The sequence below is a fragment of the Gigantopelta aegis genome, chromosome 9 (assembly GCF_016097555.1).
Source record: "Gigantopelta aegis isolate Gae_Host chromosome 9, Gae_host_genome, whole genome shotgun sequence".
In the NCBI taxonomy this organism is placed as follows: Eukaryota; Metazoa; Mollusca; class Gastropoda; order Neomphalida; family Peltospiridae; genus Gigantopelta; species Gigantopelta aegis.
In genome coordinates, this window is record NC_054707.1 from 77,467,066 (window position 1) to 77,755,423 (window position 288,358).

General features: G+C 35.4%; 6 protein-coding genes across 8 annotated transcripts in view; 4 read left to right on the plus strand and 2 right to left on the minus strand.

Moving 5' to 3' along the window:
- Positions 1-8,355, plus strand: part of LOC121381878 (2-hydroxyacyl-CoA lyase 2-like) — a 32,831-nt gene extending 24,476 nt beyond the window's left edge. The window contains exons 8-16 of the mRNA XM_041511267.1: positions 661-761; positions 1,068-1,177; positions 1,808-1,931; positions 2,049-2,143; positions 3,081-3,235; positions 3,774-3,911; positions 4,985-5,159; positions 6,118-6,216; positions 6,961-8,355. Coding sequence (XP_041367201.1) covers positions 661-761; positions 1,068-1,177; positions 1,808-1,931; positions 2,049-2,143; positions 3,081-3,235; positions 3,774-3,911; positions 4,985-5,159; positions 6,118-6,216; positions 6,961-7,146 — 1,183 coding nt within the window. The 3' untranslated portion in view covers positions 7,147-8,355. The remainder of the gene's footprint in view (positions 1-660; positions 762-1,067; positions 1,178-1,807; positions 1,932-2,048; positions 2,144-3,080; positions 3,236-3,773; positions 3,912-4,984; positions 5,160-6,117; positions 6,217-6,960) is intronic.
- A 1,915-nt stretch (positions 8,356-10,270) lies between these two features.
- On the minus strand, positions 10,271-23,876 carry LOC121380861 (basic-leucine zipper transcription factor A-like). Its single transcript, XM_041509863.1, has 6 exons — positions 23,835-23,876; positions 21,430-21,575; positions 20,291-20,410; positions 19,252-19,458; positions 16,166-16,314; positions 10,271-14,890 (listed from the first exon to the last, which is right to left on the minus strand). The coding sequence occupies exons 2-6, from the start codon at positions 21,544-21,546 to the stop codon at positions 14,788-14,790; spliced, it is 696 nt and encodes a 231-aa protein (XP_041365797.1). The 5' UTR covers positions 21,547-21,575; positions 23,835-23,876; the 3' UTR covers positions 10,271-14,787.
- Positions 23,877-25,841: 1,965 nt separating this feature from the next.
- LOC121381772 (tectonic-3-like) lies at positions 25,842-53,212 on the plus strand. The gene is made up of 14 exons (XM_041511124.1): positions 25,842-26,088; positions 33,858-33,978; positions 34,911-35,017; positions 35,962-36,098; positions 37,633-37,735; positions 38,098-38,216; positions 38,975-39,065; positions 42,423-42,598; positions 43,723-43,848; positions 45,035-45,144; positions 46,777-46,920; positions 47,700-47,877; positions 49,382-49,522; positions 51,603-53,212. The coding sequence occupies exons 1-14, from the start codon at positions 25,842-25,844 to the stop codon at positions 51,858-51,860; spliced, it is 2,058 nt and encodes a 685-aa protein (XP_041367058.1). The 3' UTR covers positions 51,861-53,212.
- Positions 53,213-53,730: 518 nt separating this feature from the next.
- Positions 53,731-109,329, minus strand: LOC121381061 (ubiquitin carboxyl-terminal hydrolase MINDY-2-like). The gene is made up of 9 exons (XM_041510147.1): positions 109,035-109,329; positions 98,068-98,609; positions 96,872-96,978; positions 94,964-95,154; positions 93,802-93,944; positions 60,466-60,662; positions 57,617-57,718; positions 56,759-56,960; positions 53,731-54,034 (listed from the first exon to the last, which is right to left on the minus strand). The coding sequence occupies exons 1-9, from the start codon at positions 109,222-109,224 to the stop codon at positions 54,020-54,022; spliced, it is 1,689 nt and encodes a 562-aa protein (XP_041366081.1). The 5' UTR covers positions 109,225-109,329; the 3' UTR covers positions 53,731-54,019.
- Positions 109,330-109,354: 25 nt separating this feature from the next.
- LOC121381059 (recombining binding protein suppressor of hairless-like) lies at positions 109,355-154,648 on the plus strand. Of its 3 annotated transcripts, none has more exons than XM_041510145.1 (13): positions 109,355-109,636; positions 125,616-125,961; positions 134,803-134,992; positions 136,395-136,421; positions 140,240-140,335; positions 141,843-142,008; positions 145,198-145,372; positions 147,216-147,353; positions 148,182-148,294; positions 148,955-149,095; positions 151,911-152,066; positions 153,101-153,286; positions 154,033-154,648. In XM_041510145.1, the coding sequence occupies exons 2-13, from the start codon at positions 125,664-125,666 to the stop codon at positions 154,201-154,203; spliced, it is 1,857 nt and encodes a 618-aa protein (XP_041366079.1). In that variant the 5' UTR covers positions 109,355-109,636; positions 125,616-125,663; the 3' UTR covers positions 154,204-154,648. The 3 variants fall into 3 exon arrangements, with proteins under 3 accessions (XP_041366079.1, XP_041366080.1, XP_041366078.1); XM_041510146.1 differs by having other exon boundaries at positions 125,619-125,961; XM_041510144.1 differs by lacking the exon at positions 109,355-109,636 and adding an exon at positions 110,374-110,515.
- A 36,655-nt stretch (positions 154,649-191,303) lies between these two features.
- Positions 191,304-288,358, plus strand: part of LOC121380433 (rho family-interacting cell polarization regulator 2-like) — a 171,852-nt gene continuing 74,797 nt past the window's right edge. The window contains exons 1-3 of the mRNA XM_041509247.1: positions 191,304-191,401; positions 208,477-208,574; positions 241,868-241,930. The gene's annotated coding sequence lies outside the window, so the exon portion shown is untranslated. The remainder of the gene's footprint in view (positions 191,402-208,476; positions 208,575-241,867; positions 241,931-288,358) is intronic.

Sequence of the window (288,358 nt, forward strand, 5' to 3'; positions counted from 1 at the left end):
CATTGTCTACAGTAAATACATATAGGCCTAGTAGTTCATCACCCACATTGTCTACAGTAAATACATATAGGCCTAGTAGTTCATCACCCACATTGTCTACAATAAATACATATAGGCCTAGGCCTAGTAGTTCATCACCCACATTGTCTACAAAATAGAATCCAATACATATAGGCCTAGTAGTTCATCACCCACATTGTCTACAATAAATACCTAGTAGTATCACCCACATTGTCTACAGTAAATACATATAGGCTAGTAGTTCATCACCCACATTGTCTACAATAAATACATATAGGCCTAGTAGTTCATCACCCACATTGTCTACAGTAAATACATATAGGCCTAGTAGTTCATCACCCACATTGTCTACAATAAATACATATAGGCCTAGTAGTTCATCACCCACATTGTCTAAATCATATTTAACATTTACAGGAGTGCCATACAATTTTTTATGAAACTTGTTTGGAAATTGTTTTATACCCATTGCTCTCGCTTAGGGAATAAAACAATTCCCAAACTCTATATCATTTAATATGTAAATTCACAAAATACATGTACATGCAATTTTTTGTGTCGTGTGTTTTGGATTTTTAAAACAGCAGTGAACTACTTTAATCCACTATTTGCTAATGTGGTGTTAATTGTTGTTTGCAGGTACCTTCAAAACCATCTGAACAATCTATTTGCTGGGGCATTTGAAGAACGAGACAAATCGCCACTTCCTGTACAACGACCTATAGCAACCCAGTCTCAAGGTGATTGCTATTTCTACCATTTTCTCTGGGGGAAAATAAATCACTTTGTTGGGTGTTAAAGAATATTTTTGGACATCAAAAGTTTCTTGTTGTGTTAAACTAAAACAGTAAATAAATGTATTAAGTCTATCATGGTCAAAACTTTTTATCTATTTTATAGGACTTAGTAAAGTATTTTGAGTCACTCATTTAAAAAAAAAATAAGTTGAATATTTAATTTGGACAGAGTGAGGTAGATTTCCTTAGGAAAGAAGATATTAATTTTGTTTTCCAAGTTATGGGAATCAATTTATGTTATCATTGTAGTTCAGAAGAGTATAGAAATCGTGTCTAAAGCCAAAAAGCCTGTGATACTGTTGGGCAGCCAGGCAACACTGCCACCAGTTCCATCCGATGAATTGAGGAAAGCTCTGGAGGTATAGTGGAAAAAACAAAGTGTACAGTGGTAACGATGGTAGTACTAATAAAGCTGTCATTTCACTATGATATCTATTACTAATGCCAAGTACAAGCAGAACTATTTCTTTTTAATGATTTATGTTCCTTTGAGTATCTTTTTGTGTTTTTATACTGTAATACAAACTAGTACTGTTGTGTTTATGTTTTGTTTCAAATTAATAAATAAAACATTGATAACTATTGTATAAATATTTAATAGACATATTCTTAAGTCGTTTTTTGGGGGGTTTTGTTGTTGTTTTTTGGTTTGTTTTTCTGGCAACATGATTACTGTGTATTTTAAAATCCTATTATTTCTATTTCATTTTTGTTTCAATGATATATATTAAAAAATTATAATAAAAACAATTATACCAAATTGAGTTAGGTTACAGCAGACATGTTTTTTGGGTTGTTTATTTAATGATGACCTCGGCAAATTTTTATGAAATGTAATTTTTTTAATATAATAAACAACACACACATTTCTACTGGATTTCTATTGTGTTATTATTTTTCTTATGCACATTACCTGTCCTCAAACAAGTGCACTCCCCCCTACACTTGTTTGAGAGAAAAAAACACCTCGGGTTTTCTCCATTTCACAGACTCTTGGTATCCCCTGTTTTCTGGGAGGGATGTCACGCGGTTTGTTAGGAAGAGATAGCACCATTCAAGCAAGACAGCGACGCCGTGATGCCCTCAAGGATGCCGATGTTGTCATTCTAGCAGGTTAGTGCTTTGAAATGTTTACAGTTACTGAGAATGTATGCAGTCTATTCTCTGTTTTACTGTCAATTTCAATTTTAGACAATAATTGTAATGAGTATTTTCAAATTGTTATTTTAGGTGCTGTTTGTGATTTCCGACTTGGTTACGGTAAAGTTCTCAATCGGCGATCAAAGATTATTGCTGTCAACAGGGATAAAGATCAACTGTATAAGGTATATAAAATCCAGTAGACAAATACATATAACTGTATATTAACAACTGCTTTGTATGTGTTTTGGATAAAATAGTGTGATAGTGTACTGGAATGATTATCAAACTTGGTCTAGGTTGTATGTAACAGTTTTTGTATATGTAACACCTCAAAGAGTCCCTACATACAACCATTCTCCATCTCTGTCTCTGTCTGTCTCTCTCTCTCTGTGTGTATTTCTCCGTATCTCTCTCTGTGTCTCTCTATCTCTTTCTCTCTCTGTATCTCTCTGTCTCTTTCACTCTCTCTCTCTGCATCTCTGTTTCTTTCACTCTCTCTCTCTCTCTGCTATTTGCATTTTGGCATTGTATTTTCTGCCAAATGTTTATAATTGTTCTAAAAATCAAAGTGTTAATGAACATTTATTATTGTTTTTAAAAATAAGGTCTCACTACACAGATATCATCTGCCATTGAAACCCATGTTAAATTGCCCAACTTCAAATGAAGATTGCCAATAGAACGGGTTCTCATTGGCACTAACAACATACACCATTGTGAACATACATTATATAAGCATTTATTTTGACTCCAAAATTGAGAACATTTCTGTCTCAGTTTTTTGCTATATCTGTCTGTAATACCAGTCCGAACAGGGAGTTTATTAACCGATTTACTCCTGATGTCTTTTGCGCTATACACCCATGTCCCAAAAGGTCAATGCTCAATATTACAAAATAACATGGGCAAAATACAGCCAGAAGGCTTACCATTAAACATACATGTGAACCATAACATGTTACAATTAGGAACTATAGTGGACCGTGATGAATAAACTCTCACCCGGAAGTCAACTGTGTAGTGAGACCTAAATCAGTATTTATTATTGTAAATTAGCATGCAATGTTTCATGCATTGAACATTAATATTTTACTCTTTCTCATATACTATTTGTTGTAGAATTCAGATATGTTCTGGAAGCCTACCCTTGCCATTCAGGGAGATGTTGGCAAGTTTATTGTGGATTTGGTTTATGGTCTCCATGGTTACAAATGTGATCCTGATTGGTTGAAGTTGTTAATGGACAGAGATAACCAAACAGTGGAGGCCAACAAGTAAGCATGTTGAAACACAAAGAAGGTTTTATATTTAGACTGTTATTCTATGATGACAGTGTAATGTGTACAGCAATAACAATGTGCATAGGGATATGTGATGAAATTGCTTCAGTAACTAACACAGAAAATTGCCAAATGCTCTGCTATCTTATTTAAAGTCTGTACCACCTTGTTAACAACTACAATAAACCTTCAATTACCGTTAGATTTCCCCCACATTTTGTTCAAACAGAAATCTTGAAAAAAAACCATTGCAATGACACAGATTCCACATACTATATGATAAACATGTCTCCTATCTTGACTTCGCAAAGATCTCCCGTGACAAAAAGCATGCAATTTTTCGCCGTCTGCCATTTTACTTTTTCATGGAATACTCTTTTAAGATGAGTGGAAATGTCCGAAATATGTGACATAATTCATATGACATCATCACGACTGCTTTTATATCATAACACGTTATGACATTGTTAGATTGGAGAGTATTCTATAAAAAGGCAAAATGGCAGCCGGCACAAAATTACGTTGATTTCAGGACAAAAGCTGAAGAATTGACTGACGTTCATTTGAACCCACTGAAGATTCTGATGACTCTCGAAGACGTGTTGTCAGACAACAGCATCCTGGTTGCCGATGGCGGCGACTTTGTTGCAACTGCAGCTTACATACTCAGGTAAATAATTACCTTGGGTTCGTCAAATTGGTATCACTTTGCAGACTTCGCTGACTTTAATACTGCCACAAATATAGGTGTGGGGTCTCGCACTTTGGTCACAGAATCAAACACCCTCAATAGACACATTCTGTGATTATATTTTTCCTTGTCCCAACTAGTGCACCGCGACTAATATATCGGAGGCCATGGTATGTGCTGTTCTGTCTGTGGAAAAAGAGCATATAAAAATGAAGCATGTTTCCTCTTAGACTATGTAAAAATTACCAAATGTGCTCTAGGGCTGTCGTTAAACAAAACAAACTTCGTTTTTTACAAATGTATGTAATGCTCTACTTTTGGCAGTGCTTAGGTCTGGAAAGCAATTCCTGAGGAATTGTGACAACCTGACCATATCAGTGGGATGGAGCTGTTTAAAATATCCCAATTCTGCTAAGTATGGATATCACACAGTAACAATACAGGGTAGGCTGGTGAAGTTCCTACCGAAAGAGTGCATCTGACCCCTTTACATTTTTGTTAGTAAAACAACCTTGTTTCTGCCATTCCTTTCAACCAAATGGTGTAATTATTTTATAAGCTTAGTATCTTCAACTGTCCAATGACAAAAATCATTAAAACAACCAGTTATCTGGTAGTCCTAGTATTAGATTAGCAACCACTATTCTCATTTGGGGAACATTTTCGGGCACAAGTCATTGTCTGTGCCCCCAGTGAGCGTCTTTCAACATTAATTTGATTTATGGACTGGTGGGGCCTTGCAATATAAGCATGTGTCCCATGACTATGATGTAATAAAACAGTTCATAAAACAACATGGTGCCCTTAACGTAGTAAATATTGTTTTCTTAAAGTTCTAGTTATTTCTGAACCATTTTTTTTTTTTAATGCACACAAAACTAATTTATTTTTGTTAGTTCCAAAACATCTTTACTTTCTTTTTGTATCAAACCAAACCGAAATTATTTACAAAAACAACATTCATGGTGGTTGAGACGGACTTTGTTTATTATAACCGAGATAGCGAGATATTGTTTTATGTTACATGATCTAATTGGAATAATCTGTTACAGACCTCGGGGTCCTCTTCGATGGTTGGATCCAGGAGCCTTTGGCACTCTAGGAGTGGGTGGAGGGTTTGCTCTTGGAGCTAAAATTTGTCGCCCGGACAGTGATGTGTGGATAATTTATGGAGATGGTTCGTCAGGATACAGCATTGCCGAGATTGATACATTCACACGACACAAGGTAGGTGTTCAAATAATTCAGAATTATTTTGTATTATTTTAATCATATGGCATTGACTGATACATCTAAAGAATTTGTTAATTTAATTTTAGGTTTAATCTGTTGTATAGTTTATACAATAGTACGGAATCATATATATATATATATATATATATGTCTGATAGTGTACTCGTCACTTAAGGACATTTTATGTTGAATGAATACATTGGCAAACAAAAAAGATATGACAAATGGTATCATTTTCCAAGACCAGATCAAGTCAAATTCTTAACCAGACACTGTGAGCCAATATGCTTCGGTACCATCACAAACTTTAGATTGAAAACAGACGTATGCATTTAGAATTAGTTTTTCTGGGCGGTTTTCGTTTAAACAGAGACTTTGTGAATGGTTGTCTAATCCATGGACAGATGATCGAGGTAGCAGGGAAGCGCTTCAGAATTATAGCATTTTTAAAACCTTAGTTGGACGAATAATACTTATCAGGCATATGACGTTTCTTTTCATATTTTAATCTCATCTTGTTACCTTGTTGCTGAAAGAGCATTCAAATGAATATTGGATGGTGAATCATATAAAAGATCCCTTGCTGCTAATCGAAAAGAGTAGTCCATGAAGTGGCGACAGCAGGTTTCCTCTCTCAATATCTGTGTGGTCCTTAACCATATGTCTGACGCCATATAACCATAAATAAGATGTGTTGAGTGTGTCGATAAATAAAACATTTCTTTCCTTTCCAAATGAATATTATAATTGGATACTTTTCTTTCAGTACTTAATTTTAGTCTTAGCTTTTCGAAATGTTAGGACAAGTGGGTATTGGGGGGAGGACCAATTTAAAATATCAAGTATTTCTGAAAATGGGAATCATTAAAAGTTTTTCTCAGTTTTATAAATCCGACTTTCATGCATTCTGCAGACTTGTACTTAAAAAGAAATGTTTGATTTTGTTTTCCAGACACCTGTGATAGCATTGATTGGTAATGATGCCTGCTGGATGCAGATTGCCAGAGAACAAGTACCCATGTTCAAAACAGAAGTTGCCTGCAAGCTGTCTGTGAGTACCATCATGTTAACCATCAGTAAATAATAACATCTGTATACAGTGCTTTATTTAACACATCACACACCATTGTCTGTGAGTACCATCAGTAAATAATAACATCTGTATACGGTGCTTTATTTAATACATCACACACACATTGTCTGTGAGTACCAGCATGTTAACCATCAGTAAATAATAACATCTGTATACGGTGCTTTATTTAACACATCACACACACATTGTCTGTGAGTACCATCATGTTAACCATCAGTAAATAATAACATCTGTATACGGTGCTTTATTTAACACATCACACACACATTGTCTGTGAGTACCATCATGTTAACCATCAGTAAATAATAACATCTGTATACGGTGCTTTATTTAACACATCACACACACATTGTCCATTTATATTTTGTTGAGGATTTTTTTTTGGGGGGGGGGGGGTCGTGTAGGGTTGTTTTTTGTTTTTTTTAAATTAGATTCATGGAATTTAACTCAAAAGTAATCCATCCAAAACTGAGAATAAAAATGCTTTTCCTTTTTCTGTTTGTTTTTTTAATCATACTAATTTAATAAATATATTAATTTTATTAACATGTTTAAACACAGTTATTGTAAAGAAATAAGTTAAATGCTATTGCAGTTAATAGTTAAAGTGAAATATTTATTAATAAATTTAAACTGAATTTTTTTTTTTTTTTTAATATGGTTATTTATCTTATACATGTTCAGGGACCTCTTTCCTTTCAGTTTTGTGACTATGACATCGTATCTAAAGGATATGGAGGAAAAGGTTACAGGCTGGACAAAACAAATGAAGACAAAATCAGAGAGATTCTAGAAAAAGCTGTCCAGGATTCTAGGAATGGTGACAGTGTGGTTATCAATGCCCTTATTGGCAAAACTAATTTCCGGGAAGGCAGCATATCTGTTTAAAAACAAAACAATTGTGATTCTTTAAAAAAAAAAAAATGTTTTAAGTTGTATTTTGGGGATTCCTCTGGTTTCCATAAACACAAATGATTGACTGTTTTGTCTTGCCTATATTTATAATTTATAAATAAAAACTATAAAAACAATTATAGCTTCCACGGGAATAACCTGTGATGTCACTCTTTGGTAATTTGATATTTTTAAATTTTAATGTTTACAATTCGGCAACCATGGCCTACCATAATTATAGGTTTTTATTTGATTGTCATTGTGATTTTGATATATGAAACCTTTGTGATAGTGACCATCTGTTTGGAAAGCATACACACACATGTAGGTTATTCCCTTTCACCCTTCACTTGTTAACACAATATAACATCAAGTGGCACATGTTGAAATGATTAGCCAAAACTATGAAGACCTTCTCGTTTTTTTTTATATTAAACGTTCTGCATTTTGGTCTGTGTACTATTTGTTGCATTTAGGTTTGTTTTTTGGATATTATACACAAACTCACCATGGATTAAGAAATATTTACTTGCCACTTTATATGCACACACACATACACAATGCATGCATACACCTATATCTTGCATACCATATAATCTTACATGTATCCATCCATCCATCCATCCATCCATCAACACCAACATGTACATGCACAGCACACACACACACACACATACACACAACAAAATAAAAACATCTATGTATAAATTGTTTCCTTTCTGAACTCTCAAACAAGTTATTTAATTTCCATACAAAACATTTGCAAGCATCATAATTTAGTTATTTCGAAGACTGATAGATTATTTTTCTCTCATTGACTTTGGAAGCCTTCAGGAATTCATCTTTGTAATGAGTTTGTCCAGACTATAAGAGATATGTCATCTGCAAGTGAGATTGTTAGAACGTATACAGATTTACATCATGGTTTGTGTCATATGAAAAATATTTATGATTTGAACAAAGTATTCAAATAAGTTTGTCTGTTTAAGACGCTATATTATTTGTTAATTCTACGCACATTTTGATAATTGTTGTAATTGTAAATGATATAAGTTGTTAGCACATATTTTTGTTTAGTCAATAAATATTTCACATATGAACATGTATATACTTTTTACATATCGTGATTATTTTGATAAAAATGTTTTGATTATATTTCTATTCCTTTTTCATTACATTTATTCAAATAAATAATAAATTATTTGTATATTGTATATAGTTTGTAATTTTTTCTGGCCTAATGCTTATAAAGTCTGAGAGTTTAACATCATAACAATGCCATACAAAACAGCATGCATGTGACAGTCACATCATTAAAGATTTGAGTCTAGAGTCTAAAATTTTATAAGTACTGGCCCTGGTTATCTTTTCATAGTTTTCATAATCTGCATTACTCATTATACTCATTTGCGTGCTTCTATCCAATTAAGGTTCAAGCATGCTGTTCTGGGCACACATCTCAGTTATCTGGAATGGCTGTCCAGGACAGAAGATTAGTTATTAGTGGTTAGTGAGAGAGAAGAGGGTGTAGTGGTCTTACACCCATTGAGTCAAAATTCGCTCTGGGTGGGAGCCAGTAATGGGCTGTGAACCCAGTACATACCAGCCTTATGGCTTAACCACAATGCCAGTTTCAAAATATGCAAGTATAGCTTGAATGGAAGACTTTACAGTTGGCCCTGGCTACCCCTCCCCACCCCTCCCTCTCGTACACTATTTTGTTTTTATTGGTAGATCTAAGGGGATTCAAAAGTATTTGTTGTGTTGTCATTTCAAATCATGTTGGTACATGTAGGTGTATGTTAGTGGTGTTTTGATTGGTTCAGTGCAAGATTGACTGGACACAAAATATAACCAACAAAAAGTGCAAAATATTAAAATGTGTTGGTTTAGGCAGTGATTTGAAATAGAACACTATATGTTATGATTTCAAACTAACACTTGAAGAAGAGTGTTTCGATTTTAATATAGGATATGTGATGATTTACACTGGGGATTATGTATTTTGTAATTACACACATTTCTTTTGTCACAGTTTAATATTGATTTTGGTTAAACATCTATTCTATTCTTTCTATTCAGTTTAATATTGGCTTTGGTCAGATCTAAGAGACAGAAAGTGGACAGTAAGATCAGACCAGATTTTAATCATTTTGAGATTTTAAGCAATAATTTACAATGAAATAAACTACCTTGCTTACTAGTAATTCATTTCAAACATTTTCAACTGTTGTCAACCTCTTGCTTACATGGTAGGAATGTGATTAATTTTGTGATTTTAAACAACAATTTACAATAAAACACAACTGCTTCATAGTTTGATTGATTTTAAACATTTACAATCGTTGTCAGTCCATAACTGACTGTGGAATGTTGTGTTTGCTGGGGAAGCATGGACAATACCTGCAGAAGTGGCAACAGTGATAGAATATTTCACCTGCGAAATGTACGGGGAGAAAAGACTAAAGAAGGTAAATAACCTTCTCCATGTTTGCCTGCTGTCAAAATGCGGAGACGATGGGACACCGAGTCAATCAAGGAAGATAACTGATTTTGCTTCCATGCCCCCATGCCAAAGCACCCTAATGGAGCACCTGAAACGGGTAAACTTCCAGGTTGGGGTATGGAAACATGCATATATCCCATAACCACCCACACCAGACCCAACCAAAGGACATGGATGGACAAATGATAATGTGATGCTGGAACCAAAGTGGAGTGAGAAGGATGTACTCCCAGCAGAACTTGTAGACATCCTTGAGACCACTGATCAGGATGACACAGAAACGGATTCTGAAGATGAGGAATACAGCAAAGATGAATCAAACATGGCTAGTGACGATGACACCTATACTGCTTTCCAGTTGACTTGTACCATTAGGTGGATCTAAAGGATCCCCTTGAGATGGTCCATGCACAAACATAATAATTAAATAAAAACAGTTAGGTGTGAGTAATATAAAGGTTAACTGGCCCTATAGACTGGGTACAGCTCTGAGGTGACTTGCTGTATTTGTTATCTTTACTGAAGACGGATATTTCATTTTAATCACACCAACAGAATACTATGTACAATGAAAAGCAACCCTGTACAAATGGTAATGAAAACTACAACAAATAAATTTAAATATTTTATTTTCAGCTTTACAAAAAATGCACCAGTGAACAATTTGTTTTTACATGTATTATGGATAAAAGATGTGCATAGTTCTCACTGAGAATATTTTTTTCATCGTATATCATTGGTAAAAACAATAACCAAAACAAGAGAAAAGATTCACATAATAAACTTTTAAGGTCAACTACTTGACAGATCTCAAATTTTCAAAAATGATATGTGGAGTGGTCATAAAGTGATGGCTTGTTATATAATACACAATTTTATTAAAAGTATAAGCACCAAAAGAAACCATTTTGCAAGTGCTATAAATTGGAATTTTTGCAATTCTTTTGAGATTCAAATGAATAATAAAATAATTTCCAATTCCATTACTTCACTTTGGTATAATGATTAACATATGAGACAGGTCTTCCCTGGACTATAAAAAATAAGTTCTAATTATCACTTGAAAATTAATTTAGTAATTTCTTCAGTATTAAATTAGCATGTTTTAATAAAATAAATAAATCGGTATGTTAAATCTCAGTGATTTCTTCAACATTATCATCATCTCGAAATATTCGTTTTCTATTTTAACATGGTTAAAAATTGATAAAGTATTAATATACTGAAAGAACATGCAATAATAGGATTCAATGAAGATGTCAAAATATTAAAGGTAGTTTCTACACCGACAATCATTTAAGTAATTACATCTTACCTTTTTAACAGGTACATGTATAATGAAAACACAATTCAACATACCCAGTATGAAATAATGGGAAAACATTACGAAGAAAACATTTCACACCAGCTTTTTGTGTGCAGATTTGCTTTTTAATCACATCTTCAATTTGCTTCGATGAAAGAAAGTTGCATATTGTTAATACCAAAATGGTAAAAAAAACAAAAACAAAAAAACATCTTTGTTTATTGATGCTTTATTTGCTCGCAAATATAAAAATATAAATTATTTCATTGGTTTATTAATACTTGTAATCTACCTTTTCTTTTTTCTTTTTTTTTTCCTAATTAGCACTCCTCATTGACGATGATTATATCTTTTATATGTACATGATGTTTATAAACTTTTAACTTCCAGTATTTTAAGGCAACGCTTAATCCCTGACTTTATTGCTGGTCAGAGCAAATAAAAATGGATATTTAAAAAAAAAAAATTGGTGAAAACATTCCTTTAAATAAGTTGGCATATCAGAAAGCAAAACTAACAAGTATGAGGCAAAACTATTCCACACAGACATGAAAACACAACTAATTGTAACATTGCAGTGAGCAGACATTACACTAAGAACACATAAATAACAAAACAAAACAAAAAACTTTAACAACTAATGAAAAAAAGTAGCATGTAAAATGTTAATATATGATATGCACATTTAATGGGGGGGGGGGGGGGGGGGGGGGGTGTGTAAAACCACTGTTACTTTTTAAACATTTTCTAAGAATTCATTAATTCCAGTACGGTATTCTAATACATGGTTCCGGACTTGATTGGTGGAATATTGTTGATAATGATATGTACAATATTTTGCAGGTGTATTACACAGTGGTTTGTCAGAAGTTCATTTTTTATTAAATTCTAAAACCACTAATTTCTAGTTTTTATCAAAACAAAATAAGAACTTTAAAAAAATATATATGTGAAATAAAATATTTAAAATTGAATATCAAATTAAACAAAGACATGAATAATAATAATAATAATAATAAAATAATGGCACTAAACAGTCGGGCCTCATTGAAATAGTCTTTCTCCTAATTATTGTGTGCTATCAATCTGTCATCAGTTATCCCCCTTTTGCTTCCATCATGTAAGGAAAACAAACCCTTCCTAACAACTATTATAATATCCAGAATAGAACATTCATACAACTTAGAAATATTTTACTATTACTATTTTTCATTTAGTTAAACCTACATGTGTAGTTAATAAAAAAAACCTACATGTGTACTGTTAATAAAAAAAACCTAACAGATTAAAGCACAATCAAACTTCCACTGCAAGTTTTGCAGTGTGAAATAAAATTAATGTTTAGAACAAAAAGATTATTCCCTTATTTGATGTTATGTGTGAGTATATTAGCATTACTTTAATACATGTTGACTTTAAAATAAACCAGCCTATTTATTTGACATGATTCTGTAAACGCTTGATATGAATATCAAATACTTTTGCATCAAAGCATGATTAATTTACAAAAAACTAAATTCATTCTTCTTTTTTTTTAACCAAAGGCAAAGAATGTTTTTATTTAATGATGCACTGAACACAATTATAATTCTACGGCCTGGTTTAAGACCACACAAATAATAAGAGTCTGAGAGGAAACCCACTGGTTGGAATGTAGCTCATCGAACGGGATCAATCGTAGGCTGACCACACATCATACTTTACCACTGGACTATATGTCCCACCCCATAGTTAACCAAGTCGGGAGAATCATCAAGTGCAGGAGAGACCCAAAACAGTTGGTAAAATGTATCTGTGATCAACGGCTGGCTTTATTTTAATGTTTGTATAATAAGAGTAAAAGTAAAAAATCCAAGTTTGAAACGGTTTGTTTCAATGTATAAATTTCAATTGGTAAATGTGCTTAAATAAAAGAAAACTTGTGACTTACAAAATAAAATCAGACACTGGATATAATTAAGGCATCAATTGTCAGTATAAGTAACCGGATATTTTCAATACAAAATGAATTGTGCGACTACCATGTTGTTAAATGGTGCTTGGGGTCCATACACAAAAATCTGTGTTTGAGTACAATGGGCACCGACAGTGGTACAACGTCACTTCATGTACTGAACATGACCGATGTGTTGGTGGTAGTGTAATGGTGTGGGAAGGAATTTATGATATCAAACAAAACAACCTCATTTTCATCATTCATGGGAATCTAAATGCTCAGCATTACGAAATCATCACACCAGTTGTCATTCTATTCAAGCAGCAGTATCCAGGCATTGTTTCAACAGGGCATTGCACACCAACATTCAGCCAGACTAACAACGACTGGACTTCTTCAAAGGAACAATACTGAGGCACTAAACTGGCTTGAAAGATCACCTGACTTTTTACTTATTGTACAGGTATGGGATTTGTTGGGTCGTAGGGTGTGAAAGAACTATGTCAGGGTTTCTGCCAGAGGGTAAAATGGGTATGGCACCATACCCAAATTATTATTTTTTTAAGTTAACATTTTGACAAAATTAATTACTTTTATCATTATTGTATGATTGTCTTAACCCTAACCCTAAATGTAACCCATTTTCTTTGTGGGAGAGGACCCCCATACCCCCCGTTGACTGTAGTTGCATTCAATTCCATAGTGCCATACCCAAATATTTCACTGCATGTGCATATTCACAACCTTTAAAATGCTTAAACTCGTTATCACTATTCCAGATATCCACCTTCTGAAAGCATCAGCCAATGTTGTACCACTGTCAACACGCAATGCCCAAGATGCTCAGACACGTTACTGACAATTTCCGTGTATGGACCCCCAAGCAATTAAATCCAGTGTCTGGTTTTATTTGTAAGTCACAAGTTTTCTTTTATTTAAGCACATTTACCAAATTGCTAAACTTTTTTGGCTAAGTATAGGATCTTGATCCTAGTACTAGAGGCCAACAAAAAATATATAAAAACACCCTTGTGACCGATAAGATAACATGTGATCAAATAAAATAGCACCTAATGTACCTATAATAACGAAAAAACAGTAAACAAAAATTTCACAGGTGCAACAATAAACCAAGTTAAACTGATAAAGGTAAAACATAATAGTTGATACCATCAGAAAACAATAATAAATATAGGTATTTTATGCACACACACTATATATATATATATATTTCACAAGGCACTACTTTCAAGACTAGAGAATTACAGGGTTCTAAATGACATATTTGTCTTTTCTTTGTTTGTTATGCGTTAAACATTTCAGATCCATTATACATTAATACAAAATGTAACTTTGTGATTCTCATTATACAGTAGAGAGTAAATGTCCCACTCATTCAATGATGTGGTAAAACAACAGATCACTGTAGCTTGAACTCACAGTATAAGCATAACCAGTCTTCCCCATCTGACGTGTGCATTTGCACTTGTAAACACCATAATTTCATGTCAGAATGGGTTTTTTTTATATCGTCCACCTAAAATAAGGTACCAGCACACCTTTCGTTGGTTGTCTGAACAGAAGCTGGTTTAACCATGGCTGACCTTAGTGTTTGATACATCCCTATGTTATTATTATTATTATTACATATAAGTTGGGATCATTTAAATTACAATATTTTATATTTCGTAAGTTAAATAAACAACCTGCTAATCACTCCTGAAGCTTATAGGGCAATTATTTATCACTCGTCAGAACTCGTGGAACTCAATTTTAACAGCAGGTTGTCAGAACCCTGTTATTCTCCGGTTTATAGTCTTAGAGAAGTTCAAAACAACTTGTGAACTACATGGCAAGTATAAAAAATACAGTGAGATCAAGTGGAATTTAATAGTAGTCCGATATATACATCCGTGGGTCAGTGAGCCCTTCCCACGAAGGTTTGCAGTAGCATCGGACTTTACCAGACGTTGGACTTCGGTCTCCACCTCTGAAAATACAAGAATTCTGTGGAATTAAATGTCTCGCCTACTATATAAAAAAAAATCCCATGACCAAGGACTTGTAGTTTGTGAGAAACTGATCTAACGCAAAACTTTAACCTTAAAGTCGCACGCCCTAGTTTTATCCCGCGAAAATTAATTATAATTTTGGTTAGATCACATTTTTATAAAATAGAGTGAAAAAGAGGGTTTTATATCGATAAATACCATGGGAATCCCCATGACACAATAACTTGAAATAATTTTGAAAGTTAGTATTCTGATGTTGCTCGAAGCACAGAAATGCCTATGTCACGACAAATTTCCCAGAGTGAACACAGACTTGGGGTGCGTTCGTTTCACCTCTCCTGGGCATGTTCCAACTGTTCTGTCCTGGACAGCAAAAGGAATGAGTTTGGAACAGGAAGTTGTTGTTGGTAGTGGTAGTGGTAGTGGTAGTGGTAGTAGTAGTAGGACGAAAATGTAAGGTTTTTTTGTCCTACTCTATTTAAATAAAGGTAACAATATAGCTTGTGCCCCCACCCCAACTCCCTAAGGTTGTATCCCCTTTCCAGATATTGTAAGACTTAGCAAAATTATTGGTTTTAAGGGTTTGTAACGTTTTGTATTGAGATACTTACTTGTCTGAACTTTATTGTTAATGAACATGTTCACGAACTGTGAAGAAAAACCTCACAAATGAACGCAAGCAAACGACAACAAATCGGATTTTGATTGTGTGAACCATGCATGAGAAAACAAACCGAACCAAAATGATAACGGTCACGTGGTATACCAACGTCTGTGATGTTGAAACGGGAAGATCCCCTTTAAAAATAGATTAGACCTTGTCTGCTCAACGTTTTTTTCTCAGACGTGCATGCGTTTTTAAAAAATAAGAAAAATGCATTTTGTGGTATTACAAACACCAGGATTACCAAAAAACACTTCAGGTGAATGGAAATGTATATTCTGAATAATAAAATGTAAGTAAAGTGCAATTTTAGTTGTGAGAAAATGGCTTTAATAGCAAAAAACAACGGAATAATGGTTAACAACTAGGGCGTGTCCCTTTAAACTTTATATTTATAAATGCAACATTTTAAACATTTATGTACAAATTGGAAAGATTAAAAAAGAAAAAAATCCTTAAAAAATCTATAATAGAAATCATATAGCCAAAATCTATCCTGGTGAAAATAACGTTTTACTGATTATGGAATCATGCAATTTGTTGTTTAAATTTAAATAAATAACAATAATAAACTAGCTATTACACTTACACGCAGTTTGAATCACAGAAAGCTATCTTATACTGCTGGTAATCCGGGATGAAGTCGGAATCCATCGTGCTGGCTACAGGATCTGTCTCTGTGAACAGCTGTGTGTAGGAGTAAGTCTCGTCACACAGGTCCATGACCATGTCATTGCACTGAAAACCACAGAAACAACAGTCAAAACTATCCAGGGCCTCAAAGACGCAATCTCACCATCATATTTTATAAAACTGTTTTACGTACAGTTACTGCAATAGCCAAGGTATTTTTTAAATTACACTGTTCCATTAAACAGTTCAAAGGACACCATGTGTTTTTAAATGTTAATGGTGAAGTAATATCTTTATCCATGTCAAAATAGGATATTGATGAATGAAGTGTCACATGCAGAAAACCGAAAATATCTCCATTAAAAACAAGCATTTTGAGTAGTGCTAAAGCAATACATGTACCCTACTGGGCCCAACATAAGTTCAAGGGCTATAACTTTGGTGAAAAATGTCTAAATTGCCATGGAAGTCAAACTTGTTCTGTAACAGTACATTATAAAGCTATGTACAAAATTTCATTGCAATATCTTTAGACAATGCAAAAAAAGGTTTGGAAAACAAATTTTTAATGTCTCCTACGTTCAAGGGCCATAACTCTGCAAAATGGATAAACTGACATGAACATCAAATTTGATCTGTAACACAACGCCATAAAGCTATACACAAAATTTTAAAAATTTATAGTATTACTTGTTCTTTCAACCAGTATTATAACTTTGAATTTATATTAGTATTTTAGGGCAATTCAATAATGAATTAACTTAATAAATGCATCAAAAAGTGATATATAGTATAATTACTTATAATAAATATGCTGCCAACCACTCAAAGAAAACAATCATTCTGTGAGATTATGTCTCATTTATCATAAGACCAGGTGGCATTTTAAAAAACAATGTTAATGCAAAAAACTAATTAAAAAATGATCACTTTTCCATAATATATTTCTAATGTAGTAGTTGCCTTCCTTAGATGACAATATATCTAGACAAAAATGTACAGCCTTACATCTAAAGTTTTGACATAAAAATTTTAGTTTGTGAGAAACCAAGCAAAAACTATCTCATCACGTTTCAATTAAAAAAAAAATCACAATTATAAACACTGTTATTCATTTAAGCTACCTTACAGCATACGTAAAATACATTAAAAAGATGTTTATCAATCCAACCACAGGGGACTATAGGTTGCTTCTCCATCCTGTCTGTCTGTTCGTTTGTCTGTCCCACATATAGTTTCTGGATGATTTTTTTCTTCACAATGCCTCAAGATATAGAGCTGAAATTTTGTTTACAGCTTTATCATGCACAGCTACAAATCAAAATGTACCCTTTTCTTTTACAGAGTTATGGCCCTTGAAATTTCTTTATCCTGACTTTTTGTTTCGCAATACTTCCAAGATATTCAGCTGAAATTGTTTATAGCTTTAACATGAACTGTTAAAGATCAATTTTAACTTTCAAAGTGATTTACCCATTTCTCAGATTTATGGCCTTTAAATTAGGATACGAAAATTTGTTGTCCAGACATTTATTTTTATAGAAATTTTGTGTATAGCTTTATCACATACCGTTACAGATCAAGTCATTTTTCACAAAGTTATGGCCCTTGCACTTAGGAGATACAAAACATTTTGGGCCTGGTAGGGGATATGTATTGCTTTAGCAATACTCTAAGCTTGTTTAAAAAGGGATATTATAATCAAATTTTGTTTTGCTTAAAAAGTGTACACATGCCCCTCACACACTGGTAAAAATGTGTTCATTGGGAACGTAATGTAATAAAACATATTCATGTTTGTGCTTTGTCATACCATTGTTTTACACCCAATAGCCGATGTCCTTTTTAATGCTAGGGTGTTGTTAAACATTAATTCATTCATGCATGGCCTGCTACAGAGATACAGGGTTCAAATACTTTCATTCATCAAAATTCCATGACGTTTTAAAGGGACTGTCCATTAATTTACAGTCACTGTAAGATTTTTCCGACTAACACTAAAAGAGTCTTTTTGGCGACTTGAAATTACATATTAAATCAATAAGTGCCTGTATATATCAATGAGTCTGCAGTAGGTGTGCCAATACCAGTCATTTTTCATTTTACTTCGAAATAAATATTTTTTTATGTCTGAAAGAATTGAAAGGTAAAATCTAGTTTGGGTATTAGGTTGGCAGCAAACACCTTGTTTATATAAAAAATATCTTTAATATGTAATTTTAGTCATCAAAACATCTCTGTATGTTGTAATCATGTTACAAAGGCAGAAAACTCTGAGTAATCCCTTTAAAATAGATTTTCTTTTTTAGGATTTTCATAGATTTTTTTGGGAACATCATCATAATTTAATAATATTTTAATATTTTGTTACTTTTAAAAAGGAATTTTCAAAATTAGTTTCCAAACAACTTTTATTGTCCATAACTTTCTAGGCCTGGAAAATGACATTTTGCTAATTCCACGACTTTCCCGGATTTTCAACACCTGTAGGAACCCTGAGATATATGCTAACACAGGGTTCGACCTTAGCGGTAGCCTGGGCTGTTTTGACTTCCAATTTCTCACTTGGGCTACCAGATGTCTAAACACGGTAGTCTGCCACGCTACTAGAATTTTTGGCACATCCAGCTACTAAACAATGAACAAGATGCTTAAACACCTAAAACAACATGTTTTGATAAAAATAAATGATTTGGTGGTTTTCTCTCTTTTTAAAAATTTTTAATTAAAATTATGGGGATACTAATTTTTACCGAGGGACACCAGATTTCATAACCTGGTAGCCCAAAAATGTTTAAGGTCAAGGCCTGTTAAACAGAATATTTTTCTTACCCTATCGCACACAAATGCTTAGAAGAAAGAAAATTAATAGTAAAATCAGCTGAAATGTTTATTTATAAATAAGATCAATGTTCACAATAACACACACAAAATTTCTATTGCGCTTCTTCCCAGTTTTTCACAACAAAATGTGCATCAGAACCATTTGTTTGAGCAAACAAGAAAGCGACAAATCAACGTAGCAGCTAATTGTTCACTTACAGAGGTGGCACTGTTTTGAACAGCCATGGCAACAGGAAATTGTTGATGTTGTTGTTGTTGCTGCTGTTGTTGCTGCTGCTGCTGTTGGTCTGGCTGTTGTTGATGTTGATGACAAAATGCATTGTTGTTCCAGTTGTCTTGTTGATGCGGGGTAGAATCCATGGAAATGTTCACAGAGTTTTCTGAGAAATGTTCATGATGATTTTCCTGTAAATACAAAATGTAACTGAATAAATTAATGTCTAACAACATCCCAGCATGAGTAGAAATAACACAGTAGCACATTCTAAATGTCTGCCTGTACCTAGAAAAATATTTGACAAAGTTTGGATAAAAACACCCCCCTCAACACCAAACCTATTGACGACTTCTAGAAGACAGCAAACTTCATTGCCACATCCACGTGACTGATGTGATGGCCATAAATAGATTAAACACAGAAGGAGAGGAGTAAAAATTAAGAAATATTTCTATTGAAAATGTTTAATTGTAATTGACCCCCACAATTTCTACTCACCTGAACTGAGTGTTAATTTTTATTCCTGGTGTAATATTAGATACTATTAAATTAAATACTATTCATAAAATGGATATTTTTCACTATTGTAATTTTATCGTAACATATACACACATAAATATTAAGTCTTTATTTCATATATGAGAGCATTAACTGACCATAAGTAGCCAGTGAACAAATTATATGTGACTGCTGTCGTAAGTTAAATATTTAAATATTATAATAACAATATCTTTGTTAATTTGACACACACAAAACATGTAGTACATAGCAGGGAACATTTTGTTTTCAAAGTCTTGATTGGTGATATTTCTAGTCAATTGAAAATTGATTAGCAACTACTGTTTAATGTTTTAAAATTGAGTAGCGATCTCTGAAATTAGCATAGCGAATCGGGACGCAATACTGAACAAATGTTCCCCGCATGGAAATACCAGGAAAGATAATCATATACAGTAGGCCCATCATAGGCTAACAGCTGCATGAAAATAAAAATATATACAAAATGCCAATATCACAAACCTGAATATCATTTATTGGAGTTTGTCCTTCATTATTATGAGTAATTGTGTCATGGTTAAGCAAATCATTCATTCCATTCCCTGAAACAGCAAGACTTGGACACACTCTCTTCGCAGGTACCTGAAATAACAAAATAAACCGGAATGTTACTGAGAGCAAAACATGTTTCTTACCGGGCCCAACAAATGTTCGTATCACATATATTCAAGGGCCATAACTTTGTGAAAAATTGGTAAATCCCCATGAATGTTAAATTTGATCTGTAAGTCTACATGATAAAGCTATTCACACACATTTCAAATTTGGCTAACAAATGTTTGAACTTTTAGCCAAATTGGCTAATTTAAAAAGAAGAAGAAGAAGAAGCTAGAGTGAGCCGAGTATTCCTACTTTTATTTTCACATAAGTGCTGCAAAGCATCGTATAAAATATCTACGCTAAACAGTTCAAACTTGATCCAAATACAAGTATACATTATATGTGACGTCATTCTAATGTTTTCAGTAAACACTATAGTATACAGCAAATCAGAAACTTATTTCACTATTCAAAAGAAAAGCATACATACTACATCACCATTCAAGAGTGGTAACTCACTCCCACCCTGACACCCCCCCAATATTAGTGTTTTTAAGCTCCATCTCCTTCTACGTGACATATCCAATTATTACTATTAATTAGTAAAATTGTATTTACTTAAAGTAAATAAAGTAAAGTAGGGTTAGTGAATTTTAATCGTGGCTAGTAAATTTCTTAAATTACTGATCCCATGGCTAGTGAATTTGATAAAAACTTCTAGAAGCCCTGGTATTGCAAGAACCAATTCTCAGCCACTTACAAATGGTTTAGAATATGAATAGTATGAAAGTACAAGACATCCAACATCCGAACTACCAGCCACGCTAGTGTCGTGGTTAAGCCATCTGACATAAGGCTGGTAGGTACAGAGTTCGCAGCCCGGTACTGGCTCCCACGCAGAGCGAGTTTCAACAACTCAATGGATCTTCTTTCTCATTAATAACTAAAAACTAACCCACTGTCCTGGACAGACAGCCAAGATAGCTGAGGTGTGTGCCCAGGACAGCATGCTTGAACCGTAATTGGATATAAGCACACAAATAAGTTGAAATGAAACAAACCTCCGAACTGATGCTTTGATCTGGTTCTGTCTGCCAGTCCACCTTCCTCTTTGTTCCATAAACCGCAAACACTGGCAACTGGTGGGATAACGCCCACCTAACATCTGAGACAGGCATTACAGCTGCTAATCAAATGCACAGCAGATCTGTAAAAAATAATAATAAGAAGAACCCAATACAGCTCGGTATGGAGTAAGGAGTTTAAACACTAAAACATATTTTGACTATTGGAGCCATTTTTTATCACTGAAATCATACTTTACTTCAATTGTATTGTTTAGATTATCCATTTCCGTACATTCAAAGTGTTTTTGGTCATCCTGGTGTTTTTAATATTACAAAATGCATGTCTCATATTTTTAAAAACGCACGTGCATCAGAGAGGTAACTGTTATGGAGTCAAGGTTTAGTCTATTTTTAGAGTGTATTTCACCATTTCAAAGTCACAGACTCAGGTTTCACTCAACTGTAACTTTATCCAAATGTGTTACAGGTTTGTAGATTAACTAAACATAATGTTAATTTCCGTGGGCTGAAACTAGGATCTGTCCCTTTAAAAGGTATTGTATATAACTATCGCTAACTCTTAACCCTAACCTTAAACTAAAGTCCGAACCAAAATGTTAACAACTACGATAAATTGCTCTCCTACTTTTATTTTTCGTTAGATTTTACCTACATTTTGTCCAGACAGAAATCTTGAAAAAAACATTACAATAACAAAGATTCCACATACTAGATGATAACCATGTCAGCTATACCGACTTCGCTGAGATTGCATAGGGCAAAAAGCATATAATTTTATGTCGGCTGCCATGTTGACTTTTTATGGAATATTCTCCAAGAGGGGTGAAAGGATATGACTTACAGTCGACGACAGTCACTTTTCACACCCTTGTTTTGGGTTCGTACACAATAAATATAGCATATCTTACCGTAATTTCACTTGAAATCCATATTTCGTAAAAGGTACAATTTTTTAATCACAAGATTTTCTTCAAACACATTCAGATGCATTAGTAATGTTCAAACAAAACATTTTCAATAGCAAGTTTGCATTGGAATTTGCCCAGCATTCTTAAAACAGAAACGTCATGTACCCAGTGTATGGTTATTGTAAGGCGATTCAAAGTGACGTCATTGGAATACTGACGTCATTCAAATTCAAAATTAGCTATATTATTACAATGCTTCGCCACATTAAAATAAAAACTGGTCTACTAACCTTCACCCCTGTCAAATTTCTATAACAAGAGGACAACGTTGTTTACAGGTTGGTATTTTGTTATTTTTCATAATTCTGGACAAAATATTAATTTTAAGTTTCAAAAGATGAAAGAAATAAAAAGTACCTTTTGTCAAATGTATCATATCAAAAAATTACTGTTGGATATGTTTTATTTACTGTGTACGAAGCTAAAACAAGGGTGCGAAAAGTGACTGTCGTCGACCTTAATCTAACAACGTCATAACATGTTATGATATAAAAGCAAATGTGCTGACATCATATTAATTTTTCTTTTTATTAGTATTTGTTTGTTTAAAGATACCACTAGAGATCATTGATTAATTATGTCACATACTTTGGAGGCTTTCACCCCTCTTGTAGATTATTCCATAAAAAGCAAAATGGCAGACGGCAGAAAACTGCATGTATTTTGCCCACTTTCCAGACAGTTCGTCCTCTGGACGTTTCATCCACTATAAATTTGTTTGTATTAGTTATTTACTGTATGTTACGTCCACGGACTAAATAAGCTTTGCCATGCCTATATCTCTGACATCACCAGTGGCTTTGCCCGTGGCAGAAGGGGGTTACCAAGTATCATTTATTAGTATGATGGGGACAATTTGATAAACATAGTCTATTATAGTTATAATATTGTAATTATAATACAAATATTAGAACGACAAGAAACACGTTTAATATACAGCCACTAATATTTTATGCAGAAAAATATATTTGATATGATATTACAGTCGTCAAAAAGTCTCTGTTAGTCGATAACAAAACATCTTAAAAATTGCAGCAAACTCAGGAATGTCCCTTTAAAGGCAAGAGAGTAATTTATCGTAGTTGTTAACAATTTGGTTCGACTTTAATTCTAACATTTTTTTTTTTTTTTTTATTGTTAGGGGGGCAAATAAGGAACTCTTGCCTGCCTCTACACTGTTACTGTAACTATCTCAATATTTTAAACTGACGAAACTGCTGCTTTAAAAACCAAAACAAATTTGAAAAAAAAAAAATCTGAAACCTTAATGTTAAGCCAATAATGGATCTAAAAATCTAAGGTCAGGCTCTAAAATGATATAACTAACTAATTGTATTACTAATAAAGAATTGTACGGCTCAATCAAATCAATGAAAACAAAGATAACAAGCAGGTAACATATGCACGCACCAAAGCCGATCAACTTCAAAGACGTCTTTTATTTACCGCCTTTCCTGTGTATAAAATGCAGATATTCTTGATTCGGACAAACGTTAAAAAATAAAATGCGGATTGCGGAATACTATATTATGAAATTTGTGTTACGTATAACTCAATCTGATTAAAACTATCTCAAATGACATGTAATAGTGGTGCTAATTTTAATTAGATTGACGTATAACTAATAATATAACTGAATAGTTATGTCAACGTATGTGTGTGTTATACCAGTATTTATTTATTTTGTTATTGTATTTTTAAATGTATTTATTTATATTTTTATTTTTTATTTTTTGTATTATTATTGTTTCATTTTTAATGTTGTTGGGGTTTTTTTTCCATTTGTTTTCATTTCATTAAAAAAAAATCTGTCTTTTTTATTAATATTTTTATTTTATTTTTATTTTCTTTCACGCATAAGTAAGTGAATCAAGGGCCTCCACGAGTCCAAAATATTGGACTCGAGTACTCAAGGGTCAAACTCGACCTGGACCCGAGTACCCGACACTTACACTAGATGATGAGATTATGGAATAAAGTAAAATAGCATTATGCATCTTAATTCCAGCGCTGAACATGGATGCCAAATCATGCCATTGTATTGCATTTAGAAACCGGTTGATATGTTCAGTGTTGTAAAAGAAAGAAAGAAATGTTTTATTTAACGACGCACTCTACACATTTTATTTACGGTTATATGGCGTCAGACATATGGTTAAGGACCACACAGATTTTGAGAGAAAACCCGCTGTCGCCACTTCATGGACTACTCTTTCCGATTAGCAGCAAGGGATCTTTTATTTGCGCTTCCCACAGGCAGGATAGCACAAACCATGGCCTTTGTTGAACCAGTTATGGATCACTGGTCGGTGCAAGTGGTTTACACCTACCCACTGAGCCTCGCGGAGCACTCACTCAGGGTTTGGAGTCGGTATCTGGATGAAAAATCCCATGCCTCGACTGGGATCCGAACCCAATACCTACCAGCATGTTGACCGCAGGCCTAACCACGACGCCACCGAGGCCGGTCAATGTTGTGAAGGCTGGCCAGCTTAAAAAGAGAAGCTAGCGTATGATCATATAATTATTGTGTAACTTATATCGTTGATTATCTACTGCTAAAATTAGTGTCTTACATTGTCCATTGTCCACTGTATTATAGTTGATCATTGTATTCCACCTTGTACGGGCTCTCGAGTCCTGTGAATGGACTCGAGTCTTGCTAGACGCGACCCGTGCCCGGGTACTCGAGTACTCGTGGAAACCCTAGGTGAATCCGGTAGTTTTGTCCATTTCCGTGAGAGTAGGCCCTACTCGAACCTTAAAACCCTCCAAAACAAGAAAAAACATTAACGCAGTTTTAATGTATCTCTGCACAAGACAGAGTTCAAATAGATATGAAGTCTACAATAGAATGTTTGAAGGCCTTCAGTACTTGAATGTTATATTGTTTTAATGTATCTCTGCACAAGACAGAGTTCAAAGTGGAAGTGGTTTAGTTGTCCAAGAAGTCACAAGAATCCTGCACAGCCCAGTTTTAAAGCCGATGACACGTACTTACAATGCAATTAAATATCAAGACTCCCCCCACCCCCCGCCCCCAGCCCCCGTCAACCCCCCCACCAAAAAAAATACAGTAAAAAAATAATGATAATAATAACGCTGTTGCCATTGATGTTGATAATGATTATGATGACGACAACGATAATATTTTGATGATGGTGATGATGATGATAAAGATAATGATAATAAAAATAATTCATTCAGTCCGTGTTTCATATTTCGCACCATTCCTACTTTCTATTTTGGTTACTTATATGTTTTGTTTTGTATTTGTAGTGCATTACAAAACAATATTGTATATCATACATGTTATATAATTGTATTATAAGTAGAATAAAAATATATTGCAATAATATATTTTAAAAATAAATAATTTGAAACGAACTACCCATGAGCCTCTTATTAGTTTACATCATGGCGGCATTTTCATGTTTTGGCAAGTGCGAGTTGGGCCCATCTTGCATTATTTGGTTATTTTTCTTTGTTGTATCATGCTCACTCATTATTGATGTTACAGTAGGTCAGAATACATCGACAGCTTCAATTGCAAGCACCACCCAGGCAGCAACTACCCCAGTAACGACCGTGACAACTACCGTAGCTCCCACCACCACTCCCGCTCCGACTACGCCACCTCCGTCGCAGATCCCACAAAACACAGGTTATTCTGATGACATCACTTTATATTGCCATTATTGGTACTTTGCCTTATTGAGCATTATTTTTTAAAAGGAAAAAAAGAGAACTTTGATTGGCTATGATTAGTATGAACAAAAACAAATTCCAGTGTTCATGCTCGGTAAAAATTAAAGGAGGTCGGCTGTGCGGCATCACAACCATCAAAAGACAAAAGTGAAAGCTTGGTTACTATATATCGTTGTGTGTTGGTCGATTTCACCTCTCAGTATTTGGTACAAAAAAGTTGGTACGAAATACAAGCCGACTTGTCTTTTAATTGAACCAGAGATGTTGTTGGTCTGACATTCACGGGCAATTCCAGTTTTGCTGAACCGATCAAAGTTTTAATATTATTTTAATAAAGATTTCAAGATATATGAAAAACAATAAAGATGTTTGTAAAGTGATCCCCTAATGTGGGATAAAAAAAAAATCTGTTTATTTTATTTCCATCTTCATCGAAGGAATTAATCACTATGTAAAGGCAGTGTATATATTATTTGGCACCCAAGATAAATTATTTCAATAATGAACACTACCGCTTCTGTTGTTTTTATCAGCGGTGATATCCCCCCCAAAATGAAAAGTTTATAATAGGTATTTCATAAAGAATTGCTGAATAAACAGAATGACAGAAATGACAGAAAGTAAAAATCATCAGTTACAAACAATTAAATCTGCAATTGAGGACAAAGTATCAGACGATAGTTAGTGGAAACAAGACGGAATGACCATTCTGATCACGTGACAAATTTGGGGCCAGTCTCAGATTGCCGAATCGATAAAATATAAAATGTTTTCATTGCTCAAATAAAATATAACTTTTATTGCTAGACTAGACTAAAATGCGACATGAAATTAATGCGAGTGGCCTGCCTTTGAAAAAAGCCAGCCAGTGCACCACGACTGGTATATCAAAGGCTGTGGTATGCGCTATCCTATCTGTGTCTATCGAAAAGAGTAACCCTTCAAGTGGCGACAGCGGGTTTCCTCTCAATATTTGTGATATTCTAAATTAAAAATTTCAAAGCATATTTAATAGGTAATTTTAGTAATTAAAATAGACAAGTTAGTGGGAAACATATTGCAGTGGCAACCAATTCATGAAATAGAGAATAATATATGAGTGGCCATTCTAAAGATACCATTATCTCATAACGAGTTTAAACCAGGAGCCCAGAGAGGTTTAATTAGCATTGCGAGTACAAAAGGTCTGAGGCCTGGAATATGTAGGTGTGGGCTGTGGGACCCCCAAACGGTCATTCTTAAGTGTCATCTCCTGTACCAATCCGAGGGGCCACCCTCAAAATACCCCAAATTTTAAGTTTAATTAGCATGGTTGAGTACACCAATCAAACCTACACCAAAATGTACTAATTAAGATCCACCATTCTTAAGTGTCATCTCCTGTACTTAGTCCACTTAAGAACGCCCCTAATTAGCACTAATTAGAAGTTTAATTAGCATGGTTGAGTACATCAACGAAACTGATGCCAAAATATTCTTTAGGGTACCCTGACTAAGGATCAATGATTCTTAAGTGTCAAAACCTGTACTGAATCCACTTGAGAACGGGTCAAAGGTCAAAATCCATCCAATTTCAGGTTTAATTAGCACGATCGAGTACATCAACGAAACTAACGTTAAAATTTTCTCTGTTGATGTATAAATTAAGATCCTCCACCATTCTTAAGTGTCAACTCCTGCACTTAATCCAATTAGGACTGTCACTAATTAGCGCTAATTAGAAGATTAATTAGCATGACTGAGTACATCAACGAAACTGATGCCAAAATATTCCTTAGGGTACCCCCACTGAGGATCAATGATTTTTAAATATCAACACCTGTACTGAATTCACTTAAGGTCAAAGGTAATAATTTGCCCAATATTAGGTTTATTAGCATTCACGAGTACATCAAAACATTAATATGTTCTCTGTTGGTATGGTAAACAAGATCCGTCATTCTTAATGTCAACTCCTGTAGTTAGTTCACTTTAAACGCAATGAGCATGAAATGAAAATGTATGATTAATATAACTAAATAATTTTCTATTTGATTGTAATATTATATGAATATGATGATGTGACTATTTCCACATTTGAACAATGAAAGATTACATTTACTTGATCGTCTCATTGCCTTTAATTCTCAGTGTGAGTGTTATAACAGTGATACATTTTGTATGAACTGTTGTGATAGTTATACGTACTTGTTGCATTGTTTTCACCAGTGTCTAGTGAAATTCTGAGTGTACTATTAGTTGAACAGTGAAAAGTCTGGTATACCAAACTTAGATACAAGCTAGTTCACAGGGTCCAGAATTCTGTCCAAGCTGCAAGCCACATGATATACTTTCGATTCTGTGCCAAAACACATGAAATAAATATGGGATTTCTCCAAAACCACAGCATGAATAAAGAATGTGAGTATATGATTATACTAAATGCAGTCAAACTCCACGACTAGGTCAAAACGAAAAGTGTGTCCCTAAATCTAAACTAAGTTACTGATGTGATCAAAATTCAACTCAAGGTTCATTTTTCTGATTAGTCACCAGACATTAAGAAAATTATTGATCAAAACAGAACTCAAGTTCCAGTCTGGTTCCATTTCATTGCCTGCCTAAACAACTTTCACCTTCCTTAATCTTCATCCTCAAAAAGGACTACCTCATCATCAGATAATACTGTCATGTTATCCTCTTTGATGCTCTCATCATCAACAATCCCGTTTTCATCTGGAATGAGGGTTTCTGACAGTTGTATCAGTGAGGTCGGCATTCACCCACATTTGTGAAACAAAGGATGCATGTTTGATATGCATGGTTAGCTTTGCTTCACATGGTGGAATGGCACTTGCAATTATGGCCTTCAGCTTCTCCAATGGATTTTTTGTCGTTGACTTTGGTCCATAACCCTTTTCAAATATCTTGTATTAAAAAGGCATTGAGTGTTGTCTTGCTTGTATCCTTTGTTCCATAGATGCTAGCGGTAAATGTTTGCAGGGTATTTTGTATGAAATGACTGAGTTCTGCATCAATCGCCATATCTTCAAATGCTTTTTGTACCTCGGTATTCTTTTCCAGCTTAGCAGATAGTCTCAACTTTCCCTTGCGAACAAATGATCCAGTGTAGTCACTACCGGTGAATGCATGGAATCCTGGTAGTGCTGCACATATCTGAGGGCCAAGTATCTGGTAAATAGTGATTATATTGGTATATCTGTGGTTATTTTTGGCAGCTGTACCAACATCAATCCACAGTGGCAACTCAAACTTTCTGCAGTCATACAGCATGATGACTGCTATGTCAGTATCTCCTTTTACACCAGTCTTGTGAGTGTCATCAACTGCTTTTGCATGAAGGCATATCTTGGTATCCGCCTCCTTGTAGTTATGTCTAAGGTCATCGACCACTTCCCACTTGAGAACTCCATCTACAACTTTGCCAGGAACTGTGGTAGTTGGGTTTTGAATGATCTCGATTTCAAGGCATGACCTGTGGTCTCCTTTGTTCGGGTCTAGTTATCAAAAACAGGGAAGGCTGCCAGTGACAAGATTCGGGAAAGTCTGCTCAGCGTTCCAGAAAATGGACAGTCACACCATCGAGAATTCCTACAGTCCTGCATTAGTGATCTCAACAGATTTGAAGAGAAGATAAAGTCCTTTACAAATGATTGTGTGAAGAATCAAAGAGCTAAAGACCACAGAATAGCTGAACTTAAGAGTACAAGATATCTTATGGTTCACCTGGTGTTACTAGCAACCAAACAGACTCTGGACTTGCCATTCATATTTGAATATTCACTCACACCTGTACCATTGTCAATGTGCAGCACAGATGGAAAAATGGCAAAAACCGAAAAAAGCGCTCCCTTCCATTTATTGGAATCAGAGGTGAAAGATGAAAAAGGCCACCCCGAATTCACACGTGTATGCATTGTAGACGGCCAATTTCTCCTTCATACATTACCTCACTGTCTACCGTCAACTTACGGAGGACTTGCAAGAAACATTCTGATTCAAACAATGGCATTGTCTATCATTCAAATTCACCTCGTCTTTGACAACTACCCACAGCCATCTTTGAAAGATATGGAGTGAGGCAGAAGAGGAGCAGATAACAGAAAGTTTTTGATCATTCAAAACCCAACTTTCACAATTCCTGGCAAGGGAGTGGCAGGACCAGCAATATGCACAGATAATTAGAAGCCGCCAGCTTTACCTTGATATTCCAGGGGAATGCCATCATTTCAAAGTTGTAGATGGAGTTCTCAAGTGTGATGTGGTCGATGACCTTAGAAATAACCACGAGGAGGCGGATACCAAAATATGCCTTCATGCAAAAGCAGTTGATGACACTCATAAGACTGGGGTAAAAGGAGACATAGTCATCCGTGCATCAGGTACTGACAAAGCAGTCATCATGTTGTATCACTGCAGAAAGTTTGAGTTTGATACTTGGCCCTCAGATATGTGCAGCACTACCAGGATTCCATGCACAAACTGGTAGTGACTATACTGGATCATTTGTTCGCAAGGGAAAGTTGAGACCATCTGCCAATTTGGAAAATAATACAAAGGTACAAAAAGCATTTGAAGATATGGCAATTGAAGCAGTCATATCACACAAAATACCCTGCAAACATTTACCGCTAGCATCTATGAAGCAAAGGATACAAGCAAGACAACACTCAATACCTTTCCTACAAGATATTTGAAAAGGGTTATGGACCAAAGTCAGCGACAAAGAATCCGTTGGAGAAGCTGAAAGGCATAAATACTAGTGCCATTCCACCATGTGAGGCAGAGCTAAACGTTCATATGAAACATGCATCCTTTGTTGCACAAATGTGGGTGAATGCCGATCTCACTGATATCCAACAACATCCAACTGAATCAAATGGTTGGGATTTTTACAATGGATATTATCAACCAATATTCCATGAAAAAATACAACTGCCAGAAACCCTCATCCAGATGAAAACGGGATCGTTGGTGATGAGAGCATTGAAGAGGAAGACATGACAGTATCATCTGAAGATGAGGCAGTCCTTTCTGAGGATGAAGATTAAGGAAGGTGAAAGTTGTTTAGGCAGGCAATGAAATGGAACCAGACTGGAACTCAAGTTCTGTTTTGATCAATAATTTTCTTTCTGTCTGGTGACTAATAAAAAAAATGAACCTTGAGTTGAATTTTGATCACATTAATAACTTAGTTTAGATTTAGGGACGCACTTTCTGTTTTGATCTAGTCCTGGAGTTCGACTGCATTTATAGTAATCACATACTCACATTCTTTATTCACGCTGTAGTTTTGGAGAAATCCCATTTTTATGTCATGTGTTATGGCGTGGAATCGAAAGTATATCATGTGGCTCGCAACTTGGACAGAATTTACCAAAATTTATTATTCAAATGAGTGGCCATTACATCGCCCAGAACTATCACCTATGGACCCTGTGAACTAGCTTGTATCTTAAGTTTGGTATACCAGACTTTTCATTGTTAACTAATAGTACATTCAGAATTTCACCAGAATCTGGTAAAAACAATGGATCAACGTATGTATAACTATTACAACAGTTACTCTCATTCATGCAAAAAGTATCACTGCTATAACACTCACATTGAGAATTAAAGGCAATGAGTAGATCAAGTAAATGTAATCTTTCATTGTTCAAATGTGGAAATAGTCCTATCATCATATTCATATAATATTACAATCAAATAGAAAACTATTTAGTTATATTAATCATACATTTTCATTTCACATTCATTGCATTTAAAGTGGACTAACTACAGGAGTTGACATTAAGAATCGTGGGTCTTGTTTATCATACCAACAAAGAACATATTAATATTTTGATGTACTCGTGAATGCTAATAAACCTAATATTGGGCAAATTGTTACCTTTGACCTTAAGTGAATTCAGTACAGGGGTTGATATTTAAAAATCATTGATCCTTAGTGGGGGTACCCTAAGGAATATTTTGGCATCAGTTTCGTTGATGTACTCAGTCATGCTAATTAATCTTCTAATTAGTGGCAGTCTTAAGTGGATTAAGTACAGGAGTTGACACTTAAGAATGGTGGAGGATCTTAATTTATACATCAACAGAGAAAATTTTAACGTTAGTTTCGTTGATGTACTCGATCGTGCTAATTAAACCTGAAATTGGATGGATTTTGACCTTTGACCCGTTCTTAAGTGGATTCAGTACAGGTTTTGACACTTAAGAATCACTGATCCTTAGTCAGGGTACCCTAAAGAATATTTTGGCATCAGTTTCGTTGATGTACTCAACCATGCTAATTAAACTTCTAATTAGTGCTAATTAGGGGCGTTCTTAAGTGGACTAAGTACAGGAGATGACACTTAAGAATGGTAGATCTTAATTAGTATATCAACAGAGAAAATTTTAACGTTAGTTTCGTTGATGTACTCAATCGTGCTAATTAACCTGAAATTGGGTGGATTTTGACCTTTGACCCGTTCTTAAGTGGATTCAGTACAGGTTTTGACACTTAAGAATCACTGATCCTTAGTCAGGATACCCAAAAGAATATTTTGGCATCAGTTTCGTTGATGTACTCAACCATGCTAATTAAACTTCTAATTAGTGCTAATTAGGGGCGTTATTAAGTGGACTAAGTACAGAAGATGACACTTAAGAATTGTAGATCTTAATTAGTACATCAACAGAGAAAATTTTAACGTTAGTTTCGTCGATGTACTCGATCGTGCTAATTAACCTGAAATTGGGTGGATTTTGACCTTTGACCCGTTCTTAAGTGGATTCGGTACAGGTTTTGACACTTAAGAATCACTGATCCTTAGTCAGGGTACCCTAAAGAATATTTTGGCATCAGTTTCGTTGATGTACTCAACCATGCTAATTAAACTTCTAATTAGTGCTAATTAGGGGCGTTCTTAAGTGGACTAAGTACAGGAGCTGACACTTAAGAATGGTGGATCTTAATTAGTACATCAACAGAGAACATTTTGGTGTAGGTTTGATTGGTGTACTCAACCATGCTAATTAAACTTAAAATTTGGGGTATTTTGAGGGGCGGCCCCTCGGATTGGTACAGGAGATGACACTTAAGAATGGCCATTTGGGGGTCCCACAGCCCACACCTACATATTCCAGGCCTCAGACCTTTTGTACTCGCAATGCTAATTAAACCTCTCTGGGCTCCTGGACTAGTTGTTTTAAAATGTATCTAATGAGCGAAAGCGAGTTTGATATGTTTTTAAACAATGAGTTGTGAGATAAATGGTATCTAATGGACATGAATGTATGTATTATTCTATTTCTTACATATCCTCAACAACCAGGTTTTAACATCTTTTTCTACTAAAAGTTATTTACAGCTATTGCACTTGTAGCTAACTTACACGTTATAGACCCATGATTGACAGGTTAACTATTCATCACAATGTAATCGATTTCCATAGTGTAGTTTTTCATTGGATGTATGGCAGTGGTGACCTGGTCACCATCATCACCTAGGAGCAACCAGTCGTATGTCTTGAAATTAACACACATACGTGTGTAAACAACCATGTGTTATAAAAAATAACGCATGGTGTTCTCACCAACGGGTGTGTAAGAAAGTCCTTTTAATGTTGTATTTTGTTAGTGGCATTAATACAGTGTGCACTTTTTAAAAATGTTAAGCATAAATACCATAACACAATAAATAGATAATTCTCAGTCTGTGGGTGTGATTTTATATTACAGATATTGGTCCCTGCCCTTGTGACTTGACTGGACTGGCCTGTGATGTACACTGCTGCTGTGATGATGACTGCACGCCAGAAGATAAAAAATCTTTTAGTTTCTGTTCACCATTTTCTTTCACGTATGTAGATACTGGTACCAATTACAAAGTCAATTTGAATTTTTGGCACAATTTGCACATGAAATAAAGAGATAAATAAGAGCAATTAAACATCATATAATTAATGTTTCCTCCTTATGTCTACTGGCAATATTTAGGTAGTGCAATCATCATAAGTTTTACTAGTGTATACATATATGTGTGTAAATGTTTATAAAAATATTGCGATGTATTTTGTATATTTATTTATTTTATTTCCTGGACAACAACCTCAACCTTTTTAGTTTTTAATGTTAAATTCCTCAATGGTTTACATAAATTATCAGAGAACTGAACACGCAATTAATTCCACCAACACTGATATTGCATCTCATTCAAATTTGTCTTTGGAACATAAATAACCTGGGTTTAAAAGAAAAGAATATTTGTTTAATAACACCAGAGTACATTTTAAACTATGGCATCTAATATTTTGACATTTGGTTGAGAGAGAGAGAGAGAGAGAGAGAGAGAGGAGAGAGAGAGAGAGAGAGAGAGAGAGAGAGAGAGAGAGAGAGAGAGAGACCCCATTGCCACCATATAGGCTTCTCCTGCTAATAAAGCACAGACAGACCCCATTGCCACCATATAGGCTTCTCCTGCTAATAAAGCACAGACAAACAGACAGACCCCATTGCCACCATATATGCTTCTACTATAAAGCAGCACTTGCCTATAGACAGAATAGTACATACCAGAGCCTTTAATATACATGTACCATTTATGGGGCACCAATTGGAACAGTAAAAAACGCAGTCCATAGAGGATGGTCGATCCTGCAAACCGGCACACCTCTGAGGCTCAGACAAGCACTACTACTAAGAGACGAGCACTACCACTAAGCTACATCCACCCCATACCTGGATTTTTTAATGTTTATAATTGACTAAGCCTTTATTCTGTTTTAACTTCAGAGTAGATGACAAGCTATGCATGAGGAGTGAGCTGATACTGGTTGAAAATTCTCCATACAAAAGCAATATCACATCAAATGATATTTTTTGTATCTATTTCAACAACTGTAAGTATCAGTAAATAAAATATTAGTGCTTTTTTGTTTTTGTGAAGTTTATGGTTTTTTCTTTCACCAAAATATTAATTGGACTGTTTTTCAAAGGTAAACAGGTCAGATAAAAATGTGCTTTTAGAGTTTGAAATGAAAACATTTATTTTATAACTCATGTTGACCAATAAGCAACTTTGGACCTACTGTTAGCTGCATTTAAGGTTGATAAAACATGATTAATTCAAAATATGTTGCCCAGTTCCATTTCCCACAAAATCCCAAATATAACCTTGTTAATTCTTGAATTGGCTTGTTAACTTTAACTTTACTTTTTTTTTGACATTTTAAATTTGTACATGTACGTTTTGCTTAAAGTTTGGTTTAATGTCATAATTAATAGAATAGGTAACTGCTTTTCACTTTTATTCAAAAGTTAACAATTCTTGACTGTTAATTTATCACCTGTTTGAGTTTGTCATGTGATACAACTTGTACTGTATGCTTTGAAATCAAAGTCTGCTTATCTAAAGTACGAAAATTATATGAAGCACTTCTCAAAACATATGCAGTTGGTGTCCCTCTTTTTAACTACAAAGAACTGGGGAATGAAGCCTAAATATTATTTTAGGTATTGGCTGTTTATGCACAATCGAGTATGTATATAAACCCAGCATAGCCTATTTGATCATGATGTAGTTATGGCCCTTTGTTTTCAAATATTTATCTTTATGATATGAAAATGATGACTAAAATTAATGAAATTAGGTCTTACATTATATGATTAGAATCCTGAACCGTTATTTATGTTTAACATATGAATTTAAATTCTTATTTATAAATCAGTTAGTTTTATTTACAGGGGGGTTACAAATACACTGCTATCATACTTAATCCTTTTGAACAAATGTTTCAAAATGTTGCTTTTTAATTTTTTATTTTTTTGTGTGTGTTTTTTTCAGATTTAGAAAAGAATTTCTATGTGAATCCTGACTTAGTTAATACAGGAGATGTGTTTAATAAATATCTCATAAAGTATGCAGGCTTCTCGTTTCAACCTGGAATTACACCACCACCAACTTTCGCGCAGTTTTACAAGGTTAGTTTTACAGATGTAATACTTTTATTATTGTGCTTACTAACGTAATGATTATCTGTTACAAAATACATGTCACAGTTTGAAAAAGAATTTGCTTCTTTGAAAAAACTTTAAAAATTGACGGAGGCAGTATATATATATATGTATGTGTGTGTATATATATAATTTTTGTTAGATGGCTGTAAAACGTTTGTAATAATTAACTTCAATCCCAAATTTGTTTTAAAAATTTGCCGACAAAGTTAATAGTAACTTAATTTTTTTCCATGAATATATTCTGACCGTATTTATTTATATTTTGTTTCAACATCCCATCATTGCGGGGTGAGACGTAGCCCAGTGGTAAAGCACTCGCTTGATGCGTGGTCGGTTTGGGATCGATCCCCGTTATTGGGCCCATTGGGCTATTTCTCGCTCCAGCCTGTGCACCACGACTGGTACATCAAAGGCTGTGGTATATGCTATCCTGTCTGTGGGATGGTGCATATAAAAGATCCCTTGCTGCTAATCGAAAAGAGTAGCCCATGAAGTGGCGACAGTGGGTTTTCTCTCACAGTATCTGTGTGGTCCTTAACCACATGTCCGACGCCATATAACCATAAATAAAATGTGTTGAGTGCATCGTTAAATAAAAACATTTCCTTCTCATCATTGCTTCCTTGTTTCTACATATTTTCTATAGTAGTTGATAGTTAAGCTGGAGACATGATGATGTGTTTGTATGTTCCATATTGTATGTGAGACTGTTCACACAGTGAATACAGTGGAACATTGTAAGCATTCCATTAACTGTTTGAATGTTTGGATGAATTCACAGGATTGAAGGTGGGGTTTACAATAAGTAACAGTTAAAGTTAAGTATTCGGGGCAAGGGCAAAACAATTTTAAAAGTGTTAAAATTAGCCAATACTATTTTTCTCATGCAATACCAATCCTGCAATAATTGTTTTTAGGCTTACATATAACGAATCTGGTTTAAAACATTTTAATTGGATTTAAGTCTGAATTATTTAATGGATGACTTTCATATAAATTTGGTATGGCTGTTCACCAAGTGATATTGATATGCTCTGAATGAAATGGGGTTATGGAATATATTACAAAATGTTAAATCAATCTGGTGTTGGACTAATGCTCCTTATCTACTTTTTAAAAACTGTTTTCACTATGATATTCGAGCCATTATGGATTTAACATTCTAATTTATTTTTAGCATGCATTTTTTATTCAGTGTAATTTTAAAATTAATATGTAAACAAAATATTGATAAAAAGAAAAACACAAAAAACCATTAGAAAATACCAGCAACTGGGAGGGAAGGGTACTAGTTGGGGTGGGGACAATGTATTATGTTAAAACATTGTAGGACCAGTGCCCCTCCCCCACACACACACTTCTAACACCTATGACTATGACTGGAACAAAGTGCTCAAGTGATGTTCGAAAGTTGGGTTATACTAAGTTACAGTGAAGAGATTTGTGTTCAGTTGTCTTTATACACATGTATTTGTTTATTTTTTCAATGTGTTTCTAGTCTGGAGACGAGATTCTAGTTGTGTATGAAAGTAGGACGATAGGAAATCTAGGACAACCCATGGCTCTGTCCTCCACATTATGCAATGATGAGAACCCAGCAGGTTAGTAGCTTTAATTCTTGGGATGGATATTACATGAATTCTGTTATGGGTTAAATTATTACAACCCTCCCCCCCCCCCCCCCCAAAAAAAAAACACACACAAAAAACCCTCCCAGGTAGAACTGTTCATGTAGTTGTTAAACAATTGCATTTATGACTTGGAAATGCATTACAATTCCATCTTTTATTACATACATACCTATTCAGTCTTACTATAGTGATAGAGACATTTATGACTTGGCGTAGAGACATTTATGACTATTGATTAATAGATATAATTTTAACTTTATAATTTATTTTGCACAAGAACATACCACTCGACCAATGGTCTTCTGTGAAATTCTGTATATTTATTATTTCAGCATACCTTATTGAAAGGAGCAATGAATGTGTTCGACGTATTACAAATCTGCAGACGGAATGTACTTCCCTCCGTCAGCTGGATGCGGTCTCTTATTACCAGAAGTTCAGAGTAGTTAGAGTGAGTTCACAGTTTTCTCATATACCATCAGAACAAATTAAAATATTACAGTGAAGGTATAGGTAAGAGAGGTTTTTTAGTTTGAATTATTTATATGATGGGTTTGGTTTTTGTCATTGCTTTATTTATTTTATTTTTTGTCTTTTTACGTTTGATTTACAAAGCTAAAAAATCATTTTTATTTTAGTGTACTAGTTTGCTAGAAAATATTCAGCATTTTAAAGATAATTTCAGATGTTATTTTTAAATGGGTATCATTCCCATGTCACATGCTAGACTGAAGGTATCTACTTCAACATCTGTTTTAATCCAAAATATATGTGAATCAGGGCCCAGTTTCACAAACCATCATAAGCCTAGTTCTGCACGTAAATATAAATCTATGACTAAACCACAATTCTTATTACTATTATTGCTCAGCAAATATAGTTAGAAGAACACATATTTGATTTTCTTTGTCCAGCTTTCTTAATGATGTAATTTTGTGTGTGAAATAGATGCCAAACACATGTAAGCTTATGACCTGTGCAAAACTAGGCTTGCGATGCTTTGTGAAATTAGGCCCTGTTTCAGACATAAACTTACGATGTTTTTGAAATTGGCTCCAAGTTGAAAATAAACTTGAAAAATAAAACTTTAATCCTACAGATAAATTGTTGGTTAAATCTGGGAGATTATCATGTCTACAAACATGTACATTGTATCTGTATATGTAAGCCTGGATTTTATTTCATTATAATGTTGTTGTTTTTTCACAGACACCAGCTTTGTTTGGGACGTACATTCCAGAATACAATGTGACTGTAAATGATACATACGTTTTTACAGTGCCTGCATTCGGAACATCAGGTTTGCTTTTTCAAACAAATATGATAATGTACAAGTAATTTCACAGTTTATTTTGACTTTACTTCAATATTATCCTCCATGCAAACTATTGATGTCAATGTTTGGCATCTTCTTCAGTTTCCGTTACCATTTATGTTTTCTTTTTTACTTACATACATTGTCTACTCTCAAAGATCATGAACAGCCTTTGATTACATTCTCAAAAACTCTGCAAAATGTACCTGTACACATCCAGAATGAAAAAATAAAGCGTGCGAAAATTATGAGAACAATCGTTTAATTTAGGACATCATGATGGTTATGCAAAGAGGAAATTGTGCTACGTGAATTTGTTTTTGTGACCGGCCTTGGTGGCGTCGTGGCAGGCCATCGGTTTACAGGCTGGCAGGTACTGGGTTCGGATCCCAGTCGAGGCATGGGATTTTTAATCCAGATACTGACTCCAAACCCTGAGTGAGTGCTCCGCAATGCTCAATGGGTAGGTGTAAACCACTTGCACTGACCAGTGATCCATAACTGGTTCAACAAAGGCCATGGTTTGTGCTATCCTGCCTGTGGGAAGCGCAAATAAAAGATCCCTTGCTGCCTATCGGAAGAGTAGCCCATGTAGTGGCGACAGCGGGTTTCCTCTCAAAATCTGTGTGGTCCTGAACCATATGTCTGATGCCATATAACCGTAAATAAAATGTGTTGAGTGCATCGTTAAATAAAACACTTCTTTCTTTCTTTGTTTTTGTGTGACCCATAAATGAGTTTCGCAAATTTTCAATTCTCGTAGGAATGATTAGAACATTGTCCTTGCATAAATAACAACATATGCATTAGAAATAATCCACATTATAATACAGTATGACCTTGATTTAATGCCCACTAATGTACCAATGCAGTTTTAGTGTTATATCGAGTTGGTGGTATAGTGAGGGTGCCTTGGGTTTACTACCAAACATATTTTGTTTGATGTTGCGAAATGTCAACAGAATGACATGTTTGAAATAAAACTAACAGAAGGTAACAAAAATAAAATTAAAATAACAATAACCATGTAAGAAATGATCAAATATTTTATGTATTTATAGACACAGCGGTTGCAAAACAAGGCATCGCGCGTCGCATGCGATGTTTACTACCCTCATTTCCAACGTCTGTTTTCACCACAGTTCATATTTTCTTGAACACATACCATCGTACGAAAACAAAAGAAACATCTAAAAGTCACTTTTTTCGATTTGCTGTCACATGTAATATTTCACTGACAAATAGTTGATCACCAGTAATCTTTGACTCATCCACGATATCAATATACCTACCGATGTAACTTTATTCAAGTTATAAAATATAAACATTGAAAGAAACAAAAGTTCATCGTATCCCCGCCATTTTGTTGTTTTTCTTGCACTGGAATCCAAATATTTGTTCCTTTGATACTAATATTAATAGAGTGCCAAACGGTAACCAGTATTTTATTAGTTTAAAGGTTGCAAGCCACCATTTACGTTTGCAAAACTTTAAAAGTAGAAATTATTAATTTAATTTTTAAATATCAAATAAATTGCAAAAATAAAATAAAAGAAATAAATATAATTAAATACACAATATCATGGAATAGATAAATTTAACAAAGTATCTACATTGAAAAATTACTAATTTGGTGTGGTGTGTGGGGTGGCATTGTATGTCTTAACCTATAATACATGTAGAGTTTATGCTAATAAATGTTCTTGTTTCTTTTTGAGTTTTTTTTTTTTTTTTTTTTTTTTTTTTTTTTGAAGGTGGGGGAGGAATTCCCATTTATAAGTAAATAAATACATACACATTTATAAGTGATAAAATATTAATTTGTTTTTAATGCTGTTAATTGTTCTAATAGGTAACATGGATAGTTTTTATAACTTAGGTGGTATTAGTGGAAACAATTATATTTAAATATTAATAAGTAACTTTATTCTAAACTGATGAAAATTGTTTGCATGTTTTTCTAAATATACCATAAAATATGCCCAATGAGCATGTTGTGTAAATTGACAAATTGATTTAACATGATCTTAGTATGCAAAATGTATATTAAAAAGTTAATTATTTCAATTTAATGGGGTTTTGTGTTTTATAAACAGTTAAAATTGGGCAAGTGAATTTTTCACCATGATCAGTAAATTTTCAAATCCACTGGTCCCATGGCAAGTGAATTAAAAAAATAATAATCTAGAACCCCATGTATATCAAACGCTTGTAACAGTTGGATATCGCTTATTCCTGCACTGACCAATCACATTCAAGGATAGAAATGTGAGTCATACTTGTTCCAATCTTGGGCCAACAATTTCACCAACTATATGCATTACTAGTGGACTACAGTGCAAACTTCTGGGGTAACCGACTCCGGCCATAGAGCCCTCCCCCCCCCTCCCGTGCCCCCATTACTGAGTGTTTGTAGTTCTCGATACCCCCCCCCCCCCCCCCAACTCCTCCTACTCTGACAGTTCCAACGCCTTCTAGTACTTCATTTTGCAACTGCTGAGACATTGTAAGTCAGAATGTTGAGTTTTTGATGGTCGTGGCACTGACAATCTCAGGCTTGTTTCACCAATCGAATCCCATCACTTAGTGGTAACTGGAGATCATTACCAGACCTGGAGTAATTAATCCATTAATGAAATAACAAATCAAATGCACCTATCTGTCAAGTGATCATCAGACTTTCGTTTGTTCCTGTACAGCGAGCACTAATAGGACACGAATACTGTGGCTACCCAAAGCAATTGATGCTAATTGCCACTCAATAACAGAAATGACATTGCCTGTTTATTACTCTTTCTTGCCACACTGTTGATGGTATTATCGAAGACTTTGGTGGATGGCGAGGGTGGCAGTAAATCAAGGGAATTAAAGAGAGATACAAACAGTACTTGAAAAGAAGTAGGCTGTAGGCGGGGTTGGTGTTAAATTTGGGGGCAATAAATCGAGGATACACTGTATATTTGGGAAAAAAAATCTTTGTACAGGCTTTATTTAATTTCTACTGTGAATTAATATTGAGTGTTTAAATTGATACTAATAGTCTTCTTCCGATTAGCTTAATATATAAATAATGATAAAAATAAGTAAATGGAACACATGAAATTGTAGACTCAATTTAATTTAATACTAGCACAGTAAAGTCTGTATTTCACACAACTTTGTAATGGGAGACAGAATGTCAGTAGGGTCAAATTGACTTGCCATTAACATGATCAATATCTTACATTATTTGTGAGATAACTTATTCCTTTTCATCAGTGTATAAAAATTCAGTACGTTTATGTTAAGTATATGTTTTTATTATTATTGTTTATATATATTTGTTTTTTTACTTTTACACAGGTCCTGATTCCATCCCCCTCGTTGATGTAACTGATCTGTACAATAACACATACACTGTAGAAGTGCAGCTGGATGATACTCTGTGTGAAGACGCTAATGGACTGACAACGACATGTACTCTCATGCCACCAGGTTACAATTTTGGAACCAATCAGTGTGAAAATGTTGTCAAAAAAGTAAGTGGTCTTCTTTTTTTTTTACTTCTTTTTTTCTTTTTTTTTAGCCTTGACCAAACTATTGCTTATATATATAAAATTGTCTTTACTATATTAAATATTACAATTTGTTTGTTAACATTCTAACCTGATGTGGCCCATTCTATTTGCAGCCAGTGTTCCACAACTGGTATAACCAGGGCTAGCTCTGGCACTCTCCAAATTCGCCATTTGCTAATTTTAAAAACAATTGGCAAATTTTATTTTAATTTGGAGAAATAATTTCATGTAATAATTGATATTTTGTTACAAAGTAACTGGAGTTTTGCAATTTTTGAAGTTTTAACAGATAATTTGGTGAAATAATTTCATGTAATAATTGATATTTTGTTACAAAGTAACTGGAGTTTTGCAATTTTTGAAGTTTTAACAGATAATTTGGGGAAATAATTTCATGTAATAATTGATATTTTGTTACAAAGTAACTGGAGTTTTGCAATTTTTGAAGTTTTAACAGATAATTTGGCGAAATGTTCTGCTGACCCAGAGCTTACCGTAGGTATAACAAAGACCATAATTTGTACTATTGAATGTGCGATTTTGGTTTAAAAAATTTAAGTGTGATAGTCTTCTTGTTTGCAAATCTTTAGAGCCTGCCACCAACCCGGCACAGTATAACAAAAGATACACTAAATGAAACCATGGAAAAGATCACTATTCAAGACTGGTTTCCCAGGATTTTAAGATATATGTTGACTGTGTCATTTCGAAGAATCAATTTGTACAAATAATTTTTACAAGTCATACAGGCTCATATGCTAGACAAGCAAGAGAGTCCTATATGATTTTTGCGAGCCTCGGGCTCTCAGGCTCTCCTCAAAATCGCACACTGCTATTCTGTCTGTGGGATGGTGCATGTAAAAGAGCCCTTGCTGCAAATCTGAAAGAGTAGCCCATTGCGTGGCGGCAGTGAGCTTTCCTCTCTCAAATTCTGTGTGTTCTGTAACAATATGGCCATAATTAAAATGGGTTGTGTGTCGTTAAATTAAACATTCCTTCCTTCCTTTTCATTCTATTCTGATGTACCATTTTAATTGCTGTTTATATAAAAAAAAAAAAAAAAGATTAATGATGTTATTTTGCAGGTTCGGTACAGGATTCAGTATAATGGTACGATGGGGATCTCAAGTGTTTGGGCTCAGTTCACTCTACACGCCGTGTCCTCCTCTGTAAACCGGCTTCCACAGTTGTTCTCAACAAAGTTTGAACATGTAAGTAATGAAGGTTATTCATAAGCATACGAGACGGGGGTGGGCAGGGGGACAACTGCTCCCCAGTGTTCAAGTAAATCTTTGGGCAAAATGAGCTGGCTGGAAACCTTTTCACCATGTTTTTCCATCATTCTACCCACAATATTAGTTGTAGTCCATGTACAAAATGCATAGTTATTCATTTGCAACCCTATATAGCTATTTGGCAGTGATAAAAATATGAATAAATGTTATCCAGATACAGGCATTTTCTTTTAATTCTGGCAAAAGGCCCCCTACAAAAATGGGCTACTTCAGAGAATTATGGGAACATAAGAGGTTCTTTTTTTCCCTGTTTTTAAAATCTCCCATTTTTTCTATTTTTAATATCACAAAAGTGCCATCGGTGATGTCCTCAACCAACGGCAGTTTATATATCACCGACGGTAATTGCCATCGTTAAGTTCGAGCCCTGGTAGACTGCTTAGAAAAACTCTTCATTGTTTCATTTCAACTTATTTTAGTGCTTATATCTAGTTATCCTGGGCACACACCTCGGCCATCTGGGTTGTCTGTCCAGGACAGTGGGTTGTTAGTTGGCTAGTGAGAGAGAAGAGGGTGTAGTGGCCTTACACCTACCCATTGAGTCGTTAAAACTTGCTTTGTGTTGGAGTGGGTACCGGGCTGCGAATCCTGTACCTACCAGCTTGTAGTTCGATGGTTTAACCACGACACCACCGAGGCTGGTCACTCTTCATTGGAGGATGTTGTGTGATCGTTTTGTCAGTGATTAATAGAACAAACAACAGAGGAAACAATAAGAGTGAGTTTGCATGCATGGTACTGTTGTTTAAAACCCCCATTAAGATAGAGGTCAGAAACTTCATTTGGTCTGAGGGTTATTTACCAGAAATAGTGCAGGTTGGATAACTTTTAGAATATATCAAGCAGGGCTCACAGTGGAAAACATTTTGGTTGAGCAAATTTTCTAATTTATAGAGTATTTCCTTGAAAATGAGCCCTGATCAAGTGTTGTTTTGATCAGCTGATCTTAAAAAATCAGCTTAAGTTTTTTAATGCTCGATATACCGACTCGCTAAAGTTTGATATCACTAATATGTCACTGGTATGGCTTTCGCTAAATTTGACTGTCGCTAATATATTATGATTTACAGTATTTAGTGTAATATGCGACATGTAATTTCAGATTACAAAAAGCAACCCGTTTGAAAGAAGTGGAAACCCTGGGTATGTTGTAGGACAGCCGGTCATGGCGGGAAAATTGGAAACATTGCTTGATGCAAATGGAAAACAGGTGTATCCTTTCCAGGACTTGTCTTTCTATAATATTCCCGTAATAAAAATCCATGGAATTGAAAAAAACAAAACAAATTAGGCCTATGTTCAGGGTTGAAAAGTCACTAAAAAATTATGATTCAAATAGTAATAGGATATGTCCCTGTCAGTAGACCCAATTGTTTCACATTCTGTATCAACAGTATTAAAAACCAAGAAAACTAATTAAAAAATTTCATCCTGTTTCTAGACTAATTAATAGCGATAGTGTGCATTTGAATTTGGATACTGATTTTCTGGGGTGGGACGTAGCCCAGTGGTAAAGCATTCGCTTGGTGCGTGGTAGGTCCAGGATCGATTCCCGTTGGTGGACCCATTGGACTATTTCTCGTTACAGCCAGTGCTCCACAACTGGTGTAACAAAGGCAGGGGTATGTACTATCCTGTCTGTGGCATGGTGCATATAAAAGATCCCTTGCTGCTAATCGAAAAAGAGTAGCCCATGAAGTGGCGACAGCAGGTTTCCTCTCTCAATATCTGTGTGATCCATAATCAATTGTCTGATGCCAATTAACCGTAAATAAAATGTGTTGAGTGCGTTGTTAAATAAAACATTTCCTTTTTTTGATTTTCTGATTAAATTCACTAAATTTCAATTAATTATTTACTTTGAGCTCTTACCCTGCATAGGTCATGGTATGTGATGTCCTTTCTGTGGAAAGATATGAATATTAAAAAAGCCCTTGCTGCTGTTTTGTAGTAGTCTTCTGTATGGTATCAGTAGATTTCCTCTTGCTTCCTAGACTAAGTGTTGAAGTATTAAAATAACTAGTATGATGGGCATCAAAGAGCCATTGTTTAAAATGTGCTAAACATATTAAAGGCGCAGACCCTAGTTTCAACCTGTTAAAATGGACACTAACTGGTTAATCTACAAACCTGCAACACATTTCGATACAGTTATAACAAAGTGAAGCTAAAGTCTGTGATGTATAATTAGGCAAATACCATCTAAAAATATATAGAGCTTGTCCCAGACAAACTTGTAGGATAATGAATCTTCAAAATAATAAAATATAAATACATGTACTTCTAATTTAAATTATCAGAAGCCGCTTTAATAGTGAAAATTATGTCGTAGTGTTTAAAAACTAGAGTGTCACTTTAATTTTCTTTTATTTGTTAGTTACATAGCATGCGATGTGTTTCATATGAAAATGAGTTAGTATTTTAATGACACATTTTTACAACAGATTAATAGAATATTGTTTATTGTTTACAGTTACCCATAACTATTCAGGTTCTGTTGGATGAAATCAATTGCCGTTGGTGATAATGTTAACATTTTAAAATAAAATTTATATACTAGGCAGTAGATCAATAAAAATGGGGGCACCTCATATTTAATCTACCTGCAAACAAATGGAGGAGGTTTGACTTGGGTGTGACATGGCATTTAAGATATAACTATTTGTTAGAAATTCTCATTTCTGCTTGGAAAAAAAGGCATTTTCTGTTATTTTTCATATTTCTTCAGTGTTACAAAATGTGTCATTGGTATAATTATTGCATTTTGCCAACTTATCCACTGCTAAATTATACTGATTAAAGTATTTCATACTAATGTGTAGTAAAGTTTCTTAATGGTAACAGAGCTAGAATAGTGTTGAATGAAAACCGAGACCAGTGGCTGACTGCAGTCCGTGCCTCGGTCAGTGGTAACTGTATTACCAACGGACAACAAGGAAGAATATCCATTACATTTGGCCAGGACATCCGATCGGGATGTTTCATACCGTAAGTTTGCTCTTTGTTATTAGAGATTTCAAGTAGGGCTTGAACAGTTATTAATCTCTTCATATATCTAATTGATTATCATAATGTGCATTTATGTCTATCACAGACCTGATGGTCTGTTTTTATTAATGTTAAATTTATTTTGATATTGTTGCCTGCAATAAAAATTAGTTGAATAAAGATTAATTTTGTGGAGTCAACAAGGTAGATTTTTGCAGTCAGTGTTTTGTTTTATATTGACTTTCATCACTTGAGCAAATCTTTAAAAAATATATATCTAAAAATAGCGATTATGATGTTGTTTTTTAACAAGTCAACTTTTGATCAAAATTATTTAGTGGATAGTTTCATTTGTCAACAGCTAGTTTGTTCTCTCATTGTTTAGACCAAGTGTCAAACTTACTATTTGTTACATTTTACATGCATGTTCTGTCTGCTGATAAAAAAACAGGCTGTTATTTAAATTGTCTTTTTTATTTTCTCAAGTTAGCATTAAATATACTGACGTTCAAAATAAAATATTTCTATACATTTTTCGAAATAATGAAAATGACACAAAACAGTTGATGCAAGTGTTGTATTTTGAAAGTGTAATCATTTCACAAGATGTGAAGACTGCCATACACAATAATTATCGCCAAATACAATTATAACTGTCCACAAAAAGCACTAGTGGTCATATGTGTGATTTCACATAAAAAAGGTTTTTGATCCTGTTTATTTGACTGAGATTTGTTTTTTTGAGATACAAAATTGTATTCCTTTTTTATGTGTTTCAGTTTCCAACAGACAGACATGAGCACGTACTGTGAAGTGATGCAACAGGCAATTATTTCCGCAATGGAGCCCGATAATATGGGAGACAACCTTTATGTGGCAATATTCGGAAACTCGGATGTCATGAAAGTTGGGGACTGGGTACCTATTTTGGTACAGAAAAGACCAGCACCCTCTGCTGTGAGATTTTAATTATTTATTAGTCCATTTCTTTGGTTTCTAAACATGTTGGGGTGTGGGTGGTGGTATGTAGCTCAGTCTATAGGAAGGAAAGAGATGTTTTATTTAACGACGCACTCCACACATTTTATTTATGGTTACGTGGCGTCGGATATATGGTAAAGAACAACACAGATATTGAGAGTGGAAACCTGCTGTCACCACTTCATGGGCTACTCTTTTCGATTAGCAACATGGGATCTTTTATATGCACCATCCCACAGACAGGGTAGTACATACCACAGTCTTTGATATACCAGTTGTGCACTGGCTGGAACAAGAAATAGCCCAATGGGGTCAGTCTATAGATCACTTGGCTGGGAGTACAGTGGGTTGTAGGATCAGTTGCCCTCTGTGGACTATTTTCCCCACATTCCTACCAATTCCCCATGACTGGTACATCAAAGGCCATGGTATGTACTGTTCTTTTTATAGGAAAGTGTATATACAGATTCCTTGCTGCTTTATTATATAGCCCAATGATAAAGTGATCACTTAATGTGCAGTTGGATTGAGATCGATCCTTGTCGGTGGGCCCATTGGGCAATTTCTCATTCCAGCTAGTGCACCACGACTGGCATATCAAAGGCTGTGGTATGTGCTATTCTGTCTGGGATGATGCATATAAAAGATCCCTTGCTGCTAATGGAAAAATGTAGCGAGTTTCCTCTCTATGACTGTCAAAAATGACCATATGTTTGACATCCAGTAGCTGATGATTAATAAAATCAATGTGCTCTAGTTGTGTCGTTAAACAAAACAAATTTTAGCCAGGGCTAGCTCTTGATTTTCTGAAACATTCCCCAAATTATAATCCATTTCTTTCCTAACATGTTTTATTTTGAAAATATTTTTCACAGAATTTATACTTAATGTGAACCTTTATTTCATTTTTAAACTCTTTCCCATTTCAGACTTGCCAAGTGTGAATTAAAGTTGTTTTGAAAAAATATGTGTGCCGTTTGTCATAGATAGATAAAAATAGTCATGTTTATCATTACATATTGCAGTGTTCCTCCCAGGATTTTTGTTCAGAGGGTTGGCAAAATAGTTTGACATAAACCGAGCCCCCAGTAAACAGTGTGTGGTCCTTCTGGCCCCTAGGGGAAACACCGACATATTGTAACATTAGTGCAAAGTACTTTTAAATAAAAGTGTAATTCGACTGTTGCATCTGCAGCTTATGCCCGAAACCTTACTGGTATTGTGGCATGTTAAAAAGGTACTCTCTCTCTCTCTCTGCAGCTTGTGTTTTGGGTATTAGCAATTATTTCATTGCGGCTGGGCGCATGCATTTTAAAGATGCATGCATCCAGTCCAGACACTCTCATTGAAACTAATGAATTTCGATTTTGTTTTGCCAGACTGTATGCACAGGCCGCAATTGGTCTATATGAGCCTTTACTCAGAAACATTAGAAATGGCAAACATAATGAATAGTCTGAATGTATTCTTTTATTTACAGCCAACTGGGTACGTGTGTCGTCTCTCCCTGGGAATGCACATCCAGATACTGTATGCAAAGATTGGAGCTCTTGCTAACCCACAGCCGAAAATATTAGGCGTGTCCTTCATCTATGACGACAAACAAGATGTCTACTTTGAAGTAAGTATTATGGTCAACACTTGATATCTGCATGATGTAAATGTTTCAAGATGGAGGAGTGATAGTTTACATTATGATTACTTGATCACATTTGCTTTACTTTAGTTGCGATTTGCTTATTTTTTAAATCGGATATATCTAGTCTATCCAGCTGAAAGTATTTACAGGGATGTGATTTCTCCCCACCACCTCACAGCTTTTTATGTGATTGAAGCTTTTTTTTGCATTAAATAATTTTTACAGGGTAGATTTGATAAGTGTCAATTTAAGAAATATATATAGAGAGGATTCGTCACAAGTATTTTTCAATATGGAAAATATCAACTGATTAACTAGACGAGGTTGATATTTTACATATTAAAAAAACACGAGTAGCAAATTCCTATAACACATGCTGGGGTGTTGTAAAACACTCATTCATTTATTTGGGGATTATTATATATACAGTCGTCTCCACTTATTTGCACATCGGTTTATAGCATAATTCGGTTAATCGACTATTTTCACCCAACACGGAACGATTGCCCTTATAACACTACAAAACAGACTACAGGCTATATATCGGTTATTTGCACATATAAATAACGATTTTTAAAACAAAGTTGTGCTAAATTAATGTCACAAATGACTGAGAATGTCTATCAAACTTTGGCAAAAAAACTCAAATAAATCACCGATTAATCTGTTTTGTTTGAGCTCACTGTGTGGTAAGCCGACTGTAATCGCTGTTTACAGAGTCAACGTGTGACATGCAAATGAGATGGTGTGCACATTACTACTGGTGAATCACAATACCCGACTACAAGATTTAAGAATGACATAATTAAGTTGAATAAACCTAAGACCTAATGTTTTGTTTGCAATATATTGCTGTTAATCAGAGGCCATCTCAATAACAGGTAACTCTCCGACTATTATTTTTAGAAGTACCGCTTGTACGCATGCGCACTCAACTATTGAGGCCCTATTCGATTGACGTGTTCAGGGCAATCATTGTTCTGTATCAATTATTACGTTATGTTGAGAAGCCTTGTTAATAATTAAAAGATTACAGATCAATCGTCCTAGGCGGTTATGTTTTTAATAAATGTGACCGAGAAAGGGTTGTTGTTCACTTATTCATTAGATGCAGTGTACGCTATATCTGTTAAACGCAAAAGAAACGATTTATCACTTGCTTCCCGGAAAATGTATCAGAAAAAAAAAAGACTGGTGGGGGAGGTCGTCAAAAAAACAAACATAACAAAGACCGTTATTTATGGATTGTCCCTAAGTTTCTGCTATATTATTAAACACCAATCAGTCGGACCGCACCATGAAGGTCAGTCAATTGTGTTAGACCGGTCATGCATGCAATGCAGACTGCTGGAACTGATAACGACCCACTAGCCGAGCTTAACTTTAATTGCTTAACAATAGCAAAGTCATTATTTGGGGATCACAAATAATACCAAAGCTTGCCATATCTTTTGGGATGGAAAGAACACCATACCAGCAAATTCATACAAGTTCACTGATTCTATTCGGTCAATCAACAGCCCAGTAATTCCAAAACTGATGTCATTTTGTAAACAGTGCACTGATGAAACATGAACTTTTTGATGGTTCTGTTGTTTCAAGTTTATCTCATTAACTACATGGCTAATACACTTTGTTTACACTAGTGGATGGTCAGTGTTTGTTTTTTTAATGCACAAAGTTTGTGTTTTTAGAAAATGAAGCCCAGTGATGGACATTGTTGGGTTTTTTTAAAATGATTTCTGGTCTGGCAGATTAAAACAAAAACGTCATGCTAATTATATATATATATATATATATATATATATATCAATAGATATATTTTTTTACATTTATATATATCCAACTGCATGTGACATGTGTTAACTGTAATAGTTCCGGTATGAAGTACCGCATTATGCTAGACTGTCTCCCATGCCACTTTGTAGTTGGATGGCTGTTACAAAGTGAAAGTCGGTACTCTATCGGTTAATCGACTAACCCGGTTAATTGCACAAAATCGAGCAGCACCGAGGGTATGCAAATAAGCGGGTTTGACTGTATTTTTCTTTCTTTGTTTCAGTGTATTGGCCCCATGTGTCAGCCCGGTACTCAACAGGTCACTCAACGGGTGGAGGTCACGATGTCCGTCTCTTTCATTGATGTGTCGCAGCCAGCCGTCGGGTATCAGGGGGAGGCACCACTCTTCATATCGAAAGCACCTTACGACTTCTTCTATCCATTCCTCACGGGATCTGCTCAAAGACTGGACTACGGTAGCAGTATATTGATGTGTAACCTTGTATTATATGTTTGTTATGGAATATGGACAGCATATTAGCCTGTGACATTTATGTTATAAAATATGGATGTTGATTTGTGACATAAGTATGTTATGAAATACAATTTGCATATAATTTGTGTGTAAATTATGGAACATTTTAAAGTTTTTATTTTTTTAATCCAAATCGAAACATTTTGTCAAAACAGCCATGATCGCTACTAAACATATAATTATACTTAATACAATAATTGACTACAATTGATTGTATTTGACTACAATGTCACATTCATACTACCAGAAATTTGCTTTGACCAAACAGTTTTTTTTTCTTTTGCAGAATTTTTCTAATGAAGGGGTACAAATTATTAACAAAAAAGCACCTACATTATTTTAATATGCATTTAATAATCAACTCCCCCTTTAAAAATAAAATAAAAAATCATTAGATATTAATTAGTTGAACATTGGATATTTAGATGACTTCAAAGTTTGGGGAGGTGGTGTGCACGCCTATAGACTCTGTGGTTGTCCGATATCCAATGTGATAACACTACATTCACTATACTTATTGCGAGTACTCGAGGGTCAAACTCGACCCGGACCAGAGTACTTGATGATAATAAGACTAAGGAATAAAGTAAAATAGCATTATGTATCTGCACTGAATATGGATGCTAAATCATGCCATTGTTTGTATTGCACACATTCTTATAGCCCCATAATGCAATTGGATGCAAGCATATGACAAAATGACATAACAAAAATATAATTAAATGAGAATGCTCTTCCTTGCAGTGCTTGAACCTTAATTGGGTATAGGTACGTTGATATGTTATCCTATCCTATCCTATCCTATTCCTTGCACGGGTACTCAAGTCCCAGATTGTCCAGTGCACTTGTAACTTATTGCATTTCAGTCATGTACTCATTCTACTTGTGCCTAGTCACCTTAGCAAATATATTGGCCAATATATTTTATTATTTGCAGAAATGTCATATGCATCAGTCGTTTGCACTTGTGCAGAATTGTATTTATCTGTTTTATGAATTTTAATCATTCCGTCCATTTTGTTAATTAAATATGTAGATGTTTTTTCATTGTATGTGAAATAACTTATAAATTATTGTATTTATTTTTTTAGAAAAATATTTTGGCTTTCATTCTTTTATATCTATAACTATAGAGGGCCAGATTTATGAAGCCTGTTTTTCTTGCGTGTTTAGGAATTGTAAATAAATGAAGTTATACACAGGTAAGACAAAAACAGGCGTTGTATATTTGAACTATGATCTAATTGTGGGTTTTTTTGGAGAAGCCATTGTAGATGATGCCAAGTATTGTAACAGGAAGAATCATCTGTCCTAGCATTTTTCATAAACCACCAGTAAATAAATAGATTTTCATAAAACATTCTTGTGAGTTTTTTTATTACATACTATTTCACTTGTCATTTATTACTTAATTGGGATATGATTTAATGTAGTCAGTAGAACACTTGCCTGGTTATATTATAGCTTTGACATTCATAGCCTACTGTTGATTAATCAATGTGCTCTAATGTTAAACAAAATCTTTTGATAGTTACCCCAACTTTAGGGACGGAAGGAAATGTTTCATTTAATGACACTCAACACATTTTATTTACGGTTATATGGCGTCAGACATATGGTTAAGAACTACACTTCATGGGCTACTCTTTTCGATTAGCAGCAAGGGATCTTTTATATGCACCATCCCACACAGGATAGCACATACCACTGCCTTTGATTTGCCAGTCGTGGTGCACTGGATCGAGCGAGAAATAGCTCAATGGTAAAGCATTCGCCTGATGCATGGTTGGTCTAGGATCGATCTCCGTCTGTGAACCCATTGGGCTATTTCTCATTCCAGCATGGTGAAACAATTAAATAAGAAGATACACACATGTACACCTAATTGATCTGTATTATTAAAAAACATTTCTTGACATGGGTTATAAAGAATAATGCCACACACAAAGTTTAAATAAATATGTGCACCAATTTGACCACCTTGTTCAGTGACTGGTGTATGAGGCAGTCGATGGTGCCCAGTTCTTGGCACGAAGGCCTCAGGATTGATGTTCCTCAGCGTAACACAGAGGCGCTTGTAGAGGAGGAGACAAAACGTTGCGTCAGTGTTTAGTTGATCATCCAGGGGAATAGGAGTGAAAGCACTGTGGATTCAAACACTCCCGTCACAAGATGATGCACTGGAAACGAAAGAGTATATGTTTTTAAAACCATCAAATACAATTTGCATAGCTGATTTTGAAAATATATCAATGTACTTTTCTTTTTTTAACCTTCTGGATACTGCAGGCGAGATATCTCACCCGAAGTCATGTCAGTCGACATACTGTACACTGTATACAGTGCATTCCCCAATTCATATTTCTCTTCGTTTTGCACACAGCACTCACCAGAAATAATAATAGAACAGGAAATAGGTTTATTGAGAGTATGGCAGCTTTTGTTTTTCATACCTGGGAATTTTTAGTTGAAAATGTTTTTTGGCGCGTATTTTCACTTGACAAAAATGGCAAAACGCCGTGGTCATTTTCAGGATGACTGCGCAAATAAATTTGTTCATTTTACCAACAAAGAAAGTCACAAAATATTGGGATATGAATCGTAGTTCTGGTCAGGAGAACAAGTTATTTGGAATAATGGATATAAATACTGAACAACTGGCCACAAATGCCCATATGTAACTGCAACTTTTCCAACATTTTTGCCCAATTTTAATCAACATTAACTGATATAAAATATAAAAATTAGAAAAACCCACAATTCAAATACCTATAAACTTTATTTTATGTATTTACTAAATTTTTAAGTGAAAATATGTGGGTAAAAGTTATATATTTGTCCACTCTCAATGTGTTTTTTGTTAAAAATTAATCCAGTAGTCAGAATGTTAAATACCAGTGCTGTTCACATGACATGCCTGATAATGAAAATATAACCATTAATGTATTTTTAAACAAATTTTTTCAGTTTAAAAATAGCTATCCTAGACATCACAACAGCCACCAACATGTTTAGACAAGTCTGCATTATATGCTGGAAAACAATGCATTTCATCCAAATATATATATAAAACCCCAAATTAAACCTTGTTCTAGATAGTGCATATACACTGTCAATACCGATCCTATTGATACAATAAAATCTCTGACGGAGCCAAATTTGGTGGAACAAAATCTGATGAGTAAAACCAGTCTGTCTCAACAACTGAATTTCTCAACTTTTCGTTATACACTATTAACATCATAAGGAGAAGACAACATAAAAACCAAGAATTTCAGCAAGAAGTTGTTTTCAAATTTCTACACTGTAGAAAGTGTTCTTGTTCATATATGAATTGAGGCTGGTAGATATGTATTAGGTTTGCATTCTGGTACCAGCTCCCAACTAGGGTGAGTTTTAACAGCCCAAACGGGTGGGACATAGCCCGTTGGTAAAGTGCCCGCCTAATGCATGGTCTATCTGGGTTATTTTTCGTTCCAGCCAATGCACCACGACTGGTATATATCAAAGGCTCTGTAAGTGGTACTCTGTGAGATGGTGCATATAAAAGATCCCTAGCTACTAATGAAAATATGTAGCGGGTTTCCTCTCTAAAACTATATTAAAATTACCAAATGTTTGACATCTAATAGCCGATGATTAATAAGGGACCGTAACAAAAGTATATTGAAGCCAGAGAGACTAAGTCACTTAGTCTTGATTCTGACCCCCCACCCCCCTCAAAAAGACTAAATGGGCAGTTGACTTTGGCTTCATCCAAATTGAAGTTACAGAACAAGGTTTGGAAAAGACCAAAGGAAGACAGTAGTAATATAAAAGATACAAACAGTATTTATTCATGAATGCACATAGTGAAACAATGTTTTTAAACAGTGATATGAGGCCAACCAAGGCACTCTGAAAGGCTTTTTAACTATTAAACTATACATCCAATGACAATATGCCCATTGGTATCTTTCATCAGACGCCAATGACATAAGCTCCAAGTTGGCCTATTTCTCAAGTCATATTTTCCAGCAATTTAAGATAATTTATGCTTCTTTTCTCTTCTTTTTTGCTGTTGCAATTGCCGTTTTTCGGCTCTATTCCAGCGCTTGATGTGCAAGGTAGAGATTTTTTAAACAACTTGTATTGTTGTTAATATCTTGATGCAGAGTTGAGTTGTTCCTGTCAAGTCTCTTTTTGTTAATTAGAAGTTACAATATATCGTGAAATGTTTTAATGCGGTTTATTGGGAGAAAATATCACACCCACCCGCGACACGACGCCACACGCAAATTTCGATAAGTGAAAAAAGAGAAGTGACTCTTATTAAAGAAAATCATCCTAAACACGCTCAAGATGTATAACAACAATTGTTTGTTTGTTTTTTGTTTTGTTTGTTTCATTACTTTATTATTTATTAGTGTTACACATGATTGCCAAACCACTTGTCATACTAAGAGAGCTAACTCTTTACGATCGTTACAACGGCAAGACATGTGTGGTACCAACATGGCCGTTATAACGAGAGTTGACTGTAATACATACCTAGCCACCTTGATATCCTGGTTTGCATGGGCAGCAGGTCGACAATAAATACCATGGCCAGTGTTTTGAAGCCTTTTGGGTTGTGTTTGTATGATGATTTTCAAGTTCAAAGCAAATGAAGCCAAAAGTGATAAAAAGACTAAATGGAGATGTTGAAATCGTAAACCCCCTCCCCCCCAGACTAGGTAACTTAGTCTCTCTGGCTTCAATATACTTTTGTTACAGTCCCTAAATCAATGTACTCTAGTAGGATCGATCCCAAACCGACAGTACATCGAGCGAGCACTTTACCACTAAGCTATGTCCTGCCCCTGGCTGGAACGAGTAACCACTAACAATAAAATTAACCACTTAAAGTAAAGACTTGTCACTACCTTGTCATCTTTCTCCCGTTCTCGTTCCCGCCGGTCTCGGTCGTGTCTCGGTCGAGCACTGTTTGAGGAATGTGATGAAGGATGACCATGACCTTGTGCAGACGGGGAATGACCTTGGGTGGACCTCTGCTGGCTGGAGTTGGCCGCAGCAGCTGCAGCTCTTCTGTCCTCCTCCTCCTGGAGTTTCCTCGCCAACTCATGACTGGCAAGAAAATATTAAAAAATTAACTTTCAAATTCACAAACAAAAATGTTACTTCCAAAAAATTATTTTTAACAACAAAATATATAATATCTGAAATATTTTATCAGAAATATTATTTTGTTATCTTTTCAAAACTCTTACCTTTTTATTCAGAAAGAACATTAAGCTATCAAGTTATCTGCATGTTTGACATACCACAAAGTTGTCACTGTCTGACATACATGAAACCTATAAATTTGTGTAACAAACCTGCAAGAGATTAATTATAAAATTGGGAAAAAAAAGAAAGAAAACCTATCTTCTCTTTTAACAGGGAATATTTAGCCTGCCTCAAATTTACTACTCTTGCCCCTTCTTATAATGGGGTCATGCAAATTTCCCAACAGCCAATCAAAATAAGGTTGAATAATTCATACAGCAAACCTTTCGCTAACGTTTGCGAACTATTCTGTTCCCGACTTGACCATTTGGTTTAATGTGAAGCCCATATAAACCAGTCTGGCTGAACTCAGCCCAAATGTCCTGTCCTATAACACTTGTTTATTTATTTATACATTTAATTTCTTTAATTGTCCTGTTTTCTGTTTTTGAGATATATGCAAGTGCCACATTATCGTAGTATTCTAAAAAGAAAAGTCACGTGAAAACACTAACTCTGCCATTTGCATCTCATCTTGTTCTTGTTCCGGTCCCCAAGTATTGGCCTGGTCATCTCTCAGCTGAACTTCCTGTTGTAGAGACAGTGCCACCTGGTAGCTGAAATGTTACAAACAACAACATTCTGGTATTTTACAGAGTATTTATAGTGATCATACAAAAATCCTTAAAATTTTGCATGGTCTTGAAAAGCAGGGGGTTGCTGTGAGCTTTTCATTAAAGAACAAGAGTAGGAATACTTTTCAGTTATTGCAGAACTTCGAAAAATAAATCTGGACTGATTTTCATCTCTGTGGCAATACATGTACAAATAATTGAAATTAATGATTAAATGAAAGGAATATTTAATCAACAGCTATTAGGTGTCCAACATGTCACAAGTACAAGGACAGGTAGATCAATAAATCCATTCATGAAAATAATAAACACAGTATTTTTATATGCTCTTATCCCTTGACAGGACAGCCAGCAGTGCCAATTATTCCCTAAGAGCATTTCCAAAATAGCCTAGTCATTTGAAAGAACTTGCAGACAGGTGCTCAATAGCAGTCACTTTTTTTTTTAATTGCTGGAAACTGCCTCTTTTTCTTTTTTTGGTGCATATATTTTTGTTTACATAACAACCATATATATAGTATACATACATAATTATTAAGATTTACACATATACTCATCTGCTCATAGCAGTTCAGTATAAATGGTATAATCACATATAATGAATAGTTCAATATCAATATTATAAACAGATACCGGTTGGTACATTGTAATTGCACAAAGACAATGACAAATATAAATATTTTATAAATTAAGAGAATGGATTGTCGTCCTAATTATGAACACTGACTCATGGATCTTTTCAATTAATAAAGCCTCGCAACGATAGCCTCAAGACCTGATCACCCACAAACTGTTTGCCGTCGGCGAACAGTTAATAACTGGACAGGATGTCAATGTTTTTTGTGTACGGTTTTTTCTGTTGGCACAGGCCTATGATTCTCACTAAATGTGTGCAAAAGTCGGGGCAAATATTATCTCATTTAAATAACCAGTTCGATTTTCAGTGAGCACTAAGCATTGAACGGCACAATGGTAAACAATGGAAGATTTCCAGGTATTCTAGCGTGCTCAGCCTTGGTGGTTTGTATCCGAGTTTAAAAGACTTGAGACAATCTGGCTTCCAGCCTCCAGTTATGTGTAGACAGACAGATAAGTTGGTGGATCAAAGTCTTTTGGTTTTATCCGAGGACAGACAAACTGACGATGATGAGCAGCACACGCTATTGAGATGAAAGGTCAGCTTTGGACACCCTGTGTTCGAGATTTGGTGTGGACTCACGGCTCTTGCATACAGAACTTGCACAAAGATAATTGATTTATTCATATGAACAAACTGAAATTGTTTCTCTTTTGTTGAGGGGTTTTTAATGAAGAATTTTTTTTTTTTTTAAATATTTTTGGGAGGATTATTTTTTTTTTAATGAAGAAAAAAACTGATGATGCATTGTGGGAAGAGAACTAATGAAAATACAATAATATATCTTTGTATAATCTAAATAACATCAAAACCCATATGATATAAAATATTTTATAAAGAATTTTGAATTGTTTATGATGATAATTATTTTAAATGCTAAAACAAAAACCCACAAAAAAATCAATTTAAAAAAACATAATTTTATTTTTAAAAAACACTAAATTGTCAGTAGTTAACAATTTGTAATTTCTTAGCATATCACTCCACCATTCACTTTAAAGTTCCTTCTTTCTTTTTTTATAACAAATTTAGCCTACTTAAAATATAAAAATTACAATTAAACGAGAGTACTGGTAAGGTACATGATATGCCAGTCACAAGTTTTATACAGAAGCACACACATTAATGAATGTGTTACATGTATGACTAGACTATAATCATGTGAAATGTGTGTTATGGTAGGGATTAACAGTTTGTGCTTTCTGATTAATGAAATTATTGTTCTTTATTAGAAATGGAACAGTTTTGTAGCATGGTTACAACGTCGACACATTAATATTTGGAGAGAAACAGTTTATGCGTGTAATGTTAACATCTTGAAAAGTAAACTGTCCCTGCTTCTTCAAAGGCTGAACAAGACTTTCCTATGATGTTCAGAATCCAGACAAATTATGTGATGTATCTGACAGAAGGTCAGTTATTTAGAACAATGTAATGTATAGGTCTGAGTGACCTAGTAGTAACAGAAGATGTATTATCTAGAACCATGAAAAGTAGGTTGCAGTGACCTAGTTATGGCATGTGACACAGCACCATCCCAAGTTGTACTTGCATGCAAGCTTTGATGATCCTACATGAATTAATATGGAAAATATGACCCAGACAAGAAAAGTTAACATTTGGACAGAATGATGTATGGATGGATATATAGATGAATAATAATGTACCACAATAAGACCTGTCAAACATAGCTGTATACAAAGATGCATTATAAAATTAAGATAACTCGAGTTGACCACAAAAAAACCTAGCACACACAAATACTGATTATAATAGTTCGACATCACCACATATAATTGGCCAACATCACTACAGAACTGAATGTCATCATTCGATAAAATGCTAAAAATTACATAATTACATAAAATGGGTCATGGAAAGGATGCTAGAAATTGATTTACTTGCATTTTAAATTGCACATAAATACTTAATTTGTTTTTATAATTATAAGAATTGTTTCTAAATTTTTTGTGAATATAACAATGTGTAACAGTCACAAATTTACAATAAAATAATTTTGTTACCGACAGTTATTCATTGATAAATTCATTCAAAATGACTAAGAGTTATTACAAAATGTCACTATTCTTACTCCTGGTCGATCTGCTGGTCGCTGCCCAGTGGGAGTTCGGCCGCGGCGATGGCGGCGGGAGATGGTTCGGGCTTGGTGTAGGTGCGGAAGTTGGTGTCCACGAAGTGACAGTCTCCCTCCACGTTAGACAGCGTCTCCCAGACCACACTGCACTCTGTCAGGAAACCCTGGTCTGTGATCAGCAGGAACAACTCATTCTGAAAACAAACAATCAACTTTTAGAGAGGAAATTCTAAATACAGTAAAACCTTTCGAAACCGGACCCTCTGTAACCGGAATTCCTTCAAAATTGGACATTTTTCACAATCCCTTTTTAATAATCAGTACAGAACAGAACCTCTCTAAACTGGAAACCTCTTAAAATCGGACATTTTACTTGGTATTGTGAATGTCTGGTTTAGAGGGGTTTCCCTGTACATGTATAAACTAGCTTTAGTGTTGATTTTAAAGAAGATCTGTCATTAGAATCAAGGCTGGTAGGTACTGGGTTCACTTCCTGTCCGATCCTTGCTGTCATCCGGTAGAGGAAGCCTATATGGATCAAGTAGCAGATCAAGTGCTGAAATAACTTATGTTATTGCTATACATCAAATAGCTATAGGTTAATATGGTGAAGTTAAACAGAAGGAAAGAAGAAATGTTTTATTTAACGATGCACACTCAACACATTTAGTTACAGTTTTATGGTGTTGAGCATATGATTAGGATCACACAGATAATGAGAGGAAACCCACACCTGCCAGGTTGCTATTTAACAACAATGGATATGCAGCATCCCAGACAGGATAGTACACACTACAACCTTTGTCACATCAGATAGAATGAGAAATTACCCAATAGGCCACAGATGAAGATCGATCCTGAAGTCCGAACCAAATTGTTAACTACGATAAATTACTCTCCTACCTTTAATTACTGTTACATTTCCCCCAAATTTTGTCCAGACACAAACTGTGAAAACATTAGTGACACAGATTCCACATACGAGACTGTAATGATGTCACCAATATCAACTTCACTGAGATCGCATAGGGAAAAATACATGCAGTTTTCTGCTGTCTGCCATTTTACTTTTTTATGGAAGTCTTCAAGTGGGGTGATAGCTTCCAAAGTATATGACGTAATTAATATGAAATTAATGTGCTCTTTAAACAAAACAAACTTTAAATTTTTTTTAATGATGTCATCATGTTTGCTTTTTATATCATAATAATACATTATGACATTGTTAGATTAAATCATATCCTTTCACCCCTGTTGGAGAGTATTCCATAAAAAGACAAAATGGCAGGCGGTACAAAATTACATGTTTTTTGCCCTATGCAATCTCAGTAAAGTCGATATAGGTGACATAGTTATGATCTAGTATGTCTGTCATTGTAATGGGTTTTTTCAAGATTTCTGTCTGGACAAAATGTGGGTACAATCTAATGAAAAATAAAGGTAGGAAAGCAATTTATTGTAGTTGTAATTTGGTTCGGACTTTAGACCAACAGTGCATCATGAGGCGAGTGTTTTACCACTGGGCTATGTCCCACCTCAAGTTAAACAGGAAACTCCTGTCCTTTTATAATGTATTTAACTGAAAATGTACGGTAGTACATAAGACAGTTGACTTGTTGGAGTCGGTTATTAGAGAAGAACACCTCAGGCTACAAGTATTTTTATCTCTGTAACCCATTGAAGTAGTAACTCATAACAACTGTGCATGTGGTATCCTGCCATTTGTTTAACAGTAAAATGAGGCAGAGCTCTGGCATTAGGGTGGCCAAATGAAAATGTTTGTGGCCAACCTTCATGTGTTTGTCGATTGTTTGCAACATAGTTACCAAGGGAGAGTACTCCCTAAAACTAGCAGTCATGATATTGCATTTTTCACAGAATATATTCTCACCCAGATAGTATATGGAAATTTTGCATGCAAAAGTGCTTACTGGCCTTACATGTTAACACTGAGATGTTAACTTAGCATCTACAAACATCGAGTTAAAGGGACATTCCTCAGTTTGCTGCATTATAACATATTTCTGACTGATAAAATATTTCTACAATTAAACTTACATATTAAATATATTTTCTTGTTTAGAATTCAATCTGTTTCTGGTTGTCTTAATATTTGTAAAAAGCCCAAACTGGATTTTGTCTTAAAATAATTTTGTATGTATGAAAAAAACTTTTTTTAGATAATAAAATAAAATTTAACCTACCCGTAGTTCAAATATTAGAACGATCAGAAACACATTTAATACAGCCACTAATATTTTATTCAGAAACATATATTTGTTATGTAATTACAATCGTTAAAAAGTCTCTGTTAGTCGATAACATCTTAAAAATTGCAGCAAACTCAGAAATGTACTTTTAATGTCATAAAAATCATTTGACTTACTTCATAATATATATATGTTTGATATTGATAATTTTAGCATTTTCATGTACCTTAGTTTGACACCCAATAGACGATGTATTTTCCATGCTGGTATGTCACTATTCATTCATTCATTCATTCATTCATATACAATTGTTAGCAATCATATATTTATACCAGCCATACGAAAAGCAAGCAAACATTTAATCAGATCACTCGCATATATAGCAAAATACCTATATAAAAACAACAACTAAAAAAACCACCTGAGCTGGTAGTTGTACCTTTCCAGTCAGTTTTGAAAGTAATTTTGTTCATGGATACTTAGCATATCCTCAAACACCAAATTACATTTTAACACCAAGAGAGGTCTGAGCAGACTGTTAAAAATGTCCACAGCAATACATTAACAAATTTCTGACAAGAATGGATTTCATTTCGTAGCACGGCTAAGCAGTATCCAGGTGCGAGCAAGCGACATATATTTATTAACAAATCTCTCCAGGGACACTCTGTTTGCGCTGGCCACTTTCTATGTTGACCAATAAACAAGCAAAAACTTTGTGAAATCCTTTAAATCAAAGGTGATCAGCGCGTCTCAGCAGCCAGTCTTTTCATGCCTGGTTAGAGGTGAACCGCGATGCCTGTCAGATCAATGCACTTTTGTTTCCCCCAAAATACAACCCAGGATGAAAATCGCAGCAGATTTTTCCCCTCATCGAATCCACTCCGTCTTAGAAGTGCCTTGGTGACAATCCAAATTTAATGAACCATTATTCTTGCTTGAAGGTTCCTCCCTTTCACAATAAATTGTTTTTCTGTTGACATCCATGGCAAGATTCAGTAGACTGACAACACCACAACCAAACAAACAACAACACACCAAACACACATGTCCAGCGTTTAATAAGTGGTGTACTTTAGTACAAAAAGAAAAAGGAAGAAAATAAAAGAGAAGAAGCAGTCTGTTGTACATTTCAAAATCAATTAAAACTTGCATTAATTGTGGTTTCAACTCAAAAAAGATTCTTGCTTTGGCATAAATTTCTAAACATTTGGTGTTTTCTTGGTTGTCTTTATTTTTTACAGAAACTCAAGAACGTAAAGTATTTGTAGTCTTTTTTAGGAAACAGGTCTTCATTTAAAAACAAATAATAATACATACAATAATATAAAATATAGAAATGCTTAAAAGTTACAAATATTTCAAGCAGACTGTACTTTGTAGCACATTTGTATTTAAATAACCCAGTATGTTGTAGTTATTTGTTAATTTTTATTAGTAAAATAATTTTAAAAATTGCATGTAGTCTTTGATAACAGCAAAATGAGGCGGTGCTTTGGCTTAAGGGTAGGTAGTGCCAAATGTTTGTGGTCAACCATTATTAGTTTTTTTTCATCATAAGTCAGACACCAAATAGTAACACTTTATAAAAAATTACAGTCATATTATTTGTTACAGTATGTATTCTAACAATAGTAACATGATAATTACAGTGAAGTGCATGCAAAGGTAAATCCTTGTGTGCCACTTAAAACCCCCAGCTATGCTCAACAAGAACACAGTTGTTGAACATGTTGGTTGTTGAATTTCAACTGTAATAAACACAGTTTCTGCCAAAAAAACATGTCAGTTTGCCTTTGGTAGTTTTGCACACCACAGTTTAACTTAAACTGCAAGAAGTTGTTTAAAAAAATCTACACATAGAAAGTGTTGTTGATCATATATGAATTGAGGAACCTTAATTAGATATAAGCACGGAAATGAAGTTCAGATCAAATGATTATTTCTGAAGAAGTCAACATTCCATTTGACAAATACCAATACATTACTGTTTATAATAAAGAATTTCAAACAAGAAATCTGTAGGGGATATTAGCTGTCAAACATCATGTAGCCATGGCACATGACCTTAACCATGAGAAAAAGCACCTTGATGCTGCCACAAAGTCAGGTGTCACAATTACCAAGTCTTAAAGTTGATGTTGTTAAATGTGTCTTTTGTAACTGACTGTCATAATAATATATTCATTATGAGTGCAATTTAGCTCCATCTAAGGTGTGATTGATTCAGATTAGAAAATAATTACAAACTTCCCACCATCATATGATTTACTTTATTCTGATTGGATGACGTCACAAAAAACCATAATGTTATCCTTCAATAAACCTAAAAAGAAATATGTCATTACGTCAAGATGGACGTCATTAAATAAAACAGGTCATGGAAAAGACATTAGAAACTGATTTATATGTATTTTTAACTAAATAAGTTGTGTTGTTTGTAATTATAAAAATTATTAAAAATATTAAATGAATTTATTGACATATAACAGTCTATATATAACAACTGCTCCGCTACCCTATGTGATTTTATACAATTTGTGACCGTTCTACATTGATAAATTAACAAGAAATGATAAATTATTCTTATATAAAATGACTGTTAAATTAAATCTGCACGTTTTAAACTGGTTATTTGCTGTCAAAGATTGTTATTTAAGACACAGGCTACTCCTACCAAATAACAAGGGATCATTTATACTCTAAATCTAGAATGTTTTGTGAAGAACAAAGTACTGCAAAAACTGTGAGGGACTACTGAGCACAGTACTTTCTCTGTGCAATAGTACGATTGTTTTTGTAAAGACATAAAAGACGAAGATATCATTTCTATCAAAGAACATTGGTTTGTTTAATTATCAACAAATGCCAATCACCCACTGAAAACCATTAAGGTACTGGTTCTGGGCCTGTGCTTATAGAACATTTAGAGTCCAGACTCAATCTCAAATGATGTCACACGCATACAGTTTGTATGCTTATAAAATGGTGCCTGGTGCTTATAAAATGTTTAGTCTAAGACTGGAGACTAATAGAGTCTGAGATGTGAACGTCATGGCAACGCCATATTAATTGTATGTGTGTGACATGATTAGAGATTGAGACTGGACTCAAGTTTTATAAGCAGGGGCCCTGTTCTACATATTTAATACTGAATACCAGCTCAAAGCTAAAACAATTTTGCAATAATTTCTTTAATAACACAGAAAATAGTAGATGTATATTTACACTATGCACTTTCCCATGTGAAGCATATACTGTACCATTGGTCGTAGGATTGGACCAGTGTCACACGACTGGTATATAAAAGACTTGTATGTGCTGCCCTGTCTGCAGGAAAGTGATCCCTTGCCACAAATGGGGAAAATTTTGTGGATTTCCTCTGAATTCATGTTAGAATTACCATATATCTGACACACAATTGCTGTGGATTAATTAATCAATGTGCTTTAGCAGTAAAATTAAACATATTAGTTTTTGCTACTAACCAAAAAAATATAGCCTACTGCACCAAGGATTACATTTGACACCTAATGGCCATTGTCCAAATGATAGTCTGAATATGATTAAACAATCATAATCCATTTGCTAACACATTCCTTCATTGGCTGCTGGTCTGAACGTAGTTTCATACTTCACAGCACTGTCAAGTGAGCAATGACATAAAGATCTGTATCAAAGAAAAACTATTTAAATAGGTGTACGATGATAATCAGAGAAACAACAATTTGCTGTTGATACACGCTGGAGTTAGCATACATTGATTTTTCACAACATGGCTATAAAGCATCTTTTAACATTTCCCACCACAGTGCAACTAAAATTATTTTATCACTGTTACAATGAGAAGTGCCCGGTGTCTGAAAACGTGACGGGGAAGAAGGATAATTTCATACATCTAAACATGATAGAAGAATAAATATTTACACTCCTCTCTACTTTTAAAAACATATAATTTTATTACATTTGTTATTTTTAAATCTTCATAAGAATTGCCAAATCAATAAATTGATACTTTCAGGCTTGTGTGAGTTATTTTTTACACCAGCGTGATATGTTTCTTTAAAAAAAATTTTTTAGACTTGTGTTTAACATGTTGGATGTGCTAAACACAAAGAGGGAGCATTTGTTTGAGGTATAACAATGGTAAACTGAATAACAATAATAAAGGCACAGCAAATACAACTCACTGCATGGAAGACGAAATAACCCACCTAAACATGTAAACATGTGGTTCAAAATAATTAAAACTAAGTTATGTTGCAAGCTATTAAAGAACTACATTGTATTTAGTCTACAAAACATGATTGACAAAGAGTGGGCAAACCCACTGCCACTACATAGGTTTTTTCTACTAAGAGAACAGAAAAGGATCTTTTATATTCACTTTACCATATGCAGGATAGTACATACAATGGTCTCTGATGCACCAGTTGTGAGGCAGTGGATGGGTCAGGAAAAATAAAAACAAGACCATTGAGGGCAATCGATCCTGTGACCATTTGCACATCAGGCAAGCTCTCTAGCACTGAATTGCTTCTCTATACCTCCATGATCCACACATAGGAAGGACATTTTATTCAGCAACACACTCAACACATTTAAATTATGGTTATATGACATCAGACATATGGTTAAGGACTGCACAGATACTGAGAAAGGAAACCAGCTACCGCCATGCAATGGGCTACTCTTTCCAGTTAGCAGCATCCCACAGACAGGATAGTACATACTACAGCCACTGTTACACCACCTGTGGCTTGAATAAGAAATAGCCCAATGGATGGGCCCACCGAAGATCAATCCTTGAGTTTAGACCGACCAAGCATCAGACAAGCTCTTTACAACTGGTTTACAGCCCACTCCACAAATAGATACTGTACGATTCCACTACACTTTTAGTATGCACATATATATACATACATGCAGTGTATGAAATTACAAGTGAATGATCACTGGAAGATCAATAATAATAAAATGCTTTATACATTTATCATAAAAAAACAGACCAATAAATGGATGACGGAGAAACAGATGAAAACATTTGCTCCCATGTATTGCATACAACCAAAATTCAATATACATAAGTATGGCTGACCAATTAAATATTGGTACTTAATTTTCCTAGGAGGCCAAAGACAATACCAAAAAACTGGAGTAAAACATTTGCTCGCGTCAAATATTTCCATATAAATTAAACGATGAGAATTTAAAAACAAATAGAAAAATATTAGGCTTTGGTGACAGGAGTGCATAAACAAATATCACTGGGACTCGACTTTTTAATTAAGATCTTGAAACCAGTAGCAGCGGACTGTAACAAAAACATCTCGATGTTTTAAGCTAGCACAAATTCATTCGCTGTTGACTGTGACTTCCTGTGAATTTCTGTGTTCGGCAAAAGCCTGCGTCCCAGGCTCTCAATGCATGAACAAACAAGCCGAACTTCAGAGCGTGCTTGGAGAAGGGTCTCTAGGACAGACGTAAAAAGTGGCCAACAGTAACTTCTGATCACATCGTACAGACGAAGAAAAAAACACACAAAAACTTCATACTACGTTGTTGCTGAAACTAATACAGATTTTCTTTTCAAGAAACTGTTGTGGTTTACATGTGTGGAAAGTCATGAAATCTTAATTACATTTTGTAGTTTTTTAAGTTTCTGAATTTTAATTGCCATATACACAAGTTATCAGAAGTGCTTTGCATCTGTGTATATGTAAGTTTCTTCAAAGGTGTTTATTGAAACTGTCCCAAACGGTGATGACTGCTTGATACAAGAGGGATTTAACCTGCATAAATAATAAAATTCTGCCAATAGTGAAATCTGACAGGAGAAAAAGATGAATCAACAGTGGATTGCTGGACACAGCCTGTTTGTATATACATATTTCAGTGTGCTTCTTATTGGATTAATGGCTCAACGTAAGTAACATCAACAACACAGAATATTTCCTCTACAGAAAAAACAAACTACCATAAAAAGAATCACAAGACAAATGTTTTAATATAAAACTAAATAATCCGCTCTTCAAATGGGTAAACTTCTATAAAAATAATATTTAGCTAGAACGGTAATAAATAGTCCATTTTAAATTAATTAGTGAATAAACAGGATTCTCCCTTTGGGACACAGCCTGTTTATATATATACATATTTCAGTGTGCTTCTTATTGGATTAATGGCTCAACGTAAGTAACATCAACAACACAGCTGACATTACAAAATATTTCCTCTACAAAAAAAACAAACCAAACAAGAGTCACACATAAATCTTAAACAAATTTTAATATAAAGCAAAATAATTCGACCTTCAAATAGGTAAAATTCTTTAAATATCATATTTAGTCTGGACAGTAAAAACTAATACATTTTCAATTAATTAGTGAATAAACAGGATTTTGATTTTGAGAACTAACAGCAAGTGATGATAAAGGTAGTGCCCCATACAGTAGGTAACAAACACATAGTGAAACTTAAGATTATTTATCAATGTACATTAAAATGTAGAACACAAAAACTTGCATGAAGTTGCAGAAAACAAGACAGAATTTAATTACTACTCAGTAAAATACACTTGACATGTCGCATTGTTCACATACAAAATTGTTTTATATTACTGTATAAAACGGTAAATATGAAATTATTAAAAACATTATTTAAAAAATTGGATTTCAATATTTGTTTATTTAATCATAATATTATATATCTATTATATACAGCTTTACCATTTTCTACATTGTAGAAGAGAAGCTAATAAGAAGCAATTTAAAAATTAATCTTGATGTTGATTTGTTTTACTATTATTTTATACTTATTATTTTATTCATTTTAATTTTTATTATTATTATTATTATTTTATTTTATTCTTTGTTTATTGCCAATTACATGATTTAACTTAATTAACACATTCAAATTGTCATTATTTAATTAAACCCTTTCATTTGCACAAGGAGAAAGGAAAAGAATATTTGTTTAAAGACACCTCAGTACATATTTCAACTACCCGGTATGGCTATATATTCTCTACATGCATGTAAACAACTGCAGATCAAGTAATAGTATTCTGGCAGTCATGTCACATCCGACTATGGGGAGACAATCCCTTTGTAAAGATGGCCATTTCCATAAAGTAGGATTTTTTTTTTTTTATCGATTCTGGTAACACTCTTTTTCTATTTTTAAATGTATATATTGGATAGGCATCTTTCAAATAAAGAATGCTTATTTTTCATAATAATATTCCTTTAAGTAATTGAATAATGACTAACAACTAACCAATGTCCAGGACAAACAGTCCAGATAGTTGAGGTGTGCTTAAACCTTAATTGGATGCACCATGAAAATATTATTTTTTAAAAGAATAAAAAAAAGTTAATGATGAAACAAGAAAGGAACAGAATATTTGTTTAATACCCCAGCACATTTGAATCTACTGTGTAAGGAGTCAAACAATTATATAATAAAAGAAGAAGTTTGTTTTGTTTACCGACATGACATCACTGGAGCACACTGATTAATTAATTATCGGCTATTGGATATCAAACATTTGGTAATTCTGACTGGTAGTCATCAGAGGAAAGCCACTTTACTATCCTCTTATTTTCGTGCTTATATCCAATTAAGGTTCAGGGTTCACCTCAGCTATCTGGGCTGTCTGTCCAGGACAGTGGGTTAGTTGTTCATTGTTAGTGGTTAGTAAGAGAGAAGAGGGTGTAGTGGCCCGAGTCATTAAAACTTGCTCTGGGTGGGAGCCAATACCAAGCTGCGAACTCTGTACCTAGTACCAGTCTTAACAATTTTCTTAATGCAGCAAGGTTATTCACCAATCAAATAATGATCAAGAGAAAAAAAGGAGGTGTTATGGGATGTGTTGTGTTTGCATTCAAACAGAAGAGGCTAAAAAAACTAAACAAAAAACCCACAAACAAAACACATTACCTAATTTTGCATTACCTACCAATTACTGGATGGCCACCATCTTCCAAATATAATAAATATTCTTAGATAAAACTGGATTTGATGATACATGATTCACCTTTCTAATAATAATTTAATTTTTTAAACATTAACATATTTTCATTTCAAAATGGTTGTAGACCCGGCATTATTGGAGACCTTTCGAGACAGGAACTGATAAAAAGAGAACCGTCATTTTTAATTAAAAAAAATTGTGTGTTTTTTAAATTATGCCAGGGAGTAATCAGTTTTCGGCCGTCTGACTTGTCGATTATTGGAGGCCTGGCACTTATTAGAGACCTAGCACTTAATGGAAGAAATACGGTATCTTGAAACAAAGATGAAGAAAACAGCAGAATTTTAATTATTATTTACTTATGTGTTAAGATTTACTGTTACGTGTGCCATCAATGCTAAAATCAATAATAAAAACCCCCAACTCAATAATGGTAGAATGATTATCTATGGTATAATGGATTAAAGGATCAATCCCCATTGATGGACCCACTGGAGTTTCCCCAGCTAAAACTGTGCCTTATGACTGGTCCATTAAAGGCTGTGGTATATGCATTATCCTGTATATAAGAAATCCCTTGCTGCTTGTTTTAGCAGGAGTAGCCTATATGGTAATAGCTGGTTTCCTTTTCAACTAACTAGACCAAGTGTTTTAAAAGCCATAACGTTAAACATCAAACTGCCAGTGCTAAAAATGTGCTGAAGTGTCATTTATTCCTTTGCTTTCTTTTTGTGCTCCAGCCAATGCACTACGACTGGTATAATATCAACGGCTGTGGTACGTGCTGTCCTGTCTATGGGTTGGTGCATATAAAAGATCCCTTGCTACTAATGGAAAAATGTAGTGTGTTTCCTCTCTAAGACTATATATTTAAAAATTACCAAATATTTGACATCCAATAGCCAATGATTGTTAAATCAATGTGCTCTAGTGGTGTTGTTAAACAAAACAAACTTGTTTCTTTTTGTGTATGATCTCTGACCCCCACCCCCTACTGCTACCATGGTGTGTCAGGCTATACAGGTAACAAAATGATTCAACAAAATTACAGAATATTTATCAGCACCCTGAGGCAACGTGAACATTCTCTGCTGGATGCCTAGCATTTTGTAAATGAAACACAGGGATCAGACAAGTCGGCAAGGTGATTCCAAAACAGCAAGGACACCACCAACATCACCATGATGTTTTCAGAGTTGACCTGCAATTTTCGAACAAGTCATCAAAACAAATATAAGTTCATTCCACACCAATGATTAAAGTTTGTCTTACAGACCATTTCTATTGTAAAAGAACAAGTTAGTTTTGCAAGAAGACAGAATAATATATTTCATTACTTAGTTTTGATTTGATTTTTTTTTGTATAGACAACAAGCACTTATGAAGAGGTAGAGATTATCTTTTGTGAATTAATGTCATAAACCTGAGACAATGTCATAGGTTTAGAACATTTCACAAAGGATTGTTAATTTATGACTCATCATAGCTTGTAGGGCTGCAGAAAGTACTTGCTCGCTCGAGATTAAAAATTCTTATGGACGATTTAAAAAAATACAACTACCAGCCCAACAGTCTATCGGTCTTTTTGATTTCGTTTGACACATGGTGTTAATAATGTTTTGTCAATATATCTATATATTTCAACTGAATATTGTTAATAATATATTCTTCTATAGCCTGGCGGACTAGTAGACATTCTGGCAGGCTAGTAAATTTCAGCTGGTTCTGGTCCAGCAGACTAGTTAAATAATTTTCCATTTTTGCACCTGTGGCTTGTTGGTTATTCTGTTCATTACCCATTGTTATTTTTAACTGATTTTTTTATATTTTTAAAAATCTAAATCCTCTGTTATCTGTTTCATTAACCATCATATTACAGATTATAACTAGTTCTCACAAGAGAATGGTGCTGTTTGAAATGTGAACTGGTAAACTTAATCAAATATCTTGAGATTTCTAATCTTACATCATGCTACATGCAGACCTGTCAACCCTCCCGGATTCCGCGGGAGTCTCCCGGTATTTGATCAAATCTCCTTTCACCTGTGCGGGAGACAGTTTCTCCTGTTAAATGACATTTTTGTAAGCATAAAAAAAAAATCGATCCTCTTTTGTCAAAATAACATAAGGGAAGTAACTCTACCTTTTTTTTCTCATTCGGAAAATGTCGACTGCTTTTGGTTTCTGAGAATGTAACAGGCCGAATTGTCCCGACTGTTTAACCTTTGCCGAAGTGAGAATTGTGGGATAGCCTATTTATATTGTTAAAAAAACACATGGCGTTTATAAAATGACGTATTATTATAATGTTTGTTGTCATCGTAATGGCTACGAAGCGTGTTGCCGCTAATTCAACAGGCTGTGTATTGACATTCAGTGTTGCATAAAAACAACAACAACTATCCAATTTAGTTCTAATAACACCTCTGAATTGTAAAATGTCTTCCCACTGGATTACATAATGCAACTATGACAAATCTGAAGTGCCAGAGTTGACAGCTATACACACGATGCATGTCAAAATCACATGTCACAGCAAGACAATGAAATGACCAATTAGCTGTATAAACTGTGTCAGTTAATTTTGTATGTTTGTGCAGTAAAATGTTGGTTATAAGGGTACTCTTCAAGAAATTATTTTTGTACAATTAAAAAATGTTGTGTTTGACATTGACATAAAGTTACTCACGGAAATGGGTATAATTCCGGTATATTTCATACGATGTCCGTAATGAGGTTTTACTTATGATTAATAAAAATACAATGTTTATTGCATCATTATAATGATTTTAAATAAGTACCACGCCACCGTTCCTCATTATAGTAAAAACTGAATATTAATTTATAAGATTTATATAAATTTGTCTTTGGTACTTAGGTACACTAACCACAAATGATAATGTAACGCAACCTGTAAGCCTGTAAATGTAATACCGTAAATGTACTAATTAAATTTTTTATTTCTTGTTCATGTTCTTAACATTTTTGGATAAAATATTATTATTTTTTTAAATATGTATTAAATCATAATAATATTTAAACTTTTTTTTTTTTTAATGCCAAGATCTAAGGTTAAGAAGTATATATGACATTATATAGTATTCATATAATTTATTGTAATAATGTTTTTTTTAAATCTTGCAATTTTGGGTTAAATTGTGTGAATTTAAGAAATCTCCTGGTTTTTGACAAAATCTCCTGCTTTTTCAACACACACCTCCTGCTTTCTCTTGACTAAAGGTTGACAGGTCTGGCTACATGACATAATTCAAATGATCTTATTTGCTAAGAAAATGATTGATGTCATAACACACTGTAGTGTAATGTTTACAATTAAAAATATAAGACTATAATTGCATAAGAATACACTTATTTTGATAAATTACCCTATTTGGATTGAAATGTTGTATTTAACAACGCACTCAACACATTTCATTTATGGTTATATGGCTTCAGACATATGGTTAAGGACCATGCAGATATTGAGAGAGGAAACCCACTGTCACCACTTCATGGGCTACTCTTTTCGATAAGCAGCAAGGGATCTTTTATATGCACCATCCCACAGACAGGATAACACATACCACGGCTTTTGATATACCAGTCGTGGTGTACTGGCTGGAATGAGAAATAGCCCAATGGGCCCACCGACGGGGATCAATCCCAGACTGACCGCGCATCAAGCGAGCGCTGTACCACTGGGCTACGTCCCGCCCCTATTTACGACAGAGTGAAACAAGAGACTGGGATGATGAAATGGGGAAATACTTTTTAAAAATAAGACTGGAGCTCATCTCCATAACTGTTACGTACCTATGTGCATTAAAAAAAAAAGGGTGTCACTTTAAAGAAATGGTCAGCATATTTTACAGATTAGGTGATATGTATGAACAGTTTTCATGTTTTCTGTACATATTTTTCAGTAAGCCACAGCTGCAGTGACAAGAACGTCATTGAAGCTCTTTATGCATGCAGCAAGCCTCGTGAAAACCTCAACAGAGCGGGGAAAAGTGCCCAGTCAACACATTATCAAATCTGCCAGTAAGTATTTCTTTGCATTAAACAAAAAAATGGGGGAAAAAACTTCAATTTAGACATATATATGTATTTATTACCCCAGCAGGTACTCATAATGCGGAAAATAAAAATCATAATCTCTTGCATTGGTTTAATGTACACTGCTATTGGACGATTTGACCAACAAACCAATCACCTTGTCGGCACTAAATAAGACGTCATCACAATTTGGCAATGCACACACAATGATGTCACGTAGTTTAAAGCGTTTGCATTTACCTCTTTCTGGTTTCAGTGTTAAACTTGTAATAAAATAGTAGTTTAATGCAATTCATTATAGATTTTTTGTTTTTTTACAGAATATAGCATTTTTGGTTTTGTAAATTATTTGTGAACCATGATTGAAATACAAAGTTAATACTATACCCAGAACGGTAAAGTAGTTTACGTCGTTTCTATATACATGGACGCGTAGCCGAAAATAAAGGCTTAAAAAAAACCCAAATAGCTGGGGTAATAAATAGAATAACAAACTCGGTACCAATTATTATCAGATTTATGTCCCTCGTGAAATTATTTCAATCAAGACATAAATTTGATAATAACTGGTAACTCATTTATTATCCTCTATATATGTACCCCATATATACCTATGTACATGTACGTTCCCAAAATTATGTATTTAATCGACTGTGGCTGTTTTCAATCTTGGCAGACTATAGACACATTCAGGATTGTGCCAAGGCCAAATTTAGTTCAAGGTAAACCCGCAATAAAAGGCAAAGGATTTAAGTGACCTTTGGCTAAGAGGGAGAAGATAAGGGCATGATATAGCTCAATGGTAGATTGCTTCCTCGAGGTGCAATAGGTTGAAGGTTCAATAGCCCTTAATGGACTCTAATTTTTGCTCCTGTTCCAATCAGTACCCCAAAAATGGGTACACCAAAGGTATTGGTATGTACTGTTCTGTCTAGATAGGGAAAAGTACATATGAAAGATCCATTGCTGTTTTATTGGTGGTAGCAGCTATGTAGTGGCAGTATGTCGAAATTACCAAATGGTTGACATCGAAACGTTGATTAATACATCAATGGACTCTAGTTAAACAATATAACAAAGTTTTAACTGCCTTAATGCGCCAACTATTATGTGTAGCCATTACATGTTATATGTACTCCCTCTCAAGTGCCACATGGTGGTGGGACATTAAAAATTACATTCTTTTCTAAATTTGCAAAAACCCAGCAAGTTACTTTAATTATCAAAGGTCAAGTGCAATGTCATTTCATTATTGGATAATCTGTAAAGTAAAACGATCAAATACCATATTGATAATAAGTATTAATGAAAGTTTGAAATCAATGGTAGGTTTATAGGTGGTATTTATAATTTAAATCGTCTCCTGCCCACCATCACCACCTAACCTCCTGCCATCAACTGTGAAAGAGTATTAACTTTAAGGACTAACCACTAGACAAAGCTTACAGTGAACAAATCCTTTATAAGAATGCACCACTTTCACAACAAGCTGGTGCAACAAAATGTAGCCTGCACGAAAGTGTCAGCCATTTTTTCTAGCAGTTGTAAAAAAGCACACACCTCCATCGATTGTGAAAAATGGAATGACTTAGCAGCAAATATTTGCAGTGCTGTTGCCATGAAGGCAAACATACAATGACATGTTGTTCCATATACACAATGTTTTTCCAGCGATGTGTTTGGGGGTGTTTTTTGTTTGATTTTATTCACAAAATAGCTGCAAATACATGGATGGGCCAATATTGGCATACTTGGCTTTAATTTGTTTGCACTTACACAATAAACATATGTGTCATAGCCTTTCACCCATTGTAAACATCTGAGATATGAACATGCTATGTATGTTATTTTTTAACAACATATTATGTACTTTTTTCATATCAGATTGGCTTTTCCAATTGACAAAATTGCATGGTATGTTTTGTCTTAATATAGCAAACTAATACTTTCTTTTGAAAAAAAATAGGAAGACATTTAACATAGTTGCTGCTTTATTTGTAAAGCGCTTACATTTCAGTACACCAAGAATGGCCGACCAAAATAAGGTAGTTTAGAATTAAATTCTGACAGTTCTAAAAACCATTAATACACATTTTTCCTTCTGTTTTTTAAAGTTCAGTAAGAGTAGTCAATTCAAAATATTTTCTTTGCAATACTACTTAACATTGGTCAAAAAATAATATAAAGAGAGGGACTAATTAACATAAGAATTTTATATTCCCCGAACCATTCGTTTAATGACAATTAATACTTAGAATAAATTAAAACTATAATGACACCTACTTACAATGCATTCAATTTTTTTACCAACAGAATTTGAATCAAAGTTTGATTTGTAATGCAAAATTTTATAAAGCAAAATTTCCTGGTACATAATTACCAGCATAAAGGAAGCATGAACTTGAAATGGATGAATCATTTTAAGAAGGAATATGTTAAAACATCCTATTACTTTGTTTAATCAAATCTTTAATAATAATTATCTACCTATCTAATAATATATGTGATACTTGTTCCAGAAAATGAAAGAAAAAACATGCTGCTACTACAGGTCTTATCTTTTATATGTGTATACATATGCAGTTTGCACAAGCATTCAACATACAAATTAAAGTAATTTGCCCTTCGAAATGACGGCTGGGAATTTGTTAATTGTCTTCTTTTCGAAAAGAAACAAAAGACAAAAGCTTCAGCCATATAAAGAACTGTCGCGACAATTTTGCTGAATCAATGTTGATTTGTTCTTCTCAAAACACTGAAAGATGTCGCTGTTTACCAGCGGTTTACTCGACAGTCACTTAATTGACCAGGTGTTTGGGTAAACTATTTAAAATATTTGACAAAATTTCTCTCTCAGCTCAAATAGTTTGTACATATAGATAGATAAATAGATGGACAGACAAGACACAGATGGGTGGACAGACTAACAGACAGACAGGAGGGGATTAACAGTGAACTGGCAGATAGCAAGACAATCAAATAAATGTTGTATTATTTGTAACATATGAATAATTGTTTAATACATGTATACGGTTACTTGTGATATCATATGCTTGCTGAAGCTTTTACTTTGTTTTTTAAATACTTTAAATTACATGTTTTGGAGTTTAATTATTTTTTTAATGTATCAAACTGATTGTATTACATGTATACCAAACAATGTTTCTTTCAAGGTTGGTCTTAACCGATCTTCTGGCAAACACTGCAGCCTAAAGGGTCTGTTAATCCAATTGGACACTAGCCAAATAATCAGAATTTATAAAGATTCCTCATCAATGTCATTATAAAATTCTTTAGTTGGCAATCTGGTAAAAAAAAATAGGAGTTAAATAATTAAAGTAACTTGATAACATGACCCTAGTTAACTTTGTAATCTGAACAGGTTAAAAAACAAACCCAAAAACCAGAACAACCAGGAACAATCAAATATTTCTGACAGGACACGCTCTCAAGAAAGCTGCATAGTTTTAAGTTGTATCTACAAAGTAGACTGTTTATGTTGTGTTCATTTGCAGTTTTGGTTTGTTGGCAGCTGTACGTACCATGTGAACCTAGTGCATTGTGGGAATAGACAGATAGCTGCCTGTTCAATCCAAATTGATCACAGCATTCTTTAACAGGAGACACGTGTCAAATGAAATGCCAATCGGATGATGATGGTGCAAATGGATAGTTTTAGAGTGCTTAGCATTTTTAAAAATATATTTTTATTATGGATTGCAATTGTACTCACACACACAGACACACTCACTCACTCACACTCTCTCTCTCTCTCTCTCTCTCTCTCTCTCTCTCTCTCTCTCTCTCTCTCTCTCTCTCTCTCTCTGTAAAATTCTACAGTTAGACTCTGGACTCAAGCTACATGGAAGTTATGTTGAAGTTTATAAGTTACCAGGTATCAAAAATAAGTTGAAAACGATCATTCAGGTTATCAGGATGTAACCACATGGTACTTTGTTCTCCACAAAATCCTATCAAACAATAGTAACACCACCTAAAGTTTGAACAGTTGTGTGTTATTCAAATATAAGATGCATGTTCAAGTACCAGGAGCCTAATTCACTAACCTTTCGCAACTTTGCAATCTCGTAGTGCAATACTAAAAGACTTGCAAAGAGGATGCTTTGTTGTCTAACAGAGTCTAAGAGAACTTTGTGAATTAGGTCCCAGTACAATAAGAATTGTGATATGAAAATCAGTAGGTCTATGGAAGGTTTTCTAGTGGTAATAACAGAAATTGTAAACATGATAGATGTGTCACAACCTTCATGTATAGCTTCACTTGTCTGTAGTTTGTGGTAATCTGTACATGGGTTACCACATACTATGCTTATTTTAATGCCACGTTACAATGTATGAACAATGCAGGTAAAACCAAAACAAATTTGGACTTTTCATGTTTATAAAGAAAATCAAAACAAATATCATGTGCATTTTCTAACAAGATAACTATGCATAATTATAATCTTATGACATGATTATTTTGACCGTCAAAAATAGAATGTCCAGTCTCAACTGATGTGATATATGTAACTCAATGTAACAGTTTGGTGTTTGTGTGAACATTTCAACTTTACAAGTATGTGAATATCATGTATTTCAAAGCATTTGAATGTTCAGTGAGTGAACTGCATGTCTTTGATATTTCAGTGTTTTAACAGCATGTGATAACAGTATTTGAACTGCATATATTTTATATTTCAGAGCATTGAAACAGCATATTGTAGAACTGCTGTTATTTAATAGATGCATTTCAAAACCACTGCCCCACAACTGTCTGTGGAGAAAATACATATTAAAGATCCCTTTCTGCTAATGAACAAATATAGCAGGTTTCCAGTTAAGAGCAGATGTTAAAACTATCAAATGTTTGATATCCAATAGCCCATAACTAAGTAATCAATGTTCTCTAAAACAAACTTTAAATCTGACCTTTCAAATAATTTGAACAGTACCGGTATGTAAACCGCATGTATTTGATATTACAGAACATTTAACATTATGTGACAGTATTTCGTATTTCAGTGCATTTGACAACTAATCGAATTGCATGTATAAATTGATAATTTCAGAGCGTTTGAACAGTATGTGAACTGCGTGTATTTGATAATTTCAGAGCATTTGAACAGTATGTGAATTGCATGTATAAATTGATAATTTCAGAGCATTTGAACAGTATATGAACTGCATGCAATTGATAATTTCAGAGTGTTTGAACAGTATGTGAACTGCGTGTATTTGATAATTTCAGAGTGTTTGAACATTATGTGAACTGCATGCAATTGATAATTTCAGAGCATTTGAACAGTATGTGAACTGCGTGTATTTGATAATTTCAGAGCGTTTGTGAACTGCGTGCATTTGATAATTTCAGAGCATTTGAACAATATGTGAACTGCATGTAATTGATAATTTCAGATTGTTAACATGAACAGTCTGTGAACTGCATGTATTTGATAAATTTCAGAGTATTTTAACAGTATGTGAGTTGCTTATATTTGTTAAATTCGGAGCATTTGAACAGTATGTGAACTACATGTAATTGATAATTTCAGAGTGTTTGAACAGTATGTGAACTGCATGTAATTGATAATTTCAGAGCATTTGAACAGTATGTGAACTGCATGGAGCCAAGAGTTCAGAACTGTGACAAGAAACTCATCGAGGCCTATACAGTTATGAAACAAAGATATTCATTGGATGGACGCTTCAACTGCGATGCTTCACCCACCACACCATCAACCACAACAACCACTACAAGTAACGTATCACCAAGCACAAATACTGCCTTTTACATACATTTTATGTAACTGTGATATAAACAGAAATAGAGTATGAATTGAATAATAATAATACAATATAACAATTATTTTCCATTATTCTATTGTTATTAAACATGGACACAAAGGCAACCAAGGCTCTCAAAGAATTGAACGAATGAAAATTTTTTGACTGAATGAATAATGAAATGTTTTTATTTAATGACGCACTCAACACATTTTATTTACGGTTATATGGCGTCAGACATATGGTTAAGGATCACACAGATATTGAGGGAGGAATCCCGTTGTCGTCACTTGGGCCCACCGACGGGGATCGATCCCAAACCGACCTCGCATCAAGTGAGCACTTTACCAATGGGCTACGTCTCGCCTGAGAGGTAAATGGATGAAAACTGGATGATGAATATCAGTAGGGATGATAATCATATAAAGGACAGAGTGTTTCATTACTTGTTTTGAACTGAGACTAGCCAAGTGGTTTTACTACTAAATGTCTTGCTCTATGATCAGTAATGAAAGGAAACAACCAGTGGCCATATTTTAAATGCAGGTAAATGTAATGCACGTGTGAGCAATCTGTTGTTTTTCTTTCAACTGCAAATATAACTGCAGGAACAATCAATTAAGAATCTAATTCTCGAGGCCAATGCTCTAAACACAAAGAACATGTCAAAAGTATGACATTGTGTGTGCCTTGACTTGTTCTTTATTGATTTCTTGCACCTTTCAGTCTCGCATGACAAAGGTCTGACTGAATGTGTAAAAATTACATTTTCAGTATTGAAGTAAGTAAATTTGACTTGCTTACTGACTGAAAAAAAGATAATCCAGTAGATGTTTCTTGAGTGAACATGTCAATTTTAGAAGAACAAATCCCAGCTCTTTTTGACATGAAGACAGCATGGAAGATTTCCAGATTTGATAAATAAATACCTGACAGGATGTAGCTCAGTGGTAGAGAAACATGATAGGCTCAGTGGACCCAATGGGGTTTTTTTTCCAGCCCACAAATTGTCCTCCACCACTGGTATATCACAGGCTATGATATGTGCTGTCTTGTCTGCACTCTCACCCACCCAATAAACACCAGTGTTCAAGATTAACAGTATCCCGATATCCTGGGGAGACCAATTTTGAATACCAGACTTTGGAAACTAGTATCCCACCGGGCTACCATATAATGTTGTGTTTTTTAATCCTGAATGTTTATTTTTCGTTGAAACAATGTAAGTCATCATTTACGGATGAAGTTAAATAACAGTATTTTCAAGTTCATACCCAATCTAATGCTACACTGGAGAAATAGCTCATTGCAAAAGACTGGGAACTTCTAAGTTGCTATTGTTTTTGTTGGTATTTTTCCTTCCAGTCTAAGGGTTCCTTAATTAGGCCTAGTAATTCCAAAGTCGATAAAAACCCTGAAAAGGCAAGTAGCCATTATAAAATAGTTCAACCAATACAGCATTTTGTTTTATTTATTAAAATTAAAATTGGCTTCTTTGCTATATTTGAATGTCAGGTAATCATATCTAGAAGTGGGATACTAAATTCTCAGGTTGGATACCAGATTTTGAAATGTTAGTACTGCCCCAAACTGTTTAATCTCGAACACAGAACACACAGGCAGAGACAAGTTTCAATATATGTATTTAAGACTATTAATCAACAATATAACACACATTTCTAATTCTTCAGCAACTACGACGATGGAACCAACAACTACTGAAGAATACACATCACCACCAACCTCTGCTGAACCGACGGAATTCACAACTGAAAGTTTCCACGATGTCATCACCAGTGAAAGTCGCAGGACAACGACAGTCATTGCAAGTGACCTTGACACTGACAACCAACCCAACTCGGGTTCTGGCCTAAAGTGTGAGATTCTGTATGTCACTGCCATGTCATCATCCTTTGTGATTTGGGTGTTACGACAGTTATCAGATTAACCTTCGAATGTGATGACCAGTGTCTGTGGATCTATCACTCCAGCCCATTAGGAGAACTTTAAATATAATATGTCTGTTTGCTCTCACTCAACCAACCCATCACTAAGCAGCAAATTGGTTAGTAACCTGGAATCATTTTCACTTGTCACTCACTTTAGTAATCATTTTACAAGAGTTATAAACTTAATAAACAATGAAACACAGTGTATTATTCTATTTACTACTAACAGCAATTTGTTTTATCAAAATAATATATACATAGAAACTATATATTATTTTGATCAATATTGATCAACCTTCAGTATTTTTACATCCATTGTTGTTATTCAGTTTATTAAAAAAAAAGAGTGTTAACTTCAAGCGTAATTCACTGTCATGTGATTCAAAATTCATCTTGCCATAGGTATTTTTTGTAGAAAAAGATCTATTGTCGCAAATCATCTGTATTACTGTGTGAAAAGACTGGAGTGAGTAGTACAAGTATTCTTCATTATTATTCCATAACTGATATATAATACATACACATCTAGTACTTCAAAATTATGTGAACTGCAATATTACTAGATTAAGTATATAACTATTATTTGAAAAACAGTCAAAGATAAGTACAATTTTTATTTTTATACATGCTGTCAATAGAAAGAAATGTTTTATTTAACGACGCATTCAACACATTTTTTATTTACGGTTATGTGGCATCAGACATATGGTTAAGGACCACACAGATTTTGAGAGGAAACCCGCTTTCGCCACTACATGGGCTACTCTTCCGATTAGCAGCAAGGGATATTTTATTTGCGCTTCCCATAGGCAGGATAACACAAACCATGGCCTTTGTTGAACCAGTTATGGATCACTGGTCGGTGCAAGTGGTTTACACCTACCCATTGAGCCTTGCTCAGGGTTTGCTGTCAATAGAGACCCAGCAATAGTTACAAGTTTGTTTTGTTTAACGACACCACTAGAGCACACTGATTTATTAATCATCGGCTATTGGTTATCAACCATTTGGTAATTTTTACATATAATCTTAGAGAAGAAACCCACTAAATTCTTCCATTAGTAACAAGGGATCTTTTATATGCACAAACCCACAGACAGCATAGCACATACCATTGCACTTGATAAACTAGTTGTGGTGCACTGGCTAGAACGAAAAATAACCCAATGGGCCCACCGATGGCAGCAATCTAGTTAACGTTTCCATCTAGGCGTCAGATGGCATCTACTTCTATTTTGATACAGATAGTATGAAATGTTTTAGTTGCCAAATGAAAAAAATTGTCACATATGTGACCAAATCGATCAAAATGTAGAAGGATGGATGGGAATTGATCCTAAACTGACCGCGTATCAAGAGGTCACTTTACCACTGAGATAGATCAAGTGAACATTAAGGGTAACTCAGTCTAATGTGTCCATTTGTGTTGCTAGGTATACTCCCAGAAAGGTGGATGATATACATGTACTTATGGTAACAATAAAATAAGCCAAATCTATTTTTCATTACATCGTCTCCAGTCCCCTCACCCCCACGCCCCACTGAACATATGTAATTTATTAAAGCAATCTTATGAAACATGATTTCAATACAGACAACATATTTTACTGCTGGACACCATATGGGTATGGAATTACTGATGGTCCAGCAATGAGTGGATAAGTCGATAAGAATGGAATTGCTATGACTGTTGAAAAACAACATGAGCAAAAGGAACATTTGTACACATATTAGAATTATTGAAGTTTTCACATTCATTATTTTCAGGCTTTCTGCCAGAGGGTAAAATGGGTATGGAGCCATACCCAAATATTTTTTAAGTTAACCTTTTGACAATTATTCTTATCACTACTGTATGATTTTCTTAAATCTAAGCCTAAACTTAACCCATTTCCTTTCTGGGTGAGGTCCCCCATACCCTCAGTTGACTGTGGTTGCATACAATTGCATAGTGCCATACCCAAAATTTTCTTTCTGGCAGAAACACTGATTTTGGATTGTGACCTTTTGTATGTATGAGTTTACCTGATTCTAAAATATATATCATTAACAAGTAATAAAGCTAAGGCATTTGTTAACGATTACATTGGCATGTAGAGCCTGCTTATTTTACTTAATTTAAAACTTTAGGAAAGGATGTTATGTAAGATAGAGAAGTGGGACTACTGCTTTAATTTAACACTGTATAAAATTAGAAACGACAAATGCCTTAAAAAAATGTACATAAAATTATATGGATCTGCTTACTTCTACTTACTGATTCTTAATTTTCGTAACATTAAATTAGTATACTGTATAAAACAAAATACTTTGTGTAAATTAAATAAGGTGAATTTGTTTGTCAGCTACTGTACAAAAGTCAAAATGAGTTCATTATTTGCACTCAACAGTGGCATTTTACATAATGATTGCCAGTTTGTAAGATGAACTATATATAGTTTAATTAACACACTATTTTTGTGGTGACTTTGAGCAACAGTGATCTGCAGCAACAACAATATCTGCAGTAACTACATTTTAAATATTTCATTACAATTACAGTATAGGATAGAAATAATTAAAATAGCCATTGACAATATAGTGTGGTTTTGTCTTTTAAACATGCATTTCTCAGTTTCATTTCCTTCACAACTCGTTAAGAGTTTGGCGTTCTCTCTTCCACTTCCCTACTGTTTCCTTTTTTTTTTTCCCCCTTTTTCTTTTTCCCCCCCCCCCAATATTACTGCTTAAATAAATAAATAAATAAATTAGTTTGCTATACCAGTACTGCACATTTATTAAACTAAAACCAGGCTTTCTAGGTATCTCTCAAATAAAAACAATAACATTACTGTCAATTTGATCTCTTCATTAAAATAAATAACATTATCTGTCTCATCATAAGGTAAGAGACATTCCTCACATTGTAGCTATTACAAAAAGTTTCCAACTAACATAACCTTTTAAAATTAATAATTAAAATTATACAGTAATTAAATTTTCTTGCTTAGAATGTCATTACATTCAGTGTATTTTAGGTCAACCTAACATTTGTAGTAACTAAATACTTTTTAATACTCACTAACTTACTGGGAGGTAAAATTCTGTTTACAGTGGTGAGAAAGTTGGGATATGTTCCTTTAAGAAAAAAAACCCAAACTATGGTTTGTAGCTTTTGTTTGTAAATTAACTGGAAAAGGAAAATGTTTTTTGCTTTTGTAAATTATAAAAAGCACATACATATTACAGTAAGGGTGGTTTTGTACAATAAAGACAGATGTGTGACAATCAAGTTGTTTTTGCTTTGTTTTTGTTTTTGATAATTAAGGCAGTATATTCAAAGGATGGAGGGAGTCAGGGCTTCTAGATTATGTTAGCCCCACTCCCATGGCTAGTGATATTCAATGTTGGGCTAGTAAATAACTACTATTACCATGCCCGACGGCTAGTGAAAAAAAGTTGTCAAATGCTGCATTTAAGTCTATTTTGTAAATATGAATATCCTGCAACCCACCCCACTTAAACTATTAACTTAAAGTAGGGCTAGTGAATTTTTAATCGTGACTAGTAAATTTTTTAAATCACTGATCCTATGGCCAGTGGATTTTATGAAAATTCTAGAAGCCCTGAGGGAGTTCTTGGACAACATTCAGACAGGAACCATCAACCAGAGAAGTCAGGTTGTATAATGATACTCACAGGAGATACATATATAATATTATGTAAGTGGTGGTTAAATACAATTTATTCTACAACAAATTGTTTAGAAACATATCTAGAACATGCAAAAGTGAGTAGATACATTTTTAAACAGTTAAATGGTATCTAATGAACACGAGTACAGTAATCTATTTGGTCCTGCCGAAAAAACAGGTCTAAAACAAACTTAAACATTATTTCAATTAAAACATATCTATAGCTCTTTCAAGGTTAACACATGTCACAAAGCAATCAGATTTGATACTGCTAATTACATTGAATGGCATTGCTGTGGCATCTGGGTTGTCACTATGGAGCAGCCAGTGTTCTTTCAAATGTGTGTGTAAGACTGTTAAATCCACATGTATAATCAAGCTCACATATAGTAATACATGTACAGTGAAATCAAATGAGGCCAAACACACATTACAACAATTAACTTTGCATGACATAGAATTAAACCTACAGATATAGTCACCTGCTTTAAAGTACTACCTTATCATTCCCCAACATCAGCTGGTATACGTGTTACATATCTATTTACCAGGTAATGCAATGTTTACAGAGGATATTAAGATAACAGGAGGACTGAAGTGGAGGTTCATCTTCGTCAATCTTAATCTGTTAGCCTGTAGCATTCTCCTCAATGTCAAAAACATCCTTACTGTTTCATATACTACTGTTTGATTTACATGCATATTTTAAAAAAGAAATGAACCTTTATTTTTAAGGACATCTCAACAAATAAGAAACACTGGCTATTTGGCATCTAACACATAATTATTTTGACACATGGAAATCCACCAAACAGCAGCAGGATCTCTCTTATACATGCATGTTTCCAGACACGATCTTTGATGCCAGTTGTGGAGCACTGACTGAGATGACAAAACCACCAATGGGTCAGCACTCCTACCCTGGCAATTAAACACAGCAATCAACAATGCCATGGAGATTTGCTGCAGCATTTTAAATTTTCTGTACAATTTATTTTGCCATGGAACTTTCAATTGTAATTGTTTTCCCTCTTAATGCTGAAAATAAATTATACTTTATGCACTAGAAAAAAATTAAAGTACATAAGGAAAAATGAATAGTTATCGTTATAACATGATTGAAAAAAGGTGTGTATTGTGTAAGCACAAGTGATCAGAATCAATTGCTCCTGTCATTTCGTAAGGACTGACAAGGTTGGGAAAGCTTGGAGATTTACACCTGAAGTGTCTGTAGTATATACCAGCAGGGTTTCTACCAGAAAGTACGAATGGTAAAATTGGAAAAAACTTGAGTGTTTTCTCTTTTATAGATACATTACCTGTCCTCAAACAAGTGCACCTCCCCCCCACGCAAGTGGTCTGGTCTGAACATCCCAACAGCCAATGGGATGGCCTAAATTCTTCTACTGCATACTGCTCTCTAGTTCCGGTCACATGACTGTAACTTCCTTCTTTTTCCCTGAGCGCATCGCACGGAGAACAGGAAGCGGGGAGGCCCGGGCGGGATGAATCTTGAGGACAGGTAATGTATCTATAAAAGAGAAAACACTCAAGTTTTCTCCATTTCTATAGACATTACCTGTCCTCAAACAAGTGCAGCATTCAACAGATGGTGGTGGGTGCCGAGATCCGTAGATGCTTGTGATAACTCCCCAACCGGAAAGAGGCTGACTAGTGGAAGAATAAGGCCAACCTTGGTAAGCCCTCATCCTAGGGATGCCCGTCACAGACCAATGCAGGTGATGTTAGTAACAACAACCAGAATGGTGGCATCCGTCAGCAGTGGCAGGTACGGCTCCTAGAACACATGGACCAGGAGGCGGAAGCCACATCTCATGCTGGTTCTGACAGGGTGGGAAGACGTAGCCACCAGGGATGCAGGTGTTAGGTAACCCTCACGTATTGAAGTGTTATAGTTTTTCAATAACAAGCGACAACCTAATGAGGTGCATCCATCAGAACATTGAACAAAACAAGACCCCCGAGTGTTTTCTGTCTAGTACACCAAAGATCTGTTAGTTCAATAACGACAACCAATAACCACATGCAGTGCAGGGTAAAGGTTATCGAGACAAAAGTTCCGGCACCAGTACGTGAACTGTGCAAAAGAACAAAAGTCTAAGCAATCCTCATCTGTCTATTCGATGGACATCTCGGTATGCAGCCCAGAATCAGACAGACATCAACGGCGACGAGGACGGCTTGTATTCAACAGAGTCTGTGCAGCAACAACCGGACCCAGATGATGGAACCCCTCAACGTCTTCTGTGGTGACATCCCTCAGATAATAGTTGGCGAAGATGGAGTCCGTAGCCCAGAACCAACCAGTGATAATGTGCTGAATGGGTGTGTTGCAGTGCAGGGACATCGTGGCAGCCAAGGCACGGAGTTCATGCGGATTAGAAGCAGACGGAGCAGGTAAACCCTCCTTCTGATAGGCGGTCAGGATAGAAGACCGGATCCAGGTGGCCACCGTGTTCTTGGTAAGGTCCCTCAACCGACTCTGGTTACAGGAAAGGAAAAGTCTTTTGCGATGTTGTCGAAAAGATCTGGTCCTCTCGATGTACTGGTGCAGGGCTCTGACAGGGCACAACGCCAAGTCCTCAACGTCCGCCGGACCAACGATAGAGGAGAGGGCCTGCACAACATACGAACGAGGCGCTTGGTCTGGTAACTGATTCTTTGCAACAAAGTTCATGAGTAACCCCAAGTTGACTGCACGCCGATCTTGGTGAAAACGTACCAAGTCTACATCAAGAGCATGGAGTTCTGAGACACGGGCAGCCGTGGCAAAACCGAGTAAAAACACCGTCTTCCGCATCAAGTCTTGCAGGGAAGAGGATTCGATCGGCTCATAAGGTGCGGTCGATAACGCTCGTAACACCAGATTCAGGTCCCATCTTGGTGGCCGAAACCGGTGTACTTGATCATCAAGGCGAAACCCTTTGATCATCTTATGGATCTCAGGAATACCCGATAACTTCGTTCCAGTAGCGACATCACGAACAGTAGCGATGACCGAAACGTACCCAGCGATGGTAGACCCCTTTAATCGTAAAGTGGTCCGCAGATACAGCCAAAAAAACCCAGCAAGACGAAGTATCTGGATCGTCTGAGGTTTGAGGTTTTTGCCGGAAACACCCTCGGTGAAAGCAAAGCCATCTGACGTTAGTAGTAGATGATCTGTGCGCTTTCAAAATGGCCGCCGTAGACTGTGAAGAAAAACCTTTCTTTCTCAAACTCTTGGCGATAAAGTCCACGCGTGCAGTTGGAACAACTGCGGACGTGGATGGTATAGTCTTGACGTGGGATGCAGCAACAGATGATCCCAGTCTGGCAGCGGTAAAGGATGTGGATCGGCAAGACGTATTAGATCTGGATACCACATCCTGGATGGCCACATTGGAGCAATGAGTAACAGGCGACAATGGTACAGCTGAAACCTCTGAAGCACCCTTGGAAGGAGGATTCGTGGAGGAAAAGCGTACGCGTCCATCTGTTCCCAGCTGATGGCCAAGGCGTCGAGATCCAGAGCTTCGGGATCCAGCACCGGAGACACGTAAACCCTCAGCTGATGGTTGAATCGTGTGGCGAAGAGATCGATGTTTGGTGTCCAAAGTCTGTCGCACACCCATCGAAACGCTTCGGGATGGAGCATCCATTCCGTCGGCTGTGGAGACGACGGCCGAGACAGTGTGTCGACTAGTACATTGGAAACCCCTGGAATATGGCGAGCCCGAAGTTGCAACGGAATCTCGTCAACCAGCTTGTAGAGACGATAAGTCAACTGCAGCAGACTGCTGGAGTGGGTTCCGCCCTGACGGTTGATATAAGCCACCGCGGTAGTACTGTCTGTGGCTACCATGAGAGAGGCGCCTGACAGCATCTCTCGCCAATGAAAGATGACGTAACTGACAACATCTCCAACAGGTTGATGTGTAGATCGGCTTCATCTGGAAACCACAGCCACCAACAGGGACTGGACTGCAAGGCGACTGGTAACCGGATCAGCAAATCTGCGTTATTGTACTGAATGCATGGATTCAGAAACAAACTGGATACCGCGACCTCTAAGCATAAAATGTTGCGCCGACGTCAAAATTACTCTTGCAATGATACTTCATGAAACAGTAATAGAGTGATTCAGGAATCAAGACATCGGAAACAGCGATCCCGTGATACAGGCAAGAGCCAAGACAGCGTAGCAACTCGCTACGCTACATGCCCGATATACCTGGAAGTGAAGCAACGCAAAACAGCAACCGGCTAAAATCCACGGCCGTCACACCACCCGGTGCAAAACAGCAGCAGAGACCATCTAGACAGCATCGGTCACGAACTCTGGCGGTAACAACAGTAAACGTCAGTGAGTTGATAAGCCGCAATGAACCATAGGAAAACGGTGACGGTAAAACCCCCGTACCACGTGATGGCAACTGGATAACTTCCGGAACCAGCGGAAGTAGCGACTGTCTTGCATCGCCACCGGATATAGAGAACGATCTGCCGAATGTCGCTGAACCTTCCTCGAACAAGAGAATATCGGTGCACGGGATCTCAACACAAGTGACCGGACCAGTAGACTTTCTTCGTCACCAACCCGGAACGCTTGTAACGTCGACCCCTTCACGGCAAAGAGCCCTATGTAGACCACAGGTCTGCCAAGATTACCGGCTTGTGCTGAAAGTCAAGAATGGATCGCTTCAGGCAAGTCGGTTGACGATAGTGTGCAATCGTAGTGCACATCGACGTCACGGAAGATATAAGGTAGACCAACATCAAAGTCGACGGCTAGAACAAGGCATATCCTCTGGCATCCTGCACATGAGGAGTTATGGTCGCCATGTACAACATGTACGCTGAACTGAAGCCATCGACAGGACGTGCCAATCTGTAAGTTCTAGGAAGACGTCTGGTCCCGCCGGAAACAGCGTCATCCAAGGCCGGCGTCACACCGTTGAAGGATAGGTTGAAGACGGGATACGTTCGTTGTGACGAATGGGGAACGGCACAAACGAAGTCTACTCAAGTAAACCGACATCGGATCAGTCCTCAAACGGAAACCTTCTAGAATGGTGCGAGTGGACTGTGAAGTGACGAAAGCATATACACCGCAGCGAGACAAACAGTCACAGCCATGTGGGTCACTGCGTCCGGATCTTCTATAACGGAAGGTGCCGACGCATCATCTGGAAAATCGGTCAGTAACCTGGCACAGGCACTTCGATCCAATGTACTGGCTGCATCGGAAACACGGACCGTGGACGGTCCCGTCAGGAGCCGGTGTAACCCTGAACGCCGAATCAGCTGCCGACTGGTGTGGACGGTACGATGTACACGGACCGGCAGGAGCCGGTGGAACCCTGGACACTGCACCACTTCGATCGATCACGGGACGACGGTACCGAACGGTGAGCCGATGACGCAATTTTCCAATTCGTTACAGGGCTCCGTCTGCTTGCTGGAACAACGATACGCACGGGCCAGTTACTGGTAGCCGTGTAAACCGACGGGGGCCTGTGGCAGCCAACGATCGAATGCCGATATCTGCCGGTGGAACCTCCGTGGCGATCATCGAACCCGGACCCTTCTTGGCTGAAAACCGGTGGATGGGCCAGCGGCGGTAGCATATCAGATATGACAGCCAGACAATCCCTCAGTGACAAGTGGTCCGCCGCATCCAGATCTTCCAGCACCGCATGAACCGATACATCATCAGAAAGTCACGTAGCACCCGTGAACAGGCCAGTCGCTCTGGTCATGGCCCGATGGAGATACCGGAGAACCGGACCGTGGGCGGTCCCGTGTGGATACCAAGGAACGGATGACCACATCGTCGTTGGATGTGGCAAGGACGGCAACATGTCGTAGACAGCCGCCAAGCAATCCCTCATAGTCATATGGTCCGTAGAGTCGGGCTCTTCAATGACAGATGCCGCAGGCGCTTCATCACCAAAGTCTCGTAGAACTCGAGCACAGGCCAATCGATGTACCGTAATGGAAGCCGCTGGTTAAACCGGGACCGTGGATGGTCCCGTCTAGCCCTCGGAGGCCTTGGAAGCCACATCAACTGAAGGTTGGCGCTGACGATCTATGGAACCCGTAGGGAGCCATACAGGTCATGTGGAACGGCTACGGTCCCGGCTCCGATGCGCCGAAGGGGACTTCCCCGCCGAAGATCGGTGAGCCTTGGAATCCGTGGAGCGTCTATCTGAATGAGCCGGCTTCTTAGAGGGCTGCGTAGAGACCGCAGGCCTGTCATCCGAAGTCTTAAGTAACGGTGGAGCTGAAGAAGCCGCACCCCCTGAAGAGGGGACTGGAACCGGACCTGACCCCGAACTCGCCGATTTAGGTAAGGTCGCCATTGACGCCATTGTTTCTTCCAGCATGGTCGGTAGAATTGAACGTAACTCTTCCGCCACGGAGTCAGCAATCGAAGGCGAAGATTCCACCTTCTTGGTCCTCGAAGATTCCACCTTCTTGGTCCTCGCTGACACCACCTTCAGGTAAGCCGCGAACTCGACATCAGACAAGCCCGCACAAAGGTCGCATCTAGAAGTGAGGCCACACGAACACGACAACCTGGGTCGCCGCCGGCTAACTTCTTCCAGCGTAACACGCTCGAACTAGTCGCCTGAACATTATCAGATATGATAATAGTAATTTTTCAATCTGTGAAAAGAAAGAAAAACCAACCATAACACAAATACAAAGCCGGTAAATAAAGACGCCATTTGCAAAATGGCGTCCGACACGACAACCGGCGATATAACAACATTTCATGTAATTAACACTTGGCAAGTCAAGCGAAATACGCGAAAGACATATGAAAGCTAACGAAAGCTAACGAAAATTAAGGTGAAAAACATTTCACCCAAACACAAAGCCAGTCAACACAGACGCCATTTTGCAAATGGCGTCCGACACGACAACCGGCAATATAAACAACATTTCATGTAATTAAACGCTTGGAAGTCAAGTGAAATACGCGAAAAGAACATACGAAAGCTAATGAAAACGAAGGTGAAAAACATTTCACCCAAACACTAATACAAAACCAAAGGTCTTATAAAAGTTGACTCCAAACAGAGCCAAGCAAAAGGACGTCCAGACCCTTTAGCGAAGAGAAAAAAGAAGGAAGTTACCGGAACTAGAGAGCAGTATGCAGTAGAAGAATTTAGGCCATCCCATTGGCTGTTGGGATGTTCGGACCAGACCACTTGCGTGGGGGGGAGGTGCACTTGTTTGAGGACAGGTAATGTCTATAGAAATATGTACCCTAAAATCTTGGAAATTAATGGATACATTTTTATATATTTTTAGAAAAATTATAGAAAGTACATGAAATTCAGTGTCCAATTTAAAAAGATTCCTAACCCATAACCACGTAATAAGAGTACTTATGATCAGTTTTATTTTCATTACGTACCCTCAAGTTATTTTCTGGCAGAATGTCTGACTAGTTCTACCATTAGAGTAAACAACGGTTGGGTAGCTGGGGAAGAAGGGCAATCAGACCTTCACAGAGGTCCCATAAATCCAATACCTTCTATTTATCCATTCCCTTTTAAAAAACAAAAACAAACTGTTTTCTAGTTCTGATGCCCAATTTAAATCTTATGGTCAGAGGCATTACTGGGGCTTTAAATGATAAAAATGTATGAATTTTGAAAATTGCTTACATTATGCTTGTACAGGGTGCAAAAATGGTTGTTCCTGAAAAACACAGCCAATTCATTTTCCTTTACTGTAGTCACAAGTTCACACAACCCATAGTATGTCAACTGGGCAGCAGTCCGGTCCAAAAATTGTTCAGCAACCAGAGCTACATAAAACAAAAATTAACAATCATTAAAGTGACAGATTCTTCCAGCCAGTGGTCAGTGGTAAAGAGTTCAGACATTGGAATGTAAAACAAAAAATATTCAAAAGCACAGTAAAAGTCGAGAACGGTCGTTCAGAATACCAAGAGGTTACCACATTTCCAAGTGAAAACTGTACTTAGTTCAAAACATGTTTTTAAAATAAAACTCCACCACAGAAATTTTGATCAGTTGTGTGCTACTTAAACATAAATTACACACACAATAATCAGTACAATGATTATACACACACAATTATCAGTACAATGAGAACAGTGATGAAAATGAATAACAAAATATCAGCATGATTGTGAAGGATTGATAATTAATAATGGAAATTGTAATATTCATTTATTGTAACCTGTACATGGGTTGTCAGGCACTATGCTTATTTCAATGCCTGAAAGTGAACATTGGAAATAAAATAGTCAGGCTGCAATGTAGTTTCACTACTACCAAAATACTCAGTCCAGATTATTTGTCCAATTTGAATATCAGGGTTTGGATAAGGGTCAGTTGTAATAAACTGAGAATAAACATTTTGGAGTACTTTATTTCCTTGGAGATAATGCATGGCGGAACATTATGAGATGGCTCAATATATTATGACAAATGTAGAACTAGTCACCAACACCAAGGAGGTAGCTCAGTGGCCGAAAGTGTGGGTCACAGGATCAGTCATCCTCAGTGGACCTCACAACTGGTATATTATATGCTGTGGTATGTGCTGTCCTATCTATGAGAAAGTACAATGGTAAGAGAAGCCTTTGTGGTGACAGTGTCCGTCCGTCCGTCCCCCTCTCTCTCTCTCTCTCTCTCTCTCTCTCTCTCTCTCTCTCTCTCTCTCTCTCTCTCTCTCTCTCTCTCTCTCTCTCTCTCTCTCTCTCTCTCTCTCTCTCTCTCTCTCTCTCTCTCTAAAGTGACACTTTAAAATATTCCTTTATTTTTTCTTTGTTCATAAACTTTCTACACCAAAACCTACCTTCATGTACTTCTTCAGGTTTGTCAGAACTTTTTTGTGCAATGATTTTCTCCACAAGTTGATTGTAGCTACATAAGCCAACTGCCTTGACACATGCATGGTCCTGGGGGTCAACCAACCAGCCGTGATACAGAGACATTTCCAGCAGATCAAATATAATGCATTCAGGTGTATACTCGAAATCTTTCACTCTGCAATAAGAAACATACAATTAATTTCCTGCTTCAGATATTTCTACGTAAAAACAGTCTAAACGTAATGATATTATAACATATTTATTAGCTGTGGAGCTAAAGATATATTAAATCTGTCAGTAATAAAGTTAAGCATAATTCATTAGCCAACAATTTCAAAACATTCCATTCTTGGTTGAAACAGCTTTTCCGCAAATGCACTGCTTTTCATAATTTTTCAAATGTTGCATTAGAATCAGATAGAAATCAAAATGTGTCTGTGTATGTACTATGTTGAGATTTAATGGCAAACAGGATACTATTTGGAGTTAATTCCAGACCTGTCAACCTTTAGTCAAGAGAAAGCAGGAGGTGTGTGTTGAAAAAGCAGGAGATTTTGTCAAAAAACAGGAGATTTTTTAACTGCACACGATTTAACACAACTTTTTAAAAAGTACTACAATAAGTTATATGAACGCTACATAATGTCATGTATACTTGTCAACCTTAGTTATTGGCATTAAAAAAAGAATAATAAAAAAAATAAAAAATAAAAAAAATATTTTTTTTATATACACTGTATATATATATATATATATATATATAATATATATATATATATATATATATATATATATATATATATTAAATTTTGTTTTAATTATTGTTAAATATTATTATAATTTAATACATATTTTTAAAAATAACTCTTTTATCCAAAAATCTTAACACTAACAAATTTTAAAATTAATTAGTACATTTACGGCATTACACTTACAGGTTGCATCATCGTTATTTGTGTTTCGTGAAAAGTAGACTGAAGACAAATTTATATAGGCCTAAATCTTATAAATTAATATTCAGTTTTTACTACAATAAGGTACAGTGGTGTGGTACTTATTTAAAATCACCATAACCATGCAATAAACATTGTATTGCCACTAATCATTTCTACTAATCATACGTAAAAGCTCATTATACCGGAATTATACCTATTTCCGTGAGTAACATTATGTCAACCACAAGATTTATTAATCGTAGGAAAATAATCCCTTGAAGTGTACCCTTGTTACTAACATTTTACTGCACAAACCTACAAATCTAATTGATACAAGTATTGTTTATACAGCTAATAGGTCTTTCTGTTGTCTTTGACATGTGATTTTGACATTGTGTGTATTGATGCATGCGTTCGCCGTCTACTCTAGCACTTCCAGCCATAGAACTTTGCGTTATGTAATCCAGTGGGAAGACATTTTACGAGTCAGAGGTGTTATTAGGACTAAATTGGATAGTTTTATATATGGCAACACTGAATGTCAATACACAGCCACAGTAGCTTGAATTTTTTTTATGCTGAGAAAATAACAATTTCCCAGGAGAAATTTTTTTTCCCGCGGGAGACTTGATCAAATACCGGGAGTCTCCCGTGGAATCCGGGAAGGTTGACAGGTCTGGTTAATTCAAATACTCAAATCTGTAGTAAAAACATTTGAAAAAGAGCCACCCCAAAATATAATACTTATTCTATAATTTAATCATGAGTTTCAAATTTCAAATGAATCTTTTAGCAATAATCACAAATGTATTCTAAATAATGACAAACTAAATATATGAAAAAAGATAAAGCTGTCAACGTACATGTACATAATCCTGAAATTCATACAGATCCTAGAAATCCTAGAAATGTATGTACAGATGGTAAAATAATAAAAACTTGATTCATGAAACTTACCCAGTGAATTTGACATTAACATCAATTCCTGTTTGCAACTTGTACATCACAGACATTGCATCCTGCATGTTTTGTTCAAAATTTGCTCTAACATTTTCTGACAAATTCTGAAAAAGCAATTCAATATCTTACACATTTTATATAAGCATCAAAATAAGCTTACAAAAAGTTTGTTTTGTTAAATGACACCACTAGAGCACACTGATTTATTAATCATTGGCTACTGGATGTCAATCATTTGGTAATTTCAGGTATAGCTCTGGCACTCGCCAAATTCGTCAATTACGAATTTCAAAACCAATTGATGAATTTTATTTCATGTAATATTTTGTCAGAAAATAACTGTGTCTGCAATTTTTTAAGCTTAGTAAATAATTTGGCGAAATTTTCTGCTGACTCAGAGCTAGCCCTGTAATTTTGACATATCATAGTCTTAGAGAGAAAACCTGTTACATTTTTCTATTAGTAGCAAGGAATGATGAATCGGAATCTTTTATATGCACCATCCCACTGACAGGAATGAGAAATAACCCAATGGGCCAACCAACGGGGATCGATTCTAGACTGACTGCGCATCAAGTGAGCACTTTTCCACTGGGTTATGTCCCGTCCCACAAAATTTGGACCTGGTGACTTAGATGTATATGTATACATTAAAACAAATTTATAAAATTTACAATTCCCATTATATTTTACTATTAAAACCCTTCACGGATACTTGTATGTGTATAGTATATTACTTCTCAAAGATATTTTTTCATAAAACATTATATATTATAAAAATGTATGATTTGTGACTTCGTTAAATCCATGTTGCCAAAAAAATAAAATGTTTGTTTTGTGTATTAACACCATGAGAGCACATTGATTAATTAATCATTGGCTATTGGATGTTAAACATTTGGCAATTCTGACATGTAGTCATTAGAGGAAACCCACTACATATTTCCTAATGCAGCAAGGGATCTTTTATACACACTTTCCCACAGACAAGAAAACACATACAATAGCGTCTCACCAGTTGTGGTGCACTGGTTGGAACAAGAAAAAAGCCAATCAGTTGAATGAATCCACCAAGGTGGTTCGATCCTGCAACGCAAGCACCTCAAGTGAGCACTTGACGGACTGAGTTAAATCCCACCCACCCCATCAAGTAAAATAAGCTAAACAGATTGGTAAGAATGAGCTACTAGTACCTCAGGCATACTTTCAAGGATGCAGTCTCCCAAGTACGTCATCAGCTGTTCCGATGTTATCATCTCTATCATCGGAGCGAGTTTTACTTTTCCTTTCAGCAGTAGAGCATTCATGATAGCCAGCAGTGGACAGGGGCCATTCTCATTTTGTGTAATAATTGGCACTTTGTTACTGTTGAAAGATATCCACTTAATATAGTACACACACTGTCCATTGTCATCCTTCAAAGATGAAGAACCACAAACGTCTCTACTGCTGGTCTTTCCTGATTTACTGTCTAAGGGAGGCAACTCCACAACCTGAGACTGACAAGAGTCACTGGTATCTGGATCCATGACATCGTCCAGCTTAATTAGGTCACTGTTTGATTCTAGACTGAGCTGATCACTAGTTTCCGTGGAAACGTGTTCACAACAATTGTTTTTGTCCGAGGATGAGCTGTCTGGTTCCACAATAGGAATGTGAGATGATGTTGAGTCATCCTCCATAGCATTGTCACTCGCGTGTGGACGGGGGCTTCTGTTGCCATCTTCAGCATCTTCTGAAAAATAAAATCTCTGTTTATATTTTATTCTCAACGAATGAGAACAGCACACATCTGCACATTATTGTAACAAAGCATTATTACATGTAGATCTCAAACACTTTAATTGTCACACCTGATCTAGTATATAATACCAGGATTCTCCACACCATTTGTACAAAATACATGTAAACATTGATACTACTAGGTGTTGAAATTGTGTACATTTTAATTTTTACACAATAAATCTATGAAATACAACAATTAAAATAATTTAACTTTATTTACAAAGTCACTTGACTGGGATACATCTACATGTAGTCTATGGTTTAGAAGTCTTGATTATCTATAAGTCTTATACTGTAAATAAAAAAATGTCAGCCATCATAAACTTTTAACAAATTTTGAGAGACCATACAAGATGAGACTAACTTTAAAAGAGTTGTACAACAGATTATTCTGAAAATATTATGAGCAATTGTTTTGTCAGTGATTAAACACAAAAATGGTAACTTGCTATTCAAAAGGATAGCAAACAACAGTATAATTACACATAGTTAACAAGTAGCATACGGAAACCAATTTTGGTGAGCATAAGTACTCGGTTCTAAAGCATATCAATATTTATAAATAGACAGTTATCAAAGATAACAATTCAAAATATTGTGTTTATTTGTTTACTGGCTGAATTGGCCACGGCTTAATTTAAAGTTACCACCCGAAAATAGGGCATTTGGGCAACCCAAATATAAATAAATGGACATTTACAGATAATTAGATAAATTGAGCAACAGTGTACACTGGAACCAAATATACACGTTGAAAATATGCAAATAAATCATCAATGAAAATATAGCAAAATCCAATTCAAACAAAATCCAAATAAATAAATACATAAATAAATAAACGGTACTGTTGTTGAGCGAGAAACTGCCGGTTCGTGATATAGTAAATATGATTAAACACTCTCATCCTCTTAATATAAAACAACACTCCAAAATGCCTTGTAGGTTGACCAAGAAACTACATGCAACTGGCTTATTTTTTCTTTTTTGTACATCATAAATAAACAAATCTTCATAAATTCCATAAGCATTCCACTCCTAACAAATGCAATCTATTTTCATATAACAAGTTTACTTCCAGGTTAAAAAAACCAGAGAAAAAACTCGTTGAGAAAAAGACTCTGGAAAACCTTTGGAAAATATATACTTATGTAAATAATTAAATCATGAATATTTGGCTGTTAGGCTACTGGTTCAGACGCAAGCTAGAATGAACTATACACACACGTGCTTCTCCTTACAGACATATATCGCACGTGCAGCCTCATTTTGCTCATAAATATTCATGTCCACTCTTAAACGAGTACGAACCTAACAAACATATTTTCCTGATTTACTGTGTACCGTAGAAAAATGTCATTATTAAAAATGATTTTTTGTGCGCAATGTTCAGTATTGTCTAGATTTAATCATGCGAGTGATCACACATTTAGCCGTGACAATTTCGATTTGAACAGTCTTCATACAGTACACTAGAATATCCAATCTGAAATTATAAAATAACACACCAGCAGCAAAACAGCAAACAATTTAAACGTAGAGGGTTATAGGGTGGGAGGGTTTCATTTGTTTGTAAATACTCGGCCAACACTTGAAATGTTTTATGTTTAAAACTTTAAACAACTAACTTATGTCATACCTCAATATGACGTCACTTATAACAATGTGATCTAACGTCACAATTGACAGCACACAAACCTTAATAATTTGTTATTTTAAGCCTCTGAATATGCATTTATTACAATAACTAAGAGTCAATAAAACAATTTAATTGGCAAATAATTATATGTTGTTACTTTGATAACTTCATTTAATAGAAAAATTAAATGTTATTGTTATTCACATAGCAGCAGCTACATTTTATTAGTATTCCTTCACTTCAAATGAGCACTAAACTGGCTATGTAGCAAAGTTTTCCTGGTAAAATTGTTCGGTTAACAAATATACAATGCATTCAGAGTTTTAATAAATAATATAAATTGTACCTCTGAAACTGCACCATACCGTGGGTAGCAGTCATTATTTACATCAGCCGAATAGACCGGTAGTGTGATATGTGCATGTTCTGGGTTACTATAGCTGTCAACAGTACCTTAGTTCATGTTTCGGTTCTGACAAATATCAATTATGCAATCAAAATTAAATTGAAACATATAATATTTGTTTTGAAATAACTATATAGAACACATTATTTTATTTCAGTTTTGAAAGTGACATCTCGTAGTCTTCATGCCATGGCAGTCACTGTGCAGTTATGAATTTTGTTTTTCAGTTGTAATTTTAATGTATATTTTAAAAATCAAATAAATTTTTCAACTTGGCATTGTGGAAAGATATCAACTGTATTTCATATCAAAATTAAATTGCAACATGTCCAAAAATCCGAAGAAATGTCAACGTGTTTGATTATAAACAAAATGCCTCACGCCCAATCCAAGTGCTTATAAATTGCACCATTTTATCCACATTTAATTGTAGTTGTTATTTGCTGGTTTTATTACTTTTTCCATATTTAATAGTGAACAGAATACAACACAGACTTTTACTTCAATCCAAACCCCTGTAAGCTGAATACCCATTGAAATCAGACTCTTTTTTTCTTTCTTTTTTTTAACATTAAGTTCATTTGGCCCATGGGTTTCACTGCATCATGTAAAGTAGTTCTACGGGTAGTTAGGCCTCATTACAACGACCATGTTTGTCCCTGGGTCACTTTGTCATTATACTGAAATTGTTGTTATATCGATTTATTAATCATTGGCTATTGGGTGTCAGTAGTAACAAGTGATCATTTATATGCACCATCCTACAGACAGGATAAAAAGTTACAAACCGTTTCTATATAATGAATATATAAAAAAAGGAATAATTTTCATAAACGACATACTCGACAATGAAGGGAATATTTTGGTATTTGAAATGTTTAGAAGAAAATATGACATAAAAACTATTTTTTTTAATTATGCATCATTAGTAAATGCTGTAAAATCTTTCCTATGTTCAGTAAACAATATTAATAACAAAACATTCACATCTGTTAAAATTCCAATTTTACCTTTCAAAATGAAAATTCTACTGAACACAAATGCAGGATGTAAAGATCTGTACAATATTGGACACAGTTAAAATATGCAAACAAAGGATTGACATATGACTGTTGTATGTGGGAAAAATACTACGCTCTAGCTTTCTATTGTTTAAAAGATACAACGTTAAGGTGGTTTCAATACAGACTGTTACATAGAATTCTGGCTACTAATACTTTTCTTCATATGATACATTATGTTGATTCAAACAAATGCTCTTTTTGCATTCATATCTATGTATTGTTTTTAAACAAATTCAACTGTATGTAACTAAAAAAAAATTCAGTAGTGTATAAAAACATTGTAAAACCATCAACATTTTAAACATCGCAACTTAAAATGATCCATTTAGTTATCTATTTAATTAAGGAGTGTCTGTTGTTTCTTTTACGTTCATCGGGGTATGAACAAAAAAAATCATCCGCAAACTGTGTGAATCGGCGAAGCCATTCTCACATAAGTTTGCTGATGATTTTTTTGGTTCATATCCAGATGAACGTAAAAGAAATAACAGACAATACTTATAATTATAATACATGCTAATAATAACACTAAAACATCATACTTTATTTTGAATTATTTTTTATCCATAAACAATACCGTTCATTAAGACAACTTGCCCATATAAAATGACGTCATCACATATGACGTTCCCTGACGACGTAATTTTTACGTTCATTGAAAAATGAACAAACTCCCGTTGCTACGTCTGGACCAATCGGATAACGTTACGTTGTAATGAATATAACAGAAATTTAATTATCAATAATTGATTTTTTTTTTTTAAATATAATTATTTAATGTATTAACGTAACTGATTAATAAATTTTAACTAGAAGTTATTTCAGTAGTGTATAAAAACATTGTAAAAGCATCAACATTTTAAACATTGCAATTTAAAATGATTTATCTAGTTATCTATTTAACAATAATGGAAAAAAAGTATATTTTAATATAATTATTTAATGTATTAATGTAATTGATTAATAAATTTTAATTTAATATATTCTCTATATTGAAATTAGCTTTCATAATATGCGATGTATGAATGTACATATATGTATGTGTATGTGTATGAATATATATATTTTTGTAAAGCAATGATTCAAGGCTCCCCAACCTGCAATGACAAATGCAGAAAACAACAAAATTATTTAAAATTAAAGTATATACCACTGAATAAAAAACAACCCAAAAAACTAAAACCAGACAGGATAACACATACCAAAGCATTTAATATACCAGTCGTGGTGCACTGGTTAGAATGAGAAATAGCCCAATGTTCCACCGACGGGGATGGATCACAGACCATCATTAAATACTAAGTATATTATTATTAATCAAAGCCCATTCACAGTCAATCTAATCGATTGGTACCTACTTCATTTACAAAATGTCATAAAACTAGTAGACTTGATTGTTCAACATTAATCCTTTAATTGAATGACGAAAGGCGTATGTTCAAAAGCAATACACGTCTAGAGTTAGCCAACATCGGTAACTCAGACATCATGTGACTGCATGTCGGCTCGCGACAAGATCAAGGATGCCAAATGGCTGTGTGTACTGCCAACGTACTACGGCATCTGTGATTATGTAATATCGTTGTAAAGAGGTGTTTTTAGATGTTAGGTGCATGTTTGTTCCTTTTTTGCTCTCTCAGTGTCGGAAGGTGTGAATTCTGGTGTAATGAACAGATTAAGATTGGTGTACATACGTAACCGACAATTTGTGGTCGGACGGTGTAAATGTCGTAGTAACGATGGTCGTTGTAACAAGGTCTGACTGTATATGTAATAGTCCATGATTAAAGGGAGGGTCAACTCAAATATGAGCCTGATGTGTTGGAAAGATGCATACCCGGACAACCAACACATACTGACACTTTAAGAAATGAAAAACGCATAATTTTAGAGTTAATAAAAAAACGTGATTATTCCTGCTAACTGGGGGCAACCATTTTGTTTTGTTTTTGTGACGTCTGGTGGTATAGCTTGGGGCGAAGTGACGTCAGCTCCGTCCAATGCCTCTATGCACAGTGTAAACAAATGCTCTAATTTACGACAAGGCACTTCGCTTTCATCAACCTGACTTGTAAAACAACACAAATCAGTGTTCGAGATTAAATATTTTGGGCAGCATCCCAGTTGGATACTAACATTTCAAAATCTGGTATCCCACCTGAGAATTTAGTATCCCACTTAAATGAAATTCATAAATAACATTGTAATAAACATGGACAACACTGTTACTTAACTTCACCAGTAAATGACGACTTTCATTGTTTCAGCGAAAAATAAAAATGTAGGATTAAACACCCCCCCCCCCCCCCCCCCCCCCCCCAAAAAAAAAAACACCCCACAAACTAACAACAACAACAAACAAACCCCAACAACATTATATGGTATCCCGGTGGGATACTGGGTTATTGAAGTCTGGTATCCAAAATTAAATTCTGGTATCCCCGGGATATCAGGATACTGTTAATCTCGAACACTGAAAATGACTTGATAGTATAATAAAGTATCTAACTGAATATATTTCAATTTGCATCAATAAAATTAAATGAAGTTAAAGTATTTTACTCTTTTAAGGTGTTCGCGTGGTTATCACACAATACCCTGTGATCTTAATTAATAATAGATGCACGTCTTTTTAGTGTATCTAGACACAGTGTCTGGGGACCGGCTAAATATACAACTGCCAATCAGGAACCACAGGTATAGGCCAAGGAAAGAAAAGACCAATTAACCAAGAAAACACTCCGATTATTATTTCGGTATGTGGGTTAATTTATGTACAAAACATAAGACAGTTATTTCAACACACTGACAATGGTGATTTTTATTTTGTATTGAAAAATAACATATATTTGGTGCTGGCTTACTGGAATAGAGATTATTACAGAACATTACGATGCATCCACAAAAATCAGGTAAGATTTGTTTCTTCAGTTCAAAGACTAATTCCTGACATGACACGTTAGGTATTACGTAACCACCAGTTCGCCAGAGGGGTATTCACTGGGATGGTACAAAATGGCTGCACCCGTTATATATAATAGCTGTCACATTCAAGCATTTTATTAATTAACTATACAATTATACTTGTTGCTATTAAGCAATAATGTGCATTATATATCATTGACTATGCATACCAGGCCAAATGCCTTAATTGTCCCCTCCTTTAATAAAGGACAATAGTAACATTATTTCAACATTTGGTGACAGGCACATTATCATTCATGACAGGCTCATATTGATTGACATAGGTCATTTGGACAGGCACTACCAAACAATTTATTTCCAGGCCTGTATAGTATGTATTTTAATTATATGAACATCTTCTTTAACTAATTTCCGTGCTTATATTCAATTAAGGTTTCAGCACGCTGTCCTGGGCACACACCTCAGCTATCTGGGCTGTCAGTCAGGACAGTGGGTTAGTTGAGACAGAACAGGGTGTAAATGTGTTTCAGTAATATCCATACAATTATTGAACCAATGTGCAAAATGCATCGGCAAAAGTATCCTATGCTCTTTTATGAATAAGCAATCTTCGAAAAGTAATGGGCTGCCAGACCGAGTGGAAAAACGTCTGCCAAACAGGTTTGTGCGGTTCACGGTAAACCAAATGGCCACATTGAAAACCAATCAAATAGTTTGCGAATGTTAGCGAAATGTTTGCTGGCTGAACTTGGGGCTGGTAAGACATCTAAAAAAACACTGACTGCAAAGAAAAAATGGAACCAATAACTAAACTTTTTTATTTTTTTATTTATTTTTTTTGCTTTAAAATTGGATAAACTTACAGACAAATTGATTATTCTTTCCAGTAAATAGTAAGGTTTATAATTTAAAAAAAAAGAGTAAGGTTTATAATTAAAAAATCCATATATAGCATATGACACAGAATTCTATATACTTAACACTGTTGATAAAGTTCTCTGAAAATTTTTAGAATCGAAATTTTTAGCCCTGCCAAACAATTTCATAATTTGTGTTATGTTGTTGCTGTTGATTTCAGTGTCGTGTTAAATGCTTGTTGTGATTTCTGCTTGCAAAATACCTCGGCTAAGAAAGCCGACTTCACAGTATACTCCATTTATTAAAAAAAAATTAAAAATGTTAAGAAAATTAAAATTTACGGTCTTTTTAAAAGCCACCTCACAGTCTTACAAATTTATATCTAAAATTATCTAACAAATATGATTATTGTAAACAAATTTTATTCAGTATACATTTAATTGCAATTTGTATAAATACTGCATGTTCATTTCCCGCGATCGCGATCTGAATGCGTGCTCTCGACCATGGGCACAAAATTACAAAGACAAAGGAAATAAACAAAAAATGCAGTTAGGTATTCATTGATGTGAACAACTAGTGTTTCTACAAATTTACATCAAGATTTACTTCTATGTAATCGTATTGCTGACTCTGAAGCGAGACATATATTTGCGCCAAGAGCTGTCCTCAGTTCAGCCAATGAATGTTCTTCCTAACATTCGCGACCTATTTGATTGGTATTCGTCGTGTCCATTTGGTTTAACGTGAAGTGCACAAACCAGTCTAGTGAACGTTTTGTTTTTGCTCAGTCTGGCTGACCTCAGCCCTTGAGATAGCCTACATGTCTTTCGGCCCTGAACTGGCATGTGTATTCAAATTGACACACATTGTCGGTCTATTTTTATTTCTTTGGTTCAAAGACTTTACAATGTTAAAATAACAAGTTACAGATCTTCCAGATATTGCTGTCATACATGTTGAATGCCTGCCGTTAAAATTAATAACCGTGATTATTAAAATAAGCAAATATTATAAGGCCTACACTGTATTCTGGATGACACTGTTTCTCGTTACCAGTCGCGAGATCGCTATTACGCTAATTGAACATTTTGGTATTATTATTATGTTTGAAGTGTCGGATAGATTATGTAACCGTTTGTTCACACCAGAAGACAGAAAATGTCTTAGCCACATTTTTTGTAAAAATTAGCCATTGAAACTTGGGACATCAATGCATAGTGTATATTGATTCGTCTTTCATTTGAGTTAGGTTTATGACAGAATGAGGCATTATGGGACTAAATCTTTGTTTTATTCCGTAGATGTTCGGTTCATTCCGTCAAAATACACCCTATGAGATTTATAAGTATTAAAATGCAGTTTCACTTGTTCATCCACTGCATGGTCGAGTGGTTGGAGTACTCGACTACAGTCCTGGTGATCTGGAGTTCAAATCCAGGCCTAGCACTACGTCGTCTGTAGTGTTTAATGCAATACCCAGTTGAAGTTCATATGACTAATTCAATACCCTCAAAAAGGGGGGAAATATTGAACCTTTTCCTCCCAAACTTCTGATGCCTCTGAACTAAAAGAGTGTAAATTATAAACAAAGAAAAACAGTAAGTTACTGCTTGATCACCAGTTATGTCATACACTTATATATCTAGAGGCTATAGCCCTATCATTACATAAACAATAGCCAAGTTTGAATGGGTTATAGCGAAAACGGAACCATGCCAAAACCGCCCCAGGCAAAAACGGAACCAAATTGGACAAAACGGAACCTGTGTTGGCTAAAACGGTACCACAATCTGTGGACAAAACGGAACCTGCGTTGGCTAAAACGGCACCAAAATCGATGGTTAAAACAGCACCGAAATCAAAACCTATTTATCTCGCATTCCCAATGAGAAAACAATATATGCTATTATAACATGATTGCTCATAGTTCATTTTTATGTGAATTAAATAAATGAAATTGTTTATATACATGAGTGTTGTTATTTTGGGGCTACATAGTAAGGGCCTCGATTAGTGACGTCAAGCATCATCTTAGCATGTGCTCAAGCTCAAAATAACAGTTGTACTGAAGGCACTAATTTACTCGCGACACTCCGGCTAGACGGAATCGGTGATGGGGATTAACAATTAGCAATACAGGTGTAATTCTAGTAACTTAAATGCTTGATAATCAACAGTCTACTGTAATAACAACTCAAAAGATTTGGTATGTTAATTCCTATCGTAGCACAATCCACGGTTTCACGATTTTGACCGGCTTTATTCGGCAATAAACCTAAGTCATGATTTTTCATTTTTCTCTCTCTCTCTCTATTATGTGTGGTTCCGTTTTAGCCAATACAGTGAGGTGCCGTTATAGCCACAATCGGTTCCGTTTTCGCCAACGAAAATGGTTCCGTTTTGGTAGTGGTTCCGTTTTAGCCTGATCCCGTTTGAATGAAGGCTATAGGGCTCCTAGCCCGAGTACTCTGACTGTAAGAGAGCTAGACGGACATTTGGACATAAACACGCTCTCATTACAGTCAGAGACCAACCTATGTCTTTATTTGGCAATTCCTGACTACCAAACGGTAGGCAACGAGTCCCGCTCTAATACCACAACAATCCTATGTTTGACGTCAAATACCTTTACATCAATTATTTTCGAGTTAAGTGATACAAAAAAATCCACATATTAATCACTAATACACTTACTACAGAAAGAAACCCGACAGCACCCACATTCAGCTACGCTTCGTGACACTCCGTCGCAACAATTGCAAAGCTCGGCGATCTATTTCGAGACTGGGCGATTCCGCCTTGTGCAGCAGTTACAGGGGTCATCTCATAAGAGGAGGCAGTACGTAGCACATACTTTTGCCGTATCCTGTCAATAACACCCCAAATGTATCCTTCAAATTCAAAATGGAGTCAATAATGTGTAATTGTTTTGGTTTAATGACGTAATGAAATCCAAATTCATCCAAAACGGCATTAGCCAACTCTTCCATGTTGTAACTTCGCTCGATATGAGACGGCCCCTGTAACTGCTGCACAAGGCGGAATCGCCCAGTGCGCGATCACGTGGTCTACGTCTCGAAATAGATCGCCGAGCTTTGCAATTGTTGCGACGGAGTGTCACGAAGCGTAGCTGAATGTGGGTGCTGTCGGGTTTCTTTCTGTAGTAAGTGTATTAGTGATTAATATGTGGATTTTTTTGTATCACTTAACTCGAAAATGATTGATGTAAAGGTATTTGACGTCAAACATAGGATTGTTGTGGTATTAGAGCGGGACTCGTTGCCTACCGTTTGGTAGTCAGGAATTGCCAAAAAAAAGACATAGGCTGGTCTCTGACTGTAATGAGAGCGTGTTTATGTCCAAATGTCCGTCTAGCTCTCTTACAGTCAAGAGTACTCGGGCTATAGGGCTCCATGACACTGGGGTTATGAACTAACCTGTCCTGGAAGGTTTTCTTATTATTATCCATATAAAAATATATACCTGTAATGCCACTTTGTTGATTGGCTCCTTGTGGTTTTGTAGTTTCATTTGTGGGGAGATTTTCATGTGCAGTTCCTTCAGGGTCTAAAACTTGGGCTGGATTGTTACAGGTGGTCCGACTAGGATTAGTAATCATTTGGTCGGAGCCCGATTCCACAGTACTGGGACCTGAACCATCTGGCGACGCCATGCTTACTCTGGAAAAAGGGACTATCTGGATATGTACACAACCTAAAATATAAAATATTTTCTACAAAACAAATCTGACATCTGTCCAACAACACCTTTCATTACCGGAAATAGGAACCAAAATACGCGCATGTGTGGTGGATATTTCGGCCATATTGCTGGAAAGTTTTTAGTGTATTTGTCAAAAGTTACAAATTATTCGTTACATTTCCTTTGTTGGCTTGTCAATTTCTCAGAAACTTAAAGGAATTAATACGTTTATTGCGTTCTATTAAATCATTTTCTTGGAATGTCAACGATCTTTTGATCTAGAGATTTGTCCAGTAGAAGCCTTTCGGTTATTGAAGAAGTGTCAAGTTCCCAAACCCCCGCATAGAACACGGCACTCAAATAATCATTGAAAGAGTTCATTGGTGAGTACCCCAATTAGCGATGCTAATAATTAATTGCATTGTAAGCAGGAAATATACAGCACAACGCATTTGGTTACGCTGTTTGTCTACAAAGAACGAGCAATGGGTTTTCAAAATACACCGATCGACCGAGAAGTTGAATGAAAAATACGCAATATATTAGGTCCATAATGTTTTGGTTTTGGGGATAGCATGTCTAAATTGTTGGTGATGTAAGGATCGCAGAGTGTGAAATCATAAGCAGGGCTTTGATATGGTCGCTTGTCGTTAGCAAGCATCCAAGCATAACCGGCTGACTGTCGTGGGAACACCTGCATTCCTTATAAGGAATGTACCAATGGGCTTTGTCCCGAACATGGGAAAATGGCTGTTCTGTTCTACACCCCTTCATGCATTGTTTACATAAAATCTGCACACCTGCAACTAATTTTGGTTTTATTTGATTAAAATAATGAACTTAGCAAATAATACATATTAATGCATTGAAATGTTATGGTTTCCCATTTTCTGATTGATATTTGGTCCTGCATTCACATATTTTATTCTTACCGTTAATTATGTTCACTGAATTGAACAGCTGGGCATCTTTGTTCTCACGATGTCAATTACAACTGGATTTTCCCACGAGTGTCTCTTTCAAAGTTGCATCTAGTTTTGAGATATATAACTTATAGTAGATCACATATGTAAAAACATTTTGTTGTGTAATACATACAGTGGTATTGCACAATACCAAAGGATTAAGTGTATTTGTTACTAACAAGAAGTAGTAGTAAAGAGGATGCAAAATAGTTGATAAACTTGAGACCTGTCCAAGAGGCCAGTTGTAACTCAGTTCTTAGAATGAATGAGAACCAGCTTTATGTTTCTCAGGATCAGGTATGAATTTTATTTTTAAACCTTTTTTGTTTATTTAATGTTCCATTGTTTATTTGTATAAGTATGGTTATAGAAAAAATTATATTAAAGGATTTTTAGAAAATTTTGATTCTCTTATGGCATGTCTTGTAAATTTTCAATTTTGTAATCCACTGCATTTATCATCATTCGAAGTTGATAACAAAAATAATATAAAAAAGCAAATTTGGATAAAAGACCTGTGACATATTTTATCCTGATTGAGCTGCTAAGAGATGATATTTTTATATGAACACTACTGTAGTAATGTTCTCTGATAGCACCAGCAGGTGTTTGTTCCCACCTGCCGGGTATTATTTGCATGTAAATCACAAAAGTTATTGATTCCTAACTTCTGTTTGGTTGAATATGGTAGTTATTAATATATTATATCAGGATACTTTGTTGAATTTGGCATTGATTAATCACTCATGATGTACATGTACAGGGCTCGAAATGCAGTGTTAGTACAGCACCGGTGCATGCTGATGTTTGCGTGTGCATGTAACTTTTAAAACTGGGTGCACGTGGTGCATGCTAATATTTTTCAAGTACTGTGTATTGCGTATACTAGTATCCTGTTGTCTACCAGATTCAGACTCAAGTTGTTGAATTTTGCGTATGCATTTCGTAATCTGTTCGCCACATGAAAATGATAACTTTTATCTTATGGGCGAATCCATTTTGTATCCCATAATCCTACTTACAACAATGGTTGTTCAGTCATTTCCGTGAAATATATTTGCGAAAATTGTCGGCAATATCTCGGTTATATCTGTGAATGGTATTAGGGAAGGTGGTCGAGACCGACTTTGGGGTATCCACGCGCATAACACAGTTGTCGTCACTGACAAATTGAACTCCACCAGATCTGTGATCAATACAAAGTACCGTAACTGCCTTGAACATTTTCGACCTCAGATATGGGCACTTGATCAGATGATTGCGAACGTGCAGGTGCGTTACTCGCGTAGTTGACTCGAAGTCAGCCAGTGATTATTTCAATTGCAACTTCTCGTCGAATTCCGTAGGCTAATTTATATTATACCAACAGATCTTATCGAGTTAAAAAAGTTGATAACTTGCTATACAAAACACAAATATTCGTACGTTTTTGTAATAGGCCTATCTAGATTTCTGTAAGGCGTTTACGTTGGGTGAAATTTTCAAATTTGATCAAGAATCAGTAATAAACGCAGTTGTATAACGTTCAGGTACTGTTAATAAATAAATATAGGTATTGCCGAATAATTCCTCATTTTCCTCATTGTTAACAGGATTTACCTTATTTTTGGTGCATGCAGAATTTTAATGGTGCATGTAACTTTTTTTTCAGAATGCGCCTGGTGCATGTAGATTTGTTTTCTTCATTTCTAGCCCTGATGTATTTTTACTAAGTTAGAATGTAGACCAGTCACCCAGTTCATCTTTGTTCCATGTGGCCGTCTGTCTTAGGTTTTTAACATGCTATTTTTTCAAATGATCTAATAATTATATATTAGTATTAGCACCAGGGCAAGCTTTATCACTTGCCAGATTTGCCATTTGTGAATTTTACAAGCAATTCTTAAATTTTATTTTAATTTAGCAATATAATTTCTTGTAATATTTTATTGTTTATTTTATTATTTAAATCTGTATTTTTGCAGCTTAAAGTTTCATAGATAAATTTTCAATATGTTCTACATATATATCTAGAGATAGCCCTGACTGTACCAGCTGTTTTCAAATTGAAGTTGAATTTGACAAATATATTTTGTTATTAAATAATAAATTGCCCCAAATATGCACTAAAAACAATAATATATTTTTTTCTGTTCTTTATTTACTTTACTTATATCAACTTGAGATCACCAATTGTGGACTTAATATGTTTTACATAGAAAGTATGGAAAAAACCCTCTTTTGCAGAAAATTACTAAAATGGATTTATCGGTTTTTTGCACTTGAACTCTTCATATTTCTAGACTGATAATCGGCACCATTCCCCAAAGGATAAGTTGTTTTTTATTCCCAATTTTGGAGTACAATATTTTCAATCTAATGTAAATAATTCCCATTTTTGATATTATATATATATAACATGTACAGGTATTTTGAAAATAGTATACACGTAAAACTTGAAAAACACACCTTCCTCCCCCACAAATTGCACAAACGACCGTTTCGTTTGTGCCTCAGTTATGCCATTTTATTTGGCATAACCGATTTACTGTTCATGTAAAATTTACTGAATGATTAATCCCGGCAGCGCATCAAAATATTTTTATCGCGCGTACAAATATTACACTTGTTTCCGATGCAGTGCTTTTTCGTAGTGCGTAACGTAACCAGTCAAGTTTGTATAAATATCTTGCGAAGTAGGTGCATTCCCATTGGTTGTTAGAAGGCATTATAGCCGAATTTAACCAATCAAAAATGGTGATATTGTGATGGTCATTGCAATCTCGAACTGGATCAGCAACCAGGGTAAACCAGAGTCACAGGGACCCTATTATTAACTGTAATTCCGAATCGGATAGTAACAGTGATGATGACGACAGCATCAGTGATAATGACAGTGACAGTATCAGTATCCCCTGTTCTTCAGATGAGGAAGATGGCACCGAGTCTCCCACTCACGACTGAATGTCATGACATTAATAATAAATTTATATACACAAAAAAAACTAATACTATAAAATTAATGGTAAGAGATTGCCTTGCAGTGAATTCGTATTTATTTACACGTAGTTATGCACACATGATGATGTGTTTTATATAATAGGTCAAGCCTGACATTCACTATGTTTTGGTAATTTATTACAATAGTTCTAATCATTATTATTACTTTTAAATCTCTTTTAACATCTGTATACATATACTTTTTACTTAACATTGCCACTCCCTTGTTTCTCAAAATTTTGATTATATATTTTTTTAAATTATAAAGAAAAAACCCAGGTTATGCAAAAAAGGAGTGAAGTGTGATAAAAATAGATAAAGTGAACATTTATCAGTATCGGCCTTGGTGGTGTCATGGTTACGCCATCGGACGTAAGACTGGTAGATACAGAGTTCGCAGCCCAGTACCGGTTCCCACCCAGAGCGAGTTTTAACGACTCAGTGGGTAGGTGTAAGACCACTACACCTTCTTTTCTCTCACTAACCACTAACAACTAACCCACTGTCCAGGACAGACAGCTGAGGTGTGTGCCCAGGACAGCGTGCTTGAACCTTAATAGGAAATACATTAAAATGAAATATCGATACATTTCATAATAGTTTGCATTCATTTGGAAAAGCTCTGAATTAGACATTTTGTTCGAATCATAATACTTCGTTATCAAATAATAATTCCAGTAATAAAATGTAAGCAAAACTATTAAATATTGTTTTACTAAAATGTGATGATAACAGCAGCCCGTTGGAGCTCATGTTCAGTTAACCTTTCATTTGACCAATCAAAACCTTACTTGCAAAATCATGCCAGTGATTTGAAAAGAATTTGAAAACATTCGGGATTATGCCGAGGGTATACGAAATGATTCGGGTGAATTACGAAGTATGCTGGAAACTAATTGCAATATAAAATTTTATATAAAATTAGTTTCAAGACAAAAAAAAAAAAACCTGTGATGGTATAGCCATAAAATCTGTTTATACTAGTATACAACCCAGAGTTTATTACTGCATTTTCTTCCCTGTTTTTTCAATGTTGAAATAGACCAACAAGTTCGCCTATTGCATAAACAGTCTCGCCCGATATTTTTAGAATTTGTATGCTCCCGAATAACGTTATAAAAGGCAAAGTGTAATTGGTCAGTGTTTGAGATTACTGGTATCCCGATATCCCGGGGATACCAGACTTTAATTTTGGATACTAGACCTCAAACATTTGGTAATTCTGACTTGTAGTCAATAGAGGAAACCTGCTACATTTTTTCTAATGCAGAAAGAGATCTTTTATATGCACTTTCCCACATACCACAGCCTTTGACCAATTATGGTGTACTGGTTGGAATGAGAAAAAAACCCAGTCAGCTGAATGGATCTACCTCAAGCGAGAACTCAACTGGCTGAGCTAATTCCCGACCCCTTGACTGGTCACTGCAAATGGTGCAATGTTGTACATGTGAAGTAAAACCGCAGACCGACAGGTGTTATATGAGCTATGACACTACACAAGTAATTGCCTTAATGTCTGTTCAGGGCGGGATGTAGTCAAGTGGTAAAGCGTTCGCTTGATGTGCGGTCGGTCTAGGATTGATCCCTGTTGGTGGACCCATTGGGCTATTTCTCATTCTAGCCAGTGCTCCACAACTGGTGTAACATAGACCGTGGTATGTACTATCCTGTCTGTGGGATGGTGCATTAAAAGATCCCTTGCTGCTAATTGAAAAGAGTAGTCCGTGAAGTGGCGACAGCGGGTTTCCTCTTTCAATATCTGTGTGGTCCCTAACTATATGTCTGATGCCATATAACCGTAAATAAAATGTGTTGAGTGCGTCGTTAAATAAAACATTAAAACTTTTTAAAACTGATTTCTGTTGTGTGATTTTGATTTTGAAATCAGATTAGGTCCAGCACATTATGGTGACTTCGATTTATCACTACTGCTAATAACTTGGTGACACAATCTGACTTTTTTCAGTGGAAAAAAACCCCTCCATTTTGCCAACTAGAATAGGGCCTGGTTAATAATATTTTAAATCAATGAAATAAAATTGAAAATTTATCATGTTTGGTAAAATGATGCTAAAATTCCCAAAATCAAAACCATGGGCGTCAATTAAAATTTTAAAAATAAAACCCTGCAAAGAATTAATTTTACTAGCCATATTTAGCGTTGATATGGCTATCTAGACTAGGCCTCACCATGTACATGGACAAATTAGCTAACTGCTAATTTTTATTGAAAGTGGCTACAGCATTTTGTTTTTGGCTAATAAAATATTCCTTAAATTAACCACATTTTAGTAATTTTTTGAGGACATACTTAACAAATAACATACATGTACATATCTACAAATTGGCTAAACCAAAATGTGTTCCACAATGTGAGCATTTCTAGGCGGTAACTAGTTATCACAGTCATTTTTAACAGTCACTGACCTCTGCAATTACAAGTCAATAAGCAACTGTTGCAGTAGTTTCTAACATTGACTGACCTGTGTACTTACAAATATCATATATATATACATGTACGTAGGCCATATCCAACCATAGTGACTGTTACAGTAGTTGTCACCAGTGGCCTCTGTAATTACAAATATAGGTCATATCAGTAGTGGTGTGTCACAGTGTGTGTGTGTAAATGTTTATTCTATATATATATATATATATATATATATATATATATATATATATATATATATATATATATATATATATATATATATATATATGGTTTCTGAAAAATTTAAATAATGAATACAAACAGGCTTTCTGTCATAAAATAATTTGAGGGTACCATATATAATAAAACCAAAAGAGATCTAAGTGCCCGTACTAGGTGGTTATGGGGTTGAAATCTTTTGAAATTGGACACTGCATTTCATGTATTTTCACAAATTTTAAACCAGTTCTCTTACTATAAATTTTCTGAAAATTAAAAAAATATATCCATTAATTTCCAAGTTTAAGTAATTTTTCCCATTCTCTGGCAGAAACCTCAACTAATTATTACTATCTACATGTAATTGTACATGTAAAGATTTATTGTTTGTGGTGGCTGATATTTTGCCCAAAATATTAGAAAAGAAACCTGCTAACACCACCGGTTCTGCTTGCCATCTTTATGAAGGCTTCAAATTATGTCTGATGCTTATAAAAGTAAAAACGTTTACAGTCTAAACTCAGGGCCCTGGTACTTGGCAATATTTGTGTCAATGTCAAAATGTTATAACATTTGTGTCAGTTGGCCAGCGCTAAAAATATCTCATTAAAATTACAGGGTTCTGCATAAAGGTTTGTCGATTTGTCCAGAGACAATTGATTTTTCACTCATGATGTGAAATCCAAGAAAAATATAAAATACTAAACTTGTTTTTAAGTATTATTAGAATGATACGTGTACATTTTTGTATCTAATGAAAATAAGTGTGATATTTTATATATTACCCACCTTCAAATAATTTTATTTGTCAAGAAATCTGTAAACTTGAGCATTTTTTTTAGACTGAGGTAGAACAGGCCATAATATATCCATGAAAATGGAGGTTTCTCTCATTGAAAGTCGACTCAAGTTGCCAAGTTTTAGCAGTAGTGAGAAGTCAAAGTCGCCATAATATTATAGATCTAGTCCGATTTAGAAAATAAAATCACACAATAAGACATCAAGACACTGACTTGTGTTATGTCATATAATGTAGCTTATTTGTCACCTTCAGGGAACATTTTGTTTTCAGAATCCTGACTAGCCATATTTCTAGTCATTTGACAATTTGATTAGCAACTACAAGTTTAATTTTTAAAAATTGTGTTGTGATCTCTGAAACTTGCGTAGCGAATTGTGTCATGATACTGGACAAAATGTTCCCTGACCTTATCAGTCTGTGTTTTTAATTTGGTGTCCGGCTGTACATTGAGGAATGTGAAGCCATTTACAGTAACTAGTCGAGCGTTATTTGGTTCTCAGCCACATTTATTTGAGTAATGCCAGAAAATACTAATTATCACATTAATTTTAACATAACAATGGTACATTAATGATCAAAAAAATGAATGAATGAATGAATGTTTAACGACACCCCAGCACGAAAAATACATCAGCTATTGGGTGTCAAACCATGGTAATGCAAATAAATAAAGTGATGATCAACATCAATATAAAAATTCAAAAACAGTGTAAAGAACCGTGCAAAAACACAAATATCACAGAATTTTACGGATACTGAATATTACTCAAAACTTTAATTTTGTGCTGTATTGGCCATTCTCAAAGAGAATGTTACACCCCTGCACCACGGTGAGGTTACAGCACACGCAGGGGCATTAATGATCAATTACTTAATAATAATTTTTATTATCTTGTCTTATTACCAAATGAACGTGGAGAATATCGAATCATTACAAAATGTACCAATAAATGTGCAATTTGCCTATTCTTATCAAATGTCTTCTATTTATCCTGGGGAGGGAGAATTCACTTCTACTTTTTGAAGTTTAGATTAGGGTCTGGTATAATGATATGAGAAGCCTCTGCTCTTTAGTTTAACCCATCTAATCAGTAAACTAAAATTAAAATTGATCCGCCGAATATTTAATGTGTCGGTCTATAATCTAAATCATAATAAATGTGTAAATTTAGTCAGCATCTTTCTCATTTAGAGCAGCAAGGCTAGCACAAAAGTTTGTCAAATTATAAACATTTCTGAAACCCATTTATTTTTTAATAAAATATAAATTATTGCATGAAATTATTTCGTCAAATTAAAATAAAATTTGCTACAATGTTAGTTTTGAAAATTCACAATTGACAAGCAGCAAGGCAAGTAACAGTGTGTGTCTGTGTGTTCGCTGCACATATCCAAATAGTAAAATTTAAATATATACAGAAAATAATTTTAAGGTTCATAATTAAAACATTTGGACAGATCATGATTACCTCAACTTGGTACTTATGGGTAGTTATGTTTAGAAATTGGACACTGCATGTCATGTACTTTGATAAAATTTAAACAGCAGTTTCCTTATCATAATCTTCTGGCAGAAAGTTCACAACATTTACATGCTGCATGTAAGTGCCGGGCTTCTAGGTTGTGGTAGCCCCAGTCTCATGGCTAGTGATATTCAAGGTTGGGCTAGTAAATAACTACTGTTGCCATTCCCGATGGCTAGTGAAATGTTTTTGGTCAAATATTGCAGTCAAGTTTTTAGTTTTTTAATATGAATATCCTGCCCCTATCCCCTCCCCTAATGTTAGTGTTTTTAAGCACCATCTCCCTCCTGGTAACATATCCAATTACTATCTTAAAGTAAAGTAGGTGTAGTGAATTTTTAATTGTGGCTAGTAAAGTTTTAAATCACTGATCCCATGACTAGTGGATTTTATAAAAAATTCTAGAAGCCCTGAAGTGTGTAAATAAAAAATGTTAACTTTTTGCCACTTATAGTAGGCTAGACCACGTGCGTGTGTGCGCATATTATGTGCACAGAGAAAACTGAATCTACCAAATGGCAACCGGTTTGTCTAGATTGTATTTGTGTGAAATTTACACCTTGTGGAGAACACTTCTGTATAACACTGATGCTTCATGTGACATTGTTACAACAGTATGTGTACCAGGTGGGTAATAAATTAGTTTATTATCCACATGGTTTACAATAAATGAGAACATAAATATCATATTTCCCCACGCTATCTTTATGGCATGGGCAGTAATAATACATTGAATGGTTGTTATGGCACACTTCTGATGTCATTAGTCTGTATAGCATTTGTAAGCTTGCGACTGTTGTGATTTGTGAAATTGACATTATTCAGCTGCAGCATCCATGTAACTCATTTCATTGAATGTTACTAACATCAGTTGTGAAGCAATTAAAATCATGATCACAATTTGTGCATAATAAATAAATGATCACATATGTGTAAGTGCCACACAATATTTAATGCACTTGTTTGGGAATTGTTTCATACAGTTTAGTCCCATTTGGATAATAAAATAATTCCCAAACACGTTCCATGAATGTCATATACTACCATCACTCATACAGCAATCTATATATATAACATTGTCCACTTGTTAAAATCCCATTTGCACTAAAAGACCACATTAATACACTTTAAATCATCAATTACATTTATCAAGAAACTTTCACCCAGTTATATTGTAAAGGTAATGTACACACAGCAGAGTAATTTATTTTTAAGGAATAATGATAAGCTTCCACAGAGCTAGTGAAGCGTGAACTTTCTCACAGCACCCAGCCAGCTTGGTGGCCTCATCAAGTGACCTCACCAACCTTTGACCCAAATGAGAACCTGTTGCATGAGTTCAGTCTTGGTATACACTCACAGATGACCTGATGGTTTACCAGCCTTCAAGGAATGAGATACCAGCAGAAATCCTCACATGATTAGAATATTTTTAGTTGGAATTTCAGATTGCTCTAACATCATTTGTAATATATGTTAAAATAATATGTAATATTTTAACTAGTTTTAAAATTGAGGAAAAAGTGGATGGGAATTAATTTTCATTACATACATGTATAACAAGGAACATTTTGTTCAGTGTCGTAATAGGGAGAAATAGGATGAGACTTTATTTTCATTACATACATTTATAACTGGGAACATTTTGTTCAGTGTTGTAATAGGGAGAAATTGGATGAGACTTAATTTTCATTACATACATTTATAACTGGGAACATTTTGTTCAGTGTCGCGATTTGGTACACAAGTTTCAGAGATCACTATACAATTTTAAAACATTAAATAGTGCAGTTGCTAATCAATTTTCTATTGACTAGAAATATTACTAATCATGATTTTGAAAACAAAATGTTCCCTGTTTCTAAAGGCAAGTGGTTGAAAGCAGGTCTAAAATGCAGCTAGCGTACAGTTATCAATGGTTGATAGCATGTGTAAAATTAATTTTACATCCATGGGTGATCACTTGCCTTAAAACCTACCCTGGCTGTCTGGACTGTCTGTCGAGGACAAGGATTAGTGTTTAGTTGGTACTGGTTAGTAAGAGGGAGATCAATGTAGTGATTTTAAGGCGACACTACACAGTACGAGTGTCTTGTATATGGTTCTCACATCATGTGTCGTAACATTGCCTTTATACCTTCTAACTGAGCTGTTAAAACTCATTCTGGCCGATCACCAGTACCATGAAAAATTAAAGTTTGTATTGTTTAACAACACCACTAGAGCACATTGATTTATTAATCGTCAGCTATTGGATATCAATCACCCATTTTCTATATGATTCGGACAGACCCCTTCTCAGGCTAGTTCTCTGCAGAGTAGGTACAGGATTATTTTTTTAATGTAAAACTGGACTTACTTTTTTCCCATGGCATCTGTAATTTAGTTTTTAGATGGTCTCAGATTGCAGGAAGAGACTAAGAGCAATTATTTGGTCATTAGTTTGTCACTGATATGATGAGGGTAATTGGGAGGGGACAATTTGACAAAAGGTCACGATGTGTTTAACAGACAAACAGTCAGAAACTGAACTTTGAAGTGCACATACAAACTGATTGTTAACTTGTGTTATAGAGAAACATAAGTGGATTGGTACTTCACTAATTAGTAGAATGGAGTGTGGGGTGGTTACATGATTTCTCATAATTACTTTAAGATTAAATATATTGCTACGTTGTGCGCTTTGGACAGTTTACACCAATTGGTATTAGTAATATTTGTTAAAGTAAATGGTCCACGTTAAAATGTGTAGTAGTAGTAGTATGTGGATACTTTTAAACTAGTATTAGTAATAACAAATGGTCCTCTAGAAAATAGTAGCCTATATGTACATACCTCTGGTGGAAACTTTCAGCTTCTTGCTTGAAACAATTTTCTGTATATATATATGATTTTTATTATATCCGGTTGCTAAAGAAAATGTTTTAATGTGACTATTTGGTACCCATCAAAATTTTCATGATGTTTATATTTGGTTATTGTAAGTACCAGTTAAAATACATCTTTTGGAAATTGTCTGAATATTTGATAATTTAGAACGCTTAAACTGATAACAAAACTATGCATTTACTTGTAACCAGATAAAATTAGAAAATGTTGTGTTGTATAGGGCTGGTCTCACATTTGTAGGTAACTTCACAGGGTGTATACCACCAAATCAAATCCCATAGATGACAATAGTAGCGTGGCTAAAACTGCTACCTTCAGCGTATCAATCGACCAATATAAATACTACCACCCCTCACCCTTAAAGTCAATCAGAAAAAAATGTGGTTAAACTGCATATTTCAGAGATAATCGGTAACGTCTATGACTACCCTAGTTCGCACAAAATTTTAGTACTTTTTTTTAATATAGTTACCCCCATACATGTTTCAAGCACACGGCTACTTGACACAGAGGTACTTGATGAAATAAAATTGCATACATTTTTGCCAAGATAAAACTCTTTTTTTTCTCAACAAATGTACTCACAATTATCACCAATGACAGGACTTGCTCTATCAAAAGTTGGGTGGACCTCGAACTTTGACCGAGCCTGAACTTATTTCATAGTAATTACACACAGAAATTAAATTTAAAAAAATTAAAACTACACGGTACAATTATGTGTACTATAGATCACTATACAATTTTAAAACATTAAATAGTGCAGTTGCTAATCAATTTTCTATTGACTAGAAATATTACTAATCATGATTTTGAAAACAAAATGTTCCCTGTTTCTAAAGGCAAGTGGTTGAAAGCAGGTCTAAAATGCAGCTATGCATTTACTTGTAACCAGATAAAATTAGAAAATGTTGTGTTGTATAGGGCTGGTCTCACATTTGTAGGTAACTTCACAGGGTGTATACCACCAAATCAAATCCCATAGATGACAATAGTAGCGTGGCTAAAACTGCTACCTTCGGCGTATCAATCGACCAATATAAATACTACCACCCCTCACCCTTAAAGTCAATCAGAAAAAAATGTGGTTAAACTGCATATTTCAGAGATAATCGGTAACGTCTATGACTACCCTAGTTCGCACAAAATTTTAGTACTTTTTTTTAATATAGTTACCCCCATACATGTTTCAAGCACACGGCTACTTGACACAGAGGTACTTGATGAAATAAAATTGCATACATTTTTGCCAAGATAAAAAACTCAAGAAATGCCAAGAAATTTTTTTTCTCAACAAATGTACTCACAATTATCACCAATGACAGGACTTGCTCTATCAAAAGTTGGGTGGACCTCGAACTTTGACCGAGCCTGAACTTTGAGCAGAAATTATGTGTGTTTGTTACTGTAATTTCTTAGTATTTCTTAGCTTTTTGTCAAATATCCTATTCTATAACTGGCCTCAGACCACAATTAATTTCGCTATATGTTTCTAAAAAGCCTTAGTGGCTATAACATTTTTATTAATATCAGCAGGCCCGTGAAGTTTTGTATGTACCTTTGCCTGCATGGGGGACACATACCCTGAAAAGGACAACCCCTGTTGTCCAGCTCTTTCTCCCAGCATATTGGTTTAAACAGACACACCCTCTAAACCATGCTGGAGTACACCCATTTTACACAAAAAGCACTATTTTTACATGGGCCGGAATTACCACAAACAAGTCTTCAATGTCAACAAGTTACACATTTACAAACTACATGCTCTCCCCTGTCACTTCAGTCAAACAGTTGCCACTTCATAGTTGTCTGCCATGAAATAATCACAGTCAAACAGCAGACTATGTGCGGACAAATTTCTGGATTTTGGACAACCAAATAGGAAGATAACTGTAATCTGAGGCCCATCAGTCCATTTTCCCCCCTAAAAACTGGCTCACGCTAATGCATTCCAATGATATACATATTAAAGCAATGCTCAGTAAGTCACCTTTAAAATGAGAGTATATAGAGGCTGTATTAAAACACCTACAGTGCCTTGCCATGGCCAGTTTTAGCAGTGGAAACTTGAGGGACACCAACTTCAAAATGTAACAACTTTATCAAATGATGGAATTTTTTCATACAATAAATAGCTATTTTTTCTTCTACATATGTTCTATCTACACATTGTTGTCTTGGAAAGATTCTGAAATATTTAAAGAAAACAAAATCAATCATTAGATTTTACTTCATTTTTAATGAAATATTAAACTTAAACTTAAATTTTAGAAAAAAATTAAAATCTGTGTCTGTAAAATTGAGCATTGGAGGCTTATTAAAGATATGGTGACTGAATTCATGGTACCTTATTAGAAATGTGTCAGAGGGATGGTGAAAGTCACAAAATGGGGGCATTTGCAGCAACTATTTTTTTGTGTACACTAATTTGAGGGAAAATTAGACATGATAGGCCTCAGATTCAATTTTGACCTGCTATATTTACTGAATCTACTTCATTTACTGTATTAGACATGTAGCCACTTGGTAAAAGGCAAAACAGCCCCTATAAATGCATATTAAAATGAATATGCCCTACAGATGTTACTTACTTATACACTATAATATGTTTTTTATTGACTTTGAAAATGAAGATTTTGGCACAAAAAGCTGATATAAATCCTACCAAGAGGTACTTGCACCATATTTTTCAGTTTCCAGTGATAACTGTTAACAAGTGTAGTCATGTGCCAGTGTCTTGGAGACCTCAGTGTAGTATTTCTTTATTGGAAGGATGTTTGTAGTAATGACCACTGGATATGCATTATGGATTATTCTGTCATATGTATTACAAGCCAAATATTAACCTTTTTGGCACATTTTCTGCAATAAACTTGACAAGTGTACCAGCATCTGATTACTGAACACAATAAATACATTCAGACAGCATAGAATATTAGCTGATTAGATTTTCTAAGGATAAAATACCATTTTTGAAAAATGATTGAAGTGTGTAATTTACATAAATGTAGGTGAAATGTATTATTAAAGTACTTAATCTTGTTAAACCGGCCTCGGTGGCATCGTGGTTAGGCCATCAGTCTACAGGCTGGTAGGTACTGGGTTCAGATCCCAGTCGAGGCATGGGATTTTTAATCCAGATACCGACTCCAAACCCTGAGTGAGTGCTCTGCAAGGCTCAGTGGGTAGGTGTCAACCACTTGCACCGACCAGTGATCCATAACTGGTTCAACAAAGGCCATGGTTTGTGCTATCCTGCCTGTGGGAAGAGCAAATAAAAGATCCCTTGCTGCTAATCAGAAAGAGTAGCCCATGTAGTGGCGACAGTGGGTTTTCTCTCAAACTCTGTGTGGTCCTTAACCATATGTCTGACACCATATAACCGTAAATAAAATGTGTTGAGTGTGTTGTTAAATAAAACATTTCTTTCTTTCTTTTAATCTTGTTAAAAACTGTATACTATTTATTTAAAGTGTTTAATTACATTTAGTAGTGATATAGATCTTCTGTCTAATTGCAATAATTGAGAAACTCATTAAATTTCAATATTTTAAAAAAATTAAAAATCTCAATATTGACCAACAAAATCCAACTTTTTTATCTTTTTTACCAAATTATTAGCTCAAAAACGGTTAAAAAATATTGCAACAACATGTAGTAACATCAGACGTCATTTTATGCTATTTTGGAGGATATTGAAATTTAAAAGTTAAACATTTTAATTTTAATTTTGAATAAATTTAAAAAATGTTTTTTTTAAATTTAATAAAATATTTAGAAATTAAATAAAAGAGTTTTCATATTCCTTGTGGTATTCACAATCAGTCTGTGTAATTTCACCTCTTCGGCTATAATACTTTCAACAGAACCAAGCATTTAACCGGTGTAATGTATGAACTATATCAGGCCACAGACCACAATTAATTTCGCTATATGTTTTCTATATCGCCTTAGTGGCTATAACATTTTTATTAATATCAGCAGGCCCGTGGATTTTTGTATGTACCTTTGCTTACCTGGGGGACACATACCCTGAAAAGGACAACCCCTGTTGTCCAGCTCTTTCTCCCAGCATTATTGGTTTAAACAAACACACCCTCTAAACCAGGCCGGAGTACACCAATTTTACACAAAAATCACTACTTTTGCATGGGCTGGAATTATCACAGACAAGTTTTCGATGTCAACAAGTTACACATGTTTACAAACTACATGCTCTCCCCTGTCACTTCAGTCAAATAGTTGCCACTTCATAGCTATCTGCCATGAAATAATCACAGTCAAACAGCAGACTACTTGTGCGGACAAATTTTCGGATTTTGGACAACCAAATGGGAAGATAACTGTAATCTAAGGCCATTTCTGACAAGTAAAGGGAAACAACTATTATGGAAAACGTTATTGTTCAGTAATGGGAGGTAACTTCGTAGGTAACTGAAAGGGGAGTAAATCTTACAATGACAAATCATGGCCGTGGCTGTGTGGAGAGTCCGTTGCAGCTGTTCTTGTGTTTTAAAATGTGTAATATCATGTTTTTCTTGTATTTTGCAGCAGCAGTATGCCCTGAATGGACCAGCCGCTATTCTGTCACACCATGGCATGCAGTTTGCAATCCGTGGAGAATCGGGCTTCGTTGCTTCTCAGTCAGGTCACATGCTCAGCCGAGCAGTCGATCCTTCGCATAATCTGATCTTAAACGGGACTACGGAACATCGGCACATAAATGGCCACATGGCACACAGCAGTGTGGACAATCCAGTAGACCTGTCCAACTCCGGGGTGCTTGAGGTCAACGGACTGGTCAAGGAGGAGCAGCAGCTGGTTGACCGTCGCCATGGCAACCAGCCAATGTATGGCCACCAAGGCATCACTGTTGGCATTCCAGATCAGTCACATGGTAAGTAGTTTTTCAGCCTTTAAAAAGTGATGTTTTGGGGGGTTTTAACTGTTGGACTGTATTAGAAATAACTATCGATGGTAATTTAGTGAATTATGTAGCCAGTTTTATTTAGCTTAATGTCTAGTCATGCCAGTGTATGCTCATCACCATTGGCATTCCACATCAGTAACTAAAAAACAGTGTTAGAATGACCATATGTTTGACATCCAATAGCCGATGATAAGATAAAAAATCAATGTGCTCAAGTGGCGTCATTAAATAAAACAAACTTTTACTTTTTTCCATATCAGTAACATAGTAAGTAGTTTTTCACCTTTTTTTTTTACTGTTGGGCTGTATCAGAAATAATTTTTGATGGTAATTTGGTGAATTATGTATACATGTAGTCAAGTCCAGTTTTATTTAGCTTAATGTCTAGTTAAGTCATGGCAACCAGCCAGTGTACGTCCACCAAGACCTCACTGTTGGCATTCCTGATCAGTCACATGGTAGTTTTTCTTTTTACAAGCTCCAAAAGGTGGATCTTGTTAAAAGCTGGATCAGAAATAATTATTGTTGGCAGTTTGGTGAACTGAGTTTGGCAATGTGTTTCAAAAGTTAGTTTTATTTTGCTAAATGTCCAGTGGGTAGAAATCGCTAAATGTCCAGTGGGTAGAAATCGTTCAAGATAAGATGTTACACAGAGTTCAGTAATTTAGTTTTATTTAACAACATGAAAGCCATAGCAAATGTTCACCATTTCTGTTGAATGCACAAGCATGGCCTGCACACACATATTTGTGGAGCAGGGGGGTGCGATGTGGAATGTACAGTGGTAGAGCACTCATGGGTGGTGCAGAGTGTGTCATAGGATCATAGGATCAGTCACTCTACATTTGACCTGTGCAGTGTCCTCCTTTGCTACCTGTACTCCACAACTGCTGTGGTATGTCTTTTTAATGGGAAAGGGGAGAGGCATAGAGCAGTGGTAAAGTGCTCAGTCAGTCTAGGATCAATCCCCATTGGGCTGTCTCTCGTTCCATCCAGTACACCACTGGAAAAATAATAAAAATACATTTGTTGAGTCAGGTCATTACTATGTTATCAAAACATACAAATGTAATTCTCAGACTCTGTTGTATATTTTTCATTAGAAATTACAACAAAAAAATGCTTCCCTTTTCCTGCAATGTAATCTGGAAGGAAGATTTTATTGAAATAAGTAGCTACAGGTAGGTTCCTTTGACAAACCTGTAAGCATCCAACTGTCTTAGGACAAACCTGTAAGCATCATTGAACTGTCTTAGGGTAGCAAAATATTTCTTATCCCCGGTTTCTTGTTCTTAGCCAGCTAGTTATTGTCACTGTCTGCAAGCTGTTGTCTGACTAATTTCAATGACTAACTGCATATTACCACATAATAGGGGCGTGACGTAGCCCAGTGGTAAAGCGCCCACTTGATGTGTGGTCGGACTGTATTGATCCCTGTCGATGGACCCATTAGGCTATTACTTGTGGTATATGCTATCCTGTGTGGGATGGTGCATATAAAAGATCCCTTGCTACTAATGGAAAAATGTAGCAGGTTTCCTCTCGAAGACTAAATGTCAAAGTTACCAATTGTTTGTGACGTCCAATGTGCTCTACTAGTGTTGTTAAACAAAACAGACTTTAATTACCAGTTACATAGTTAGAAATTTTATTTTATACATCATGCTTTTATGACATCCTGCTTTGGACAATTCTCAAAACTAGAATATGGTTTCATCCTAAAGCAAAATTATCCATACGGCCATTCATCAAAACTGTTTATAGGGTCATTTATTAATAATGTTTAGGAGGGGAGATTGTTGGGTTTGTTTTGTTTTTTGTTTGTTTGTTTTTGTTTGTTTTGTTTTTATTGTGGTGGGGTTATTTTTTTTTTTGGGGGGGGGGGGTAGTTTTAATGTCTCAATGAAAACAACATAACAGCATTATTTTCTCCTCATGTCACTTAGCATTATGTAATTATAATGATTGACAAAAATGGCCTTTAGCAGTGCTCTACAAAGCGAGTAAAATACTCGCCATGGCGACTAAAAACATTCTCTGGCATCTAAAAAATAAAATCACATTCGCCATTTGGCGATTGTCCAATAATGTTACTTTGATCTGTAAAGAAAACTGGACATCGGAAAACACTGTGGACCAGTAGCAATTTATCTTCCATAAAGCGCGTTTTCTATCGGTAATTTGTTTGAAAAATAAATGTTTGAATATGAATAACAATTTTCCAGTATTCAAGAGTAAACACGGTGACGTTAAGTGGGAGGTAATACTTCGTTATGATGTTATCTCCCTTAACTTGAATATCAAGCGTTTGGAAATAATTCGGCCCCAGTTCAGTTTTGGACCAAGTCTGTCCTGTCCCGTTTAGAGCCAGGTTTTATTTATGTATTAAAATGAGATTGTTGAGTCACTGTGTCTTTACGTGTCTGTTTGAAACTCAAACGTTAATTATTTTAAATGTCGGCTTGTATATGTGTTGTGCTGCGCTCCAATTGTCTCGTGCTTATCGTGATAATGGGTCCCTCCACGATAACGACGTCTCCAATCGTGAATGTCATTTCACCAGTGGAGGATGAAAACATGTTTCTATTTGCATGACTCGACTTTAAACGGCTTAAAGACACAACTATTTACAAAACAGTATTTATGGATTTACAAGGCAGTATGTGACGAAAATAAATAGTATTTAAACCAAAAGTTAGGTAGCCGATTGGTAACTACTAGTAACACGTTGAAGCCTGGCAGATATTATCACACTGCTTTTATTTAACTTTTAATGAGTACTGCAATTTAAATGCATATTTTAGCAGTGCCATTAAAATAGTAATTCGCTTAAATTTGTTTAATACAATTATTGGGTACGGAATTTAATAATGATAGTTAATAGTCATTCACTGTTTTAGTGGAACCGGACACAAACAGTAACTTGTAATTTCTATTTAACAACTAGGAATCACCTCTTCACGAGTTCATTCGAATGCAGTCCTAATAACAATTACGGCATTAGTAATGTGCCGTAAAATGGCAGATGAATAGATTTAATTACAAGTATATATTAGCTGGCTACTGAATATAAGTGGCTGGCGACTAAAATATTATACTTTACTGGCCAGGGAAGAGTAAATTTGAACTTGCTTTGTAGAGCACTGTTTAGGAGCTCTCCCATGTTCAATTCCATGGTATTTAGGAGGGGTGGGAATTCTCCTCGGATCCGCGGTTTTCCTCTCATGGAACATTGCGTTTGCTCGCATTTTAATTGTCCTTTCTGCAGGGGAGGGGGGGAAATGGTCATGTAAACTTCTGTGCCCAGATTTTCGAAGCTATCTTAGCACTACGATATCATAAAACTGATCTAAATGATGATGTTACACATCAAATTACGTTGTGATGTCATTATGAATCTAAATGCGGCCGTGTTTTTTATTTGGTTTCATTTGCAATGGGAGCGAGTAAGCTTTAGCCAGGCGTCGCGATGCAGCATGTCCCCGGACCCTTCTAGATTTCCTCTTGTTTACAGTTCACCAATTCCCAGCCCTGATTTAGCGCCTGACTGAGGTGCTTGGTTCGAAGCATTAAACCCTTTTGGTGGACCCATTTTCTGTTTTGTTTTTTCTCAATCCAAATTTAGCTGGTTTCCTTTGAGGTAATGTTTGACATGATTCAGTAGTTATTAATAAATCAATGTGCTCTAATGGTGTCATTAAACAAAACATAAAATTTAATTCTTCTTTGTTTGACACCCAATAGCTGAGGGTGCTGCAGCAGGGGTGTCGTTAAACATTAATTCATTCATTCATTGCATGGTGTTAATGCAATGGTTTTTCAAGCATTAATTAATAAGAGAAAGGACTAGTTAAATTGTTAGCTAGCACTAGCTGTACAAAAAATCCCACCTACAGCTTGAGTGTAGCCTAGATAAACGTTTACATGTTTTGAGGTAAAATATCCACATTTGTGTGCAAAGTGGATATACTCGTGTGCCCTTAATTAAAGGGACAAACCCTAGTTTTTAAACACTAAGGCATAATTTTCACATAGACTCTAGTTTCAACTGGTAACAATGGACACTAATTTACAAACCTGTAACAAATTTGGATACAACAGAGTGAAACAAGATGCTTTGACATTGAAATACCCTTAAAAATAAACTAAAATGCGACTCCATAATCATTACTTCTCAGATGCACGTACGTTTTTAAAAATATGAAAAATGCATTTTGTGTTATTAGAAACACCAGGATAACCAGAAACACTTCGGTTGTCCGGAAATGGATAATCTAAACAATAAAACCTAAGTAATGTTTGATTTCAGTAATCATAACCAGTTCTAATAATGAACAATATGCCTTAGTGTTTAAAAACTATGGTGTTTCCTAGGGTGGTTGTTATAGCCGATGTTCCATTTAGCAGGTTTGATAATCAACACACATACTGTTCACTATCAAAAGCACTGTGATGTTTGTGGCTTGGGTAACAGACGTTTTCCGCTGGTTTTCTTCCCAGGGAGTAATAATTCCTTTCTATGCACACACTGTGTATTGATTGGTCCTAATTACCGCCACTTGTCTGTCTCGTAAATAAAACATGACAGAGTCAATTAAGACTAGTCGGCCATTATCACGGACAGTGTAGTTTAAAAAAAAATGTTTAGGAGCAGACATTGGAAGCGTACAATACTTCCACACTCTTTACAATTAATTAATGTTAATTACTCTGTGTTAATTGAAAAATCCATTTGCCGATTCTACATGCAGTAGTGAGCAGTGCAGAATTGTGTGTTTAATTGTACCGGCTATGTTAACACTGGCATATTGTTTGATGATAACTTCTTAAGAAGTGTGGGAACTTAGCAGATTCCAACAGATGTGTCTGCCATTATCAATATCTGATAAACCCAATCTTGCTTGCCCTTTTCAGATATCTTAGTAACTGGAAAAATCGAAATCAGTAGAAAATATCCGCACATGAAATTCTCGTAGTTTTTGCCTCCAGCATATTTTCATTCTGTTTTCTTGATCAGATTGGAAATTTAGTCTCTTTTTTTTTTCTTAAATTTTTTTCTTCTTTTTTTTTCTTTTTGTTCACCTTTTTCTGTGGAGCACAACTATGTGGCACACTTCGGATTTGCCGTTTGATGATGAATTTCCACAGTATGTCATGGAAGGTAATTTCTCTGCGTGTGTGTGAACCACAAGCAGCTGTGAGGTAGACAGTGTGATGGGTCCATCTGGTGGGGTAACCACTCATCGATGGCGAACTATTGCCTATTTCCAGTAGTGTCAACTAGCCACGTATTGATGACTCGTATAATCCGTGTGCGAAGATTTGTGTGTGGAGTTGAACGATTATTGGCAAAGTGTGGGAAATGCTGATTATGTCTGGCAAATGTTGTTTCTTGATTTCAATTGGCCATGTTGATGTTCATTTTCCCAAGAGAAAAGTAACGGTTGTTTTATTTATGGGTTTTGGTGTGTTTTTAAGTATATTTTGATTTATGCATTCAATCGTAGTTATAAAATATACTCAGGTTTGTGTTACTAGTGTTGGGTTTGGTGGTGAGAGGTTTGGGTTACTTTTTAAAAAAATGTAAAGGAGGTTAACATGTAAGCAGGTAACAGTATTCCTCCATTAAAAAAAATCGATAAAAAATAATAATCCAATTTTACAATCAGTATGGTGTATCATTAAATTGCATTAATGTGTTACTTTTATGGCCTTTATAGACATTTGATTAATTCAGTAATTGTGACAGCTATTTCAAATTTGCTAGGCTGTCGTTAAACAAACATTGCCTTCCTTCCGAGTAAGTGTAAGTACTATTTCATAGTGTATACAGGATATTTCATGTTTTTTGTCAAATATGATTTATATCTCATTGAGTGAAGTTTGCAATCATCTCACGAGTCGAGTGCAACGAGTGTGATATGATTGCAAACTTCACGAGATGAAATATAAATTATATTTGACAAAAAATATGAAATTTTCTATTTATTATATAACTTTTGGCAGTTTACCTTTATTTTTAAAATGCCAGCAGCAAAATAGTTCTGGCTTTCTTACAGTGAAGATAACACTTTCTACAGTGACGATCACACATTTTAGAGTGAAATAGTGAAATTTTCACTCTAAAATGTGTTATCATCACAGAGTGACTGACAACACTTTTATTTCACTGATATGTTGAGATATTTCACTAAATGTTATATGATAAAATGAAATAATCACTAGTGTGTCCAGTAGTATCAAGTAAGCACAGAAGTCCATTACAAAAAAGAAAAGACTATGTCCGCAGAATAGAATAAGCACTGGTTGATACAGCTGTTTGTTTACAGAATGGGAACAAATATTCAAAAGCATCTCAGTATGTTTTTAAACTACAGTTATTTGGTTAGTTTGACACTTGGTTTAGAGAGAGAGAGGAGACTTGCGACTGACACACCAGCTACTGCTGAAAAACAGCAGCAGTGGATATTGTGTATACAGTGTATGTGTACTTTCCCATTAGTGGTGTAGTACATATCACAGTCTTTGATGTACTAGCCATTGGTCATTGGTTGGGATGGGGGGTGAGGGAACCTGACGATGATCAGCCTAAGACTACCTGTTTAACATATTCCTTTATTCTCAACAAGTGTAAGCACTGTCATTGTACTAAAGTTGCTGCAGTACAATCAAATTTTAAAAGCAATCATTTTAATTTCATACTGAACTTGTTTTGAAATTTTCTGAATTTCATTGTAAATTTTAATTTTAATTTTAATTTTACCTACCAGTGAAAAAAAATTGTTGGCAACTCTTTACATTTAAGTTTTGAATTTTGATATTGATGTTAATCTTCATATACATTGTACATGTATTTACCTTTGTGTGACATCCGATAGCCGATATATTTTTGTGCTGGGGTAATACAGATAATTAATCAAACAGATCCGCTCTTTTTAACCTTTAGACTACTGGATTAATTTAGGACAACAAACACGTTGAGTGGGTATAAGTTTATAATTTTTACTCACATATTCACTTGAATGTTTTATAAATACATAAACTAAAGTTCGTATTTGAATCGATAAGTATTATTTTCGTGTATTTTTCTTATTTTTATATTTTAGATCAGTTAATGTTGATTAAAATTAGACAAAAAAAGTTGCATTTACTTGCGGGTATTTGTGGCCAGCTGTCCAGTGTTTATGTCTAATATTCCCAATAACAGTAGCTTTCTGACCAGAATATTAAAAAAAAAAACAATCTACGATCCATATCCCAATATTTGGTGATTTTCGTTGTTGGTAAAGCTATCAGATTTATTATCAAAATAGCTGTCACAATCAGCTTTCGATCCCTGAAAATGACCGCGACATGCTGCCATTATTGTCAAGCAAAAATATTTGAGTTGTCTTCAGTTTCCTGTTAATAAAGTAACGTTTGTTTTATTTAACAACGCTACTAGAGCACATTGATTTTTTATCTTATCATCGGCTATTGGACGTCAAACATATGGTCATTCTGACACTGTTTTTTAGAGGAAACCCGCTGTTGCCACATGGGCTACTCTTTTTTACGACAGGCAGCAAGGGATCTTTTATTTGCGCTTCCCACAGGCAGGATAGCACGAACCATGGCCTTTGTTGAACCAGTTATGGATCACTGGTCGGTGCAAGTGGTTTACACCTACCCATTGAGCCTTGCGGAGCACTCACTCAGGGTTTGGAGTCGGTATCTGCATTAAAAATCCCATGCCTCGACTGGGATCCAAACCCAGTACCTACTAGCCCGATGGTCTAACCTGTTAATAAATGGTTTCCTGTGAGTGTCGTGTGCAAAACGGCGGGAAATATGAATTGGGGAATGCACTGTATACAGTGTACAGTATGTTGACTGGCGTGACATCTGGCGAGATATCTCGCCTGCAGTAGTTAGAAGGTTAAGACATGCTAACATGTACTATATTTACATACATGTATAATGTAAAGAGACTGTCCTGGTAGTGGAGCCTTGGCACACACACACACACACACACACATATATCCAGTATGTTTCTGGTCACCCTAATGTTTGTAGTAGCTCAAACTTCATGTTACTTCGTAATGTATAAATATTTTCATATATTTGCAAGGTAAAATCCGGTTTAGGCTACAACATGTACATACAGGGCTTTAGATCTCACTAATTGGGTCACAACAGCGACTTTTGTTTTTGGTTCGATACCGTCATTAACAGCTGCTGTTGAGTTGTATTCAGATATGCATTTCAAGTTATTTTAATCTAATTAAACTTAACATTTTAGTGGTTTGAGGAGAAATATTTTGGAGTCAGCATGTTTTTACTTATTTTGGGCATACATATTTTGGACACAACATTTATTGCCTCGACTTTGATTCAGTCTAAAGCCCTGACATACATTAGGACATCCATAAATACTGTGTATTGGTTTAATGCTAAACGGTTCTGTGCAGCAGAATAATATGTAAATGACTGATTTATGCTATAAACCGATATGCAATAAAGTGGATTCAGCTGTTTTCCTCGCATGTTAATCGTCCTTTCCTCCAAAATGTGTCAGATAGCACAGATTTTAACCTAGGATTTCAAGAAATTCCAGGAACCCACTAGATTTCCTCTTTTTTCACAGTTCACCAATTCCCACCCTGGTATATACAGATACCACTATTCTAAATGAAACAAAAAAGGTATACGTGTATTAATAATACATGTATGTAATTCTAGTTCATTAAAAGGTTCAATTAGACAGAAGATGCTACAATGTCAGCAAATCCAAGACAGTTTCTCTTTACTAAACTTTATATGTTTCAGATGCGGGAAGCCAACTTATGGCAGGATCGCTCACACCGCCAGATAAACTCAACGGGGATCTTGTTGCTATCGCCTCGTCCAGTCCCCTCGGCATCAACACCCTCTCCACCATGCAGGCCCCACCCAGCCCACTTCCCACACCGTCGCCACCACTGATGAGGAACATGGGGGACACGTGTTTCAGCCACAGGTAACTGTGTCAGCATTTTATATAGAGACCGAGTCGCCAAGTTTTTTGTGTGTCAAAATAGAAGTCTTTGTCACTGACCTTTGTATTGAAACTTGCAAAAAGTATTCAAACAATGTTTTGGTTTTTTTAGTTGTTTTTTTGCACTTACATTTGTGACAGTTCTAATGTTTATAATATCTACATAAAATGTAAAACAATTTTTACAAGTAGATGACAAAATAATATGTTTTAGTTTTTAGAGCTTTTTAAAAAATATTTTTTGATTTTTTTTTAATCTATGCAATATTTAATAAATTAGAAGATAATAAAGTAGTGTCGGAAATAGAATAAAAATTATTTTCGTCAATTATTTCTTACATATTAAACTGACAAGTAAATATTTTGTAAATACCTATTTAATGATACTCTACCTAATTTAGCATTTACTTGTTTGGTCTCTCATTTATGTACACTGTGGTGTTTACTCTTGAAATTAAAATTAAAATGTCAGTAAACAGGAGATTTGTGACCTTTATTGGAACAGACTATAAAACATTTTGATAGATATGTGTCAATTTCATTTAGGCCTACCCTTAAGCAAACTTTTAATTTAAAACTGCAAGATAACTGATTATTTTTAATTGCAGCATAAATTATTAATTTTGACCAGCATATTTAGTGAATATAAATTCAATATAAATACAGTAGAAATTTACACAATCTTGCAACCACTTAAAGGTGCTATATCAGAAGTTATATGTGAGCATGTGTTTGTGATAAAGATTCTCCAATAAAAATTTATTTTCTACTAGTTGATAAAATCATTTCCTATAATCATTTCTGGGCATATAGTTAAAGGTGTAGTCTTTAAATGTTAAAGCAAAATGTAATAAAAACATGATTTGCAATAGCTGTCATTATGCAACTTTGAGATAGCACCTTTAATACCGGAAAATAGATCACAAACTCAAAATGGTTCTTGACAGTTTTGTTCAAAAGTTACTTATAAATGTCTACAAATATTTAGTTTTGGAGAGGAATAGTGGTAAACCATCATCAGAAACTCACTCACAATTTGTAACAGCAATGAAATTGATATATGTTGACCAAACTTTGTTATAGTCTGTTCCAATAAAGTGCACAAATCACCTGTTTACTGACATATTTCTTTTAATTTCATGAGTAAACACCACCTTGTACATCAATGAGATCCAAAACAAGTAAATGCTAAATTAGGTAGACTATAATTAAATAGATATTTACAAAACATTTACTTGTCTGTTTAATATGTAAGAAATAATCGACGAAAATCATTTTTATTCTATTTCTGACAGCACTGTAGTTATAAATATATTTGAATTGCCCATAACTGCTATGTGTATTGCATGTAAATGTATAAACTTATTTTAATTGTTATTTCCAGCTCTTTCCAAAGTCAGAAACTGACAAAGTAAGTGACAGAATTTTATTGAAATCCTTTTAAGCTATTTGTTATTTTTTAAAATGGAATTACTAATATATCTCTGTATTTATTTTCACTAATGTTGTCAAGTTCCATCAAAGAGGTTTTAAGAGTTTCAGGAGTAAATAACAAATAACTAACTGAACGATTCTCTATCCATGTTTTGTTGATATGTTGTATCTATTCACAAAATTTCCTAAATCTGATGCCACCAAGCTATTGAAAACCATTTATTGTCGGAAACAGAATGGGTGTTTTGTTCTGTTCTGTTTTGTTTGGTTTGGTCTATTAAGAATGTGTGTATATATGTTAACTATGAGTGGCTATTAGGTCTTGGTCTATACTACTCAAAAGAATTTAAGGGTCAGACGATATTTTCGACATTATTTTCTGAATGTCAATTATATTAGCTAGACCATAATGTAACACATGGTATTGTTCCATTTTGACGAAAGTGGGTCTAAGCAACCCATAAATGAATTAAAATCCACTGTCATTGACACTGTCGACTAGTTCTAATGGCGAAAACATGCTTACATTTGCACGTAAATTAGGGCGAAAGCGAAAGGTCTGCTAAGTGCCCATAACTTGCTTTTTCACAAAGCGCTTTATTTGCACGCTTTGCGTGTGTATTCCATGTTCCCAATGCTGAATTTCCGTATAATTGGAGCTTGCGTTCATGTACGGTGCACACTCCAAATTCGACAATGGTACAACGTCAACTGACTATCGAAGATCGAGAAAGGGCTATTGCTTGGCTTCAGGATGGCAATACGCAAAGAAATGTTGCTCTGAGACTTGGTGTCAGTCAGAGTGTCGTTGGCCGACTGTGGCAACGGTACCAAGCAACGAATTCTGTTCGAAATCGTCCACGTTCGGGAAGACCCCGAAGCATTACAAATAGAGAGGACCGCTACATCACAAATATGGCTCTACGTCAACGCACAACCACTGCACGCCGATTACGTGACAATCTGCGGACTGCGACTGGAACTCGAGTGTCTGATCAAACCATACGCAATCGTCTGAGAGCCAATAATCTACGCTGCCGTCGCCAGGCTGTTCGACCACCACTCCTACCACGTCACAGAACGGCCAGACGTCACTGGTGCACACTTCATCTGCGGTGGCAACGTGTTCAGTGGGGTCGAGTGATGTTCACTGATGAGTCCAGGTTTAGTCTCCAGTTCAACGACAGTCGGGTTCGTGTCTACAGACGTCCTGGGGAGCGCTTCGCTGACATTAACGTTAGACAACGTCACCGGTTTGGTGGTGGCAGCGTCATGGTGTGGGGCGGCATCTCTATCCACCACAGGACCCCCCTCTATGTGGTGGATGGCAATCTGAATGGAATCCGCTATCTGAATGAGATTATCCGGCCGTTGGTTCTCCCAGGCCTTCAGCAGATTGGCGGCGGGGCAGTTCTGCAAGATGACAATGCCAGACCCCACCGCGCCAGGGTGGTAACGGACTTTCTCAGACAACAAGGTATCGCCAGGATGGATTGGCCAGCATATTCGCCTGACTTGGCCCCAATAGAGAACGCCTGGGACGAATTAGACAGGAGAGTTCGGGATAACCATGCCCCTCCGGCCAACCTTCATGATCTGGGTCAACTTCTTATGGCAGAGTGGCAGGCCATTCCCCAAGAGTTCTTCAGACGTCTGATCAACAGCATGAGGCAACGATGTGTCGAGTGTATTCGCACCAGGGTTGGATTCACACACTATTAAACGAATGTTCTAATGTGTAAAATCCATGTTTGACAACCTTCAACTTTGACAGCATGTCATGTGACTTTCTTGTATACAGTGACGTTTATTTGTTGTTTTTGTAAATATGGAACAATAAATTAAATTTTTGGTGTAGTTTACATTATCAATCTAATACACTCTGAAACTTATTTGGTTATAAATTTTTGACCCTTAAATTCTTTTGAGTAGTTAAGAATGTGTGTATATATGTTAACTATACCATGTTCATGAGTGGCTATTGGGTCTTGGATCTATTAAGAATGTGTGTATATATGTTAACTGTACCATGTTCATGAGTGGCTATTGGGTCTTGGATCTATTAAGAATGTGTGTATATATGTTAACTGTACCATGTTCATGAGTGGCTATTGGGTCTTGGATCTATTAAGAATGTGTGTATATATATTAACTATACCATGTTCATGAGTGGCTATTGGGTCTTGGATCTATTAAGAATGTGTCTATATATGTTAACTATACCATGTTCATTAGTGGCTATTGGGTCTTGGATCTATTAAGAATGTGTCTATATATGTTAACTGTACCATGTTCATGAGTGGCTATTGGGTCTTGGATCTATTAAGAATGTGTGTATATATGTTAACTATGCCATGTTCATGAGTGGCTATTGGGTCTTGGATCTATTAAGAATGTGTGTATATATGTTAACTGTGCCATGTTCATGAGTGGCTATTGGGTCTTGGATCTATTAAGAATGTGTATATATATGTTAACTATACCATGTTCATGAGTGGCTATTAGGTCTTGGTGTATTAAGAATGTGTGTATATATGTTAACTATACCATGTTCATGAGTGGCTATTAGGTCTTGGATCTATTAAGAATGTGTGTATATATGTTAACTATGCCATGTTCATGAGTGGCTATTGGGTCTTGGATCTATTAAGAATGTGTGTATATATGTTAACTATACCATGTTCATGAGTGGCTATTAGGTCTTGGGTCTATTAAGAATGTGTGTATATATGTTAACTATACCAAGTTCATGAGTGGCTATTAGGTCTTGGGTCTATTAAGAATGTGTGTATATATGTTAACTATGCCATGTTCATGAGTGGCTATTGGGTCTTGGATCTATTAAGAATGTGTGTATATATGTTAACTATACCATGTTCATGAGTGGCTATTAGGTCTTGGGTCTATTAAGAATGTGTGTATATATGTTAACTATACCAAGTTCATGAGTGGCTATTAGGTCTTGGGTCTATTAAGAATGTGTGTATATATGTTAACTATGCCATGTCATAAGTGGCTATTGGGTCTTTGTCTATTAAGAATGTGTGTATATATGTTAACTATACCATGTTCATTAGTGGCTATTGGGTCTTGGATCTATTAAGAATGTATGTGTATATGTTAACTATACCATGTTCATGAGTGGCTATTAGGTCTTGGAACTATTAAGAATGTGTGTGTATATGTTAACTATACCAAGTTCATGAGTGGCTATTAGGTCTTGGGTCTATTAAGAATGTGTGTATATATGTTAACTATACCATGTTCATGAGTGGCTATTAGGTCTTGGATCTATTAAGAATGTGTGTATATATGTTAACTGTACCATGTTCATGAGTGGCTATTAGGTCTTGGATCTATTAAGAATGTGTGTATATATGTTGACTATACCATGTTCATGAGTGGCTATTAGGTCTTGGATCTATTAAGAATGTGTGTATATATGTTAACTGTACCATGTTCATTGAATAAGATGTAGAATACCTAAGAAGAAACCTAAATATTTCACATACGGTACCCTTTTCATGTTACAGTATGTGGGACTTTTCATATCCCCCCACCCCCCTCCCCCTCCCCAAAAAGGATATCACATAATATGACTTTCGATATGTAGTAGGAAATATTACCGTATACCTATCGCACTGTGTTGCTAATACATTGTCAGTTTTATTAGGTTACATTTTAGACCTCACATGGCATTTGTAATATCCAGGTATAGATATTTTTGTTTTCACAAGCTATTTCTATTCTACATGACATTATTGAAGTGTGTACATGCAGGTTTTTCTTTCACAGAGAAGCTATGAGAAGATATTTACGGGACAGAGCAGATCAAATATTAGTTATTCTACATGCAAAAGTGGCACAGAAATCCTACGGCAATGAAAAAAGGTAAGTAAATTATTTTAAGAAAAATAAATTGTCGAGTTATTAAATTCATTTCAACTTTCATCCATTTTTAAAAAGTAGATAAACTACTTAGTATATTTAAGCATTGCTTGCATGCTCTTAATCTCAAGATTGTTGTCATTTTGATGTTTGACACCTAATGGCCGATCTCTATTTTGTATACTGAGGTGTCATTAAACATCCATTAATTCATTCATTCACTCAAGATTGTTGTGTGGAATGGCTAGAGTGAAGGAAGAATGAACACAAATTGTAATTGTTTTCAAGACACATTTGTTACTTTAAACGGTATGCATTTAGTTGCCTCATTCTAGTAGGGGTGGCGGTAGAGCACCTGCCTGAGTTGTGATTTATAATAGGATTATACGTCTCAAATTTTGCTCAATTAAACACTAAGTCACATTTTTCACTATTAGAGCCATTTATGATCACTGAAATCAAACATTACTTAGGTTTTATTGTTTAGATTATCCATTTATGTACAACCAAAGTGTTTCTGGTTATCCTGGTGTTTCTAATACCACAAAATGCATTTTTTTTTTTTTTTAAAACGCATGTGTCTGAGAAGTAACTGTTATGGAGTCGTGTTGTAGTCTATTTTTAAGGGTATTTCAACATCACAGACTCGTGTCTGAGAAGTAACTGTTATGGAGTCGTGTTGTAGTCTATTTTTAAGGGTATTTCAACATCACAGACTCGTGTCTGAGAAGTAACTGTTATGGAGTCGTGTTGTAGTCTATTTTTAAGGGTATTTCAACATCACAGACTCGTGTCTGAGAAGTAACTGTTATGGAGTCGTGTTGTAGTCTATTTTTAAGGGTATTTCAACATCACAGACTCGTGTCTGAGAAGTAACTGTTATGGAGTCGCGTTGTAGTCTATTTTTAAGGGTATTTCAACATCACAGACTCGTGTCTGAGAAGTAACTGTTATGGAGTCGCGTTGTAGTCTATTTTTAAGGGTATTTCAACATCACAGACTCGTGTCTGAGAAGTAACTGTTATGGAGTGGCATTGTAGTCTATTTTTAAGGGTATTTCAACATCACAGACTCGTTTCTGAGAAGTAACTGTTATGGAGTGGCGTTGTAGTCTATTTTTAAGGGTATTAAAAGTAACTGTTATGGAGTGGCATTGTAGTCTATTTTTAAGGGTATTTCAACATCACAGACTCGTGTCTGAGAAGTAACTGTTATGGAGTCGCGTTGTAGTCAATTTTTAAGGGTATTAAAATTAACTGTTATGGAGTGGCGTGGTAGTCTATTTTTAAGGGTATTTCAACATCACAGACTCGTGTCTGAGAAGTAACTGTTATGGAGTCACGTTGTAGTCTATTTTTAAGGGTATTTCAACATCACAGACTCATATTTCAGGGCTAGCTCTGGCACTCGCCAAATTCTCCAATTGCAAATTTTGGTCTGTCCCTTTAAAAGTTGTGGTATTGTACACATAAAAAGTGAACGAACGATTGACAGCTGACTTGTTTTTCAGGTTTTTCTGCCCTCCGCCATGTATATATTTATTTGGGAGTGGCTGGAAACGGAAAAAGGATCAGATGGAACAGGAAGGGGCTGGTGAACAGGAGTCAACTGTCTGTGCGTTTATGGGTATCGGCAACTCCGACCAGGAGATGGTTCAGCTTAACCTTGAGGGCAAGGTAAGTGTTGGATGGTGGAGGGAGTAGGGTAAATTGTAACGGGACTATAATGGCCTGTGCCCATATTTTCAACGCTTTTTTCATTACTACGATATTGTAAAGCAATTGTAGGCTATGACGTCACTATAATTTTACGATATCGTAGCGCTAAGATATGTTCAAAAATCTGTAGCCTGGAAAGTTTTGGACTTTTTCTTCTTCTTTTTCTTTTTTTTTGGCGGGGTGGGGGAGGGTTTGTTTGTTTAAACAAGATTGGACAGATTCAGGAATTGAATGCAACAGTATACAAACTACAGTGAAACCCCTCTAAACCGGACACCCTAAGGACTAAGTACAATGTCCGGTTTAAAGAGGTATCCGGTTTATAGAGGGTAATTTCTATACTGATTTTTAAGAAAGGACCGTGAAATTTTTTTGGTTTTGGGGGAATTCTGGTTTACAGAGGGTCTGGTTTTGAGAGGTTTCACTGTATTTGTGAAATGTTTACTGATGTAAGACCACTGCAGTCCATCATTCCCTTAATCTGGGAGAAAAATTAAACATTACTTGTTGTTTTTGTAAATAAATAAACAACTTAACTAAATCTAATCATAATTATATTATGTATGGTTATAAATTTACAATTCCTCCACACCTTTTGCTAACCCAGAAGCAGGGTTTCTGCCAGAGGGTAAAATGGGTATGGCACCCAAATGTTTTTACAGATTTTATTATTTTTAAATTGTACTTCTGACAAAATTAATTACCCTTATCATTACTGTATGATTTTCTTAACCCTAAACCTAATCCATTTTTTTTTTCGGGGGGGGGGGGCATACCCCCTATCGACTGTGGTTGCATTCAGCAATCTTTGTAAATATTAAATTTCATAGCACCATACCCAAAAATTTCTTTCTGACAAAAACACTGCAGAAGTGTGATTAATGTTTCTTCGTCTACATTTTGAGGAGTGTTTTTTCACTCTTTCAGTCTAGTAGTTGGTTGTTTTGAATGTCCATCTATTTAATTTATTTACCTATATTTAGTTTGAGATATAGTTTGATAAAACATTATCAATGTAAAATATGGCCTATATAAAAACAGTACAGAGAACTGGCTTGTTAAACTGTCTGTTACGTTGTCAGTGTAAAATATGGTCTGTGTGAAAACAGTACAGCAGAACTGACTTGTTAAACTGTCTGTTGTTAATGTTCTTCACATTCACTGACCCACCTTCGTGTTGTTTTGCTGTCATCGGTGAGTGACTTCATCTTTCCTGTAGGATATGACAAGTGTTCACCAGCAGTGATGTATATTGAGATATCGTCATCAGGAAATCAGTTACTACCTGCTTGGTCATATAGTGACCTGTGTTATGTCTTATTTATTGTATTATCTCTAACAAGAAGCCACACAAGTCACGTTTGAGCAAGAACTAAAAACATCAGTTACTACCTGCTTGGTCATATAGTGACCTGTGTTATGTCTCAGTTATTGTAATAGCTCTAACAAGATGCCACACAAGTCACGTTTGAGCAAGAACTAAAACAAATAATTACTACCTGCTTGGTCATATAGTGACCTGTGTTATGTCTCAGTTATTGTATTATCTCTAACAAGATGCCACACAAGTCACGTTTGAGCAAGAACTAAAACAATCAGTTACTACCTGCTTGGTCATATAGTGACCTGTGTTATGTCTCAGTTACTGTATTATCTCTAACAAGATGCCACACAAGTCACGTTTGAGCAAGAACTAAAACAATCAGTTACTACCTGCTTGGTCATATAGTGACCTGTGTTATGTCTCAGTTATTGTAATAGCTCTAACAAGATGCCACACAAGTCACGTTTGAGCAAGAACTAAAACAAATAATTACTACCTGCTTGGTCATATAGTGACCTGTGTTATGTCTCAGTTATTGTATTATCTCTAACAAGATGCCACACAAGTCACGTTTGAGCAAGAACTAAAACAATCAGTTACTACCTGCTTGGTCATATAGTGACCTGTGTTATGTCTCAGTTACTGTATTATCTCTAACAAGATGCCACACAAGTCACGTTTGAGCAAGAACTAAAACAATCAGTTACTACCTGCTTGGTCATATAGTGACCTGTGTTATGTCTCAGTTATTGTAATAGCTCTAACAAGATGCCACACAAGTCATGTTTGAGCAAGAATAAAAAATAAAAAATATTGTGTTCTTGTTTAATAAAAGATTTGAAATAAAGGTTCATTAAAGCTGCAGTCTCACCTCCAGTAATGTCTTGTCATTAAAGGGACATTCCTGAGTTTGCTGCATTGTAAAATGTTTCCGACTAATAAAATATTTCTACGATTAAACTTACATATTAAATGTATTTTCTTGTTTAGAATATCAGTGTCTGTATATTAAATGTGTTTCTGGTCATCTTGCTATTTGTACAAAGCCCAAACTGGATTTTGTCTTCAAATAATTTTGTACGTACGGAAAAAAAATATTTTAGGAAATAAAATTAAATTTAAGCTAGTACAAATATTAGAACGATCAGATTCACGTTTAAAATTAATATACAGCCACTAACATTTTATGCAGAAAAATATATTTGATATGTAATTACAATCATTAAAAAGTCTCTGTTAGTCGATAACACCTTAACAATTGCAGCAAACTCGGGAATGTCCCTTTAAGTCACGTTATAAAAAAACAGTGGTAATAAACTTGTATGTCTTCACCATCAGTATTATATTGTCAGTTGCCTATTGAATTCACAATTTTTGTCAATGTTTGTATTACTAAAGAGCTAAAAAAAAATTGTTAGCACTGTGAATGATGTGTATTAATTAGCACAGTATTTCGAATTTTTAAACTTAAAAATGATTAAAATAAAAACATTAAACTAACCCAGGGTTAATTTAACAATGCTTTGAACTATTGGGACCTAAAGTCTACAGTTTTAGCATCCTTATTCTTGACTTAACCTCATGGCAAATTTATTGTGAACTATAGTTTAGCTTCAGTTTGTTTTTGCTTTCAGCAATTAAAAACTGAAATATTTATCAAGACCATCTCACGTATTATATAAAGTCTAGTTGTACTGTCCAATTCAATTAAGTTTCAGTCACAAGAACCTTACAGGTATAAAAATGTCCAGTCACATTTGAGTTTAAGTAATCAAATAATATTTTTATATGTATTTTAACATGAATTATTCTTGTTATTTCAGAATTACTGTGCAGCAAAGACTTTGTATATATCGGACTCTGATAAGAGGAAACATTTTATGTTGACTGTAAAAATGTTTTACGGCCTTGGCCAGGACATTGGTGTGTTCCATAGCAAGCGGATCAAAGTGATATCGAAGCCTTCTAAAAAGAAACAGTCTCTTAAAAATGCAGACTGTAAGTTTTTGGAGATTAGATTATATCCATTGAGCCTTTTTTTTAAATCTAATTTTTTGGTATCCCACTGCTCCCATGCCTTTGCCTCCTTTAATTTCCTTCTCATTTCTTCCTAATCTGACCGTTCCTCCTAAATTTTAATGTTTTCTTTCTACCTCCACATTCCAGTCCTTGTCTCCAACTACAACATATGCTTGTCTCTTGTGGCCATCTGTGCCACATACCTGACATTTCCATAGGCTTTTGCTCTAGGCTTTGGAGAGAGTTCAGTGGTTACATCTGGCATTGTTAAGGCGCTCCTATAACCATCATAATACTCCCCATCTATAGCGATCAGTGCTGTGGTGGTTCAGACCAGCTTTATTAGCGGCAGAGGATGAGGAATGAATGAATGTTTAACATCACTTCAGCACAAAAACATGGGCTATTGGGTGTCAAACAAAGTAAGTATATCGGTGAATTGTTGATCAATATCAATATAAAAATTCAAAAGTTAAATTAAAACACAATGTCACAAACAAGGATGCCAGATGGTTGCAGGGATGTATACAGAGACAGCACTCAGATAGATAATGGTGTATACAACTCAGAAGACAGTCGGAAGAAACTGACAGAACAAGTTTAAAACATTGTAGGAGAAACGTGAAAGCTTAAAATACTGAGAATTACAGGCAGATGACGATAGATGAGAAAGATAAATGAAAGTGTGAGCCAGCCTTGGTGGGAATTGAACCACTGTCAGTCCAGCTGCTTATCCACTGGCCCATGGAGCTCTCGACTGTGACTTGTAATATGTTTTAAAATTTAGGTTAATCTCTGGTTATAAACCCTCTCAACAAGATAAATAACATTGGTATCAAGATTCACAAAAAGACTAGGGATCGAATTTACAAAGCCTGTTTATATCTTACATGCGTGTAAGTACATACATTTACAATGCTTAAACACCTGTGTTACAGAAAAAAAAACAGGCTTCGTAAATTCGACCCTAAATGTCATGAAAGGTTTAAAACACTGTTTGGCATTTGAAATGGTAGAAATGTTATATTATTTTCGGGAGAGTTGTTTCCCTTTAGCTCTTGCTTCAGTTAGTATCTGCAAAAGATGTGTCCAACAACACCAGATCTCGTGTTTAACCAGTTATAATTAATAGTCTGTCAGCAAGATTTTATTTGTCAGATTTCTGTGATTACCTCACTATTACCTGCATTTCTATATATAATTCACTCCTTTTTCTTCAATATCATCTGTTTTGTGCTTTCAAAAACAAAAACACAGATCACATCAAAATCATAGCAGCATCAGATGATGACAGTTCATTAAGCAAAATATTAAAATGATGTTCTGAAATATGAAAACTACTTGTTATCACAAACTATTACATGTATACTAACAGTACCGGTAAAAGATATTCCCAAAGAGGTCATAATTGTTATAAACATGAACATAGTAAATTGGAAATAAAATATCAAATAATAAAAATTCATTCTGGACTAAATAAAATGCATCTTACATCAAAAAATGATAATTTAATCATCATTTGATTTACATATTTTAAAATAGAATTATTAACAAATCATGCCCATGTTACTTTTCCGTTTTTATTAATCATCTCTTAGCAAAGATATTTTGTTGGGTTTTTTTAGGGGGGTGGGGGAGGTGTTTCATTGGGGTTTAGGAGTGTGTTATTCAGAATTTAAGTTAGAATTTACTAGTTAGTTAATTAAAAGAAAATGAAAAAAAATATACATGTATTTACTTTAAGAATGTCTGTTACTCAGAATTTTGCTTAGAATTTTCTAATAGTTATGTAAGAAAACAAAATGTATGTATTATTTTCCAGTGTGTATTGCATCAGGGACCAAAGTTGCATTGTTTAACAGACTGCGCTCACAAACTGTAAGCACTCGCTACCTCCATGTTGATGATGGGAATTTCCATGCAAGCTCTACGCAGTGGGGAGCTTTCACCATCCATTTATGTGAGTATTTTTTGCCTACATTTATGTGAGTATTCTTCACTATCATTTATGTGAGTATTCTTCACCATCATTTATGTGAGTATTCTTCACCATTATTTGAGTATTCTTCACCATCATTTATGTGAGTATTTTTCACCATCCATTTATGTGAGTATTCTTCACCATTATTTATGTGAGTATCATTTATGTGAGTATTCTTCACCACCATTTATGTGAGTATTCTTCATCATTTATGTGAGTATTCTTCACCATTATTTATGTGAGTATTCTTCACCACCATTTATGTGAGTATTCTTCATCATTTATGTGAGTATTCTTCACCATTATTTATGTGAGTATTCTTCACCATCATTTTTGTATTTGGAGTGTTTGGGTTTTAAAAATGTCTTTTATAATGCTAAAGGTTCTAGTTTTGTTTCTCTAATGACAATCAGTAATGCTTGCTTCTTTAATGTGTGATTTAACTTTGAATTGCATTTTTTTTCTTTTCTTTTTTTTCTTTTTTTCTTTGTAAAAATATTTTTGTTTATTTGTTATATAATATTTGAAGTGGACTCTGAACAAACCTTTGGGACATAAAATATTGTTTATAAAGTAGATTTTATTTAATCTAAAATGTTAAAAAATAAATTGTTTATTTATATATAAAAAAAAGCTTCTTTACACCAAATCAGTGTAAAATCACTTTTATTTCAGTATTATATGGGGATTTAAGCTTTTAAATGAGTATGCTACTAGACCAATAGTTTGTGGTTTGTGGCCATTGAGGCTGGAGCCCATCTGTTGTGAGGTGTTTGTTAAAGCTTGACGTGTGTTGTGTTTTGACAGTGGATGATAACGAGGGTGAATCGGAAGAGTTCACGGTGAGGGACGGCTACATCCACTACGGTTCAACAATTAAGCTCGTCTGTTCCGTTACAGAAATGGCATTACCCAGACTTGTGAGTTCTTCCTTTGTTTTACATAAGAATTGTTTGTCGTTTTTTGTGAATTTATTGATGTATAACAGTTACAAATTGTGTAAAATCACGTAGTATCAAAGGATAACATTCAGTTTTAAGTGACGTCATCCAATTAGAATAGAGTAAGTTGTAAAAACGGCAGGAAGTTTGTAATTATAAACTTCTCTTTTTTTACCATTAAATACGTGGTAGTGAGATTGACTAATGGACAAACGCCTATATGAATGCCTGTCTCTTTATTTTTTACCAATACAAATATATAAACTAAGATGACAGAAATATAATAAATTAAATATTTTAAAATTGCTAACAAAAAAAAGAGGAAAAAATTAATGTAGAAAGCATGGCTGACAATGTAAAAAAAAATGTGTTTAGCCAATTTTTGGATTGATTAAAATGTGGTTAATTTAAGGAAAACGTTATTAGCTAAAGACTAAATGTTGTAGCAATTTTGTATAAAAATTATCAATGGGCTACTAATTTGATAATAGACAGGGCGAGCCCTGAGAAATAATTAACTGATTTTAGGTCAAAGTGAAAATGCAAAAGATGTAAAAAAAAATTGTCATTTAAAAAGAGTATAAATCATATAATAAATTTATTTTCATTTCATGAATTACAATTTTTTGTTTCTTCTAGATAATTCGAAAGGTTGACAAGCAGACGGCACTGCTGGATGCAGATGACCCCGTGTCCCAGCTTCACAAATGTGCGTTCTATCTGAAGGACACAGAGAGGATGTACCTCTGTCTATCTCAGGAGAGAATCATTCAGTTCCAGGTCCGAAACCAAACGTCCCAGCCTCACTACCCAAACGTCCCAGCCTCACTGGCTTAGTGCTTAAGCAATTGGCCTTAAGGCAGATAGGTACCCGAACTCATGCTTAAAACACTTTTATTAAAGTCTAGACTCAAGTCTCTAACAACATTACCTGAACTCATGCTTAAAATACTTTTATTAAAGTCTAGACTCAAGTCTCTAACAACATTACCTGAACTCATGCTTAAAACACTTTTATTAAAGTCTAGACTCAAGTCTTTAACAACAGTACCAGAACTCATGCTTAAAACACTTTTATTAAAGTCTAGACAAGTTTTTAATAACAGTACCCGAACTCATGCTTAAAACACTTTTATTAAAGTCTAGACTCAAGTCTCTAACAACATTACCTGAACTCATGCTTAAAACACTTTTATTAAAGTTTAGAGTAAGTCTGGAGACTTTAACATCATTACAATACACACACTTTGCATTTGTGTAACGTCATTTAAGTTTTATGCATACTGGCCCAAATCCAACTGAAAGAGTTTTACAGCTCACTGGGTAAGGACATTACTGACCTCTCTGACCATTTACCTGTGTCTTGGACAAGACAGCTTCAATAGCTGATGGGAGTGCTCCAGACAGCTTGCTTGAATCTTAAGTGAATATCAGCATGAAAATATTTTTGGATTCAGACTGTAGTGGTTAGGTTGTGAGATTTAAGGTTGGTACTGTGTTTAAATCTCAATGGCGAGGTGTAACACCACTAATGACTACCCTGTCACTAACAACTAACCCTTAACCGCTGTTCTGGAAAGACATCTTGAGGTGTATTTCCAGAACAGCATGCTTGGACTTTCAACAGCGATGTCATTTTTCACCTTTTTATATGATTTCAGCTTATTTTTGTGTAAAATGATTGTCGCAAAGTAGATTGGTTTTTGTGTAAAATTATTGTCACAAAGTATACTACTCAAAAGAATTTAAGGGTCAAAAATTTATAACCAAATAAGTTTCAGAGTGTATTAGATTGATGATGTAAACTACACCAAATTTTTTATTTATTGTTCCATATTTACAAAAAACCACAAATAAACGTCACTGTATACAAGAAAGTCGCATGACATGCTGTCAAAGTTGAAGGTTGTCAAACATGGATTTTACACATTAGAACATTCGTTTAATAGTGTGTGAATCCACCCCTGGTGCGAATACACTCGACACATCGTTGCCTCATGCTGTTGATCAGACGTCTGAAGAACTCTTGGGGAATGGCCTGCCACTCTGCCATAAGAAGTTGACCCAGATCATGAAGGTTGGCCGGAGGGGCATGGTTATCCCAAACTCTCCTGCCTAATTCGTCCCAGGCGTTCTCTATTGGGGCCAAGTCAGGCGAATATGCTGGCCAATCCATCCTGGCAATACCTTGTTGTCTGAGAAAGTCCGTTACCACCCTGGCGCGGTGGGGTCTGGCATTATCATCCTGCAGAACTGCCCCGCCGCCAATCTGCTGAAGGCCTGGGAGAACCAACGGCCGGATAATCTCATTCAGATAGCGGATTCCATTCAGATTGCCATCCACCACATAGAGGGGGGGTCCTGTGGTGGATAGAGATGCCGCCCCACACCATGACGCTGCCACCACCGAACCGGTGACGTTGTCTAACGTTAACGTCAGCGAAGCGCTCCCCAGGACATCTGTAGACACGAACCCGACCGTCGTTGAACTGGAGACTAAACCTGGACTCATCAGTGAACATCACTCTACCCCACTGAACACGTTGCCACCGCAGATGAAGCGTGCACCAGTGACGTCTGGCCGTTCTGTGATGTGGTAGGAGTGGTGGTCGAACAGCCTGGTGACGGCAGCGTAGATTATTGGCTCTCAGACGATTGCGTATGGTTTGATCAGACACTCGAGTTCCAGTCGCAGTCCGCAGATTGTCACGTAATCGGCGTGCAGTGGTTGTGCGTTGACGTAGAGCCATATTTGTGATGTACCGGTCCTCTCTATTTGTAGTGCTTCGGGGTCTTCCCGAACGTGGACGATTTCGAACAGAATTCGTTGCTTGGTACCGTTGCCACAGTCGGCCAACGACACTCTGACTGACACCAAGTCTCAGAGCAACATTTCTTTGCGTATTGCCATCCTGAAGCCAAGCAATAGCCCTTCCTCGATCTTCGATAGTCAGTTGACATCGTACCATTGTCAAATTTGGAGTGTGCACCGTACACGAACGCAAGCTCCAATTATACGGAAATTCAGCATTGGGAACATGGAATACACATGCAAAGCATGCAAATGAAGCGCTTTGTGAAAAAGCAAGTTATGGGCACTTAGCAGACCTTTCGCTTTCGCCCTAATTTACGTGCAAATTTAAGCATGTTTTCGCCATTAGAACTAGTCGACAGTGTCAATGACAGTGGATTTTAATTCATTTATGGGTTGCTTAGACCCACTTTCGTCAAAATGGAACAATACCATGTATGACATTATGGTCTAGCTAATATAATTGACATTCAGAAAATAATGTCGAAAATATCGTCTGACCCTTAAATTCTTTTGAGTAGTATAGATTGGTTTTTGTTTAAAATGATTGTCACAAAGTAGATTGGTTTTGATCTGAAATGCTAAAACAATTACCTTTATTTAGGTATAGTTTAGAGGTTTCAGCTTGTTGAATTTTCCATCCTTTAATTGGATATAAGAAAATCAAATTAAAAACTTTATTAAGAATTAAAATTTGTAGTAAAATTTTGTGCTTTACTGTTTTAATCATTGTCTGATTTAATATGCTTTTAAGTGAAATTTGTGTTTCGTTTTGCTTCACAGGCGACACCATGTCCAAAAGAACAGAATAAAGAGATGATAAATGATGGTGCATCATGGACAATCATTAGCACTGACAAGGCAGAGTATACGTTCTATGAGGGGATGGGGCCAGTGAAGATACCAGTAACTCCAGTGCCTGTTGTTAACAGTTTACACGTAAGGGTCAAAGATTAGTGGCATTTCTTCCCTCTTGTTTTATTTTCTCAGACTAGTGAGGTTTACCTCATTGAAGGAGTAAGTACCTAAGATGCAAGATATTACAGAATCACAGGGATGTGATGAAGTTGATCAACAAAATGACATTTTATTTTCTGCTATCCCAGTGTGTGTATGTGTGTGGGGGGTTAATGAGTTAATGTTATAGCAGGGCAGCAAAACATGTTGGTCGGGAATCATGGATGTGAATTTTAAAAAGTGTTTTATTTGATATGCACTTCTTTTACACAAAAAAAATAATTGTCAGAAAGTTGAGTTTTTATTTTAAAATGGTTTTCACATTCTTTAATAACCAAGTGATGTATCTTCTTTAAAAGTTAGAGATGAAACAAATATTCTGTTTGTAGTTAAGTGTATCTAAAAGCTAAAAAAACAAAAACTAAAATTAAAACAAAAAATATTGGTTTTTTATAACGGAATTCTTATCTTAGTTTTTTGGACAGATGATTTATATATGTGCACTTATTTTTTTTAAAAGTGTATTGGGGTCATAATAATTTAGTATTTATTAAATATTTGTTTTCATCTCGTTCCTCTGATTGGATGGCTTAGTTAAAGTAACAGACCCTAGTTTTTAAACACTACTGTACATTTTTCACTATTGGAGCCCAGTTTCCATGTCACAGACTTGTTTCACTCTTATTGTAACCTTATCCAAATGTTTCTAGATATACCAATTGTAGTGTCCAGTTTTACAGGATGAAACTAATGTCTGTGGCTTAGTTTGTGCTTAATATCATTGTAATATGACTTTAGTATTAACTGTCACACAACTTGTACTAAGAAATCATGACTTTTCATAATTTGTACATTTCCAGTTAAATGTGAACGTAATATCCATTTTTACACCACGAAACTAGGGTCTGTGGCTTAGTTTTTTCCCAATATCATTGTAATATGACTTTAGTATTAACGTAACTGTCATACAACTTGTACTAAGAAATTTTAAATTTTCATGATTTGAACATTTCCAGTTAAATGGTGGCGGGGACGTGGCGATGTTGGAGATAAGTGGTGACAACTTCACGCCGTCGTTCAAGGTGTGGTTTGGCGAGGTGGAGGCGGAAACGATGTTCCGCTCTGATGAGAGCATGCTGTGCGTCGTCCCCGACATCTCCGCATTCAGGGCTGGCTGGAGATGGGTGCGACAACCACTGCAGGTTTGTTTCGTTTAATGTACATATTTAGTCATTCATTATTCTTATTAGCTTTATTATTGCTGGGTCACCAGACTGTGTTTATGTGTATAATTATTGTACAGTCTTTTGTTTAAGGTATATATTTAGTCATTCATTATTCTTATCATTAGCTTTATTATTGCTGGTCACCAGACTGTGTTTATGTGTATAATTATATGTATACACCATATGTTAGCATGGAAATAAAGCATTTTGTATTGTCTTGTATTGCATTGTCTGGGACCACAATTTTTGTTCCATTTATTTTCCAGATCAGCATTGCCATGTCAAAGCTGTAGCCCAGTTTTAGGGTCCAGTGTAGGGGCGGTGAAAATATTTACCATGTATTTAGCTACAAAGTGACATTTTTGGGCATATTTTCTTTGTTTTTCAAATGCAATTAAAATATTTTATATTCTGTTAATAAAATGAATTTTAGTTTTAGAGAAGACAAATTTCTTTTCTTCTTCACCTGACAATTGAAACAATGGCATATTTCCCTAGTGGTCTGTTCTGGTACGAACATCCTAGCAGCCAATGGGATGGCTAAAAATCTTCAATGAGTCCCCCTTCCTGTTCCAGTTATGACTGTAACTTCCTTGTGTCTCCTTCGCAGATTTGGTGGGGCAAGGGGTATTTCTTTGATTTCTTGGTGTTCAAAATTTAGAAGGATTTTTCCAAAAGGATGTAAAGTATACCTTTAACTGATTATTTTTTGTCTCTTCTAGGTACCAGTGTCGTTAGTACGAAATGATGGCATTATCTACTCAACTGGATTAACATTCACATACACCCCAGAACCCGGTCCTCGAACGCACTGCCGTGAGGTGGATGAAGCATTTAGACATAACACAACGGCCAGTCCGGACTCTACGTCAAACATTTCAAACATCTTGTGATAGTTGCAATCTTCTCAAACCTTGCATTGCTGTTGTGACGTGATATATTTCTGCAGCAGAAAATGTCTTTGCCCAAGATACCAAATGAAAGTGCTTTATGTGTGTGACTTGTCAATGTCATCATTCAATGTGGCCAGTAATGGAGATCTTTTTTCTTTTTTTTTTAAATGAAGATTCAGGTGTGTCGGATTCTATCGTGCCTTGATGTGAATGCCACCATTGTGAGCTCCATTTTTTACATTTTATTTTATGATTTTAATCAAAATTTGAATCTTCAAGTCTTTGGTATTTGCTTGTGGCTGTTAGAATTTTATGTTGTTTACTTCGGCTGTCTGGGAAGATGGGGACGGTGAGATCTATTTGCATGCCATGCGATGCATTCTGACTGTTCGGTGGAATCGACCCAGCGACAGCAATGATTTCCTTTGTACAAGGAGGATTAGTCGAAAAGTTCTACAGCCTAACACAGAAATACAATGTCTCATTGACCTGGTCTGAATAACCCTTTTACTTTGCAAGCTGAACTCAGAAAGTTCAAGCACAGTTTACACCTATAAAACTATTTGGTCCAGGTTAAAAGGCTTTATTAAAATTTCACCCATACAAATACAACTTAGTTAAAAGTCTGGAAAATACTAAAATCTTGGCATGTACTGTAGTGACGTAATAGCCTACAATGGTTTTACAATTTCATAGGGCTAAGATAGCTTTGAAAATCCCTAGACTGGACATGAAAGTTTCTCAGTGCAGGCCCTAATAAGTTGATATCCTTGATCCACTGGTGGTTCACCACTGACATGATCCATATTGTTTCAAAAATTTCAAGTCCGGACTCTAGACTTGGCAAAGTTTCCAGACTTCACATGTCTGTATTGGCGAGGCTGTATTGACATAAGTCTAGACTTACAAGTACATGGGTTATTTTTTCTAAACAAAATTTAAAGTGTGGATCTCAGTTTTCTCCTGTCCCAATCAGTGCTCCACTACTAGTATATCAAAAAATGTGGGTTGCACAGTTGTCCTCTTAATGACAAAGTGTGTTTTTTAAATTCTCTTGCTACTATCTGGTAGGAATAGTGTTATCAAGCAGCAGTGGGTTTTCTCCCTTGGCATCTAGACCAAGTGTTGCATTAACTGACTGGCCTCGGTGGCGCAGTGGTTAAGCCATCGGACTAAAGGCTGGTTGGTGCAGGGTTCGCAGCCTGGTATCAGCTCTAACCCAGAGTTTTTCTTAAGGACTCAGTTGGTAGGTGTAAGGCCACTACACCCTCTTCTCTCTTACTAACCACTAACAACTAACCCACTGTCCTGAATAGACAGCCCAGATAGCTGAGGTGTGTGCTCAGGACAGCATGCTTGAACCTTAATTGGATATAAGCTCAAAAATAAGTTGAAATAAATGAAATTTATTAACTATATGCTGGACGCTATAAGCCATGGATTAAGATAGTGTTATCAAATAAACATTTATTTCCTTTCCAGTATTCCATCACACCTGATATGAGTTTTAACAGTAAGCTGTATTCTGCACCTCTTCAATATGTCTTGTAGATGAAGATATTTATCTGTGATTACCCTTCACCACAAATGCCAGATAGATAGAAATTTGACAGAGCAATTTGTTATATATAATTTGTAGTTGGTTTGGAAAGTAATGGAAAAAAGTTTTTTTTATTTTGTTTAACAACACCACTAGAGCACATTGATTTATTAAATCATCGGCTATTGGATGTCAAACATTTGGTAATTTTGACATTTAGTCTTAGAGAGGAAACCCAGTACATTTTATCATTAGTAGCAAGGGATCTTTTATATGCACCATCCCACAGACATACCACAACCTTTGATATACCATTTGTGGTGCACTGGCTGGAATGAGAAATAGTCCAATGGGCCCTCCGACAGGGAAGTAACAAATCCAGTTAACAAGCTAATACGGTTATTAAGACCAGAAGGTGGTTGGTATATATTCTGGTGTATTTCTGCGTCAAGACTGATCTGTTAACAAGTCCCTTGTTAAATCTGCTGTCCAGGCTACAACAGTAGGTCTGCATGGACAATGTGTAGAGTACAAGGCCAGTTTCCAGTGAATTGAACTGAGGATGGTTACAGCTATGTAGTGTGCTGCCTGTATGTTGTACCAGGTGTTTACAGTTGGCTGAATGTTTAATGTATGATCTGTCAGTAAAATAATAGTCCATATACACATACACATAATATAGCATGCTCAAATACACCCCCCCACCTCTTACTAACAAAGTTAAATAGGGTCCGTGCTTATAAAATGTTTAGATTCCAGACTCCATCTCTAATAAGGTCACATGTACAGTTTGTATGGCATTGTCATGACATTAGTGTCTCAGACTCTAATAGAGTCTAGACTCTAAAACTTTTATAAGGACCAGGGCCCCATTCCATGACGCGATCTTAGTGCTACGATCACTTTAAGTACATACGGTCGTTATGCACTGAAGGCAATCTTAGGGCTAAGATCGCTTCATGGAATGGGGCCCAGGCCTGGTCAAAAATAATGGTTAGAAATTTGTTTTAATCAGGTTTAGCACAATGTTAGTCAAACAAATGTGATAAAAGAAAACAACGATAAACAAACAAAAATCATGTAAATAGCAAAGTTAATTGTAGTCACCAAATTCACAACTTCCATTCATATTGGAGAATGATAAAAGAAAACAACGATAAACAAATAGAAATCATGTAGATAGCAAAGTTAATTGTGGTCACCAAATTCACAACTTCCATTCATATTTGGAGAAGGATAAACAGCAATTTAAACTTTAACACATACACACATGTATGTTTTGAATAACCATGTGTATCTGTGGATTATTCCTTTCACTGTGCATAAAAATTCTGCAGAGTTATTAATTTTTTGGTTGCTAGTTTAACAAGAAGCATGGTGCTCTATTTTTCTGTCTTGGCAGTTGTTTTTGCAATGCTTTGATTTTACCTTTATATTAGATGTTTGGGGCAGCGTACAATTTAAAACTTACCAATCCTATTTTGTTCTATTTTACATACAGAACGAAGGAAATATTTGTTTAACACCACCTCAGCATATAATAAACTATGGGTATTTATTTAGTGGCTAATATGTGGTTATTTGGATATTGGTCCAAGAGAGAGAGATGAATTGTCATCAATGAGGTGCTATCAAAAAGCAGCAAGCGATTATTAAATGTACTTTCCTTTAGAGAGGACCCTACATACCACAGCCTTTAATGTACCAGATTTGGGGCATTGGTTAGAATGGGAGAAGAACGTGAGCCATTCGAAGGCAGTTGATTCTACACCTCATTCCTTTATATATGCAGTTTCCTGTACACAAATGCACACACATGTAGGTACAACACACAAATACAACACATGCACATACAACACATACACACAACACACAAGCACATACAACACATACACATGCAGATACAACAAACACATGCAGATACAACAAACAAACATATACACACAACACGCACACACAGATATGCAACACAACACACTCACTTGCACAGATACACAACATATACACAAGTTAAAAAAAAAAGGAAAAGGCCTGTACTAAAATGAATATTTGGCAGCCCATATCTGTGCTATTGTTGATTTATTTTCATATTACTTGTGTACAACAGATTTTAAATATTCTTGGACTCGTGACATTCTTGTTGTGGTTTAGCGGTTATTTTATCAAACGTATTATGAATCATGAACCACTTTAACAACCTTGTTTTGTCGGTCATGTGTATATATAACTATGAACCGATATTTTAGTTGGGTTTTTTTTAAATCACTTTAGCTGGCAATAATGGCACAAGAAGTCTGTATGTACATCACTGTTATAAATAAATATATATTAAACTATTTTTGCACATATTAAATAACAAATCAGCAATAGAAATCACTATTCATAATGTGCTTTGTACATATAAATGTTATTTTATATGACTATAAATTACTGTGTCTTTTTGTTGTAGTTCTATTTTGTTTTAAATTTGCTTTTAAACATACATACATGGATGGATGGGTTGTGTGTGATTGGATTTTGGTACAAAGATTTGACAGGATTTTCTGTTGTAAAGTGTTGTTTTATTTGCAATTTGATATAATTACATTTCTGTTAAATCAATACAATTTAATGCCATTCATTTGGTCTGCCATAGCAAAGTTAGTAATATATTAGCTTCTCTAATTCACACAGTTTGCAAATGCTTTATTTATTCATACCTCGATGAATCTAAAAGAAATAACAAACAGTCCTTAATTCTGTACCAGACAGAAAGAAAGAAGTGTTTTATTTAAGGACGCACTCAACACATTGTATTTATACATACGGTTAAGGACCACACAGATAATGAGAGGACTTCATGGGCTACTCTTTTCGATTAGCAGCAAGGGATCTTTTATATGCATTATCCCACAGACAGGGTAGTACATACCACTGCCTTTGATATACCAGTCGTGGTGCACTGGCTGGAACGAGAAATAGCCCAATGGGCCCACTGACTGAGATCGATCGCAGAACCACCGCACATTGAGTGAGTGCTGTACCACTGGGCTACGTCCCGTCTCCTAATTCTGTACCAGGTATTGTTTTGTTTCAAACATTCAGGATGTTATTGAAATGAGTAAAATATAAAAATAAGTTTTTTATTTAACAATGCACTCAACACATTTTAATTACGGTTGTATGTCATCAGATATACAGTTGTTTGGACCACAAACATAATGAGAGGAAACCTGGTGCGACCATGTGCTTCTCTTTTTCAGTTACCGGTAATTAGCGACAATGGATCTTTTATATGCACTATCCCACAGACTACACAGCCTTTATTACACCAGTTGAGAAACACTGGCTGTAATTAGAAAGAGCCCAGTGGGCCCACCGATGGAGATCAGTTCTATACTAACTGTGTATGGGGTGAACACATATACATTGTGTGTATATATATATATATATATTTTTTTGTTTTTTAATGACTGGTGCCACATACGGCAGATGGGGGTGTCATTGTTTTTAGTAGGAGATGGAAATCTTTCAAAATTCTAGACTTTTGCATCAGATAAAAACTTTCTAGCCCATAAAGTGGCGACAGTGGGTTTCCTCCCTCAATATCTGTGTGGTCCTTAACCATATGCCCGACGCCAAATAAAATGTGTTGGGTGCATCGTTAAATAAAACATTTCCTTTCTTGCATCTCTCTAAAAAGAATCCTGCAGCAGCGACTGAATTCAAATATCAGGTGACTTATGCCCACATTAATATTTCTAACATCTGGGAAGTGTACAAGTCAATTAACCAATCCCCCCACAACCCAGACATGCCCCACCCCCTAGGATCAATCCATGTCGGTGAGCACATTGGGCTATTTCTTGTTCCAGTCAGTGCACTATATCTGGTACATCAAAGGCTTAGATATGTGCTACCCTGTTTGTTCGATGGTATATATAAAAGATCCCTTGCTACTAATAAAAAAATGTGTCATCTCTAAGACTAGATGTCAGAAATGATTGACATCCAACAGCGAATGATTAATAAATCGATGTGCTCTAGTTGTGTTGTTAAACAAAACAAACGTAACATTTTTTTCTGAGCCACCTCTCCCCTTGCATATGGCTTGTACACGTAACATTCTCTTGCACATATATTGATAAACAAAAGTAACCTTTTCAGTAAAATTTATTTAATATGGTCATATATATATATATATATATATATATACATGTATATAAGGGGCCGTCCATAATTTTCACAAGTGTACAAAGAGTACACTTTTGACCAACCTCCTCTCTCTACACCCCCCCCCCCCCCCCCCCCAAATGAAAAATGTTGATCAACATTTTTTCATTTTCAAAGCTGGCCCCTTAACCCCTCCCCCAGCGTACAGTTTGTATGGTTGTGAAAATTATGGACAGCCCCTAACAAAATGTACATGGGAATATAATAAAACATACATAATAAATGCCTTAAAAAGCATATACACCACAAAAATGCATTACATACATATTGCCTAAAAATTACATTAACAATAATATATATGGCAGTCACTTTATTTTAATATGTAAATTTTATAAACCATGTACAAATTTAAATAAAATATTTCATAAACACATTAAGGCAATATGCCTTACAATAACTTGAAAATATTAATGTACTCCATCCGATAAAAATGGACACAGAAGTGCATGCAAGCACATTTGTAAATGGCATTAATACACTACTTACAATAATATATCATGTCAACTAATACACTTAAATATGTAACTTTTTTAACATTTAAATTTCATAGATTATGTACATTTACATGCAATATTAAACAAAATATTCCATGAACACATTGAAGCAATTTGCCATACAATAACTTGAAGTGCTATTAGTGTACTCCATTTGATAATAGTATACACATATATAATAATACATGAGTGGCATTGGCCCATCAGATACCATTTATCTCACAACAAGTTCTTTTAAAATGTATCTTAACGAGCAAAAGCGAGTTTGATACATTTTTAAACAACGAGTTGTGAGATAAATGGTACCTAATGGACATGAATATATTGTTCTATTTCTTACATATCCTCAAAAACCAGGTTTTAAACAAATTTTTACATCTTTTTCACCTAAAAGTTATTTACAGCCATTGCACTTGTAGCTGACTTACGTGTCACAGACACATGAATGTCAGATTAACTATACATCACAGTCTAATCAATTTCCATCATGTAGTTTTCCATTGGATGTATGGCATTGGTGACCTGATCATCATCTAGGAGCAGCCAGTCATGTCTTAAAATTGTTAACCAAAAATAATGCATGGTGTTCTTACCAATGGGTGTGTAAGAAATAGAAGTAACGCATGCAGACACACATTTGACATGCATAAATTCATTATAATACATTACTTATAACAATAATATATCATGTGAACTAAATACACTTAAATATGGCAGACGCTTTTTTTTAACATTTAAATTTTATAGATTATGTACATATTTAAATAAAATAGTTTATAAACACATTAAAACAATATGTCTTACAATAACTTGAAGCACTATTAATATTCCATCATTTAAAGGTTAACACATGTGCATGCATTTTACATGCATTAATACACCAGTATAACTATGGCTCTGATACAGAGCTGTTTGTTGCTCTCTTCTTTTATCCAGTGAAAAAAATAAACTATGAACAGTTGTTACATACATCACTAAATATTTTAATCAAGTGTTCATCTATGTTGTAATATTTATCAAAATCTTTATTTAATTTTATTATATTATCAAATTTAAACTATATGTCAGTCTGTGTAAATCACGGTTTCCCAATTTGGACAATATGATTCATCATTGTATTGGTTTTGTTTGGGTTTTTTACTCATCTGGTTGGGATGAGGGACATTTTTAAAGTGTTTTTGTTTAATACGGTCATGGGATAAGGTGTTCAGACCAGGGTTATAACCAGTTAATGGTGAACCTTATATTATTTATTGATTGTTTATTTAGGCCCCCATCCCCCATTAAGTTACAAGATATGGTGATTTGAAACATTTAGAGCAAAACGTTTGTGCTATTTAATGCCAAAATAAAATTTTGTATTCATATATTTAGTCCAGTGTTCTGACTGCTCCATTTAAGTACTGATTTATGCAATAATTCAATAATTGTTTAAACTTAATATCTAGTATAATTAAATATTTAATTTATATTAATGTTAATTTAATTATTAATGATCCATCAAATTTTTTGCCTGAAATATAATTATATACTTAATTTGTTCCCAAAAGTTATTAGACAAGCTATATACAAATCATATTCCATATGTATCAATGTTGTGGTAGGGTATAATTTAAAAAATGCATATTTCTGGGAACCCAACCCTACATAACCAAAAACAAATCACCTATCCTAATCCTAGATAAATGTTTTAGTCCTAAAATAACAAAATAGTACACACACTATATTTCAAATCACATGATCTCCGCATCCGTATCTCTGGTAGCAGTTTCACCTTGCCTTGAATCCAAAGTAGGCCAATATGTATTGTATTTCTAGTATATATATTGAATTCCAATGAATAGGGCCTACTCACTAGTCCAATGTGTAGGTGTAAAAGGGATATGAGAAGAAGAAAATAATATAAATGATTTAGATGTAAACTAGTAGGTAATAAATAACACAAAAATTGTATGCAAGAGATAGGGTCATTGTATGCTTTATAGTAATCTGGCATATGCAGCAGCATTATTAATTTAAAATTTGGTGATGTGTTTTCAAAGGAGTGCAGTATAGTTCTAGGTTGTTTTTGTTTGTTTTCTCAATGGAGCCTATCCAAAGATGACAACACTTCCTGTATGGCACGAACTGCGCGTGATAGGTTCAGCAAGTCGTTCAATCCGCGCATCGGCTCGCCACTCGATTCCGTACTTGGTGTCGATGACGTCATGGGTGTGTTACGATTAAGCAATACCAGCTGGAAATATATATATATATATATATATGGATACACACACACACACACACACACACACGTATATATTAAAACGTATCAAGCAAAAGTACACTAGCATGCGTTCTGTGAAACCTTTCAACTGTTGATGAATAATTGTTGGGGGGTTTTAACAAATAAAATAAAGGGGAATGATATAGCATTTAGGCCTAAGCCAGTGTGATAACAGTTTTTAAATGTGCATTATTAATTAGATGTGCATTATAAATTAAAACAAAATAAATAAATGTGAAAAACAAAATGTTAAAGAGGCTATGTATCAAAGCAACCAAGTTGCATAATGGTGGCATGACGCTAAACATTTGTTCTTTAAAATCTCTGCAAGGAATATTAAGTTTAAAGAAACAAATCACTTACCGCGTCCTTGAAAAGTGACCACAAACTGTCCATGTTTAGTTTTAGAGTTTGAAAATAGCAAAATGTCCTTTCTAACGTATCTGTTGTAGTCACGCAGTTTCTCGGATAGACGCACTGCAAACCACGTGACCAATGGATCTGGCATAGATTCTTCTCGGCCCCCAAAGTCATATTCTGTATGATTTCTCTATACTTGTTGACGGTGTTGTAAATTCCTTCAAGATTTTCCTATTCAAAATAGTAATATGAAAGGATTGCTTTGTTGGTCAGCAATATCAGACAACAGTTGCAAACGTTCAGGCAAGATTTTTAGTATACATGTATATGGCCTACATTGTAAGATAAAAATCCAAGAATTTCAATAGAGTAGATTCTTAAAAATTAACTGCTTTAACGCAGTATTACTATTACACTAGCACTAGCCCTTCTTGATCCACTAGTAACAGCGATGGTTTATATATTTTGTGTGTGCGCCCCCCCCCCCCCCCCCCCCCCACACACACACACGTTTTGGCACCTTCCTACGCCACTGACTAGAAAGTATTTAATGAATTCTTACTACCATAATGTAATTGCTGATGGTAATTACTGTTAGTTATGTACTTTAACATAAGAAATGAAGCAAAAAAATAAAATAATACAGTAAAGAAAAATTGAAGGAAAGGGGTGGGGGAGGCCACAAATGAAAACGGTGGGAAACTAATAGTACTTACCTCAAATGAGACACCGGATTCCTCTTCGTCATCTGGTGTGTTGTTCGTAGCAGTCAGTGTATGGACAGCATTGCAACACGAGTTTACGGGTAGACCGTACGTTCCACACCAATGTTCACACTAAAACATATCAAGACACTAGGTATATTGGTTTATATTTAACACTCTAAAGTGCGTTAGTAGTAGTAGAATGTCTAGTAATTGTAGTGGTAGCTTTAATAGTGAGAGAAGTAGCAGTAGTACCATATTAATTTTTTTTTTTTTGTTGTTTAACGACACCACTGGAGCACATTGATTAATTAATCATCGGCTATTGGATGTCAAACATAGGACACGTAGTCATCAGAGGAAATCCGCTACATTTTTTTCTAATGCAGAAAAAGACATTTTATATGCACTTTCCCATAGACAGGAAAGCACATACCACGGCTTTTGTCCAGTTGTGGTGCACTGGTTGGGACGAGAAAAAAATCAATCAGCTGAATAGATCCACTGAGATTGTTCGATCCTGCGACGCAAGCACCCTCGAGCGAGCACTCCGCCAACTGAGCTAACTCCCGCCTTAGTATTACGATTAGCGCTAGTAGTAGCAGTAGGCCTAGTGATGTTGGTAGTGGGTAGTTATATTGTAACACGGTTCTACAACATTTGCAGACATAAATTTATGTATTGCCAATAATATATATATTTTTTTTTTAAAGCACAGTTGAAATCTTTAAATGCACAATGTGGACATAATTCAACTTTAAACTTACCACATAATTAAATGTTTCGTTCATATTTAGTGTTGTGTGTTGCAGTAGCGTAGTGCAGTTTCCAAGTACCAGTCTTAGAGATTCGTTTATCTGGCTCTGTGTTGCGGACGCTGGTGTTTGTGTGGTGAATCCGGACGAAAGTGGATTGGACGACGCCATCTTGGTGTGTATCATCATGATAGTCATAACGATGTCTGAAACCAATAATATGAAAATATATCTTCTGGTATTTTCGTTAGAAATATTATTTACAAATTAGATTTTTTTTTTTTTTTTTTTTTTTTTTTTTTTTTTTTTTTTTTAAATAAAAATATACTCAGAAACATCCATTTGGTTTGGTTTTATGGGACGTTATTAACGTTAGGCTACTATTTTCTATGTGTACTCTCTAGCCTAATAAATAAATAAATAAAAATAAATAAATAAAACTAGTTAATCAAATAATAAAATCACACTAAACAGGCATACAATAATAGTTCTTACAGAGCGGTTAGGCTACACAGTTAATTATCAAGGTAACTAAATACGAATATGACTGATGTTACAACTGTAGATTGGACTGCTATTTTGATTCGTCTATTCGCCTGTAGCCAATGGGGTGGAGGTTTTTCAATATGCCCCCGGACCCCCCTAAGCAACTCGGGCGCTTCGCGCACTCGTGTGGGGCACCTCGTGCCTCACCATAAGCCTAAACGACCCCCACCCTCTCAAAATGCGATAAAACCGTTTTCAGTAATCTGTACAGTAATACTAGTATATAACACTTTACTAAATATTTTAAAGTTTATTTTATGAAATCTATTTCTATGATTTATATTGGTCCCATTCTGTATTATTTGTTTTAAACTTTTATTAAATAAATATTTTTTTAAATGTTTAAACGCATATTTGGTTTTCTTTCTCCTTTTAAAAAGATATATAACTTAAAATATTAAACGTCTTCAAACTTAAAATAATTTACTATCAACGAACAAGTATACTTACATTGTGTGTTTTTCATTGTAAGTTTGCACTAATAAAAATCTATATACAACCAAACAATATTGCTGTTACCTGTATCGACTGTTTCTTGAGTGAAAAATATTGTTTTTATACATCTAAATTAGGAATGTGAAACTGTCACGGGAAGCCCATTGTAAAAAGGTAATTACGAGGCTTGTTACAAATAGAAATAAGTTTTCCGTGTTTCAAGGTGTAACATTTTCCGATCTGACTACCTGCTAACGAGAATGCTTCAAACAGGTCAAGTTCGAGCATCTAATGTTACTGTTAGAACAGTGATATGTACACCCCCGCAAAGAAAAGCGAGAGAGAAAAAGGAGGAAACGAGGACCAGCTGAATAGGCTACAAAGACGTGAAACATGAGCGAGTAGTCGGATATGAAAAGGGTGTAACGATACAGGGGGCCTAAAACCCCAATCTTACATGGGACCCCGAAATACTATCAGTCCATCCTTGACAATATAACTTTTCCCATCTATGTTACAGAAAAAAAAGAAAGAAGGATGGTCATATACTTTTGGTTTTAGTTGTCAAACATTTGGGGAAACACCTTGTTCATTAATTTCGTAGCATTAATGAATGACTGTATCGGTGTGAGTGGTCCCAATCTACGTGCTGTGTGTAATACGAAAGGTGTTGATTGAAAACCTATTTATACGCACAGACGATAACCTGGCATCTTCTGTTATCCTTCTAAACACCGTGACAACTATTTCATTTCTCGAGTACAATTTATACTTCTATAATCCTGATAGCATCACGACAGGTTTATCAAAAAATTAATGAATGAATGTTTAACGACACCCCAGCACGAAAAATACATCAGCTATTGTGTGTCAAACTATGGTAAGGTTTATCAAAGGCTGTGAAGACTGCTAAATGTTTAATATCTCGTGCTTTTTCGCTATTATCTAACATCGATAATTTAACCCTTACATTTTGAATCCACCCCAACCCTTTGTTTCTAATTGCGAGTACCTCGTGTTTCAACCTTAACTGTAATAACGAATATAACTTTCATTATAATCATCATTCAGGACTAACAAAGGTGACAATAAAATATAGATTACTGCATGAGCTGGATTTCCCTTTCACAATTTATGGGATGACTTTAGGAATTATTTTATTCCCCAAGCGAGAGTGAGGAGTGTAAAACAATTCCCAAACGAGCTCCATACATAAAACCATAGGCAAAACCAAACCAAAACAAACATAATATTAAGCAATATATCTTTTCATCTTGGCAAGATGATTGTAACGGTGCGGCTGCAAACAAGCTTCATTTTGTCAAGCTAGTCCTGAGAGTGGCAGTCCTCCTATAGATGGTGTATGAAGAATCAAATGGTCTCGTGTCGTGCTCGCAACGGTCACATATAATTAAAACATTCATTTATTCTGAAGAAGGATCCTCCACCGCAGTGTGAATAAACTGTCAGCGTATACTGACCGTTCACAATATTTTGGTGGAGTGTAATCATTTTGAACACGCGTGAAAATATATATTTGGAATGCAGAATGTTATGAAATCATTTCGAATTTAACCTTAACTTATTTTGAAAATTTACAACACGTTGACTTTAATTCCAAAATTGAACATAGTTATCTGTGATATTCATATACTCGAAATTTTAATATACTTGTGATATTTATACTCTGTACAACTTTTACACTGTGTTTTTAATTTTATATTGATCATTGATCATTAACTCATGCATTTTGTTTTATCATTGTTTGACACTCAAAAGCAGATGTGTTTTTGTGCTGGGGTGTCGGTAAATATTCATTCATTCATTCATTCATTACAATTACAGTTCTATTTGTGGTTTGTATTAGAAAAAGATATAAAAGAATGGGGAAGAGCGAGTACATCTTTAAAACACAAATTTAAAAAACCCACAAAAAAAACACCAACTTATTAAAATCACAGTTCTACTTGAATTTTGAATTTAAAAAAAGAAGATATTATAATAGAAAGGGGAAGAATGATTATATCTTTAATTGATTATAAATTTATACAGACTTAATAATAGACAATTCCATCATGATCTTCTTGTAAAATGATAAAGTATTACAAATATCCTGCTTCCTCATTCCGGTAAGAACTTTGAGAATGAGCGCAAGCGTCCCGGAAAACCAGGAGCGTCATATATAGTATTTCAAATCACACCAACATTCAATATATAAAGGCAACCATCCCACAGAAACACCAAGCTGACCAGGGTGTTACATATTGCACACTAAGAAGAAGTAAATATATTGTATCAAGTTTTTAGAGTTAATAAAAAAAACACGTGATTATTCCTGCTAACTGGGGGCAGGAAAAATTATATTACTCTTCTACGATTTTGTCTTTCCAGCCATTTTTGTTTTTACCAATAGAGAAAGGGAAATATACAGGGAAGTACATACCGCGGCCTTTGATGTAGGACTACCAGTTTTGTTTTTTCCAATAGAGAAAGGGAAATATACAAGGAAGTACATACCGCGGCCTTTGGGGTAGGACTACCAGTTTTGTGTTACAGTTTTGAGACGGGGGAAACTTTAAAACCATCGAGAGTGATCGATTCTACGACCGATCGCATCTTAGAGGTGTGTTCATTCCGTCCCAAAATAGAAGGAGAAGAAGCATTTAGAAGTAAAGTAAAGTTTGTTTTGTTTAGCGACACCACTAGAGCACATTTATTTATTAATCATTGGCTATTGGATGTCAAACATTTGGTAATTCTGACATATAGTTTTAGAGAGGAAACCCGATACATTTTTTATCTATTAATAGCAAGGAATCTTTTATATGCACCATCCCATAGACATGATAGCGCATACCACGGCCTTTGATATACCAGCCGTGGTACACTGGATGGAACGAGAAATAGCCCAGTGGGCCCACTGACGGGGATCGACCCTAGGCCGACGAGCATCAGCCGAGCGCTTTACTACAGGACTATGTGCCGTCCCGCATTTAGAAGCAGAAAATAAGACAGAAAATTTGATTTATAAAAACTATAAATTTACTTCTATTATTTCACTAAGTATATGCAATAATAGATCTATAGTTCCTATAAAAAGGTTTTTATAAATAATTTCAGTATGGTTTGACGTAAGAAGAAAAGTAAAAGTGTTTTGAAAATGAAAAAAAACAAGCAAAAACAAACAAAAAAACCCAACTATTTTGTGTACAATTTAGAAAACAATCGGCTCAGAAATAAATAGCTTGTAGTAAATTCCATATAATGAAAAAGGCACTCCCTGTGGGAAGGACTATAGAATCACGATCTAGAAGCTATATTTTCATCAAGCGAACAATACACCGGTTTCAGATACTGTAGGTGGACCACAGGTAGCTATTAATAACTAACTGATACCCACTAATAACGATGACTAATCAAATAAGTATGTCAAAGATACATTCAGTTGTCCTATAATTAGTCCAGCCTTTTTCGAGTTGGGAGTCAGTGATATCTAAATTGCGGATCCTCACATAATCCTATAAGCATGGATGCTGAACACAATATTGGAGTAGGAAGGGGCATACAGTTTAATAATCTTCGTATTTGCAAAGAAAAGCAGCGAACGAATTGATGAGTGGGGGTCGCGGTTGGGGATAATCGTATATGGTCTTTTGCTCTGTTCTCGTGCAAACATTTACTCATGTAAGTATATTTGCATGTGGATTATAAATATTCCCATAAACAAAAGTATATTTACTTTGTGTTCACCTATGGTAATAGTGACAAGTGTAATCTGATATGGGTATATATCAATGTTGTCAAAATATCAGTTGGTTAACAGCATCCGACATGACTAGTCTACTTAATGCAAAGAAGTGGAGAGAGTTTCAATATTACTTAAGCGCATGTCTTGTTCTTGGATTAGCTCAGGGAAAGAGAATTTGGATGAGGGAACGATCTCGTGACTGGTGGCAATATATTGCGATGGGAACTTTTGATAATGATCAATGGGTTAAATATTTCGAATGACAAAAGAAACATTTTATTTTCTCTGCGAAGAGCTTCATCCAAGTTTGTCCAAACCTGTTACACAGTTTGTCTGGCTGCCAGTGTCAAAATATGTCTAGATATGTACAATGTTTGATGCGATATATTGCAATTGTCTAACACAGGAAATTTGTGAAATATGTTTTCAATCATTTTGCTCATATGAGCAAATAAGAAATCTGTTCACATGACAAGATTTGCGTAGCAAGTAAATTTACTCCTACTCAAATATAATTTTGCATGACATCTAATGCTCGTGCAAATATAATCCCTGAGTATATATAAACCCGTTTGCAAATACGTTCTCATAACCGATATACCCACCCGAAGTATGTTTACTTTCGAGTTTATGTATACTCATGTACGTAAATGTCTGCACGAGAACATGGCTTTGGGTGCATTTTTAGAAATTTTAAATTAGATTTTGTTATAAAATTCGTAAGTTGTGCGAAGACATTAACACATGACATCAACAAAAAGTGGATTCCATGAGCTTATGGCCTTTAAAAACAAACCGGCCTCGGTGGCGTCGTGGCAGGTCATCGGTCTACAGGCTGGTAGGTACTGGGTTCGGATCCCAGTCGAGGCATGGGATTTTTAATCCAGATACCGACTCCAAACCCTGAGTGAGTGCTCCGCAAGGCTCAATGGGTAGGTGTAAACCACTTGCACCGACCAGTGATCCGTAACTGGTTCAACAAAGGCCATGGTTTGTGCTATCCTGCCTGTGGGAAGCGCAAATAAAAGATCCCTTGCTGCTAATTGGAAGAGTAGCCCATGTAGTGGCGACAGCGGGTTTCCTCTCAAAATCTGTATGGTCCTGTCTGACGCCATATAACCGTAAATAAAATGTGTTGAGTGCGTCGTTAAATAAAACACTTCTTTTTTTTCTTTTTTAAAAACAAGTGTAATTTAACGGTAAAAAAACAGTAATGACCTTGACTAGTAGGGTCAAGAACGGATCATTAAATTGTTCGTGGGAAAGAAAGAACTTAAAAGTCGACCCACTGATACAGCAGTTTATTGGTTACTCGTGTATATTGTTTTTTCTCGTTCCAACTAGTGCACCACAACTGGACAAAGGACGTGATATTTGCTTTCCTGCCACACACACACACATAAGTTTTTGGCTCATTATTAATTTGGCCATTAAACAGAAGATTAAACAGTGAAGCCCTGTGTCATTTCGACAGCCCCCCTGGGTTAATCACGGTTTCATTCAGTTTATGTATAGTTATTTCCAGGCTTATATCCAAGTACAGTTCAAGCACGCTGACCCGGGCACACACACACACACACACACACACACACACACACATAAGGTTTTGGCTCATTATTAATTTGGCCATTGAACAGAAGATTAAACTGAAGTCCTGTGTCATTTCGACAGCCCCCCCTGGGTTAATCACGGTTTCATTCAGTTCATGTATAGTTATTTCCAGGCTTATATCCAATTACAGTTCAAGCACGCTGACCCGGGCACACACACACACACACACACACACACACACACACACACACTGGACTGTCTGTCCAGGACAGTGGGCTAGTGATTAATTGTTCGTGTTTAGAGAGAGAGAAGAGGGTGTAGTTGTCTCACACCTACCCATTAAGTCGTTAAAACTCGCTCTGGGTGGGAGCCGGTACCTAGCTGCGAACCCAATACCTACCAGCTTTATGTTCGATGGCTTAACCACTGCACCACCGAGGCCGGTCAATCACTGTAACATGTCGTTTTATTTGAACTCGCCCTATATTGCCGGAACCGTCCTACATTCTCAGTGTGTTCCGGTACTGGCCAATGAAAGATTGACGTTTGGAGCTTAACAAAAACTTTCCATTCACATTTCTTCCTCTTTGTGTATATTAATACTATAGATTCGTTTTTCAAATCAGGAACTAACAGGTTAAAATGTATGACCCCACGTATCTTGACCGCCATCATAGTTATATATAAATTGAAACTTTTCAAAAAGAAATTATTAAAATGATTAATCCTTTTTCCCTATTTGCCAATGATGAAACGTTGGTTGATTTGGTCAGCTGCTCCAAAAAGCCGTAAGTTTGACATTTTAGGTTTATTAGACGTTATTGTCGATTTAAATTATATAATTACAGGATTATCATGTCTCGCCAAAAATGTTACAGTCTTTCATGCAAGATAATTTAATTATAAACTAGTAATTTACACAACCATAAATCTTCATTAATATTGCATTTCTCAGCTTGTTTGTCAAGCACCGACGAACATGCAGTTTTAGTATACGAGATGACAGTTTGTCAAGCACAGACGAACATGCAGTTTTAGTATGCGAGATGACAGTTTGTCAAGCACAGACGAACATGCAGTTGTAGTATGCGAGATGAGAGTTTGTCAAGCACCGACGAACATGCAGTTTTAGTATGCGAGATGAGAGTTTGTCAAGCACCGACGAACATGCAGTTTTAGTATACGAGATGAGAGTTTGTCAAGCACCGACGAACATGCAGTTTTAGTATACGAGATGAGTTTGTCAAGCACCGACGAACATGCAGTGGAAAATGGGTTCGTGTATGTATTCAATTAAGGTTCAAGCACCGTTTTCAAAATCCCAGCCTTAAACCCAAGGGCGTAACCGGGCGGCAGTGAGTCGTAATCCACATATTGCAACAGATACGTAAACATTATAGTTATACCAACATTTTACGAGGAGTAACGGTGAATATGATACTAGTGATAAATAGGTTTAACAAATAAACCGATAACGAATCATAATTTCTACTTCCTCGTCTTCTAACAGGCGTCGGAAAATCACGGTAACAAGTGTGTGTGTGTGTAAGGGGGGGGGGGGGGGGGTAAACTGAAGGGGCCAGTTATTAAATGTGATGTCATATATAAAACAATTTAGAATATTTATAATCAGCTTTGGTCTCTTAAAACTTTGGTTTCTAATAATACACGGATAAATTGCTACATTATTAACAACTGTCGGAGTAAAAAAAATAAAAATCAAATCCATCTTCAAAACTGAGGGAGGGCAGTGCCCGCTACCCCACCCCTCGTTCAAAGCATATGTCTAATAACCGAATCCATTTGTACTCGTCTTTGACAGAATTATGGTACTGTGTCTGGCCATAAATCATGCAATAAATAAACACAAATAAAACAAACAACTGTTACAATAAGCCATCAATCATTAGACAGGGGCGGGACGTAGCCCAGTGGTAAAGCTCTCGCTTGATGCGCGGTCGGTTTAGGATCGATCCCCGTCTATTTCTCGCTCCAGCCAGTGCACCACGACTGGTACATCAAAGGCCATGGTAAGTGCTATCTTGTCTATGGGATAGTGCATATAAAAGATCCCTTGCTGCTAATCGAAAAGAGTAGCCCATGAAGTGGCGACAGCGGGTTTCCTCTCTCTATATCTGTGTGGTCCTTAACCATATGTCCAACGCCATATAACCGTAAATAAAATGTGTTGAGTGCGTCGTTAAATAAAACATTTCCTTCCTTCAACCATTAGACAGTCGTAAAGTTATGACTGATATCCAACCTTGACATGAAGAAAAAGCAACTACAGACTGGTTCAGGATGGAATGTAATTGTTATGAATTTTAAAGCTTCCATCTCACATATGTCATGTGGTATACACAATGATCGATTACTTATAGCATGTTAAACTAGCTTTCATTTCATATCACATTTATGTCCCTAATGAAATCATTTCCATTTGACTCAGCGAGTCGTAAAAATATCCCTTAGGCTATTCGGATATGTAGAGACGTTTTTGTCGTTTTTTATTTGATATATGGATGTGTGGTGTATGAAACAAGAAGAACAAGGAAGAAGAATTATACCCATGTCACACACACACACACACACACACACACACACACACACACACACACACAGACATAGACACACAACACACACACACATAGACATATAGACACACAACAGACACACACATAGACACATACACACACACACACACATATACACATAGACACACACATAGACACACACAGACACACACACACAGACACACGCACACAGACACACACACACACACACAGACACACACACAGAGACACACACACACATAGATACAGAGACACACACATAGACACACACAAACACACACACACACATACACACACACAGAGAAAAACACACACAGACAAACACACACAGAGACACACACACACACACATAGACACACACATAGACACACACACACAGAGAGACACACACACAGAGACACACACACACACACAGACACACACACAGAGACACACACACACAGACATATACAGAGACACACACACACAGACACACACACACACACATAGACATAGAGACACACACATAGACACACACAGAAACACACAGATACATATAGACACACACACACACACAGAGACACACACACAGAGACACACACATATACACACACACACAGACACACACAGAGACACACACACACACAGACATAGACACAGAGAGACACACACACACACACAGACACACAACACACACACATATACACACACACAACACACACAACACACACACACACAGACACAATACACACATACACACACATCACACACAACACATACAACACACACACGCATACAGAGACACACACAGAGACACAATACACACATACACACACATCACACACAACACATACAACACACACACACATACAACACACACACACATACAGAGACACACACACAGAGACACACACACACACACAGACACACAACACACACATACACACACACATACAACACACACACATATAACACACACACATATATAACACACATAAACACACATAACACACACACACAACACACACACATACACACACAACACACACACAACATACACAAACACACAACACACACATACACAACACACACATACACACACATATACACACACGCAACACACACATACACACACACATACACACACATACACACACAACACACACACATACACACACACACACTCACACACACACACACACTCACACCACACACACACACGCACATACACACACACAGAGAGAGATAGAGAGAGAGAGAGAGAGACACACATATACACACACACACACACACACTCACTCACACACACACACACACACACACTCTCTCTCTCTCTCTCTCTCTCTCTCTCTCTCTCTCTCACACACACACACACATACACACAAAACCGAAAACCCCCAAACAAACAAAAAACAACAACCCCCCCCCCCAAAAAAACAAAAACAAAAAAAACCCCCACCAACAACCCAACAAAACAAATAAAATAAAATAAACAAAAACAAAAACAAAAACACAAACACAAAAAAACACAAAAACCACCACAAAAACCACCATTAAAGCCTCAAACATATTGAATATAGGTATTAGTGGGAGGGGGAAAAAGCTTCCCATGGAACATTGAAGAACAAGAATAAATAAATAAATAAATAACAAAATAGCAAAATAGCAAAATAACAAAATAAACAAAACCGGCCTTAACGGCAATGGTTGAGTCAATGGGTTTAAGACTGGTAAATAATGGGTTCAAATCTCGGTACCGGCTGCAACCTATAGAGTCAAAGTTTGGTTTGATTTATGATACTACTAGAGCACATTGATTGAGCTGAATTAACCATCGGACGTCAAACACTGGTAATCTGACACCTGTATAGTCTTCATCAGACAGGACAGCAAATACCACCGCCTTTGATATAATAGTCGGCGGACACTGGTTGAGACTAGAAAAAAACAACACTCAATGGTTTCACCGAGGTTGTTCAATCGTAAGAGCCCAGTACCTCATGCCAGTACTCTGCCGACTGAGCTGAATCCCGCACAGAATAGGGAGCGTGACCAGGGTAGCGTGCTTGGATCTGGATTACAAATATGCACCCAAAAAAAAAAATTGAAAAAAAAAAAAAAAAAATGGTTGGATCGATTCCCATACAGGTCTATCAATTGCAATGTTATTTGTTGTCCAATCCTTGGAATACTAACAGTATATGTAGCCTACTCGCTGCTACTAAAGAAAGTGTAACCTAAACCTACATGGCAGCAGCGACTTTCTCACATCAACTTATGTCATTTGTGTGTCCATGACAGTTTCTTGAAGCTCAGTAGGTTGTTTACACATAGACATAGATATCATCATCTGCAAGCATAAACAAAACTGAATATGATATAAGAACCCCCCCCCCCCCAAAAAAAAAAAAAAAAAACCACACACAAAAAAACAAGAACAATAAAAACAACAACCTCCATGTGAAATAAAGTTAAAGTTTGTTTTGTTTAACGACAGCACTAGAGCACATTGATTAATTAATCATCGGCTACTGGATATCAAACATTTGGTAATTTTGACATATAGTCTTAGAGAGGAAACCCGCAACATTTTTCAGTTAGTAGCAAGGGATCTTTTATATACACCATCTCACAGACATAATAACACATACCACGGCATTTGATATACCAGTCGTAGTGCACTGGCTGGAACGAGAAATAGCCCAATGAGCCCACCGACGAGGATCAATCCTAGACCGACCGCGCATGAGGCGAGCGCTGTACCACTGGGCTACGTCCCACCCATGGATATGACATAAGAAAAAACAAAAACAGGAACAAAACGCAAGATGAAGAAAACACCTCCATGTGAAATAAAAATAATACGTTAACAAGCTCGCCCACGTCAGAAAGAAATATTTTATTTAACGACGCACTCAACACATTATATTTACGGTTATATGGCGTCAGACATATGGTTAAGGACCACAGATTTTGAGAGGAAACCCGCTGTCGCCACTTCATGGGCTACTTTTTTCGATTAGCAGCAAGGGATCTTTTATTTGCGCTTCCCACAGGCAGGATAGCACAAACCATGGCCTTTTTTTAACCAGTTATGGATCACTGGTCGGTGCAAGTGGTTTACACCAACCCATTGAGCCTTGCTCACTCACTCAGGGTTTGGAGTCGGTATCTGGATTAAAAATCCCATGCCTCGACTGGGATCCGAACCCAGTACCTACCAGCCTGTAGACCGATGGCCTAACCACGACGCCACCGAGAGGCCGGTCGCCCACGTCAGATGCTGCTTTCAGATGACTTGACGAGGATCGAACTTCCCGAGTATCCTCACGCCCACCCGCAACTGTAGCGATTAGAACGAGATTATGTTACCGATGATACGAGCTATTCACCAGATAGCAGACTCTTACATTTCCTGTTTCAGTTATGTACAATTTGTAGCGAGAATTTTTAACAGCTTTATGTAGGTTAAGTCATTGCTGAGGTTCATATCAACCAACCAACCAATATTTATTTACATGCTCATATACCACTAGAGTTTCGAGCATGTCTGTCCCGGGTCCGGTCTCGAGATAGCCATTGGCCTGACCCGGGACAGAAACGTGCATATCAAATCATATCCAGTTTACACACCGCCTCGGCCATATTATTTTTAATCATGTTATATTTGGGATACCGTATGTAAAGAATAAAAAAGCAAATAAATCTTAAATGATAACATTTTCTAAAACATATAAGCATTTAGATTACTGTATATAAAACTAAGACTAGAATGGACTCACAAGTAACGACGTCTAGTCCTTTCCCTCACTTGAAAAAACCCCATCCAATATAGAAGGAATGCATCTACATGTTAATCGCTTGAGGTGCTTGCGTCGCAGGATCGAACCACCTTGGTGGATCCATTCAAGTGATTGGTTTTTTCTCTCGTTCCAACCAGTGCACCTCAACTGGTCAAAGACCGTGGTATGTGCTTTCCTGTCTGTTGGGAAAATGCATATAAAAGATCCCTTTCTGCGTTAGGAACAATGTAGCGCTTTACCGCTGATGACCACGAGTCAGAATTACCAAATGTTTGACATCCAATAGCCGATGACATCAATGTGCTCTAGTGGTATCGTTAAACAAAACAAACAAACTTTTTGACTATATGTTAATTAAATGTAATATAGTTTTTACTAGTATATTATGTTGTATGTCTTATAACTTAGCTATTTTTAACATTATTACATTTAAAACAAAATCGTGTGTTGAGGGTGACATAAGGAAGTCTTGCCGCTGACATTCTTTTTCCCAAAATTAACATATTCACGGGAACAAATTCCTTTTAAAGACACTCAGCATTTAAATGTTTTACTTAAGTTCATTGGGTAATTCATCACAGGCAACCATTTGTTTGCATACTATACAGTATTAAAAAACGAAAAACACCCCCAAAACAAACCAAAACAAACTTTTTTTACTTTTTTCTTTTTTAAAGTAGAAGACAGAGAAGAAAACTCCCAGCAGGAACATGCATTAAATTTTAATGACAAAGCTCGGATATACATTTTCATGTAAATTAGTTCAGGTTAGTTAGAACGTATAATCACGACACGGGCTCTATAACGGCTACATAAAGCTATAGGCATGTTAAAAGAATTTCCCCGTTTCCACTTTAAGTATTTATAAACGTAGTATTAATTTAAAAGGTACCAAAAGGATTGTTCACATGTTAAAGAAAGGTCAAAGGAAAATAAATAAAATAAATAAATAAATAAATAAATATCAGTTTATTTGTAACTTTAATATAATTTTTATTACTGATCGATTGATCGATCGATCCGTTCATTCATTCATTCATTCATTTCTTCATTCATTCATTCGTTCATTCATTCATTCATTCATTCATATATTCATTCGTTTATATTATTTACTTTTTTAAAATTGATTTTTTTATTATTGATTTTATTTATTGTATTTGACTATTGATATTAGTGTGTGTGTTGGAGAGGGGAGTAGGCTTCTCGTGAAACACCGAAAAACCAATTAAAACAAAAACGTTGGGTATCTTTTCAATTAAAACTGGTTTCGTTTGTGAGCGGAGTATACCTGCTTTAATTAGTTTCGTCTCACCTGGATTAATGTCAAGATAACGACACGAATAGAACGGTCAAAGTCTGCGGTCTTCGTGACGTTAACACACTGAACAAGTAGAAACAATATGGCGTCAATCAGGTAAATACTTTACAAATTCATTAGGCCCCTCGGAGATATTTTAAAAATGGTTTCACGTGTATAGTCACTTGCAACAGTAATCCGCGATATACTTTGGATGTCAACAGACATACTCCAATCAATGGATTAAAATATCTTTTATATTATTTGAAAATCGAGGTGGGCAAAAGTGATGGTTATCTGAGGCCTGGGTGTGTGTGTACACCGGGTGGGAAGTGTCATCAATATTTCTTTTGAACGCGTTTATCTTAATTAGCGCATCGCTTTGAAAATGTCTTTTGTGGAAAATATTTAGTTTAGAGAAACAACACCACCCTTAAGCCATTCTCCCCATCCCCTTAATAACATTTCTATTAATCTCTGTATTAATATCCGTAAATGTTTTGCAGCACATTCGTTTATTTGTGAAATAAAAATAGACGGAAATTATTCAGTATAAAACAGGATGTAATATTCTTGGATTTTAAAAACAGTAATTATACAAACACGATTTGACATTTTGTGTATGTGTCATTATTAGGGTTGTGCATTTTGTTAATAAATAGCGGATATGACTATGGTCAAGTGCGCATGTTCCAGCATTGCCAATCTTGAGAAGCCATCGAACTGCGTCTAGGTATTAGTGATGTCACATAAGTGGGCTCCAATCAAAGCAAAACCACAAGAATGCCCACCACCCAACCTAGGGTATATCCCAGACATTATTAATAGAAACATTACGAGTAGTAGCAGCAGCAGTTGGGTTTTCATCCGTTTCAAGTCTCCCATAAAATAGAGTATATATAAACAAAATCATGCACCGTAGTTTCAGAAACAGACCAGCAAAACATATTGCTAATACGTATAGCATCAGATATAACAGATACAGACGTTATAATTTCTATGCAAGACTTGGGCGATATGAATTCAAGTGAGAATTATTATATTATTATTATTATTATTATTATTATTAATAATTAATAATTAATATTGTTATTATTATTTATTTTATTATATTCTAATTTAGATTGGTGCATAGACATGTGAGATAGTAGAAGGCTAATACACTAAAGTAACGAATGTTGATAAATGTATTTTTAATTATTATCTAGATACTTAGATATGTTCTACACAGACAGATTAGGTTTTAAGTTAGGCACTACCCCCAGGTATCAATTTTTTTTTTTTTTTTGAAAATGTATAATACATATATTTTAGATTTATATATGAAGATACTTTGGCGCACACCCTCATCCATCCTAACTCCACCCAGTACGAATAAACACAGAACACATTAGTGCAAGTGTGCATAAGAATGGGTTCCACGAAGTAAATTATTGGTATTTAAACTTTAAAAAGTAGACAATTATTTTTAAATTCTTTTTTGTTTATTTCAGAAACAATATGTCTTATGATGGCACTCGTATCAACAGCAGTGCTAAGTGCCCCGGTATCACTTCTAGTTAGCACGACGGTATCAACAGACAGAGTAGGCCAACCAGTCGTCAACACAGCCACAAGAACAACAAACACAGAATCTGACATAACAACTACAGTCAAAGATACAACACTTGCAGACGATAGAGCGTTGAAGGTTCCAAGATCAAACTCACTTCACAAGATGAATAGTGTCCAAGTGCGTACACCCTCACTGGGAGCAGACGATGCAGGTCGCTCGTTATTACTTGGCAGCACCAAACGTTTATCTGACAAAGCAAAAACGGCTTCTACCAAACATTTCGATCAATCAAAGCTGGAAAGTACAAGGGTGATGGGCAGAGCGACATCACATGAATTAGGAAGAACGTCAGCAGAAATATCAGAATCTGAAAAGACTGCGTCACCTTTAATCACAACACATGAAGGTCAGGCTGCAGAAATACCTTCTGGCTCATATTCTGTACAGCCTGTTCGGGCACAGTCGTCGACAGCTGACACTGAACAGCCAGTTACAAGTGACGAAAACACGGAGAGAACAATTGGAAAAACAGAACTTGAACAAACACCAGAACCAAACACTGGTCAAGATGGCTTAACAACAGAGGGAGAAGACGATGTATTTCACCCAACCAGCGGTTCTAAGTATCACCTAGTAACAATTATGTCTTCATCACGGAGTGGGGGCTCACTTCAGCCAGTAGCATCAGTCGTGACAGAAACACCAAAGAGCGAACCGATTCCGAATTTGAATACTCTACTTCAGACTGCTACTAATGTAAAACACATATTGGAAAACTTGGAGGTCTTTACTGCTAGAAACCTTAAAGAGATGGTAAGAAATGTTATGTATTGTTAAAACAAAATTAATGTCTGTTCTAGGTAGAGTATTTTGTATTTGTTTCTGAATAAGCACAAAACACAGTGTCATAATTACCAATTAAAATATCAATATATGCTGAAGCAACATAGTAATTAAATACAATTATTTTTGTTGTGTTTACAATAATATGTTGCATACATAATTGTCATATCAGTTTACAGTGTACCGGAGGGTGAGGTTCAAGAAACACTTCTTTTCTTTAAACTGTAGCTCCCATCAGTAGCACAGAAAGCAGCCATTTTGTGTGTCTTTATCCGTGAAATAAAACATCTAATCGTTTTCATAGCTTAAACTTACCGTTCTTTTGATATTCTTTATGAAATAATTATATGAATCAATAAACGAACGCACGATCGGAAGAAAGAACAAACAACAGAATTAATGAATGTTTGACATCACAAAAGCGTTTTATAAAGGCGACATAAAATTCATATGGAAGGTCAGTTAGTTTAATACGCGAGAATATTTATCTTTATTATTGAATCACTAATCCCTCGTGTCCATCTCTCATACGCTCAACAGACAACCGCAGTTAAGAAAGAAAGAAAGAAACGTTTTATTTAACGACGCACTCAGCACATTTTATTTACGGTTGTACATAGCGTCAGACATATGGTTAAGGACCACACAGATATGAGAGAGAAAACCCGCTGTCGCAACTTCGTGGGCTACTCTTTTCGATTAGCAGCAAGGGATCTTTTATATGCACCATCACACAGACAGGATAGTACATACCACGGCCTTTGTTAAACCAGTTGTGGAGCACTGGCTGGAACGAGCAATAGCCCAATGGGCCCACCGACGGAAATCGATCCTAGATCGATCGCGCATCAGGCGAGCGCTGTACCACTGAGCTACGTCCCGCCTCCACGTTCCTATTCTTTCAAAATATAATCAATCTATGAAAAGCAACCTATATTAATCAGCCACCTGTCTCAACACACCACGTTTTCATACCTATGTGGCTAGCTGCTTAACACAGGTTGGACTAAAAGACTATTCAAAATTACGATTTTTGCACGCGTGTGTGTATGTGTGTGTATATGTGTATCCATGTGCGCGTGTGTTGATGTATGTGTGTGTGTGTGTGTGTGTGTGTGCGCGCGTGTATAGGATTTAACTAAAACGTTAGGGAGACGGGGTGCTATATACTATTTTACGCCCCATGCCCCATGCCCCCACCCGAACCAAGCTCTGATTCGTTGCAAATTGAATACAAAATGTTAAGATATTCTGTACACATGTTCTTTTATTAATCAAAGTTTATATATTTTTCAATCTGATTAAAATTAGCTCTACTGGGTCTACCAGTAGATTAAACAGCATTGCGTGAACTCCCATGTCCAGGTGACATTTCATCTATAAATAACAATTTAAATATCGATCAATTACACTGCGCCTTTTATAGCGTTATTCGGGAGCATACAAATTCTAAAAATATCGGGCGAGACTATTTTATGCAATAGGAGAACTTGTTGGTCTATTTCAACATTGAAAAAAACAGGGGGAAAAGTGCAGTAATAAACTCTGGATTGTATATTAGTATAAACAGATTTTATGGCTATACCATCACGGTTTTGTTTTCGTCTTGAAACGAATTTTATATAAAATTTTATATTGCAATTAGTTCCCGGCATAGGCCTACTAAATAATTCACCCGAATCATTTCGTATACCCTCAGCATAATCCCGAATGTTTTCAAATTCTTTTCAAATCACTGGCATTTGATTGGTCAAATGAAAGGTCAGCTGGACATGAACTCCAACGGACTGCTGTTAGATCCACATGTAATAGTGGAGCTAATTTTAATTAGATTGTATATTTTTAATTACAGTGTGAAATGGACAAGATGCCACGCCTCTTCGGTAACGGTTGTGTCAAAGACGTTGCAAATTTGCCCAGTTTCCGTGACAACATGGCGAAAATTAATACAGCGAAAACACCGGAAGAGACTATCTATGTAAGCACGTAAAAATTTTAAATTCATCAATAAATCAGTATTTTTATTAAAAGCTTAAAGGAACATACCCTAGTTTCAACCTGTGAAAATTAACACTAAGTTTAATTAATCTACAAACCTGTAGCACATTTGGATAAAGTTACAATTGAGTGAAACATGAGTCTGTGACTTTAAAATGGTGAAATACCCTCTAAAAATAGACTACAACTCGACTCCATAACATGCGTTTTAAAAAATATGAGAAATGCATTTTGTGATATTAAAAACACCAGGATGACCAAAGCGACTTTTGATACCCTAAACAATAAAATCTAAGTAAAGTATGATTTAAGTTATCAAAAACGGCTCTAATAGTAAAAAATATGCGTTAGTGTTTAAAAACTAGGGTATGTCCCTTTATGCTACTATTCCACACAGACCACGAATCCCACGAATCGCTACGAATTGTTAAATTTAGGATTCGTGAAGATTCGTGGAATTTTGCAAATTAGAATGGTCCAATTCGTGACGCTCTACGATTCAGTTAAGATACAGGTACGATAGAGTTACGAATATTCGTGGGATTCGGCTCGATTCGGCTCGAATCGCACGAATATTGTCAAGAATTCACTACGATTTACAAGAATCGATTACATATACTGCACGAACGTTAGGATTCAGTTAGGAATCAGTTAAGAATATGCCGAATGCATCTAAGAATCAGGTACGATTAAAATTGAATTCGTCACTATTCTTGACAGTTCGTGGGATTTTCCCTCAAGATAGGTATGAAAAGGCCCTCACCCCTGCTTGCGCATCAGTTCCAAAATGGATGTTCAACGTAGAGCAGCTGTAGTACTGGCCCTGGAACTAAAATGTTCAGTTTATTAAAAAAATTAGTAATAAATTTAAAGTACCCAAAACTTGGACTTTGGATTTGGAACTTTGGATTTTTATATCTTTTTTAAAGTTTTATTTTTATTATATAAAACTCAAAGACAGAAATACTTATCTATGTACATGTTTATTACATTCATATCATAATCATATCATATCATATCATATATTCGATTCGTGGTCACAGCCTCCAATTCACGAATCCCTGAATGAGTTAAGAATACCTACGAATGCCTACGAATCGATTACGATTCAGTTACGATGCCTAAGAATGCACTACGAATTTGTTACGAATTAACTACGATTTTTTGGAATTGGGAGTTTGTGGCCAAAATTTTGAACAGCTCAAAACTTTTGCCACGAATTCCCGATCGCTCAAGAATTGCAAGAACTGACTACGAATAAATACGAATCAGTTAAGAACTTCACGAACTGATTACGATTCAACTACGAATCCTAAAATTTATCAATTCGTAGCGATTCGTGGGATTTGTGGTCTGTGTGGAATAGTAGCATTAAAGGGAGTTTGAGCCCAAATTACAAACACATTTTTGAATGAATAGTGCACATATATGTCCAAAATACAAACAAAATGCATATTTTCAGTATACTTCTGTATAGTAGCTGCCAACGTTTATCACTTTCAGGTTTATTTATACATAGTCAATCGTTTTGTTTGTTTTTTGTTTGGGGGTGAGATGGGGCAACCATATTATTGTCTATGAGACATGTTATGGGGCGACAGCAAAATATATATCGTGATGGGAGAAAAAAGAAGTGTGATTATCTGAGGGCATTATCCCCCTTAGCCCAAATTCTGGCTGTGCCAGTGGTTTTAGACATTTTTTTCCAACCCACTCACCTCTATGTAATTATATCTGAAGCGGACTTCATCTAAAATGATGTCATTAATGATTAACAAATTGTATGTTTTCTATTTTTGTGTCTAGGCGGAACTCCTTGAGGGTGTTTTGGTGTTTAAAAGATACGAAAAGCTCCTGAACATCGCTCAAATTCGTTTATGCTCAGTTTTCGTTGGTCATCAATGTCCGATAACCTGTGACGTCATGGCGGACTACTCCAGCTTCTCCCACCTAGAAAAGAAAGTCTGTTCTTTACAAGGGGCCAAACTCCTGCTAAACGGCGCCATTAATGTGTTGACTGGAGTTGTAAGTATTATATCTTATTGTCTGTATGTCTGTCAGTCAGTAATGTACATACATGTACTTACCTGCTTTTCACACTTCAAATCTCCGTCATTTCTTTCTGCATCCGCCCGTCTGTCCACCCGCCTGTTCCTCCCTCCCTACCTCCAGCCATCCATCCCTATCCCTCTTTCCCTCCCTACCTCCACATATCCATCCCTCCTTCCCTCTCCTCATCCCTCCCTTCAACCAAACACCAACGCATCCATCCGTCCGTCCGTCCATCCAACCAAAGGATATTAAATTATATTAGCAAACATCTTATGAATATATAATAGTAGCAAATATGTATATATAATAATCGTATCAAGATGATTTCTGAGGTTAATTTACAAGGTCAATTTCGAAACGATATTAAATTTTAAGAGTGGTAACAAAAAATTAAATTCTAAAACCCAAATCTTAGTCATTGTAGAAATGTTTTGTTTTTGGTCATATAGTTGAATTATAACTCTTATTTTTCTACAGGTGAACCCCGTATCCACTTCAACACAAAACCCCAAAACACGAGCAGACGACAGCATTTGGTATCAGGTCTATCCGGAACTGGAAATATTAACTGGGTTAACCAACGTAATCAAACAATTCATTAACATCCTTCGAAAAAAACCCACTGACAAATAATATACATGTCGTGTAAAACAAATAGAGAGAAAGAAATATGAGAAAGAAGTAAGAACTCTATTACGAAACACGATTATGGATTCAAGTCACATAAAAAATAATATACAATTCTGGTGTATCATGAAATTAAAGCGGTACAGGCTAATATTCCCAGATATGTGACACGTGATGACATGCGCATGCCCTTCATATTTTAGTGACAATGGCGCCAATCCCATTATTCTGAAGTATCAAAGAGCAGTAGCGGATCCTGTATTCTCTTCAAGGGAGTGGTTTAGAAACTAATGACTGAAGTCCGGGAATGGAAACCGAGAGGCTAAACTCAGCACGTCTTTGTCCCAATTTAATATACTAATTATTGTCCGAAAGAATGAGTAGGCTCTATTGGTGTGCCAAAACGCAAGTTCTCTCAAATCAGACGATCCCGGATGCGCCGTCCACCAAGTGTCTATGTGGAAATATGGGTCTCTAGTTTGCCTGAAATTATGTAAATGAAGTAACTGCAAGAACGTGTGACCATAAAGTGCTTCATAAAAACTTACATTAATAAACTAACATTTGAATGAACTCACAGAGCCCGAAACACCTTTTATTTTTGAATTTTTAATATTAATTTATTTCATTTCAACTTATTTTCGTGCTTATATCCAATTAAGGTTCAAGCACGCTATCCTGGGCACACACCTCAGGTGTCTGGGCTGTCTGTCCAGGCCAGTGGGTTAGTTGTTATTTGTTAGTGGTTAGTGAGAGAGACGAGGGTGTAGTCGTTTTACACCTACCCCTTGAGCCGTTAAAACTCGCTCTGGGTGGGAGCCAATACCGGGCTGCGAACGCTGTACCTGTCAGCCTCATATCCGCTGGCTTAACCACGACACCACCGAGACTGGTTTTTAATTACCGTATCAAATATTTCTTGCACGTCTTTCCTCCTAACCACCCATGGGCTTAATGAATACTGTTCAATAATTATTATTAATTTTAGACCAGCCCATCTAAATTTGCGCCGAAATTATATTATATTAATAATTTATATAGGTTAAGAATGTTATATTTCCCTTTGAGAGCGCAGCCAAAATTTATTAACCCCAATTTTCCCCTTTTTTTTATACTTTTGGTGTTAATATTCAAAATTTCAAAATTGACCGTATTTGTTAGGTTATCCCTGTCCCGAGTCAGATCCCCGATCCTATCGAAAGCCGGACTCGGGGTAGGCGTGTTCGAAACCCTAGTGGTATATGGACACGTTAAACCAGTTACTAAGTAAGTAAGTCGTGCACGTCTTTTAAAAAGAACATTTAGGGAGTCAAACGGCCTTACGCCTACTCTAGGTTCAAACATGGCCCCATGTTAGCCTAAGCTTTGATCTCGCCAGGAACGTTCATTCATTTATTTATTCTTATCTTCGTGATTAAACACGAAGTCCTGGGCACACACCTCAGCTATCTGGGCTGTGTGCCCAGGACAATGGGTTAGTGGTTAGTTGTTTGTGTTTGGTGAGAGAGAAGAGAGTGTATTGGTGTTACACCTGGTCTGCGTTCAGCCAGATCAAGCAGAAAAACGTCCGCTAGACCAAATTACAACGTCGGGAACCAATCAAATAGAACGTGGCTGAACTTATGGCTCCCCATCGAGTCGTTAAACTCTCTCTAGATGGGAACCGGTACCGTGATGAGAACCCAATACCTACCACCCTTGTTTCTGATATAACTATTATACCACCGTGGCCGGCTCGCAGGGAGCTTCAGTCTAGGGACGGTAGGCCTAGAATGCTTTGATTGGAGTGTTAATAATTTGTAAATGAACCAATGAAATGTCACTTATAAACAATTTCCTGTGTCAGGAAAAATGTCGGTGTTATATCGAAAATTCAATTGTTAGAGGCCTATGGTCTTAATAATAATCATCATCATGTAAAGGTTTAATATAACACGTTTGTGTGTGTGTGTGTGTGTGTGTGTGTGTGTGTGTGTGTGTTTCATAGATATAATAATAAGGTTGCATAGTACCAAAGAAGAGAGTTCCGTGTCAAAGTTCGATGTGTGCACCGTCAAATTTTTATGAAGTAAAAGCAGCTGTGGGTGTGATTGGTAGTAATATGTGACATTGATTATTTGTGCAAATACTGTTATCCACTGACAATAAATAAATACACTTTTATTTGTTACACAGTTGGAACTGCAATTTTCAGCAAAAATGACAGTTGCTATTAAAAACATTAATTAAATCTCTTAAATGATACGTGACCCCCATCTTCTTGCAGGTTGATTAGATGTGAAGTGCCACACTTTCTATTGCTGTACTTCCTGGGTGTGTTGATACACTGCTTAGGCCTATATCAGTTTTATTAGTAAACGTTAACATTATCGGCAATAGGAATTGATCTGGTCTATTAGAACCATAACCAGTATACAGGTTGGACTATACCAATTAAAATCCCATAGGCGACCATGTTAACGTTTGTGTTTAAAAACACTATGCAATATATCAACCAAACTATAACTCATAAATATCAGTACTACCTCAAAGTATTAACTGCAGAAAATGGTACCTTTCAATGCTCATTTTCGGTATAACCAGATGTTTCTACAACACCCCTAGTTTCGCACAAAATTTGAGTACTTTTTTTTACAGGTACCCCATACATATTCCAAGCACAAGGCTACTTGACACGGTGGTACTACATTAAATAAAATTACATACATTTTTAGCCCCAATTTTTTTTTACAACCAACACACTCACATTTATAACCAATCACAGGACTTGTGGTGTTAACTTCTCGGTGCACCTCGAATTTCGACCCAGCCGGAAATTAATTGGTATGGTGCCACCTACACAGATCACGATATGGAGGGGGGGGGGGGGGGGGGGGGGGGTGTTTTCGAGCGAGATAACGAACGAACGAACGAACGAAAGAAAGATAATGCTTTATGTATAAAAGCTGGTTATTTAATTATGCATGTCATGGATTTAGACATAATGAACAGAAAGTTTAATGCTTATTGTACAGTAAATTTTACATATGTATTTTATACACTTGTATAGTTTACATAATTTAATGGTAATATATTCTTGAAATGATCGCAAGGATGAGGATTTTTACTTCTTTTTTTTAATTATCAATACATACAAAGTAAATTTAGTTTCCCCACGTTCCTTACGGTCATTCCTGAACCTTTGGTAACTTTTGTGTCTAAATTTTAATACGATAGGCCTATTCTGCAGAAACAAATTTATTTAATGATAGATAATTTATTTAGATAATTTATTTATATATGCATTTACAGAAAAAAACCTATAATTGAACTAGACCAAAACTATATTTTAAGAGTATGATACGAGGGTACGTTTTGCATATTGTAGTAGAGCTTACTTCATTAATGTGTGCGTACATATATATGTATATGTACATACTTTGTGCTAATAAAAACGATGTACATATTGTTCCGTATGTTTTAATGTTTTCCTTTATGCGATTCAAATGCAACAGAAAAACCAACCTCCACTAAGGGGATTCGAACCACGGACTCTCAGTATAAAAGTCCAGCGCTCTACCAACTGAACTAATAGGGAAATTCCCACTAACTACTGCCAGTAGGAGCACTTTATACCATTACTACATACTCCCAAACCCCTACCAAGTGAAGCTACGTCCCGGAGCTATGGGCCACGGGCAGTTGAACTGTTACGGGTCCTGACAGGGTTATAATTTCCTTTAACACCCAGTCGACCCTACGTCGGCTCCAAATGTAACACACTCGTTGATAGAAAAATCAAATTTAACTTATGTGATAGATTGAATCGGGTCCCTTCGTCGGCTTCAAATCAATCTAATTAAAATTAGCTCCACTATTACATGTGGATCTAACAGCAGCCAGTCGGAGCTCATGTCCACCAATCAAAACCTTACTTGCAGAATCATGCCAGTGATTTGAAAATAATTTAAAAATATTCCGAATTATCCTGAGGATATACGATATGTTTCATGTGAATTATGAATGCCTTATTTAGACCAGTAGAACTAATTTAATCAGATTGCTAACAACACTGCGTAGTTTCCAATGTCCAGGTAACATTTCGTCTGTAAATAATAATTTATGGTCCGTGCCCCTATCCACGGGGTTCAGGCACATTTCGTCTGTCGCCAAATAATAATTTAAATATTGACCAATCACACTTCGCCTTTTATAACGTTATTTGGGAGCATACAAATTCTAAAAATATCGGGCGAGTCTATTTTAGTGGCCGCAGTACAGCGAACCATACCAATACGTACGGGATGGATTATCAGTCTTCAATTTTACATTAAAAATTATTTATTTATTTATAAAAAACCCAACGAAATCAGTCTTCAGTTTTACATTACAAATTATTTATTTTATAAAATAAAACATGTTTTACGGCATTCGTAATTCACACGAAACATGTCGTATACCCTCAGGATAATTCGGAATGTTTTCAAATTATTTTTAAATCACTGGCATGATTCTCATGGGCGGATCCAGGAAATATTTTTAGGGGGGGGACCAAAAAAGAAGGGCACATTGACTCGTCAAAAGGGCACCTTACTACAAGTTTTGATATTTACAATTAATATGAATTCCTACAGTTCTACGTCATAATATACTAGCAATAATGAAGTAAATTGGCGTCACTCGCGTTAGAACCTCAATGGGGCCCCATTGAGACTCAATAACACAGACACATATCTGCAAGCTTGCGCATGTACACGAAAATCTTGATTTCATTTATCTACAATATAATTATTGTTTACTTAAAAAAATAATAATTCTACAAACAAAAAGGGCACTTGGACATTTTGAGGGCACTTGAACAAAAAAAATTTTTTGGGGGGGACGCGTCCCCCTGGTCCCCCCCCCTTGGATCCGCCCATGATTCTGCAAGTAAGGTTTTGATTGGTGGACATGAGCTCCCACTGGCTGCTGTTAGATCCACATGTAATAGTGGAGCTAATTTTAATTAGATTGGCTTCAAATAACAGAAAAATCAATCTCCACTGGGGGAATTCGAACAACGGACTCGCAGTATGCAAGTCCAACGCTCTACCAATTGAGCTAATAGGGAAATTCCCACTAGCTACAAGTAATGCCAGTAGGAGCACTTTATATCAACACTACATAACGCAGATATTACGGAGTTTGTATATTTGCAAAAGAATCATATTTAACTTATTATTCGCCTTTTTGTATTTTTGTGGGTTAAGCCAGACACAAAAAAGCATTCCCATACAAAACAAAGAACTTTTTCCCCCCCGCCCATAGGCGTCGGCAGCTCGGTCCCCACCCACAAACACTGATTCCCAACTCTGACGCTGGAATGATCAAGGTAGGAGTTGAAAGGCGATCTAAATATGGATTTAATTATACACATATACATATATATGCTCAAGCAAATTTTCTTTTTTGTTTAAAATATATATCAGGGGAGCATGACTCGACCCCACCCACCAATAAACTTCGTTCGCCGCAATCTAACCCCCATAGGCGTACGGGCTCCCATTTTAGTATCATTACATTGGTTGTTTTTGTTTTGTTTTTTTACATGGATTACAACCAGGCTAACAACTAGGTAGAATAATGTAAATACAACGTAATAAGTTTCAGGCAAGCTCATTTTCCCGAATATCTCTCTCTTTTTGACCCGAATGCATGTTCACTTCTTGTCTTGTAATAAATCGGGATCGGAACCGGAATGGACCGAGATGCTCCGATTAACCAAACGAACAACATCTCTGTCACTTCCGCTTTGGTTCTACCATTTTTGTTGATTCAACTTCTGAAGTATTCTTGTAGTCATCAACATAAGTAGAAGAATGGACTGATATTTCTAGTTGTGGTAAATGTATTGTGCTATTCGTCTAGCGTCAGCCACGACATTACCAAGTTTTTTTTTTTTTTTTGTTTTTTTATCAGCATTCAGGCAACTGATGCGAAATTAATTTACAAGTTGTCTCGATATATCGAAAGTCGTTCTACTGTCATTAAATCACACTCGCCAATGACTGTAAAACAGTGTATATAACGATGTTATTGTTTTTCTCTGACCAATTTTATTGCTAAGTTGACAAAAAGTGAATTATGTAAGAATACTCATGATTCCCAGAGATTCAGCATTTTGATTTACTTACAGGTGGCTGTGACATTTATATTTTTACACAGTTCTTAAATTTTTCTTTACTTTGTGTTTTAATTTAACTTCAGAATTTTTACATTGATTTGATTATATCATTACACTAACGGGAACATTTTGAACTTTTTCTTTTATAACAGTTGTTAAACATTCATTCATTCCATTCAGGACTGCTATTCTTTTGTCCTTGTTTAATTTAAGTTATTACTATAATAGGCTACTTGTTTGCCTGATTCCTTTTGAATGGTTCAGTAATTTAGGAAGCGGGGAGGGATAAAAGGGTGCATTGCAAAATGTTATGGTGGGAAGAGACGGATGGAGGAGTTATAATGTGAAATGTTCAAAACTATGTGTAATTTTAAAAATTAAATTAAATGCTGTACATGAACTCATTTCCAATTTTTATGAGCATATATGATTTATTTTTAATTTAAAATGTTTTAAATATGGCCTCCAGTTTGCCCCTCTCCCTGATCAAAAGTACAAACAGGAAACACAGTAATATTCATTAAATTATGTTATAAAACGAAAGGGTTGTTGACATGAATGCATAACCTGGTTGGCACCCGGCCAAGCAGATGTCGATGAGTGTCATCCTTGTGATTTTCATTAGCATACATGTCGTCTACTACGTCCAATATTATTACACCATGCTTGCTAAGTCTGGTATTTCCCTTTAAATTGTCGATATGCCATATAAAATGTCTAAACAAAAGTGAAAATTCTATGGATCAGCCAGGTGCATGTACATATCAGCTACATATATACATGTCTTTGTCACTTACATGTCCTCCTGTTCTTCTGTTGTGCCAGCCTGGTTTAATTAAAAAAAAATTGTAAGACACTGACAGAAACATTTTATTTTTAAAAATTTGGTGATTAGTTGAAAATTTAGTAGCAACTACTGTAAATTTAACATTTTAAAATTGTATATAAAGATCTTTGAAATATGCATAGCAAATCATGACACAATAGTGATGCTGGAGTATTTTGTTATATTTCAGTCCTGAGTGAGTTTTTGTTTTTGTTTAACAAGACCACTAGAGCACATTGATTTATTATTATTAATCATCAGCTGTTGGATGTAAAACATTTAGTAATTTTGACATATAGTCTTAGAGAGGAAACCTCCTACAAATTTTTATTGGTAGCAAGGAATCCTTTTATATAAACAGGATAGCACATACCACAGCCTTTGATATACCAGTCATGGTGTACTGGCTGGAAAGAGAAATAGCTCAGTGGGTCCAATGATCCCAAACCGGCTGCCAATCAATAGTGAAATAACTAATTTGTGAATTTATATATATATATATATATATATATATATATATATATATATATATATATATATAATATAAAATGGTATGGCTAGCAAAACATGTTGCCAAATTATCTAGATATTAAACTTCCAAAATTGCAGAAACCCAGTTATTTTCTTACAAAATATCAGTCATTGCATGAAATTATTTCACCAAATTAAAAAAAAAATTGGCAATTCTTTATAAATTTTAGCCTGTGTTAGAGCTAGTTCTGAATTTGACATTTTAACCTTATCCAGGTTGCACTACAGTGTTTAATATTATTTATATATTATACTGATGGTGGAGGGCACAAAACTGATTTATGGAAAATATCCTATAGGTATTTCTACCACTGCAATGTGCCCATTGGGCTATTTCTTGTTCCAACCAGTGCACCACGACTGGTATATAAAAGCCATGGTATATACTACCCTGTCTGTGGGATGGTGCATATAAAAGATCCCTTGCTGCCAATCGAAAAGAGTAGGTCATGAAGTGGCGACAGCGGGTTTCCTCTCTCAATATCTGTGTGGTCCTTAACCGTCTGATGCCATATAACCGAAAATAAAATGAGTTGAGTGCGTCATTAAATAAAACATTTCTTTCTTTCTTTCTTTCCACTGCAATGTAATATAAATTATTGTTATAAATTGTTAGAAATATGTATACATGTTTATACAAAACATTATTTTATCCTTAGCATGATCCGTCTTTCTTTTCTTTTTTAAAAATTATTTACTGTTCCAGAACACATTTGTAATGTCAGGGTTTGCACCCTGAATTCATTACGCACAGAACATAGTGGTTCTCTCTATCTATCTCTATCGCTCTCGCATGCACGCACGCACACAGAGTATCAGAAAAAAATAAACATAAAGATGTACTATTTTAACAAAATATATGTGTGTTTACACCAATGCATGTGCACACACACGCACACACACACACACACACACACACACAGGCACCTTTAGTTTAAAGTGAGGAGGTAAACCAAGTAAAACTAGTTGGTAAAAAGAGAAGGGTAAAACGGGTAGAAACTAGAAAGACAAGGAAGAAGAAGAGAAAAGAATAACAGAGAAAAGCTTTCCATACTAGAACCATCAGTTTTTTTTTTTTTTTTTTAAAGGCTAGCCAAGGTCCCCAAGTTTTTGTAGAAAATATATTTTTCAATATGCAATATTTCATTTAATCTATTTTTAAGAGCTTCATTACTTAATTTGGCATTCTCTCTTTCTCCTCTCTCTCTCTCTCTCTCTCTCTCTCTCTCTCTCTCTCTCTCTCTCTCTCTCTCTCTCTCTCTCTCTCTCTCTCTCTCTCTCTCTCTCTCTCTATATATATATATATATATATATATAAAGTTATTACCAGAGTGTTTTTCGGTATTGTCAATATCCTATATTAAGAATAAAAATTGTATTATGCGATCCTAATATATGATATTGACGATACCGAAATACACGAGGGTAATAATCTGTTTATCATATAAGCTCAAGCTTAATACAACGTGTTTTTGTAAACTGTACACGCAACTTTAATTCCAGTCTGCCATTACTAGATGTATGAATATGTGGCGTGGTGTATTTTTCAATGGAAATGATGTCAAACATGAATGACGTCATTTTGGATGTCCTTACATCAAAATAAAGTTATGCCTAACATTTTTGTTTTCTGAACGCTGGACAGCTTTCAGTGTCAAATTGTCATGGAAATATTTTTATTTGATGACTATGAATGCATATGTCAATCATGGAGTGTCACCCAAGTATGTTTGCTTAAATGTCAATAAACCTAGTGCCGAGACCTCGACTAATTTACAAAGTTATCAAATTCACATACTTTGATTGCACTGAAAATGTAAGATATTATATGATAAATATATTTATTTATTTTACATTAAAATAATTACAATTAAAAAAAATATCTTTGTCATCTGCAATTCCAAACAAAACTGTATTTTTGTCAAATATAATATATGTGTACCTTTGGCCTGTGTCCACAGTTCAACAGTTTTCCATACATCACTAACATTTGCACATTCGTAAAATAAGTGTTCCAATGTTTCTGGTTGAACATTACACAAATTGCAAATATCCCTATATATTTAATTTGGCATGATCCATCTTAACAGTGTTTTATATTTGAAATATGACTAAATGCCTGTTGCTCTGTCTTTGGAATATATAATATTCAGAGCACTACATTAACTTTTATTATCCACTTATCCTATAGGGTATGTGTGTTTTTCCAGTTTTACATGTTCCATCTGAAATGGGCTTGTTTCTGTTAAAAAGTGTGTCAGCAATATTTAAGATCGTTTTCAGTTGACTCGTTCTACACTCAAAAGTACCACATAGAGCCATTGATTTAAAAATAACATGGAAACATTTTCATCTCAATCTCAGAAACATAAATGTAGGCCATGTTCAAATAATAATTGGCCAGTGAGGTTGAAATGAGTTTCAGGTGTAGCCAGTTTAAAGCCAGTCTATGATTTAATCTGTGGAAATAGATTTGTCAGCCACCTAGAAACTTTTATGTTTGAATACATACATCTGTTGATGAAATTATGTGTTACTGTATAAATGTATTGGTTTCAATATTCATGTATGTCTTTATATTATAATAAAAGATAACAGTTGTAAAAAAATTTCAGTATAATGTTGCAATTCATTACGCAAGTTTCAGAGATTGCTACACAATTTTGAAAAATCAAACAGTAGTTGCTAATCAATTTTCAATTGACTAGAAATATCGCTAATCAAGATTTTGAAAACAAAATTGTTTCCTGATGTTGGAATTTAAAACACAACTTGAGTTTTAGGGAATGGCGAGGAATAACGTAGTCTAGCAGTTTAAATAATAAAAACACTGTAATGTAATTTTATGTATTTTATTAAAATATAACATTCAGATTTTTTGTGATATTATCTAGTCTGAATCCAGTTTATCACATAAGAGCTGGAAATTTGTAATTTTATCAGTATCATATTAATAGAAATACTGGTATATAAAATTCAAATTTATTCATTTCAACTTATTTTCGTGGTTATATCCAATTAAGGTTCAAGTACTAAATTTTTTAAAGCTTGTTACTCTTCAGTATGTGGAAAGGGTAATAACTCTTTATTGCCTTAGTTCATCAGTGGGTGAAATACAAATTAATAACACAGTGAACAGTGAATGGATGTTATAATAAACTTGTTTTGTGTATTACTAATATACTTACATGTGATTGAAGTACATGTAAAAAAAAAAAAAAAAATCCTAGTTGGGCCACATTAAAAAAAACTAGTGAGTGGGTGTCCTTTTCCCCCCAAACGTGAGTGGGAGAGTTGTTTTTATTTTTTTAAATGAAATGGAATATACATGTATTCTATAAGGCAAAAGCTTCATCGCAGGAAGGCTTTGTCTAATATTTCGTGTTGGTAATAAATATGAGTTATATGGAATTTGAGGAGAAATTCGGTTTCAGCAATTTTCTACAGTATCCTTAGAACTTCTCAAAGAGTGATGTTGGACATAGAAGTGTCTCACAATTTCTAAGGATATTATAATTTGTTTGGGCCTTTATGGATGAGTGGTTTGGGATGTTCACTGTCTTTTTTTTGTATGACCTTATATAGTTTTCATTTACCAATTTGTAATCTTGTTTTAAAAATGTTTTTAAGCTGGTTAGAATAATTTGATGCATGCAATAGATATTTTTATTCAAGATTTATAAAAGATAAATTTCAGTTAAAAAAAAAAACAGAATTAAAGAAAAAAAAAGAAAGCATATAAATGTGTACTTTCAGTTTAAGTCTTTTATTTTACCTATAAATTTATCACATCTATTTGCAAAAGTTTGAAACCAAATGGGAAACCACAAAAGGGAGATAACTGTTAACATCTTATTTGAATTGGATATTGCCATGATTCTCATTGTAAAACGGTCAAAGCAGGTGATTGTGAAGGTAAATCAGGTGAAATGTATGTTAAAATACAGAACTTTACAAACAGCTGGTGACAGATATTCAGTGAAGAAACCAGACTGACCGCTGGTTAATACTTGTAACTGTTGGTTACTGGGTTAAAAGTGAACCCTGTGTCTTGGTGAACTATATATACTGATGCAGTCTGTGTTTTTTTAATAAAAAATATTTGGGTGTGGGGTGATGCATACAAATAGGATTTTGAAAAGATTTTGATAAAAAAAAATACCAACAAAAGCTGTTTCTAGACATTTTGCATTTAATTCAGACTCTAATCTTAAAATTACATGTAAAAGTTGACAATTTTAAATAAAGCTGGTCGGTATACCGTATATCAGGGGTGGGGAAAAATAAAATTGTCAATCGGTCCCACGTGATGTCATCACTACTGGAGGTGGGGAGGGAGAAGGTGATATTTGCCAAATAGTGTTTTAAAAACAAAATCATAGTGGCATTTGTATATTTTTATCTTGAATCATGAACGCGAAACGATAAACATCAAAACATGAAAGAAAAACAAAATGCTTGATTTTACTAATTTTACATAATGGAATAAATAATATAAAAAAGGAATAAAGTTACGCATTTTAACTCCCATATATGTATAAAAAGTACGAGTATTCAGTACTGTGTCTTGAAAATTAATAATAACACCGTTGGAGGGTTTGACAACTTGAGCTAGCACACGTTTAGACAAAACAATAACGGTGTCCCCGATTGGATGACATTTGACCTCTACTGGCTCTAGAGATAGCCGGTTTAGCTATTCCAGCTCACTCCTTTTTTTAATTTTAAAATCCTTTATAATTATTTGATACACTACATTGAACAGTCAACAATAAATGCATTTATAGATTATTTCAGTATATTTTATGCTATTTAAGCAGTTTGTATTGAATCCAGGACATTTGCCCCCCAGTCCAAAAATGGATAGGTGGACATTTGCCCCCCAGTCCAAATGATGGCTAGGACATTTGCCCCCCAGTAGAAATGTTGGCTAGGACATTTGCCCCCCAGTAGAAATGTTGGCTAGGACATTTGCCCCCCAGTAGAAATGTTGGCCTCTTGCCTTGGACACTCGACCCGACAGAGCTCCGTACATAGGTGTTGACAAAGGTTGATTGTGATCAATTGCAAACTCTGGGTCCTTTGTTTTAATTGGAGTGTAATACCTTGGTAGCCTTCTCACCAAGGATGGTGTTATAGTTAACGTCTGTTTAATCTCTTGAACAGCTCAGAGGCTTTGACAAATGTCTAGCCTAGTGGCAGTGAATTGATACTATTGTAGGTCCGACTTTATGGCAAACTTTAGAATCACAGACGTCGGAAACACCAGTCAGTTTGGCCACTATTTATTTATTATTATTTTAAATAATGCACAAGATACCGATGTCTGGGCAGGCCGATCCAATTGCCGGATAGGAATTTGTTCCAATAATAGAAACGGAGAGGTGCTTCGGACCGACAAGGATGACAAAATTGGGACCGGCAAACACACGTTTTAAAAAAATAATTTCGGTCTCAGAGATCGAGAATCGTTCCCAGACCGGTAAAAAAGGGGCTTTTCCCCACCTCTGCCGTATATACCGCTCGGTATTGGTATCGTGTCAATAATGATTTACCGTACTGAGGAAATATCAAAATATTGAAATTTCGGTATTGAAACTGATACCGAACCTGAAATTTTAATACCGCCCAGCTCTTAATTTCAAAATGTTTCTCTGTAAACGTTGAGTGAAGATATTTCTCAAGAAAGTTTCAGAGGGTGTCAATCCTTGGCTTCCCTACCTTACTTAAAAATTCTGACTGGTAATAAATTCTTATCATCTTATCTTCTTGCAGACTAAAATTTATCAATGAGTTATCTTCCCTATCAGCAATGCATATATAATTATAGGGTCAAATTTGCAATGATCCATGATATATATTTGGACTAGGCACTCTACTCCTCAACTTGAAGGTGATACTTCAAACTCCACTACTACCACTATATAGACCATTTGTGTCGGTGAGCCCATTGGGCTATTTCTCGTTCCAGCCAGTGCACCATGACTGGCATATCAACGGCCATGGTATGTGTTATCCTGTCTGTGGGATGGTGCATATAAAAAATCCCTTGCTGCATTAGCAAAAATGTAGCAGGTTTCCTCTGATGACCACAAGTCAGAATTACCAAATGTTAATCAATGTGCTCCAGTGGTGTCATTAAACAAAACAAACACAATATATATATATATATATATATATATAGTCTATTTGTGTCACAACCAAAAGATATTTGATGATTTGTTATGTAACTATGTGCAAAAATATTTAATATCATTTATGTTTTAAATCCATATAAAATTTCAACACATTTAAAAAAATTTTTAAGTGTATGTAAAAATAATTCTTAACAAATTACCATGATCTAGATTAAATCTCATTTTTAATATTGTGCTGAAGGGGGAAGAAACCCCATTTATCTCAAATAGCTGTTCAGCAACTTTCTGCATCTCTATATCAAAAAGGAGATTTAACCTTTGATGGTAATTTGTTAAGAAACACTTTTAAAGTATATTAAGAGTTTTAATAAAATATGTTATGGCAAGCACAGTATCTTGGGCTCACCTCAGCTGTCTGTCCAGGAAGGAAGGAAAAAGTTTTATTTAACGACACACTCAACACATTTTATTTATGATTATATGGCGTCTCAGACATATGGTTAAGGACCAAACAGATATTGAGAGAGGAAACCCGCTGTTGCCACTTCATGGGCTACACTTTTTGATCAGCAGCAAGGGATCTTTTATATGCACGATCCCTTAGACAGGATAGCACATACCACGGCCTTTGATATACCAGTTGTGGTGCACTGGCTGGAGTGGGAAATAGCCCAATGGGCCCACTGACGGGGATCGATCCCAGACAATCTGATTAAAATTGGCTCTACTGGTCTCGCCAGTAGATCTAACAGCATTGTGTGGACTCTCATGTCCAGGTGACATTTTATCTATAAATAACAATTTAAATATCGACCAATTACACTTCGCCTTTTATAATGTTATTCGGGAGCATACAAATTCTAAAAATATCGGTCGAGACTATTTATGCAATAGGCGAGCTTGTTGGTCTATTTCAGCATTGAAAAAAACAGTGGGAAAAGTGCAGTAATAAATTCTGGATTGTATACTAGTATAAACAGATTTTATGGCTATAACATTACAGGTTTTTTTTCGTCTTGAAATGAATTTTATATAAAATTTTATATTGAAATTAGTTTCCGGCATACTTCGTAATTCACCCGAATCATTTTGTATACCCTCGGCATAATCCCGAATGTTTTCAAATTACTGGCTTGATGTTGCAAGTAAGGTTTTGATTGGACGAATGAAAGGTCAACTGGACATGAGCTCCAACGGGCTGCTGTTAGATCCACATGTAATAGTGGAGCTAATTTTAATTAGATTGGATCCCAGACTGACCACGCATCAAGCGAATGCTTTACCACTGGGGTACGTCCCGTCCGGAATGCTGTCTTTCCTGGATAGTGAGAGAGAGAAAGAGAGAGAGGTCAGTTTAGTAGTTTTACCACACCTCTACACTGAGCTGTTAGAGGTTAACTTCATTACAAAATTATTAATTATGAACTCTATGGTTAAATCTATTTTACTGTAAACTTTGTATTTCCAATAAGGAGTGAAAAGTGTTATTTTTACTTTTGATTTCAAGTAAGTGCTGCTAAGCATGTTACAAAATACCTATGCTAAACAGTCCAAACTTTATTAGAAAACATGCACGCCTTATTTATGATGTCATTCTAAATTTTTTCAGTATGTACACTATTTAATAAATCATGACCTTCTCAAGAGAAAATTGTATGAAATATGTCACTATTCAAGAGAAAATTATAAATACTACATCGCTATTCAAGAGAGTTAACCAAAATGCAGTTTTGATGTGGGATTTTCACATTTTAAAATAAATTGAAATAGCCTTTATAATTGGAAATGAAAACATTTGTTGTCTCCTAATATTAACTACAACTTGGCAAAACATTTTTTGGGGGTCTGGTTTTAACTTTACTTTATTATAAAAGGACTTGAACTTAATGGCGGCAATTGGCGTTTGAGATATAAATTGCCATAGGTCAGAAGCATCGCTGATGGCACAAAAATCCGTTGGTTAAGTTCTTCAATGATGGCAAAATGTATACACCTGGTATACATTATTTGCCAAAATTTAACATTTGTACATTTGAAATATGTCTTAATTACAGTAAAATAACCTTTCAGTCATGTTATTTGCTACAAAAGTCACTTTAAAAAAAATTGCCTGAAGTAAGCTCAAAATTGACAATTGGTGGGTCATTTCACCCTCAGCAATTAAAAAAAGATTTGCTTTGGGAGACAAATTCTTAAGTTTGAGCCCTATTATAAAATTAACCTTTAAAACCACCCAGATGTGAACCCAGTACCTACCAGCCTTAAGTCCACTAGACCACCAAAATTGCTTCTTTATTTTCTGGCTTTATATAATACTACAAATTTAATGACACAATCTTAAAATTCCTTGTCAGTTGGAATTTTACAGCCTTGGAATAATACAACAATTGAATAGTTGAAAAAAAAGTACTGCAAATGACACAAGTTTAGCATTCTGTTAAATTAGGATTTCGCAGCTTGTGAATGCAACAGTTAAACAACTAATTCCAGACAGCTACAGTATTGAGCTGGTGTGTACCGCCAGCAATAAACAACAAGGCAGACTAAATGAGGATTTAGGTGTTAAATTCGTGAAGTTCCATATTGCAACAAAGCGTGGAGTCAAAGTGGTCTAATTCAGGTTCTTGTGTGATTGCACCCAGTGTTTCTAGCATTCAGATGACTACTGTGTTGATTTCTTGAACTTCGTGGCAAGGTGTTTGCAAACAAAAGCCTAACAAGCAGTTCGGGCTGGCTGGCACTGTGGCGTCTAATGAATACAAATAACAGGATAGGCTTGTGTCACAAAGTTGATTGCAGGTCGCATGGCTCAAGAGAAGGTTTATTTGTCATGGGTCGAAAAGTAAAAAGTTTTAATTTAGACTCGCTTCAACTTTGCGTTCTAGGGTTAATAAAACATGGGAGTGAAGCCGCCTTGTTTCTTTGGGTTTTTTCTCTTTGTAAAGTATCTTTATCTTTTCAATTTAATGTTTATTTCAATCTTTGATTGTACTTGGGACAGCTGATGAATGCTGATGGAGTAAGCAAGCAAAAACAAAATATATTTACTTTTGCTTTAGTATTCCCCCCCCCCCCCTCAAAATCATGCTTTTGCAAGTATGTATTTATAATGTTTTGTAGGGTTTCTTATTATGTCACCATAGATGAGGTGATGAGTGTTGCTGATCATATCTTTACAAGATAAACTTATTCATGGGTGAAAAGCCATGATGGCAACTAATCTGATTGCACCTCGGACAAGATGCACTTGAATGAACCACTATAGTCCGCCCCATCTCCCTACAAAATGTTTTTTGTAAACAACTTCAGTTTGGTTTGACATAAATATTAAGAAGAAAAGTAAAAGTGTTTTGGAAATAACAAAAAAAAAAAAAAAAAAAAAAATTCAATTTAGAAAACAATTGGCTCAGAAATAAATAACTTTCAGTAAATTCCATAGCATGAAAAAAAGCATTCCCTGTGGGATGGACTTCGATACCATTTTGTTTCTACACATCATGGTACTCGATACTTATATATTTAGTTATTTATCTGCTTACATAGTTTATTCAAAATCAAACAAATGAATCTGCCTATTTAGTGCAGAGGTGTTGTTAAACAAACAATTCTTTTCTTTCTTTCTTTCACTTTTATGCCAACTACACATCTGTTCTAGTTATTAAAAACTAAATAAACTAATGAATGAGTGAAATACCTTTTAAAAGGTTTAAACACATTTTTCCGGAGCACAACCTGTAGTGTAGCACATTTAGGTAAATTTAACAATACTCTGGGTTTTTATTTTAATTTTCTTTCTTTTTTACCACATAATCCTTGCAGATGCAATCCGCTCTATTTCTTTGCATATTTCTGGTCAACCTTAACATGTGACCTTCACATGCTATATTTCATTGCCACTTATTATGTTATTGAAAAAAATTATGTCAACTCATTCCGTTCCTTGCCTTGATATGAAGTTTAATGTTAACGGTTTACTGCAGTTGGCACACAATCCTAGTGTGCCAATCATAGCACTTTATTGCCAAATTACTAGATGAATAAAACTGTCATTGGTCTTGGTTATGGAATATGGTTGGAGAGATAGTTAGCGTGTAACCAGTGGTCTAATATTTGGATTTTACAAAGAGGCTTTTGGATGAATCTTGTGCAGGGAAAATACTTCAGTGATTTTTGTTATCTTGAACTTGGAAATCAAAATACTTTGTTTGATTCTGGTGTATTTTGTAAATGTAAAATATGTGAAATAGATATTTAAAAAAAAGAGAAAAAAATGCAAGAAACAATACTGGCAAAGAAACAGCTGATCACATTTTGTGAATAGCTTAATTTATAAAATATTTATAATTTTATCCATTCTATTATCTATCAGTTAATTGATCGATCCATGCACCTATTCATGCATTTAGTAATTTTATTCATCTGTCGGTTCAATCCATTCTTTGCTGTATTTATCTATCTGTCCATCCATTATTTACTATTCTTTGATCCATTTATATATTCTCTAACCATCCAGTTCCCCTGAGCCCATGTCATTTTATCATTCATTATTATTCCATTCTTTAACTGATTTATTGCCCATCTTTGACAGCATATTTGTCTATTCTTCATCCAACGCACATTGACAAAAACAAATTAATATATTAATCCTAATTATCCACTTAATCACACATTTATTATGTTAGTGTTAGGGTATTGTAGGATAATTGCAACTTAGTAGAGGGTGGGGTGTGGTTCAGTAGTAGAGTATTTCCCTGATGTAGGACAATTTCCTCTTAGAGGATAGGGTGTAGTTTAGTCGTAGAGCATTTCCCTGTTGTAGAATAATTTAATTGTCTCTTACAGGGTAGAGTGTAGTTTAGTGTTAGAGCATTTCTCTTGTGTTGTAGGATAATTGCATCTTAGTAGAGGATGGGGTGTAGTTTAGTAGTAGAGACTGTAGGGTATAGTTAAGTGGTAGAGCATTTTTCTGATGTAGGACTATTTCCTCTTAGAGGGTAGGGTGTAGTTTAGTGATAGTTTTGCTGTGCATACACATTGGGGAATTGGGAAATTTGCTTAACGTGCACATTCAGAGGAAGCTGTTGTAACACACGCCTGTCCTGGGCACAAGTACCGGCATCAGCCGGCGTACACATGGCCAAAAATAGTCTGATATACTCGGGCAATACTTTTACTTATATGCAAATGTTAATTTGCATGTGGTCTCCCACTAGGTGCAAATTATTCAAAATTACACATGTGAGTATATTTACTCATGTGTGCAAATACGTTCATATGACCAAATTTAGTTTAAACAATATTTATTTGACAAAAACATACTGGGATTGGTCAACATGCTTAATATTAAGACCTCTCGGGCATGCAAATTTGCATATATGTAAACAAATACTCTTTGTATGCAAATGTGTGTATGTGAATGGGGTTTAAGTATGATACAGTGATATATATGTTGTCCTGTCTTTGGTAGCAATAACCTGTATGGAGCCAGAATGTTTAAAACCAAGTGTGGAAATAACAATGTGTTAGTCCTGTCTAAACGATCATACATTTGTCCAAAAACATTGTGGGACAAGCCAGGACAAATGTCCTCACTTGTTACCATTTGTATAACTTTCCGCTACACAATGCAACATTCCTGAACTATTGTCCAAATGTGTTGCAAGCTGTTGACATTGGATTAGAATTTTAAAAAATACATGGGGCAAAAAGGAAATTGGAATGAAAATATGACCATGCGAAGCTTACTGTTTACTTCTGGTTACGGAAAAATGCATAAAAGATTGATAAATATGTAATGGACTGTTAAAGTAAATGATAATTTTTGAAGACTTGGACATAACAGTTTACATGTATTAATATTGGTGGTTTTTACCAGGGTTCCCAACCAGTGAAAATAAAAAAACAGTGTGTAGAGGGTTGTGTTACACTTTACTATAGCAATTAATTGAAAATAGAGGGCATTTTAGCATGTTTGAAAATCAATTTTAAAAATAAATAAATGAAACTGGGGGAAAAAAAAACTTTGGCGGGCTTCACGCAAACCCCCTCGTAAAGAACACTGATCTTTAACCCCCTTCAGGGATTCTGCTCATAAAGATTAATCACGTACATAACTGGTGAGACCATGATTTCTCCTCAAGGTCTTGTGTTGATATTGTCAATTGTATGTATCATGTGATATATAACTTTTGTCACATGGCCCATCTAAAGTGTCTCATTGGTGGAGTCAAACTGCAACATGTGTCCAAAAGATGAAGTGTGCAGCTAAATCTTGCAACATGTTGCAAGTTGTCCTACCTTGTCCAACTCCAGTGCAAAAGCGGTTTACACTGTCATATATTTGTTGCACAACAAGTAGGCACACTTGTCTCGGCTTGTCCAACAACGGTCTTGGACAAATGTATGACCTTTAGACCCCAAATAACAGTAATTTTAATGGGCTACAGTGTCAAATAAGTACTTTTTTTCTTCTTTTTTTTCATTATTACCTTTTCATTTATCAGTGATACAACCATTTCCTGAAGGTCAAGTGTTTGTAGGATCAATTCCTCTTATAAGACCCATTATATTGTTTCTGCCCACACCATACCAATATTTGTTATTGGTGCTCCATGACTGGTGTATATATAATGCCTTGGTTTGTCTGAGCTGTCTGAGAGAAAATGCAGTTCCTTGAAATTATGAAATATTTTCATTACTTATAACATTGATAATGTGTCACAATAATTTCTTTTTTCTTTTCTTTTCTTTTCATCATTCACCGATATATCAAATCATTGTAATTTATTCATCCTTCACCAATTTTCAGTTTAAAATTCTATTTTTAATTAATTATTTGACACAAGATGTTAAAAAGTTTGTTTTGTTTTGTTTTTGTTTGTTAGTTTTTTTTTGTACTTTATAATGGTAACCCAAATTAATAATAGGTTCTTTGTCTCAAATTTGATTTAGTTAAAGGTGCCTTTTTAGTCTAGCTGCAGAGAAATTTGATTTAGTTAAAGGTGCCTTTTTTGTCTAGCTGGAATGAAATTTGATTTAGTTAAAGGTGCCTTTTTTGTCTAGCTGGAGAGAAATTTGATTTAGTTAAAGGTGCCTTTTTTGTCTAGCTGGAGAGAAATTTGATTTAGTTAAAGGTGCCTTTTTTGTCTAGCTGGAGAGAAATTTTATTTAATTAAAGGTGCCTTTTTTGTCTAGCTGGAGAGAAATTTTATTTAGTTAAAGGTGCCTTTTTTGTCTAGCTGGAATGAAATTTGATTTAGTTAAAGGTGCCTTTTTTGTCTAGCTGGAGAGAAATTTTATTTAGTTAAAGGTGCCTTTTTTGTCTAGCTGGAGAGAAATTTTATTTAGTTAAAGGTGCCTTTTTAGTCTAGCTGGAGAGAAATTTGATTTAATTAAAGGTGCCTTTTTTTGTCTAGCTGGAGAGAAATTTTATTTAGTTAAAGGTGCCTTTTTTGTCTAGCTGGAGAGAAATTTTATTTAGTTAAAGGTGCCTTTTTAGTCTAGCTGGAGAGAAATTTGATTTAGTTAAATGTGCCTTTTTAGTCTAGCTGGAGAGAAATTTTATTTAATTAAAGGTGCCTTTTTTGTCTAGCTGGAGAGAAATTTGATTTAGTTAAAGGTGCCTTTTTTGTCTAGCTGCAGAGAAATTTGATTTAGTTAAAGGTGCCTTTTTTGTCTAGCTGGAGAGAAATTTGATTTAGTTAAAGGTGCCTTTTTAGTCTAGCTGGAGAGAAGACTATCTATTACTGTGTTTATTATCCCCCTTCTCAAGATGTTTTTAGCAGCTGGGTGTGTTTCTGTTAGTATACTGAGAGAAAAAACAACAACACAACATTTGGTATCGTAGACCATATAAATGTCCGACGCCATATAACCGTAAACAAAAATGTGTTGAGTGCGTTGTTAAATAAAACATTTCCTTCATTTGCTTGTAGACCATATAAAGTACAAAGATGTAATATGGAACTGAATGTTAGTAATGTAAGATTGAATGTCAGTAACATTTGCTTGTAGACCATATAAAGTACAAAGATGTAATATGGAACTGAATGTTAGTAATGTAAGATTGAATGTCAGTAACATTTGCTTGTAGACCATATAAAGTACAAAGATGTAATATGGAACTGAATGTTAGTAATGTAAGATTGAATGTGAGTAACTCAGTTAATTTATTAACACCATGGAGGAGAGTTTTAGTTGTAGTCACTCTTTCCTGTTTTGGCCCAGTGGTACAACGTTTGCCTGATGCATGGTCGGTTTAGGATCGATTCCCATTGGTGGCCCATTGGGCTATTTCTCATTACATCCATTGCAGCATGACTGGTATACCAAAGGCCGTGGTATGAGCTGTTCTGTCTATGGGATGATGCATATAAAAGATACTTTACTACTAATACAAAAATGTACTGGGTTTCTTCTCTAAGACTATATGTCAAATTTACCAAATGTTTGACATCCAATAGCTGATGATCAATACATCAAATGTGCTCTAGTGGTGTCCTTAAACAAAAACAAAACATTCTTTCCTCTTTGTGTTCGTGTGTTCCCTTATTTCTTTCTATCAGTATTATCTGTAAAGGTGTAGTGAGTTCGAAATGTCATCTACAGAACATGTACCCAGACAAAGATAACGATTAAAACCCCTTCATGCTCCTCAATTTACTCTAGTAATTTATTACCCGTACTTGAAGCAAGCACAAAGGATGTTTTTAGACAACAGCAGGACTTGATCCTCGTGTACATGCAGTTAAAGTTTGTTTTCGGAATGTACCAGTTTACCTCCTGACTGGTTCACAACATTTCAGCACCTGCATAACAGTGTGCATATTTTTACAGAGTTTAATGCACATACCGGTATATGACATAACCCGTGGTAGGAACTGGCTGTTCATGGTTCACTGTAGCAGAACCAGTACTAATGATGGTAGAGGGACATGATATGCATGTAGATACCGTAATTTATTTTAATGCTTAGAATAATTTTTAAAGATTAATATAATGATTACAATCTGCATATTTTACTGTGTTTAACTTACATATTACATAGCCTTGCTAACAACAAGCTGTTCATGGTTTACTGTTGCAGGATCAGTTCTAATGTTGGTAGAAGAACTTGGTGGTGTTACCATAATTCATTTTAATTTTACCGCATAGTCTCATTTTTAAAGATCATAATGAATATCAACTTTTAAAAGTCAATGTCGTTTACTGATACATGTATATGTTTCATAGATTACCAAATTATGAGTTTAGCATCACATATTTTAATTTTAATTTTAATTTGTTTTAATTTGTTTCAGGTGTTTTTATTCTAGTCAAGTGTGTATCTGAGTCAGTACCATGCACAGTGTTTGAAGATGTACGATACAATGTTTGAAGAAGACACGTTATAAATGAAGTAAGTGTATTATTATGAGGAGTAGTGAATGTTAATTCAGCCTATAATTTTCGGTTCACCTAATGCATTGTTTTATCAGGACTCCGACTAGGGGTAAGTTCACTCAGCCCTTTTACGCTAATTATGTTAGACTGGTTTTTATGCTACACATTAAACCAAACTTCGGGAACCATTCAAAATAGTTTGAACATGTTAAGCGAAAACTTGCTAACTGAACATAGATAACATTTACCATTCCATTTCTAGAAAAGAGTCACACTCACCATAACTACAAATAATGTTTAAAATACAGTAGCTGTAGTTTAAAATGTTCTAGGAGTAATACAGCCCTTGCAGTTAAAAAAAAATGCCCCCTGCAAAAACAATGCTGAAACAGAAGTAGTATACTTTGCCATGACATTAAAAAACAATAGATGCTGAACTAGTATCTTTTCACAATAATGTTAAGTTTTTGTATTGGATAGGATGAGAACACATTTGACTGAAAACCTAATTGGCATTATAATCAGAAAGCATTAGCTGAAAGCTTTAACAAATTGTTTGGCTGTGTTGAAATTTGTCATTGAGATTTTCAATGAAGTTGTGTTGGCAAAAAATGCTGATGATAATCAATTTGACTTAATCTTCTACAAGGCCCAAACTTAACATAGGCACTGACATTGCCGTTGCTGCAATGTAAATTGCTGTAGGTCAGGATCTTTACTGATGGCTTTTTTTTTGCCAGTGGATAAACAGTTTTTGTCATCTGTTGCCTGTTATGCAGTTGTTTGTAGGATTGGTCATACAAGACTTCTATATTATGATAGCCCCACTCCCAATTTTGGGCTAGTAAATAAGTACTATCAACATGCCCTATGGCTAGTAAAAAAAAGTTGTCAAATGCTGCATTTAAATGACTATGAACATCTTGCCCCCCCCCCCCCCCCCCCCCCCCCAAATCTAAGGTTTTTAAGTTCCAGCTCCTTCTTTAGGTGACTTATCTGATTATTCCTATTAGTAAAACTGTATTTACTTAAAGTAGGGCTAGTGGATTTTTAATCACGGCTAGTACATTTTTCAAATCACTGATCCTATGGCTAGTGGATTTTTATAACAATTTTAGAAGCCCTGGGTCATGCTCAGTGAAATCATTGTTTTTACCATCCATTCAGTACTCTCCATGACTGGTATACCAAAGGTTGTGGTATGTGCTATTTATCTATGGGGAAGTAGATATTAAAGATCCCTTTCTGCTAACAAATATGGCAGCAGAGGATTTCATATCTCACAATTCAGACCGTGTATTGCGCGTTAAGATACCAAATAGTATTGAACTGTGCGGAGGTGTCGCTAAGCAAATACTCCATTCCTTTCTTTTTTGTCAGTGAGCCAGATATTTGTCCCCTTTGGCACTAGAGCGGCCTACTTGATTTAAATGGCCTACTTGATTTTGATCAGCCTGCGTGTTAAAGGCTAATCTCAGAAAGTCGTTGAGATCCACTTGTATGACATTGTAAATAGCCCGGTCAGGAATGCAATCACGTTGACTTCTTGCCAGTCCGCGTTAATGTGGGAGCATTCTGATGACGGCAGGGCATAATCTAATAAGGGCCGGGATTTGAGAAATAATTCCAACGTCGATGCTGCCATTGTTCTCCAACACAGCTGATGCAGATGTTAGGATTGTAAAGAGAATATTGATTTGTTTGTTTCAGTGCTCCAATGTTAACTTATTATGTTGTAAACTTGTTTTTGTTAAAGCTGCAATCTCGCCTCTCCATATCATAACATGGAGAATAATACACTTGTATCTGTAACGATTTATCTAACATTGAATGGTTACCAAATGTATATCTTACAAGTGAAAATAAGTTAGAGAAAAATCTTATTCAATAAGCAGGAGTGTATTGTTCTATTTTTTACATGCCCTGAAAAAGTAATCTTCTAATATAGTTTGACAGATAAACACTGAACAAAAAGACTGAACATTAGATTGAACATTAGATTGAAAGTATGTAAGTCATAGACAAAAATAACATACTAAAATGACACTTTGGTCAGGCCTTAGAAATGATCTCCAACATATGGTGAAAACAAAATTCATCTACATCAGGGCCCCTTTTTATGAACCATTCTTAGCGTTAAGAGCACTTTAAGTGTGTACGGTAGTTATACACGTCATGTGATCTTAGCACTAACATCACTTCGTAATATGGGGTCCTGGTCATCTCTTCCACGGGTGTGTAAGAATCTTTTTTCATTCATTGATACTTATTTTCATGTTTATATCCAATTAATATTCAAGGATGCTGTACTGGGCTATCTGAGCTATCTGTTCTGGACAGTGGGCAAGTTGTTAGTGGTTAGTGAGACAGAAGTCTGTGTAGTGGTCATACATTTATCCCCTGAGTTGTTAAACTTTGGGTGGAAGCTGATACCTGGATATGAACCTTAAGTCCAGTGGCTTAACCACTAAACCACGGAGGTCAGTCCACTAATGACAAACACCATGACAAGTTTAATAAACTCACCATGTATAAAAAAACAAAAAAACCCAAAAACAAACAGAATTGTTTCATAATATTAGTTAATGATTTATTATTTATAATATAAATTGGAGAGAGCAATGGACATATATAGAAGAATGGTGAACCAGGGGCAGAAATGTAATATGAATCATCTATTTTAAATGTTTAAATATTAAAATATACTAAATATTACTATGGATGGACCCAAGTTTTTTCTCAATCGTATCCAGTGTCATTTGCCTGGTACGAGGGTGGGGCGTAGCCCAGTGTTAAAGTGTTCACCCGAGGATCGATCCCCAATCTTGGGCTATTTCTCGATCTAGTCTGTGCCCCAGGACTGGCTGTGGTATGTGCTACCCTGTCTGTGGGATGGTGCATATAAAAGATCCCTTGCTACTAATAGAAAAATTTGGTGAATTTCCTTTTTAAAACAGTTAAACCTTCCAAAACCGGACCCTCAGTAAACCGGAAATTCCCTCAAAACTGGACATTTTTCATGGTCCTATTTCTAAAAATCTGTACAGAACGTAACCTCTCTAAACTGGATACCTCTTAAAAGCAGACATTTTACTTGGTCCCTAGGGTTTCCGGTTTAGAGGGGTTTCACTGTTCTTTTGTAAAAAAGAATAGATGGCATGAAGTCTTGAACATGTCTGAAATAGGATTAATATGGAACGGCCATGCTCACTGTCACTAAAAATTATTTCTGTTGACTAATGCTAGAATATCTTTTGTATCTCATGTACGGGCATGTATATTAGCACTTTTTCTTTCACTGGTTGTTTTAATCTCTATACACATGTATTTCTGACATTTCAAATGGTTAGTGATTCTAGTCAGGCAACATTTTATGTCAAGTGTCAATAACAAAACCAAAAAATAACTATATTAAAGGGACATTCCTGAGTTCGCTGCAATTTTTAAGATGATATCGACTAACTGAGACTTTTTAACGATTGTTATTACATATCAAATATATTTTTCTGCATACAATATTAGTGGCTGTATATTCAACATATTTCTGATCGTTCTAATATTTGTACTAGGTTAAATTTCATTTTATTTCCTCGTACGTACAAAATTATTTGAAGACAAAATCCACTTTTGGCTTTTTACAAATATTAAGACGATCAGAAACACATTGAATATACAGACACTGATATTCTAAACAAGAAAATACATTTAATATGCAAGTTTAATAGTAGAAATATTTTATTAGTCGGAAACATCTTACAATGCAGCAAACTCAGGAATGTCCCTTTAACTACAACTGTTTTGTGTTAAAACATGTTAGGTTGCAGTAAGAGTTCCTAAAGCAATGTAAAACTTAAGCAGTTCTAATTAAAAAAATAAATTCTGAAATAAGTCTTGTTTTATAGGCTGAAGTTTGTGGTTTTCTTAGTTGTTCAATAAAACGTTTAAGTTAAAAGTTTGTTTTAACAACACCACTAATTTAGTAATCATCAGATTTTTTATATGCATCATCCCACAGACAGGATAGCACATACCACAGCCTTTGATATAGCAGTCGTGGTGCACTGGCTGGAAAAAAAAATGGGCTCACCGACGGGGATTAATTCTAGACCAAACTGTGCATCAAGTGAGTGCTTTACCACTGGGCTACGTCCTGCCTCTTCAATAAAAGAAAACAATATAGTGGTACAGGTGGTGGTGCTCTCGTTGGTAGGTTTCTCATCTGAGGAACGATAGGTTGTAGAACTGATCACCCTCAATAAAAGAAAACAATATAGTGGTACAGGTGGTGGTGCTCTCGTTGGTAGGTTTCTCATCTGAGGAGCGATAGGTTGTAGAACTGATCACCCTCAATAAAAGAAAACAATATAGTGGTACAGGTGGTGGTGCTCTCGTTGGTAGGTTTCTCATCTGAGGAGCGATAGGTTGTAGAACTGATCACCCTCAATAAAAGAAAACAATATAGTGGTACAGGTGGTGGTGCTCTCGTTGGTAGGTTTCTCATCTGAGGAGCGATAGGTTGTAGAACTGATCACCCTCAATAAAAGAAAACAATATAGTGGTACAGGTGGTGGTGCTCTCGTTGGTAGGTTTCTCATCTGAGGAGCGATAGGTTGTAGAACTGATCACCCTCAATAAAAGAAAACAATATAGTGGTACAGGTGGTGGTGCTCTCGTTGGTAGGTTTCTCATCTGAGGAGCGATAGGTTGTAGAACTGATCACCCTCAATAAAAGAAAACAATATAGTGGTACAGGTGGTGGTGCTCTCGTTGGTAGATTTCTCATCTGAGGAGCGATAGGTTGTAGAACTGATCACCCTCAATAAAAGAAAACAATATAGTGGTACAGGTGGTGGTGCTCTCGTTGGTAGATTTCTCATCTGAGGAGCGATAGGTTGTAGAACTGATCACCCTCAATAAAAGAAAACAATATAGTGGTACAGGTGGTGGTGCTCTCGTTGGTAGGTTTCTCATCTGAGGAGCGATAGGTTGTAGAACTGATCACCCTCAATAAAAGAAAACAATATAGTGGTACAGGTGGTGGTGCTCTCGTTGGTAGGTTTCTCATCTGAGGAGCGATAGGTTGTAGAACTGATCACCCTCAATAAAAGAAAACAATATAGTGGTACAGGTGGTGGTGCTCTCGTTGGTAGATTTCTCATCTGAGGAGTGATAGGTTGTAGAACTGATCACCCTCAATAAAAGAAAACAATATAGTGGTACAGGTGGTGGTGCTCTCGTTGGTAGGTTTCTCATCTGAGGAACGATAGGTTGTAGAACTGATCACCCTCAATAAAAGAAAACAATATAGGGTACAGGTGGTGGTGCTCTCGTTGGTTTCTCATCTGAGGAACGATAGGTTTCTCATCTGAGGAGCGATAGGTTGTAGAACTGATCACCCTCAATAAAAGAAAACAATATAGTGGTACAGGTGGTGGTGCTCTCGTTGGTAGGTTTCTCATCTGAGGAGCGATAGGTTGGTAGAACTGATCACCCTCAATAAAGGAAAACAATATAGTGGTACAGGTGGTGGTGCTCCGTTGGTAGGTTTCTCATCTGAGGATAGGTTGTAGAACTGATCACCCTCAATAAAAGAAAACAATATAGTGGTACAGGTGGTGGTGCTCTCGTTGGTAGGTTTCTCATCTGAGGAGCGATAGGTTGTAGAACTGATCACCCTCAATAAAAGAAAACAATATAGTGGTACAGGTGGTGGTGCTCTCGTTGGTAGGTTTCTCATCTGAGGAGCGATAGGTTGTAGAACTGATCACCCTCAATAAAAGAAAACAATATAGTGGTACAGGTGGTGGTGCTCTCGTTGGTAGGTTTCTCATCTGAGGAGCGATAGGTTGTAGAACTGATCACCCTCAATAGAAAACAATATAGTGGTACAGGTGGTGGTGCTCTCGTTGGTAGGTTTCTCATCTGAGGAGCGATAGGTTGTAGAACTGATCACCCTCAATAAAAGAAAACAATATAGTGGTACAGGTGGTGGTGCTCTCGTTGGTAGATTTCTCATCTGAGGAGCGATAGGTTGTAGAACTGATCACCCTCAATAAAAGAAAACAATATAGTGGTACAGGTGGTGGTGCTCTCGTTGGTAGGTTTCTCATCTGAGGAGCGATAGGTTGTAGAACTGATCACCCTCAATAAAAGAAAACAATATAGTGGTACAGGTGGTGGTGCTCTCGTTGGTAGATTTCTCATCTGAGGAGCGATAGGTTGTAGAACTGATCACCCTCAATAAAAGAAAACAATATAGTGGTACAGGTGGTGGTGCTCTCGTTGGTAGATTTCTCATCTGAGGAGCGATAGGTTGTAGAACTGATCACCCTCAATAAAAGAAAACAATATAGTGGTACAGGTGGTGGTGCTCTCGTTGGTAGATTTCTCATCTGAGGAGCGATAGGTTGTAGAACTGATCACCCTCAATAAAAGAAAACAATATAGTGGTACAGGTGGTGGTGCTCTCGTTGGTAGATTTCTCATCTGAAGCGATAGGTTGTAGAACTGATCACCCTCAATAAAAGAAAACAATATAGGGTACAGGTGGTGGTGCTCTCGTTGGTAGGTTTCTCATCTGAGGAGCGATAGGTTGTAGAACTGATCACCCTCAATAAAAGAAAACAATATAGTGGTACAGGTGGTGGTGCTCTCGTTGGTAGATTTCTCATCTGAGGAGCGATAGGTTGTAGAACTGATCACCCTCAATAAAAGAAAACAATATAGTGGTACAGGTGGTGGTGCTCTCGTTGGTAGATTTCTCATCTGAGGAGCGATAGGTTGTAGAACTGATCACCCTCAATAAAAGAAAACAATATAGTGGTACAGGTGGTGGTGCTCTCGTTGGTAGGTTTCTCATCTGAGGAGCGATAGGTTGTAGAACTGATCACCCTCAATAAAAGAAAACAACATAGTGGTACAGGTGGTGGTGCTCTCGTTGGTAGATTTCTCATCTGAGGAGCGATAGGTTGTAGAACTGATCACCCTCAATAAAAGAAAACAATATAGTGGTACAGGTGGTGGTGCTCTCGTTGGTAGATTTCTCATCTGAGGAGCGATAGGTTGTAGAACTGATCACCCTCAATAAAAGAAAACAATATAGTGGTACAGGTGGTGGTGCTCTCGTTGGTAGGTTTCTCATCTGAGGAGCGATAGGTTGTAGAACTGATCACCCTCAATAAAAGAAAACAATATAGTGGTACAGGTGGTGGTGCTCTCGTTGGTAGGTTTCTCATCTGAGGAGCGATAGGTTGTAGAACTGATCACCCTCAATAAAAGAAAACAATATAGTGGTACAGGTGGTGGTGCTCTCGTTGGTAGATTTCTCATCTGAGGAGCGATAGGTTGTAGAACTGATCACCCTCAATAAAGAAAACAATATAGTGGTACAGGTGGTGGTGCTCTCGTTGGTAGGTTTCTCATCTGAGGAGCGATAGGTTGTAGAACTGATCACCCTCAATAAAAGAAACAATATAGTGGTACAGGTGGTGGTGCTCTCGTTGGTAGATTTCTCATCTGAGGAGCGATAGGTTGTAGAACTGATCACCCTCAATAAAAGAAAACAATATAGTGGTACAGGTGGTGGTGCTCTCGTTGGTAGATTTCTCATCTGAGGAGCGATAGGTTGTAGAACTGATCACCCTCAATAAAAGAAAACAATATAGTGGTACAGGTGGTGGTGCTCTCGTTGGTAGATTTCTCATCTGAGGAGCGATAGGTTGTAGAACTGATCACCCTCAATAAAAGAAAACAATATAGTGGTACAGGTGGTGGTGCTCTCGTTGGTAGATTTCTTATCTGAGGAGCGATAGGTTGTAGACTGATCAATGGATTAGGTTTTCCCCCAAACATTGCTTCACAACTGGTAGATGTACATAAATGTCTGTGGTATGTAATGTCCTGCCTGTAGCAAAGTGCAAATAAAAATCCTTTGCTACTTTTCTTATATGTGATCATGTGTCAAAATAACGATATGTTGGACATCAGATAGTTGTAGTTAAAATGTGTTGAGATGTCATTAAAAACACAAAACAACAACATTATTTATTTCCTACTGGCCTCGGTGGCGTCGTGGTTAGGCTATCGGTATACAGGCTGGTAGGTACTGGGTTCAGATCCCAGTCGAGGCATGGGATTTTTATTCCAGATACCGACTCCAAACCCGAGTGAGTGCTCCGCAAGGCTCAATGGGTAGATGTAAACCACTTGCACCGACCAGTGATCCATAACTGGTTCAACAAAGGCCATGGTTTGTGCTATCCTGCTTGTGGGAAGCGCAAATAAAAGATTCTTTGCTGCTAATCGGAAAGAGTAGCCCATGTAGTGGCGACAGCGGGTTTCCTCTCAAAATCTGTGTGGTCCATAACCATGTGTCTGATGCCATATAACCGTAAATAAAATGTGTTGAGTGCGCCGTTAAATAAAACATTTCTTTCTTTTTTTATTTACTTCCTAGTCCCTGCATTAAATTTATTTATAAATTTGGAAAGCACATTCCTGCGGTGTGTGAGGTGATTTGTGTTTATTACTGTGCTACACCTCAGTTGTGTTAGGTTAGGTATGGTATGCTAATATATAATTGATATAATAAAATAAAAATACATAATACATTAGCTAAATTTATTAAATATAATGCACCTACAAGAAAGGGTTACATGTTCTGTTTGTTTACATCTATGTTGAACGGAAAGATTAGACAATGCTGTTACACACTGCAAAACAGTAATAACCTTGATTTAGTGAAACAAGCTATAATGGCCTTCACGTAGCCTCAGATCCCAATGTTTTGATATGCAAATGACCGTAGTTATTTATAGGAGAAATAACGTGCATTCAAAAGACACAGATTTTTAAAAAGTGGAATTAAGTCAACTTCGTGCATTTTATATGATGATTTGTATATAAAACCTGTTGGGGTTTGGGTTTGTTTCATGTAAATGCAAAGAAAACAAATATCGAATAGGAAATAAACGTAACATTTGCAAAAAACTTTGGGTCTAAATAATTGAACAGGATAATAGTAGTATGTCTGCGTGAATAAACTTCCTGTACTCGTGAAGTTTGCAATTTTTTATTTCTGAACGTTTACAGGTCATGACTTAACCAATTTGTGGTTCGCGTAAATTTAGTTTTGCGTAACTGACACGCGAACAGAACGGCGGTTCGCGTGAAATATTGTGCCCTGAGATATGAGTTTGTAATTTAGAAAGGTTGGAAAGAACTGATTTAAGATATGAGTTTGTAATTTAGAAAGGTTGAAAAGAACTGATTTAAGATGTGAGTTTGTAATTTAGAAAGGTTGGAAAGAACTAATTTAAGATGTGAGTTTGTAATTTAGAAAGGTTGGAAAGAACTAATTTAAGATGTGAGTTTGTAATTTAGAAAGGTTGAAAAGAACTAATTTAAAATATGAGTTTGTTATTTAGAAAGGTTGGAAAGAACTAATTTAAGATATGAGTTTGTAATTTAGAAAGGTTAGGAAGAACTAATTTAAGATATGATTATGCACTTTGTGTAAAATAAACAACCAATGAATCTTCTTCTTAGACAATTTTGCTTTGCAAATCTTATGAATAATTGAACATCAAAGAGTGTGATAAAGAATAATAATGTTTGTGGTCCACGCTTGTAAAGAGGATTATTAAATTCTGACATGACGAATTAGGCACTGTTGCTTTGTCTAGAAGTTGTCTGGCCACATCTGTTGTGGGGAAATAGATTTTCTCGGTGTTCTTGTTACTGTTGTACTGAAATCAGATAGCTGGACAGGTTGTTCATGTAGTGGTACTAAGCAATAAAAACAAAACCTATCTGGATTTTGATGGAATTCAGGATTTTTGTGCCACCCATATATTGTTCCTGTCTTTTTGTCTTTGATGAAAAGCTCACAGTTACCCAGTATGTTTGAAGACCATGCAAAGTTTTCAGGATTTTTTTTCTTCTGTAGACACTGAAGGATTACTACTTCAATAGTGCAGTGAACTTTTTTCTTAGTACTTCTCACATGTGAAAAGCAGGAGATTTCTTATATTGTGGATTCAGGACTCAAACAGGAATGGATAATGTTTTAGCCAGTTTACAAATTTTAAAATTATTTTTTAGTTTTCATGGATTTTATTTCTTAAATGGCTAATTTATGTGCAGAATATTGATCAAATACAAGTTATTTTATTCAGTATAACTATTGACAGAATAGGCCATGTAATTTTGCTTATGTATATTCACAGATATTGGAAACATGCATGCATTATGATGACAAAAAAAAAGAGGTACGATGGGTTTATGTCACTTTAAAAATTTATCTTTTTGCATATGCATACCTGTAAAATCTGCCTTTTTTTTAATCTCCATAATGAGGTGATGTTAAATAGATAATATTTCCATTAAAATTATTTCAGTCTGTCAAATTATTAATTAAAAAAATACATTTTGCTGCTAAATTGAGTAACTTCTGCAAGAAGGTTTCTTCTTTCCACAATTAGACCATGTATCAAAATAACCATTTACTTGACACAATATTGCTGTTGAAATAGTGGACCTTTCTCTACTTTCTTTTTTAAACCCCCCAACACAATCGTGATTAAAACCAATTATTAAATAAAGTTAAATTTTGTTTTGTTTAACAACACCACTAGAGCACATTGATTTATTAATCATCAGCTATTGGATGTCAAACATTTTAGTAATTTTGACACATAGTCTTAATTAGAGAGGAAACCCGCTACATTTTTTCATTAGTAGCAAGGGATCTTTTATATGCACCATCCCACAGACAGGATAGCACATACCACAGCCTTTGATATATCAGTCGTCGTGCACTGGCTGGAACGAGAAATAGTCTAATGAGCCCACAGATGGGGATTGATCCTAAACTGACCACGCATCAAGTGAGCATTTTACCACTGGGCTATGTCCTGCCCGTGATTCAATATTCTTGTTGAAAAACTTAACCTTCTTTCTTTTGAAATTTTTTTACAACACAATAGTGATTTTTAAAACAAATATTAAATACAGCTGAAATTATAATAACTAAGTAAAAGATAAAATATGTTTCAAATAGCCTTGGTAAATCAGATTACCCAAAACATTTCCATTAACTGGAAATGTATATTATATTAACCATCACACAAAGTTCAGGTGTGTCAAGTCATTAAAATGCATGACAGATTATTTTGGCATCTTTCCCACAATCTATCTTGTTTAGACAATGATAATGTCATGACTATGTAGCCAAGCCTCTATTGGTCACACATGTACGTATACTGTAGTTAAAAAAAACCTAAAACAAAGCTACAGTTACTTCCTCCTTGCAGGAAAAAGTGACTGATTATTCCTTGTCAGGAGTTACATGAGGTGAAATAAGCAGAAAGGGGCTCTTTTTTTGTGTGTGTGTGATGTCCCAAGACTACTACAGACATTTTTTTTTTTTGGTTGATGTATTAGCTACATGAGACCAATACCAATACATTCCTCCTATACGTCTAGGAATCAGTAACTGTTTCAGGCATACTAGTTGCAAGAGATGAAATGATCAGCAGCTTGCTCCAAAGAAAAAGGGCTGATTGTTATGATTCTTCAGTATAGGATATATTGATATCAAAAGGGTACCTGTGTTTTCTTCATACTTCTGATGACCATCACATAATACAAAACCAGAAATATGGCAATGCGTCATGATGACTTTGGTGAGATCCAAAACAAAGTGGAACAAAACTGAATTAGTTCTGGAATTAGAAAGAGTGCACTGAGAACAGACTTATGGCAGACAACTTTATATATAAAAAAGAAGCTTACTTGATACTGAAATATTTTCAGTAGTTATATAGCAAGGTTAAATTAGCATTTGAATTAACAAAGAACCCAGTTTATGAGACAAGATATATGGTACAAGTAAATTAAAGAAAGAAGCTGTGTTGGAATATCTTTTATTTCAGTGTAAATAGAACAAAGCTCAATTAGCAGAAGGAATGAGAAAGTTCTTATGGCTTGAGGTGTCATGAGAGTTGATTTATGGCAGATCGGTTTTGGGAGAATCTGTGCTGTGATTGGAAAGTTCTGTTTTAATACTGATAGAATGAAACTGAATTAGTAGGTGGAATTAGAAAACACCTGATGCTTCAAAGTCTTATGGGATTAGACATTTGCCACATCAGTTATGGAAGAATATGTCTTGTGATGCCATTGTTGAGATTGGAAAAGTGATGTTTTTGTTTCATTGCTAATGGAAACTGCTACCAGTAGGAGAAATTAGAAAGTGCTCATTGATAGAATACAATTGTTGTGAAAAAGTTGAATTGGAATTACTGACAAGTGACATACTGTGATGGACCCTATTTATGTATGATGATGAAAAAGTATTTTAAAACTCGCGACTGGAATTTGGACATGATACCCACACGTGTCACTTTTGAAGACCAGCCAAAATTGGGTGAGATATTCTATTTTACAACATTTAAACCATAATGAAATACACACTTTTTGAATTCTATACTTGAATAAATATTTAATGACTTAGTATCATACTCACACTCACACTCACCACACACACACACACACACACACACACACACAGAGAGAGAGAGAGAGAGAGAGAGAGAGAGAGAGAGAGAGAGAGAGAGAGAGAGAGAGAGAGAGAGAGAGAGAGAGAGAGAGAGGGGGGGGGGGCAGGGGCAGGCAGGCAGGCAGGCAGGCAGGCAGGCAGGCAGGCAGGCAGAGACAGAGAGAGAGAGAGAGAGAGAGAGAGATAAAAAGAGAGAGAGAGAGAGAGAGAGACAAACAGAGAGAGAGAGAGAGAGAGAGAGAGAGTAAAAAGTTTTGTTTTATTTAACCTTTAGACTACTGGATTAATTTTTAACAAAAACCACGTTGAGTGGGTACAAGTTTATAATTTTTACTCGCATATATTCACTTAAATGTTTCATAAATACATGAAATAAAGTTCATATATGAATCGGTAAGTATTATTTTCGTGTCTTTTTTTTGTAATTTTTATTATTTTAGATCGACTAATGTTGATTAAAATTAGGCAAAAAATCTAAAAAGTTGCGTTTACTTACGGGCATTTGTGGCCAGCTGTCCAGTATTTATGTCCATTATTCCCGATAACAGTGGTTTTCTGACCAGAATTTTTTTTTAAACCCAAACTACGATTCATATTGCAATATTTGGTAATTTTCGTTGTTGGTAAAACGATCAAATTTATTATCAAATTAGCTGTTACAATCAGCTATCGATCCCTGAAAATTACCGCGATGTGCCGCCATTGTTGTCGAGCGAAAGTACTTGCCGAAAACCACTTTTTTAACTCAAAATTTCAAGGTATTTTCAATTGAAAAAATCAAAACAAAAACCACCATTTTGAAAAAAAATCTTTTTTCTTTAATTATATTTCCGTTTCCGGTGAGTGTCGTGTGCAAAACGGCGGGAAATATGAATTGGGGAATGCACTGTATACAGTGTACAGTATATCGACTGACGTGACGTCGGGCGAGATATCTCGCCTGCAGTAGTCAGAAGGTTAACAACGCCACTAGGGCACATTGATTTTTTATCTTATCATCGGCTATTAGACGTCAAACATATGGTCATTCTTACACTGTTTTTTTAGAGGAAACCCGCTGTCGCCACAGGGTACTCTTTTACGACAGGCAGCAAGGGATCTTTTATTTGCACTTCCCAGAGGCAGGATAGCAAAAACCATGGCCTTTGTTGAACCAGTTATGGATCACTGGTCGGTGCAAGTGGTTTACACCTACCCATTGAGCCTTGCGGAGCACCCACTCAGGGTTTGGAGTCGGTATCTGAATTAAAAATTCCATGCCTTGACTGGGATCCGAACCCAGTACCTACTATAGCCTGTAGACCGATGGCCTAACCACGACACCACCGAGGCCGGTCACAAACAGAGAGAGAGACAGACAGCGAGAGAGATGCAATAATGATATTAATGCAACAAATTCAAAATAATATTATTTGCATTCATAAATTGATGCATTTATTCACAACTCCTTTGTATCACAGGTCATTTAAATACTAGTATATTTTATAAAACACAGTTCAGGGTAGGTAACAAAGTCTAATCAGAATCAATAGTCCAGCTCGGAACCAGCTGTGGGTGATAGTTGCAGTATCTTGTGCCACTTTAGTCACAAACTGACACAATCCAATATGCACATGGATTTTATGGGTTTTAGTACACTAATTCCATGTCTGACAATTTGTTCTTATTACTTAGTCCGAACCAAATTGTCAACAACTATGATAAATTACTCTATCTTTAATTACCGTTAGATTTTCTCCACTTTTTGTCAAAACATAAATTGTGAAAAAAACATTACATTGACATGGATTAGAGTGAGTGAGTGAGTGACAGACACACACACACAGAGAGAGAGAGAGAGAGAGAGAGAGAGAGAGAGAGAGAGAGAGAGAGAGAGAGAGAGAGAGAGAGAGAGAGAGAGAGAGAGAGAGAGAGAGAGAGAGAGAGAGAGACAGACAGACAGACAGACAGACAGAGACACACACACATACATACAGACAGTGTTAGGAAGGGGAGGAGGATGAAGAAAACACTTTCTATCAATCCCCCTGTCTCATGTTTACTGAATATAAAGAAAGCTATGGGTTCATACATTTTTGTCACAGTGACTCTAAGCTAATTGCCTGTGTAATTGAAAGCTGAATTGATTAGATGCACACACACACACACACATAGTGACATACCTGGTTATGTGGATCTGTTCAGCTTGGATGGCAGCTGATTGCTTGAGTGATGAAGTGGACAGGCTAGTTGACAGATAGTTTTTGGTGAAGCTCATCACTTTTAACACTGTCATTAACAGAGTTCACATGCCCCCACTCCCCCCAGTCCCAACCTGTGACACTTTCACAAAGCCTGTCCATTAACTGTGATTGGTTGTGTTATCATTAGTCACATAGCTGAAAAATAGAATTAATTTCAGGTACACTATAATTTTTTTGCCTGGACATGTCATTATATATGTACAGTGTGTATAATTAATAATGTTTTTGTCAAGTTGTGCTAAGTTTTTCTCAACATTAGTATTAATATTACTATATAGTTAAGTTTGAACAGAACAGTTTTTACGTCTTCTGGGTATGAAAAACGTAAAGAAAAATAAATTTAGTCTTGTGAAAAAGCAGAGCAGACCAAAAGTGACAGGCCATGGCTGCCTATGTCTGAAGAAACTCCATTTTTTTCGAGTCAAAGGTTAGTGTGTTAAATATAAATTTATCATAGTACATCTTTAAAGGAGGGGAGGGGTGGAACATAACCCAGTGATAAAGCACTCGCCCTGATATGCCGTTGGTCAATCTCTGTCAGTGGGCTATTTCCCATTATAGCCGGTGCACCACGACTGGTGTATTAAAGGTCGTGGTATATGTTTTCATTAAAAACATTCTTGTAATAGTCCCCTCAAATTTTTAATCATTGTATAAATGTAAGTTATAATTTTATTTTGTAATTGGTGCTTTTTGGTAGCCTCAACCATGATAATAGTCTACCTCAATTTGTCTCTTTTTTTTCTTTTTTTTTAAAACAATATTTATTCATTTAAAATAAATGAAATGGATCGGCAAACAGGCTGTAGGCCTATGTAAATGCCTCTCCACAATATAATTTGACATAATACATTAATACCTCAATTTCATCATTTTAACATGTTCGGTCTATTCATACTACAGGGCTCGAATTTAACGACGACACCAACAGCAATTGCCATCATTGAGATATTAATTGCCATAGGTTGGGGGCATCACAGACAGCACAAAAGTGCTTTCGGTAAAGCTCCTAAATGATGGCAAAATGTTTACACCTGGTGTACATTATCTGCCAGTATATAACATTAGTGCATTTAAAATAACTACATGCAGCAAAATAACTATATAGTCTTATTCATTTGCTTAAAAAGTATTTTCTTTTTTAAATTGCTACAGGCAGGGTTTAAATTGCGTTGGTAAGCCGGTTCACCCATGGCAGTTTTGTTTTTAAATTGCCATTGGAGATAAATTAGAAAGTTCAAGCCCTGTACTGATATACTAATGATCAAATGTGTTCTATCCTGTAAAATTAAAACTTAGAATTCTTAAACATTATTTTGCAGTTGTAAAAGCTACATGTGAGTGTAGTTGGATCAACAGTTAGCAATATTTATTGAAAAGAAACAGCCCTTGAAATTCAGATCATCCAATGACCACAATTTAGTACAGATAACAAATTAAATACCTGATATCATAACAATACCATTGCAGATCAGTTTTGCAAAAACATTTTGTGGCAGGACTGCAGATTTGCTGTTGCAAATTGCAAGAGTTGAAGATAGAGAATACTACATGAGTGGCTGTTAGATACCATTTATCTTACAAGACGTTCAGGCATCGAAATAAGTTGAGAACGGTCATTCAGGTTACCGGGAGGTTACCACATGTAAGAAAAGTCGAGAACGGTGTTTCATTCTCGACAAAAGTTTCAACAAATGGTAGTTTCATTTTCGAATGTAAACCAGGCAATGTATTCCAGACTTCCGCGTTTCGTTTTCTCGTACGAAATTACACCAATGTTCGTGTGCACTTGTGCAATTGCTAAGCAATTTTGGCAATCTGTGTTTAAGCAGCACCCACTAGATAAATTTACTTCCAGATTTCGTTAGTCGTACCGATAACAGGAATTCAATTCTAACTTTCATATAGTTGTGGTAACCTATAGGTTACCAGGCTATATTTTGTGGTAACCTGTAAATGGGTTACCAGACACAATGCTTATTTCGATGCCTGCAAGTTGTCTTGAAACATTTTTAAACAAGTTGTCAGATAAATGGTATCTAATGGACACAAATGTAGTATTCTATTTCTTTCATAACCTGAAACAAACCCTAAGGGTTTTAAAATAAATTTAAATTCCTTTTCCAACTAAGACCTATTTACAGCCCTAGCGCTTGCATCAGTCATATCAATTTCAGGTTAACTTGTACTTCACATGATTGATTTCAATCACGCTTTTACGTCATTGGATGACATTATGGCATTGGTGACCTGGTCATCACCTAGGAGCAGCCAGTTGTATTTCTCTAAATTGTTATCACATGTATGTGTTATCAAATATAACCAATGATGTTCTCACCAATGGGTATGTAAAAAAACAAAAAAGAAAACAAATTGCAGTTATCAGTTCAACATTGTAGAATATCCTTCTGAATTAAGCCATCTGTGTGAAGACATTCAAAGATGAGAACTATTTCATTCTATCAACATAACATTTCTCTTCTCATTTAGTAGGGTGGGACGTAGCACAGTGGTATAGCGTTTGCTTGATATGCGGTTGGTCTGGGATCGATCCCTGTCGGTGATCCCATTGCGCTATTTCTCATTCCAGCCAGTGCACCATGACTGGTATATCAAAGTCCGTGGTATGTGTTATCCTGTCTGTGGGATGATGCACATAAAAGATCCCTTACTGCTAATCGAGTGGTCCTTAACCATATATCCGAAGCCATACATGTATAACCGTAAATAAAATGTTTGATGAGTGCGTCGTTAAATAAAACATTTCCTTCCTTCCTTCTCATTTAGTAATCAGCTATGTTCATTTCAGTGATAGTTAGAGGGGTCTGGGTAGAAATCTTTCCATGTTAGAAACAAATTCAAAGCCTGAGTGCAAAAATGTGCTCAGGTATCAGTAAAGAGAATATTCCTTTCGTTTAATAGCCTTCCTATTCCAGTTGTGTGAGGTTTTACTGGCTACATGTACATAGTAACTAATGTTTTTGTGCATGCAAGGTACAAAGGAATAGTAAAGGCTAGCTTTTTGTCCATTGTCTAAAATTTAAACCTAAAACAGTTTGGTCTAAGTCATTCTTTCTACACAAGTTATTAAATATTTGATCATTGTTTCTATTTATTTCTTTTAGTCTAAAATTAAATTTATTTTGCTATTTACAATTCTGCTTTAAATTTAGAATAAATATAGACTGAAAGCCACATGGATCTGAACATTTTCTGTTTATCTCCAATTTTAGATACATTTTTATTTTTGTTTGATTATAGCTAGAGAAAGAGAAAACAGAGCTTTTAAAAACATTTTTTGTTGTTGTATTGTTGAAGAATTACCCCAATGCTGTTTAAATATGATCTTGATAACATTGTAGCAGAAGTCAGGTTTATCTGTTGTTTCTGCAGCCACGAGATTCAGTGTGTGTCTAACACACGGAGTTTGCCCGGCAGATTTGCATGTGAGTGTGAACCGAGGAGCGGGCTGTGTACTCGTCCCCGGACTCCAGAACCCCCAACTTAGACTAGGTGTCGCAGACACAATAGTCCAATCCTCGGACCGCCTCCACAACGTTCCTTCAATTACGTCTTGTTTGTAAACCTAGCTTGTGTGCACAGCAGCGCCAGCCAACCATGTGGTGGAGGATGTCGGCCAACTCCTGCAGATGCTAAATGCTCTCTCAATACCCAACACTCTTAGACATCGAGATCGAGATCCTCGCTCAAGTCTAGCAAAGGACATAGAGTTTTTAAATGTGATTGAATATAGTTTTGAAGTGGCCAGTGGGACATTAGTTGTGCCAAGTGATGGTTTCATGACGGATGTGTTGTATTTAATTTTTTGAAAGAGCTTGTGAAGAATATTCATGGTCATTTCCAGTATTTTTCAACTGACATTTTGAGTTGGATGCATGAAATGGAAAAACTGATGTTCCAGCTTACTCTGTGTCAGATTCTGAAAAAGCCTACATTATTGTAATTCAGAAATATCTGTCTTTTTACCAATTGTTTCTTGTCACTTTGGAACTGAATGCAGGGACATTCTTTGCAACTTGTTTTATGGTAACATGTTGGCACTTTGGAACCAGCTACTGTGAACATTCCAAAAATATTCATAATTTCTGTCAGAGAATTATTATTGAAGTTTGAAATACTTTCTTCAAGTCTGCATTTACAAAGTTACTTCACTGGTGCTTTGCTGTATCAAATTCCTCAGAACTCTTTCAGATCTGTAATTACAAACTGACAGAACATACTTGTATTATTCCCTGTATCAGCATAAAATAGCAGAAGGTCATTCTTGTGTTTTTCTTCATTTACCAAAGGGCTGTTGAAGTGTTTCTCTTCAACTTTCAACTGTTTCAAGTGTTTATAATGGTTATATGCTAATGATCACAAGAGTCATTTCTGCTAATTGCTGATGTGAATTGCATCAGTTAAGAACATCTAGCAAGTGGTTGACATTTTTCATCCTTGATGCAGTCATTGAGTCGATTTGACTCATATCAACATTTGTACAGCTTTCAAGATAGCATTTCTTGGAGCACTCAGACACTTGAAATCTTCATCCAAATGACACGTTTTGTTGTGGTTTTGTGAAATACTAAACTTCTTGCTGAGAGAGATTGCCGAAACATTATAGAACATTGTCATAAAACATTTGCTGGTTTTAAATTGTCAATAGTTTTAACTGTGTTCTAGTTTGTGACAAGACTGTTTGCTGATAAGAGTCCTTATTTTTAAAAAAACCCTGTAAAATTATGATAAGACAAATATAAACATTGAGGACAGTTAAACAAACCAAACCATATCGACAGAACAGTTTCTTTAGAATATCTTCTACATCCATTTCCTTCTAATATTGCTGATGTAAAGAAACAGTAAAGTTTAAGAAGTATAACTACTAATCAAAATGGTTTGGGCAGATAGCATAAGTGAAAAAAAATGGCTAGAGGCCCAGGGCGAGAAATCGGCCCAGTATTTTCCGAAAAAGGATGAAAAATGCAAAGAACACAGCAAGAATACGTGGAACCTGGTGTTGAGTTGGCTGCGAGGAGTCCCGGCTAAAAAATGTCAGCCTAAAGAAGGTAAGAAATTGTACAGAGATCTGTACATATGTCTATCAGAATTAGTTTTAATTATTTTTAAAACATGTCAGTTGTAATTTTATCAGTTATAATACTTAAACATTTTTATAAAATCATATACATAATAAAACAATTTTATACTAAATTTGTGTTATGAATTGATAAAATTAATTTAAAAAAATTAATTAATTGTTATAATTACAAACAATACAAAGAATATGGTTAAAAATAAAATGAATCAGTTTCTTCAGTCTTTATTGTGATGCATGTTTCACTATGATGTCAAATATTTCGTAATGACATATTTTCTGCATTGTATCGGAGGATATTATAAAATTTGGTTTTATAATGATATCATTTAATCAGAATCCATTAACAGTAAAAAGCTAGCCTTGTAATGAATTATATATACTATTTAACTTCCTTAATTTGTTTTCAATTTTATAAACACCCCCCCCCAAAAAAAACCCCACCCCAAAACAACAACAAAACAACAACAAAAAACCCAACAAAACCCCCACAAGTTTAAGATTTTATTTAACAGCATTCAATAATGTTCATTGCATAAATATATATAAATAATATTTTTATTTGTAACACCCAGTAGCCGATGTGTATTTCTGTGCTGAAATGTCGTTAAACATTCATTCATTCATTCAATAATGTTCGTAGTAGGAGACTACTTATTAAAAAGTTAAGTCTTCGTAAATATAATTACTGTAATCAGAACAAGCCTTGTTTAATATAAAAGAGTTGATGCTATATATCTAAAATTAAAAAAAATAAAATAGAATGATTGTAAAAAACTATCTAATTTACAACTGTTTGACATCAAAAAGCTATTTAACGAAAAGTTAAGCTAATCTTTATACAAGTTTGATTTATCTTAACTGTATACATGTACATACATGTATGGAGGCACAAACCCAAGTTATCCTGGGTCATAGCATTGTCTGGACCTATATGATGAAAGTAGTGCCTTAAAAAAACATATGGAATACTTTCTTCTTTTTTTAAAAGTGAATTTTGTAAATGACCAGTAGTGCAACAATGAAGAACCAGCGTGTTCCATCTAAATGCAAGCCTTGCAACACATTTAACTGAATTGGGCAATCACCTGTAGTACCAAATGTTTCCTAATATGTACATACAGTGAAACCCCTCTAAACCGGACACCCTTGGGACCAAGACAAATGTCCGGTTTTAATAGGAATCCAGTTTAAAGAGCTTAAGTTCTGTACCGATTTTAAAAAATGGACTCTGTAAAATGTCTGGGGTTTTTTTGTTTTAATTTTTGTTATATAGGTCCTGTTTTGAGAGGTTTCACTGTAATTAGATTATGAAAATGGTGTGCCTAATGTACAAAATACTTCCACTAACACTAACACCATAAACCATGATATAGGATTTTTAATCATACTAGTACTGAATTTAAGCTACACCAGAAACATTATTAGCAGTGTAATGAAATTTGGTAAAAAAGAATTGATAATCAGTTCACATGACTTTTACTTAGAAAACCGATTTTTCAGTTGTTAATTATATTTAATCAACCTAATCGATTGTCTTAAAATCGCTTTGAAAGTACATGGTAAATATCTTCAAAAGTTTACCACTTTTAATTTGAGAATGTGTAATGGTTTCATTGTGTAACATATTGGCAGTTTGTGTCACTATAATGTTGCATAACTTACATGAAAACAGAACAACGGCTCACATGAAATATTGTGCTCTGGTAGTATACTAGTATTGTGATGTACATATTGGAAAGGGATATTTGACTGCAGTGGTAAATCTTCTTCATGTGCAGTGGGTTGCATTGGGGATATTTACACTTTCACCCAGTGCTATATATATACAACTAACCAGTCAGGGTTTCTGTCAAAGGGTAAATTAGGGACCCTAAATTCTTGAAAAGTCTAAAAGTATAATTTTTAGAAAGGTGATAGTAAGAGAACTGTTGTTTAAATTTTGTCAATGTACATAACATGTAGTGTCCAATTTAAAAAAAATTCAAGTCCATAACCACCTATGTGTATGTGGGTAAGTGCATATTAGAGACTGTTCTGCTAATAACGAATAACCTATGTGGCAGTATTATCTAATCCATAGGCACTAAATAGTCACTGGGGCAGTATTTACCTGAGGTATAGAATGCTCACCTGAGGTATGATGGGTTTAAAGATCTTATATATTTTTTCTGCTGTCCCAACCAGGGTCCCCAACTGGTTTATCAAAGGCAATAGTTTATATACAATCCTGTTTTGGGAGAGTGCTTATTACAGATCACTTGCTAATCAGTGGCACAATCTTTCATGGCATCAGATTTTTAAATACAACTATTGTTTTGTTTTTTAAATTATGTTAGACTAAATTGTCTGTTGTAATTTACAAATATATTGTTGTGAAAATGTTTAGATTATTTTTGAGCTTTTTATGACAAAAATAAGTAAATATTGCAATAGGTTTATATCAGTGATATGTCACACTTGAAAGTAATATGTGCTAAAAAAAATGACACACTAATCAACATGTATATTATTTGCCTCCTTTATACTAACTTCAGTAGAGCATATTGTTTAAAACATGATTATTGAGTAATAAATACATGTATATCCCATTGGTGGGCCCATTGGGCTATTTCTCATTCCAACTAGTGCTCCATCACTGGTATATCAAAGGCCGGGGGATGGTGCATATAAAAAATCCCTTGCTGCTAATTGAAAAGAATAGCTCATGAAGTGGTGACAGCGGGTTTCCTCTCTCATATCGGTGTGGTCATTAATCATATGTCTAATGCCATATAAATAAAATGTGTAATAAAACATTTCCTTCCAAATACATGTATATTACACTTTCAACAATTTCTTAACAAATTGTATGTCCCTCAAGAAATAATTTGCATTATTTACTCACTAAAGATCATAACAAATGAAAGTAATTTCATTTGAAACATAGCATTGATAAAAAAAATGTAAACTCTTTTGTCCTATAAATATCATTCAGCTTTAAGATATGTTAGTTGTGTTCAAAATATGAACTCACTAAATGTCAGGAATAGCTGCCCTTTGAACCATTCATTTGGAAAAGAAAGGATTTAATTGTTTAACAGCATTGTTTAATCAGTGGATATTATGTCTTAAACAAACTCTGGCACATGGTCCAGCATGTGAGAGAAAGAACCTGCTGCTTGTTTTAGTGAGGTATGCAACACATTGTTATTCAGAGACAAAATATAGCACAGTGGACCTTATATTCCTCTCCCTATCCCAGTTAGTGCATCCCAACTGGTTTTTCAAAAGCCATGGTATGTGCTATCCTGTGTAAAAGTGTATATAAAAGATTCCATGCTGTTATTTAGAAGAATTTAAGTGGTCTTTATTGTGTCTAGTATTGCAGTAACCATGTTAAATACCAAAAATGACAGTAGTTTAAAATGTGATGAGGCATTGTTATACACACACACACACACACACACACACACACACACACACACACACACACACACACACACACACACACACACACACACACACATATACACACACACACACACACATTCCTTTTCTATTATTATTCATAAATAATTGGTTGGAATGGGAAACACCCAGTGGGTTGAGTTAATGGTATCATTGATCATATGATTTCTTCAGGATCAAACCAAAATAAATTGATAATGAAGGTATGGGTACAGCAAGTCAAAATTTACAGGTTAAACTTTGTAGACAGCTAGCAGTAATAGCCAGTAACTGATTCAAATTTTATTTTATTTCATTTTAGTTTCATGCTTATGCTTATTTCCAATTAAGCTTCACACCTTAGCTTTCATATGTTAATGAGATGGTTGTTCTAGTGGTTAGTGAGAGCAGTCACAGACTCCATTACAACCAACTCTTTGTTGAAGGTGGTACTACTGTACAGGGATCAGGGGTTGAAAAATTATTTTGAAACAAGGGTAGTTTCCAGGCCATCATATTCTGCTTGCCCCATGCACCAGGCAATGAAATTTAACACTTTTGAATGTGAACCAAGTTCTTACCAGCCTCAAGTTTTAACCACTAAGCCACTAAGGCTGATTTTGATGTAAAAATAAGAACTCTACTTCTTAGACTTCTTAGACAGATGCTTATATACTTATCCAATCTTCTTACACACCCGTTGGTGAGAACAGTTCAGCACCATGTGTTATTTAGGATTACATATACTTGTTAACACATGTACGTGTGTTAACAATTTCAAGACATACGACTGGATGCTCCTAGGTGATGACCAGGTCACCAATGCCATATGTCCAATAAAAAACCAGCGCGATGGAAATCGATTAGACAGTGAAGTATATATAGTTAACCTGATAATCATGTGTCTGTGATGCGTAAGTCGAAAAAGATGTTAAAGTTTGCTTAAAACCTGGTTTTTGAGGATATGTAAGAAATAGAATAATACATTTAATGTCCGTTAGATACCATTTATCTTACAACTCGTTGTTTATAAATGTATCAAACTTGCTTTCGCTCGTTAGATACATTTTAAAACAACTCGTGAGATAAATGGTGTCTAATGGACACTCGTGTATTATTCTCTATTTGACTGCTCCTTTGTATGATAACATATCAATAATAACTGGTTATCGATTATTGTTATTAGCTAGTTATCTTCAACTTGGAATATGGGTCAGAGTGTGGCTCAGTAGCGGAGTGCTTTACCAAGGTGTGAAAGGTTGTAGGACATGAATGTACCTGATGCAGTGCTTTGGGGAACGGATGTTAACAATATTTCACCTGTTATTTGTGTGCAAATTGTAATTGATTCAATAAAATCAAAATAACCTTGGTTATACTAGCACTAAATGCTTTATGCTTTCTTTTACAGTATATATGGTGTAACGCAGATAGTTTCTTGGTATATTTTATTTCATACAAAATTATAAACAAATACACTTTGGTTTTAAATCAACAGTGCAACTTACAAAGGGTCACAGACACTGCTGAAGGTGGCTGAATGCATGGTTTGAACTAGCTAATGGGTCAAACAAATTATGGTGCCCCAATGGTGTTCCACCCTATGAGATTCTACTGTATACATGGTAATTATTAGGAGAAACTGCAAATAAAAGATATTGGTTGTTGTTCGGTAGCCTGTATTGCAGCAATCCACTGTTTAAGCCAAGTGCAGTTAGTCTGGAAATTGTAATCCATAATGCATATGCATACACACACGTTTGGAGATGCATAAATGGAATCTACTTAACCTATTTGCGTATTGAGTGATTATTAGGGTTTACAGATTAAGTATATGTATATGCATATACGGATTATAGACAAATTGAATTTGTGCCTTATATATTACAGCAAAACCTCTCAAAACGGGACCTTCTGTAAACTGGAATTCCTTCAAAACCAGACATTTTTCATGGTCCTTTTTAAAAAATCAGTACAGAAATTAACCTCTCCAAACTGGATACCTCTTAAAACTGGACATTTTACTTGGTCCCAAGGCTATCCGGTTTAGAGGGGTTTCACTGTATTACAATTGGTAAAAAATCCCTAAAGAATGCCAAGATGGGCATTTTTCATGGTCCTTTTTAAAAAATCAGTACAGAAATTAACCTCTCCAAACTGGATATCTCTTAAAACTGGACATTTTACTTGGTCCCAAGGCTATCCGGTTTAGAGGGGTTTCACTGTATTACAATTGGTAAAAAATCCCTAAAGAATGCCAAGATGGGATTTCAGAAACACATTTGGTCAACATTAGGTGTGATGTGCAATGTAACTGCCTGTTAACTCACTTTGTTTTAAGATTGAATTTAGGAAAATACCACCCATATCTGGGCTCATTCTTATAAAACTTTTAAACATTTAGCCCGACACTCAAAATCTTCAAACAGTGGTTGTGCAATCTAAAAACAAGTCTGGCCTTGGTTGGTTGACAATTGCCTTCTGCAAACTTCTTAATGTGATGAGCAATGCCACTGTCTAATGCATGTTTGTTTTTCTTGTTTTAACTAATGTCAGTTTTGATGAAGGCCACAAAATTTGCATCCAGATATTTTTTAAAATGTCACTTATCTTGATATTCAGAATCCTTGTTAAAAGCAGATTTTTCTTTATGTTGAATTTAGACGAGACTAATCATAGCATCAAAACATTTTCAAAGATGTCCTTGAAGGACCATATCTTCAGAATACAGTATAACTTGAAAACCGTTTTATTGTAATGGCTGGTTGATATTTGCTTTGTACAAACTTCTAAGTATAATACACAGTATCATTGTCTATCATTGTCTGTATAATGCCAGCTACATTTTTATGATACATTTAATAAGACTAAAATATTTTTCTTCTCATGACTCCCAAAATGGTCAAATATTTTGTCCTATATCATTAGTTTTCAACATTTAATGTTGCCAGTTCTTGTGAATCTGGCTGACATTCATTTGTAGTTAATTTACTTGAACATCAATACTGTAGGTTTTTGTAAATATTTGTAATATTTTGAAACATGACCCTGGATGACAACAGACTGTTTAAGCCATGATTAACCAGGGTAATTTTTCAAAGCATTGTTAACCGATCCCCTGCAGAAATGGGGTCTGTTTTTGGCAGTATGTGTTAAAGCATGATTAGACTGATTGCTGTTAGCTAATGGCTGCATATTTTTTAAACCATTTTTTTTTTTTTTTTTTTTTTTGCACCATTTGTCAACATTGTTTTAACTAGAGCATAAAGAAAAAAAAAATATGCTCCATCATAAATTGAAATGACCTAGCCTGATAAAATCATTTCAAAATGTATATGTATTCAAGTCATCAAAGGAGTGTGTTGACAAAGCTGTGACATATTTACATAATCAATGCACCGGTACCAGGGTATGAGATACATAAATAAATCTATGTGCATTACAGTAGTGTAGGGCTCAAAATAGGAAGCAAAATGTGGCATGCTGTTATTGGTTTTTAAGATAGCGGGTCAAAAGAAATATGTCCTGCTGAGTAAAATATTTTGGTCCACTGGAAACAAAAAATAACACAGGCTGAGGTGAAGGTTTGATACAGTTTGTGAAAAATTAGGACCTTTTACTTACTATTTGTGACACCCAATAGCCGATGTGTATTTTTGTGCTGGGGTGTCATTAAACATTCATTCATTCATTCATTCATTCATTCTAGATGGATTTTTAGAGCAATATATAACAGAATCCTGAGCTAAATAGCTGACAAGATAATCATATAGACATCTTTCTTCAAAAAAATTATGTGCAATGTTTGCTTGTTTTAACAGGTGAATTTCTTTTTCCCCTGCTAGGTCTAAAAACATTTGTGTTTAACTACGGGTAAAACTTGTAACATTTAAAAGAGCTAGCTGTTAGCTGTAGGTGGATCATTAAACCTCCATTTGTGTTTAAAACTACGAGTAAAACTTGTAACATTTAAAAGAGCTAGCTGTTAGCTGTAGGTGGATCATTAAACCTCCATTTGTCTTTAACAACGGGTAAAACTTGTAACATTTAAAAGAGCTAGCTGTTAGCTGTGGGTGGATCATTAAACCTCCATTTGTGTTTAACTACGGGTAAACCTTCTAACATTTAAAAGAGCTAGCTGTTAGCTGTGGGTGGATCATTAAACCTCCATTTGTGTTTAACTACGGGTAAACCTTCTAACATTTAAAAGAGCTAGCTGTTAGCTGTGGGTGGATCATTAAACCTCCATTTGTGTTTAACTACGGGTAAACCTTCTAACATTTAAAAGAGCTAGCTGTTAGCTGTGGGTGGATCATTAAACCTCCATTTGTGTTTAACTACGGGTAAACCTTCTAACATTTAAAAGAGCTAGCTGTTAGCTGTGGGTGGATATTAAACCTCCATTTGTGTTTAACTACGGGTAAACCTTCTAACATTTAAAAGAGCTAGCTGTTAGCTGTGGGTGGATCATTAAACCTCCATTTGTGTTTAACTACGGGTAAACCTTCTAACATTTAAAAGAGCTAGCTGTTAGCTGTGGGTGGATCATTAAACCTCCATTTGTGTTTAACTACGGGTAAACCTTCTAACATTTAAAAGAGCTAGCTGTTAGCTGTGGGTGGATCATTAAACCTCCATTTGTGTTTAACTACGGGTAAACCTAACATTTAAAAGAGCTAGCTGTTAGCTGTGGGTGGATCATTAAACCTCCATTTGTGTTTAACTACGGGTAAACCTTCTAACATTTAAAAGAGCTAGCTGTTAGCTGTGGGTGGATCATTAAACCTCCATTTGTGTTCCTTCCTTTATTATTTTGTTTCCAGACCATTTCACATAACATGATCATATCATTACGTTAAATATTTGATAACCTTGACCTCAAGTTCATTAACAAGTCACTTGTTCATGCCACATACCACCCACCTGCCAAGGTAGGAAATTAGAACCTTCCTGCAAAGTATTAGGCTTTTCTGCCTTGATGTATGTCGATAATGTTTGGCAGCGTTTTCTGTCGGGGACAAGCCAGGCTTGTTTCATCTTGTCAGTGGGGATTGTGCCGAGGAAAGAATTGTGGCTTGACATCATTGTGGTAATCTTGTTCTAGTCAATATTAAAGATTTAGTACTTGCTCAAGAAAAGAGTTAGCCCATGTAATCCTATCACAAACAGAAAGTTGACACATTTTGGCCATTTTTGTTTTCGGTCCAATTTTCCTAATTTCAAGGACATTGTGAACTTGACAGTCCAGTGAGTTTCGGCTTGTTTTGGTTTTTCGTTTTAATCTGTGGGGTTTTGTTCACAATTGAGAATTTTGAGTCCTTTGTGATAGTGTTAAAGATTAATGTGTACAACATGGACATAAAAAATTAACATGTATAAAAGATGTATCTATGAATTAAAAAACTAAATTTAAAAAAATGTAATAATAAAAAATAGTGGTGTGAAATATTCAACAAATCCTACCTGTGGTTAATGTTTTTGGCACGACACCACCAGTCCTTGATTCGTTACTTAATATAGCAGCTTAATATATATATATATATAGTCTTCCTTAAAAATAAAGAAAATAAAATACTAAAATGCCTATTCAAATCTTTCTTTGATGATTACAACAAAACTGACCTCTGTAATATTTATATAACCCATTGGATTGGAGTGACTTGTTATTTTTATTACTAAATAAAAACAATTGTGCCTGTGGTATGCTGCCACTTACAAAACAGTAACAGAGGGTAAATAACTCAAATGTCTTGTGGCAGCTATATTGATTTTGTACTTATTAAAAATAGCAGTCTTTAGCCTTGTTGATAGTGTCCTGTTTTTTTAAGGAATATATTCTGAGAAGCATGTAATGGAAAACAGTGGTGTGCAACCTTTAGCTGTTTGATATTTTTGGTGTCAGGTTCAATGTCATATGTGTGATTTGTTAAACATAATTTACTGGTAGTTGATATGCACATTCTGCATTGATTTCAACAGTCATGATAGTCATATTATGACTATTTTCCATAGACCCTGGTTGATCTTGTAAAGACACAGGAAAGAAAGAAAGAAATGTTTTATTTAACGACACACTCAACACATTTTAGTTACGGTTATATGGCATCAGACATATGATTAAGGACCACACAGATTTTGAGAGAGGAAACCCGCTGTTGCCACTTCATGGGCTACTCTTTTCAATTAGCAGCAAGGGATCTTTTATATGCACCATCCCTCAGACAGGGTAGTACATACCACAGCCTTTGATATACCACTCGTGGTGCACTGGCTGAAACGAGAAATATTCCAATGGGCCCACTGACGGGGATCGATCACAGACCGACCGCGCATCGACTGAGTGCTTTACCACTGGGCTATGTCCCGCCCCAAAGACACGGGAATGATTTGTCATGTTGATTTGTAGATACATATTTCTCAAAACCTGGATTCACACTATATCATCTTGCAACACCTTGAGACCAAGCAATGCCACAACAACAAAACATCACCATGTGAACATTTATCACCTTAAGACCTAGCAGCTACATGTATCTTTGATGTGACAATGTCTTAGGATCTACATGTACATGTGGCAATACTTTTGGGCCTGGCTAAATCTTAGAATTGTGCAAATAGCCCAAAGCCTTACATAGCATTGATTAACCTGACATGCATTGAACTATACAATACTTGAAGTCCTCAAAACATCTTGATAGTTCATGATGACATAGGATCAGGATTTAACTCACCTGAGGTGTTTGGGTCAAAGGATCAAGTCACCCTCAGTGGACCATTTCTCTGATTGGGGTTTTCCCCCTTCCTAGTGGTATATTAAAGACTGATATGTGCTGTCTGGACTGAGAAAGTGCATATAAGAAATACCTTGCTGTTGTACATACTGAAAACATTCAAATAATGTTATGTATAACACATTCTTGTTTTCTCCCTTGATGCCAGTGGAAGAATTGTAGTTGTTTTCCTTTGAAGACTGTCAGAATTACTGAATGTTTGACACTAATAGTCCCAATGTGCCCTAGTGGTGTTAAACAATTTTTACTTAATGATGCTTAAAACTTTTACAATATCTTTATACCTCTTGGAAGAACTATATGTACATAAGAATTTTAGTCTTTTGATAAACTTGTAAGGACCAAATTGATTTAAAAATTTGCATAGTCCTCCTATCGGGTATGCAAACAAATTTAGAAAACATATTTCATTTTGCATGACCAATTAAAGAGTAAACAAAAATGTAATGCCATCCATTAAAGAGGAAAGTGTCTTCGTTTTCAAACTGTTTAGTCACGTGTTTGGAAAAAAATTATTTTTCGTGCTGGGGTGTCGTTAAAGATTCATCCATTCATTCATTCATTATTATTAAAATTAAATTATTTGGCCTTGTTGATCTGGTGTGTGATGAAAATGTTCCTGAATTGTGAAGAAAAACCTGTGACTTGAAGATTTGTAATTCCTTGCATAGTAAAAGATGTGTATGATTTGTAATCATATCATGGTTTAAAATTCTCATTTCCATTACTAAAAAAAAATATAGACAGTAAGTAAAACTTTTTTTGGTGCATCTATATCCATAAGGCAAAAACATAAAAAAATAAATCTTCAAAGAAGGGAATTAGTAAAATTTTATTTACAGACTGTATTCACATCTGCATTCCTGAAAATATCCTGCAGCTATCTGAGATAAATAGAACACGTGACTTGACATCGCCGTGTTGAAGGATAGACAGTGTTGCTTGGACCTGGCAACAGTTTTTGGCCCATCCATGTCTGTTTTCACAAATCCATTCTAGCATCTTCCTTTTAACATGCACAAACACAGAGCTGCAAGAATGTCTGGCCTGTCACTTCACATGAATGTGTTACTGTATATCATGGTTTAGAGTGATGCACTCATTTGGATTCAAGTCTCTTGTGGTGTATTTTTTAAATAATGGAATGTAGCTTGCTAATTGGATATCCACCCGGGATGTTTTAGCTCATAGGTTAGATTTCTTGCCCTGTCTCCATCCAGGACTCCATCAGTGATGCATCAACTACTCATGGTCCTCTTTTAAATGGGAATCTGATTTGCACTCTGGGGCTGAATGTAGCTTGAAGGTAGAGCACAGACCTTAGGTATTATGGGTTGCGGGGTTAATCTAACCCACCCCATCCAGTCTTTCTGCCAGAAAATAATTTGAGAGTACCTAATAAAAATTAAATAGACCATAAGTGCCTCAACTAGGTGGTTATGGGCTTGAAATGTTCTGAATAGGACACTGATTTTTATATGCTTTGACAAATGTTAAACAGCAGTTCTCTTACTATCATCTATCTTTTAAAATCAAAGATGTTAGAGTACATAATTTTACCCTCCTTACCTTCTAACAGAAACCCTGTGTGTATGCATGCCTGCGCACGCATGCTTTTTCAACATATATTGTCAAATGATGCATCACTCAGGGTTTGGAGTCGGTATCTGGATTAAAAATCCCATGCCTCGACTGGGATATGAACCCAGTACCTACCAGCCTGTAGACCGATGGCCTAACCACGATGCCACCGAGGCCGGTTAAATAAATAATGTGTAATTTAATATTTAAATAATCTATAATAGTCAAAAATATTTTACATTGCCTAATATTAACTATCTTCAGTGCCTTTGAAACAATGTTGGAATATTTGTGTAGGCTAGCTGTAATAATTTTGAGTATAGTGTGTATAGCTAAAACCATCATTATACCGTAGTTGTGCATGCTAATATAAATTCTTTCTAGTGGCTTAACACAGTGGTTAATCCCTCAGTACTGGCTGTAGCCTGGAGTGAGCCTATAGTTAGTATGTACACGACACAGTGGGGAGGTGTAAAACCACTGCATTGACTTTTTTACAGACCACTGATGACTAGCCTCTATCCTGGCCCAGTGATTACAGAACTTATAGAGTCTAGACTCAAGACTAATAGAGTCTGAGACTTAACGCCATGGCAATGCCATACAAATTACATGTGTGTGACGTCAATAGGGAATGAGTCTAGACTCTAAAACTTTTATTAGCATGACTTCAGGACATATAATAGATAGCCCCAATAGATGAGATGTGTGCCCATGTGTGCTTGAATTTTAAAAATGACTCGTTGCTATTAGAGTTTTGTGTAGTGTTTGTCTTAAAAACATCTTTTGGTTTGGATTGTTATACTATGAAATATTTATTTTTTGAAATCTTCTTGATTGAGTGTGTAAAAACAGTAGGAAAAAGCAGGAAAAAATAAGTTTCATCTAAAAATTCTGTACATTGTTGTAAAAGTATCAGGGATCTTTAATTAGATATGATACTAGCTTGAAAATACATGAGAATGAACACGGAGAAGATGATATTTTAAATTTTAGACCTACAAGAAGATTTTTGTATAGAACGGGATCATTGACATTTTGTGTCCATTGGGATAATTCTTTATGATCATAACCTGTCTACTGATTCGCTACACAAGTTTCAGAGATATCCAACACAATTTTAAAACATTAAACAGTATTTGCTAATAAATTTTCAATTTTTCAAGATTTTGAAAACAAAATGTTCCCTATAGGTAAATCTACATCTGTGTCAGAATGAGATTTGAGCCTAGTACCTATGGGCCTTGGTTATTGTATTCATTGCACCATTGATACTATTAAAAACAATTAAAATGGCAAACTGATTAATAGTTGTAACTTGTATTTTGTATAAATTTGACGTCATTCATAGACATGTGTTCTACTTATTGATGCTAATACAATAGAGAATGATTAACAGTTGTATTGTTTATATTTCAGGTGTCATTTATCGATGCTAATACAATGGAGAATGATTAACAGTTGTATTGTTTATATTTCAGGTGTCATTTATCGATGCTAATACAATGGAGAATGATTAACAGTTGTATTGTTTATATTTCAGGTGTCATTTATCGATGCTAATACAATGGAAAATGAATGACAGTTGTATTGTTTATATTTCAGGTGTCATTCATCGACATGTGTCGTTCTACTCGGAGCTTCCACAGGATGGATGCCTCCTCAAGTGTAAGTACTCTGATTTATAACTGATGTAAGGGCCACTCACAAAGATCAGCATCACCTGCTACCGACCCTGGTCGCGCTGCTGGTGCACTCTTGCACATGCCAGTGTGGGCGGTCCCTCCTCCCACCCACCCCAAACCCCTTCCTATCCTGAACGGAAGAGCCGGTGAAAGTTGACACATGTGCCCATGACAAGCGTGCGCTGTAACAGCTTGTTCTGAATGTGCATGTTAAGCCCTTTGACCTGACCTGACCTGACCAAATCAGCATTATCACTAGTGTACAAAGTGTACTATTTTTCAGTTGTTTTTTGTTTGGTTACACCTTCCACTCTTCTAAAAGTGTTATATAAACAATATAATGTTTTGTTAAAAAGCCTATAACAGCCTTCTCTACCAGTATGTAATTTGTTTGGTTACACCTTCCAATCTTCTAAAAGTGTTATATAAACAATATAATGTTTTGTTAAAAAGCCTATAACAGCCTTCTCTACCAGTATGTAATTTGTTTGGTTACACCTTCCACTCTTCTAAAAGTGTTATATAAACAATATAATGTTTTGTTAAAAAGCCTATAACAGCCTTCTCTACCAGTATGTAATTTGTTTGGTTACACCTTCCACTCTTCTAAAAGTGTTATATAAACAATATAATGTTTTGTTAAAAAGCCTATAACAGCCTTCTCTACCAGTATGTAATTTGTTTGGTTACACCTTCCAATCTTCTAAAAGTGTTATATAAACAATATAATGTTTTGTTAAAAAGCCTATAACAGCCTTCTCTACCAGTATGTAATTTGTTTGGTTACACCTTCCACTCTTCTAAAAGTGTTATATAAACAATATAATGTTTTGTTAAAAAGCCTATAACAGCCTTCTCTACCAGTATGTAATTTGTTTGGTTACACCTTCCACTCTTCTAAAAGTGTTATATAAACAATATAATGTTTTGTTAAAAAGCCTATAACAGCCTTCTCTACCAGTATGTAATTTGTTTGGTTACACCTTCCACTCTTCTAAAAGTGTTATATAAACAATATAATGTTTTGTTAAAAAGCCTATAACAGCCTTCTCTACCAGTATGTAATTTGTTTGGTTACACCTTCCACTCTTCTAAAAGTGTTATATAAACAATATAATGTTTTGTTAAAAAGCCTATAACAGCCTTCTCTACCAGTATGTAATTTGTTTGGTTACACCTTCCACTCTTCTAAAAGTGTTATATAAACAATATAATGTTTTGTTAAAAAGCCTATAACAGCCTTCTCTACCAGTATGTAATTTGTTTGGTTACACCTTCCACTCTTCTAAAAGTGTTATATAAACAATATAATGTTTTGTTAAAAAGCCTATAACAGCCTTCTCTACCAGTATGTAATTTGTTTGGTTACACCTTCCAATCTTCTAAAAGTGTTATATAAACAATATAATGTTTTGTTAAAAAGCCTATAACAGCCTTCTCTACCAGTATGTAATTTGTTTGGTTACACCTTCCACTCTTCTAAAAGTGTTATATAAACAATATAATGTTTTGTTAAAAAGCCTATAACAGCCTTCTCTACCAGTATGTAATTTGTTTGGTTACACCTTCCACTCTTCTAAAAGTGTTATATAAACAATATAATGTTTTGTTAAAAAGCCTATAACAGCCTTCTCTACCAGTATGTAATTTGTTTGGTTACACCTTCCACTCTTCTAAAAGTGTTATATAAACAATATAATGTTTTGTTAAAAAGCCTATAACAGCCTTCTCTACCAGTATGTAATTTGTTTGGTTACACCTTCCACTCTTCTAAAAGTGTTATATAAACAATATAATGTTTTGTTAAAAAGCCTATAACAGCCTTCTCTACCAGTATGTAATTTGTTTGCTTGTGAAAATGTTCATATCTCATAATTTGTGAACAACTCCCAGTTTTTGGCTAAAAGGAAATCCTTAGAATTCGGTGCAAAATATTAATGAGCATTGTCTGGTATTTTCACATTGCATGAATAAAAGAAAAATTACCATTCCAGTACAAACAGATTCAATCATAAATTTATTACTTGTGTAGGGTTTGTTTGTTTTTTGTTTGGGATGGGGGTGGGGGGTGGGGGTGGGGGGTGTTGACATCAATAAAATTACATACAAAATTGTATATTATGGCTGTTACTGATTTATCATGACAAACTGCTTACTATTATTATTTATTACACACAACAATTCATTAACAAAGATGTATATACCGATTACACTATTGAGGTAGTTCATAACACTGGGATACAAAACATCACCATACAGACTATGAATGAATCTCTTGTTTCAGCAAGTTATAGGTCACATACCTGAAATTTCCGGAAATAATTTCTATTTAAGCTGCTTAACAGTTTGACTTGTTTGTTTGTTTTGTGTGATTGAAGACAGATAATGTGTTGACTTAATTGGTATAACGTTGAAGGTAGGTGACATTATTTATTTAAGGCTAAGCATACATTTAAATAATCTGTTATCATATTAAAAAAAATATTGCTTGATGATTAAAACTTAATTTAAGTTTTTTTCTCTGCACAAAATATAACATATACTGTAACAAAACATTACCAAAATAATTAAACAGATGATATGGTTGTTGAATTTATTCTATATAAAAAAATCTTATGATATATATTTGAAAAAATAAACTTCTATTCATGTTTGGTGAATTGAGGAATGATTGTCATGCCTTGAATTTTGATTGTCCATTTGAATAGTCTTATGGTTAGCTTACAACAACTCTGCTCATTAATGTGGTCAGCAGGGCTTCTAGAATGGTCTAAAAATCCACTAGCCATGGAATCAGTGATTTTCTAAAAATCCACTAGCCATGGAATCAGTGATTTTCTAAAAATCCACTAGCCATGGAATCAGTGATTTTCTAAAAATCCACTAACCATGGAATCTGTGAATTTCTAAAAATCCACTATGGAATCAGTGATTTTCAAAATCCACTAGCCATGGTTAAAAATCTACTAGCCCTACTTCTGTATATTCTATAAATTTGTACCAAAAATACTAGAAAGTAAACCCCCCCCCCCCCAATATGTCCAAAGCACTTTATAATCAGTATTAATAAGTTTTAATGTAATTTGTAATATGTTTATTTACAAGTATAAATAACATTAACTATTTCAAATAACTGAATATATATATTATTTAGTGTACTATTTAAAACATGCAAATTGTTACAGTCTGCAAAACTGGGTTTACTAATATACACCTTTTTCCTTTCTTTTTTAAAAATAATAATAATAATAATAATAATAATAATAATAATAATAATAAAAATTCACATTATTTAATTATCTCAAATGCCAAGGTATATCCTACGTTTTGCAAGTAAATAAAATATAAGGAACCACACTTTTTGTATGTACTGCCCAAGAAGATTGATTGTTTAGATCAGTTTTACTACAAAATGTTAACATTATTCAACAATGGAAACTAATTTGGTGTACTTAATTGACTAGTTTCTGTTTGCATGGCTACATTATTTATTAGAAATCGTTTCTTGTCTGTTTAGCTCAGATGTGAATAAAATTAAATTGGTAATTAGATTAATTTTCAGATGGTATATATTGATGATTATTAGATATTGATGAATAAAAAGTCAATGTTTCTGCTGGGGATTGGGGATATTTTGGAGGGGTTTTTTTTCTTGGTTTTTTTCTGTTTTTCTTCTGGGTTTTTTACTATCTCTACCATGAAAAACACTCGTCACGGGTGTTGGGCTACCATATTCTAGAAACCCTGGGTCAGACTCCTTATATTATTTAGTCCCCTGGTCAAGCTGTTTATAAACTACAGGCCACAGTGCACCCCCCACCCCCACCCCCACTTCCTACACCAGTGATCAATGACTGTTTTAATTACATTTCAGCATGAATAATATCAATGGCTGTTTGGTGACTACATTAAGATAATTAATTTGGAGAAAAAAAAGAGTAGATGTAAACAGTGTCGAGTCAGGGAAGCATGGTTGTGTTCTGATGTTTTATATATGCATAATCATATCATATTAAATGTTTTAAAGTTTGTAAAACAAATATGTCATAAAAACAAAGGACAAAAACTCAAAGTGAGCTTTAAAAAAGCAAAAAAAACAACCTAGACAAAACCAAACAAAAAAACAAAAAAACAACCCAAAACAAATGAGTTAGAAAAAGAAAGAATTTGTTAAAGGTCATAGTACAGTGCCATAAAATACAACATTCCAGCAATGACAAACGACATTCAGTCTCATTCATTTATTTATTTAAATATTTTCGGATATGAATTTACATTGTGACTCACAGGAATTTGCAAATGTATCAATGTATGATAGAGGCTGAAGAAACCTGTGACCCACGGACACCAGACAGACAAACAAAGCTTAAAGACAGTTATAGTTGGGACATGCTAGTATGTCAGATCAAACAAAGGCAGGCAGCCATAATATTAAATCTGGAATTTAGCATGAACCTGTTGTGTAACCAAACCATATGTGCTTTGTTGTGACCTTGTTAACGTTGTGTCATATTGAGGGTTTTTAATTGTTAGTCTACTCATTTGTTCATAGATCTATCCATTCATATATCCACCCATCTGCTTATCAGTCCTTATGTCCATCCATCCATCCATCCATCCATCCTTCCATCGATCCATCCATCCATCCTTCCATCCATCTATCCATCCATTCATCCATTCATCCATCCATCCATCCATCCATCCATCCATCCATCCATCCATCCATCCATCCATCCATCCATCCATCCATCCATCCTTCCATACTTCCATCCATCCATCCATCCATCCATCCATCCATCAATTTATTGATCCAATTATTCATGTGTTTTTGTCTGTATTTGGCCACCTGCATGTCGATTCATTCATTTTTTGTTTTAAACTGATGCAGTAAAGAACTTTGAAAATGACAGTTTATCATGTTCTTAGCTTGACCTAATACATGCATATTGGTGCAATATACTTTATACCTTGAGTGTTGAAATAAGTGCACAGGAAACAATTATTACAAGGACTGCTTCATTGGCAGCCATTTTCTAATTATTAAGCCTTTAAGGATATGCCAGCACTTGCGCTTTGTGTACTTTATGCATGTTTTTAATTTGGCATTTTTTTTCTTTCTTTTTTACAAACTCTTGAGTAGTAATTGCTTTGATAGGATCTAGCTTACTAGTAAAATGTTTGTCAGGCATGTTCATGGTTCTTTGATCAATTTAAATCCATAGAATTAGGTGTATATAAAATATTTTACTTTTGGGGGAGGGGGGATCTATAAAATATGTATGTATACCCACTTTCCTGCCATGAACAATGCACACTTTTTGTATTAATCTTATTCAACTTCCTGTGCTAGCACAACAACTATGCTATATGACCCTGCATCATAACTGCCACTGCATGCATAATTGTTGTGCTAGCACTAGGTAAGTATGAATAAGTTAGAAATAAAAAATAATTTTCTCTGGAATTTGATGTGAAATGCTGAACAGTTACCTTGCTTTTTCTCATTTTAATGATATTTTAGCATAGTTAATGCTGTTTAAAATTATGCAAAATATTTATAGTTGTGTTTACTTGTGCATATTTGTGGAGAATCTCTGTTTTACTGACCACAATTTGTTGGGTTTTTTTTTAAAACTAACATTGATTATATCACAATATTTCCCGATTTTCATTGGTAAAATCGTCAAATTTATTATAAAATTAGCTTTCACAATCAGCTATCAGTTCCTCAAAATGATCGTCACATTCTGCCACATTCTGCCACTGTCAAGCAAAAACTACTAACTGAAAACCATAATTTCTTGGTATTTCTAACAGAAAAACTGTAAAGAAGTAAAACAGCCATTTTTAGTCTCAATCAAAGCTATCTCCTTTAGTTTCATTATTTCCAATTAGTCACATGCGCAAACTGATGGGAAATACGAATTGGTGAATGCACTGTATGATGATACTGTGTGTCGACTTGTGTAACATTGGGCCTGCAGTATCCAGAAGATTAAGAATAGGACAATTCATTAATTTTGTCTTTTTTAGATTTGATTGTTTGTCAATGGTTCATTTTATTCACAATACTTTCTATAAGTACCATACACATACGTTTTAATAACTATTTTAAAGGCAAGAAACTTTAATTTTAATGGTCACTAAAAACTAAAGGACAGTACCTGTAAAACTAAGTACTAAATTTTGTGCGAAACTAGAGGTGTTGTAAAAACATCTGATTATATTGAAAATGAGCCAAGGAAGGTTCCACTTTCTTCAGTTAATACTTTACAGGAAGGATTGTAGCATTCATATTTATAGACCAGCCTCGGTGGCATCGTGGTTAGGCCATCGGTCAACAGGCTGGTAGGTACTGGGTTCGGATCCCAGTCGAGGCATGGGATTTTTAATCCAAATACCGATTCCAAACCCTGAGTGAGTGCTCCACAAGGCTCAATGAGTAGGTGTAAACCACTTGCACCAACCAGTGATCCATAACTGGTTCAACAAAGGCCATGGTTTGTGCTATCCTGCCTGTGGGAAGCACAAATAAAAGATCCCTTGCTGCTAATTGGAAAGAGTAGCTCATGAAGTGGCGACAGCGGGTTTCCTCTCAAAATCTGTGTGGTCCTTAACCATATGTCTGACGCCATATAACCGTAAATAAAATGTGTTGAGTGCGTCATTAAATAAAACATTTCTTTCTTTTTTTCATATTTATAGATAAACATTTGGTTGATATTTTCCATATAGTAGTGTTTTTAACCACATATGATACCAATGACATTGTCATCTATGGGATTTTATTTGGTTTAGTACAACCAACAATATGACCTAAATGATACAGTACTAAATGATGACGTTTTACAAATATTTATCTTATTGACTATGCAATTAAATCTCTATAGGTGACTTGTATAGTTCCTATCTCATACTTGGATTCCAGAACATTAATTAGTTCTTTAAAGCCTGGTGTTTCCATCCACTCTGTAGAGTCTGAGATCTGTCAGTGTAAAGTTCCTGATTTGGTTAGTGATGACTGTCGATCAAGAAGAATTGAACGGCAACTGAAAAAGCTTCTTTTAGATTTTGCTGAATTAAGGCAGAATTGGAGACTGGTTTACTGTCACATCTGATACATTTGTAGCCAAAATTAAAGAATATTCTGAGTGGTGTCTGTTCAAGTATTGGATCATATCTCTAGGTGATATTTTCTGTCTTGTATTTCATTAATGCGTGGCAAATTCTTTGGATAGCTGTACTCTTCCGAATCTCTGTTTCCCTGAGGTGCTTCTGTCACAGGATGGCTGAAATATTTCCAAGCATACAGCATATTACAGTTTGTCGTTTTTAAAAACTAAGCCTGCATCTACATATAGTATATGTCGATGCAGGCTTTATTAAAAGACCAATAAACTTTTTCTTTGTTACCATGATAGCATCTTGAGTCTGGGGTTGCCCATGCTAGCATGTCACATGTCTTTCTGCAGCATCAGGATTCTCAACAGAATGCAAGCCATTGAAACCCTGATGTGCCACACAGTAAAAAACAGTGCATTGAACCATGAATATTGTGTACAGTGATTAATTGTAGAACCCCTATGAGTATGAGTGTTCATCAATTTTGCATGATGAAAAGTACATCAGAATCATTTAGGAGCTTAGATTGCATATACTTTACACAAATAATTTTGAGACATTAAAGAAAGAAACAAAGATTTTTTTTTTTTAATGTTTTAATTGAACTTAACATTTGACTAGGATTTAAAAATCTATCTCCTAGAGTACATAACTAGCTTCATTTTAATACACACTAGGTCAGTGACCCGACCCCCCCCCCCCCCCCAAATATACTCTTTGTATGTAAAGCCTGGTGAATGAAACATTACACTCCTCAAAATGTAAAGGAGGTAAAAATTGCACTCCTCAAAATAATTTTCATTCACTTCATTAGACACTTTGTCTTTCAATCCATACATTCACTTTGTCTTTCATTCATTCATTCATTCATTCATTCATTCACTTTATCTTTCAGTCATTCATTCACTTTATCTTTCAGTCATTCATTCACTTTATCTTTTAGTCATAGTCAGTGCTCCACAAGTGTTTTTACAAAGGTTATACTATCGTGTCTGAGAAGCTGCATATATACTGCATATATAAACTTCCGCTAACTTTGCTTGAACATAACTTGACGAAAACAAACCGGGGGAATAATTATTATATATGTGTTTAAAGAGTCTTCCATGATGCATCGTTTGGTGCAAAAATCATGGCCATAGATTAACAGAAACTGGGAGAAATTTTTACCAAGTGTGCTGAGGGTTAAAAAAAAAACCCACCACTTAATAACGAGTATGACCACCTCTTGAATTGACCACTGCAGTGCATCGCAGGCGCATAGAATTGACTAAAGTGTTGATTTCTGCCTGTGGAATATTGTTCCATTCCTGAATGAGCGCTTGACGTTAGCGGGTGGGTTGGGACGACGCCTCAATCGTCTGTCCAGACTATCCAGACATGCTCGATGGGGTTGAGATCAGGACTTTTAGCAGGCCAGTCATCAATGAAATCAATGTTATTTGTCCTAAGAAAATTTACAGTGTCTCTAGCTGTATGAAAGGTGGCATTATCATGCTGAAAAATTGAGATGTTGGCGTTGTTATGGAACAGAGGAATGATGTGATGAGCGAGAATGTCATCTCGGTAATGTTGAGCATTTAAATTGCCATCAGTGATGACTAGTGGTGAACGATAACCATGGGCAATGGCTGTCCGGACCATGACACAAGCCCCACCCCCGAAACGATCTCGTTCAAGAACACAACAGTCAGCATAGCGTTCATTTCTCCTACGGTAGACGCGCACCCTGCCATCACCACGTTGTAAAGAAAATCTGGATTCATCCGAAAAAAAGAACGGTATTGTGTCGCCGTATCCAAAGAGTGTGTACACGTGCCCAATTAAGACGATTTAGACGATGATGTTGCGTTAAAACGCATCCGACGTAAGGACGTCGTGCATGTAAACCGTTCTCCCGCAGACGATTACGAACAATTTGCCCACTGATTCGGTTATTATGAAGCCCAGGTGTGTTAGCAGCAGTAGCAGTGGCAGTTTGGAATCGATTGCGCAAATGCGTGTTCATGATATAGCGGTCTTGACCATGCGTTGTAACACGCGGACGTCCACGAAGTGGCAAGTTGTTGGTGCTTCCTGTCGTTCGAAATCTTACGCGAAGATTTCGTATCGCTCGACTAGAACTCCCAACATGCCTTGCAACGTCTTCTGTCGACATGCCAGCATCAAGCATGCCAATTGCCCGTTCGCGTAAATTATTGGGTATTCTTGGCATACTAAAAATGCTACAATGTAAAAAACATTATTTTTTTTTACAAATTTTGAAGCGTTTTCGTTCACTTGACAACAATGTCAGTAAGACGTCATATACCGTAACTAAAATGTGTTGTGTGACTTGTTAAATAAAACCTTCCTTTCTTTCTTTCTTCCTTCCTTCATTCACTTAATCTTTAGTCAGTCTTTCATTCATTCACTGGTTATTGAGTCATACAACTTTGACTGATTGTTCATTGTTATTGTCTACCTCACACTCCACATGTCCACTGAAGGAAGTGTTTACACAAATTGCAAGAAGTACTTTACAAGTGTTTTTTGTTCAGGCTTTTTATGTAAGTATATAGACCATTAAACTGAGCATATTTGCATTACTTTTGTACTAAAATGTACATAGTCTACAAGAAATGTGCAGGATTTCTTATCTCTTTGTTGGTTTTGTCTGTAAGTTTTATTATTTCTGTTTTTACAAGGTTTTAAGTTTAGTGTGATCGTGTACTTGTACTTCAGGTTTATCACTGAGATAGAGACCGAGTTGAATGCAGTGTGAGGTTGGCATGTTTAATGGATTATCGGAGTGTATGAACAATGTTAAAAGTCAACTAAACTTTGGGAATGTCAACAGGGACTTCATTCTTTGATGATAACCTATTAGTGTGTTATAATTCTAAGATGTCAGTAGATTAAAGCTATATGTTCGGGATTTATTATTCCAGTCAGGAAAATCCACTAGTTGTTAGTGAGAAACACTATACGAGAACATGCACCTTTAATTCTTTGATATTAACCTATCAGTGTTTTATGTGTTCTAAGCTGACAGTAGATTTAAGGTATAATGTTTGTTATATGCGGAAATTAATGTGATGTCTAAGAAGTGTTATCATGAAAATTAATCTTTTTATGTTTAATACATATTTGAAAAAAGTGCACAGTGGAAATTGTCATGTTTGAAAGTTTATTAACTAGTTTGTGATATGATAGTCATATGTTATAAATAGTTTTAGCCTCCTGTGAGCATTGAGCACAAATACATGTATATTCCAATGAAGAAACTGTAAGTACCATCATTATTTAATGTCGATAAATAGGTAATAAGTGAAATGCCAGTTATTATCAAGTTTATATCCTTAGAAATGTTGTTTTTTTGCTTGTCACATGCTTTAGTGAGTAACAAATGGAAAGAATTTTATGACGGACATAAACTTGATAATAATTTGGTACTTTTTGTTTTCATTTCCAAGACTAAAGATTCTGTATAAATCTATCCACACTATATTTAAAAAAAAAAAAATTTCACTTTACAGATAATTGTTATAAAGTGAAATTGTATTTGTTTTTAAAAGAGATTCATTGTAGCTATCGGTGATCAGAACATTTCACCCAAATTATCTAACAAAAAACCCAACCCTTTAGCTATTTTCCAACAAAATATCAATTATTACACATATTTGTTTCGCCAAATTAAAATTAAATTTGCCAATTGGTCTTAAAATTCGCAATTGGCAAATTTTGTGAATGACAGAGCTATCCTTGTTTCAGTAAGAACAAGATAAAATGACAAATTAAACACTAGAAATAGAAGACAAGTACAAATTACATGTACCATGTATGTAACACCATTTTGCTATGCTTACAAATGAATTAAAAATCATCAGAAATAAAATGTATCATACAGTGTTGAATTTATATAGCATGTACCTTTAAGAGATATGAACTATAAATGTGAATGTAATTTAAAATTGATTTACATACTATTTTAGGATTGTTTGTTAGATGCTTATGCAAGGATGAACAAAAACATACACATTACCTCTCTCACACAACCTACCCAAATCACATTGTCTTATTTTTCTATTTTAACTTTCAAATATATCAGGGCAAAGGTTTACATGTAGATTAATATCTCCACTTATGCTTATTGAATTCAAGATAATTAAAAAATAATAATTTAAACAAAAAAAAATTAAAGTTAAAGATTTCTCATGGACTCAGTCTTTTGAGTTAATTGAAATAGTTGATAATATGTTCCAGACATTTATAGGGCATAATTTAAACATGTTTATACTTTTATTTATATACTGGCTCTAGAAAGATACCTAAAATCATACATTTAAAAAAGAAAAAGAAGAAAAGTGAATTTTATTATTATTATTGTTTGTTTTGTTTAAAAAAAATTCATTGACATATTTATTTCTATAGCATGTATGCTTGGGATAAAAAAAACACACAGAGGGAACATAAAAATATATTTATACCTCGTGGTGCTTCTACAATGTATACAGTTTGTAAAATTATTATTTTTTTAGTAAGAAATATATTTATTGCTTACTGGATTAATTGTCCCAGCGTTAATTGTCCCAGTGATTAGCGTGCCGGTGTTAATCATCGCACGTCACTGTGTAAACAGTTACCAGCAGGAGATGACTCATGGTATTTGTATTACTTTACAGTCATTGTTTTTATTTTTAATCATGACCATATTGATTATGCATTGTATTGTAACCAAAGACATGTTTGTAGTAATCTGCTTTGCTTATTGATGGATATGTAATGAAAAATAAACTTAAATGCTTTAAAATTAATGAAAAGGTAAATTCTGTTTTAAAATTTCAGAACTTTTTATTTCTTGGTGACTATGGCACCAATATAACAAAAGGAAGTTATGAATGAGCATACTTCGAAACTTTGAGCAAAATTTCAATTATTGCATTTCTGACACATTATAAAACTGATTTAAAAATAAAAAAAAATAAATGCTAATCACGTTTTATACTATCATTATTCAACATTAATCATTGAAGTGGTTTTAGCCTTAAAATAAACATTAATGAACTAAAAAAACCAATTCTTGTTCCAATCAGTGTTCCACAACTGATCAAATTAAAAGCCATGGTATGTGCTTTTCTGTCTGTGGAAAGTGCATATAAAAGATCCCTTTCTGCATTAGGAAGAATGTAGTGGGTTTCCTCTGATGACTACGTGACAGAATTACCAAATGTTTGACATCCAATAGCTGTTGATTAATAAATCAATGTGCTCTAGTGGTGTCATTAAACAAAAACTTTAACAAAGCATGTCTCAAGAAGATATGTTGAATAATTAGAGAATACTCAACTCGCTACTCGGCAATACCGTTTATCTTACACGAGTGAATTGATGTTGTCCTTCCAAAATCTTTGGCGAGGGAAGGACAATATCAGTTCAAAAGTGCAAGATCAATGGTATTGCTGAATAGCCAGTTGAGTATTCTATTAATTACCCATTTTCAATATTTATCATTTTATGGCAGATTTTTTAACGATACTGTTGTTGAAAATAAGTTTGCAAGTTGAGAACAAGAGAGCGTTGCATCATAGCTGTGACATAAGTTAGTTGTTGACATGACTTCCACTGTGAAAACTCTTCTTACACACAAATAATCGCCCATATGGGTAATAATATTGACTAATCTTATGAATGTAGTATTCTGTCAGTGTGTTGGGAACTGAAAGTTACTACCTCGGCAACAATTTGGCATTTTGATAGACTTTTTGTTGTGGACACAGGAATATAGCCATATTTAAAAATATCTTCTGATATTTGTGCAAAAGATATTCTTATTTTTATCGTATCATTATACTAGGAATAAAGTTTATGCATTGGGTTGTAGAAATGAGTTCTCTGGCCATATGTAGGAACAACACAGGTTCCCCTCATTGTCCAGAGCAAGTGTTAAAATAAGAGAATTTTAAATAAAAAGTACTGAGGTGTCAATAAATAAACATTCCTCTGGCCAGATGTAGGAACAACACAGGTTCCCCTCATTGTCCAGTGTTAAAATAAGAGAATTATAAATAAAATGTACTGAGGTGTCAATAAATAAACATTCCTTTCCTTTTTGTTCTCTTTATTGATTTTATTGCAGATTCTGAAAATTTGTTCAGAATTCTATGTTCAACCTGTGTTAGCAGTTCTAGCAAAGATAACTTATTTCCATACAAATGGTTTTAGGCTGAAAACAGGAATATACTTTAAAAAATAAAAATAATAAAGAAAAAAACACAATAACAAAACCCAACCCAAGTGACAAAACAAAGAAAAAACTCGGTATAACCTGCTGTCATACAAGTTCATTTTTTTGTCTTACTTAAATCTGCTCAGCGGGTTATTCCTTGACATGAAAAACAAAAGTGATAAAATTGGAAAGTATATTTTAGACCCAGCAGCAGCAGCAGCCTCATTACATACAACCACAACTTGGATGTAGAAGATCCAGTTTATTCCGTATTAAGAATTTATGTGAGTAGACTGCTTTAGATCAACAATTTAGTTTCTGTGGTAAATGTTTCAGTTATCTTTTTCAATACTGTTATATATTGTTTATTTTCCTGCCATCTGGAGCATCCGTTTGAATTCAGTTTGTTCCAGAATTGATCACTGGGGTGGGATGAGGAAGGGGGAGGAGATTAAAAAAGAAAAAGAGGATTATTAAACTAAAATTTTATCTCAACCATATATGCATAGGTTTTTCTTTTCTTTAATCAAATCCCAGATCAAAGCAGTTATGTGTGTAAACTATTTGAGCAACTATTTACTTGTGTACTTCTTTGGTATGCATTGTGCATATGATTTGCTGCAGTGTGTTCAGGGGAATACTATAGTCCGAAATTAGAAAATGTTTGTACAGACTGAGTTGTTGGGCATTATAATTATTATTTCTAAATAGACAAAACACCAGCCATAAGTTTGCTAGCAAACATTTTGCTAACATTTGCGTACTATTTGATTGGTTCCCAAAGTGGTGATTTGGTTTACTGTGTAGTGTAAAAATCAGTCTAGCGAACGTTAACAACAAACTGTTAGCTGAACTTATGCCAGGCTTTTTGCCAGAAATTAATTTGACAGTACATTGTAAAAACGAAACTGACCATGAGTGTCCCTACTATTTGAACCTGGGTACATTTCATGCACTTTGACAATTTTGAACAGCAGTTCTCTCATGTTGATCAGTCTGAAAATTACAATGTCACACAGGCTATGTATCCATAAATATCCATGTTAGGGGACATAAGTTTACCCTAGGTACCCTCTGGTGACAATCCAAACACTTACTATAAACCACTTGAAAACATTGTTTGCTATAGCCTACAAAATATAAATATCTAAAAATAATTGTCAGCACAATACCAGTGTAATCATTAAGCTATATGCACATCTTAGTCCACACACTGGCACAGTGCCAGTTCAAATAATTAAAGTTTTAACATTTTGAAAGCATATGAATGTACAGGATATTTTTTTAACAGTTTTATGGATTTTAAAATAATAAAAATAAAAATAAATTTTAGAAAAAAAAGTGAACTATTGATAAAATACTAATTTCACATAACATGATTCTTATTAAATGTCAAAATAAATCAAAACATAATCAACATGGCATGCATTTCTTTTTAAATTCCTTCCGGAAGTTGGTGTAAAATAGTGGACAACAATAAACATGTCGTGCATTTTTTGTATGATCCGGAAGTGGGGATAAACTAGTGGACAAGAGTGGGCCGCACACGGCGCTGGCCTCACAGCAGTTTAGCGGATGTCATAGCATGCCGACTGGTTTTCTAATTGTTCTGGCTTGCATACATTATTTGATAATGATCGTCTGACATGCTGGTCAGGCCTGTTATTATGTTGCTATGCATAAATAATCCCATTGGTCGGTTTGCACAGACATCGCAGCCCGACGAGCAGAACATAGCGCAAATAAAGCGAACTCAAAGCTGGTGTTACTGTAAATACCACATGGACCCTTAGAATTTCTAATCACATGTCTATATTCCTGTCCTTATTAGCCATTCCCGTTAAAGCGGTAATATTACAAAATTTCATGAACTTTAAAAAAACAACCAAAAAACCATTTTATTTCACGATTGCAGTTCAGTATTGCATAATCTATAGTTGTCAAGATTTTAAAAACGTTTTATCGACTTTTGGGTGGTATCTGTTACTCCTTGGGTGACAAACTTGTTTGTCCTAATGGCTGTTTAGCTGGTGTGAAGTTTACCGTGGATTAACAAAAGCTGGACATCCATTTGAGCTGTCGTGTAAATAAGGAAGCACCAGATTGATGCGGTGGGGACCACATTGGTGTCGAAAGTTTCGAAAGAGCAGGACCTGAAAAAAACTACTAAATATTATCCACTCATATTTATGATGGTGATCTGTTGATAAAATATAAGTAATCCTGAACATCCCAAATCAAGTGATGCTTTTGGACCGCGGAGGAGGGCGCCGAAAGCCGCCAAGGAGGTGGGCAGGAAATAATGTGCGCATTGTATATGTGAGAAGCACACCATCAGTAAACAAGCATTTCCAGCCACTGAGCCGACCACCAAAGAAAGTTGTTCACTATTGTGGTAGGTTTTTTTTCTTTTTTCCAATCGAAATCTGTCTAGTCGGGTCTTTGAAATGCTAATTTGTGTACCTCTTAAAAGATTTTGATTGACAGTTACTTTTACACTGGATGTACCACAGTAGAAGGGGATTTCAGTAGCTTATAATGGAGTGAAGGATTTTCGGTGTGGTTTTTTTTTTTACTTCATTGAGAAGTGCAGAGGATTCAATTTTGTGCATAGTTGCCTTATGGTTTACGGTAAATATGTTTCAAGATTATAACAATTTTTATAATCCTACTTTACTGGCATTTAAAGTTTGATTTGTTTGTCATATTTTTTTTTTAATGTTTTTTTTATGTTTTATTTATTTATTTTTTTATTTTTATTTTTTTAATGTAACAGTTGCATGTTTAAAACTTATTTTTTGCATAGATAAAATAATGAAAAACTGTTGTTTGTTAAAATGCTAAAACAGATAAATGTGTTGGACCACTGTTTTCTCCAAATCTTTTTAAGATGTGTCACTCTTCAGTTATCTCTAGTTCAAAGCTGAAACTTATTAATTTTATACAACAGCAAGACAAATCACATCATGTGAAATTGTGTATTATATCTGTTAGGAACACTATATCCATAACATTATGTCTTAATGAGTTGATGAGTTGGGATGTAGCCCAGTAGTAAAGCATTGGTGAGCCATTGGACTATTTCTCATTCCAGCTAGTGCACCACAACTAGTGGTGTCATTAAATTAATTATAAACACATTTTGTCTGGTTTTTCCTACATAAAAATTATTCAGATTTATCCAGAAGAAATTTTAATGTGTCTAAATAGGTGGGTTTTTTAAATAGAGAAAAAACAAAAATAAAACCGAAAATAACAAACCCCTGAGTATTCATAAAATAATTTTGTCACTATTTAGCTAATAACTGATGATTTAAAACTTGATGTGAAAGGGAAAATTCATTTTAAATTATATTCTGATTAATTCTTCTCATGATTTATAATACTGTATGCATATTGGGCATTTTCATCTTTTAGCTAATGAGTCTATATGTGTGTTCAGTTGTATATTAATTCTTATCATGGTATTGTCAATAAATATTCATGATACGTTGCTTCTCATACAATCATACAAATGTTTGGGTTTAGCAATGGTAAAATGGCTGCAAGGAACACATTTAGAACTGTTCTAGAACAATAATCAACATTCAACAACAAATTCATGCTGATGCAGAGCAGAATTTTGTTTGCTTATTACAGGTAACAAAAAGATTGTTTATGTGTCCTTAACTTGACTGTGGGTAGCAAATTTGTTTTGGTGCCGTCTTGATTAAAAAATAGAAATGCAACATGTGATATCTGGTAATTAACAAATCACTTTTGCTAATTAACGAAGTATTTTTAGAAATTTGCGAGGTGTAAATATATAGATTTTGTTAAAGATTAAATGATTTGTCTTCAAAACTTCCAATTATAATCTGTTTCACTGACACATTTTATCCTTTGTGTGTTAACAAGATACACCAATGATGTTCAAGTAGACTATAATTTTTTTCCCCCAAACCGGTTTATCTTGTACACATGATGTTCTAAAAGATGGATGGATACATACATGTACAAACAACATTATCCTGAAGTACTTACGGAATTGACTTTCACAGTTTTTGTTTTTATTTCTTCTTCATTCTTCAGTTAGATTTAGGATGTACATGTAGCTTAGGGGCCATCCATAATTTTCTACATTTTCACAAGTGTACAAAGAGTACACTTTTGACCACCCCCCTTTCCCCATCCTAAAAGTGTACATCCCTAAATGAAAAATGTGGATCGACATTTTTCATCTTCAAAAAAGTCTACGCTGACCCCTTAACCCCCCCCACCCCCCACCCCCTGTGTATGGTTTGTACGCTCGTGAAAATGTTGAATATTATGGTAGAGTGCTTGCCTGAGCTGCAACGGATTGTAGGATTGATTCACTTTGGTAGACCTTTTTTCTCTCATCCACACCAGTGCTCACTTTTACTGGTACAGTCAAACCTGCTCTAGCAGCCACCTGTATCAAACGGCCTTATTGATATTCCCAAATCATCTCATATAGTATAAAATAACCTGTAGTAAACAGCCACCTGTCTTAAAAGGCCACGTTATGAGACTTAAATTCAGCCCATATTTTTAATTTTTAATTTAATGAAACCAATGGATTTGCTTTTACCATAGCAACCAGTGCACCATGTCTGGTACATCAAAGATGGTGGTATATGCTGTTCTGTTTGTGAGAAAGTGCATATAAAAATTATTTGCAGCAGGTGTCATAATACCCGTAGAAATCTTTTTAAAATGTAAAATATGCTTTACCAGAAAACTTTGCTATGGTGTTTGTGATAAAGAAATATAATTACAAACTTTCCGAATTTATACGATTTACTGTATTCTGATTGGCTGACGTCACTAAAAAACCAAGCGTTATCCTTCCATAAACCTCGTAAAAATACGTCATCACGGAAGACCAAGATCGATTGGAACTATTTTTAGCTGGATGGGCGAGAAGCCCAATGACCCAGTTCGGTGATCGTTTTAAAAATAGAACAAGGAAGTGACCTGTTTTCTCGATTAAAAAAATATGGGAAACTGGATGAGATATTCATGTTATAAAAAAAAAAAAATTACAATGTATTTTTTATTTGTTTTTATTCTGTTAAAAAAACCCCAAAAAAATCCAATAGTATGTATACATGTATTCCTACACTTATTTACAGAACATGGCTGACGGTAAGAATGAAAGAAATTATTTTTGAGTGTTTTAAGGTACACTTCTTGTACTGTTTGTAATTATAAGAATTGTTTCAAATTTTTTAGGAATTTATCGATGTATAAAAGTCACAAATGTAGTATAAAATCGTTTCGCTACGCTACGCGATTTTATACCATTTGTGACTTTTATACATCGATAAATTCCTAAAAAATGAGAAACAATTCTTATATAACCATTCATTAGTCAAATTCAAAAGTCTTTAGGGGAATCATTAAGGAAAGCCATTTAGGGGCATTAACTTAATGGAAACGAGCATATATCACCACCCAAAAGAGGATGGTCTGTCGGCAAACATTGTTTAAAATTGATCAAAGCTTGATTACCAAGGAAAAATGGTAGACTTTTTCATTGCTTTGACTCCCTCATAGTAAAGCAATCTGTTGAAGAAACTTAATAATGATCTTACCTAAAAGTCAGTTTGTCTTGTTTAAGTAGAGCACATTGATTAATTAACCATTGGCTATTGGATGTCAGATATGGGGTAATTCTTATACTTAGTCATCAGAGGAATCCCGCTACATTTTTTCTAAAGCAGCAAGGGATCTTTTTGTTGTACTTTTCCACAGACAGGAAAACACATACCACTGCCATTGACAAGTTATGGTTCACTGGTTGGAATGAGAAAAAACCCCAACATAGCAATATTACCTGGTCTTCTATCATTGTGCAATTAATGCCAGCAAATCTGCTTGTAAACATTTTAACAAGTATGCTTGGCTGCGTGTTATCAGATTTGAGTTGGGTATGGTCACTTATGACCGATATGGCCCTGGGCTTCTCTGTAACCTGATGACATACATACGCCATGGCTTAACAAAGTGACATAAACAGTGTGGACTATTATGCCTTATTAGATTGATTTCGCTGGGGGCCATCAGCGTTTGATTGAAGATTACATGCTGGGCATTACACTGACAGCTTAGCCAGTGTGGACAGCATGGTCAGAGAGACTGTCACTTTGTGATTGAGCTAATGGTTTTCTCTCACCACAGTTTGAGATCTCCACTTGTTAACAGGATACTCTTTGATTGTGGCAGAGTGGAGGAGGCTGATGGATCTACACAATGTCTCCAATTAAACCTTGTCAAGTATGTGTTCCAACTAATGGACTTTTGCAATGAATTTATAATCGTACTTAAATTGCCGTTTCCGCTTTTATTCGATTAGTATTGGACAAATTGTTGGTGAGTCTTTCTTGTGATGGTCAGGATGAAAAAAAACTTCTAACTCTTTTAACATAGCACATGAAAGGTTGGGCTGGGCTGGGCTGGAGGGTTCCAGGGTATGGATAACCTATGTTAAATGAGTTATAAATATACTTAAAATTGCAGTCTTACATTTTAAAACAGCATCAGTTTTTATCTGTCATACTTTGTATGTTGTGTGGTGAACTATTAAAAAGGAGTGTTGAATCAACACCAGTATTGCAATGTAACATTTTTAAAGAGTTGTTAAGCAAATTATCATCAAGTTAATAATCTGGTACTAGTAAAAAAACCCACCCACTTAACACTTTTTATTGGTTGCTTCTTATAAAATGACATTCTTTTAAAACAAATAGTGTAATAATAAGTTGGTTGATTGATGCAGTCAGATTACTCTGACTGTCAAGTCTTAGTCACTAGCCCAGATTTAATTGAAGCCAGTGTTAGGATGTATGTCCAGAGGACCTTTCATTCGACCAATTTATAATCAGCTGATATAAATTGAAGGCTGGCCGCCAGATCTGGTTCTGTTCAAAGACAGTTTATAATCAGCTGATATAAATTGAAGGCTGGCCGCCAGATCTGTGATATAAATTGAAGGCTGGCCGCCAGATCTGGTTCTGTTCAAAGACAGTTTTCAGAAAAACAAGTTTTAAAGAGACCGACCCTAGTTTTTAAAAACTAAGATATATTTTTAACTATTTATAATAATTGAAATAAAACATTACTTATATTTTATTGTTTATATTATCCATTTCTGTATAACCGAAGGTTTCTGGTCATCCTGGTGTTTCTAATACCACAAAATGCATTTAACATATTTTTAAAAATGCACATGCGTCTGAGAAGTAGCAGTTATGGAGTCGAGTTTTAGTCTAGTTTAAAGGGTATTTCACCGTTTTACTGTAACAGACTCTTGTTTCACTCTTTTGTAACTTTATCCAAAGATGTTACAGGTTTGTAGATTAACCAAACTTAGTGTCCATTTTGGGTTGAAACTAGGGTCTGCACCTTTAACATTAAAAATGTTCACAAAAATCTGAAGAGAAATTTTATTTATATTTTCAAATTATGTAGCTTTGCATTACTTGTTACATGTTCCTTTCAAAAAACTATATTAAAAGAAAAAAATACAGAATAGGGGAGTATATCCTCAGTTTTGCAAAGAGTTTTGCTTGTCAATTCTTGAAATATATCTATGCTATAGAAGCAGTAACACAGCCATTAAAAGATGACCATACTTAACAGCCTTTGAAATATGACCATGCTATAGAAATTTAACACAGCCATTGAAATATAACCATGCTGTAGAAGGTTAACAGCCCTTGGGATATGACCATGCTATAGGAGCTGTAGCACAGCCCTTGATAGATGACCATGCTGTAGAAGGTTAACAGCCCTTGGAATATGACCATGCTATAGGAGCTGTAGCACAGCCCTTGAAAGATGACCATGCTGTAGGTTAACAGCCCTTGGGATATGACCATGCTATAGGAGCTGTAGCACAGCCCTTGATAGATGACCATGCTGTAGAAGGTTAACAGCCCTTGGAATATGACCATGCTATAGGAGCTGTAGCACAGCCCTTGAAAGATGACCATGCTGTAGGTTAACAGCCCTTGGGATATGACCATGCTATAGGAGCTGTAGCACAGCCCTTGAAAGATGACCATGCTGTAGAAGATTAACAGCCCTTGGGATATGACCATGCTATAGGAGCTGTAGCACAGCCCTTGAAAGATGACCATGCTGTAGAAGGTTAACAGCCCTTGGAATATGACCATGCTATAGGAGCTGTAGCACAGCTCTTGAAGGTAGTACAATACCAAATAACTTCCGGCTGGGTCAAAGTTCGAGGTGCACCGAACTTTTGATAGAGAAGTGAACACCACAAGTCCTGTGATTGGTTATAAATGTGAGTGTGTTGGTTGTAAAAAATAATAGTTTCATCTGGGTAAAATAAATGTGCAATTTTATTTCATCTAGTACCAATGTGTCAAGTAGCTTTGTGCTTGAAACATGTATGGGGTACCTGTAAAAAACAAGTACTCAAATTTTGTGCGAAACTAGGGTAGTCATAGACGCTAACCATTATCTCAGAAACGAGCAGCTTGACCCCCATTTGTTTCTGATTCACTTTAAGTGTAAGGGGTGGTAGTATTTATATCCGTGGCGTTTATGTCGGTTGATACGTTGCAGGTAGGAGTTTTAGCCGTATATGTTACTATTGTCGTCTATAGGATTTGATTTGGTAGTGTACACCCTATAGCACATATTCAGTGCATAATAAAAAATATTATGATTTTGTCATTTTATTTAATTAAACTATACTGGTTGATTAATTAGCCATCACTCGATCATGCAAGTTCACAATGACCTTGACCTTGACAATAATCTCTGTACATGGCTCTGAATGGAGTTTGAATCAAAGTTAGCACTGAAGAAAAGTTGGTTTTGGCTTATAATTCATACTGTAAAGATTTCAATAATTTCTTTTTACATGGTATTTGACTTGCCATATACAACTGCTCTTAAATATGGTATTATATATAGGCAAACTGAACTAAGATTTTAATAGCAATTTATTTTTATATTAAAAATAGCATGTGCCAATAGTGGGTTAATGTCTTTATTTTCCATTAACATTGTTAATTTTTTATGTATGAAATTCTGAAAACTCAAATTTGTAAAGAAGTTGATTTTTATTGTCATTTTGACATATTTATAGGGTGCTAAGTTATATTTTAGACAAATATGTAGTTTTATGCAAAATTTAAAGTAAATTTCAAGAAAAACTTTACCAAAAACATAATTAAATTTGTTGTCACTATTGTGCCTTCTGTTCTTATTTGTACATAACAATAAGGTTGTTAAACATATACTTAGATCTCCAGATCATTTTTGTTTCTTAATAATCACTTAGTTAGCTCTCATGAAAAGCATTTTGAGTTTATACTAGATTCAGAACCAATTTTTTCAGATTTGATTATCTGCCTTGGATTAAGTTGATAATTTATTTTATTGTTAAAGCTGTATTACCTAATGTTACTAGCTAAATAAAATGCTGGATTACAGATTGTAGGAATACATCTAATGTACATATTGTATTCATCCGGATTAGAAAATAATGCAAGAAAATAGATGTTCGGGTAATTTTGTCATTTAAAAATAGGTTTTTTTTGGTAATTAATCAAAAATAAATGTGTTAAAGCTGCATGATTATTCCAGATATCACAACTATTAAAACCTCCCAACTACAGTAGGCTATAAATAAAATATAGTCAGGAATATTGGTGGCTGCCATTGGTTTTGATGGTTCATTATGAAAATCAGCATGGCCGATGGATTTGAAATTCCCACACCTGGTAAATTGAAGACACCCACACCCAGCATACAGGATTTCCTCCCAACACTAATGTTCAGGACATTAAGTCATTACTTCATACAGGTACAGTCATGTTTGTGTTTCCTTCCTCAGACAGTGTATTTTTTTAATACTGATATTTCTTTGATGTGCCTGTTAAGGTCTTCATAATCTAGGGGTCAATCAAGTGCATGTGTTTTAATGGAATTCTTTAAAGGGGTAGAGGTACTCTGACTATCTTTGTTGTCTCTACATATATACCTGAGTACACACACCCAACTGAAAGTAAATATCTTCAGGAGTTTTATTTTAAAACATTTTGTTGTTTAATATGACATATTGCATTTGTACAAAACTATATGCAATATATATGCTTTTTGAGGGGTACATTATATTAGGTTGCACTGTAGAAACAACAGTTTCAGTGAGGTTGTCAGTTTATGTCAGAATACACCAGATCCTGGTTGTCATAAAGATACATAGCTGGACACTTTTTGAAAAATGTATGTTATCAGTATAGGTAGTACAATACCAAATAACTTCCGGCTGGGTCAAAGTTCGAGGTGCACCGAACTTTTGATAGAGAAGTGAACACCACAAGTCCTGTGATTGGTTATAAATGTGAGTGTGTTGGTTGTAAAAAATAATAGTTTCATCTGGGTAAAATAAATGTGCAATTTTATTTCATCTAGTACCAATGTGTCAAGTAGCCTTGTGCTTGAAACATGTATGGGGTACCTGTAAAAAAAAGTACTCAAATTTTGTGCGAAACTAGGGTAGTCATAGACGCTACCCGTTATCTCAGAAACGAGCAGCTTGACCCCCATTTGTTTCTGATTCACTTTAAGTGTAAGGGGTGGTAGTATTTATATCCGTGGCATTTATGTCGGTTGATACGCTGCAGGTAGGAGTTTTAGCCGTATATGTTACTATTGTCGTCTATGGGATTTGATTTGGTAGTGTACACCCTGAAAGATGACCATGCTGTAGAAGGTTAACAGCCCTTGGAATATGACCATGCTATAGGAGCTGTAGCACAGCCCTTGAAAGATGACCATGCTGTAGAAGATTAACAGCCCTTGGAATATGACCATGCTATAGGAGCTGTAGCACAGCCCTTGAAAGATGACCATGCTGTAGAAGGTTAACAGCCCTTGGGATATGACCATGCTATAGGAGCTGTAGCACAGCCCTTGAAAGATGACCATGCTGTAGAAGGTTAACAGCCCTTGGGATATGACCATGCTATAGGAGCTGTAGCACAGCCATTGAAATATAACCATGCTGTAGAAGGTTAACAGCCCTTGGAATATGACCATGCTATAGGAGCTGTAGCACAGCCCTTGAAAGATGACCATGCTGTAGAAGATTAACAGCCCTTGGAATATGACCATGCTATAGGAGCTGTAGCACAGCCCTTGAAAGATGACCATGCTGTAGAAGGTTAACAGCCCTTGGAATATGATCATGCTATAGAAATTTACACATACCCTAAAATCTTGGAAATTAATGGATACTTTTATGGAAACTTATGTCAATAACAAAACAGACATTTTAATAAGTTTAAACATTTTATTCATGCAAAATTATTGCCTATAATTATGTCCTCACCAGCACACCATCCACTGTGTTCTTCACATTTTATACCCTGCTGAGAATCCGATACGTTTACATCCGTTGGAATTTTATCACCACTTAAAGGTAGAGTCAACTTCAACAAGAGCCTTATGTGTTGGAAAGATGCATACCCGGACCACCAACACATACTAACACTTTAGCAAATGAAAAACACGTAATTTTAGAGTTAATAAAAAACCACGATTATTCCTGCTAACTGGGGGCAGCCATTTTGTTTCGTTTTTGTGATGTCCGGTGGGATAGCTTGGGGCGAAGTGACGTCAGCTCCTGACCATCTCCTGTATGTACAGTGTAAACAAAAGCAGTAATTTTCGACAAGGCGCTTCTCTTTGATCAACCTGATTTGAAAGCAGCATAAATAACGTAATAATATAATAAACTATTTAACTAAATATATTTCAAGTTGCATTAACGGAAAAAAAAATGGGGTTATAGTGTTTTTCTCTGTTTAATAATCCAAAGGAAAAATGTACACTATTACGCCTATTGATATGCTACGTTGGAGCAAAAACGACAACCCACGATACCCAAATGATAATCTTATTTTCTTTGGGACTACGTAATTGGTCAGTTCTGTGGTTTTAGATGGAAAAGTCTACTTAATCAATAGTTTTACAGAAATATTTACAGTAATAAACCATGTCCATTACAATTTTAGGGGCAACAGGTAATATTCCACAATACTGGTATGTATTTTTGTGTCTAGACAGCGTCAATTAATTGGCTCGTCTGGTTACCAATCAAATACACACCTACCAATCAAGAAACAAAGGTAGAAGCAACTGACAGCATAGACCAATTAACTACAAAACACTCCGTGTATCATTTCAGTACGTAGGTTAATGCATGGGCAAAACATTGTTAATTATTTCGACTTGTGTAGCCACTTTGACAATGGTATTTTATTTTGTATTGAAAATAATATATATAGTGCTGGATATACTTACTGGCTTACTGGGATGTGTATTATTACAGAACATTGCAATGCATGACTATTTATCATCCTGCAAAAACCAGGTAGATTGTGTTTCTCTAGTTCTAAGGCTCATTCCTGACGTGACGCGTTAAGTATTACGTAACCACCAGCTCGCCAGAGGGCGTACTCACTGAGATGGTACAAAATGGCTGCGCCCGTTATATATAATAGTCGTCACATTTAACCGTTTTATTAATTAACTATACGATTATACGTGTTGATATTAAGCAATAATGTGCATTATATATCGTTGAATATGCATACCAGGCCAAATGCCTTAATTGCCCTCTCCTTTAATGAGTCTCTGATTGGCACAAATTTGCCCTGAATATCCGATTTGACACTTTGTGAAAAAGTTGGAAATCGGGCATCTGCTTGATGCAGTCGCCTCCTCGAGGTAAAGAAAGAAAGAAATAGTTTATTTAACGACACACTCAACACATTTTATTTATGGTTATATGGTGTTAGACATATGGTTAAGGACCACACAGATATTGAGAGAGGAAACCCACTGTCGCCACTTCATGGACTACTCTTTTCTATTAGCAGCAAGGGATCTTTTATATGCATCATCCCACAGACAGGGTAGTACATACCACAGCCTTTGATATACCAGTTGTGGTGCACTGGCTGGAACGAGAAACAGTCCAATGGACCCACCGGCGGGGATCAATCCCAGACCGACCGCAAATTGAGCGAGCACTGTACCACTGGGCTATGTCGTGCTCCCCTCCTTGAGGTAAACGAATCGGAATGAAAGTCACTTTGACTTCGAATTTGTGCCGAATTTTGTTCCAGTTGATATATGCAATCGTTTATCTGTTTGTTTTGAAGAGATAAATCATTGATGGCAGATATCAGCTGCCAAAAACATTAGTTTTTTTCTTCTTCCAAATCCCCTGATTCTGACATAGCAGACAGCAGGCACGTGACAAGAACAATGATCATCAGCAATAGTGTATTATCTAATTTGTACTGACTCCAGATTTTAATAATTTTTTAGAAAGATTGCAGTAACAGAACTGCTGTTTAAAATTTGTCACAGTGCATTAGAAAGATTTCAAACCCATAATCACTTTCTATCTGTTTTGTTTTTATTATGTACCCTCAAATTATTTTCTGGCAGCAAACCTGCTTTTGATGTTATAATATAGTGAAAGCCCTTTAAACCTTATCCCAACGGGACCAGGTAAAAAGTCAAGTTTTTAAGGGTATTCAGTTTATAGAGGTTATATTCTGTACTGATATGTAACAAGGAGCCATGATAAACCAAACCTCATCTGAGACTATTTCAAGGAGAGTAATTTTTAATTTTTTAAAAACAAAATGGCAACAGTTGGTGATAACTGTTGATAATAATAGCACAGGAATTGATTAAAACTGTAGATGTGTTTGTATTTTGCATTAGTAAATGCTGTTATAATATGGTGCTCAGCTCAAGACGAGATTGTAGCTTTAATCATAGGATCTGATTATCTTGCATTAATGCACCCTTTATAATCATCCTTAATCAAAATATTGCAGTGGCTTCTTGATCATTATTACACAAGTAAATGTAATCTGATAATGAGCATGTTATCAGGTAATATAACTTTGTCAACTTAATGCTGTTTTTAATGTCTTTCTTGTCCACTTAATGCTGTTTTTATGTCTTTCCAAATTACATAGTCGATTTGTTCTAATTTTAGTCATGAAATATGGAAATTTTGAGCACTTACTTTCACTGGTATATGTCATATGACAAGGGATGTCACTAGTAAAACAGTTTGTTTTCTTTAATAGCATCACATATCTTGGCCATAAACTGGTCGTGCATCATAAAAAAACTCCACGTCATTACAGAAATGGATTGAAGAAGACTGAATGTGTGAGAAGAAACCAGTATTCTTCTGGGACCTAATTTACAAAGGTCTCTTAGGCTCTACTAACCAACAAAGCATCCTCTTAGCAAGTCTTTTAGCATTGCACTGTGAGATCGCAAAGTTGCAAGAATTTAGTGAATTAGACCCCAGATGAGTGGCACACAACATGGACATCATAGCCTGCAGGTATGTGGTGTTGGTCTTTAAAGACCTGGGCCCATATTTTCAAAGCTATCTTAGTGCTACGAAATTGTAAAAATGATTGTAAGCTATGACGTCACTGTGACATGTGCTGTAGTAACATCATAGCCTATGACGGTTTTACGATTTCGTAGTGCTAAGATAACTTTGAAAATCCCTAGCTAGGCCACATGCTTATAAAACTTGAGTCTAGACTGAGATCTTTGATGACTGACACACACAAACAGTTTGTATGGCGTTGCCATGGCATTAGAATCTCAGACACTCTTTGACTCTTCTAAAAAAATTATTAGCACTGGGCCAGAGACATGTTTAAGAAGGTGAGTGCTCGTGGTCACTTGCTGAACTGGTGTTTGCACCTAACATTAAATGAATGTGATATGACAGAGCATGATGGTACCAGTCAAATTGCTCATGGGCATTCATCCTCCTGAATGCGCTTCAGTGATATACTTTACAGTCAAGGTGAAGGTTGTGTCAGAGGACAAACACACCATGTCCTATTGCCAGCATTTCAAAGCCTATTAATTCAAGATGACATTCTTTCACCAAAAGGTCAGTTGTGTTTTTCTGTGTTTTAAGTTAACAAATTAAGAATAATTCACAAGACACATATGTGGTTTCTGGATATCCACGAGAAATGACAAACCTTTTGGCAATATTGGCTTTTAGAAGACGCCACTGCATGGTGTTAATTGTATAAATACATCTCCATCATTCATGTATTTTTCTGTGTGAAACAAGCAGTTAGCACTTCTCTTACAATATTTGACTAAAATGGAAAATAAATAGACAGTTTGAAAGTCTCATTATTGTTGCTTTAGACAAATGTTACAAGTTTGGAATTGCATCGTTATCCAGACTTTAGCCTTTAGCCTTTATTTCGTTTGACAGTGTTTAACTTTAAGCATTTGACTAGGTCCTACAATTTTAAAAAAATCTTAAAATGTGACATTTTGCAGTTTTATGTGGGTTGCTTTCTGTGGCAACGTGCTATTTTAAAATAAAACATTTAAAATAGATTAGAAGTGACATTTGAATGTAATGAATTTAAAAAGAAAATTGTGGACACTGAAATAGTTAAAGATTGACACTTGCATTTAGGCACAAGGTTTGTTTGTTTTTTTGCTTGTGAGTATTGTATCCTGTGAATTGCACAAAATAAGTTTCTGATTGCATGACTTACTTTCCTTGAAAAAAACATCACAAATAGTATGGTATGTGCTGCTCAGTTAAAAATATAGGATGCTGCATATTAAACAAATTATTTTTTTGGTAAATGGTAAAAATTGACTTCATATGTTACCTAGAAAAATGTTAAATAGACTGAGCTATAAAACCATGTTTTATTGAGTAAAATTTCAATAAGATCATTGCATCTAATGTGTTTCCAATGGACAGGGTAGTGTAGTATGGTCTTTGGTTTACCAGTTATGGATCATTGATTGAAATAGGAATTGATCCCGGGATTCCATATAGACCAGGGGCCTAATTCACTAAGTTCTCTCAACTTTGTGATCTCGTAGAGCAATGCAGAAAGTCTTGCAATGATGATGCAATATTGCTCAAGACAGCTTTGTGTATTGGGCTCCAGCACTTTACCACTGATCGTATGTTATAAAATTTACATTATTGCTTTTATCTGGTGAAGGTTCAAAGACAGCTCTGAATAATCATCTTAGATTTCAAAAGTTAATGATCAGTGAAGGATCTTGAGTGTGGTGGTCTTAAACTTCCCTACTATGCTGTTCACTCACTGTGGAAAAGAATTGGTCTTTTCAATGCCTGGACCTCATTCCACTAAACAATCTTAGCATTACTGGCATTGTAAATACCTACTATGCTGTTCACTCACTGTGGAAAAGAATTGGTCTTTTCAATGCCTGGACCTCATTCCACTAAACAATCTTAGCATTACTGGCATTGTAAATACCTACTATGCTGTTCACTCACTGTGGAAAAGAATTGGTGTTTTCAATGCCTGGACCTCATTCCACTAAACAATCTTAGCATTACTGGCATTGTAAATACCTACTATGCTGTTCACTCACTGTGGAAAAGAATTGGTCTTTTCAATGCCTGGACCTCATTCCACTAAACAATCTTAGCATTACTGGCATTGTAAATACCTACTATGCTGTTCACTCACTGTGGACTTTTCAATGCCTCATTCCACTAAACAATCTTAGCATTACTGGCATTGTAAATACCTACTATGCTGTTCACTCACTGTGGAAAAGAATTGGTCTTTTCAATGCCTGGACCTCATTCCACTAAACAATCTTAGCATTACTGGCATTGTAAATACCTACTATGCTGTTCACTCACTGTGGAAAAGAATTGGTCTTTTCAATGCCTGGACCTCATTCCACTAAACGATCTTAGCATTACTGGCATTGTAAATACCTACTATGCTGTTCACTCACTGTGGAAAAGAATTGGTCTTTTCAATGCCTGGACCTCATTCCACTAAACAATCTTAGCATTACTGGCATTGTAAATACCTACTATGCTGTTCACTCACTGTGGAAAAGAATTGGTGTTTTCAATGCCTGGACCTCATTCCACTAAACAATCTTAGCATTACTGGCATTGTAAATACCTACTATGGTGTCAATAAATGGTTTTCTTTGAAATAGTCAGCCTATTCCGCAGCTTCCCACCATTATAAATTATGATGAAAGTTAACAATGGGTTTGAGGCAATTGTAAGCCATCAACTTACATGTCGAATGACAGCTTGATGGATCTAATATACATATGATATGTTTTTCTTAAAGCCAGCATTTGATGTAAAACATTTTAGGCCATATGGCCTTCACACAAAAGTATGGGAGAGATAACTCATGTTATGCATTCAACAATTATTGTTTCAGAAACTCATTAAAAAAGTTATTCATGGGTGTCCAATGCCAATGAATGCATCTGAGATGTTTTGAATAGTTAGTAACTAACCTATTATATTTACCTTTTTGCACAGATTTGAGTCATTAGGAGGGCATTTACAATTACCATAAGGTTTTTTTGTGGGATGGTTGTACCACTTGCATCTGTCATCCGTAAATCTCACCATATTATTTCCCTCAATAGGGCATGAATCTACATAGTAAGAAGGGTCATCAGCAGTCATCTTCCAGCTTTGAAGCAACATACCCTTGATGAACACATTTTTATGTAGCCATGACAATAGACATCATCCATTTATTGATTATACTCAAACATTAATTGGTTGGGGCTACTGATGTGATGATCAATTATGAAAATTCATAATAGTGGAAAATGTTAACTGTAATTGTTTCTATGGTTTTGATGATGCAGTTGTTGTAAATATGCTGGGTTTGGGTCTGTAATTGTTTCTATGGTTTTGATGATGCAGTTGTTGTAAATATGCTGGGGTTTGGGTCTGTAATTGTTTCTATGGTTTTGATGATGCAGTTGTTGTAAATATGCTGAGGTTTGGGTCTGTAATTGTTTCTATGGTTTTGATGATGCAGTTGTTGTAAATATGCTGAGGTTTGGGTCTGTAATTGTTTCTATGGTTTTGATGATGCAGTTGTTGTAAATATGCTGGGGTTTGGGTCGGCTTTCATTTGAACCTAAATAAAACTAGTATTGAACAGGTATTACAGGTCAAATTTGTTATTTGTAGGGTCTGTCAGACTATCCTGGTGAACACAACAGGTTCATGCTCTTAATAATTCAAATCATCCTGAAGTGTATATATTTGGAACTGATTGCACAATCAAAAGTTGATTGGTTGATTCAAACCGATTATAGCCAATGATCGATGATGAAATTCCAACTGATTCCCAACACTTCAGGACAACACATACCTCAGCTATTGTATACCATATAATTCGTTGCACAGGTCTCTTGTTATTGCTCTACCACCAAGATATATCACACCCGCTCTAACTTACAGAGGCCCTACTTTTAATTAACCTTACAGCAACAAGTGATTTCTCGGTGCTTGTGTCAATCAAGTGTCATGGATGTGTGCAGTGCTGTCCGGAATGGGCAATAAGTTTGACATTCCTAGTGTTTATCACTGCAGTCTTCGACAAATGTCAAGTGCACAACAGCTGGGATTTAAAGATGTTTACCATATCACGGCTACAGGTGTAACCATCCTCTCCACCTGATGGTAGCCTGTTCTCTGAGGACCTATAGTGACCCAGTGCACAACTCGACAGACTGTAAATATCAGCAATTATACTCTTTTTTTTTTTAAATTATCAAATGTTTGTGCTGTTAATATTTTGTATTGTGCATTAGTTGACATTGTTTTGTTTCTCCCTCTTAACCCTTTTTTGATTTTTTTGTTTTGTTATTGATCATATTATGAATGGTGATATGTGTAATTATCTATATACATATATATATATATATATATATATATACAATATTTAAATTTTCACTGCAGAAAGATTGTTCATGACATCATTTAGTATTGTTGATATTAACATTAAGTTTTATAAATAGTAGCATCATTCAGTTTTATCATTCATGGCATGAGACATTGTTAGTGGTTATGTTATAATTTAATGTTGGTGATGTGATATATACACACCCATTATTGTTGATGGCCAGATATAAAACTCCATTTTGAGAAATTTCAAGCATCAAAATGACCAGAAACACACTGGAAATACAGACATGGATATTGTAATCAAGAAATGGAATTAGTATGTAATTCTGTTAGTTATAAACAATTACCATGGCTGCAAAGTTAGGAAATTAGAATTCAGCAGGTTTCACAAATTAAAGCAAGTTTTGTTATTTAAAAGTTAACTTTATAAATAAAATTATGAACTATGAGCTGTGTGGTTTAAAATTATTTTAGGATAATGAGTACAAAGTATAATTCTTACTTTTGCTTTCATGTAAGTGCTGCAAAGCGTCTATAAGATTCCAGACTTTTTCTAAAAACAAGAACGCCATTTACTGTTTTCAGTACATACACTATACAACAAATCATACAAATTTCATCACCATTCAAGGAAGAAAAGAAAGAAAGAAAGAAAGAAATGTTTTATTTAACAACGCACTCAACACATTTTATTTATGGTTATATGGCGTCAGACAAATGGTTAAGGACCACACAGATATTGAGAGAAAAAACCCACTGTCACCACTTCATGGGCTACTCTTTTCAATTAGGAGCAAGGGATCTTTTATATGCACCATCCCACAGACAGGGTAGTACATACCACGGCCTTTGATATACCAGTCGTGGTGTACTGGCTAAAGCGAGAAATAGCTCACCATTCAAGAGAACATCATATGGATTATGTTACTATTCAAGAGAGTTAACACTTGGTCCTTTTTCCTTTTACTCAAAATCATTTTTAATGCAGGATGTTCAATATATATTTTTTATAAAATTGAAATAACCTTTATTGGAAATGAAAACACAGGTAATGTCATCTCCTTATATTTGACAAAACATTGACTTGGCAAAAACTTTTTTTTTGTCTGGATGTAACTTTACTTTATAATAAAGTTAACCTTTAAGCAGGTTTCGCAAATGAAAGGAAGGTTTGTTATATAAATTCTGCGTGTGCAACATTGTTAGGTGGTCTAGGTAGTAAACATGTCACAGACGACAAAAGTGTCTACATCATTTAATGTTGTCGTATCCCATACGTTCAAATTTGTTAAAGAATCAAGTATGCAAAGTGAGTACTCCAGAGTTCTCCCCGGACTTCCCCTCTTTGTTCAAGAAAAGTAAACACCATGGGCAAGAACCCAAAGACCAAAGCATACAGGGTTTACAACCACACAATTGAAATTGTTTGTCAGTTGGTGGCAAGGACAGCTTTCGGGGTGAAAGAAAGGGGAGATATAGTTCAAAGATTTGTTTAAATGTTTTAAATTCATGACTATAAGAATAAGTAATTAGCATTATGTGCCAAATATTTGTACTTTCAAACTTCCAGATATATACGTATTTGATGGTTCAGTAAAAAAAGAAAATTGTTTAATTCTTTTTATAAAAATAACCATATATTAGATGACAAATAGCCATAGTTAAAAATATGTGCTGAGGTGTCATTAAACAAATATTACCTTCCTTTCATTTCTCTATGACTACCTTTTCATTGTGAGACATATTAAGAAAGTTGAAATTGAAAACATAAATTTTTATCAAGAACAAGGGAATGGAATTTGTTCAGTAAGATACAAATTCCACATGTCCGTTGTCCATAATAATGCAAAGATATGCACAGGCGTACGGAGATGCATAAATAAAATCTACTCAACCTATTTGCATAGAAAGTGATTGCTATGGATTACGCATTGTGGATTACGTATATGGATTAAGGATAAATAGAATTTTTGCCTAATAGTAATACTGCATTTGATAGGTTGTAGAATTGTTCAATAATGGATGGATCTACTTGGGGTTTTTTCTGTTACAACTAGAGCTGCACAAGTTGTATATCAAAGGCTGTGACATCGTGCTCATAGTAATTAAGAGAAGTCTGTGTGGTAGCATCAGGTTTGGTTTCTAGAAGCTAATGTAACAATTACCATGTTACACCCAATGGCTGTAGCTGATGAACAACATATGAAGTGGGAAATATATATATATTTAAAAAAATCATTTACCTTCTCATCATACTGTATCTAGATTGAAAGATACTACAGTGTGAGTCTTATAGTTTACACCTTGTACTGTGTGTGTGGGAAGCTACCAACCCACCCACCCCCACCCCCCCCAAAAAAAAACCCAGAAGAAAAAAGCCCAAACAAAACAAAACAAAACAAACCTACTCAAGAAAATCATAACTGAATGGCAAACTGAATACTATTTGTGTGAATATTGATTTTTATTTTACAATCTTTGTCATCTGTTTCATTAAACCATATTTAATTGGCCATTTACAGTGATAGAAATAAGCAGAATGTTTTACTAGTCCACCGGACAAATACATCTAGAAATCTATTTGTCCGCCAATATTTTCACTTGTCCAAATAAATGGTTTATTTTATCCAAGTATCAGGATGATTTTTGTGATTGCTAAAATGAAACTGCACTTAACAATTTTACTTGTCCACTGGACAACCACCAAGACACATTTTGCTTGTCCCAATTGATTTTCACTTGTCGGGACAAACGGACAAGTGATTATTTCGAACACTGATTTATCTAGCTCATCCATCCTGCTGCAAGCTCATCCATCCTGCTGCAAGTTTCCGTCTGTCCACACATCCAACTATGCATCCACCTTACATCTGATTCAACCCATCCATCCATCCATCCATCCATCCCTCCATCCCTCCCTCCATCCCTCCATCCCTCCATCCATCCATCCTTCCTTCCTTCCTTCCTCCCATCCATCCATCGAACCACCCATATATTTATTGACCCAAAAACATTCATCTATCCATCCATCCATCCATCCATTTGTCCATGCATGCATAATTATTTTTTTAACATTTCTTTCTAGCCACCAAAATCAATTTCCAGTTCAACTTAATTTGTAGCTACAAAATAGTCAATGCATGTTGAACATAACAGATTATAATGCCATACAAATTCTGATTTGGAAAAACACACGTAAACTGATATTCTATTGATTTCTGTTGCATTTATTGTGTTAAATGCAGCTTAAAAAGGAAGTTTTGTCAGCCGGCTAAACAATTATACAAAAAAAATCAATCAACAAGTCATATAGTAAATCCATAAGTTTTTGTTCATTGTGAATTGCAGATGATTGATAACATATATTTGTCTTGATATGCTTTCTGCTTTATTACGATCCCAACTCAACCAATCGGTAATTTACATTTAGAATTAATTTAGATAACAAAAGCTGTTTTCCTATCTGTATTATTTTTCTTTCCGTTCTGATGGCTTCAGTCTTTTAAGTTATTTTGCCAGCTAATGATGACATCCCAGTTGTCTCCTACAACAACCAGGAGCGGGACGTAGCCCAGTGGTAAAGCACTCGCTCGATGCGCGGTCAATCTGGGATGGATCCCCATCAGTGGGCCCATGGGGCTATTTCTCGTTCCAGCCAGTGGACCACGACTGGCGTATCAAAGGCTGTGGTATGTACTACCCTGTCTGTGGAATGGTGCATATAAAAGATCCCTTACTACTAATCGAAAAGAGTACCGTATATCTTCGCCTATAAGTCAAAATCTTTTCACCCAAAATTTATTTTACAACTTGGGGGGTCGACTTATAAGAGGGTAAAAAAAATTAACCCAAAAATATTACCGTTTTAGGGAGTATTTTACAAGTTTTGTTGTTGAAGTATGCCCTGTATTTATACTCAAATATGTTAATTTCACATTTATTTTTTATAGCCTATTTTTTTTTTTGCCATTAGAATGGTTTTAGTTATGCGAAAAGGCGTCCATTCTCACTCACATGCAAAGACAACAGTCCACTTAGTTAAAATAACAGTCATCACTAATAGCAAAAATGTAAACAATACTAACTACCTGTTGCCTGAGTTTATTTTGAAATCTGGTCATTGGCATTAATGGTTGTTCAAACAATGTTTTGTCGGTGATTAACTTCATGAATATTACTGAGCTTTCCCTTAAAATAACTTAGACTGATCTCTGCAGTTCACTAGAGCAATACATCATTTGGTACAAAAAACAGTGTACTTTCCAGAGTTATCCTCCTTACATGTATTAATATGGCGGCAAAACATGTGATATACCGATGATGATGCATGTACTTTCTGTTTTATCGTAGTGATCTGTTGTCAGTGTTTATAAATAAAGTTGTTGTCTGTGCACAAAACCATGCTGTACAGTGCCATACGGTAACAGTCAAACAGCTTTCACTATCTACTAAGGGAATATTTCGTTTTGATGCTATGTAGTTTGATTGCGATGTACAAAACGTGAAAACCAAAGTTTGTAAAATAATTTTCTTTTGTTCAAATATTGTACATTATTGTTCTCATGTGCTGAAAATAAGAAATACTTCAATATTTATAAGTTGTTTTTCATGGGTCGACTTATAAACGGGTCAATAAAAAAATACGTTTTCAGGGCTTGAAATTAGGGTCTCGACTTATAGCCGAGATCGACTTACAGGGGAAGATATACGGTAACCCACAAAGTAGCGACAGCAGGTTTCCTTTCTCAATATCTGTGTGGTCCTTAACCATATGTCTGACACTATATAACCGTAAATAAAATGGGTTGAGCGCATCATTAAATAAAAGATTTCCTTCCTTCCAACAACAACCAGGGATGGAATATAGCTTACTGATAAGAGTGCTTGTCTGAGATGTGACAGGTCATGGGTTTAATGATCCTTGATGGACTTTGGGGTAGGATGTGGCTTGATGCGCTGTTGGTCTAGGATCGATCCCCATGGGTAGGCCCATTGGCAGGGCTAGCTCTGGCACTCGCCAAATTCACCAATTGTGAATTTTCAAAACAATTGGCAAATTTTATTTTAATTTGGTGAAATAATTTCATGTAATAATTGACATTTTGTTAGATAATAACTAGGTTTCTGCACTTTTTTGAAGTTTAATAATTTGGTGAAATAATTTCATGAAATAATTGACATTTTGTTAGATAATAACTAGGTTTCTGCACTTTTTTGAAGTTTGATAATTTCATGAAATAATTGACATTTTAATAATAATTTGGTGAAATGTTCTGCTGACCCAGAGCTAGCTCTGCATTAGTCTATTTCTCGTTCTTGCCGTGCTATCATCGGCTATTGGATGTGAACCATTTGTTCATTTTGAGAGAGAAAAACTAGCTGGTTTCCTCTCTCAGACTATGTAAAAATTACCAAATAGTTGACATCCAATAGCTGATGATTAATAAATCAAAGTGTTCTAGGGGTGTCATAAAACAAAACAACCTTCTTCTTTTTTCTTTTTTTATGGACTTGTTTTTTTCTTCCTGTCTAAAATTGTGTCATATATCTGGTAGATCAAAGGTCAAGGAAACGTGTCCATAAAATATTCCCTTACTGCATCTCAATAGAAGCCCATGTGGTGGCAGTGGTGGGTTTTTCCTCTTTGTCTTGACCCAGTGTTGAAATAACCATATGCTAGACACAATAACCATAAACACTTGCCATTCAAATAACCTTTTACTGTGGGCTTATTTGTAATTAATGGTGCATCTGATTTTCACATTTCATATTGGTTTCCGTTGGTCTGGTAGGTATTGGCTAGCACTCAGAGGGAGGTGCAAGATCATTACAGCAATTTCTATCTCACTAAGCACTAACAATTAAACCATAAACCCTTATCCTAGATAGAGAAGCCAGATACCTACGTGCCCAGAACAAAGAGCTTGAATATTAACTCAGTGTAAGCATGGAAATCAAGATGAAATCAATAGATTACATTTCAGAAGAATTACAAAACAAAGTTAGGTAAAATATAGGTTTTTGAAAAAAATAAAACCCAAAGAAAACAAAAAACAAAAACAAACTGTAACAACCAAATACTCTTCATCCCATTTATTTTTCTTCATTCCATAGATGAGTAATTTTCATTTTGAAATGTTAATGTTTGGTATGAATTTCAAGATGTGCATGATAGTTTGATATCAGGATAAACTTAAAACAAAATGGTTACTGAGAGATATGTCACTCTTAAACCTGTGCACTTGTGCTCATTTTAAACAGGTGCAGGAAAAACAAAATCCAGAGCCCATGCTTATAAAACAATTTGGTCTGGACTCCAATCTTCATTGACATCACACACATGCAATTAGTAGATACTGTCATGATGTTAAGCTGTATCCTAACCAGACATGAGCGATTATTTTAGAAATCATTGCTTTCAGATCTGCATCCTAACTGCACGTATATGATGCAAAATAATTATATGTCACGCCGTATGCATGTGGTTAGGATACGACGATTGAAATCAATGGTTTTTAAAAAAATTATTGCGTCGCTCGCACCGCACACATTGTTAGAATACAGCTTTAATGTCTTAAGATGTTGTTAAAAGTCTTGAGTTCAGACTCCAAAAGGTTTTTATAACTACCCAGACTCTGTCCTCTAAAGACCGGTCTCGGTGGCGTAGTGGTTAGGCCATCGGTCTACAGGCTGGTAGGTACTGGGTTCGGATCCTAGTCGAGGCATGGGATTTTTAATCCAGATACCGACTCCAAACCCTGAGTGAGTGCTCCACAAGGCTCAATGGGTAGGTGTAAACCACTTGCACCGACCAGTGATCCATAACTGGTTAAACAAAGGCCATGGTTTGTGCTATCCTGCCTGTGGGAAGCGCAAATAAAAGATCCCTTGCTGTTAATTGGAAAGAATAGCCCATGTAGTGGCGACAGCGGGTTTCCTCTCAAAATCTGTGTGGTCCTTAACCATATGTCTGACGCCATATAACCGTAAATAAAATGTGTTGAGTGCGTCGTTAAATAAAACATTTCTTTCTTTCTTTCTGTCCTCTAAAAAACAATGAGCTAACTACTGTGCCATCAAGGCCAGTAAGAGCTGTTCTAGAATTAACATAACTTGAGTAGGGCAACCCCTGCAGTTAAGACAGGACTCACACTGGAAAATATTTTGGTTTAGCCAATTTTGGGAAATATAGAGTATTCCCTTGAAAAATCATTAAAATGTGGTTAGAGGAATATTTTATTAGCCAAAGTCTAAATATTGTAGCCGTTTTGTATAAAAATTTGCTACTGGCTAATTTGGCAATGTACAGGGTGAGCTCTGTAAGAAAATATTGAAGGCAAAAAACATGTTATAATTTAAAAAAAAAAATTAAATATAGTCCACAGCAAAAACAAAAAGTGCGATGGAAAATTAAAAAATGTGCGACAGTCTTCATGGCATTGATGATTGCCATGGGCAACTGTAAGTTGGATAGTGGTTGGCAAAATGTTTTGTATACTCACCACCCACAATGTATAATTTGACTTAAATGGAAATAAACAACTTGTGGAAGACCCACCAGACATTTATACAATTATGTATCTTCATGTGATCAGAATTAATTAAGTTGTACTGTTGGAGTTGTAGAGGTTGTTCAGAGACAGTTTTGGATTAGTGGGGGTGGGGTTTTCATAAATATAAATACTCAGTATTTTCAGCAAATAGAAGGCTACAAACTGAATGAAGAAGACATGCAGTCCTGCTAAGCTTTTGAACTACAGAGTTTCATATTTGATATACACAAAAGTGTATGTTTGGGGTGTGTGTGATATAACCCTACCCCGCCCTGATGACACTTGTCTGCTATGGAGTTGTATGTAACAGGTGATTCTGGTGTTCATAACATGGGGTTGAAGATTAATTTGTCATTGTTCTTCATTGCTAGTTGACAGTCAGGCCATGCCTGAGTGTGAAACCTGAGTCATTACCCTCTCAATGGGAAGAAGGAAGGAAGGAAATGTTTTATTTAACGACACACTCAACACATTTTATTTACGGTTATATGGCGTCAGACATGTAGTCAAGGACCACACAGATATAGAGAGAAAGGAAACCCGCTGTCGCCACTTCATGGGCAACTCTTTTCAATTGGCAGCAAGGGATCTTTTATATGCACCATCCCACAGACAGGATAGTACATACCGCGGCCTGTTTACACCAGTGTACTGGCTGGAATGAGAAATAGCCCAATGGGGCCACTGACAGAGATCGATCCTCAACCGACTGCGCATCAAGTGAACGCTTTACCACTGGTCTACGTCTCGCCCCTCACCTGAACAATGATAGGTTTATAAGTCACTTTAAAGGGACATTCCTGAGTTTGCTGCATTGTAAGATTTTTCTGAAAAATAAAATATTTCTACGATTAAACATGCATATTAAATATATTTTCTTGTTTAGAATGTCAGTGTCTGTATATTCAATGTGTTTCTGGTCGTCTTAATATTTATAAGAAGCCCAATTCCTATATTTTAGGAAATAAAATGAAGTTTAACCTAGTACAAATAGTAGAACGATCAGAAACACGTTTAATATGCAGCCACTAATATTTTATGCAGAAAAATATATTTGATATGTAATTACAACCGTTAAAAAGTCTGTCTTAGTCGATAAGATCTTAAACATTGCAGCAAACTCAGGATAAAACATCAAGTGCAAAAAGGTTTTTCTATTTTTATTTTATCTCATTTACCTTGATGTCATATTTATTTAGATCTGGACTATATAATTTTATTAATTATATTGATTTGTTTCAAAACACATCAAAAGAGCAAATATGAGCTGGGTGTGTGTTATCCTTTTTATGTCTGTGCTGAAATAAGCCTTTTTTTCACATTATTATAATAATAGCGGTGTCATGTCTACAACATAATTAAATTAACAGCGCCTTCATGGTTCAAAAGGGATACATGAGTAACACAAATGTTACTTATAAAATGTTACCTAACGAACATAATATGTGTAGTACTACTCGTTTCTTACTCATCCTCAAACCAAAAACCTATTTACAAAGCTTGCTGTTAACTTCTGTATGTCACGTCATGTCATAGGGTTTTACGTGCACATTCAGAACAAGCTGTTGTAGCGCACGCCTGTCGTGGGCACAAGAGCCGGCTGTATGTCACAGGTAACAATAACTTTTAACACTGTTGGTCATCACCTTGAATCATCCAATCGGAACTCTTTAAATGATCACTAGCATGCGATATCAGTGTATGATACCATAATTCTCATAGTACTCTATCCAATGTTCAGTTAAAAAATTAAGCTTTTTTAAACAATTCTCAAACAGGAAAAAAAAAGGTCTAGGAATTAAAAAAACACAAAAAAAACCCCAACAATCCCACCCAAAGAACTTTTATCCAAATTCTCATTATAATTTATTTCATATTGCCAACATAATTTTTTATTTGTAATTTGTTTTCTTCGGAAAGCCATGAAATATAAGTAGATTAGCATCTTGTTCCAGGTTGGTTGTTTTTTTCTAACCCAGTCTCTTACTTCCTTGTTGCATTCTGGACTCAATGTTTGACATCCAATAGCTGATGATTAATAAATCAAGTGTGCTCTGGTTACAAAGTAGTTTTCCTGTGCTAAATCGCATACCTGAATTTGACATTGTGTAAATCTGGGAACAGGATCTAGCTCGGTCGGTAGAGTGCCGGCTGGGATGCTTGAGTCATAGGATCGAACCCTTTTAGTGGACCCATTGGCTGACAAGATTTTCTCCCATCCCAATCGGTGCGCCCACAACAAGCCCGAGGTATGTGATATCCTGTCAGGAGGAAAGTGCATATAAAAGACGTTTTGTATCTAATGGGAAAATGTAGTAGGTTTTCTCTGAAGACTACATGTCAGAATTACCAAATGTTTGACATTCAGTAGCCGATGATAAATAATATAAATCAGTGTGCACTGGTGGTGTCATTAAACAAAATACATTTTAAATTAATAGCTACTGTTCAAAACAATCTGTGTGTCATTAAATATTACTTCCTTATTGAAACATTTTGGTCAAACACACCCACCCTTCAGTGACTGGATCTGTCCCTTGCCACAGAAGAAAACCACTATTGTGGTCAAAACAAATGTTAAATTAATAACTATTGTTTAAAATGCACTGGTGTGTTATTAAATATTCCTTCCTTATTGAAACATTTTAATTAAACACACCCACCCTTCTGTGACTCTGGATCTGGCCCTTGCCACAGAAGGAAACGTCACTATTCTGGTCAGGATGTTCTGATAGAGAGAGAAGGATAAAGAAACTGCGTGACTGGGAACAACAAGCCAAGTTGAAACCATTCTTACAACAGTTAATTACTCATGTATCCTGGTAGAGAAGATTTCTCTCTCTTCGCATCAAAGAGCTTGACAATTCTGCCTTATGTGTCGTGGGATATAGCTTCACGGTTTCAAGTCTACAGCGTATACAGCTACCTGTTGGGTTTCAGCTTTTGAAGTCACATGACTGAATTTACCAGCGTGTGTGCAGGGTGAAACAGACAGACTGAGTGACTGAACAGGCCCTGCTGCTGTATCTATCTAGAATTCTGGCAGGGAGACATGAATGTTGAACTAGGTCATGTGAATGGCTAGCCTGTAACACAATAGACCGAGATAACGAGGATAAATGTGCATGTGCTCCACGCTTCCCTCTTGTAACTGTGATACAGTACTCTCTACTACTATTGATGACTGGTGGCCAGTGTGAGTACAGGTATGTCCAGATGCACTAACTTACAACCTAGATGTACATGTTATTACCTGGTAGTATATAGTGAAGCATAATTCAACTAATTGTGGCATAGTAGTAGTAAAAAAAAAAAAAAGTGGTCGACTTTCATGATTGATTTTCCATATTTACATTGGCAATGGTTTTACTTGATTGGCACTGACTACAATAAATCCACTATAGTAAAGATGTAGATTACTGCCTTTTAATAGTAATGAGAAATATCTTACCTAATAGTAAAATAATTGTTACCTGAACAAACCGCATGGTTGGGTTTATTTGATGTGATTTTTGTGGGTCTGGCAATGGCATTAGTATTTTAAAGAAAACTGTGCAGTGTCAAAACAAATTTGTAGGCTCTTTAAATTTTAAACATACTGTAAACATGCTAACACATTTGTACATGTATATAGGCATATTTTGTTTGTCAATATTGAAATTAATTGTTATCTGGACAGGGTGGTCTGGTGTGTGATTTGGTTTGTCTATTTACTGTTGACATTGGCAGTGATTGGTTGGCACCAAGTAAAAGGGTCTGTCACTGTGTTAAGCACTTTCAGGCATCTACTTCTAAAGTGGTCTGTGTTTAGACAATTACGGAATGTTTGTTTGCAGTGTATGTTCATGTAAAATTTCTTTTAATATAAAATACAGTAGGGCAACGGGCCGCAGTATTCGACCACTTAAGAAAGAAAGGATTATAACATGTTCATTTTATTGGCATTTGCTAATATTTGTTTTTCTTTGTAAATACTTACTGGCAATGCTATTCATTGAATAGACCAAAGTTTTGTTGATGCAGTATATGCCGACTAGAGTAGGTTTGAGTGCCGCAAGGAACTGCATGCAGTATTCGACCAGCTGACCCAGTATTCAACCACTTTCTAATTAAATAATACAACTAAACTTTGAAGTTTATTTTATAGTAAATGCAGCATATACAAAACAACTAAATCCAAAAAGTGTTGTTTTAACAACTGTAACACATATGCATGCATTCACACACGCATGCACATGCTTGTATACACATTCACACACGCACACATACTTTCTGCTAAACAGTCTCTTTGGTCCTATCTCAATTTACAGATAATGATATTAGACTGAAAATAAAAGGAAACATAATTGTGTAAGTCCTGACAAACAGCACCAAAAGACATAAAAGTAGTAAATTTGTGGTTAGTGGGAGTTTATTTTGGGAATGTATCCTCAAGCTTTTCTATTTGTCGAATACTTGGGCAACCCTCTCTGTCATATGTCATTATTTGATCGCGTGGTCACATGATCGAAATTATAATGACTGAGGTCACATTGCATTGCCAGCTCCAATTGATTATAAATAAAAACATTAAAGACATTTTCAAAGATTTCAAATGGATTAAAAGTATTGCAAATGTTCACGGGATGTTGGATGGTGTAATAGTATGCTATAAAAATGGCCGACATTCATATTATCACTATAGCCGATGAATATATACTTATGTTCATTCACATGGTTATCGTCTGCTATTGCATTTCCGGAGGAAAGAATGTTCACCCTGTCGCATATGTTCAAAATACTTTGGGAAAATCTATATACTATCAAGTTTAAATGAGTATGGTAAATGATTACATACACTGATCGAATACTGGGTACTGGTCGAATAATGGGGTCACTGCCCTACACAATTTTAGTGTCTATCCTCAATGTATTTAATATTGCGATTCTAGTTCAGGGCATAAAATTTGACACATACAATTTTGTCGTTTGTCTCTCAGTTATGCAAAACCAATATCGACACGAACGACTGATCGTTTGTGCAAAAACTATAATCGCTCGTCAGAAAATTAAACTGACGTGTTTTGGCTATTATAACTATTTTTGGAGGTGTGAGAAAAAACCCAATGTATCCGTTTGAACTCGACAATTACAAAGTCGGCACAGCGAAGAAAATAGTACGTTTAATGAGGGACTTTAAAATAATGAAGTGGAAATTAGAACATGATGAAAAACTGAGTTGCAGCATTGATTGGATCGATCAAGGATTCGCAGAACTTTGGGTCTTTCCGTCCAGACCCGGAAGCTCAAAGCTTCCCAGAAATCCCCGTTTCGTTCAGATTATTGTTTGGCATCAACAAGTACTCCCCTGTAACAGAACGGATGGGGTAGTGTGCTGAAATGTAAATGGCAGCTTTCAAGTTAGTCCCTCCCAGCATACCAGATAGTAATAATAATTTAGTATTTATGATAAGAATTTGGAGAAAAGCTACGAAAATAGCCTATCTTAGATTCTCATTTGATTACCGTTGCCGGATAACCTTTTCATTTGTATCGGAACCACTGGAGAAAATCGTTCGTGCAAACACTAAAACCACACGAATGACATATCGTTTGTCTGAAAAAATCAAATTTTATGCCCTGTAGTTTATTCTCAGTTGATGAAATGTATAATGTATATCAAAGACTATAGAGCACTGGCGTAGGAAGGGGGAGGGGAGAAGGGGGGCCCTCTTTGTAGCAGCAGTGATGGTTTGTGTGTGTGTGTGTGTGTGTGTGTGTGTCTCCCACACACCTTTTGGCACGCTCCTATGCCTATCACCAGCAAAGTAAATTAATGGAACCTATGTTCACTAAGCTGCTGGTCACATGTAGTGTCATTTAATTTTGCCAAGTTAAAAGAATGACTGACAGGCACATCAGGGATCTACACTTCCCTCAGCTGGTTATTTTTCTTATATATTTTACACATGTATTGATCTGATTAATGCCAGACTGCTTAATTCACCCCTACATGTCCATGGCACCATCTATTCTTACTATTACCATCTCAGCTTATAATATTACATACAGTTGCAAATGTTCATGTTTTCTTTTGAATATCTGAAACATATGCATGTACTTTGGTGGGGGTTTTTTCTAAGAATGATGACAAGTCACTAGTGTAATATTTCATTGTGGATGTTTAGTTTACTCCTGTGGGTTGAGGGTTTGAGTCTGAAAGCAACTGTTCTTGTTTATGGCCGTCCTCTTGAGTCTTCGGCTCTATAAGTCTTTGAATATTTTATGTTACTCAGTCCTGGTAGAAGTGTTGGTTATTTAAAACTGCATGCTGGTTTGGTTCCAGAGTACGCCTATTGTTGTCAAATAGAACAGCCCAGAACTGTAACTAGAGGATGTGCTTTCCAAAACGGTAAATGGAATATTTACTTTTTTGGTGACCATTTCATCATCCTCATTGATTACAAAGTAAACCTGTTACTGTTAGTGACTATTTCTTTATTCTTGATGATTCAGAGGATGCTTGAGAGAATGGTGTATTGATTATTTACTTTTGATATGAATCACTACATACATTTCTTCATGTTTGTTCATTCCAAAGTTGACCTACTGAGCTGTCAAAGGAGAGCAATGTAGGACCATAACTGAAGGGGATGTTTAAGAAGATGGTGAAGTGGTATTTTATTTCTAACAGCCACTTCATTAGTTTTCACAACTGTGATAGTAAGGAATAATGAGGACAAT

Bases quoted from the DNA above. Each gene is read 5' to 3' on its own strand.
- LOC121381059 (XM_041510144.1), top strand. From the start codon at position 110,480: ATGAATGAGAACCAGCTTTATGTTTCTCAGGATCAG. The intron at 136,422-140,239 runs GTAAGTGACAGA...TTTCTTTCACAG, and splicing joins CAAAGTCAGAAACTGACAAA to AGAAGCTATGAGAAGATATT. The intron at 145,373-147,215 runs GTAAGTTTTTGG...ATTATTTTCCAG, and splicing joins GTCTCTTAAAAATGCAGACT to TGTGTATTGCATCAGGGACC.
- LOC121381772 (XM_041511124.1), top strand. From the start codon at position 25,842: ATGGCGGCATTTTCATGTTTTGGCAAGTGCGAGTTGGGCCCATCTTGC. The intron at 33,979-34,910 runs GTATGTAGATAC...TTTTAACTTCAG, and splicing joins TGTTCACCATTTTCTTTCAC to AGTAGATGACAAGCTATGCA. The intron at 35,018-35,961 runs GTAAGTATCAGT...TGTTTTTTTCAG, and splicing joins TTGTATCTATTTCAACAACT to ATTTAGAAAAGAATTTCTAT.
- LOC121381061 (XM_041510147.1), bottom strand. From the start codon at position 109,224: ATGGCGTCGCCAGATGGTTCAGGTCCCAGTACTGTGGAATCGGGCTCC. The intron at 98,610-109,034 runs GTATATATTTTT...TTTATTTTTCAG, and splicing joins TCAACAAAGTGGCATTACAG to AAGATGCTGAAGATGGCAAC. The intron at 57,719-60,465 runs GTAAGAATAGTG...GTAACATTTCAG, and splicing joins GACCAGCAGATCGACCAGGA to CTACCAGGTGGCACTGTCTC.
- LOC121380861 (XM_041509863.1), bottom strand. From the start codon at position 21,546: ATGCCTGTCTCAGATGTTAGGTGGGCGTTATCCCACCAGTTGCCAGTG. The intron at 20,411-21,429 runs GTTTGTTTCATT...TTGTTATTTCAG, and splicing joins ATCAAAGCATCAGTTCGGAG to GTACCTGCGAAGAGAGTGTG. The intron at 19,459-20,290 runs GTTTGTGATATT...TTGTATTTACAG, and splicing joins CTCCAATAAATGATATTCAG to GAAAATCATCATGAACATTT.